The sequence below is a fragment of the Dasypus novemcinctus genome, chromosome 3, assembly GCF_030445035.2.
Source record: "Dasypus novemcinctus isolate mDasNov1 chromosome 3, mDasNov1.1.hap2, whole genome shotgun sequence".
Lineage (NCBI taxonomy): Eukaryota > Metazoa > Chordata > Mammalia > Cingulata > Dasypodidae > Dasypus > Dasypus novemcinctus.
The window spans coordinates 131,439,726-131,687,325 of record NC_080675.1 but is presented as its reverse complement, the minus strand read 5'-3'; the positions used below and the strand labels follow the sequence as shown (position 1 = coordinate 131,687,325).

At 40.0% G+C, this 247,600-nt stretch overlaps 1 protein-coding gene, 1 long non-coding RNA gene, 2 other non-coding genes and 1 pseudogene across 4 annotated transcripts; 4 read left to right on the top strand and 1 right to left on the bottom strand.

Moving 5' to 3' along the window:
- The first annotated feature begins 58,093 nt into the window (after positions 1–58,093).
- Positions 58,094–156,465, top strand: ALDH1A2 (aldehyde dehydrogenase 1 family member A2). Its single transcript, XM_023587219.3, has 14 exons — positions 58,094–58,549; positions 94,622–94,726; positions 94,915–95,055; positions 97,866–97,995; positions 111,551–111,612; positions 113,642–113,770; positions 113,894–114,007; positions 139,668–139,770; positions 141,633–141,817; positions 143,696–143,860; positions 144,474–144,631; positions 144,978–145,052; positions 154,570–154,659; positions 156,249–156,465. Exons 1-13 carry the CDS (start codon positions 58,433–58,435, stop codon positions 154,640–154,642), a joined length of 1,557 nt encoding a protein of 518 aa, XP_023442987.1. The 5' UTR covers positions 58,094–58,432; the 3' UTR covers positions 154,643–154,659; positions 156,249–156,465.
- Positions 69,977–70,138, top strand: LOC111762845 (U1 spliceosomal RNA). The gene has a single exon (XR_002795855.1). It is a non-coding gene; the product is annotated as a U1 spliceosomal RNA (small nuclear RNA).
- On the top strand, positions 129,254–129,380 carry LOC111765345 (U6atac minor spliceosomal RNA). Its single transcript, XR_002797720.1, has one exon. It is a non-coding gene; the product is annotated as a U6atac minor spliceosomal RNA (small nuclear RNA).
- A 2,252-nt stretch (positions 156,466–158,717) lies between the features above and the next one.
- Positions 158,718–183,554, top strand: LOC111762843 (uncharacterized). Its single transcript, XR_002795853.2, has 3 exons — positions 158,718–158,923; positions 162,578–162,675; positions 183,454–183,554. It is a non-coding gene; the product is annotated as an uncharacterized lncRNA (long non-coding RNA).
- A 13,841-nt stretch (positions 183,555–197,395) lies between these two features.
- On the bottom strand, positions 197,396–222,799 carry LOC101427370 (RNA-binding protein EWS pseudogene; annotated as a pseudogene).
- Between the last annotated feature and the right edge of the window lie 24,801 nt (positions 222,800–247,600).

The window sequence follows — 247,600 nt, the reverse complement described above, 5'->3', positions numbered from 1 at the left end:
TGAGGAGAATAAAGTACAAGAAAGATGAGTCCAAAATCATGCAGTTCATGGAGGAGTGAGAATTCAAACAAACTTTGGATGCCTGTTCTAGTGCACCTTCTACCACAAAGGAGAAATCCCCATTTTGCCACAAACTGACAGGAAATTTGGCTTACTGACAGATTTTTAGTCAATCTTTCCCAATTTCTTTATGATTATGGTATTTCATAAAATGAACACATTATAACTGGGAAAACGTTCCTTTGGTAGAATTGTAACTTTCCTGCACAAGTGAGATTGAGGCCAAGTGCTTGGTCCTTGCAGTAGGTTGAGTTATGTGTCCCAATTTAGGCATGTTCTTAATCACAATCCACCCTCCGGTGGGCACGAACCCATTGTAAATAAAATCGCTTGAAGATGTTACTTACTTTTAGTTAAGGTGTGGCCCAACTGAATGAAGCTGGGCCTTAATCCACACTATTGGAGTACTTTATAAGCAGAAGAAATTCATACATAAAGAAGAGACAACCACAAGGAGGAGTCAGAAACTAGAAGCCAACAAAATCTGTAAGTCAACAGAACCCAGAAGAGAAAGTAGAGGACATCACCATGTGGCTCAAGGCAGAAATACAAGCCCCAAACCCCCAAGGATCCTTGGCAGCCAGCACCAGAATGTTACAGACATTGGGAAGAAAACATAGCTTTGCTGATGCCTTGGTGTTGGACTTCTCCTAGCCTCAAAACTGCCAGTCCATAAATTCCTATTGTTTAAACCAACCCACTGTGTGATATTTTTCCTAGCAGCCCAGCAAAACTAAGAGAGTCCTGAATGTGCCCCTTAGCCTGCACGGATTCCAGTGCAGAGTCCCAGTCACACCTTCCAATCACACATATCTGATCACACAGGCCAGAGATGATCTAATGCAAACCCAGCTCCAGAACATGCATAAACAAAAGTATGTGCCCTGATGGTATATTAGCAACAGTAACTGAGTGTAGGTCAATTGGTATTATACCTGCAACTTTAGTATTTAAGGAGCCTAGGTTATTTATCAGATTGGGAATTAGAGTGAGGAATCACAAATCCCATACATTAATGGAAGACAAAATAATCTAGGGCATCCATTCCCCTGGAAATCCATGCATCCCCCCACTAGCAAGGATGCTGGTCATAATACCTGAGAAAGGCATTGAAGGCCCACCAAATCTCTCAGCAATTGGGATAGGAGTCCATTACTTAACTTTCAGGCTGAGCCAGTGGAGATCCCCGAATTCATACTGATTGCTATGTATTAGCCCATGTATTCCCCACATAGTCCTGAGAAACTGGGGATTTCACTCTTAATCTAGCAAATGATTCAATTGGTTATATTGCCAGTTTTTTCTGTAAAAATGCTTGTGGAGTAGCTTCTGAAGGCTTTCCTTTCAGAAGCTACTCCAAAAAATGACAATTCTAAGGGTTCCATTAGCAGAGACAACACAAAAATCCATTTTTAGAGTTCCTTGCCCAAGAGAAATCTCTCTTAACCTATTTGTTGTAACATGATGGGAAGAAACAAAAAATGGCCACTGATCCTCCTCTCAGTTATGGTGAACTTTATATTATCCTTAGAGAAGACATGACATCCTTCCCCAAATTAACATCCTAGAGCTTTCCACAGACTGCCAGGAGACCCCCACGAGACACTAAGGCACATGGCCTAGGTATGTTCCATCACTTGAAACCACCCCAAATTTATATCATTAAGAGTTTTAAAAATCTTTAACTTGCTACCTGGTATAAAGTATATTATAATACAATGATGTCCAAAAATGTAAAATCGAATGCACATAGCTTCAGATAGACCATTATCTAGAAACTCACTGTAGAATGAGCTAGTGGCAGCAAAATCTTTGTCTTTGGTAGTAAATTAAAGGTGTGTTTTTAAATGCCATATTTCTCAATGGAAGTAAGCTCTCAAAAACAACTCTCAACACTGTCCAGTTTGACTACAAAGAGTATGGAGACAATGACAGTATCTACCAAGACGGGCCTTTTGCTGATTAATCTCTGAATAATAGATCAAATCTCACAGTTGAATTGATAAAAGTAACCAATAAATTAATGCTCACATAAGAAATAGAGGAAAAAAATTTAGTCAACTCCATTTTGTTTGAAATCAATCATGGAGCCTTGGTTAATGTGTGCTCACTAAGGGAATCCTTGACTCTGTAACTTTCATGTCCTCAATGATCTGAGTTCATTGATCTTCTGGGTACAAAGATAAAGACCATCTGTTTACATAAACATTTGTTCAGAGACGATTTGTTTAAAGGAATGTTTTTTGACTAAACGAAGAAAGGTCACTTTTGTTTTTGTTTGTTCCATGATATCAAAAGGATTTGACTGTTGAAATTTGGCATGTTACTAAAGGACATGAAGGAAAACATAACTGATGGGAAACAAAAAGGCAGTCCATAACAGTTTTCAAATGAACATTTTCTCCATAAAATATTTACTATATTTGGTACATGAGAGAGGTAAAATCGTATCTTAAAAGTGGTTCAGGCGGTGGACTTGGCCCAGTGTTTAGGGCTATCTGCTTCTATTGCTCTGTATCAGACACACAACCACAACTCAAGATAAGAAGGGAAACTGGCCCTTCTAACTGCTGAATAGTGATTCTGGGGCTGTTAGTGTTTATAAGTGAAATCAGTGGCAGAATAGGGACAGACAGTACATTATGGTTGCGAGAAGCCAAAGCAATGAATTAGGATCCTTGATTCTAGTGTTCCAGTTCTGGCCCCATCACTAGCTACCCCAGGAAAGTTATTGGACATCTCATGCCTTATGTGTGATAGAAGTGTTGGGTTATGTGTACACTAAAGTCTTTTCCAGTTCTAAACTTTTATGACTATGAATTTCACTGCAAGAAAGTAGATGTGAACTGAGTTGATATAAATATAAGAATAACATGTCATACTATAGAAAACATGCCCTCGCTATTTTAAGATGGTGCAGTTCTCCTGTTGGCTCAACAGCACCACCTCCTCAATAGAAAAATCTCTAATGAGAAGCCAAATAACCTTGGAAGATTGGAAAACATGGATTAGGGCAGAGGGAATTGACTGCCTTAACAACTTGTTACTAAGTTCTGCCCAAACTTCTTCCATCCATAGCCTGGCTCCCTTCAAGAACGAATTTGCCTCACATTCCACACTCAGGAACTCTCTCCTCCTGCGTCTGATGACTCCATCTTGTTGGTTCCAGGTCAGAATCACTTTTGTGCCTTTTGGTCCATCTGCTTTTGGATTAATGTTTCTTTAGCTCACCCCTTGTTCTCAGTCTGACTCCACCCTACCTCAGGGGCTATCCTTCAGACACTCTTGGCACTAGCTCCTGCTCATTCCAATGTCTAGCCCCAGCAAACAGAATCCTTCTCCAACGGATAGCCTAACCATTCCCACCCAATTCCAGTCCACATTTCTTTGTCCTGGAAGGGGTTCAAATAATAACCTGATTGATGCTCCTATTCCTACTCCGGGGATCTACTCATAGAAGGAACCAGAAAATGTGTTTTCATTAGTCACGACTCCATCACCCAGAACAGAGGTGAGGACCATCCCTTATTCTTGAGAGACAGTAGAGTGTAGGATTGAGCTTAGAGAGCTAGGGTTTCTATTTCTCCTCCACCACTTAATAGCTGTGGTACCTTCTGCAAGTTAATTAACTGTTTTGCACCTCAGTTTCCTCATTCGTAGAAAGGGGATTATAATAGTTCATACCTTATAAGGTTGTTCTGAGGAATAAATGAATTATTTCATATAATACAATTAATATGGCACATAGTAAGCACATAACACTTAATATTATAAGATTATTATTATTATTATAGATTATTCTTAATCTAAACTTTTTCTAGATTCCAAGCAGACCCCTTCCTTTATTATAGCACAATGAACTCAGATGTTGTTATAGTGCAATTGCATAAGTTATCATTTCAGAGTTATAACTTCTTGCTTTGCTATAAGATAAGATTCAGTTCAATTAGATAGGATGTGATTCTGTAAGGAACACATTCATATTTGCTTTCCATCTCTAGGGTGTGCCACTTAACTGTTGCCTAAGCACAGTGACAACAGCCACCACTTAGTGGGCCCTTGTATGTGTCAAGCACCATGTGAATTGCTTTATGAATATTGCCACATGTAACACTCAAAACATCTTTATAAAAGGAGGCATTGTATTATAGTTCTGAAGATGAAAACACTGGCACTTCCAGGTGTTAGAACATTTTCCTGGATGGGCAGCAAATCAAGAGGAGTCCTCATTTAAACCAAGCTCTTCCTGATTCAGGAGCCCATACTTTTCTATGGAGTTCTATTCTCTCCCTCACAAAATTCAGAGTGACTGTTTTCTTAAATTGTCCACATATTGTAGGGACACATTATTATAGACTGCTAAAATAATGGCATATATATGCTAAAATAATGGCATATATTAAATAATGTTCCATATTCAAATTGGGCTGGATGTCCAGGATTTCCTGAGACAGCCCTGGTTATACCTTTTGGCATTAGGCTACCCTGTGTTTTGTTTTGCCTTTATTTTTGTTGTTGTTGTTGTTTTTGTTTTGACAAATAAGGATTCCTTATTCCTAACAGGAGTAAATTAACTGGACCTTTCAGTTTGGACATAATTCTGGCTGAAGACTGATTTATTAACCCTACCATTAATGAACTCTTGACCTAGAGTTCCTAAAGTCCTCCCTCTCATTGGAACAGGATTGGCCTGGGGTTGAGCCTCAGATGGGAACAAGCCATCATATTGATTAGGGTAATTGGTGGCTTCTGGTCTAGGGCTCCCCTGTGGCTTCTACAATGATCAACTTTCTGTCCCTTCTCTGCTTCCACTCAATTCTTTGCTGTGGAAATGTTCCCCAAAGTCTCTGTTCTTGGCCTCTCCTGTGCTCACTTTCTCCTGCTTCTCCTCAAACCTGAACTTTGGCCTCTGGGTTTCCACACACACATTTTCCCCTTGGAGATTCTAAAATCTGAGATGAACTGGGAAATTTATTCTGGTCCTACATTGCAGGCTTTGTATCATGGATGCTACCTCTCTCCCCCTTTGCCTTTTCCCTGCAAACTTCCTTGTCTTCCCACCTCCTCCATTTCTTGCTAATTATCCCTGTTCTTTGTTTCCCAAGTTTGAAATCTTGGAGTCACCTTTGATGTATCCCTATCCTTAATTTTCTACCATAATACCTTGCACATTTACTCCATCTTTTCTAATTTCACTGACACAGCTGTAGACCTTTTCATTACAAGTATGAGTAATTAAAATAACCCATTAACTCCAGGGTATTTAATCTGGGGTCCATGCACTCCCTAGATGGTCCACAGATGAGTCTTAGAAGTCTGCGAAAGCCCTGAAGTTATTTTTTGATATGCTTGTGTACACGTGTATAAAATAATAGTTTTCATTTTCTCTAAGGGGATCTAAGATCCCAATTATGTTAAGAGCTATTTTCTTAATTGGCTTCTTTACATCAAGACGATTACTTCTCAAACACATTCTCACCTTGCCATTCTCCTATGTCAGTCCCTCCTTTCAGATGAAATCCACTCTGTACCCAGCATTCAAGACCATGAGCCAGCAGGCCCTAATTTATCTCTTCGATCTCATCCCCAGCATTTCAGCTGGGACACCCTAGGGTATTTCCCTGAGAATGAATTATTACTCCAAACTCATTCCATGTTCACACTGTTTCCCTTCCAAGAATGCCCTTCAGACTCCGCTCCTCTCTACCAGTGTAATGTCCTCCCTTTTATCAAAGACTGTTTCCTCCATATCATTTATTATCCATAACATTTTCCTACTTAAGGCCTTGGAGTTATTACTGACCAATCCTATAAGCGAGTTTCATTTTGAATCATGCTCTAACTGAGGATGAGTAAATATTCTGAGGACGAAAGCTTCTTTTACCTTCCTCAATATTCCTGGAGGTATTTATGAATGGATAGTTCTTTTTTCTCTCCCATCTCTTTCCAACTCCACCAATACACTATATTCTCCATTCTGTCTTTTCTCTGCTGTCCAGCAATAGCTATTCTGCAATATGAGCCATTGTGTGACTTGCACAAAGAAAAAAATTTGGTGGACAAGAATTTTAGAAAGCATCCAACTAAAACTATCTTTATTTCAACCCTTGAGTGACATCTCAGCCCAAAGAGCTATTCTGCCAGTGTTTTTCCCCTATAAGGGACTGAAAAAGAGCAAGATATACAAACTTTTTAGGAGGGGATTTGTTTTTCCTGTAGTACAAATAGAGAGTGTTGTTTATTTATAGTAAGTTGGAAAAGACATTCAATCTATCTTTTCCTCTTCTCATCAATTGGGGATGGGCTTGACTGAAGTGTCTGGACAACTTCTTGTAATATTGTCTTCAGAACCCTGAATGAAGACCCCTGATGGTCAAATACCATTAGGTTTCAAGGTTTCAAGTTTCACCTGGAGCCTCAAGACCCAATAATTCCATCCATGCCTTGCACTTCTACAACCCTAGGCCATTGTCCAAATTCAAGCCCCTTAGACATCTATCCTTTCTCAAAATCTCATGTGCTCTGCACATCTCCTTTCTGTTCCATCCTTCTGCTACTACCCTTGTCATAACTTTTTATTGTACCTTCCAGGGACCCCATTTCAGAGTATTTAAACGTCCTTCTATCCTCACCATCTCCATTTGCTAATCATCTTTGCCCTAACCACAAATTGTCTTTTCTCTGAGGACCCAGTTTCCTTTGTGACTTTATTTCCAATGGCTCATTCTCCAACTCCTTTCTTATCTGCATCTTTGGACCAAGGGAAAGACACCAGCCCTCTTCAGTTCTCACTGCTGCTACCAGATCACTATTTCCCCCGCCCTCATTCCACCGAGCTCTAAATTCTTGGGTCATACTATCCTCCACCTCTCTTATTTCTGTTATCCCTTGCTTATATTTTCACTGAATGTCATCAAAGCACTTCAAACACTCAGTGACCAAACCTGAGTTCAGCTTCTCTCCCCAAAAGCTTGCCTTCCTCCTGTATTGTCGTCTACATGCATGGCATCACAACCCCCTATCACGCCATCCAAAAATATCCTAAACTCTTTCCTTCAAACCCTATATGCAATCCATCACCATTTTTTTTCTCAATTCTGCCTCCTTTATTCTTCTAGAGTTTGTTCTTTTCTCTCCAGCCATAGATTTAATCCACGTTCTCATACTTTATTGCCTGGATTACTACAATAGTTTTCTATGGGATCTGGGTTTTCCTCTGGTCTTGTTCTGTTCCAGCCCATCCTACAAACTGCTGCAACATGACTCTCCAAAATGCAGACTGGATCATATAATTCCCCAGTTGTTGACTCCCCGGTAGGTTGAATAATATTACATCTCAGTTGAGGGATTAGGCCAAGTGGGGTGGAGTAAAGTCCACAGCTAACTTTACTAGGAAACATTTCTTATCCCCTTCTAGGTAGAATGTACTACTTCCCCCATTGTACCTCTTTCCACACATACCTTGTATATTCTTCCTCCATGGCATACATAACCCTATTACACAATTTATTCTCATGCTTGTCTCAACCTACTTCAAAATAAGAACCATGGAGCAGATAATTTTGATGCCCTGTGCCGTGTCCCCTTAAACTCAGCTCTGAGGTCCCCTGCATCTGACTCCTTCCTATTGCAAGGATTGTGTGGATCTTATTTGCTTCCTAAGGACTTTCTCCAAAGCCATGGGAACTTGCTGTGCATGGCTGCGGGGCAGCTCAGAAGTGCCAGCGGTATAATCCTTCCAGGAGCATATCTCAACCATCGAGGTTGAGGGTAATTAACCCAGCTTTCTGGCCCTGGATAGGACAATTCTGAGGCACGTTCTAGTTCCTTAAAGAGGCACTGATGACCCACTCATTTACACACCCTTTATTGGCTCTATTCTTCCTTGTCATACTTTTCCCACTCCTACTCTTGTCTTCCTTGGATCATCTCCCAAATAAACTAACTGCACACTAACCCTTGTCTCCCTGTCTGTTTTAAGGGATCCCCAACTAAGACAGACCATTTCTTATTCATCTTTTTGGGGCATATTTTAGTGTTTAATAATGTTTCCAAATAACAGATAAAGAAATTAATGAGAATTATCATGATTCCAGCAGCCATGTGGGGAGCTGTCTCAGAATCAAGACTAATAAGTAGAGATGGGAGAGTGGGAAATAGAATTGCTGAAAAAATAGAATCAGTAGTTAGAAAAAGATTGGGGCCAGAGAATGTGTAGAAGTTTGGTAAAAAAAAAAATCTGAAAAATGAAAAAGAAAAGGAAAAAAAACACAAAATAAAATTAAAAAAGAAAAAAGAAACCAAAAAAAAGCTAAAGAAAGGAAGGAAGGAAGAAAAGAAAAATGAAACAAGAAACAAACTGATTGTGTACCCTATCATCAGCATGGGCTCTAGGGGCTTGTTTATTTAGACCTGGAAGAGGTGGGCAGAGGTCAGGGCTAAGGGTCAGAGTTGGAGTGATTTCTCAGAATAGCAAGGCAGAGCAGGGGACATACAGTGTGAGCAAGGTAATTATATGAAGCTCTCTTTTATCTTTAATTGATGCCTGCACAGCTTAATCCATTCCCATAGCTTAGAATCTCAGCATTCATGATCTAACCTCTTCTTATCCTCCTAGTCTTACATTTTATCCTCCTAGTCTTACATCTTACTGTTTTCCCGAAGAACCCCACTCTCTATAAATCTGTAGTTTTAATGCATGGTACCCGGCTATGCCACATCCTCTCAAGCTTCCATGCCTTTCCCTTTGTGTTTCCCTGGCTTAGAACAATCTTCCATGACTCCATCATCCTAGCTAACTTCCATTTGTTCTTCAAAGCTCAGCTATAACATTATCTATTCCAGAAAGTTTTCCCTGATCTCCCTCCCCAATTCTACAAAATTGTGACCTTCTTCTTGCACACATCACACATGTGCACATAGCAGCTGTCATGACACATCATAATTGTGGTCTGCTCCTCTAGCTCCTTTATTTAAACTGTGAGCTCCTTGATAGTAGGAGCTGCATCATGTCCATTTCTGTATCCACCCCTTTCTTGGGGACCCAGCACAAAATCTAGCACATTTTAAATGTTTAACACAGTGGATTCTGAGTAAATGGCTATAGCAATCCAGCATAGTTTTATTTCCCAAATCCCCACATAAAAACAGAGAGAGTGATTAGATAACAAAATGAAAATTCCATGATCGGCAGTTAACAAGAGCAAGTGACAAGGTATCCCTGTGAACCCCAAAATATATTCGGGGAAACAAATCACCAACAGCCACAAAATACAAATCCTATTGGTTTCTGTGAAGGAGGAAACAGAAAGAAGCAAGACAATGTCCAGGAAACCTGAAAACAGGGAAACTTTAAAATAGCAAACAAGTATTCACTGCAAAGTATGGTGGGCTATTGTGAAAACAGCCGCTGAAACCAGGAAGGGTCCATCCCTCTCTAGTAGTGGGAGTATACAAAGGGTCCACAGTAAGGCTTAAAGGGGCTGGGAAATCTTGCCCCAAATAAACTCTCCAAACTTACCCACAAGGGCTCCCTTCCATTTCAAAACCAACCCCAAAGAGAAACTTCTGGGAGTGGAATCAACATGGAGAAGAAAAAGAAAAAGTCCAGATAAAAGTTGGGAAGGAAACCAGAGCCAAAATATCTTTGAAGGCAAGCCACCACAGTTTTAATACTACCCACAAACATGGGAAGAAAGAGTTCTGTAAAGTTACAAATACTGGCTCAACATCTGAGCCCAGATACCTTCTAAGGTTCAGAAACCCTAAACTGGTAAACTAAATGCACATGAAAATTAGGTACTGAAAATAGCCATATCAAATCCCATACAAAGTTATTGTATGAACAAGGAATACCTATTTATTGCAAAAGAGAAGATAGTAACTTTACAATGGAGATACCACTTTAACCAAGTGATCAAGGTTAACTCCACCAGCAAGAAGACATATCAATATCATATCGTGTGTCCCCAATATGATGCACTGAGAAGAGTACAATGTCACTTCTCTGGTATTCTTACTGTCTCAATTTTCTAGGCTGCAAAGATAAATACCACTCAATGTGTTGGCTTAAGAACAGGAATTACTGGCTCACAGTTTCAGAGGCTAGAAGGCCTTCTTTTCCCAGAGGTGGGTAGTGTTCGGCCTGGCCAGAATTTCTTGGGTTCCTTGACTTTCCCATCACATGACAATGTCCTTTCCTTTCTCTTCCTGGTTCCCACTGACTTCCTGCTCCTGGTTCCTCCCCCGTGGACTTTTTTCTTCATGTCTGAGTTTCTTCTGCTTATAAAGGACTCCAGTAACCCAAATTAAGGCCACCCTCATTCAGTTGGGCCCCACCTTAACTAAAATACATCTTCAAGAGATCCTATTTACAAGGTTTACACACCCAGAAATGCAGATTATGATTAAGAACTTGTGTTTTGGGGGCACATAATTCAACCTACCACATTTACCAAAAATACGCAACCTCAATCTAAGTGTGAGAAAATATCTGGCTAACCCAAATTGAGAGACACTGTACAAAATAACTTACCAATTCCATTCAAAGTGTCAATGTCATGAAAGATAAAGAAGGATGGAAGAACTGTTACAGACTGGAGGAGATGAAGGGAAATAAAACAACTAAATGCAATGTGGGAGCCTGAACTGGATCCTGGTCTAGAAAAGGGACACTGGAGTGAAAGCTAGCAAAATTCTAATAAGACCTATAAATTAGTTAATAATATTGTAGCAATGTTAATTTCCTGGTGGTCTATAGTTACATACTATAGTAATGTTATATATTAACTTCAGGAGAAGCTGAATTAAGAGTAGAGGAGAACTCTATTATTGTTGCAATTTTTCTGTAAACCTAAAATTATTTCAAAATAAAAAGTGTTTTAAAAATACTATGTCATGGAGAATGAGCAAGATGGTGGCAGAGTAAGGAGCTCCTAGAGTCAGCTCCTACTTCAGGGCAGTTAGTAAATACCCAGCACTATCTGGAGCTAGCTGAAGCACCTGTTTGGGGGCTCCAGGAGGCCAGAAGATCATCCTGAAACATCCTTGAAGGAATGGAAGGAGGAGACTGCCCATCTGCAGAGAAGACTCATAAGTAGAGCACTCTAGGCCACAGAGGCCAGTGCCCATCCTCCATTGAAGGCACAAGCCACCTCGGGAGCTGATCCACGCCTAGAAATGAAAGCTCCACTTCCCCAAAAGAGGGGAGGAAGAGACAGCTGGCACCAACTTCAGCTACTGATGAGTAAATTCAGCAGGCTAAAGTATAATCCTGAGAACAGCTAAAGTTTGAGCCTGTCCAAGTCAGAAAGAAGCTGGGAGCTGCCATCTCAACTCCACGTCTGGCACAAGGGGAAGCAGGGCAGACTGAAAATCCCAGTGGTGGTGGGGACCGGCTTCTTTCCATCCAGGTGGGAGTGTAGTTCTAGCCTAGGCCCCAGTGCCACCTCCAGCAAGGAGGAAGTTGCGGGGACCTGCTCCAGCCTCTCCGGGAAATTACCAGCCAAGCCAGGAGACCAGTGATTATCCTACTCTGGTGGCACAAACTGCCCCAGGAGCTATTCTGTGACTGGAATTGGAAGCTCCATTTCCCAAAAACAGGGGAGGGGGAGATGGTTGGCTGCTGATTTCAGCTACTGATGGGTAGACTCAGCTGGCTGAGATATAACCCTGGGAACATCTGGGGTGTCAATCAGCCCAAGTTGGAAAAAGGCTGGTGGCTGCCATTTTGACTCTGCCCCCAGCCTGAGGGGAAGCCAGGACCAAAAATCACAGTGATGGTAGGAACCAGTTTCTTTCACTCAGATCAGCCTGCAGGCCTAGACTAGGCTTCAGTTGCACCTCTGGCGGGTAGGAGGCTGGTGGGCCCTGCACCGGCCTATACAGGTGACTGCCTCCCTTTGGCCAGCACAGACTGAAAATCAGAAGTCTATCGGGGCAACTTGGACCTGCACTGCATAGATTGCTGCCCATACTTGCAGCTCCATCCCTGCCCCAGGCAGGGGAGAAAGGGGCATGAAGATTCATCAGTCTCTCCGGGCAACTACAGTATAGGCCTGCACAACTTGGATTATTCCACACAGCTGTGATTCTGTCCCTACCCCCGGCAAAGGAGAAAGTTGGGAGAAGCTTCACTGGTCCCTGGCACAATGAGGGAAATTTGAGCCTCCACACCTTATAGCACCAACTACATCCTTGGCTACAAACTAGCGAGGAGAAAAGCAGGAAGCCCTAAACTAAAGAGAAAAACTGTACCCAGAATTTTTAATATGCTACTAATCCAGAACCCAAGACACCAACAAAAAATACAATCCACACCAAGAAACAGGAAGCTATGGCCCAGTTAAAGGAACAAGATAAGCCCCCAGATGACATAAAGGAGTTGAGACAACTAATCATAGATGTTCAAACAAATCTCCTTAATAAATTCAATGAAATGGCTAAAGAGATTAAGGATATTAAGATGACACTGGATGAGCACAAAGAAGTTGAAAGCATACATAGAAAAACAGCAGATCTTATGGGAATGAGAGGTGCAATAAATGAAATTAAACAAACATTGGATTCATAAAATAGCAGATTTGAGGAGGCAGAAGAAAGGATTGGTGCTTGAAGAAATGACCTCTGAAAGTGAACATACAAAAAATCAGATGAAGAAAAGAATGGACAAAATTGAACAAGGTCTCAGGGAACTAAATGACAGCAAAAGGCATGCAAGCATATGTGTCATGAGTTTCCCAGAGGGAGAAGAGAAGGGAAAAGGAGCAGAAGGACTATATGAAGAAATAATGGTAGAAAATTTCTCAACCCTTTTGAAGGACATAGATACTATGTCTAAAAAGCACAACATACTCCCATTCAAAAAAATCCGAATAGACCAATTCCAAGGCACGTACTCATCAGAATGTCAAATGCCAAAGACAAAGAGAATTCTGAGAACAGCAAGAGAAAAGCAATGCAAAACATATAAGGGATACCCAATAAGATTAAATGCTTTGAATGTAACATTAAACATAATAATAAAGGGAGAAAAAAAAAAAAGATTAAGTGCTGATTTCTCACCAGAAGCCATGGAGGTAAAAAGACACTACAAGACACTAAAAGATACTACAAGAGAAAAACTTCCAGCCAAGAATCTTATATCCAGCAAGACTGTCTTTCAAAAATGAGGGCAAGATTAGAATATTCACAGATAAACAGAAACTGAGAGAATTTCTAAGCAAGCAACCAGATTTTCAGGAAATACTAAAGGGTGTGCTAGAGCCTGATAAGAAAAGAGAGGAGAGAGAAGACTGGAAGAGAGTCTAGAAATGAAGGTTATATCAATAAAAGAAACTGAAAGTGTCAAAAGAGTGGTGAAAGTAATATATGACAGATAAAGCTCAAATAGTCAGGAATAAACTTAACCAATGATGTAAAGCACTTATATTCAGAAAACTGCAGCTCAATGTTCAAAGAAATAGAAAAAGGCCTAAATAACTGGAAGAACATTCCATGCACATGGATTGGAAGACTAAATATCATTGAGATGTCAATTCTACTCAAATTGATATACAGATTCAATGCAATCCTGATAAAAATTCCACCAGCATTGAAAAAAAAAATTGGAAACACAATCATCAAATTTATTTGAAAGGGTAAGGGGTCCTGAATAGCCAGAAACATTGTAAAAAGGAAATGTGAACCCTCATCTCCAGACTTTAAATCGTATTACCTAGCTATAGTGGTAAAAACAGCATGGTACTGGCATACAGAAAGACACATAGACCAATGGAACTAAATTTATGGTTCAGAAACAGATTTTTTACTAGCCTGTCAAACCCACATAGCTCAGGCAGAACAGTCCATTCAACAAATGGTCCTGGAATTGTATATCCACAGCCAAAAGAAGTGACAAGGACCCTTATCTCACATCTTATCCAAAAATTAACTCAAAATGAATAAAAAACCTAAAAATAAAAGCAAGAACCATAAAACTTCTAGAGAAAATTGTAGGAAAATATCTTCAAGATCTGGTGGTAGGTGGTGGATTTTTAAAGGAGATAAGAGGAGGACTGAGATGGACTACTGATGTTTAATGTATGTAGAAGTTTTAGTTAGCTTTAATGTAAAAATGTGGAAATGTATAGAGTGGATGGTAACACATAGTGAGTAATAGTTTATAAATGGGGATGTTGCTGAAAATGGTAGTCTAGGGATGTAAATGCCAATTGACAGAATGCTAGAGAATAATCTAGGAACTGAATAGCACAGTAAACCAAGAGGTGGATGAGAATTGTGGTTGATGGTAGAGATGCAAGAGTGTCCTTTGTGAGCTAGAGCAAATGTACATCACTACTGCAGGGTGCTGGGAATCTGGAAAAGCATGGGAAAAATACAGGTGGAGTGACCTATGAACTGTGGTTAGCAGTAATAATATAATATTCTTGCATCTATGCCAAAGATGTACTGTGTTGATAATGAGGCAGTATGGAAAATGTGTGCCAAAGGTGCACTATGGACATGGTAACAATCAGATGACATTATCTTATCTGTAGTAAATGTTCCACCACAGTGTGGTGTGTTGATGGAGGGTTGCTGTTTGGGAATTCTGCATATGTGAATGATTGTTTTATAAGTTTACAACTTCTGTCATAAAAAATATATTTAAAAAATAATAATAGGGTGGGTTGGCGGAAAAACACACCAAATGTAAGATAAGGACTATGATTAGTAGTAAGATTTTGACAATATTCTTTCATAATTTGTAACAAACTTCTCACAGCATTGCAAGGTGTTGCTGGAGGGTTGATGTATGGGACCCCTGTATGATGTTATGGATGTTTGCTTTGTAAGTTCACAACTTTTACTATACCCTGAATTGTTTATGTATGTTCATATATAAATGATAAAAAGATAATAATGATAGGTTTGGTTGGGGAAAAAATGCTTTTGTTAATAGTAATATTTTGACAGTGTTCTTTAATCATTCATTAAAAAGGTTTTAATAACATTGCTAGTTATTGGTGGTAAGGTGAGTTATGAGAGTCCTGTAAGATGTTATATTTGTTTGTTTTGTAAGTTCACAACTATTATTATACACTTATTGTTTATGTATGTTTATGTATGAGTATGTATGTATACTTCAATAAATTAATTTTTTTAAAAACATTATGTTATTTCTAAGGGAAGTGAAATATAATTATCAACATATTTTTCAATGTGATGCAATGTGTGAAGCCAGGAAAAATGGAGTAACACTGAAAATACTGAAGGAAAGTAAATGCAAATAAAGGATTTTATATCCAATTCAATTGACCTTCAAGACAAATTTGTAATATGCAAGAGTGCAGGGAATATTGTCCTGATGAGTCCTTCCTAAGAAATGTATTCAAGAACAAGCTTCGAGCTTACTGGTTCCATTTTTACCTAGATCGAGTCCTTTATCATTACTTCAATTAAAGACTGTAACACCCCCACCCCCCACCCCCCCAAAAAAAAGAAAAGAACAAGCTTCAGACAAGCAAACTAATTGGAGATGTAAATATAAGAACTTGTGGTAAACATAAATAAATAGTTTTCGGAGAACTAAGATTAACAAGAATTAAAAGGGAGAGACTACTGTATGAAATAGATATATAACATGACACTATAGATATAGCAAACATTGGGGAGGCAAGTATCTGAGTCTCTGTTTTCATTTTCTTAGGGTATGTATCTAGGAGTGATATTTTCAGGATATAAGGTAATTCTATGTATAACTTTTTGAGGCCACTTCTGTTTTCCACAGTGGCTGCACCATTTTATACCACCAATGTTGCAGTCACTTGTATACCAGTGTTCATAGCAACATTATTCACAATAGTCAAAAGGGGGAAACAGTTCAGGCGTCCTTCAACAAATGAATGGATAAACAAAATAAGGTACATACACACAATGGAGATTGTTCAGCCATGAAAAGGAATGAAATTCTCCTACATGCTACAACATGGATGAACCTTGAAAGCAGTATACTGTGCAATATAAGCAAGGCACATGAGGACATATACTGTATGATTCCACTTATATGAAATATCTAGAAATAGCAAATTCATAGAGACAGAAAGTAGGTTAGAGATTACAAGGGGCTAGAGAAAGGAAAGTGCCTCCCTATAAATTTACTCTAGCTAATAAATAAAACAAAATGAAAGAATTAAAATATCAGCATTTTGCAACCCCCATTAAATTGATGGTTCTAGGCATTGAGCAATAATGGATGAGAAGAAGGAGAAGAAAAGTAAAACCTAGACATTATATGCTTCCTGATGAAAGAAAACAGCATCATGTATAGTTTTGCCAAAGACACTGAACCTGAGTCTGATTCAGTCTGGATCCAGCTGCCAATGTGCAGATAACACGGAAAATAGAGAAACATGCTGAACTGCACTGTGGCAGCAAAATCCAGGCTGTAGGAATTTGCACATGTCAAATGACTCAGGTTCTTCAACAGATAAATTATGAGGAAAAGAAAGGAATTGAGTGGGAACGTGTACTTTAAAAGAGACCTAATTTTTAATTAAAAAAAAATTAAGATTAAACTGTAGCATCTGCGGATGCACACTTAGCTGATAAAATGAAAAGCAAATTCAAGGAAATCTTACTTATAACAGACAGGATAGAGAGAGGGAGGGCTGTGATTGGGATGGGGCAGCCAGAGGGCTTCCTGCGTGGCTCGCAAAATTCTATTTCTTGACTTGAGTAGTGGTTAAAAAGGTTTCCCCACTTTCTTGGTGGGGTTTCCTGTACTTGTGCTTTATTTTACCAAAAAAAAAAAAAAGTAAAAAATAAATGTTTAGCACACGAACACACATTCATTCAATGAGCAAATGTAAGAATGCCTGCTAGAGTAAACAAATGAACAAATGAGAAGCCTAACAAATCACGGGGTCTTGAGAATTCCACTTTCCTGACCTCAGTTCTCGCATTTGTAAAATGAAGTGCTTAACTCAAAAACTTGAAACTCTTTCAGTTCTGTCACTCTTATAGCTACTAAACTACTAAAACTTCTAATAGCAAATATTCATTGATTTCTTATTACATGTTAAATGCTGTGTATATGATTTCATTGAATTGTGGGTATGGATCCCAGGTCTATAGTAATGGTAGGACTTTGGGTAAGTAACTTGTATTTCCTGTATCTCAGTTTCTTTGTCTATAAAATGGAGATAATATCTACCTCACAGGAATGTTGTGAAGATTGTATACATAAATTATATAAATATATATATATATAAAGTAGAATAACGTCTGGCACATAGGAAGTCCTAAATAATTATTTAATGTTATCATCACTTAATTATTATTACTTGAGTCCTTATATAATTGCTGTTAAATATATCAATTTAGTCAAGGGCTAATTTTTTTTAAAATAACCCAATCTTTGATTTTTTTTTAAGATATTTTTAAAATTTATTTCTCTCCCCTTCCCCCCCGCCCCAGCCCCAGTTGTCTGTTCTCTGTGTCCATTTGCTGTGTGTTCTTCTTTGTCTGCTTCTGTTGTTGTCAGAGGCACGGGAATCTGTGTTTCTTTTTGTTGCGTCATCTTGCTGTGTCAGCTCTCCGTGTGTGCGGCACCATTCTTGGGCAGGCTGAAAGAAGGACTGAACTTTCTTTCGCACTGGGCAGCTCTCCTTACGGGGCACACTCCTTCCGCATGGGGCTCCCCTACACGGGGGACACCCCTGCGTGGCACGGCACTCCGTGCGTGCATCAGCACTGTGCATGGGCCAGCTCCACAAGGGTTGAGGAGGCCCAGGGTTTGAACCGTGGAGCTCCCATGTGGTAGACGGATGCCCTATCCCCTGGGCCAAGTCTGCTTCCCGAGGGGCTAAGGTTTTAACTTTTTAAAATATTGAATAATTTTTGTTTTTTGCCAACTTTGCCAAGACACAATGATACAAATTTTTGGATTTTGGGGGGTTTTTTTTTGGATACATATGATAATGGTTGCTTTTGTTTACAAGACTCTGAGATCTTGGTTAAGTGTTCTGGATTAGGATCTCATGAATCCTTTCAATCCATCTAACTCACAAATTCTTGAAGTACTAAATTTTTGTATTAGACAGGGTGACTTTGAATAGTAACAGGGTATTACTTTGGTTTTACTAGCTGTTCTTTCATGGAAAAATAGTCACAGACAGTTAAAAGCATACACTGTCCTTTTGCCCTTCTGTTAATTTTGAACCTTGTAATTCTGGTAACGCTACTTTGGATAGTGAACACTAGCATGATTTGCTTAGGCTTTGATCCATTTTGCCTGGTACTTAAAGAAGATTTCAGATTGCCTTAGGAATTTTTCGAAATTTCTAACTTACCTATTTAATTTGGATTCGAATTTGTTGTTTCTATTTTTACCTTTGCTGTGTTTAATCTAAAGGCCTATTGTAAGGGTAGAGAAAATGTTTATATAGAAATCTACCGATATATTAACAGTGGACCATGAATAAGTAAAAGTTTTTATCTTAATGAAAGAAATACAAAGCATTTGTAAGGAAAGGGTTAAGATTAGTTTTCACCTAAATGTAACCCTGAGCTGGCTCTGTAGTTGGAGGAGGGAGGTAAAGGGTTTCTAGTGGCTTTGGAGCCAAGAATTTGAAAAGTGTCTCCAAAGCGAGGGCGGAGCCAAAGCGAGGGCGGGGCCAATGCTGAGAAGAGACACCGTATTTGAAAAGTGGCGCCAGGAGTGAAAGCCTGAATGTAGGGAAACTGCGTGCCCCTCAGATAGGCTCTAACCCCTGAAGTACCCAATCAGTGGGGAACAGGGGAGAGACTGAGTGTTAGGTTCACGGTATAAATGCCATTGTTTCTTGCTGTTTGGCGCGCCAACCCTTTTATGCAGGTCTTGCGCCCATTCTTGCAAATTCGTTAATAACATTCTTTTCTTCTCCACAATTGGGTGAGCATTTGTTCTCTTACAGGTGCAGCTTTCTAACACATTCAATTAGCAGCAAACAATAATTGTTCAATAACTATAACCTAAAACCCACTAAAAAAAAAGTATTTATTTATACCCGCCCCGCAACGGTAGTTTGCACATGCTGTCTGCTCTGTGTCCATTTGCTGTGTGCTTTCTTTGTCTGCTTGTCTTCTCTTTTAGAAGGCACCAGGAACCAAACCTTGGATCTTCCATATGGGAAAGAGGCACACAAATGCTTGAGCCACTTCCGCTCCCTGCTTTGTTGTCTCTCTCATTGTGTTTCCTCTTTGTGTCTCCTTGTTGCATCATCTTACACATCTTGCACATTGTTGCTGCATTAGCACATTGCACCAGCTCACTGTCTTGCTTGTCTTCTCCAGGAGGCACCAGGAACTAAACTCAGGAACTAAACCATGTGGTAGGCAGGAGCTCAATCTGTTGAACCACATCTGCTTCCCTAAAACCCAATTTTATCTTCTGTTTCATATTTCATTCAAAGGATGGATTAATGAATAAAATTATATTTGCTTAAAGTTATTTTGCAATTAGTCAACCAAGTTCCCATTTTTCCTATTAGCAATTAGTAGAGTACCTTACAATTAAGGACTCCTTCATATATGGGAGATTAACTAAATAACTAAATATATTGAGGTTTTTTTCACTGTCAGAAAAGAGTGACAAATAAGTAAAGAGGAAAAACTAGAAAGAAGTGTGTTGTTGGACTGGAATTGAAAGAACTGGATTCATGGTATTTAATATATAGATAGATAAAAATAGAAATAGAGATTTAAGTCTGTATATGTATATCTAAGTGTATGCATACATGTTTGCATATATGTGCGTATATTTAAGTTTTCCCTGGCTTACTCCACCGAGAGGGCCTTGAAACAGCAATACCCCAGCACCAATAAGCACTCTCAGGACTCAGATCTTGGTTTTTAAATACCATTACCCACTGAAAGGAAAAAGTGCTTTATGGAGAAATGGCCAATTCCAGGGCTTAGGCAGGAAAATTACAAGAGAAGCCTAGAATATCTTCTTTTGCCAGGAAGTTCAGATAAGCTCAAAAAATGATGGCGACACAGATGGCAGCTTAAAGAGGTTCCTTTGGCCAAATCTTATATGAGCATTGAAATAAAACAGTGGTAGCACATTGATAAAATACGAAGATTTGAGTCGACATTAATATAAATTGAAAGTTTGATGAGAAAAAGTTTATTTACGTGTCTCAAAGAAACTTCCAACAAAAAAATCTTACCAATTACAAAGGGAAAAAGGTAACTGAAGAAATACCATACCAAACCAATTACTATAGTTTTATAATAAAGCTTGATAAGTGGTAGAGCAAGTCCTCTCATTTTGTTCATCATCAAGAATATGTTTGGGGGGAAATAGCATTGTTGTAGATAGGTACTGCTCAGCCCTTTCACAAAAAACAGCTGAGAAGGGACAAAATCCTACCCTAGTGAGCTGTTTTGGGAATCCAGAGAGCAGGAGGCTTCAGAGCATAATCTGAAGGGAGCTGGGCAAAGAGACCAAGAGCCCAAGGGAAAACTGTGAGTTGCTTGCCCCTGTGGCTAGAAACAGCAGGTAAGTGGCTAAGCCCCACCCTCAAGGCAAATAGCTTCCGTGGACCCCCAGGCTCTCACCAGCCAGCTGAGTGGAAGGGAGCATTCCCTGGGAGGAAGAGGGGTCTAGAGAAGAGTGGCCACCTGAGTCCCCTTTAAATATCAGGAAGGATACCAACCAGCACTGAGGTGGCCCTGGAAAGAGGGTTGAGGGGAATCTGCTCAGGCAAGCTGTCACACCCAGCTGCCCTGGGAGAGAGGGACTTGCTCAGGGAAGCAGCAGAGACAGGCAACTAACTAGCCCAGCTGCTGAAAATTTTTAAAAGTCCCACTCACCTAAGGGAAATGGGGGCAGGAAGAGCCCAATAAGCTTTCAAAAACCTATGTAGTCTATGGAGCTGCTGTAGTGCAGTGGGGGGATTGCTGCCTTGCCTGTAGGTCTTTCGTTCGAGTACCATATAACTCTTACACCCCGTAAGGAGAGCCACCCAGCGCGAAGGAGGGAACAGCCTGCCGAGGAATGGCGCCGCCCACACTTCCCGTGCCGCTGACGACAACAGAAGCGGAAAAAGAAACAAGACGCAGCAAAAAGACACGGAAAACAGACAACCAGGGGAGGGGAGGGGAATTAAATAAATAAAAATAATAATAATAAAAAAGAAACACAGGGGGAATTAAGGCACACAGCTAACATCTTATGATAGGGAACTTATAGACTGAGTTTATACTGTTCTGTTTGCAATTTTGGGTTTGTATTTTTTCTTTCTTTCTTTCTTTTTCCTTTATTTTATCAGCTAAAACTGGATACATCACCTGGGGAGGGGAGGTTGCAGGATGATTAATTGATGAATACCAGCAGCCTGAGAAGGTCTCTAGGGGCCTAAGAGGGAAGGTTGTTTTTCCTGGCTTGCTTCTTTGTTACTGTTTTGTTTCTTGCTTGTTGTTTACCCTTTTTTTGTTACCTCTTTTTCATTTACTTATTTCTTCAGCCTACTTTATTACCCTTCATTCCTTCATTTTTCTGTCTTCTGACTTCTGCTGTTTCTCTTCCATTCTACCACTTCTGGTTTGATCTTCATTTTTTTCTTTTTCTCTCTCCTTTTTTTCTTTCTTTTTCTTTCCTTCTATTCTCTTATCAAACGGTCCAGCTTTTCAATTCATTCTACTTTTTTCTCTCTATTTTGTTTCTTGTTTTATTTTTTCTACTTCACTTTTTATACTTATTCCTCTGTATTCTTTAGGATTTTTTTTACTTGTATTAACTTAATTTTCTAGCTCTTGCACAGTTCCTCTTCTACCTTTTTTTTGTATTAGTATTAATACTATTCTATTTCTCTTCTTACCTCTTTCCTTTCCTCTGGTACTAATATTTTTTTCAAGGGAACACAAACAACTGCAAGGATATAGAATAAGAGGAACCAAGTATCAAAAATTAACCTTACCACACACAATGAAACAACAAAATAAAACCCTGGAGTAAAAAAAGAAGCTAACTAACCAAATAAGCTCATCAAGATTAACAAATACCGAGACAGCAACAAAAAAATTACAAACCATACTAAGAAAATGGAAGACATGGCTTAGTCTAACAAACAAACTAAAAAACAACAGGAGATACAGAATGTGGAACAACTAATCAAGGACGTCCAAACAAATATCATGAATCAACTTACCGAAGCAAAGGAAGAAATAACAAATATTAAGGAGACACTGAGGGAACATACTGAAGAATTGTAAACATACATTAAAAAAGATAATGGATATGATGGTGATGAATGTCACCATAAAAGAAATAAAAAATATACTGGGAGGGAAGTGGCTATGGCTCAGGTGATTGGGCTCCCACCTACCATTTGGGAGGTCGTTGGCTGGTGTCTCCTAAAGAAGATAGCTAGCTGGCACGACAGGCAGGCACAGAAAGCTGACACAACAAGGGACAGAAGAAGAAAAAACATAATGAGAGACAACAAAGTAGAGAGCAGAGGTTCCTGGTGCTCCTAAAGAAGACAGCAAGCTGACACAACTGGCAAGCATGAGAAGCTGATGCAAAAAGAGATGCAGGGAGGGAAAAACATAATGAGAGACAACAAGGCAAGGAGTGGAGGTGGCTCAAGTGATTAGGCACTTCCCTCCCACATCAGAGTTTTCAGGTTCGGTTCCCAGTGCCTCCTAAAGAAGCAAGGAAGACTAACAGACACAGCAAGTGAAAAACAACAAGGGGATGGGGAGAAATAAATAAATAAATCTTTGAAAAATACACTGGAAGCACATAACAGCAGATTTGAATAGGCAGAGGAAAGAATCAGCAATGTGGAAGACAGTACATCTCAAATCAGACAGACAGTAGAACAGACAGATAAAAAGAAGAAAAAAATCCATCAGTGACTTGGGGATTTGAATGAAAACACAAAATGCACAAACATATGCATTATATGCTTCTCAGAGGGAGATGTGAAGGGAAAGAGGGCAGAAGGAGTACTGGAGGAAATAATGGCTGGAAATTTCCCAACTCTATTGAGGGACATGGATGTACATATTGAGGAAACACAACACACCCTAAACATTATAAATCTTAACAGGCCTACACCAACACATATGCTTGTCAAATTGTCCAATGCTCAAGACAAAGAGAGAATACTGAAAGTAACAACAGAAAAAATAATCATCACATACAAGGGAAGCTCAGTAAGATTAAGTGCTGATTTCTCACCTGAAACAATGGAGGCAAGAAGGCAGTGGTATGGCATAGTTAAGGTGCCAAAAGGAAAAAACTTCCAGCCAAGAATTCTCTATCCAGGAAAACTGGCATTCAAAAATGAATGAGGGAGAGTTCAAAATATTCATAGATAAACAGAAATTAAGAGGGTTTGTTAATAAGAAATACTAAAGGGAGTTCTGCAGGTTGAAAGAGAAAAACAACAAAACGAGAGAAAGAGATTTAAAGGAGAATGTAAGAATAACTAAAAAGAGAAATAAAAACAACATATGGCATACATAAACCTAAACAAATATGGCTAATGTAAGTAATTCCTTGACAATAATAACATTGAATTTTCTAAAAAATTAATTTATTTTATTTACTTTATTTTTCTTTTTATTTATCCCTGCCTTCCCCCAGATAGTTTTCTCATCTGTCTGTTCCTTGTTTGCTCACCTTCTCCAGGAGGCACCAAAAACTGAACCCAGGACCTCCAACATGAGAGGCAACTGCTCAACAGACTGAGCCACATTCACTCCCTGAGGGATGCTTCCTTGGCTGACTTGAAACCCCTGCTTATTGCAGCAGGCACAAAGTCTACAATGGTGGCTTTCTAGCTGGTTGTGATGGAGGTGACTTTCTAATTCATTGCAGCAGGAGGTGACTTTCTAATTCATTGCAGCAGATGTGGCATCTGCTCATCTTCTTTAGGAGGCACCAGGACCCAGGACTCCATGTGGAAAGCAGATTATCAAGTGGATGAGCCACATCTGCTTCCCAACATTGAATGTTAATGGATTAAACTCTCCAATAAAGAGACACAGATTGGCAGAATGGATAAGAAAATAGAACCCATTTATTTGCTGTCTACAAGAAATTCACCTTAGACCCAGGGACAAAGTAAATGATTGGAAAACAATTTTACTTGCAAACAATAATCAGAAAAGGGCGGTAGTAGCTATAGTAATATTGGACAAAATGGACTTTCAATGCAAAACTATTGTAAGAGACATTATTATTGTATTAATATAAGGGATAATCCATCAAGAAGAAAGAACAATCATAAACATTTATACACCTAATCATGGCACCTCAAAATACATGAGGAAAACATTGGAAAAATGAAGTGAAGAAATAGAGGCCTCTACAATTATAGTTGGGGGTTTTAATACACCTTTATCACCATTAGACAGAACATTTCAACAGAGCATCAATAAAGAATCAGGGACCTTGAATAATAAGTTAGAGGAGCTGGACCTAATAGATATATACAGAACATTACACCAAAATACAGTGGGATACACATTCTTTTTGAGCACATATGAATCATTCTCCAGGTTAGACCACATGTTAGCCCACAGAACAACTCTCAATAAATTCAAAAAGATTGAAATTATGCAAAGTAATTTCTCTGACCACAATGGAATGAAGCTGGAAATCAGTAAAGGGCAGAGGAGCAGATTAGGCACAAAGATATGGAAGTTAAACAACACACTCTTAGACAATTAGTGGGTCAAGGAGGAAATTGCAAAAGAAATAAGTAATTACCTTGAAACAAACAGAGATGACAACACAGCATATCAAAATCTAAGGGGTGCAGCAAAAACACTGCTGAGAGGGAAAGTCACAGCCATAAATGCTTACATTAAAAAAGAATAGTGAGCTAAAATCAAAGACCTAACTGCACAACTGCAGGAATTTGAAAAAGAACAACAAATTAACCCCAAAGCAAGTGGAAAGAAGGAAATAACAAAGATTAGAACAGAGCTAAATGAAATTGGAAATAATAAGGCACTAAAAAAAAGGCAAAATCTGGTTTTTTGAGATTAATAAAATTGACAAACCCTTACCTAGACTAACAAAAAAACAAAATGAGAGAGAGAGAAGATGTAAATACATAAAATAAGAAACAAGGAAGGGGATATCACTACTGACCCCACAGAAATAGAGTGTCATAAGAGGATACATTGAAAAATTGTATGCCAATAAGATGGATAATTTAGAGGAAATGGATAAATTCCTAGAAATACACAAGCAACATACATTGATGAAAGAAGAAATTGATGAACTCAACAGACCAATCACAAGTAAAGAGATAGAATTAGTCATCAAAAACCTCCCAACTAAGAAGAGCCCAAAGCAGATGACTTTACAGGTGAATTCTACCAAATATTCTGGAAAGAACTAACACCAATCCTACTTAAAGTCTTCCAAAAAAACAGAAATGGAGGGAACATTGCCTAGCTCATTCTAAGATGCCAACATCACCCTAATGACAAAGCCAAAGACACCACAAGAAAGGAAAACTATAGACCAATCTCTCTAATGAACCTAGATGCTAAAATCCTCAATAAAATACTTGCTAATTATATTTAACAATACATCAACTGAATTATACACAATGACCAAGTGGGTTTAATCCCTGGTATGCAAGGATGGTTCAACATAAGAAAAACAATCAATGTAATACACCACACAAACAGATTGAAAGAAAAAAAAATCACATGATCATCTTTACAGATTCAGAAAAAGCATTTGACAAAATACAGCACTTATTCCTGATTAAAAACACTTTAAAAGATAGGAATAGAAGGAAACTTCCTCAACATGATAAAGGGTATTTATGAAAAACCCATATTCAATGGTGAAATCCTAAAAGCTTTTCTTCTAATATCTGGAACAAGACACTGGTGGCTATTTTCACCTCTCTTACTTAACATTGTGTTAGAAGTACTCACTTGAGCACTGAGACAAGAAAAAGATATAAAATGCATCCAGATTGGAAAGGAAGAAGTAAAAATTTCACTATTTGCAGATGACATGATCCTATACATAAAAGCTATGAGAAATCTACCACAAAGCTTCTAGAGCTTATAAATAAGTTCAATAAATTGGCAGGTTATAAGATCAATATGCAAAAAATCATTAGCATTTCTGCACACCAATAATGAGCAACCTGAGGAGGAAATCAAGAAAAAAATCCCATTTACAATAGCCACTAAAAGAATCAAATACCTAGGAATAAATTTAAAGATGCAAATGACTTGTATGCAGAAAACTACACAACACTGTTAAAGGAAATCACAGAAGACCTAAATAAAAGGGAGAATATTCCCTCCTCATGGATAAGAAGTCTAAATATCATTAAGATGTTTATCCTACCCAAACTGATTTACAGATTTAATGCAATCCCAATAAAAATTACCACAGCATTTTTTACTGAATTGGAAAAGCTAACTATGAAATTTATATGGACGGGCAAGAGGCCCCAAATAGCCAAAGACATATTGAAAAAGAAAAATGAAATCAGAGGAATCATACTACCTGACTTTAAAACATATTACAAAGCTATAGTGGTCAAAGCTGCATGGTATTGGCACAAGGATTGACATACTGACCAATGGAACCAAATTGAGGGTTCTGATATAGGTCCTCATATATACAGTCAACTGATATTTGACAAGGACACCAAGCCCATTTAACTGGAAAAGAATGGCCTCTTCAACAAATGGTGCTTGGAGAACTGGATATCCATATCCGAAAGAATGAGACAGAAACATCATCTCACACCCTATACAAAAATTAATTCAAGATAGATCAAAGATCTAAATATGAGAGTGAAAACCATAATGATCTTGGAAGATAATATATGAAAGCATCTACAGGATCTTGTATTAGGAAATGGTTTCATGAACTTTACACGCAAAGCATGTGCAACAAGAGAAAAAATAGATAAATGTGACCGTCTCAAAATTAAAAACTTTTGCACCTCAAAGGAGTTTGTCAAGAAAGTGAAAAGGCAGTCTACTCAATAGGAGAAAATATTTGATAAACATGTATCTAATAGGCATACATAAAGAAATCTTACACCTCAAAAATAAAAAGATGAACAATCCATTTAAAAAGGGGGCAAGTGATTTGAATAGAAACTTCTCCAAAGAAGAAAAAGCATATAAAAGATGCTCAACATAACTAGCTATTAGGGAAATGCAAATAAAAACCACAATGAGATATCATCTTACACCCATTAGACTGGCAGCTATTAAAAAACAGGGGAGGGAAGCTGACTTGGCCCACTGGTTAGGGTGTCTGTCTACCACATGGGAGATCTGTGGTTCAAACCCCGGGGCCTACTTGACCCATGTGGAGCTGGCCCATGCGCAGTGCTGATGCACGCAAGAAGTGCCATGCCACAGAGGGGTGTCCCCTGCATAGGGGAGCCCCACGCACAAGGAGTGCACCCATAAGGAGAGCCATCCAGCGTGAAAGAAAATGCAGCCTGCCTAAGAATGGTGCCAACCACATGGAGAGCTGACACAGAAAGATAATGCAACAAAAAGAAACACAGATTCCCGTGCCACTGACAACAATAGAAGCAGACAAAGAAGAAGACACAGCAAATAGACACAGAGAACAGACAACCGTGGCTGGGGGAGGGGGGTGGGAAGGGGAGAGAAATAAATAAATAAATAAATCTTTAAAAAAACAAAACAAAACAGGGGACTACAAGTGTTAACGAGGATGTGGGGGAATGGGAACACTTATCCACTGCTGGTGGGAATGTTGAATGGTTCAGCCATTGTGAAGGACAGTCTGGCGATTCCTCAGGAAGCTAACTATAGAACTGCCATATGATACATTTAAATTTAGAAGTCACCTGGAATAGAGCTTATGTAAAATGTGAAATAAGGATCAAGATCCTTTTTGTCTCATATGGATATCCATTTAGCCCAGCAGAATTTATTTGAAAAAAAAATTATCCTTTTCCTCACTGCATTGCTATAAATCAAATGCAGATTTACATATGGATAGACTATTCCTTTCCATTGATCTATCTGTACATACGCAGGGTCTTAATTGTTATGATTTATAAAATTTTGATAACTGATGAAATAAGCATTTAAAGTCATAAATTTCCCTTTAAGTACAGTTTTAACCTCACTCCCCAAATTTTGATGAGGTGTATTTTTGTCATAGGTTGGTTTTAAAATATTTTCCCTTTTTATTATGATTTTTTCTTTAATCAATTAGTTACCTAGAAGGGTATTTGCAAACACTGAAATGTATGCAATTTTTCTAGTCATCTCTTAATTATAAAAAAATTAAATACACTGTTGTCAAAGACCATGTCTCCATATAACTCATTAAATCTGTTAAAGCTTTACTGTGTATTCTCCAAATAGCTTACTGATATTTTTCTGCTTGATCTAAGAAAGCTGTCTTAAAAATCTCTCACCATGAAGGTGGATTTGTTTATTTCTACTGTGGTTTTGTAAAGTTTTACTTTATGTACTTCAGGAACTTTTTTTAGTGCATATAGTTTTGGAAATGTTATTTTACCAGTGAAATGAACTGGTTTTTGGTTATTTTATTTTTTTATCTCAAGTAATCTTTTTTTACTTTAAAGTCTATTTTTTGCGATACTGAGATCAGATTACAAACCAGCTTCCCTTTGATATTTGCCTATCCTTTGGAAGATTTGTTTTACTTTCGATTTTTCTATATTCTTATAATTTAGATGTAATTCTCATAATTCACAAATTTCTGGATTTTTAAAATCCAGTTATTTAAGAATTTCTGGCCTCTTTTCAAGGGATAGGACTTCCATAATTTTGAAACTACTTTTGCATGTCCTTTATTAAGTCCACTTAATATAAACTTAATGCATTGTTTGGACTAAAGGAAGGCAATAGGATATTAACTCAAGGTGACAGTAGGATTACTGTTTTTAATAGAAAGAAAAGATTTGAGTTGGTTTATAAGCACAGAAGAAGGCACAAGCAGAGAGAACACAATAAATGAAGGAAGATGTTGACTGAGAATGGCAAGTAAGCTCATGAACTCAAGTAGAGAGATCAACTCTAGCAGAAAAGAATGGTTTTCTTCAGAAATAAGAGCTATTAATGAGAAGATAAAAAAGGAAGTGTTGAAGCAGGGTAGAGGAAGTTTAGGAATCACATGTCCTATGGCCTCACCCTTCATGGGCAAATTTATTGAACAACACCTCTATCCCCAGTTCCCCCACACCCACTCAGTTCTGCTCCCACCACTTCAGAGAAGAAATTGCCTTTGTAAAGGTTACCAGTGAACCCTTTCTTTGTGTTCATACTCCTTGACTTTCCTGCAACAACTGATACTATGGGCCACTCCATTCATTTTCTTTACCAGCTTTATTGAGATATAATCTACATACCATATAATTTACTCATGTAAAGTGTATAATTCAATGGCTTTTAGTATATCCACAAAGTTGTGAATTCATCACCATAATCAACTTTAGAACATTTTAATTACAGTAAAAATTTAAAAAGCCAACCCAAAAACATAACTTTAGCCATCACCCACTGCCCTCCCTTCACATCTAGCCTCAGGCAACCACTAATCGACTTTTTGTCTTGATAGATTTGCCTATTCTGGACATTTGATATGAATATGTGATCCAATTCTTTCACATAATGTAGTGTTTTCAAGGTTCATCCATGTTGTGACATATATCAGTACTTCATTCCTTTTTATGGACAAATTCTATTGTATAAAAATACAATTTTGTTTTCCATTCATCAATTGATGGACATTTGTTTTTTTCTCACTTTTTGGTTATTGTGAATAATGCTCCTTTCCTTCATCTTAAAACCCTTCCTTCTTTTTGCTTTGACCACCCTTATGTCATGATACCTAAATGGTTTCCTCTCTTATGACTTAAAACAAATAAACAAACAAAAGAAAACTGATATTCAGTATTCTCCATGATATGGACACATCTTTCTGTCTCTTCCATCTCTGTCCACATCCCTTACCTTGAGGCAAACTATATCTAGTGATTTCAAGTCTCTAGATTTTTAGATGCTTTTTCCTTTACTCATTCCTGCCAAAGCCACCACTCCTCATCTTTTTTTTCCCAAGAAGGTAGGAGGCAGGTGCTCAACTACTGAGCTACATTGGCTCACCCCCCATCTTTAAAGGATAAAAATATCCTACTAAGTCATCAAGGTTCATGTCAAATGCCACTGATAAAATTTCCATATACTCCTAAACTAAACTTGTAATGCAATTTTATGTCATATAATATACATTATATTATAATTATTTTCACCATTTTCCCTACCAAACTGTCAGTCTTTCCTTTATATGTCTGTAGCTCCTTGCAAAATGACCTTTTCAAAATCATGGCTCAATAAATATTTATCTGTTGAACTGCTGGGGGTTATTACATAAATCTACTCAATATTTCAAAAGACTGCCTAGATACTTGAGGAAAGGTTATTTGGGGAGTCTTAATTATCCAGAGTCTAAAACTTCAGTTATCTTTAATTTCAGTCATGGCCACAGAGAGGATGATTACTGTGTTTCTAAATCTTTCCTATCATGTTCTGATTAGATAATGACTCACTGTTTTAAATGTATTATGACTCAAAACCAATTCTAAGTCAATATCTATGTATATGAAACAAATGGTGAGTGACTTTAAAAAAAAAGAAGAGTTGATTCACTAAGCTTAGGGATATCATAACTTCCAAACCAGTACTAGATTATAGACTTTTTTTTATGAATGCAAACAAACAACAACAGCAAACCAATAGAACCATATATGATGGGCAATATGAGCTAAAGGGATTCTCTCGTCACCCGAGCAAAATTACCATTTGTGGCAGAGAACAATTTATAAGACTGACTTTCAAATTGTTAAACATACGTTATTATTCATCTTCAAAAGACTGTTAATTCTAGCACTACTTATGAGGTATTCTTGCCTACAAAATTTGAACATGAATCAAATCAAGCCTCTAGGTCCAATCACCAGTTTACAGGAAATGCAGGAGACAGGGGAAAAGTTAAGCATGACTAAGTAACAGCTGAATCCAGAATGCAGACTTTTCTATAACACAAATAGCATGTTTTGTTTTTTTAAAACAAATCAATGGCGTGAATGAAAAATACAAGGGTTTCAGGGTTACCTTTAAATAAAAGGAACTTAGAAGACATAACAATAAATGGAATCCTTATTTACATTTATTGTGTTTATTCCAACACTGACTCTAAAAAGACACCTTTTAAGATAATGAAGAACGTTTGTATATGAACTGGATTATAGATGATAGGAAGGGGTCACTCTTAATTCTGTTAGGTATAATGTTGTGGTGTTAAATTTAGAGATGTTTACTGATGTATTTATGGGTAACATAATGTCTAAGATTCATTTTACAATACAAACTCAGGAAAAAAAATAGTGGAGACATAGGTCAAATGAGTTTGGCAAACTTGGTAAGAGTCAAAGCTTGGTAATGGGTTCATTATAATTCTCATTTTCTTTTTGCATATGTTTGAAAATTTCCACAATAAAATGGATTTTCTTTTAAATAAAAGATTACTAATACAACAGGTTTGGATTTAACCAAAATATGCCAGCTACTCACTATGGGTAAGGTCCTATGCTAGGTAGTTTTATAAACTATATCTTTCATAATCCTCAGTATAATCCTGTGAGGGAGGTTTTCCTCTCTCCTTTTTATATATAATAAACAGAAGCTCAGAGAGATTAAGACATTTACTTAGACTGACTTAGTTGGAAATCAGTGGAGTTAGGTACTATGACTCTAAATTCAACCTTTTCACAGCTACATCACAGCTCTTTCCTGATATTAAAATAATTTAAGATGATTTTAGCCAGATGAATTAAACTGATAATTTAATTATGTTATGATGGGGAGACAGATTAGAAGAGAAAGGTAGGAGAATATTCAGCAGAATTTTATTTTATCCTGTAAGGGGATAAAATAACAGAAAGAAATAAAAGATGAGGAAGTGTTGAGTAGGATTGATCAAAAGGGAAATCTACTTTAGAAGAGTGAAATGGTTTAAGTTAAGTAACAGTGAAGATGAGGAAGTGTTGAATTCCTCTAGATTCTTGGCTATTGCATAAAAGAATTTAAGAACACGGCAGTTTAGTTAGGCCAGTAAAAAGAATTTATTATTAAATGGAGGAAAAGAACAGAGCTTGCTGAGAAATGGGAGAGAAGGACAGAAATACATACCAAGATTTGGTGCGGGCTCCTTTAGGCAGAGAAAGCAAGCTCTGCTTCGTGCAGTTACTTTAAACTATTAATTATTCCCAGCTAATGCTAAGGGGAGGGGCCCAGGCTCTTACTGGTTACCCCGCCAATGGTGGGGACAATGTTGAGGCCTGTTTGGAATATCTGGGGCCAAGGGAAGATTCCAGAAAGAGAAACCGGGACCTCAAGGTTAAACTCAAGGTTTCAGCAAGGTCTTGCAGCCATGTTGACTGTTGGCCGTTTGTGGCTCATTTTCTCCTCATTTCCTGGCTAACCTGCCTCACAGAAAGAGAATGTGAAAAGTCAGTGAATTCTGGAGAAATATGGAGGAAAGCAGATAATTTTGAAGACTGCAGAGACTCTGCTTTGCATTGCCCTGGTTGCAGGTCCCTCTCCTTATGTTAAACAGATTTTAGTGAGAAAAGCCATTTGCAAGTAAGTAAAACATTATTAGGGACCAAGCTGCATTTTGTCGGGCGAGCTCCACCTTGCCAAAGTTCAAAAGAGGTGTTTCAGAATATTAATGCAGTAGACAAAAAATGATGTCACAAGAAGGTGGACTTGGTTTGTAAATAAAATTAATTCTATTGTGCAAGCAAATCCAAGAATGTCAGTTCTGAATATCTATCAGATCTTCCCCTCATGTGGAAATAATGAAATGTTTAAAAATCCACTTGCTCCATTGGCTAAAAATAGGGAAGAAATTCCAGCATGGCAGCTCTTTCTCCTGGTCTAGTGGCCTTTGACTTAACTTAGGTTATTAACAAGTAATAATAACTTTCTTTGTATTGGCTTAGGTCATTAATAACTATAATAATCAGAGATTGCTGGCTACCTCAATTGCTTGTCCTGCTTCTTGCTGCTACCAAGGTGTGTTGGCTCCTCAAAGGCATCAGAATAGGCAGAAGCCCTGTTAAGTTAGTTTATTAACCCCATCAGCTTGTACCTACCCATAAGCTTTCTTGTACATTCCAGAGCTGATTTATATACAGGATGTGAACCTTGTCGTTCCTTGTTCTGCCATTACATTCTTATCGGCAACCTCCCAGACTTCTTCCTACCTTCTGGTCCAAGTCTTCTGGAGATTGCACTGAAAAAGCCCAGTTATAGCTATTTTCAAGTTAAATGATCGGAACCATTTGAAGTAAAACCACAGAAAATATTTTGACCACTTGGCATTTTCCAGAAGACATACTTTCTGCTTACCACCTGGTTCTGGTTCTACGTTTCATGTCTATAGTAGCACCTGGAAGGTCAAGGGCAGGTTGCAGGGATGGCCCTCATGGCTGTCTTTACTTCTCAGATACCTTCATCTAGAACTCAGCAATCCAGTTGAAAGCTCAGGAGGATTCTGCAAGCCACTATCTTTCAACCAAATGTCTGCACAAGTCTCCCACTGCCTGGTACAATATATTTGGGAGATTGTGGGGCTTCTTTGTACAACACTAATGAAGCATCATGGCTCCGACCTAATCAACATGTCAATAAAAAAATAATCTAAATAGCCATCACTTATTTTGCCTAGTTACCATGATGATTGAAGAGAGAAAGGGATTTTTCTAGTAGCAGAACATGAGAAACTTAAATAATGGCTGTAAAATTAGACTGTGAAAAAGAAAACATATATATATCCACACATACATATGCACATAAATATATATTATTAGATTGCTAAACTGATTCCACAGTTACTTATTGTCTGCCTCTAGGTTTCTGAAATTGTGATAATAATAATTGTAACAAAAACAACAGCAATAATAATGCCCAATGCTTATGTTCCAGGTATTGTTTTAAGGCTTTACCTACAATAACTCATTTAATCTAAAAAGATACCCACAGGTTAGGTACTATTTTTATCCATATCTAAATGAAGGCACTAAGGCATAGAAATGTTCAGGGTCTGCAAAAGTGTAAGGGATATTTAGGGAAGCAGTGAAGACAAAAAATAATTACATTTTTTCTTTCACCTTATTTGTGCTTCATTATTCCTGCCAAAACTTAGAAGGAAATTTATCCATGATGATCAAAGTCATAGAATGAAGCATGAGAATTAGGATCTGAGCCCAGAGATAGTATGGCTCCAGAATCTGGGTTGTTAACCAATACACCTGCCTGCCAAATTCTCACAATCAAATGGAGGGTTTCTGAGATGCTGGGTCAGACCCTTAATCAGGGCTAGTGAAATCATCCATGGATTAACAGACTTAGGAGCTAAAATCTGAACATCCACCCAACCATTCAAGTATGATCTGTGAATTTGTCCCTGTGTGGGTAAAAACAAATGAAATGAGTAGGACTGACAAATATCGTTTGCCTTCAATTACTATTGTTGTAATAATATGTCCTAAACCCTCCACACTCTCGGGCATACTGCAAAAAGAATGCTCAGTCTGAAATTCAAAACACCCAGCATGAAGGCCCTGTTCTATCATTGGGAGTCATTTAACCTTGAATATGTCACTTAGTTTCAGAAATGTTTTCTTAACTATAAAATGGAAATAAAGATATATACTTTGTACCTGATGGGTAAGGATTGAATAAGATATTGAATATGAAAGATCCAGGAAGAAAGAAATTGTTCAATAAATGTATTCTGGAAAAGTCAAATAAAAAAGCTTATTACAGGGGACGATGGAGGATTAGAGAGGTGGAGGGATCACTTCTCACCCAGAAAAAAATTGCTACAGGACAGGTAGAAATTATCTGGAAGGATGCTCTGGGGCTCAGAACACCAGAGGAAGGCAAGACACTGCCCAGAAGTGAGAAGGGAAAAGGAAAGGAGTCTCAGCTGGCTGAAAAATTCCATGAGTAGAGCTGAAAAAGCAGCATTGGGTAACCATCCCCCCACCTACAGAGCAAATAGCAGTCTCTGGACTGCAGCAGCTGTGGACTGCAGTGGCTGTGGACTGAGGGGGTTGGGGGGCCCTCTTCCCCCAAAAAGCGGAGAGAGAGGGACACACCTACAGCAAATTCAGATTTTGACCAATGAGCTTGGTCTGCTGAATTGGAGGGTTCTCATACTTGCAGGCCAGTTGGGTCCATGACATTTTTTGTACCAAGAACAGGTAGCAAAGATAATTTGCCTTCTCAAACCCCGTACCTACTATACTGGGTTGGTTGTTGATGAGGCAAAGGGGGGAAGGTGTGGCTGGCATAGGGTGAACAGCCTCCGAGAAAATTTGTTTGTGATGCTTGGCCAGCCCTGAGAACATTGCTTCTGTACCACCCACCCACCTGAAGAGTTACTCTGAATGCATTGCCCCCTAGCACCTGAGGTCTGAGCTGAGAGGACTGCCAAAAGCACCATCTACTGGCTAGACTATAGAAGTGTATGAAAAATGAAAACTAATAAATAAATGAGAGAGGCAAGCAGTTGCATTTTCTGTTACTCTCTCCAAGGCCCTTGGAAACTGGCCTGCACCCCATTACTAGGTCTTTAGCTTTGGTTTGAGCAGTTTAATAAGGGCAACCTTAAATATCTAGAAGAAATTGAACCAAGGCTCAAAGAAGAATGAGTACAAAGCTACTCAACAGTAAATCCCTAGATAAGAGAGAGAAACTGAACATCAGAGTAAACTCAGCATCAGAATCAGATGACCATATTACAATATTATAAGCCATACTAAGAAAAAGGAAGATATGACTCAGGCAAAGGAACAAATCAAAGCTCCAGATTAGACACAGGACTTGAAACAGCTAATCAATGAGATTCACACAAATCTCCTAAATCAAATCACAGAGTTGAAGGACAATATGACTGAAGAAATAAAAGACAGATCTTGAATAAAAGGGGGAAATGGCAAAGACAAATGAGTTTATATGGCTAAGAGTTTTCAAAAAACAGTCAAGAGGTCATCAAAGGGTCACGCTTACACTTGCCTCAGCAGGACCCCAGAGACAACCAAAGTAAATAAAACCCAAGGTACTGGTTCTCCTGAGGGCAACAGAGACCCACAGGTTTTATGGTCATGGGAAATGGCTCTGGAGTTCAGTGCCATGTCAGTGGGCCCTACTTTGGAATTTGTGTTCTTGAGTATGATGGAGTTGGACTCAGATGTGACTTTTTACACATGCTTCTTCTGTCACTTTTACTGAACCAGTAGTTGGCACTAGGGTTGATGTATACTCAGGAGACTTGAATCTCTGAACTGTCCATGTGCCAGCTGGGCCTTGAGCCTCAGCAGAGTTGCAACTCCTACTCCCTGGTTCATTGGACTTACCCAGGTCAGCTAACAGGGAGGTGAAGATGGTCAATCACCACACCAGTGAACTGAGAGTGCCTGCAACTGCAAGCAGGAGAATTGCATCCATCATCAATGTGGAGTCTAAGCCCCCTCTCAATTTAGAGGTGGAGTGGACATCACCATCCCAGGGTCCACAGGATGGAGGAATAAAATATGGATTAGAGTAGATTTACTGATAGTCTACTATGGAACTATTGTGACTAGTAATGGAAGAAATTGTAGTATTGATGTGGAGAAAGTGGCCATGGTAGTTGCTGAGGGCAGGGAGAGGGAAGAAGAAATGTGATGTGGGGCCATTTTCTGGACTTGAAGTCATCCTAAATGATATTGCAGGGACAGATGCTGGACATTATATATCCTGCCATAACCCACCGAATAGACTAGGGGAGAGTGTAAGCTACAATGCAAACTATTATCCATGTGGTGCAGCAGTGCTCCAAAATGTATTCACCAAATGCAATGAATGTGCCACAATGATCAAAGAGGTCGTTGATGTGGGAGGAATGGAGGGTGTATATGGGAACCTCTTATATTTTTTAATGTAACATTTTTTGTGATCTATGTATCTTCAAAAAAATGCAATAAAAACTGATGGGGGTGGGTGGGTAGGGAGTGGGATATATGGGAACCTTTTATGTTTCTTAATGTAATATTTTGTGTGATCTATTAACTCTAAAAAATGATAATTAAAAAATAAAATAAAATAATAAATTTTTAAAAAGGACACTGAGTGAGCACAAAGAAAAATTTGAAAGCTTGGACAGAAACATAACATTTCATGGGAATGAAAGACAAAATAAGTGAGGTTAAAAATAAAATAGAGGCAAAAAACAACAGGTTAGAAATCCTGGAAGAAAGAAGCAGCAAGGTTGAGGAAAGAACAACTGAAATTGAAGAGAAACAACTGAGAGATAAAAGAATGGAAAAAATTGAGCTGGGGCTCAGGGAATTGAATGGTAGCACCAACATAGGTGGTATGAAAGTTCCAGAAGGAGATGAGAAAGGAAAAGGGGCAGAACAAGTATTTGAGAAAATAATGGCTGAAAATTTCCAACTCAAATGAAAGATATAAATACACATGTTCAGGAAGCACAGCATACTCCAATTAGAATAAATTCAAATAGACCTAACCCAAGACACATGCAGAATGCCAAATATCAAAAATAAAGAGAAAATTCTGAAAACTGCAAGGGAGAAGTGAACCATCACATACAAGGGACATCCAATAAGATGTAGTGTGGATTTCTCTCCAGAAACCATAGAGGTGAGAATACAGTGGTATGATATAATTAAAATAATGAAAGAGAAAAACTGCCAGCCAAGACTTATTTATCTGGCAAAATTTTCCTTGAAATATGATGGTGAGCTCAAAATATTCACAGATAAACAGAATCTAAGAGAGTTTGTAAACAAGAATCCAGTTCTGCAGGAAACACAAAAGGGATTTCTGCAGCCAGAAAGGAAAGACAAGAGGCAGAGGCTTGGAGAAGAGTTTAGAAGTGAAGACTATCAGAAAAAGGTAAAAAGATGTAAAAAAATAAGATATGACATATGAACGCCAAAGAATAAAAAGCTGAAGTAAGTAATGCTTTTACAGGAATAACATTGAATGTTACTGGATTAAACTCTCCAATCAAATGACATAGGCTGGGGAAGCAGATGTGGCTAAAGCAATTGAACTCCCACCTACCACATGGGAGGTCCCCTGGTTCAGTTCCTGGTGCCTCCTAAAGAAGACAACAAGCTGGATGACAGGCAGGCATGATGGACTGGTGTGGCAAGCTGACAAAACATGATGCAACAAGAGACATGAGTGGAAAAGTAAAATGAGAGACACAATGAAACAGGGAATGGAGGTGACTCAGGTGATTAGGTGCCTCCCTCTCACATTGGAGGTCCCAGGTTCAGTTCCTGGTGCCTCCTAAAGAAACAGGGAAGATGAACAGACACAGAGTACAAACAATGAGGGGATGGGGAAAAATAAGTAAATAAAATAAATCTTTTTTAAAAAGACATAGGCTGACAGAATGGATAAGAAAATATGAGCCAGCCATATGCTGTCTGCAGGAGAATCACCTTAGATCCAAAGAGGCAAACAGACTGAAAGTGGATAGTTGGAAAAAGATATTTTAAGCAAATAGTAACCAAAAGAGAGCAGGGGTAGCTCTACTGGTGTCAGGCACAATAAGACTTTAAATGCAAAAAGTGATAAGAAGTGCAGAAGGTCATTATATATTTAAAAGGGGGCAATCTACTAGGAAGGAGTAATAGTCATAAATATCCATGCACCTAACCAGGGTCCCCCAAAATATATGTGGCAAATTCTGGCAAAACTGAAAGGAAAATGAATGTCTCAACAATAATAGTTAGAGACATCAACATGCCACTCACATCAATAGATAGAACGACTAGAGAGAAGACCAACCAGGAAAGAGCAAACTTGAATAGTATGATAAATGAACTGGACATGACAGACATATACAGAGCATTGCACCCCAAAGCAGCAGGTTATACATTCTTCTCAAGAACTCATGAATCTTTCTCAAGGGTAAACCACATATCGGGCCACAACACAGCTCTCAATAAATTTAAGAAGACTGAAATTATACAAAGCACCTTCTCTGATCATAATGGAATGAAGCTAGAAATCAATAATAGGTAGAAAAGGGGATATTTGCAAATATATGGAGATTAAAGAAATTCACTCAAACAATCAGTGAGTCAAAGAAGAAATTGCAAGAGAAATTAATAGATACCTCTAGCTGAATGAAAACGACAACATAACATATCAAAACTTATGGGATACAGCAAAAGTAGTGCTGAGAGGGAAATTTATAACCCTAAAAGCCTATATTAAAAAAGAAGAGACAGCCCATATTAAAAAAGAAGAAGAAAATCAAGGAACTAACTGAAGAACTGGAGAATCTAGAAAATGAACCACAAACCAATCTCAAAGCAAGCAGAAAGAAAGAAATAAGCTTAGAGCAGAATGAGAACAATAACAACAACAACAACAAAAACCCAATAGAGAAAATCTACAAAACCAAAATCTAGTTCTTTGAGAAAATCAATAAAATTGACAAACCCTTAGCAAGACTAACAGAAAAAAGAGAGAAGATGCAAATAAATAAAATCAGGAATGCAAGGGGGGAACATTATGAATTACCCCATAGATCAGAAGAGGATAGTATGAGAAATTGTATGCCAACAATTTAGACAAACAAGATGACATGCACAAATTCCTAGAAATGCACAAACAACCTACATTGACTCTACAAGAAATACAGGAATTCAACAAACCTAATACAAGCAATTCCACCAAATGCTTCGAGAAGAATTAATACCAATCCTGTTTAAACTCTTCCAAAAAACTGAAGAGGGGAGCAAATTACCTAAAACATTTCATGAAACCAACATCACCCTAACATCATTAAAATTCTCAAGAAAATACTTGTAAATTGAATCCAACAGCACATAAAAACAATTACACATCACAATCAAGTGGGTTTTATTCCTGGTATGCAAGAGTGGTTCAACATAAGAAAATCAATTAACATAATACATCACATTAACAAATTGAGGGGAAAAACCCACACATGATCATCTCGATTGATGAAAAAAAAGGCATCTGACAAAAATCTGTCATTCTTTCTTGATAAAATGCTTCAACTGATAGGCATAGAAGGAGAGTTACTCAATATAATAAAGGGCATATATGAAAATCCCACCATCAGTGGTCAATGGGGAGAGGTTGAAAGCTTTCCCTCTAAGATCAGGAACAAGACAATGATACCTACTGTCACCACTGTTATTCAATATTGGAAAAACCCACAGCCAACATCATACTCAAAGCGTTGAAAGCGTTCCCTCTTTGACTGGGAACAAGACAAGGATGCCCACTGTCACTACTGTTATTCAACATTGTCCTAGAAGTTCTGGCTAGAGCAATTTGGCAGGAAAAAAAATTTAAAGGCATCCTAATTGGAAAAGAGGAAGTTAAGTTCTCACTATTTCCAGATCATGATCCTATATTTAGAAAATCCCGAAATATCTACAACAAAGCTACTTGTGCTAATAAATGAGTTCAGCAATGTGGTGGGATACAAGAAAAACATGCAAAAATCAGTAGTGTTTCTATACACTAGTAATGGGCAAACTGAGGTGGTAATCAAGAAAATAATTCCGTTTACAATAGCAATAAAAAGACTCAAATATCTAGGAATGTAAAGTATCTGTATTCAGGAAACTACAAACCACTGCTAAAATAAATCAAAGAAGACCTAAACAAATGGAAGGGCATTCTCTGTTCATGAATTGGAACCACTGTGAAGATATCAATTCTACCCATAGTGATTTATAGATTCAATGCAATATCAGTCAAAATTCCAACAGCCTACTTTACAGAATTAGAAAAGTCAAATACCAAATTTATGTGGAAGAGAAGGGGGTCTTGAATAGCCAAACACATCCTTAAAAAGAAGGGCAAAGTCAGAGGCCTCACATTTCCTGACCTTGAGTGTATTATAAAGCTACAGTGGTCAAAACAGTATGGTATTGGTATAAAGACAGACACTCTGTTGAATGGAGTAGAATTGAGAGTTCAGAAATAGACCTTCACCTCTATGGTCAATGGATTTTTGATAAGCCTACCAAGTCTACTCTTCTGGGACAGAATAGTCTCTTCAACAATGGTGCCAAAAGAATGAAAGAGGACCCCTCTCTCACTCCCTATAGAAAATCAACTCAAAACAGATCAAAGACCAACATAAAAGGCAGGAACATAAAATTCCTAGAAGATAATGTAGGGAAACATCTACAAGACCTTGTAGTAGGTGGGGTTCTCTTACTTCTTACGCTCAAAGCATAAGCAACAACAATGAAAAAATAGATAAATGGGACCTCCTCAAACTGAACACTTCTGCAACTCAGAGGAGTTTATGAAGAGGGTAAAAAGGCAGCCTACACAATGGGAGAAAATATTTAAAAATCATACATCTGACAAGGGTGTAATATCCTGGATATATAAAGAGAACTTACAACTCAACAATAAAATGACAAATGACCCAATTAAAAAATGGGCAAAAGATCTCAATAGATACTTTTCTAAAGAAGAAATACATGTGGTAAAAAAAAGAAAAAAACATGAAAAAAGCCCAACATCACTGGCTATTAGAGAAATGCAAATCCAAGCTACAGTAAGATATCATTTCACACCTATTAGAATGGCCACTATTAAAAAGACAGAACTACAAGTATTGGAGAGGATGTGGAGAGATAGGAATTTTTATTCAATGTTAGTGGGAATGTAGAATGGTACAGCCACTGTGTAAGTCTGTTTGGTGGTTCTTAAGGAAGTTGGATATAGATCCACCATGTGACCTGGAAATACCACAACTGGGAATATACCCAGAAGAACTGAGAGCAGTGACATGAACAGACATCTACACAATGACATTCATAGCAACATTATTCAACCAGGTGTCCATCAACTGATAAATGGATAAACAAACTGTGGTATATACATATGATGGCATATTATTCTGCTGTAAGAAGAAATGAAGTTGTGAAGCATATGACAGTATGGACAAACCTAGAGGATATTATGTTGAGTAAAGCAAGCCAGGCACAAAAGGACAACTATATGATTGAGCTATTATGAACTAAATAGAATGAGCAAGCTCATAAAGTTCATAGCTAGAATATAAGTCACCAGAGAAAAGAATGTAGTTAGAGAATGGAAAGCCAAGATTTAATCTGTGCAGAATTGGTAAAAAGTTGTTTGGAAATGTTTGGAAATGATTAGAAATGGTAAAAGCACATCATAGGATTTGTAATAGCACTCTCATGTGGGTATGATAGTGGTTTGGTTTTTGTTGTTTTTTGGAGTAATGAAAATGCTCTAATATTGACTGAACTGATGAATGCACAACTCAATGATTATACAAAATGCCACTGAGTGTACACTTTAGATAAATTAAATGGTTTATAAAAAAAATAAGGTATGTTGGGGGAAAATACATCAAATGTAAGAAATGGGCTATAGTTAGTAGTAATACTTTGATGATATACTTTCATAAATTGTTACAATTGTTTCACAACAATGCAAGGTATTTGTTGTGGGGTGATATATGGAAGCCCTGTATGATGTCATCATGTTTGTTTTGTAAGGTGACAACTTTCATTATACACTTATTGTTTATGTGTATTCATATATGAATGGTATATTTCAATAAGTTGTTTTTCAATTTTAAAAAAACTTTACTAGGATTAATAATAAGAATGCATGACAGTGTATATAAGATCTTACTGCCAAAAATTCTCAGATAAATTTCCTGCTAAGTTTTGGCAGAAAGAATGAAGCACAAAAGAGATGGAGGAAAAAATATAATTCATTATTTTTGGCCTTCATTGTTTTCCTATATATCGCTTGCATCTTTACATTCTACCGTATATACTAGTTAAGTAGTGCCTATTAAAATATCACTCTAAGTGGTGCATCCTATTATGCAATTAACACTACTTTACACAGTCAAAATAATTTGTATTGATAGACACATTGCTACTTCTTCAATATTTACAGTCATCATTAGTGTCAAAATAATATAAGTAGAATATACCATGCTAGTGGTATGATTATCATTAGTACATTCACCTGTGTTAGAAAGACAGAACCTGGGAAGCAGATGTAGCTCAGGCAATGGGGCACCCGGCTACCACATGGGAAGTCCCAGGTTTGGGTCCCAATGCCTCCTAAAAAAGATGATTAGGTGCAGCACCTGCCTCAACCAGCTAGACACTGCACCTGCCACAACAAGTAGACACCTAAATGAGCCGATGCCACAAGCCAGCAGATGCTGCAGCCCACAGGGAACCAATGTGGCTCAGGGCGTTGGGCACTCGCCTCCCACGTGGGAGGTCCTGGGTTTGTTTCCTAGTGCCTCCTGGAGAAGGCGGGCAAACAATGAGCAGACAGATGAGAGAACCATCTGAGGAAGAGGGGATATAAATTAAAAAAAAAAAAGACGGACCTACCTCCCCAAAAGCTGAGGTCCTATTTTCCTCAAACATAACCCCCCTTCTCTTTCAAAACACAAGACCAAGTTTCCTCTGATCCGAATGTTGAAACCTAGAGGCAACAGAAACTCTAGGTTATGAGATGGTGACACCACAACCTCCATTCTGGGAGAGAAGAGGAGGAGAGACACCAACACAGAGGATGTCTGCTAGTGCCTGGATGTCATCAGGGAGGAATGAGAGCACTGTGAAAATAGACTCTGAAAGGGAACAGAGGAAGTGGAGAGATTGGGGATAAGGGAGAGTGGGAGAGAATCAAGTCAAGCATTTTGCTCTCCTTACTCACCTTTTGGGTAAATAAAACTAAGAGATTTCCAAAACAAAACTAAAATTAAGGAGGTTTCTTTAAAAATCTAAACCTTTTCTGCTCTACCATGTCCACTGGCTTGGACAAATGTAACAGCCTCCTAACTCTTTTCCCAGCCTCTAAGCCACCCTTCCTCCATCGTCTTATTTCCATATTGCTACCAAGAAGATCTTTCTAATTTGCAGTTCTTATTGCCACTTTCCTGATGGAAACAGCTTCACTGGTTCCCCAGGGTTTTTTGTTTGTTTAGTATATTTTTTATGTTTTTCAAAAGATACTTAGGTTACATGAAATGTTACATAAAAACTAAAGGGGGAAGCAGATTTGGCTCAACTGATAGAGCGTCTGCCTAGCATGTATGAGGTCCAGGGTTCAAACCCAGGGTCTCCTGACCCATGTGGTGAACTGGCCCACGCACAGTGCTGATGCTCACAAGGAGTGCCGTGCCACGCAGGGGAGTCCACTGCGTAGGGGAGCCCCACACGCAAGGAGTGCGCCCCTCAAGGAGAGCCACCCTGTGCAAAAAAACTACAGCCTGCTGAGGAATGGCACCACACACACGGAGAACTGACATAGCAAAATGACACAACAAAAAGTGACACAGATTCCCAGTGCCACTGACAAGAATGCAAACGGACAAAGAAGAATACACAGTGAATGGACACAGAGAGCAGACAACAGGGTGCAGGGGGGAGGGGAGAGAAATAAATAAAAATAAATCTTTAAAAAAATAAAATAAAGTGGGGGGAGCCAACATGGCTCAGTGATTGAGCACCAGTTTCCCACATATGACGTCCAGGGTCCAATGGTTCAATCCCTGACCCCTGTACAGAAAAAAAAAAGGTCTCCCTTTTAAAATTTCAATTAAAAAATTAAAAATAAATAAGGAAAAAAATAAAGGGGATTCCCATATGCCCCACTCCCTACACTTCCCACATTTTCCCACATTAGCGACATCCTTCATTAGTGTGGTACATTTGTTACAATTGATGAACAAACACTCCCAGGGTTAAGATAAATTACAAACTCCTTGGTGCAAGTGTTATAATTACCTGTTTCTGGGGAGTGGGGGACTACCCCAAAACTTAGTGACAAAGCAACAATAATCAGTTATTATCTTTCCTGCCTTTTGCAGGTAGAAGTTGAGGAATGGCTTCTTATTGTTGCATGATGTCTGGAGCCCAGCAAGAAGACTTGCAGACTAGGGACTGAAATCGTCTGAAGTTAGTTCACCGCATGGCTGATGGGGGGTGCTGGCTGGAGGCTGGAGGTCCAGCTGGGGCTGGGGCCCCGAACACTCACACATAGCCTCTCCGCTTGGCTGGCCTTCCTCACAACATGGTGGCTCACTTCCAGTGGCAAGGGTCCAGAGAGAAAGGGAGTGAACTGCATTTTAATACCTGGCCTTAAAAGTCCATCCGTGTCACTTCTGCCATGTCCTACCAGTCAGAAATTACAGAGGAAGCCCAGAAACAAGATGGAGGAATGTAGGAAGATCATGTGGGTGGAGTACATACATATGGGACAGCCATCTTTAGAAAATACTATCTGCCCCATTTGTGGCATCATTTCTTTCTACTCTCTGCCACTCATTCATTCTACACTCGTGCATACTGATTGTCTGATTATTTCCTTTGAACATGACAACCCGTTCCGTGTCTCTGTACCCTGTTTTGAACATGCTGCTTCTTATTCCTTGAATGCCATTCCCCCATTAAGAGCCTAATGAAATTATTCTCATAATTCAAGTCTGAATTCAATCATAGCATCTCTGGAAAACCTTCTTTTTCTAACCCAAAGAAGGCTAACTATTCCCTTCTGTGGACTCTTATATATGTTATGAATAATGCCATCTTATAGTATTATCTGCTTGAATTTTTATCCTCACCAGACTATGAGCAACTGAAAGGGAAGGAAGCCTTGATCCTATTTTTTGCATCATCCTTAATCTCTCCTGAACAGCAAGTATCTAACCCAGTGCTTGACATAAGGGACCTGCTCATTAAATGTGTTGAAGGGCTTAACAAAGCTTTAAGGCAAGCTTTGGAAAATCATCATTTCAAGGGCAAATATTTTTTCTGCCTCTACTATTACCTGAAATACTTTACCTTTTAAAGCCTTACTTAACTTAAAGAGAAAGAGAGAGGGATTTTTTTTAAAAAAGCTGAATAACACAAATGCCTGGTGAAGGCATAATGCTGGTTTCAGTCAAAACATCTAGGGAAGAAAAAAGTCAAGTGCAAGGGCACACTTGGGGGAATAAAGGGGTAAGGGTGCTAATGAGGGAGGAAAGCAAGCAAGCAGAGAAGGCTGTAAACATCAGAGACCAATTCTGTTGCATGGGCAATTTTGCCCTCAGGTGGATCCTGTTTATCTTCAGCTGCCTCTAGACAAGCAGAAGCTGGGGCCTCAGGCCAACCCTAGTTCCTCCATGGGAACAAAGCCCAGGATGTTCCTCCTCTCCCCTTCCTCCCAGTGTACTCCCAAGAGTCTTTGCCATTGTGGTTCCACTGGGCTGAAGGGAGGCCCTTTCACCACCAAGATCGCACACTCCCAGGAGCCCCACGATCTCCCCAAACAGGGCTCTGGCGAGGACTCCCCGGAGAGATGCTGGTGAGGCCTGCAGTCTCATTCACAGCAACCCTCCCTTCCAGTCCCTCTTCTGGATCTGGCCCTCATATTCTGGACTTCCGCAACTAATGTGATTCTTTGGACCTGAGTTTCTTCATTTGTTGTAAAAAGCTTTGAGCTCTATCAGTGTTTTTCCAAACTGCCTCAGCATAAGGATCCCTTGGGGGAGCTTATGTTTTAAAAATACTGCATTCTGGACCCTTCCTGATCCAACAGGCCTGGAAGGAGTCTAAGGATATTCACAAGTGATGAAGTAAATTTAGTAAATCCTGGACTAGAACACTTCTAAGTCCTTTGTTGGGCTTGATTGGTCTACTTCTAAATCTTCTCTTCTCTACACCTGGTTATAAAATTAATCCTCCAAAATTATAGCTCTGACGAAGTTTTGCTTTGTGAAGGAGTTTGGACTTAATCCGGAAGGCAATGGGAAACCATAAAGTAGAGGAGTAGCAGGTTCATATTTTAGGCATTGAAAAGCCACTCTATCTGCAGTGTAGAGGGTGGACTGGAATGATACAAGCCCAGAAGAGTAAGGACAAGTTCATTACAATAGTCCAGACATCCTCCTCTTCCACCACTGGCTTTCCACACTGCATGGGAACTGATCTGGTATCATTTACCTTTAACTGAAATTCATTCTCTTCATGGTAGAACTTTACAGAGCCATATATGCTATTCAGGAGATACAGAGGCCTGGGCCAGAGCAGTAGCATTAGAGGTGGAGAGAAGGGGATGAATACGAGAACTGATAGAGAGATCAAAGGTACAGAACTTGGTAAGGAAGGGGTTAGCACAGAGACCAGTTCTGTATCATGCAAGGTGTTAGCCAGCAGACTGAGTGCATTCCTAGCTCTTTCTTAGTAGTACCTTTAGACATCTCACAACCCTTTACTTTTCATCACCAGGTCTCCTCCTCCCATGACCCAAGGAATTTCTTCATACCTGGGGATCCTTTGATTTCTCACTCAGACCTTTTGGAACTTTTTTTTTCTGTCTTTGCCTGGCTATTTGCGATGCTGAGTGGAAATGACTTACATATCACAGTTCTCTAGTGCTTATCATGCAACCCGTGTAATTCTCTGGGGAGGAGGGGTGGAACGGAGGGGAGGGGAAAGGCTGGGAGACCTAACTCCCCATTCTACTAAATTGGTTTCTCAGCTTATCTTTCAAGGCCCACCCTTTCCAGGTGCACATCCCAGGCATTCCTCCATAGACATGTTACACTGTCTTTTCCAAAATTTCTTAGAGTTTTTCTGCCACCATGCTATCCCAGCCTGCCTTCCTCTCTAAAGTCCAATGCAAATGCTGTCCTTCTCCTGATCCCCCTGTGGACATGAGCACTTTCTCTTCTGGCTCTCCATTGCACTGCACATCTCCATTAGGGCAGGATGCCACAACTATCATTTCAACTGTCCTGAAGACAGAGTTCCTTGATAACAGCCTGTGGCTGACAAATGTTTACATACTCGCTATCTAATAGCTCTGTGGTTGTTTGGTCAGATTTTTTTTTTTAAGATTTATTCTATTTATTTATACCCGCCCCCTCCCCCCACCGCTTGCTTGCTTGCTGTCTGCTCTCTGTGTCCATTCACTGCGTGTTCTTCTGTGTCTGCTTGTCTCCCTTTGTTGCGTCATCTTGCTGCGCCAGTTCTCCACAGGTGCAGGGCCAGCTTGCCTTCACAAGGAGGCCCTGGGATGCCAACCCAGGGCCTCCTATATGGTAGATGGGAGCCCAATCGGTTGAGCTACATCCACTTCCCTGTTTTGTCAGATTTTGAAGAAAATTTTAATGTAATGATCATATCTCACTCATACCATACCTTGTTTAGCTCAACTAATTCTTGTCCTAATTCTTGATTCCACAACCTTTTAAGATAGCTTTGCAACATAGGGTTGGAATTTTCCTTTTGTAGTTAAAAATGATAATAAAGTGGAGATCCTAATATAGGTTTTGGCACCTTCTCATGGGGATGTACTCAGAATACACTGACATTTTCTATTGCAGAAAGTAGAGGACATTTTTTTTCAGGTGGCTCAACACAGTTGGGTTAGACTATAATCAAAAGTAGAATTAGAGTTTCTAATTCATAACCCACTGTCCTTTATTGAAATAAAATAAACCAAATGTTATGAAGAGATAGAGCCAACAATATTAATAACCTATTAAAGATAAATGAAAATACATGAAAACTACTTAAAAATGAAGACCCAACTAATGTATTGAATTCAAACTTTAAAAAATGTTTCAGGAACTACTTGGTGTGCCTTTTCAGATAAAACTTTAGAAAACATACAGTAAGATTAGTATAGGACAGTCAACAAGAAGCAGCAGTGCAAACTGAATGTCTCTGAGAAATCATGTGGAATCAGGACACAGAAACATCAATCACTTGACCCCACTGGGAAAGGAAATTCCTCTATCTGAACCTACACTTAACATTTGGAGAGCCCAGGAAAAGAGTACAAATGGAGGTCCAAACATTATACATCTAAATATTAATATTTTACAATTTTAATCAATCATATAAATCGTTAAATATAATGTTCTGTTCTCCTACATTGACAAAAATACCTTCATGATGATAAATTTTTTAAATGTAAAGCTACACATTTTATTTTACTAAATATTAAGCAAAATATCAAAACTACTGGGTTTAGTTATCATTGTACATGTTTAGTGTTCTGTTAATGCCCTAGCATTGTTTAGGTGATGATAAAATAAAGACACACCTGATTCATAATCATATATTCATGTCATAAAATGTAGTTTTTGTATTTATTTCATCAAAATTTCTAATTCTTATATTCAAAGTATATAAATCTGAATATATTTCTATCAGGATATAAATTAAAAACAGAAACATTATTTCTCATAGATGTTTTCAAAGTTATCTTTTAATTTTTTTCCCACAATTTTATTTATTTACTTTCCAGTAAGTTTAAATTCTTGAGGGGTTCAGCATCACACAGATTCGGTGTCCAATGGCCGTAGTACGAAGATTGCTTCATAATTTAGCACAAACCATGTCACTATTTCCATGGGCACGAGTTACCTATCCCCATATGACTCTGGTTTGTTAGACTGGCCTCCAGGAACCACTGTGTTGTTCTTTGCTTTGCACACCAAAGCACATCTCTTGTCCAAACAGAATTCAGTTTCATCTCAGGGATAAATGCCTTCGATTTTAAGGTGGACTGTGTGCTCCCTGTGGTTCCAGAGCCCCTGTGTATAGCCAGCAAAAGTAGCTGTGGACCACAGCCTTCCAGACACATTTGCTATTTCAGAAGTCCTGCTCCCAGCAGGCCTCCATAGGCTCCAAGGTGGCAGAAAGAGAATGAACAATTTTTTTATATTTAAAGTCTTCTATTAAAATTAAAAGGCAAACTAGAAATTAAAATTAATGAGCATCAAATGTTTAAATAGCCTTATTTAAATAAGCTGTTTATTTGCTTTTTAAAATAGATAAACAGCTTATTTAAATAAGGCTATTTAGACAAAATAGAATTATATTTTATAAAATATTTTATGAAAATAAAACTATTAGCAATTCTAGAGTTTAGTGTCCATTTAGTTGCCAACGTAAAGAACTAGTATCACACTTAATACATGTTATGTATTACAAATATACAAATTTATGAGTACTGTAAATTGCTTGATATTGCATAATATTCTTGAAGGAGTGCAGCTCAGTGCTAGGAACATAAGAAGTCATCAATATCAAACAAATGAACATTTACTGTACATTTTTTGGATATTTGATAAATGTGCACTTGACACTCTTGCAAGGATAGAGGGCGTTTGCACCCAAATAATTCCAGGTAAGAAATGCAATCTCTTAATAATACAAGTGTCAGCTTGACTGTAGGGATATAAAATGGGAAAAGAAAGAAAAAGCTTTCAGTGCATAAATAGAGTAGGCGGCACATGTCCTAAAATACTCTTACCACTGTACTGCAGATATTGGCCCAAAGTCACTTGTTCACCTCATGCTTTGATGCAGAAGCTATCACATGCTTTGGAAATGATTTCTGGCCTTTTTCCTCACAGTCTTGCCACATGTAAAAATAGTTTTTCAAGTGAACTCTGGCCCTCTCACATAACCTGAAATTGGTAGCTTTTACATAGATATTAAAAATGACCACTTCTTCATAGTAGTGAAATAAAAAGCCAGAATTTTAATACCTAGAAAAAATTGTGGAATTCATTTTAGATCTTCCATACTATCTATATTTCAAATATAACTGACTTTACTCAAAGATCCAAATCCCAAAATAACTTCAGGATATATCTTTAAATCTATAAAACCACATGAATTTGGAACAATCCTAAAGTATATTGTAGTAAATTAAAGATTTAATTTAATTTGTAGTATTAATTTTCTCATTGAATTTATTTTCTTAAGCATTAGTATGAAAAACTCAGGTCACAAAATCACAATCCTTTGAAATGACAATCTAGACCTGTACAGTTTTATTTTAAAAAATGTCTTTGGAATGTGTATTTCTTTTTGCAATTCTCTGGAAAGGCAGCTATCTTTGGACAACAAATTGTCTTTTCTATATTAGCAGGCCCATAAAGTTCCTTAAAAGCATTACTATACACAGAAATGTTAAAACTGAAAGTTCAAGCTGTTTCAGTTATAGAACAGACTCTTCCTTTTTCATAGCAGAAAAGTTTGACTCCTTTCAACTAGCAAGCAGCTATTGCCCAAGTGCTGTCTCCATATTCATTAACCCATAATGAATCTGTTAATTGAATATGTAAGATTGCCTAATTAGATGTAAGACATTTCTTCAGATTTAAAGGGTAATAATAAAAAATTTAAACTGCAACACCAGATCAAGCATTTAAGCCTTGATAAATGTGAACTGGAAAGTGCGCAATTCCAATATGAATTAGTTAATTGCTTCTGTTAATTTAGGTGAAATACATTAGCAGAAAGGTCAGTCTATTTGAGGCTTCATGTGTTTTTCAAATAGTAAATTAAAAATAGCAAATCAAAGAGTACTACAAAGTGGGAAGGCCTGGCATTCACTTTTCTAATCCAGAGGTTGGAGAGTGATTGGGTAACCCCACAGTGTTAACCTCCTGTGAGGAATCAGTGGTTCTCAAACTAGGCTTCCTTACAGGCACCTGGAAGCTTTGTTGAAACTGTCAGTGCCCTGAGCCCCACCTTAGACTCACTGGCATCTCTGGAGGTGGGGCCAGGCATCCGTATTTTTAAAAGCTCCCTAAATGAGCACTTGATTTTAGAAATTTCAATGTCGCAAATAGTTAACATGCTGGGAACACTAAAAAGTGGCAATGGAGTTCTTTGTTGGGCCATGTTTTGGAAAATGTTACCTTTATCTCTTGCATCTTGTGTCCCTTATAGCACCAAGCAGAGTATAAAGGCCATGGAAGGCCCCAACAAAATTATTTGTGAATGGGTTATCTCTTCCTGAGGTCCCTTTTTTCCCCAAGATTTTTATTTTATTTATTTCTCTCCCCTTCCCCACCGTTGTCTGCTCTCTGTCCATTCGCTGTGTGTTCTTCTGCATCTGCTTGCATTGTCGGGAGGTACCGGGAAACTGCATCTCTTTTTTTCTTGCATCATCTTGCTGCGTCAGCTCTGTGTGTGTGTTGTGCCACCCCTGGGTGGGCTGCGCTTTTATTGCGTGGAGTGACTCTCCTTGCAAGGTGCACTCCTTGCGCATGGGGCACCCCTGCATGACTTGGTACTCCTTGCGTGCAGCAGCACTGTGTGTGGACCAACTTACCACACGGGTCAGGAGGCCCTAGGTTTCGAACCCGGAGCCCTCTATATGGTAGGCGGACACTCTATCAGTTGAGCCATGTCCGCTTCCCCCTGAGGTCCTCACATACTCAGTCTGCACTGGATATTCTAACTTCTTTCCTATCTCATCTCACATGGTCCTTGAATAGTTTCACGCATGCAGTTACTGTCATCCCAACCTCACTGAGAATTTGGGGTAGGATAATGCCACACATTTTTTGTGTATTTTTTCATAGACTCTACATCAATGCTTGGCACATAATGTGTGGTCAACAAATATATTGCTGAACTGAATTCATCTGGTTGAGAAAGAGAGAAAAAAAATACAGGTTTGGCAGCAGCAGTCAAGAAGCAGCGGATATCTGGCTCTGAGTGTTTTCCATTTCTGGGATGTGCCTTTCACAAAGTGAACTGTGTAGTTAAGAAGGAGTCTGACATTCCCTTTCTGTTGTCAAGACATACTAAGTGTTCTTTATCTTTTCAGCAGCTCATTGCAGCATGTAAAAGAGGGAAACTGACCATTTAGCCTCGTTGTCTAGTGAATATGAATATGGATTCCTGTTTCAAATATCACCCAAATTCATGTGAGAATTCTTTATACCAAAGGCCCTCTGGATTGAAAAGTAGTATAAGAGCAGGAGGATTTAGGGAGGAAGCTTATGCTTAGGAATGGGATAGTCTTAAGTGAATAACAATGGTTAGGTTATGTGTAGCATAGTAAAAGTAAAAAGAAAAATATAAACTAAGGAACATGGAAGTAGAAAAAAAGGAAACGTAATATAGCTCCCGCCTAGCACCTATCTGGGGAAAAAATTAAGTAAATCCTGGAGTTTGCCTATTACCATTAGTAAAATGGTTGCCCCCATTCTGAGATACGCCAATGTGACTTGCTGGGATATCGCATGCTCTGAACACTGTTTGAGCAGGACTGCAGTGTTCTAAGTACCACACTTTCTACCTCAAATTTGGTTAATGAACACTATTGCTCCTGACCCAAAAGTCAAAAAATTTGCTTTTTTTAAAAAAAGTCCCTCTTCTAAACTATCTGCAGTCTAAAATATGTTTGCATCTGAGATTTTTCCTCCCAAACAAATTTAAATTATAATTGTAACATCTTCCGCAAGGAGTTCTCACCAGTATCAGATAATATATATTAATTCAATTTTTAAATGACAAAATTCACCTGCACATACACATCATCAACTGCAGAGGGAGCTAATGCCTTTTTCCTCTGGCACTCCAGAAAATACTGAGTAGCTGGAATTTTCATTTTTTCCTATGTCTATTAAGTGTGATTGGTGATAAAGCACTGAACTCATCTCTGCACCCAGTTTTGAAGCCTCTTAAACATATATGAGGTGGAAACAGGATTCACAACAAAGACAAATCTAGTTTCTACCTTTAAATTAAGTCTCCTGGGGTCTCAAAAAAAGTGAAGTTTATACGTAAAAAGGAAAAGAATTGTGTTTGTATAAAAACATGATTTTTGGAGTCACAGCCAATTAGACTCTACTCTATGCAACCACAAATATCCCCTGCCATAGGCTATCTTGACCAGAGGCCACATCAGGGGACCAGGAACAGAATATGTAGAGAATTTTCATTGTTAATAAATGCCACAATCTCACCTTCATTCTTCTGAATGTAGAGAAGGAAAAAGATAATTAAATGAGCATTTGTTTTTCAAATAAAAAGTCAATATTCACATTAAATTAAAAATACAAGCAAATTTATGTTATAGAGGTTTTACATGGGTCCAAAATAATTAATGTTTCTGGGTAAAAATATGTAAAGCTCTTTATAAGCTTTTGTTAATAAATTAAATACCATTTCTCTATAAATATACCTTGCATTAAGCTTTCTTGTTAAGAGTTTTCAGGAAACATTTCAAATAAAGTGGCTGAGCATATCCCCTTTGAGATGAATGAGATCATTAGGAAACACTTATATCTGAAATAAGGACTGAGATCATTCTGCACACAACCTAAGGGCCCTAATTTTTTAAATATTTCAAACAATGTGCCTCTTTCAAATCATTAGACTTAGAGACATTTAAGGAACTGATTCAATTAACCCAGAAAAGGAAAATGCTATAATGTGTGATTTATTTTTACAGATAAATTAAAATGCAGCGTGTCTGGTAGAAAAGGTGGGCTGTCATCATGGTTATCATGGGGACAGGATGACACTTAAGTAGGGCCACCTGAGGCTGAAATAGTCCCTGAACATCAGAGCTTCAAGTTTAAGCTGTATGTTCAGTTATTATCAAAACCAAAAGTGTACCTTCATTGAAAGGGGAATCTTTGTGCTCCATTCAGTTTCCCTCAATGATTTTCAATTTAGCAAATACTGCTCCCTCCCTTAATTGCAAACTAAAAAGAAGCCTAATTTTTTATGGTTTCATACCTTAAAGTTCAAGGTCACATAAAGCTGATGCCTTAACATTGCAACTTTGCATTCTATTATTGAGGTGAGGAAATAAGAGGCAAGAATTTATTTTTCTCCTCTGCAACTGCAGGATATTGGCTCCACCAGGCCTAATAAACTGTTTTCACAAGGAAATAAACAAAGCATGCTATAGCTTACATTCCCTTGTGCAGGGGGGTAGAGGGGTGTTAAACATGTATCCTAAACAATAAATAATTACAGATGGGGGAGGGTGAGAGAAGGAAGCAATATAAGGTTAGGGAAAAAAACATTTCTTATCTAAGCCACTGGAAAAGAATGAAATTTAAAATGTTTGAAATCTGAAGATAGCTTTGTCAAACACTATCTTACCACTGTGAAATCTATGTAGTAAATAAGAAAATAATTTTTAAAAGATAATAAAAGAAGAAAGAGAAGACTAAGAATGTGAGAAGAGTTTGACAGTCCAAGAAAGTAAGAGTTGAGTAAGTCCTACAAACAGGAATCAAGAAGATATGCACTGTAGAAGTAGTTATATTTACTCTTCTTTTCTGCTAAATTATTGTGCCCACCTTGAATTAAAGAGTTTGGCAAGAGATGGCGGCAATCATGAGTTGAAGATAGGGAGTTTTTTTCCCTCAGGGGACGATGACATGAAGAAAAAAAGGTCTTAGATTCTACAAATCAGAAGTTTATAGTAAAAGATGAGGAAAAGCAAAACAAAACCTAAGATCAGGAAGAGAAAATGCTCTTTAACTAGAGAGTGTAGAAGTAGTCAACAGTGTCATAGGGAACATGTTTACTCTTTTGCTCAAATCAGCCAATAATAATTCTTATTAGATAGTTATTACTATGTGCTCCATGCTGTCTATGAAACTGAAGGCACTGGAGAAATAGAAGCCACAGTCCTTGGTCTGATCACATTACTATCTAATTGGGGAGTAAGTCTTACATGACAAAGCCAATGGAGTATAATTCAAATGGCCTGTCATCTGTCACCTTACTATAAATGTTTATGAGAAGAAACCAACTGATACTACCTTTCCTGCCTGGAGTAGAAGGGAATCTATTTGCTCTACCTCGCTATGTAACAAATGCTGATAACACCATCATTCTTGGATTCAATTCGTTCCTTCCCAAGGGGTGATGGAATTGGAGTTGGCAAGCAAGTTGGCTCAAGGGCGAAAAACCCCTTCTTATGCTTTAAAAATAATATAAACCAATGGCTTCTAGTCTGTGAGTCTTTCCTGACAATGCTCATTTATAAGTTCAATTTATGCCAGTTTCTCTTTTCTCTCCGTGAGAACCTTGTAAGGGCTTCTCCGTGCCTAAAGTATTTCAGTTCCTTACAACCTCAGGCCAACTGCCTTCACAACTTCATCTCCTGGTCCTCCAGCCACAGCTGATACTCACCCCCCCCCCCCCCCATAAAGCTCTGTGTCTTGCTCTTGTCGACCCTTCTGCCTATCCCATTTTTCTCTCTCTTGTTGAAACCTCACTTCTTCTCTAAGGCCCAGTTCAAATGTCCACTGCTCCAAAGAATTGGTCTCCTCTTTGGTGGAGCACCCAGATCATAGTGTTGATTGCTCTTTTGTAACTTCTCCATGCAGCCTCTCATAGTTTTCTACCTATCTGGAGGGAAGGGCTGTGAGCTCACTGAAAGCAATGACTGTTCTTGTTTGTAACCCAGCCTCTAGAATCGTGCCTTGCATTGAATGGTGCTTAAAATATGTTTTCAGAATTGTCCCATGGCCACCACTCCTTTCCCTAACAGTATTTTTTCTCTCTCCACTCCCCAAAAACAACAAAAACCCAGACCTTACTTTTTAATTTTTCAAATATATCACACATGGATCTAGCCCTCTAAGGCTTTAATAAAAGTGTATCTTATAAACATACAGTTAGCCAGGATTCCCTGGCCATAGAGATGCCCTGTGAATACAGATCCCTCAACTGCCTAAGCTAAGGTTTGTATCTCCTCCATGAAAACAATTTGCTTAGATAACCTCTGGCAGACACTGTGGGTTCTGAGAGACTCCGACTTATTCTAGAAACCTAGTACTAAAATGAAGCCTTTATCAGTTCCTACCACCGTTTAGCACCCAAGCACAGGGCATTAGGTAGTCTTTGTTATTGAGAGCAGCTAAGGCAAGGTCTTTTCTGTTTGACACTTAATGCCCAAGGAAACAGGATTCTAGGAACTCTGAAATAGCATTTGAGAATCAAGGAAGCTGAAATTGCTTGGTAGGCCCTTCACAATGATAGTTTTTCCATGGATAAACAGAGGAGAAACAGTTTATCAATGGGTACCAGGCTTACACTAGGAGTGAGGAGAGGAAGGGGCTTCTAAGTTCTTTTCATGAGCCCCACCCCCACCCCATCTAGCTCAAGGCGCCCAAGCCCACTCTGGGGTGGGGATCTCTGGATTCTTGAAGTGCCACCCACACACTGACCTCTAGGGACCCAAACACTAGAAGCAAGGCCTGTTGGAGTTACGGAAGCACTTAGATTAGGGGAGCGAAGAGATGGAATCTCAACTCCTTTAGAGGCGGTTAATTGAACCCAAGGTCTGGAGGCATGATAGATGTTAGCGGTAATAACAGAAATGCCTAACAAGCGTGTGTGTGTTTGGGAGGAGTTAGGGAGAGGGCAGGAAGGAGGGATCCGAGAAGGCGAAAGGGATTAATGAAACATGGAACTCAGGAACAAGAAGATGGGGACCAAGACCCCTATCCACCGTCTGCAACCTAGACCGCCCGCAGCTGTCCCGGCCGGCAGAGGGCAGCAGTTGGGCAGGAGAAGCCGGGCGAGGGCCTCGCCGCGTCTACCGGCTTGCGGGGATCTTCATTCCGAATGTGGGGCTCGGGACTCGCACCCATCACTACCCCTCTCCGAATCCCTGACTCCCGGGCCCTTGGGCCTCTTTGGAAGGAGTGGGCTGTAGGTGTGTGCGGGGCCCGAAGGGATCACTAAGGAGAGCCCGGCACCCCTGCCCGGAGAGGAGTGGGAGGGCGTCTCACGGGTCCCCAGGAGAGAAGGGGAGCCCGGGTTCAGCCAACCCCGGGGTTGAGAGGACATCTCCGCGTCCCGCTGCAGTGATCCCCGCCCCATGCTTGGCTGGTCCGTCTTGGCGCCCGGGACTTCTCCCACGGCCACAGGCGCGACCCGCTCCCTGCACCCAGGCCCCCGGCGGAAGAGGGGACCTCTGCGAGTTAGCGCCGGTCGCCGAGGCCCCTCGCCAGCCCCGGCCCGCTCCTCCGCCGGGGGCCCCGATCCCCGCCCGATTTCGGTCAAGGTGCACCTCCCCGCCGGGCGCTGACGAGCTCGAGGCGATGACGGGGACTGAGACTTCCCGCGCCACAGGTTCCCGCCCCACCGTCGGCGAGCGGCGGCGCGGACGTGAGCAGAGCCGGGTGGACCCCGGACGCGGGGCGGACTTGACCGTGGGCGCCGAGCGTCCGGGCGGCGTGGCGCGGACCGCCGACTTTATGTAAATCGGGGCTGCGCCCGGGCGTCCCAGCCAGGATGGACCAGCCCCCCGCGCCTCGGCCCTCACGTCCAATAAGAAGAGCCCCAGCTTGACACCTGCCTATATACAGGCGAGCGCGCCCCCGGCCCGCGAACCGCGCGCACAACCCGCAGAGCCCCCACGACGCGGGCGAGCGAGACCTCAGCCCGCCTCCATGACTTCCAGTAAGATCGAGATGCCCGGCGGGGTGAAGGCCGACCCCGCAGCCCTCATGGCGTCCCTGCACCTCTTGCCATCGCCCACGCCCAACCTCGAAATCAAGTACACCAAGGTAAGCGGCCGGCGAGCACCCGCCGTCCACGGAGACTTTCCAGAACCTTCTTTGCTCTCCATGCTCTTTTTTTAGGGGGCGAGGGCGACGCGACGCGGTCCCCGGGGCCAGCTGGTCCTCCTCACGCAGCAGAGAGACGCCCTGCCCGAATTCGGGATGGGGCTGTTGAGTCCCGCCCGGGGCCTGGAAGCCTCGGGGACTCCGCCATCCCGAAGCGCAGCGCTGAGAGGTGGCTGTCAACGGCTCTTCCCCAAACCCCGTCTGCTGTGGTTTCTGGTCGGTTTCTCTGGGTCCTGACTGCTGCGGGGAAGGCGTCGGAGCTGCCTGACTCCTCAGACGGAGAAGGGGTTACCTCGGCTGGGTTGGCCCCGCAGCCTCGGGCGTCTCTCCTTTTCGGTCCTCGACCTTCAGGGGCCGCTCGGCTGCTCCTCCCGGAGGAGGTCCTCGGAGGGCCCCGAGGGTGTCCCCCGGGAAATGGCCAAGACACACGGTGCTCCGGCTGCTTGACAAACTTCAGGAAAGCCTGGCTAATAATTATAGTAGATCCTCTGTCACCATTACATGTGAATTTGGTAGGCAGTGGTTTTTTTCCTCGTGGAAAACTCGAAAAGGCTTTAAATTTTTGCAAATTAAAGGCTTTGGGTTGAGAAAAATTGTTTTATAACGAACTCTGACATCTTGCTTGACAACAAGCAAATAATTGTTGTACCACCTAAAAAAGAACATGCGCTCGCTACCTAACGTAAATTGAATTATCTTTCTTTCCACGTATTCGACATAGAACAAAATTGTTACACGCATGGGAGGCTTATAACGTCGTAGCATTTTAGAGAGGAAAATATTTGGGATTTAAAACCACGTTTCTTCAACTTCATTTTACCGTCCTCTTGTTTGATTTTTCTCCTTTCAGTAGACTTCTGTCTCAAACTTCTCCTGATCAACTTAAACACATACCCGCGCACACAATGTGGTAAAGTTGTTTTCCAGCATTTTTGTTATGTGATAAGGTAAATTTTGTAGAGAAGTAAATTATGTGGCTCTAGCTTAATTGTTGAAAGAGAAATACAAGAAATGGCATCAGAGTATTGAAATTTCCCTTGCATTGAGTGTAGGGTACAAATAAGGGTGATTCATATTTTGAGTGTTGATTTAGATGGATTTGATGTACCTGTTAGTTTTTTTATATGGCGTGACAAATTTTTGAAAGCCATTTTAATGAGGGGCCATTAATGGTTATAGCCGTTTAGGCACTGTTTGCATAACAATAGTGCCAATGTGTCACAAATCTCTGGGTTTTAGGCACAAGCTGGGAAGGAAGGCATGCAGCATAAAAGTTTTGTTTTATGAAGGTCCCTAACCTCTTCAGGCACTCTTTAAACTTCTTAAGATGTAAAATCTACAAGTGAGAGAGGACCTGACCCTCACGTTTGGGAATGCTTGATTTTAGTCTTAACTTTTGATCGAATTTCTAAACTGACCCAAGAAAAGTTTTAGGTATGCAGTAGGCACCTTTCTTGGAATTTAATCTGGAAACTCCAATTCTCTTTCTTTCTGACTTCCCCTCTCTTTTTTCTCTTGTTCTCCCCAGTAGGAAAGACAACTGATTTATAGCTAATTGGAACCTTTAATGTAGAGCTCGGGAAAGACTTTTATCCGGTATCCACTTTCCCCCTTATTACAAAGAAAAACAATCAGAAATGAAATAATGGATTGTAACCTGATTCTTTAATTTGTAGGGAGGAGGCACCTTATTTTTTTGACTTGACAAACAACCCTCATAAACACTGAGTAACACTAATCTAGGGGCGAGTTCTTTCCACAGAAACTTTCAAAATCATGTGTCTGAGAACATTCCTAGCAGCTTTCCTCCTCAGCTCTTTATTGAGTCTTATATTTTCAGAGACTAGCATCACGGACAAGCAGTTTTTTAACATGCAGAACAGAAGCTGCTCTTTTCATAGCTGGGGATAATGGATAATAATTTTTTCTTAAAAGGAAAATAAGATTAATGGAGAGTTTTTAAAAATTCATTCATGTTCAGAAGTGAGGGACATTTAGCAATTTCAAACAGAAGAATGAACAAGATAGAATGGGCAGCTAGTCTTTTACAACAATGATACCATATTATTAGGAATTTTAAAAAGGGTGATGGCTAAAAAAATTATTGCTCCTCTTTAGGGCCTGCTGAAAAACATGTATGAATTGAATGCAAAATTTGCATGAGAAAACGAACTAAAAGACAGACAAAAATGGATCTTTAATGAATCATTTTTTGTCTTACTAAGCAAGTACATCTTCACTGACGGATACCGCAATCTGGTTTTTCTGTCTTTGAGGACCAACATCGATTCATTTCTTACAAACAGATGATCAGACTAGGAGAATTGGGAATTTCAAAAAGTGTGCATTTAAAATACTTTGCACTTGTATTTTTTTCACCATTCTCCTTCCTCTTCTGAAAGAGTTTCACATATAAAAGGGAAATGGAGAGATCATCAGAAGTAAAAGTTAATACTGCCTTTCCCTGCCAACGGTCCAGTGAGAATCCTCCAAATTTAAAGGTCAGTCCCCACGGATGCTCAAGGGGCATACCTCATGGTTTTGTATTGATTTCAGATGACTGCATTCAATTTTTAAAGTAAGGTTATCTCTCTGAAATTTCAGTATCTCTTTTAGGCTTATAATTGATGGCAATGCCAGCTTTGAAATATGTTCTGGTTTTTTTCATTTGTCTGTGTTTTGTTAATATAAAATTCATATGTTTGTATTTTATTTCATAACTCAATTATACAACAAGCTAGACTCCCATGTTTTAAAAATGATTCCTTATCAAGGAATATGTAAAAAGCTTTGTTAAGTCAAGAAAGAGTGGTTAGTCTGACATGAAGTCATGAGGGATCAATTTGATTCAAGAGAATGTGTACTCCTTGTATAGGATTCTGATTGCTTTTATAATGAAAGGTTTTCTGAATTGTGTTTTATCATTCTGGTTTTTAGAATTTTGCATAGCTGAATATATTATAGAGGAACAAATATGGTAAAGTCAAGGCCCAGCACTTTACTGACGCCTCTGACTGTAGAATCACTTCCACATTCCCAGGAGATCTTTGGAAACTTGCTGTCTTTCTCCCAGCTCTACCTTCTCCATTGCCGTGACCCCTACTGGCTCTACTAGTCTCATACTCCTGCCTCCACAACCCCCACACAAACACTGTGCTGTCTCTCTATTGATCAGGTTTTCCGTGAGAGTTTAGGTCTGTTACTAAGAGTTATGCAAAGGGTTATGCTTCCTTCCGGTGCCCAAAATTGTGGAAAGCTAGAACAGAGGAAGAAATGGAACAGTTTGTGACTGCTGATTAAAAGAAAACTGCAAAATAAGAACTAATGTGCTTTGGGTGCCTACCATTTATTCATTTATTTAACAAACTATTAGTGAATACCTACTGTTTCCTGGGATCAATTTTAATTCATTACAAAGGATATTTGAGTGGCCATGCCCCTAGCACGGTGCTTTACACTATATTGGTTGGGCTGTAAAAGAATTTGCCTTCTAGACGCGTAGGGTCTTATGAGAAAGATTGGATGCCAAAAACTGGCTGCCAATAAGCACTTTGGTAATTCAGTAGAGCCAAGAAATAATAACAAAAATGATAATAATCGTAACCCCACTTAGATTTTTTAATAGGGCTGAATGGTTTACCTAGCACTTTCACATACATCTTATTTAATCTTTGCAAATAGGAGAGAGAATAGGAAGAAATAGGAATAATTGATAAGGAAGACCTTGGCCTTGGCTTTAACATTTTTGGTAGAGCTTTCGTTAACACAAAGCTTTGCTTTCCCAGCAACCTCCGGCACGTACTTTCTTTTTTTTCTCAGAGACCTTAAACCTTTATTTTTTGTGTTGTTTCCATTGTAAACATGGAGCATACCAACAGGTCTACCCTTCTTAAGGAGAGCTACTCCTTTTAAACGACTATTTTTTTATGTTTCTAGGAGTTTTTCTTAGGTTTGGAACAAGATTCTTTTCTATCCCGGGAATCAATTCTTAAAAGATAGGTGTGGGCCTAGTTACTTCCCAAACTCAGGATTGCCCGTTTTTATCATAAACTGACAATCAAACTGCCTTTTAATAGAAGAACTTAGTTTTTTTGTTTGTTTGTTTAATTTTTAATTTTTTATTGAAGTATGTCATTCATACATGAACATGCATAAGCAATAAGTGTATAGTAAAGATTGTGAACCTACAAAATAAAAGGACCTTAGGTTTTTAAAAAATGCTTTTTCATAACTCAGCCGTTTTTTAAAAATGGTTTTATGGTGTTTATATCACCTCCATTTAATCCAAGGAAGCTAAACAACTTCATCACAGTGCTCGAACTTTCATCATGCTACGGGTCCTGCCCTGAGGCTTTCTACTATATTTCCTTATGTTAACATATGGACTCTTCATTTACTGGTACACTCCTGTCTTTCACATCTATAAAATGATGAATAATAATTTTTCTATTCTAGGATAGAAGATTCACTGACGAGCCTGTGCTGTGAGGCCTGACTTCTTTGTATCCAGGCTCAAGAAAAGCCAGGCATGCATAGTTAATTCTCTGCTGCATCAGTGGAAGGCGATTATCAAACCATGCCCAAACCAATAAATGTCCCAAACCCCAATGAGCACAGTTCTCTCAAGTCTTTCTAAGTTGAACAATAAAGTAAAAATACTGATGTGTATTTTTGTTATCTTTAAGTTATCTTAGTGATGGCTTGTATGTATTGGCAAATTAGTCTTCCTGGTTTTGTAAATAAAGTTTTATTGGAATACAGCTAGCACCTTTGCAGTTTTATATTGTCTGTGGCTGCTTTTGTACTACAAGGGCAGAGTTGAATAGCTGCAGCAGAGATCATATAGGCTACATTTTTAAGTGTACAAACTCTTGGCTTAGAAAAAGAAAAGCTTTAAAGTTAAAATAGGTCACTGTTCAAATCCTGGTCAGGCATGTACTTATTAGCTATGTGGGCGGTTAACATTTATTCATTATGTAGTACCAGGTCCCGGGGATTTAACAGTGAATAAGGTGTGTATGGTGTCTCCCTTCAAGGAGTTTCTTCACTGAGTATCAGTTTCCACATTGGTCAAAATGGAAATAATAGTCCTATCTTATGGGGTTATGAGGGGTGAAATAAGAAAGTGTGTGCAAGTCGCATGTAATGAACAATCAGCCAATACTAATTCCATTTTATCTTTAAAAGTAATGATTATATTTAGATTGTTATTATAATTATATTTGTGTTTCCAAATTAATGGGGCCCATTTTAAGGATGATCAGAATTGTATGATCAATAAAGTTTTATAAACAGAACATCGTTTACATATTTTAACAACTCATAAGTGTTTAATATTCCAAGTAGCTATGGAATTCTTACCTGCTTACACTCAGGCAGATTTTCACCCAGTGAAACTCTTTAGAGGTATCCATACCAAGGACTCATTACCAAAAAGTCACTTAATATCTTTATTCCCTGTGACAGGTCATTCCAAAGCCATTCATTCTCCATAAACACCAAATCGAATGCTCAAAGAAGTGATTGCCAGAGTGTTGCCTTGGCTAATTTTTAGTTGCCTTTTCACACATGTCATTGAGCTCCATTTTATTTCTTCTCTTTCAGATACATGACATTATTCAAATTGAGAATTTCTTTTATTATTTTTTTTTATTTAACTCTGGCATTTCTCTGCTGCTTGCTTGTCTGTCTTTAAGATGAAATTAAATTTAAACGGTTTACCTTTGAAATCTTAACTATGAAGAGTTTATTCACAGGGAGTAGATATGGCTTAAGCAGTTGAATGCCTGCATGGGTTTGGTGCCTTGTGCTTCCTGAAAAAAAAAAAAGCAAAAAAACAAATAAATAAACAAACAAACAAAAAAAACAACTCAGGGGAGCCAGTGTGGCTCAATGGTTGAGCACCGGCTTCCCACATATGAAGTCCCAGGTTCAATCCCTGACTTGTACCTCAAAAATTAAAAAAAAAAATTTTTACGTTTATTCACAGTCTCTGTTATTTGAAACATGATTTGAAAATACTTCCAGCCTTTGAAAAATTCCAGTTGGAATAATAAATTGGGTAATTTCACCATCCAGCCTTTTGCTGGGCTCTCAACAACCCTTCCCTGGGGCTAAACATGGGAGTTTATTGACCTCTGTAGAATGTGCTTGAAAATTAAAATGCCTAAGTGAACATTCTAATTTTTATTATAGGAGGCCTTTCTTTCACTCTAGTTGAACTCTTTTACTTCCAGAAGTAATCTACTCTATTTCTTTCCTCATTACCAGCTGGCCTTTGGCAAGCCCAAAGTAGCACTTTATTTTATCTCTGGAAAGATAAAATCTGCTGTCCAGGTGAACTGGAAACAATTCTAGGAAGAATTTAGGGTATATTTGGTACCAATATGCTTTTCAATATTGGTTATAAAGGATAGGAAAAACTTTTCAAATAATTAAACATTATCTTTTTATACATTTTCTCACATGTTATTCACCTTGATCTAGCTGCAGCCAGAGTTATTCTTTTGCTCCCCTGAATTCATTTGTTCATTCATTTAACATTTATTGGAGCCCCCTATGTGCAAAGTATTGTGTTAGTCACTGTCTGACATGAAAAGATACATAGATGTGTTCTCTGCCCTGAAGAGGATTCCCACTTGGGGATGGGATGGGGGTGGGAGTGAGGACATGCTCACAGGTAACTGTGGTGCATGGTAGAAGATGGTAAATACAGGCCAAGTACTATGAGGATTCATAGATCAACAACACCCTGTATTGTTGGACATATTTGACAGGCAAGTTAAAAAATGAAATGTTTTGATCATACAGAAAAACACCAGACAGTAACATAAGAAATGTACATTTGTACCTATACCTAAATTTGTTAGTTCTTAACATTTTGTAATATTTGCCTCTGATGTAAAAAAACATACATTGAAGGTCCCTATGAACCCTTTCAGTTCCTCTCCCACCCTCCTGCTTCTTTCTCCAGGGACATTTATATCTTCCCCATATATGTATGTATCCATACATGTGTATACATATCCATAAACAATATATGATATTCCTTTCTTGTTAATTTTAAAAATTTAAACTATCATACTGCATATGTCCTTCTGCAATTTGCTTTGTTTGCTTAGCATTATATTCTCAAGATTCATCCATATTGTTGCATTTTTCTTTGAATATATCACAATTTTAAATTTTATTCCGCTAATGACATTTAAGATACTTCCATTATTTTGCGCTTACAATAGCATGGCATGAACATTCCTGAACATATCTCCTTATACACCTGGGTAAGAGAGTGTCTAGGATATGTACTTAGAAATAATATTGCTGGTTCATAGGATATATGCATCTTCAACCTAATTAGGGATTGCCAAATTGTCCAACATAGCTTACACCCTTCCCAGGAGTATATGAGAGTCCCCATTATTTACGTCCTCACCTCTACTTGAAGTTCTCATACATGTTAAATTTTGCCAATGCGATGAGTGTGAAGTGGTATCTCATTGCTTTTTTAATTTGCATTTCCTTGATTTCTTGTGAGATTGAGTATCTTTTCGTATGTTTATTGGCCATTTGGCTTTCCTCTTCTGTGAATTGGCTAGTATATACTTGCTTATTTTTCTGTTTGTGTTTTATATTCTTAGAGAATTGTAGCAATTTTTATATATTTGGGATAATAATTCTTTGTGGGCTATATATGATGCAAATATTTTTCACCCCCTTGTGCCATTTTTTCTCCCTCTCCCCCAATTGGTGTAATTGTCATACAGTTTTAAATGCAAAGGGAGGTGAATTTTTCCATTTTTTCTTTATATTTAGTGATTTTAGTGTCTTGTTTGAGAAATTCATTCTTCCTCCAAGTTTTTCAAGGTATTCTCCTATATAGCCTCCTAAAGTTTATTAATATTGAAATTTTTGCTTTTTGTATTTGTGTCTTGATCTACCTGGAATTGGTATTTATTTATGTGTAAGGATACAGATACATTATAGGGACAAATGATGTAACATACAGGAAAGTAAAACAATGTTCATGTGTAAAGAATTTTTAAAAATTTATATTCTCTACAATCTTGGAATAAAATCAGGAGGTTCAGAACATGTATTTTTCTCCAAGCCTGATCTTCTCATAATGGGATAATATCAGAAACTAGCCCTACCTTGACAGATGATTTTAATACCTACTGGTTTCCCTAAACTGAAAACATTAGTGCATCCCATAAAACTACCTTTAAGGACCAATTTTCAAAACAGGGGTAATTGAATTATTATAACTTTTTCATGTTGAGACTTATTTCCTTACTTCCTTTTTTACATTATCTAGCACAGAGTAAATGCTCAAATGTTAGCAACTGTTGTCACCTCTCTCTCACACACACAGACATACATATGCTTGCAAGTATGCATGTACGCCACTCATGCTTGAGAGGCCTTTCCCTGGCAAATAGATAAATTCTTCACTATGTGTGCTTTGTTTATAGGAGTGGAGAAGAATGGAGAGGTGACAATGAGTAAAATTTTAAAAAGAATTTCTAATAGAAATAACTTTCTTAAATAACTAATTCGGAATTGTGCTTTATCTTGTTAGTGTAGAGAATTTAAATTATTCCTTACCACCGGTCTTGAAAAGAGCTTTACTTTCATATTTTGTTAATGTTTTAGCTCATTGTAAACTCAAAGCTGGTGTTTTCCATTTTGTGTTTGAATTTTGCTATGGTTTTGATTCTTGCACACACTCTCATCCACCTGTGTGCCTCCAATTGCAAAGAAGCTAGTGAAAAGTGAAATTCCCTAACCTTAAAACTGAATCTAGCTCTTTTGTTTGTATTACTTATATAGTACCTAAGAGTTTGCCTTAAAAACTTATTTTTGGAGAATGAACCTATATTCTCTGAACTCCTATGTTGTTTGAGCCTCTCCTAAATTGTATTTATCCGATTTTTGCCTTTTGTTAGATTTTTCTGCATACCTTCCTGTTCCCAAACTATAGTAGATTATATACACTTACTCATTTTGGTATTTCTGAAGCATATAGTTCAGTTGCTAACAGTGTAGATACTTAGGAAATATTTATGGAATGAATACTTCTTATATTTTATTATTATTAATAGCTACTAATAGCCACAGCTTTTATTATTAAATTAAACTGTACTATAAGTATGAAGGTGTTTCAGAATAAAGGTTTAAAAAATTAATAATCCTAAAAAATATATAATAATTAAATTAAGCATTAATATATTAATACAGTAATTTCTGAAGTACTTTTCATATGTGATTACATTTAATCCTTGTCACAACTCTATGATGTGGATATTTTCATAGTTGCAGTTGAGAAAAATCAAGCGTATTGAATTTAAATAATTTTTCCAAGTTAAATAATAAATGGCAACTCCAGGACTTCAGAAAATCCTCTTCATCTTCTGCTCCTAACAACTAGAACAAGCACCACAACAAAGATAATAAAATTTGCACTCTTAGCCTAAAGCTCTGCTGAGTGTTTTACAGGATAATCCCAACCCAGTTCATCTGACTGCAAATCCCAAACTTAATTCCACTTGGTATAGTCTGTAGCTACCATTAGCAACACTTTGTACTTGGCATAAAGCTCAGAGTACACATTCAATCCCTCTCCTCCCTCCCCATAAAAAGCATTGCTACAATTCACCACTTTATGAGTCCTCTGGCTAGAGGTGGTTCTTTAGGCTATGATAAAGAACTGTGGGTTTTTTTGGATTCTGTCTGGTCGGGTAGTCACACTCTGCCCTTAATAACACCTGTTGGCTCCTTGGTTTGCTTTCATTCAGGGTGCTTTTCTTTGTTTAGATTATTCAGATTTGTGTGGCCATGAGAATGAGGCCATTGCATGCGGTATTTTAAGTTCTTTCTAATGCTTCCTCTCCCCACATAGGGGGGTACATCATACTGTGTAACTTCAATATTAACTTATGTGGGAGAGATACTTGCCAGAAAGAGTTGGGCAGATGCATTCCATCTTGCCTTTTATGAGCAGTCATCTCTTACTGAGGCTTAACTATTATCAGATTCCTGTATTACGTGCACCTTGTAGGGATGCAGAAAAGGGAAGCAAAGAGTGGCCCCCAGAAATTCATGCAATACCCAACCTTTAACATGGTTTCGGTGACAGAGGGTGGTGGGATTTGGGGTGCACCCACCCCAAGGATTCCTTTTTTAAAGAACTCCTTTCTTTAAAAACTGCTATAAATTGTCTCCTTTAAGCCAGATTTTCAGTCTTCGGTTTTAGAAAGAACACGTTTCTTTCTCATTTGCTTACCCCGGGTCAAACCTCTCTTCAATCACCTTTTCCTTCGACTTTTAAAATTTTTTGCACACTTGTGCCTCTCTTCTGCTTCCTTAAGTGTGTCTCTTGGTAAAACCCTTGATGACTCTCATTTCTTGGTTAGACTCGTTTACCTGTTTTCGTAAAATGGTTTGCTATGCCTGGGAACCTTTGTAGTCGGCTCTTCCAGCTGTTGGCCTAAATGGCCCTTAGGGAAACCAGAAGCAATGAACCTGGAATAAGCACGTTTGACTTCTGTGAGCCCTCTTGAGAATTTAGTAATTACTTAATGGATTGAATTGGCGACATATACTATTCCAGATAACAGCCTGGGTTGCATTAAATTAACCTTCACAAATGGGTATTTATTGGTGTACTCTTAAAAGACTACATGTGTTGGCCGTAATTGCTCTTCCATGTTTCTCCATGCTGATAGGTATTTGTACTGAGTGAAAAATTTCTCAGATTAAAGCCTGGGTGGTAGTTCTAGCCATTTAGTGATGTGTGTCATTGTGTTCAGCACATTGAGCATAAATCCTGTCTTGTAAACAGCAGGGAGACTAATGAGGTTTGCCTACATTCTGGTATCATTATCAGGAATTCCAGCAGAGAAAAAGAGAAGGCTTAGAAAAGTACACAAAACACAGTGATTATTGCAACTCTTGAAGGTCTGAATTGAGAGAGATTATTGCTCAACATTTTGTATAGACATGCATGTACAGATATCAGTACATAAACTACATTTAGCCGAAAAAGAAACCAAACACTTTGCTTTTAAAGAATACTTAGGAAGTAACTTAGTTTTAAGGAGAGGAAATGGGGGGCTTATTTATGAGTTTCTATAATTTTGAGTGATATGAAGGGGGCTATTGAAATCTGCAGCTGTTAAAATGATAGCAGGCGTTTGCTTTCTTAGAACTCCTTATCCCTCCAGCCAACTAAAATGTCACACCAATTTTTGTCTGAAATTTTTTGGAGTGTTCCTGCTGTCATTTTTATGGTGACAAATATCCATGACTTCTGAACACACCAAATGTCTTTCAAGGAGCTTTACAAATGTGATTTTAAGATTTATTTCAATATTTACCTGGCAGAGGATATACCATTATCACTAAGGTGCTTTTCCCAGGGGGAGGCTTATCCAATTGCACTCCAGATGTGCTGACCCCTGCGATTTCCTCAAATGCGGGAAACTCTGCATAATTTCTGGTAGTGGGGGACTGCATTTGCACTGTCCTCTGAAAAAAAAATAAAAGGTTTACTCCAAATGTTTATTTGTATTGCTTTATAATAACTTGTATGTTTGAGAGTGTCACACCCTAGGGGATCCAATTGTTTAATGCCTAGAGCTTTGTAGTTTTCTGGCTGGCCTTGAATTTTCATGACAGGCATTCACGGCTGCCTTGATGCAGAGTGTGTTCCTTGCATCTTTGTTTTCTATTAGCAAATAAAATGGGCTGATTCCATATGGACAAAAAAGCCAAGAGTAGAAAGCATATTCCTCCTTTAAAGAAAGCCTATATATTACGACTTGAGGATGGAAAACTTGTCTCTTCCACCCACTTACTCCTTCCTTTAAAATAGAAATCCTTCAGTATGCGTTGTAAAGCAGCGAACAAGGCAGTGGGCTGAGCATTAGAAGACCTGGGTCCTGGCCCCACCTCTGCCATTAACTAATGCTCATTGAGCAGTTCCTTGTACACATAAATATTTATCAGATACTTGAATGATCAAATCACTTGAACATAAATTGAGTATCTCTTCTATAATAGGCTCTGGGGATATGAAGATGCACTGTGATACTGGGTAAGTTGCTTAAGTTCCCTGGGCAGCAATTTTATTACTTGTGGAATGAGATACTTACATCTTAACCCACCTACTTAGGACAAGCATTGCATAAGAAGAGCTTTAGGATTTCATATCCACCCTGACTCTCCAGAACTCTTTACTCTCCTGAGCCCAGGACCTGGGATTATTAGGATCAGAAAGAAAATACTGGACTCATATCTAGTTATGAGCTTTCTGGAAGTCAAAACCTGCACTCAGAGCCATTTTACTTAAAATATTGTCCTCATAATTACCGAAGAAGAGTTCATAGAATCTTAATGATTCTCCTTATATGGGTGAGTGATTATAAAGATTTACTGGAGTCAAAATGTTTTGTGTGGCTAAAGACATATGATACTAGACGTTAGGGCAATGACTCTCCAGAGAATTCTGCCTTTAAATCTGAGGAAAAATTGATTTTTAATACTTGGTGTAATAGTAGTAGAAAGAAACAATTTGTTGACATTTTTCCTCCAAACTATTTTAGCAGCTTTTCTGCCAGGCTAAGCTCATGAAAACCACTGTGGGTCAAGTAAACTCTGAAGAGAGGGAACTTGTCAGAACCTTACAGCTTTTCACTTGAGTCTAATAGAGACTTAGCACTTTGCAGGTCAGTGCCACTGCTATTTGTCTCTGACCTAAGAGATCTGGAGTTCTTCACATCAAAACCACATCTTGCTGAGCAGAGATCAAACGTAGTAAGGTAAGGATTCTACCAGTGATTTATCATGCCAGGGAGAGTGATCAGGCCATATGGGGCCACTGCAAATGAAGTTGACATTCCGGCAGTTTCTCATATAGGTCTCTCATGTAGTTATGGCCAGCTTTTCTTGTAGAGAATTCCAGGTCAAGTGGCAACTTTCAGTGGCATTTCTTTGCAGGACTTGCCTTCAATATGAAATTTATTTCAAAATCAAGTAGCAAGATTATCTTAATATTTTATTTAAATGGTAAATAGGGATTTCTTGACCAGATATTTCAAGGTCAGTTTGAGCTTTTCAATTGATATCTCTTTCTCCTTTTCTATTAAAAAAGAAAAGGAAAAATTAAGATGTTTTGAGATCTACAAGGAAAAATCTCTTCCTAAATAAAATAATGAGATAGACTCATATAAGCCATGTACAATAAGGGTTATTATTTCATTATCACATTTTAGTAAGTCGAGGGTTTTTTAGGAGTAGATTACTACCAATAATATTGCAACCCAGGTCCTGGGGTTGGGGTAGGGGGCCTCACATAGACATTTTAGCATATTTGTAAAGATGAATGATAGTAGGGAAAAACATTTGTCTCATTTAAGTACAAAATAGGTATAATTATGTTTGAAACTAGTTGCTAGAATTAGAAGGCAAAGACTTGTTTTAATTGGAAAAAAATTCAGTAATTCCTGTCTTTAACCATTCTTCATATCAACTGATACATGAATATGTGCTACATAAAATTCAGCTTGCATTTCATCTACTGTCACAAGCACACGTTTAGCCCCCGTGGAGAAACCACCCATTTACTGGTACATAGGTGAAGTTAGTGGCCCCTTCAACCTTAGGCTGTGTGCTGGGGTGCTTCAGCCCCTCCTTGTGCAGGGTGTTTGCTTTGCAACCTAAATGGAAAATGAGATTGAACTTTAAATGTAGTAGCTCAAGCCATTAACTTCTAATTCAATGGAAGATGCCAGTTGTCCCTTCTGTGTTTTACTCTTTTGGAACCAGAAAAATGTCCATAAATGAAATGGGGTTTAGTGGTTAGAACTAGGTCTTTCCTGTAGTCAAAATTCACCTGATTTCCTGAGTAATCTGTCTCAGTTTATAAACAGAACCTATGAAATACTTTAACTCTGTCAGGAACAAGTTCAATCAAGCACAATGATGAATAATGAAATTGAATTTCTCTTCATTTTCACTTGTATTCTTGGAATGTGTACAATATAGAAGGTCTAGTTAAATTTGAATTTCAGATAAATAGCATGATTTTCTAAGTATAAATATGTTCTGTGATTTGCCAGTGATATGGGACATAGATATTAAACATTTATTCATTGTTTTTCTGAAATTCATATTTAACGTGTTCTGTATTTTTGTTAAATTTGCCAACTTTAAACCTAAAGGTTTAAGAAACGTTTAGAAACAGTTTGTGATTTTTATCTGACCAACAAACATTTTAGTGTAAAAGTAATTGACAGTAAAATGGAAGAGCGAAGGAATCCTTTAAAATTGATGCACTCAAATAATGAAGAAGCATGTACTGTAAGACTTGTGTGTTTTTTTTTAAATGAAAGCAATACTAGTGAATAAATAGGGCAACAAGGCTCATTGTAAAGACAGCATAATCTCCTAAATGAATTGCTTCAAACTTCTAATTCAAAATCATACAAACAAAAACTTTGAGATAAGCTGGGTGCTTTTTTTCAAATGTGGACCCCTGTGGCTTTGAAAATAAACACTTTGTTGCTCTCTCCCCCCTCACTCAACTCCCACTAGCCTTTCTGATGCCTTCCATTTGCAAATGAACAGACCGAACTCTCAGAAAGACTGAAGACTAATTAAACCTAGGGAAGATAGGCAAAGGAACATTTGTTTCCAAACAGAAGACAGAAAGAAATCATGTTCCATTTTGCTTTCTCAAGACTGACAGGAGGGCATCAAAGCCCTTTCCCTGAGTTTCCTCTTCTCTTATCACTCTTCCCACATTACTTCTCAGACCCTCTCTGGGCCAGGGTGCCCTAGCAGCAGGCTGGAAGCAGCCTGCGTTAGTCTATCTCCTTCTCAGAGTCAGAAAAGGGTAGCAATCAGAAAATTTGGGAGACCAGTTAAAGTGTTGGAGGGTCTTCACCATGTTTACTTTTTTCCCTGGTCCTTTGGCCCTACGTGTCTATGGTGATTTCTGCAAACCCTTGGCAAAGGGGTTTTAGTTACTAGCAATAGAGACACCAATGAATGATTGCTTAAACAAACTATAATAACAAACAACAAGGCGTGACTAGCTTTAAAGAGTACTAATAAATTGCCTTGACTTGATTCAGAATCAATTTAAAAATTGCACACTATGTTCTAGACTGTTCAGTAATTCAATATCTTATTTATTTCTTAAAACCACTCGGTGAGGTGGTTTTACTATCTTATTTTATAGATGAGAAAATTGAGCTAAAAGAAAGTTAAATGACACACCTAAGACACACTCTCTAGTAATCTTTGGGTAGATAGGAATCCAACCAGTAGAAATCGTATCAGAGCAATAGGGAGGCGGAACTGGCTCTTAGGACACCTCCATCCATTTTTGTGGTTAAAGAGGGCCAGAAAACCTCTATGAGACGCAGCCCGTGTGCTTGTCAAACCTGGTCATATGACTACGGGAGACTGTGAACAGTTTGCGTCTATTGTATAATATTTGCCATAACCCTTGGAATTCTGAATCAAATGGAACATGGGTCTTCCCTAAATTTGTAACATGGGTCCCTGGAATTCCCCCAGAGAGCTTTAATCTGAATGATTCAAAATCACCCTGAAGGTGAGAGAAATTAAACACATCTTGAATTTAAAAAAAAAAAAAATCATGCTGCATATCTCAGTTAGTTCTTTGGGAAAGGAGCCAGACCCCCTCACACCTCCCAGTTCATTTTGATCCAGGCTTGTGTCCTAAGCTGGGCCGAAATGAACTCCTCTGCTAACGGGGTGGGATACATGACTAATGACCTTTTGTCTCTGTGTTCTCATCAACCTCCTTTCACTTTCAGAAACAAACCTTGAGGTTAAATGGATACGTGAGAAACTGGGTGGATCTTTGCTACCTAATTGCTAATGTCCTAAGTTATTTCTGTTTATAGCATTAACACAATTCATGTAATCATGGCATTGTGGTGTAATGTGTTGGGCAGACAAGATTTATTTTAATATACCTCAACCACTTACTCTGACATAATTACTTTAGATTAATATTTTAAAGCTGTTTTAAAATAGTGACTCTCATTTTGCATTTCTATTGCCCTTGTGCTGTCTGAATACTTTGAAAGTCTAGTTTGCTGTCTTTTCTAGTGAAGGCTTTTCCTGCCTTTCAAGCTAAGTAGGACTCAGGATAAGTGGGGTTCGAGGCATACAGTATTGGGCCCATTTAAAACTATACATTGATTTAAAAGTAAAATTGATAAATTAGTCCTTGTCAAAGCAAGCTTTATAAAACCATGCTTTCTGCCAGTAAAAGATCGTACCTTGAACAAAGACCATCTCTATAATATCAAAACATTGACTTTAAAGTGAAAAATATAATCAATCATCTAGGTGTTTTTTCCATACAATGCCATTTGGGTGTTTTTTCACTTTTTAGCCAGATGTTTTGGCGTGAAGCAAAGTGAAGAATTGAAGTCAGCAGAACCACTTTTGCTCTAACTTCTTAGATATATCAAGAGGGAAGCACCTCCCCCTCCCCCCCGCAAGCTCTGAACTCTTGCTTTGTTATTTTACTTTATATAGGTAGAGTTTTGATTAGAAGTAGAACAAGGTAAGAATTTTTTCAAGTAAAAAATCTCTCTTTCCTTTGATTATCATATTCAAAGACTACTAGCTTTGCAGAGCACCATACTCCTGATGATCTTGAATGCAAGTTTTTATAATAATAGAAATTTAATTTTGTATAGTTAAATGGTAATGCTGGCTCTTCTTCCTTATCCATAAATCTCTTTCGAGAACTTCATCAATAGGAATAACACCAATCATGTAAAAGGAGATAACTAACATTAAGATGAGTCCTCAAACTACTTTATATGGTTTAATTTAAAATAATTGAACTTTTTCATATAATAGGTGAATCTGGCTATTGATTTTGCTATCTGGTTCTCCTATGAAGAACCAAAAACAATTTAGTGGCAGCCTGAGTAAAATTGACTCTCCAAGGCCCAGTCTACTGGAGGCTTTAGGACAAATCATTTGGAGCCTTTACTATTAAACAAAAGAAAACAAAACATTTTAATACTGAAATAAAACATGGCAGCTCTTTGTCACAGATTCAGTAAGGATAGGAAATTATTTACACCTAACTCCCACTTTGAGAATTCTGCTTTGAGAATTCCTTGGGGCTTTAGACTTACCAACTAGAACATTCATGGCAGTTTTTTTGTAAAGTCATGACCACTCGGCTGTGGGCTGAAAAATTCTGTGAGCTTGATTTGTCCTCCATTGTCTTCCTGCTGCAGAAGCGGTCGAGTGGTGTGGTCTATGTGGCTAAGCCTCACTCTTTGGAATTTTCATCCAAGTAAGTGTTGAGATTCATAAAACAACTTAGAACAGTTTTTAGGCGAATCTGACCTATGTTGATAGCCAATCTGAACACCTTATCCTGCCCCACTGCTTTCCCCCGTAACATGATTTATTGTATTTTTTGAGCGCTGTCCGCATTTTATTAATAAGTGCTAGTCTAGAATGTGAGAGAAACCAAATGAGGCCAGGAGACCTCTTTCAAGGAATTTAGGGAAGGAGGGAAATTCCATTTCAGCCAGCAAAGCTTTAGGCACATTCACATTTTATCTCACTTAACTGTACAACAGACCTGTAAGGTAGAGCGGTCTTATTTCTCTTTTTATGAAGAGGGAACAAAGCTCAGAGTTTAAATGTTTGTTTGGGATTACACAAGTAGTAAAATGCAAGCAGGTATTTGAATGGACATATTTCAACTCTAGTACCTCCAAACCTGTTTGCCCTGTAAGAAAGATGAAGGGTCTCATACAAAGTTAATCACCTCAGTCCTCAATGAAGTTTCTTATTTCTTTACTTTGTTTTATACATGCAGACACAAACCTCATAACATTTAACCAAGTTTGAATACATTAGGCAATTTCTGTCTCTACTCTAGTCTTGGGGAGAACATACTTGCATGTTATCTGGTTATTCTGATGGTCTTTTGAAAAATAAAATTGCATAAATCAGCTAAATCACCTTAATTGACTTTCAAAAGAACCTACCTGTATGATATTTAACTCAGGGACACAGCCATATATTCCATTCACATATCAGAACCCCACCCCCCTTGTAGATCATGAGATGTCTATTTTCTTGAAGCTTGGGAGTGGCAGACATTCTGAGCGACAAAAAGCCTCTGTGGCAGTGGAGCATTGTTCTTGTTAGAGTTCCTAAAAGCATTCCAAAGGACAGGGAATAAAATTACTGAGATGGGGGAAATGGATATATCTTAGAAGTGCCCAAATCTAGGATGCTTTGAAATATTTTTGGAAGGAAATTGTACTTACAGATTTCCCCCCAAATGCCTGTATAAAGTGTCCCCTAATAAAGTGCCATGGTTTAAAAAAAAAATTTCTCTGACTAGGATAAGAAACTGAGAGCCAAATGCCTGCAACCATTTTATAAAGGGCAGTTGATGCACTTCTCAAATTCAGTCTTAGATACCCATATTCTACAGAGAGGAGCATGTGAAAAGGGAACACTGTGATGCAATGAAACTATAACCAGCTCCTCAATAAGTCAAGGCTTGCCATTCCCTTATTCCTCTGCTCATCCAAAACCAGCTCTCCTGTGGTAAGTCGTTAGGATAGAAATTGATCTTGAAGTCCCCTTTCTGTACTCTCAAATATCGTCATGTGTTTATAAGAATGCAAAACTCTTCTTTAATAAGCCTAAGAAAATAATTTCCTATCTGAGGATAATAATCATCTGGCCGCTGTCTCTCCTCTGGCAGAAGTTCCTGCTTGTGCACCTGGGGAGACTGCAGAAAATGTTCCAGGTTCTCATCTCTAAGCAGGATCGCATTAGGAATGTAAATCACCAGTGTCTCCCTAACACATTTTGCTTTCAAGAAAGGAAATGAAAAATTACTTTGCTGTCATGTGTATTGATAGTGCTGGAGAAAAAAGGGACTCGAGGAAAATTCCTTGTGCCGAATACTTTTTAAGAGTGAAAGAGACACAGTGAGGATTACTCATTTTCCCTGGTCAGACATCATCTCTGCTTTCCAAGCAGATAGCAGCAAAAATTAATCTGGAGAGCGCACTGGGGTGGGAATTAGGACGTAGAGGCCCAGGCCCTATTCTGTCACTAACTGGGTGTGTGACCTTGGGCAAGTCCTTGGACTTCTTTTGACAAGTTTATTTATATTGCATTTGTATTTGCATAGATTATATCTAAGGCCCTTTCCAGCTCTATGAAGCTGTCTCTTCCTAACCAAAGCAGCCTTTATTATATTTAGATCCAAGAGAATAGATATTTCTTCATTAGTTCATTTTAAAATTGTGCTTTAATAGGATTGTGCCGCTAAAATTTTATCTTAGTATACTGCATAATTTCACAACAGAAAACTAAAAACAGTTGTTTTCTTTTGTTTGAGGGGGAGGTGCATTTCCAGCTGTTCTTGGTGATGATTTTGCATAGGTTTTAAAATGTTTGCTGCAGGACTTTTTCTCTACCCAAATTTTGCTTTTTCAAATTACATCTTTCTAGTACATTAGTTGCAAATTAAAGTATTAGGCATAATAGGCAAAAGAGGCAGTCACTTTTCAACCCGAAGGATAGCCTCTGCTGTGGTCATTGAGATCTTGTTACGCAAATGGCTATAAAACATTAACATGCACTTAGAGAAGAATGAGCAGGATAAACCTACAGTGTCACAGAACTTTCTTACTGAGCGCCCACTGGTGGCCACATATGTTCTATATCCTGTACCTCAAATTTACAGAGTATTAGAACTAGAAAATCACTAGAGAGGCAATAGATTTAACAATGAATGACATCTTCCATTCACCTGGTAGTGATTTTTTTGAAGTGCCATATTAAAAAGTAGTCAAAAGTTCAGCAGGAAATTGTTGTGATCAGTATCAGTATATGTCAAGGGACTGGAAAGATTTGTATCACAAACGCTATGGATTAGCCTTCTTTCAGTTATCAAGTCTGGTACTTTCATAGATGAGGAAGCTGAGTGACTTGTCCAACATTTAGTGTGAAACCAGGTCTAAAACACAATCTCTTCACCTCCTCATTCTCCTCCCTGAGCTATAGAAGAAAAATTAGACTGTTAAAATGGTATCCAGTAAGCCCCTATGGTATAGCCAGCTTAAATAATGGGATAGATAATGGCCATTCCACATAATTAGTAGTAGTCAGGTGAGGAGATTGCAATTCCAACTTGGCCTTCCAGGTTTCAAACCACTCAAGAGAACACCCGTGTTTTGGTCAAGGTCCCAGAGGAAAATCAGTTCCTTTTGAGTTACCTTCATTCCAGAGGGCTTTAGCAGGTTATATCAGAATTCCTGCAATCTTTTTTATGTAAGTAAATAGCTCCTTTTTCTTGGTGGTCTTAGTGTCTATCCAAAACCATGTTCTGGGTGAAAACGGTGGTCTTAATCCCAATTTAGGCAAGAAGAAGAGAATACCATATTACCATAGACCATATGGCATACCTTATATCATATACCTTATACCATATAGTACAAATGTAATATTTGTGATATGGTGTGGAGAATGAGGGAATAGCCCTCTGGAACAAGGGATGAAAATGGTTTCCTGGGATTAAAAAAAACTACACTGTTGTGCTTTTTTGGTTGTATTACATGCTTCTCATGCCATACAAATACATATCAAACATTTATTTAGCAATTACTCTTTCACTGTTACTTTTCGAGGTACTAGGGGTATAAAGATAAAGATGACAGGCTTTATCCTTAAAGAGCTAACAATCTAGTGGAGGGCAGAGGTAAAGGATTACAATATGGAAGGTAGGTGCATGTGAGAGGATAAACAGTTAGCTCTTCTGAAGAGATTTGAGAAGGCTTTACCAAGAGGCTGTATTTCAACTGTCTTTTGAAGGACAGCTAAGATTTTAATGTTTTGTCAGGTAAATCAGGGAGGGAAGAGCAGTATTTTCAAAGTTCCTGTCACACAAAAATTCATACCATATGTAGAGATTGGTATAGTTTTAGTGTAGGGTTTGGGGAGGGTGGGGAGGAGCTTAGGTCCATGGGTTTTAGGTGATCATGCACTTCAGTTTATGGCACACTACTAGATATTGGTCTGTGCTGGAACCCTCTTGTTTGCCCCACAGGCTTCTGCTCCATCTAATTCTATATTTAGATATGTACATATTCATGATGGAAAATATGACGTTGTTTCGTCTCTTTGTGTTTTTCATCCATATACAGGGTATTGTGCTGTAGATGTTTTTTTGGCATGGATACTGGGTGAGAAGTGACCAGAGATGAGACTACAAAGAGTGGTTGACACCAGATTTTGAAGGAACATGCTTAATTAATTTCTTTGGGTACAGTAAAAACGAACACTTGAAGGTTATGCAGCATGAAGGAAGTTGCACCAAGATTCTAGTTTGTTCCAAATACCAGTACTTAGGACTGAGGGCTTAAGGTGCCAGACTGCCTAGGTTTTGTGTCCAGCTCCACACATTCCTAGCTGTGGCAAGTTCCTTTACATCTCTGAACCCCAGCTCCCTCACTGTAAAACAGGAATAAAAACAGTGGTATTTTTGAGAGTGAAATGAGTTAATACATGTGAAGTGTCTAGAACAGTGCCTGGAACATAGTAAGCACTCAAAAGTTAACTTTATTATTACTCTCCTGATTTGGTTTTCCATTCTGACTCTACAATAAATGTCCTACTTGTATTCTTCTTATCGCCTTCGGCATAACACTAGCAGGACATAGATCTTTAAGGTTGTAACTTAGCAGAGAAGAGGGAGAAAAGACAAATAATGCTGAGAGGAATGGAAGAGCTCAGCACTTAGTGTTGGGTGACCTAGGTTCAATTTTCTGTCATGTGAATTATTTGTGATACTAACTTGGACTTATAACATAAACCCTAGTTTAATCCTTTGGAAGGCAATACATACATCACAGACTTTTTATATCGATTAAATGAAATAGTAAAAGTGCCCAGTACATGGCAGGCACCTAATAATGCTAGTTCTCTCTGGATTATTTATTGAATGTGCACTATCCATGTACTTTGGGTTAAAATAAATTCCTCTTCCTTGCCTAAGTTGTCTGTGGGCTCTTTTACTATTCATGGTGTATTTGGGCTTATGTAGATATACCCTATTAACACACAGCTCTTGAGAAAGGACTTGCCCCTTAAACAATCCTATCTCTTCAACTGGGAATTCAGAAAGCCGGTGCTTTCTTTGATGAAGCCTGTCATCGCCTCAGGAGGATGTTCTCTTGGCTTCTGTCAGACAGTTATGGTTGTTTTGGTAGGATTTCTCTGAGGCACACAACTGCCTATCTGGTGTTTTTTAAAATAACAATATAAAATATATTATCCTTGGAACATATTTGTAATATGTATTCAATTAACACTTTTCAAGGTTGTTACCACATCATTATTGGAACCGTTACTGTGTTGGTTTCCCCATTACAAGGGCAGGACTGATTTCTATTTATTTCTGTGTCTCCCAATGTTAAGCACAGTCCCTAACATATACTAGGTGCATAATAAAGGTTTAGTGAATAAAGGAAGAATTAATGATGTCAAGGGAGATTGAACAAAGGTGCCATCTGCCTCCCCTTTATATGTAACTTACTTCCCATTTTCTTCTTTTCTCTTTTCTTCAGCTCTTTTCATTCCTCCCAGTGTACAGTATTGTGTGTTTCTTACTATGCTAACCTTAATCCACCTTTTTAGAAGACAATATTTCTTTCATTTCCTCTCTTCATAAATATCAAAGGTGACATATCTCCATTATAAAGAAATGGTCTCATCAACTTCTGGAAAAATGCTAGTGGTTAATCAGTTACTTTTTATTTAAATATATATGCTTAATGTTGAATTACCTTGTAAAACCCCCAGGCTGATTTATGGTCTCAGTCTGCCTTAATTAACATCGATTCCAGGGGAATAGTAAATGGGAATGGCCTTCACAATTGAGGTTGAACAATGAACTCTCTGGGTGTTGTCCAATTTGTAACATGATTTACATGGACGCAAACCCTTCCTTTCCTGGGGTTATCCCTTTTTCATCTGGTGTTTAGGACGGGTTATATATAATCCATAGATAGGAACACTTGCTGTCAAATACTTTTGCTGATTTAGAGCAAGGCCACAGAATGGTCACTATTAATAAAGAAGGAGAAAAAAAAAACTTAATCTGAGGCTTTGCAGGGATTCCAGGTTCTTGCTATGTGTCATCGCTTGTCCATTCTGTGGCGGTTTTACGAAGTGGCCATAATGAAAGTCAGATTAAATGCACAGGACATATACATTGAGTCAACAGCCATTGGAGTCTGTGGTGCTGGAAGAGTTACAAGAGCCCCATGAATTCAAATTTACTGCAAAAGAATCCAGGGGGTGGGGGGATGAATGTCTGCTGAATGGTACTACCTGACACGGGACACCAAAAAACTTTCCAGAGAGAGTGATTTAAGTGTAAGGTTTGGCTTGTAAAGCTGCCAGCTGCTTGGTTTCAAAACTTGAAACATTTCCAAAACATTGGATGAGGCACTTTATATGTGCACTAGAGTAAATACTCTGGTTTTACTGCCAATTTAAATGTGCTCAGTTTACAGTAATGAGCTTGTATAGGCATTACCTTGTTTATAGAAAGTGGAACAGGAAGAAATGAACATTAACCATTACCAGTAGCAATTCCCATTGCCTTCTACCATAACATTAATGCCAAGCGCCGGTTCTTCCAGTTTGGGAATATGTCACAACTGACATTGGTGTATGCTTGGCTTTAATGCCATGTTGGTTCAACAGAGTAACAACTGCTGTAATTCAGTGTGCCTCTGTCAAGGCTGCTCAGACCAGTCGGTTGTTTCTTACCATTTCCTAAAACAGATGTCAGCAGCATTCCCCGATATGGGAATCATGGGACAGTAGAGTAGGTATGGTGGACCTTAGCGTACCCTGATTACACATAATTGAGTTTATTTTAACCCAGTCTGTTATTTAAATAGTGAATCAGTCACAGGAGTCATTTATTTTCTCTTAAAAATTATTTGGGTGTGTTCCGTGCTGCACGTGGACACAGTGGCCTTACTCTTTTGGGATGGACTGACAGAAGACCCTATTTAGCTCTTTCGTACTATTTGGAACACTTATACTAGTGAATGGCAGATATATTTAGACTGAAAAACACATAGATTGCTTGGCAAAGAAAGGAAGTATAGAAATCTAAGGGGATCCTAGCAAACACAGTAACTGGAGGGAGTAGGCCCTCAATAAATGTTGTTTGAAGGGAGAGAGGGAAAGAAGAAAGGCATAAATGGGAAGAGTTCATAACAACTCATGGCTTAAGAGACATGATGAGTGTCTTTCAGATTTCAGCAGGCAGAGAGACAGACAGAAAGGGTCGGGGGGAGGAGAAGAAGGCACATAGGGGAAAAACTGAGGGGAAAAGACATACGCGAACATGAATAGGGTGATGTGGATATCAAGAGATACAGAGATTGGAACACACATTCTAAGAAGACAGAGTATTTCATTTTGAGTTCCATTGATCTCAAAGGTGGGACAAAGACTGCCAATTGCCAGAGACTCCTTGTCTTTTTGCTTTTTCTTTGCATGGCTTCTAAGAGCCTTTTGAGCCAAGTACACATATTTACAAACATCAGGATAATACTACCCAAGAAACACCATACTTCTATAGTATCCTATAGTATAATTTCTTCCCCATTTTGTGGGGCACTAACAAAATACAGAAATTTAGCACAACGAAGAGCATGATATATGTCTGCAAATAGCAGGATTCTGATGACATGAGCATATGGCTCAGATTCTTCTCATGCCATAGGCTCTTTATGTTTTCTGACTGATCTTGCTTTCATACTTTTTCTCACAGCATTTTACATGGTGCAGAAAGAAGAGAAAATAATAGTTTTATTCAGCATTGAATAGTTCAAGTATTGAATGCCTGAATTTTGAACTTTCCTGGGAGATGACCCTCTTCCTTTCCATCTACCCTCCACCTCCCTTCATCTTTGACTCTCTCTCAGCTCATTGTTTCTCAGTTTGAAATCCATAAGGCTTATTTAGTCAGTCTCTTCTATTTTAACAGAACAATATTTAGAAATAAATTCTTGTTTTCAAACTCTATTTTCAAATGTGTTTTATCTTTTAGAAATCTCCCTGTATGTTTTCTCCACAGTATTTTTTCACTACTTTTTTATCACTGTTTATCCCAAATTTATGATGAATTTATAACATATTGATAACATTTTCTCTTTCCCTCATCTTCCTTCTTTTCATGCTTCTCTCTTTGACTATCTTTATGAGCTTTCTGACTGACTTTTTTCTTTTCTTCCCTGCCCCTGCCCTGCTGTTTTTGTTGTCTGTGTCCATTCGCTGTGTGATATTCTGTATCTATTTCTCTTTTTGTCTTCTCTTCTCATTTTTCTCCTCTAGGATTCATCAGGATTCAATCCTGGGGACCTCTGATATAGAAGAGGTTTTCCCTGTCAATTGCACCACCTCAGTTCCTGGTCTCTGCTGCACTTCATCTTGACTCTCCCCTTCGTCTCTCTGTTGTTGCGTCATCATCTTGCTGCGTGATTCACTTGCATGGGCATTGACTAACTGTGTGGGCACTCACGCAGGCACTCATGTGGGCACTCATGCAGGCACTCGGCTTACCACACTGGCACTAGCTAACCACACGGGCACTCACTGGGCACTCGGCTCACCACATAGGCACTGGCTCGCTGCACAGGCATGCTTTCTCTTGTTTTTCACCAGGAGGCCCCAGGGATCGAATCCAGGTCCTCCCATTTGGTAAGCGGAGGCGTTATCACTTGAGCCACATCTGCTTCCCTGACTTACTCTTATTCCCTGTGCATTTTCCTAATTTCTGGGCCTTGCTTACCTGAATGAACCCTACTTATGCTGTGGTAGAAGCTGGTGTTTAGATTCCAGGGGGCAGCTAAATCATTTGAGTTTGTGGAGAACTTTTAGGAGGCAGGGAGAAAAGCTAAACTTCCATTACTTTCTTCTCTGTTACACTTCTCAAACCAGAGTATCAGATAATCTTCAGAGAGGAGCTGAAGTCAAGGAAGAGGGCTGATCAGTCCAGCTGAACAATTTTATTAGGGATAGAGTTTCTTCCTTTTCCTTCCCCCTCCTTTATCCCAGGTCATACTCCTCCATTATTTCTTGTTTCTCTGAAGTGTTCCTCGAAAATGTCAGCTCACACCAGTCTCTCTCCCTTCTCAGAATTGAACTCCTGCAATGCTTATCTCTACCATTCATCTTGGCACTTAATAACAGAATATCTTGCATTATTTAACTTTCCTGAAAGTACTCTTGTCTTTGCAGCATGATTGTAAATTCTAAGATAGCAAAATGCGTGTCTTCTGTGGATTTTCAGCCATACCTACAAACAATACCATATTTATAATAGGCATTTAATAAATATTTTAGTTTTCCTGTAAAATCAAATTTCTCTTCAACTTTTTCTTTCCTGCTTTGTTCCAGCTCACACTATTTCTATTCTGTTAAACTAGGGGAGGATGTGGGAGGGAGTTTTTCAGGTCCTCAATCTTATGAAGTGGTTTCATTGAAGATGAGTCATAGCTCTTCTTTATACTTTTCCTTAGACTTAATTATTTTTTAAATTTATATGTTTTATTTTATTTTTTGTTATTCTTTTTTTTTGTTATTTATGTGTTTTAAAAGCTTAATATGGAGAACAATCTGGTGGCTCCTCAAAAGGTTAGACATAAATTACCATATGACTGGCAATTCCACTTCTAGGTGCATACCCCAAGGAATTGAAAACAGGGACTCAAAAAGATACTTGCATATCAGTGTTCAAAGTAGCATTATGCACAATAACCAAAAGGTGGATACAACTCAAATACCCATCAACAGAATAAATGAGTAAACAAAATATATATATATACACACAAATACACACACATATATACATATTTATAGGCACACATATGAATGTGTATATACACATTTATTTCTATTTATTCTCCAATTTGTTGATATTATTTTGATTATATATCGACCTTTGACCTTATATACTAGAACTTTGTTAAATTTATACATATAGTAGATTTTTTGTATATTCTTAGGAGTTTCTGCACAATCATGTTAGAAAATAACGATAATAGTACTTCTTTTATTCCCAAACATTTTTGCTTTTTATTTCTTTTTCTTGCTTTATTACACAGTATATCAAAGACTCATGCAGTATTAAATAGAAATAGTGGAGCAAGCTATCCTTCCATAAATTATTTTAGTGTATTGATCAATTTAAAGTACAGTCATCTGAAATGGAACAGGAAGCTGAAAGAAAATGCAAAAGCTTGAGTGTCTAGAGGCAAATGCCAATACCAGTTCTAGGAACAGGAAAGTAGGCCCCAGCACCTATTACAAGTAGAGGATCTGAACCTGAAGCTTCTAAATTAGGGTAGATTTTTGAAGAGAACTGAAGTGTTCCAAATGGAATATCCCTAGAATCTGACAGAAGTGAATGCAAATCCTTCAAAGAGGAAAGCAAACCCAGTTTAGGCCTTCACAATTCCCACAGATTAATCAATAAAACAAGAGTTCACACACACACACAATCATCAAAAAAGGAAAGAATCAGCTCAACAAATTTTATATTCCCCACATTCTTCAAATAACTAAAATGTTCATGAACAAAATACCAAAATATACACAAAATATTAAAGGAAATAAAAGGTGAAATCTTCCAAATGTGAGCAAGGAATGAGAGATATAAAAAATGACCTAGCAGATTTGAAAAATAACCAAGTAGAACTTTTAAATATTGAAATTAGCAGATTAAAGTCAGGTAAACAGAATTAGTAAATTGGATGAAGTAAATTAGTAAATTAAATCTGAAGATATTACTCAACTGCAGCACAGAGAGACAAAGAAATGGAAAGTATGAATGGTAAAAAGACATTGAGGATAGACTTAAAAGGTGTAACAATTAGAGTTCCAGGAGGAGAGAATATAGAGAATGATATTCAAAGAAACAATGATAAGGATTATAAACATTCCAGAACTGATAAATGACAAAATTTACATATGCTTTAAACATAACATATAACTAGGAGGATAAATAAAAGTGAAACTGATACTTATACATACTGTGTTGAAACTAAAGAACATCAAGGACAAAGACAAGATCTGAAAAGCTAATCATCGACAAAGAAATCATAGACACCAACAGCAGACTTCTTATAAACACCATTGCGAGATAGAAAATTTGAAGTCCTGAAGAAAAATAACTGCTAACTTAGAATTGTGTGCTCTTCTGGGGTATTCTTTGAGAAAGAGGATGCAATAAATTCATGATCAGACAAATAAAAATGGAGACATTGTAATTTCCACAAATCTTTAAGTGAAATTCTAAAGATTGTATGTCAAGAAGGAAAAGTACTTCAGGAGAAGGTGTAAGCTGAAGCAAATAATACTGAGAATAAAAATCAATGAAATAACTTCTTAAATACAATAAGGTATTTTCTGTATAAAATAATATTTTCATGACAAGTAAACCCTTGGAAAGGAGTGATTAGATTTAGTGTTCTGTGGTCCTTGTATTGTTTGGGAGAAAGGGTGATTGATTAACTTTAGACTTTAAGTTGTCAAATACGAGGACTTATCATGGATAACCAGTAAAAGACTGGAAATATAATGTACAACTTCCAAACCAATTGAAGAGGGGAAATTGAATTATAAAACAAACAGCAGTGCTCCTAACCTGTTTTCTTTAATAGAAGCAAGAAAGGAGCAAACAGGAAGTAAGACAAGGCATGGCAAATAGAAAGCATCAAGTCCAAGTATAACAGTAATCACAATAATGCAGATTATTAAACTTGCCAATTAAAAGAGACTTCCATATTGAACAAAATAATATCTAGCTCTAATCATTTACAGAGATACATGAAAATAATAAAGACATGATTGAGAGCGAAAGGATGGAAAAAGATAGATCAGGCAAGTTCTAATGAAAAGCTTTCATAGCTGTATTAATCTTAGAATAGATTTTTAGGCACAAAGCATTATTAGTAATAAAGGGGACCACATTCTGTTGACAGATAGTTCTGTTTTGCCAGAAAGATCTGATGGTCATAAATGTATATTCACTATAAAATAACCTTAAAGCTTATATAGATAAAAATGATAGACAAGTCCACCTCCAGGGTGGGAGATTTTAATGCATCTTTCTCAATTATCAGTAGGGCAAGCAGATAAAATGTTAATAAAGATCAAGACAATCTGAAGAATACATTTCATAAAATAGATGTGATGGACATATGTAGAATCCTGCACCCAAAAATTAGTACATTAAGGCAAGAAAAATAAAAAAAATATCTAAGAATAAATAAATAATTCAGTATGGCGGTTACTTCTAAGGTCCTGGTAGGTCAGGCAGGAGGATAGGACCAGGGAGAAGCACACAAGTAGCTTCAGTGATGCTAGTAATGCTGTAGGGTTTGAGTGGTGTGCTCATGTTGCCTTTTAATATAATGCATATTAATGCACATATACATTACATATATTTTTGTATATTTTAAATACAACATAATCAAAGAAAATTTTGCAGCCCCAATACTCTTTAATTTCTACATTCTTCTATGTGTTTCAAATTTTATCCTGGGGTGGGAGGTATGGTATTCTATTTCTAACCTTATCAGGAAAGATGCTAGACAGTGATTCATATCCTCTCCCAGCAGGCATTCCATTCCAGTTAACATTAATTAAGTGCCTACCACATCCATTATGTCTTTTAATACCAACAACAACTCATAAAATGTCAATGGACACTTCTTCATAGCCATGGAAAGAAAGTTAGCTTTTATGAGCTGAGCCATCCTGTCCTTTTAGAAACCAAGAGCAGTCAGGGACCTTCTTTCATGGGCTGTTTCTTTTGCCTTCACTTAGGGCATCACAGAATTATATAATGTTATAAGTCAAAAGGACATTCAGATTTAGTTCGTCTCCCTTATTTTACAGATAAGGAAACTGAACAACAGTCAATTGACTTAGCTAGGGTCAAACGGCTTTTCTACTTTCAGAGAGCTCTAGATTAAAAAGTCCAAATCTTCCCTTATAACTCTTCTGAAATTCAGCAAACTGCAATCCAGAATTTTCTGGGTTCTCATGATAACATTTCTAGCTTTTGAGTTGAAACTATTTGTAAATTTTAACGTGAACAAGTTTGGGCAGTATTGGATATATTTTAAGACAGTTAAAAGTATTTCATCTCCCACAAACTCATACTTAAAGATGAACTTTTACAAATAAGAAAGATGCTGAATTCTCACTCTTTTATTTAACAAATTTATGTTGAGTGTAGTGTGAAATGTAGTCACTGAGGAGGAGACTAATTTTCAAAAACTTCTGTTTTCCATTTTGAAATAATTTCACATTTAGGAAAAAGTTGCAAAAATAGTGTAAAGAATTCCTATATGCCCTTCATTAATCTTCCCCAAATGTTTACATCTTTTACATAGCCACAGTACAGTTACCAAAATCAGGAAATTAATATTGGTGCAATATTATTATTTAATTTTACCTCATTCAAATTTCACCAATTGTCCAAAAATATCTTTTTCTCTGGTCCAGGAGCCAACCCACTATTACATGATGCATCAAATTTTCATGTCTCTTTAGTGTCCTTTAATTTGGAAGTTTTTAAGTCTTTCTTTGTCTTTCATGATCTTGGCACTTTTGAGAAGTATTGTTCAGTTCTTTTGCAGGCTCTTTTTTAATTTGGGTTTGCCTGATGTTTCCTTATGCTTTAACTTTAGGTTATGCCTCTTTGGAAAGAATATCACAGAAGTTATCAAGTGTCCTTCTAAGGGCATCAAATCAGGAGCACATAATATCAATTTGTCCAATTACTGGTGATGTTAAGTTCAATCATTTGGTTAAGGAAGGCATTCTTAACCAGGGGTCCAGGGACCCCAAGGGATTTATCAAATGATTTCAGGGGTCCCTGAGCTTGAATTGAAAATCCAAAAAAAGCGTTATTCTTGTGGGGATGTGTTAGTACGGGTTTGTCATAAAACTTTTGGCCGCTACATTCTAAGTGGCCATGGTTTTCACTTGACTGGCAAAGGGTCTGTGGAAAGGTTGAGAACCCCTGGATTAAGGTGATACCTGTCAAGTTTCTCCAATGTAAAGTTTCTGTTTTCTTCTTGTAAATAATAAGTATTTTGAGGGGAGATACTTTGAGACCATGTAAATGTCCAGTTTTTCATTATGCTTTTGCCTGCTCATTTTACCATCCATTGATGATTCTTACCTGAAGCGCTTATTACTGTGGTGTTTCCTAATTCCATCATTCCTTCACATCTATTAATTGGAATTCTACTCTAAGGAGAATTGTTTACTTATGCCCCATGTATTTAAATATTCAATTTTTATTCATATTATTATGAACTCATTGATGCTTTTTTCATTCTATGGGTTATAATCCATTACTATCATATTTATTTTGTTGCTCAAATTATCCAAGTATTGGCCATTGGGAGCCTCTTCACATTAGCTCCTGAATCCTTTCACTATGTCCCCATCAGGTGGGGATTATTTACTTGATTTCTTGATTCCAGGCTCATCTTGTTCTTTCCTTGCTACCACCTAAAATAAGCCATTCTCCAAGGAGCCCTAGTCAGAGAAGACCAATTTAGACAGCAGAAACTTTTGAAATTGCTCAGTATTGTAGTAAGAATTTGGTATCCCATGTACCACAGAGTTGTCAGGTTTTAAAAATTATTATTAGAGAAATTGTAGGTTTACAGAAAAATCATGCATAAAATACACACTTCCCATATATCACCCTATCAGCACCTTGCATTAGTGTGGCACATTTGTGACAATTCATGAAAGAACAACTTTATAATTGCTTGGTACAAGTTTTTAAAATGTAATATAAGTTTGGTTCTGTAGAATTAATAAAGTAGTAAAAATTTAAAATATTTTAGCCTTTAACATATCAGGAAAAAGTCATCACATTTTCCATCTGGGTCCAGTTGACCCTTTTAAATTTATTTGTTTGTTTTTTTTTGAGGTACCAGGACTGGGGCTTGAACCTGGGACCTGTCCAATTGACATTTGTGTATGTATGTATGTATGTATGTATGTATGTATGTATGTATGTACTAGGGCCAGGGGTTGAACCTGGGACCACATGGGAAGCCAGCACTCAACCACTAGAGCCACAATGACTCCCCTGAGTTGTTTTGGTTTTTTTCTGTTTGTTTGCTTATTGTTTTTTGTTTTTGTTTTTAGGAGGCACCAGAAACCGAACCTGGGACCTCCCATGTAGGAAACTGCTTGAGCCACATGCACTACCCAGTGTATTACTTTTTTTCAAAATTTAAGTCATTTTGCAACTAATTTATAGGTGTAAGATTAAAGAGATAGTAAAAACAACAAAATAAGAGTTTAAGCATAACAAACCATATTTTTATTCCTTATTCTCCTGGTTTTGGCAGTATATGTACCTGAAATGAGCAGTGGCCTTTGGATGCACCTAACTGCTCAGCAGCCATCATGTATGAATCTGGAGCATATTCATCTCATAAGTACTAATTAAAGATTTTAAACACATCTCTAAAATGTTCTAGCTCATCATTACTTCTGATTCTTTTTGCATAAACTTTTTTATAATGCAATACTTATTAAACTTTGAAAGCTCATGACTTAGCAGAAAAAGAGGATGACCAGCTTTTTGTTCCATAATTACAAACACATTTTCATTTTTAGCCTTATGAGCACCAATTAGATTGAACCATTCAATGAATTCTTTTTATGACTACATAATACCTCTCTAATCACCTTTGTATGTACATCTGCCTTCAGCGTTTCTCCATTTACAAAGCATATCAAGTAAATTTTTTTTTTTTAAAGATTTATTTATTTATTTAATTTCCCCCCCTCCCCTGGTTGTCTGTTCTCTGTGTCTATTTGCTGCGTCTTGTTTCTTTGTCCGCTTCTGTTGTCCTCAGCGGCACGGGAAGTGTGGGCGGCGCCATTCCTGGGCAGGCTGCTCTTTCTTTTCACGCTGGGCGGCTTTCCTCACGGGCGCACTCCTTGCGAGTGGGGCTCCCCCACGCGGGGGACACCCTTGCGTGGCACGGCACTCCTTGCGCGCATCAGCACTGCGCATGGCCAGCTCCACACGGGTCAAGGAGGTCCGGGGTTTGAACCGCGGACCTCCCATATGGTAGACGGACGCCCTAACCACTGGGCCAAAGTCCGTTTCCCATATCAAGTAAATTTTGATGCACAGATATAAGAGTTGAAAAAATGTCACATGTCCTTCTAGCAAAACAGGATGGTCCAGGTTCTCGTTGCAAAATATTGCATGATGAAGTCCTTCCTATTCAAGGACTAGCTGGGTCAGACATCATAATATATACTTCTTGCTTTAGAAATACATTTTTTACTCTTTGAATTTTGAGTTTGAGAAAATTTATTTATCCTAAGGATTCATAGTCCAAGATTTTGCTTAAATGGCCAGTTTCAATCCCATCAAATACAGTCTAGAGTGCTGCTTTCTCTGTGCCGTCATCTTCTGACTCATCTAATAATTGTGAAATGTCTTGCTCCACCAATTTTCTTCTCTTTCTCATTATGGGTAGAAATGAAAAATTCTCAATTCTTAACTGTGTTCAATGAAAGTTGCAAAGAATATGGCACACTGGGTGTTCCCAGACTTCTTGTATGCCTTCTTGAAAGGTGATGCATTACTTTGGACAACACAATAAGAAAAGTTAAGGATGATGTAATAATGATGACTTATTTATTCATTTCTCAGAAACCACATCATTGTTTTGTTTGCTTGTTATTTTAGTCTTTTTAGTGGAGAATATTTGATGATGAAATAGCAAAATATTTCAAGATATAGGATAAATAAGATCACTTAAGTCCCATAATATATCTCCGATTTAGAAAATGATCAATGGACCCAATTGATAAAGGTTAGAGAATGAATTTGACTCATTTAGAAAATAAATAATTTTTCCCTTTGATCTTTGAAAGACCTCTAAGAAACAAAAGTCGTGAGATATCAATCTTTACAAATAGTTAAAACTGTTCAACAAAGAAACTAAAAATTGAAAATTGGATCCCGTGTACCCTGATGATATTACAAGATTAAGAAGTTCAATTCAGTAAAACAGTGACTAAAAAGAATAAGAAATATTGGTAAGACCTCTTCCTCCACAAACTTGATAATATTACAGTTCCTTAATGAAACTATCCTTTTAATTTTCTTTTATTACTTTAGAGATTGTCATATTGTGTTACAAAGGAGAGTGCAGATATGATGAGCTGTGAGGAGTTTAAAAATTTTTTAACTGGAGTAAACAGAGAACTAGACCAAGAATCCAAGACGTATAGCTTGAGCTTCGATATTAACTAACTGTGTGTTTTTGGGCTGAGCAATCATGGAAGTAACAGTAGTGGAAAGGGCAATTGACTTTAAACAGAGCCATAACAGGAACTTGCTTCTTTGGAATCTTAACTTCCCTTTCTCTCAATTTTGTGATGTTTAATAGAGAAACTAAAATCATGCCTTACAAGTTGTGAGTATCTAACAAACTACTAGACACTGTAAGACCCTGGAGGGGAGGAAGTCTCTTAGTCATCCTTGCCTTTCCTATGTCTAGAAGTGTCTTAAATATTTATTGAATAAATGAATACATTATGTTAAGTGTATTTATAAACTATGTATTATAAATTATAAAATGCTGTACAATTACAAGGGCATTGGGTTTGTGCTTAATACATTTGTCAAAAGAGCCACACAAATTTAAAGTCTTTTCGTTTATCTTAAAAAGCCTTCAGGAAAAGAAGGCTTTAGTTTAATCAGTGCCTCCCTCTCTACAGATCCATTTGTTTATCGAATCAAGGAAAAATATGAAAGGAAAGTTTTGGAACTTTTTCTAAAATTTAGTATTTAAAATTGTAGATCTGTACTTATTTGGCTTTATCTGTCATTATTAAGATGGTAGACAATACTAAATCAGTTTGTCATGGTCTTTTTTCCTAAGGTGACTAACTGCTTCATAAATTCAGACATTTTTATTGTGGTGCCATAAATTTTAAAGGTAAAACACCTTTGTGTATTCTTTAAGCTTGCATAGTCTAAAAATAATAGTTTGGGTTTGTCTCTTAATATTGATAAAATTTTTAGAACTCTTTTCCTCCCTTCTCCTCTCGTCTTTAACTTTATAAATCATGAGAAATTGACTTGAGTAATTTTCTTAACCATTGGCCTCTTTGCCATTTTAATATGATCCCCATTTCATATGCATAAGGAAACAAATACTATTAAGAAATCCTAGAGAGACCAATTTGCAAGTTATAGCCCATTTTCCTTTTGTTGAGCTGTGTAACCTCAGCAAAAGGAAAGAAATCTAACTTGGATTTACCCATGTGATTTATTTAATTCACTAGTTAGTTTGGTCATAGTATTTGTATTCGGTTAAGGATCTGGGTATAATTTAGGTGAATACTTACTCTAGCACCATTCATTTGCCCTGAGAAGTCATTTATGCTTCTGACAGAGAAACTAGAATCTACAGTTTGATGGCTGTCAGTTTGGCCCATGATTTAACTCTTATAGCTATTTGCCAGAGCTTGGACTATCAGTATTTTGTCAACCTCAGCGTGTAGTTTGAGTGTATGTGAGACACTGTCTTTTCATCCTTCTTTGTCTTTTTTGCTGGTTGCCAGGCTCACTAAAAGTAAGGACTCCATTTAATTTTTGGATTACATTGAGCTAAAAATATTAGAGAGGAAATTCCTGAATTGGGAGTAAGGCCGAAATAGATATTATTAGTAGTTATGGTCTTTGAATTCTATGCTTTTATTATATACCAGCAAGCATATGGAACAAATATTGTTACTGTGGGACTTCAATAACACTTAGTCATTGGCTGGCTTCTTATCATCTTTTTCAGATTCTTTTGTTGTTTATTCCCTTAGATTTTTATTAACAACGAGTGGCAGAACTCAGAGAGTGGGAAAGCATTCCCTGTATATAATCCAGCCACGGGGGAACCAGTATGTGAAGTTCAAGAAGCAGATAAGGTATGTCTTTAAGTCTTTCCTGGAAAAAGATTCCTTATGAAATAACTGTCTTTAAACAGCCAATCAATAAACATATGCTGTCTAGACCCACCACTTATTTTCATTATCACCTTTTTCATGATGGTAGATAGTTCTTCCTTTAATTAAAATATTGTCTCCCTTCAGTTGTATTTCTTCCTCTCTAACAGGCAGATATAGATAAAGCAGTGCAGGCAGCCCGCCTGGCCTTCTCTCTTGGTTCAGTGTGGAGAAGGATGGATGCTTCAGAAAGAGGACGACTGTTGGATAAGCTTGCAGACTTGGTGGAACGAGACCGAGCAGTTCTTGCAGTAAGTAGCCTAACATTAAGTCTTTACCAAAACCTTACCCTTCGATTGAAATTTATTTTCCTCAGTCTTTATGAAAATCACAAGAAGCAGATCTGTGGAGAAAGCTAAGAATGCACTAATACCCAGGAAAATTAGAGATGTTTGGTTTTGGGGATCAATGGGAGAGGTGGAATATCAAGTGAGAGTATCTTTCCACTGAACTTTCAAGGAAAAAAACATAACTCCCCATGACTGGTGAGGACCTTCCTTCCTTCCCACTCCTCACCCTGGCCAAATGAAACAAAACTAAAACAATAAAAAAACAGGAGAGTCAACATGGTGCTTACAGAAAACCAATACCAAATACTTCTTTTGAGAATCAAATAGGACTGCTTTTAACCTCTTGAGAGTCAACTTCTCTTGACTGAGGAGACTCCTTCAGAAAGAAGCAGAGGGCATGATATGAATTTCTCATACACTTCTGCTGTTTATTCTTCTGTTACTTTTTAGAATCAGTAGAGTACTGAGAGAGCAGGAGGCAGCAACTTTCTTCATTGAATCCATCATTTTCTTATATAAGGAATGCCCCTCTTCTAGAGTTAATTTAAAAATGTATCTTCTATATCTCAGGAATCCCCAGGTGCCCCAGGGATCTCGACCTGGTTGACCCACATTTGATCAATATCTAATGATTTATATTGATTAATATCTAATGCTTCTTTATTCACTCAGCATTCATGGAATTCCAGCCATGAACACTCCTCTGCACTCTTCTTAGGAAAACAGATCACTATTGGGCCTGGGTCAGGGGAGGGAGGCATTAGTATCCTTCATCATTAGCCCTCATACCCATTTTCTTCCTTCCTACCATCCCCTTCAGGTATCTTTTCATATTATGGAAATAAAAATGATTCCTTTATGATGTTGTTTTGGAATTCCAGTAATACATAATATTTATTTATCAATAATAAACATTTGTTAATCTGGTACCCTATGGGTTACTGTTCCCCTGAGGTGTTTAGGTATATTGTGAAAGTCAGGTGAATATAATTCTTTCTTGGAGCTCCTACAAGACATTCAGCATATTAAAGGCTCTGAAAATCTCAGTGTTTGAAATTGAGTGTGAACACTATTTTTTTTTACTACTCTAGTAATGCCTTGCAAAATTGAGTTCTTTGGAATTCCTTGAACAATGCTGGTGCATATGCTTATCTCATTGCTAGATTGTGCTTTTCTTCAGAGTGAAAAATTGTATTTTTACTTCTTTACTTTTTGTAATCTTAGCATAGTTCCTAGCACATAACTAATCAATGGGGGCACATAAATGGTCAAAAAGGATCTGTCTGAATTAAATATATATATAGTGTTTATTCACATTAGACTAACAAACAGTATGCACTAGATGCTGATATAATTCAGTTCTGCAATTAAGTTTTCATATCATGTAATTCAAATGCCATTCTTTTTCTGCTGTATATCTCACTGTAATCAAGTCCCTTTCACAACCACACAAATGTGATTCTTATTTTTAAATACTCCCAAGCCATGAGAGGAGTGAGTTTTATTAGGAATGCAGGGCATCCCCTGACCAGAAAATGGAAGTTAATATTGAATCCAACAAAACGCAATTGAAATAGACGTAAGGCTGGCAATTCTCAGGTAAATATGGCTGGTGTAAGTAGGACCGTTTAGTAGGGACCATTTAGGCGCACAGATCTGGATGTTGACTCTTCACTCCCTCTGTGCTCTGTATACTTTGGTTCTATGCTAGCTGCATACTAACTCATGGAGAATGTAATACCCATCTCATAACATGTAAATGTTCTTAAAAGTACTGGGAAATGGTTTTGATTGATTTTCTTTAGTAAAGGTGAACCAGTAGATAGTGTTAACTAACAGGATATTTTTTAATGAGTTCCATTTTGGAAATAGTAATTGGATAAATTGCACTGTAAGTAACATATTTTCACTGAATGGAAAATATTGCAATATTAACTTTGTCAGCAATCAGATAATTTTCATACAGTATATTTTAAAAATTGTCCTTAAAGAGAAGGAAATGAGATTATAAACATTTTTTATTTCATTTGTTAAACTTGTATCACCTTTAAAACCTCTCAAGTGAAAATATCTTTTCTTATTTCAGTGTGTTCATTTGTCATTCTGTTTGTTACAGGCTTAACCGATTTAGAAACAAATCATTAAAATAACGACACCTATAATCTAAAGCTGTTTAATATCACCATTTTCGTTAAATGTACCTCGTGCTTTACTCTTAAATAGATAATGGTTGTTAACACATTTTGTAAACAAAATCCCAGCCTTTTAGCTGTTAAAGTATGAGCTGTCCATGAGGAAATCTTGTTTATTTGGTGGTAATAAATAAACTGACTATGCACCTTGGATATTCTATTTCTCTGTAGGGGTCTTGGCAGCTGTGGAGGACATTTTATATTCTCTGCAGTTGCATAATAAGCCCGTCACCCCACTCCTCTTTATGGATTCAGATTACTGGTGTGGATGCCAAAAAAATCCCCACTCAGTTCTGACCATTAATATAACAGAAATGTTGTGCTTATGTATTTGGATAGTGGTTACTGGAAACACCCACTTTCAAGACCATGCACATATATACTCAAAGTGTTTTTTACTAGAAACCAAACCAAACTGACAGTTCTAAAGATCTTTTTATTTGGAAAAACAGAGTGGACCAGGTATTCCTTACCATTTATATTCATTTATATTATCTTTCTCTCTTCTGCTCTAGAAATTATTTAATGTATCACTGTAAGATCACTGGACTTAATTTCTCTCCATTTCTTTTCCAACAGACCATGGAGTCCCTAAATGGTGGGAAACCATTCCTTCAAGCTTTTTATGTGGATTTACAGGGTGTCATCAAAACTCTCCGGTATTATGCAGGTTGGGCTGATAAAATTCATGGGATGACCATTCCTGTAGGTACGTGAAATTCGAGTAAGTTGAAAAGGAAAATGTGAAGCTCGCCAGAAACACACTTTGGCCACCAAATGCAAACAATGGTTCACATAGGATGCAAATATATATACACTTAACGCCCCTTGAGCTGAACAAAAAGCAAATAAATTATGTCACTAACTCTGATGGTGTCCTTATTTTTATGGGTAGACATTCTACATATAGGTCAAGGGAAAATCACTTAAATCAATACATCAGTCAACTAATAAGCAGGTATCTATTTGTCAGCTGCTAAGTGTTTAGCATTGTACTAGGTTAGATGCCTGGGGTTTAGGGGGGCATTGGGTGGAAAGGAGATTGGGGAAAATTTCAAGAAAATTAAGACTTGGCCCTTGCCCTCTCAAAACACAAGACTGCTCATTTGGAATGAATTCTCTAAAATGTTAACATTTGTTGTCTCTTAGTAAGATAATGGATGATTTTTCATTTATTTTAAAAATATTTTTCTATTTTCCCTTAATGACAATGAATTACTTTCAGAACCTATAAAAACAGCAACAATTAATAATCCTGACACTTTTTGTTTTTAAGATCCAGGTCAGGAGACAAAAATCAACACTACGAAAACAATTAGAGATTTCTACAGGAGGTTACAGTTAGGTGCTAAGTTGTGTGGCTTGGCCTGCCAATACTCTAGTTACTTAAAGAAGAAATGAGAGTATCTACAACAAAAGTGGTCAGTGGAGAGGTCTTAAGCTGAGCTCAAACAGCTAATACCTACTGAATACTTTCCCAACATCCCCAAGAGGAGGTTGCTATTAACACCCCCAGTTTAAGGAGCAGGAAACTGAGGCCTTGAGAAGTTAAATAGTTTTAAATAGTTTTCCTAATTCACATAGCAGAAAAGGTTTAGGCCTAAAAAGTTTTATATTAGAGACTAGGTTTTTAATCCCTTCACTAGAGGATTCATCCTAGATACTGGGAGAAAGAGATAAAATTACAGGAAACTGAAAGAGAAATGAGGATGTTACGAACACTGAGTAAATGTAAAGAGGAATATGTGCTTATTGAGTGGATACTAGATACTGCCAAGTACTGGGCCAGGTGTTCTACCTATGCTCTCTGCAAAACAGCCTACTTTCCCTGGAGAGTGTATACTAAGGAGAGTGGAACGTAATACTAGGTACCTTGGATTGGCCCTGTTAGGGCTTTCCTTGGCAGGCTGAAGAATATCAATTTATCAAAAAATGGGATGGTTTGGCTGGTAGTGCAGATGGATTAGAGCAAACTTTAATGTATACACGAATCACCATGGGTAGAGCCTGAGCTTCTGCATTCTTAACCAGCTGCCAGGTGTTGGCCATGCTGCTGGTGGTCTGTCCTATAGAGCAAGATACAGCCATCAGAGCCAAGCAAGGTGGCTGTTGTGATACCTCATCTAGGCATGGAGCGGTAAGACAAGAAGCCAAAGTGAGAGTGGAGGAGGGACAGAGACGAAACTTTAATGGACTGTTTTAAAATTACCTCCTTGAGTGATGATGACATGTGGAATGTTAGCCTTTAGAAAATGCATTTCATATTATAGGCTCTCTTGTTCACCACCTAGAGGTTTTTCTTGTTCACCAGCCTCAGAAGAATAGAGATAATTGCTCTTTGGGAATGTCAGAATCTTAGTTCAGTCCTGGTTTCAAAAATATCACAGGACCACTGTTCTCCAGAATCACCTACTGGATTTGGGGATGGCCTAAGCAAGACATACTATTTTGCAAACTTTTTGGAGGGCCTGAGGAACTAAAACCTTTATCCAAAGACAAGATTTGTCATCCTTTTTAAGTTGACCTCTCCTATTGCAGAGGTCCTGGGTTTGTTTGTTTTGTTCTGTTTTGCTTTGCTTTGCTTTGCCTCCCACCTACACCTCTCATTTCACTATTAGAGCAAAAAATAAGTTTCAGACATTTTAATCTCTTTTCAAAAGATCTACAGATATTTTAGGAATAAGGTGAAACAGAAGGTTATGCACATAAATCTCTATTTGGTCTAACAATGTCTTGGTTTTCTGCTACATTCTCAGAAGACCCTGATAAAGATTTATTGGAGTCTCTGATACTGTTTGATGCTTTAATCTAATTTTATCTGGTAAAAGAGGTGGTTGGTCCATAAGTCTCAATGTTTTCATCTGATGCTCTGTGGAGATCCTGATGATATTAAACTGGTAGTTAGAAATACAGGACTTAGAAAATGCTTTTACAATAGTTACTTCCCCCCTTTACTCAGAAAGTGATAGTCCACCTGTGAAGGAAAAAAAAGAACTCTCATAAACACTAATGTTTTGTTTCTTTAATTTTTCTTAAAGTGCATTTAGAGGGATATCAAGAAAAGGGCCTCTCCCTAGGATTGGCTATACGTGGAACTCCCAGGTAGCTGGGATTTGAGGTGTAAGAGCTCTCGTTGTGGTGCCTCAAGCAGATGAGTAAAGGAGGGAGGCAAAAATGTGCTTGGTAGCCAGCCTACCTCTCTGTTCCAGCTTTAGAAACATTTGGGCTTGCCTGTGGGATACCAAGAATTTGGCCAATCACTCCTTTGGCTAGTCAGGTGCTTAGTAAGTCTGACTGGACTAAGCCAGGAGGGTCACAGGGAAAGAATAGAGATAAGAGATATTATAGTTACTCATTGATTTACTCTAAAATTTATAGTCAGTTAATCTATTTGTGTTTGTCATTTGTTACCCCGCCAAATCAGTTTGATTTTGTCTCTGCATACTTGACTTTTCCCACAGTGCAATCTGGAATATAAGAAGGCCTTAACCCTTAACCATGAGCTCTTTCATTACATTACATGCATTTCCCAGGGAAATTTTATGTTTGGGATTATAACATAAAGAAATAGTGTACTTTATATTTGCATTGCATTTAAGAGTGCAAAATAGTCTTTCCTAGATAGGATCTCCTTTGACCTGCAATACTCCCAAGAGGTAGGCTGGATTTGAAGAGGTATTGCACCATTTTATAGCTGAGAAAATGAAATAGTAAGGGTTTAGGAACTTGAGCAAGGTCACATGGCTGGTAATTGGCAGGGCTGAGATTCACACCCAAGTGTCTTTCAGCCTAACATGCTTTATTCTGGAGATCAGCTCAGCAGGGCAAGAAGATAAAGAGACCGGTGACCTTGCTGAAGACTTTAATTCCCTTCAGGATCTTTTAGATTAATATATCTAAAGTCTGGTCTTTTCAAGATAGTATTTATGACTCGCCAATATTCTGGAGCACTTAAAGTTTGTGGCTCTCTCTACCTAGATCATGTGGGTGAAGGAGGCTGTCATAGTGAAGATGAGGGGTAAAAAGCACACAGTTCTGTCTTGTCACCCATGAAAAGTAAACCTGACAGGTTTTAAAAAAATTTAAACATGAGAATATTTTGCCTTGCTACATTGACTCATACACCATAGTTCATCCAGCTCGGCATCTCTGACACTAAAGGATAAGGAAGCAAAATGAGTGGGAAGAATTTTGCTTCTGCATCTTTTATCCCTTCATATTTAGGTAGGAAGGCTGGGGCTGTCTACCATGTATATTGGGAAGAAGTCTTCCTTTACCTCTCATTGCTTCATACATTCATTTACTCAACTGATATATTTTCAGCACCTGCTATGTTTCAGGCGCTATATTAGGCACTGGGGATACAAAATTGAGCAAGACAGAGTCCTCTGCTCTTAAGATGTTCATAAGATAACAAGGAAAATGAACAAGTAGACTAGCACTTGCAATACAGTGTGACTTGTTCAGATGGGTAAGAATGAAGTTTGAAGGCCCCTCACCCAGAATTAAAGTTGGGGGTAGGGCTCAGTTCTAGGAAGGCTTCCTGGAAAAGGAGATTTTTTTTTGTAGAATTATGCATCTCAGTTTGGTTCATAAGAGTCTTGATGTTCCCTTTATAACACTGCCCATTACTTCACAATGAAGCCAGGACTCAAAGCCATTCCCTCTGACTATAAATTCCATGTTTTGATCTTTTTATGGTGACTCCTAAGTATGATGATAAATAATAATCATTACTATGATTTATTAAGTACTTACTTTGGGCCAGTTATATTATCTCTAATCTCATAGCAGTCCTGCAGGGAAGGTATTTTCCCCATTTGATGATTTTTTTTAACTGATAACAAAATTCTGTTCATACATTTGCTTCTTTCATGGCCACAGCCTCTTTGTGATGGAGGAAGAATCCAATCTTGTTTTTGTTCACAGAAGGAGAAATGGGTGACAGGAGGCAGTGAAGTCTGCTTCAGATGCAATCTCTTTGAAATGTTCAGGCTGAAAAGGACCTTAGGAATCCCTAAGACCAATCTCCTTACTTATAGACAAAGAAACTGAGGTTCAGAAAAGTAAACTGACTTTTTTTTCAAGGCCATGTAGCAAATTAATGGTAGAGCTAAGACATCTTCATGACAGACTCTGGAATATGTAATTTAACATCTTAGAAGTTACCAGCAGACTGCTAGAAAGAACAGTATTAGTGCCACTTCATACCAATGAAAAGTTTCAGGATTTGTTTAGATGTTTATAGAGTTTGTCATTATAGCTAAATAATGTTCAGTGTCAAAATGCATAGGAATCTGCCAGGGGAGATAATGGAATAGTTCAATGCAGTTGGTCTAACTGTTTAATAGTAGGCTCATCAGAAGGGTTGCCAGCTCCTTGAAAGGTAGTTCCATGTAAAAACTGGAGATTGGAAGATGATCTCCCATTCACTGAACTATGTTATATATTTTATGCTATCAAATAAGCTCCCTTTATTATTTATTTGTATATAAAGTTCTCAACAGTACTTGAAATGCTCTTAGTATTATAATTGGGAGCTATTTCTTGGGAATTATGATTTGGTAAATTTCTCCTCGATTTCTCAATATCTTTCCTGTTTAATCTGATGCTTTCCCAACAACGTACACAGCACAGGGGCTCAACTTTTCCGAAATACAGAGGAGGCTTATTTTATTACTCATCTCTAGGGAAAAGGGCTTTTCTTACCTCAGTTCTAGAAATGGTTCAATGCATGCATACTCAATAAAATTTGACCCATAGTTGAACCAAAGTCGTAGTATAATGAGATATTAAAGTTTTCATATGCTTGATGCATTGCAAACTTCATTGAAACAGGTATACATGCATCAGAAAAGTTGTCTCTGTGTCTTAAACTCTTTGTAAAAGCAGTATTTATTACTCTGGTTTTTACTTTTTTGCATGAAAGGGAAAAGAGGCTGTGAGAGAAAAAGTCTTACATAGTATTTACATGTGGTCTGGTATACCTGTTTCTGTGTCTCATCTTATTTCGTTTTCTCTGCCATAGTTATGTTCTAGACCTTTGGCTCAGATTGTGGTATTCAGAATATTTTTCTGGTGTTCTCATAAAATGCAATCCTTTCTTGCTGAGCTTAAACCTTCTCTATTATGCCTCATCTTTGGTAAAAAGACATAAAATCATAGGAGCCTAAAAGGGCATTTTTAAATTTGGATGGAGACATTTTTCTATATCAAACTGATGAGCTTTTATTTTTTATTTTTTTATTTCTTAAAGGTAGTTTCATTGTACCAAGATTAAGACATAAATACTTCCAAACACCCTAACGTGTTTATAGAAATTACCACTTCAAAAGAAGAGAGAAGACTTTTTAGAAAAATAATTTTTCCAGAACTTTTAAGAATATATATAATTTACTTATAACAAAATAAGTAACTAAATGGATATATATATATATATATATGAACAACCATGTGGAAATATTAAAATCAGTAGACTATACTTGTGATCAAATGGAGTTACAATTATAATTTTCTTGTGGTTTTCTGAATATTTTAAATGGGCAGAGGAAAAAATACATTCATGTGAGAAGAGGATTTAGTATTATGGATTTACTATAATGTGTTTAATCATCCCTTACTGATGAATGCTGAGGTAGTTTCTAGTACCCAATTCAACTTTCAGAGATGGGAGTGGATAAACTCACTATATTAAACTCACATTATCAAGAAAACTTGCATTCCCTGGTGTTTTACATGGCAAACTAATTTCAAGTTTTACCTCCCCTCTTATCAAAAGTCAGCAAATGCAGACATGTTCCACTAAGAAATGTTCTCTTCAGTGCATTCCATCATAGCTCCTGGATTGTCCAGACTGCTGATGACATGATTGCAGGGAGGAAGTCATGTGTCATGAAAATGTTTTTTACATCAAGGATTCAGCAAACGTATTCATTACGTGTTGCTCATGATACTGCCAGAGGCAGGATAGAGCGTCCAACAAATCCCTTCCTCCATGAAGTGGGTACAGAAGGAAATCGCTGCCCAAAGACACAGGAAAAGCCTCCTTTCAGGTTCCCACTGATTCCTCCTTCTTCCTCAATTAGTCTTGTTCCCAAAGGTGATGTCCTCTTGGTCCATCTTCTCTAAATCATCAAAGGAAAGGAGGTCTGGACCAGGGTCATGAGAAGGAGATCTTCCTTCTCCTAAAGCTCAGCTCCTGGGGAGTATTGCCGCATGTGGAACAGCGCTGAAGTTCTCCCTCACAGAGGGTGGGGCTTGGAGGGTCCTGAAGGTTCTTCTTCTTGTGCATCTGGATTCAGAGAGGTTTGTGCCTTTAACTGGAATCTGTAGATGACAGAGTTCATCTCACACCTGGTTTTTCATGTGCTGGTGTGGTTGGTTGAGTGGATGAGATGGCTACTGAGCTGACTGGGCCACAGGTCTGCCTCACTGTGTCTGGCCTGCTCCATTATCGCCTCGGGAGGTTCCCATTCTGCAATCAGAGCCAGGCACCCCTCATCCCACCATCGCAGGATATGAGCTTTGTCATGCAACATGGCTTTTTCGTGCTGAGATGAGGCTTAGAAGAGTCCTGTAATTGCAATACTTCCTGGCCTGTGCGCTCATTGTGATCCTGGCATTTTCCTTGGTATGGGGGTAAGAAAGGTGTCTGTCTATTTGAGATGTCCCTGCTCAGAGTTGGTGCTGGTGGGGGGGGGGGGGGGCCGGGGTTGTCACGCTGCACTTCTCCCTGCACAGCTTGCATGGGCTGAGCCTTCATGATGCAAGGTCCCTGGATCCCACTGACCCCAACCAGACACAAAGGAACAAAGGATACATGGGAAGGAGGAGGAGCAGAAAGAAATGTTAAGTTCTTGCAGAAGCATTTCAGGGGAAGAAAATGATGTGAGTTGTCTGGGAGAGTGAACAGGTTGATTTGGTGCTGCTGAAGAGTCAGATCTGGGCCCCCACTTGGTCTGTCTCCCAAGGAATTTATGGATTCTCTGCCTTGGGTGCTGACCACTTTGATTCAGAAACCGTTTTTGAACTCTTGGTCCTGGAGAGCCAGGGAAGAGCCAGTTCTTCCCTGGTAGCAATATCAGGGCTTCAGTTCTTCACAAAGAATTGACCTTGGATACTTGTTTGAGATCTCATGGTGGATGTCTGGGGTCTTCTGGCTTCTTCTGGTAGGTATTCTTGGGTGGAGGGCTGAGGCTTGCCCCATCTCTGGTTTTAATCTTTTCCTAAGGAGCATCCAGACTCCAGTCTTCTCTGTTTTATTCTGAAATTTTTAAACCAAAGCTGAATATTATACTTCGAAATGCCAACTTCTTTGACAATTTGTTTCCTAGTATCTGACCCAGCGTAAGGGTTTTTTAACAAACCTTGCTTGGAGGGTATCCTCTTGACTCTTGTTGTAAACAAGCCTGGATCTCTAGTGTTGTCTTTGTACTGTGCCACTTGAAGTGCTGTTCAAATCCATACTGGATTCCACAGAAATCCAGGGACAGCCACTGATGAGCTTTGAATGCACACCTGAAGAAAGAAAGGGATGACCTTTTAAGTCCTGCCATATTTAGAGATCATTATTAACATTAAACATGAACAGCATTTTTTTCCTTCTAGGCAGAGAAGAGTACTAATCATGTATCATCTTAGGTATAGAAGAGAGAGAAATAGCACTGCCACCCCTTTGAGTCATTCATCCTAGATAAAGTGGAGAGAGCAGTTTGGTTCTGCCCCCCCCCTCCTTCTGAGGGAAAATGTGTTGTTCTTTGTGGTATTCCTTTTATAAGGTACCCGAGTTTGTCTGACTTTCATTGTCAATGTAACAAATCCTCAAGAAATCATCTTCACCCTTCTTCACAAGGGTTGTCATTTTTTTAAACCTCATTGGCGTGCCTTCTTGACATCACACTCTTATTCTGTGGTTTGTAAATATCCACCAATATCCAACACCTTCACAAAAGGATCTCTTACATATTTTGTGGACAAGTCCAGAAGACACAGCTTTTAACCAGTTATATCACTTTGGACTTAACCTCCTTGTGTCTCACTTTCTCCATGTATAAAATGCTGAAATGAGCAGTTTTTTTTTTTTTTCCCATAGAGTTGTGAGCATGAAATAGAAAAGGATGTGGAAATATGTTGTGAATTCTACAGAAAAACATGGTGAAAGTCAGTCTACTAGTATAATGAGGGTCTACTAGTGGACTTCCTTTTCCCTTCTTGATTCATCTGGCCCCCCGCTATGGAATGTGGTCTGTGTACTTGAAGTAACAGCATCACCTGGGAGCTTGTAGAAGTACAGAATCTCAGGCCTCATCTCAGACCTACCTACCAATTCAGAATCTATTTTAACGAGACCTTCTGGTGCTTTGTATGCATACTTAACTTTGAGAAACACTGCTCTAGAACAGTTTTTTCCATAAAGCACTGATAGTATGCAGGATGATTTCATATAGTAAACTAGGGAACTTTGCTTTATTTTAATTACTAGGTTTGGCAAATCATAGAGAAAAATATTACTAGCCCATCAAACCTTTTATTTCACAGATTTTCCTTAAGATGAGGCTAATATTTAGATATTTACATTTTTTAAATGATAAGTTGACTTAAAATGTACTGGGTAAATAATAGAGCAAATGACATTGGATGTGAAAAAATTACGAAGGTGGCTCTTGAGTCACTTTGAATAATATAGGTCTAGAAGATTGGTGGGAAATGGAGAAGGGTCATAATAGCTGTCAAGGGCCTCGACAATGGGCGTGCCCACAGAAGCCATTACTGTCCTTTTACCAGGCATCCCAGATTGAGTAGGGGTGTCCAGAGTAATCGTTCACTATCCAGAAGGGTGAACAGACTGAGCTCACAAGGTCTAGGGCCTTTGTGTTTTTCTCCTGTTACCCAGTGCTCTTTTGGGAAAAGTTCAAGCACCAAAATGCCTTTGTTTCTTTATTTACTACTTAATGGAATAAGAACTGGAAGATTCAGCCCTTTTCCTTTTGCCACCTTTATTTAAGTGTTTGTCAAGTCCGTAAAAAGTTTTCGTTTCCTGTAACATAGGTTTCTCTTGGGACACATTTAGTTCAGTTTCTCCTGAGGTCAGCTTTCTAAGAATTTTGCCTATTTTTTTGCCCTCTCACTTTCATTTCTTAAGTAACTTTCAACCTTATATAAGTAATATAACTCAAACTCCTGTGCATTTAGAAACTCCTATGCTTTAAGAATTACCATTCTATCTTGGGCATGGGTTTTGTTAATCTTCTTTGAACCATTTAAGTTATTTACATGTGCTGCTAAACTAAACACTTGTATTCTCTTTCAGTCCCTCTTAATTTTTTTCCTCAGTCCATTTGCTCTCCATCTTGACATTACACTCTAATTCTCTGGTCTGTGAATGCCCACTTACATCTATCATCATAGCCAAACTGCAGATTTTAGGTGGGGAGGCTTTCCTTGCAAAAGGAATTCTCCACACTACTGATCAGTGTTGTTGCTCTTCATGAAAAATGTTTCTACCTTTACGGACATTTATAAATTGAACAATAGTGTAACTTGCACTGTTGTAAAGAATAACATGTATTCAGGAGATTTTTTAGTTTTCTGCACACAAAGGTAAGATAATTCAGTTTTTAAATGATTACTCAAATTTCTTGTCATTTTATAGACAGTTTCTACATTTTGGCTATTTTTTTTCCTTGTTGTAATGAAGATATATTTTTAAATAATTTCCTTTCTAAAGTTGCTGAACCCTACCTCCTTCCTAATTTAATTCATTTAAAATACTGTCTATAAAACAGGAGACAAATAGGAAATTGGGGGAAAACTTTGCAACACATATGACAAAGGCCTTTATACACAGAACTTTTCAAATCACTAAGTAAAAAACATGAATACATCAATGAAAAAAAATGGCAAAGAATACAAACATGAAGAAAAAAATTGAAAATGCCCAAAAACATGAAAAGATGCTCAACTTCATACATCAAGTTAAACACAATCAAGACGAGTTGTCATTTTCTACCTGTCAGGTTGACTGAAATTAAAATATTTGAGAAACTCCAGTATTAGGATGGTTATGAAAAAAATCACCTGTTGTTGCAGGAATTGTGAATTGTTCATCTTTTCTGAAGGATAATTTGGCAATATTTACCAAAATGTGGAATGCACATGCACTTTGATCCAGAAATTTCACAGATACGCAAAGATGTCTCAAATGATTGTCTTTGCAGCATTATTTATAGAAGTCTAAATTGGAAGCAAACTATTTGTCTCTCAGGAGAGTTTAGAGTAGCACCATAATTTATTGAGATAATGAATTAATATGCAGCTATTTAAAAATGTTTTTGCTTCATTTTGGGGGAACCCCAAAATAGAGAACGAGTGTGAGTAACATGATCCCATTTGTGTATAAAAAGAGAAAGAGAGGATAAAAGGATACTACTACATATACTTGAATATGAATAAAAGTTTTCTGAAAAGATATACCAGCTACAGATGACTGTTAATTCTGGGAAGAGTTATTGGAGATAAGAAGTTGGACAGTAGCCTTCATGTTACTCAAATGTGGCCAGTCTCGAAGCCAAACTCAGCATGTAAATGCAATGCCTTCCCCCCAGCGTGGGACATGACACCCGGGGATGAGCCTCCCTGGCAACGAGGGACCACTATCAACTACCAACTGATGATGCAACTGGAAAATGACCTTATATGGAAGGTTCAATGCGGATCAGCAGAATATCCATGTCTACATAAAATACCATGACTTTAAAATGCTGTTTGACCTAAAGTAAGGGGGAAATGGAAAGGAGAAATGAGTTTATATGGCTACGAGTTTCTAAAAAAGAGTCTGGAGGCTGGCAGAAGGTTTGCCCTCATGCACAACTGAGCAGAGTCAGAGAGACAGATAAAGCAGATACAACCCCCAGATATTGGTTCCTTTGAGGGCTAAAGAGACCCATGGGAATTATGGTCATGGCCGATGGGGTTAACTACCAGGGCAGATGGCCCCTCTTTGGAAATGGTGTTTATGTGTGATGAATCTGGACTCAGATGGGATCTCCCTTCATAAGACTTTCATGCTAATGTGCTGGAGGTGCAGTTAATGTTGGGGTTTAAGATATATTTAGGGGATTTGAATCTCTGGACTGACAATGTGATAGCCAGATCCTGAGCCTCAACAGACTCCAGCACCTACAATCTGATTTATTGGACTTACCACAATCAGCTAAGATGGAGGTGAAGAAGGACAACCACCACACCATGGAGCCTAGAGTGATTACAACTGAAAATGGGAGGATTGCATCCAGCATCCAGGTGGAATCTGAGCCTCCTCTTGACATAAAGGTGCAATGGACACAACCAATCCAGTGTCCACATAGAAGAGGTGGCATTGGATTGGGAAAAGTGGACATAATGGACAAAGGGTATGGGGAAAGGCAGGAAGAGATGAGAGGTGGAGGCATCTTCGGGACATGGAGCTGCCCTGGATGGTGCTTCAGAGGTAATCACCGGACATTGTAAATCCTCACAGGGCCTACATGATGGAATAGAGGAGAGTATGGGCCATGATGTGAACCAATGTATATGAGGTGCAGAGGTGCCCAAAGATGTACTTACCAAATCCAATGGATGTGTCATGATGATGGGAACGAGTGTTGTTGGGGGGGCGGAGAGGGGGGGTGGGGGGGTGGGGTTGAATGGGACCTCACATATATATTTTTAATGTAATATTATTACAAAGTCAATAAAAAATAAAAAAATTTAAATAAAAAAAAAAAAAAAAGAATAAAGGGAAATGGGATAGAGGTGATGGGATGTTCCAGATTTTTTAGATAAAGATGTAATAACCCTAAAAAAAAAAAAAAAAAAAAAAAAAAGAAGTTGGACAGAGAGAGACACCTCTAATTTAATAATTTTAAAATGCATAATTTTGAATTTAATTAAAACAATTCTGTGTGATAAATGGCAAAGATTTAGATATGCTGAGAGGCAATAAAAAAAAGTCTAAAGAATTGATATCATTTCTCTTCCACTCCCCACCTTCGTCTCCATCCCTAATAGTAATGCCCTTCTCGCTGAGGGTCTTCACTTTCCTTGGGGAGACTGCTTTGGAGAGAGAAAATAAATAGTGAAATGGCCAAAGGGTTGACATAGAAGGAAAAACAGAGATGCTGCCCAATACCGAAAAGGAAAAGCTATAAGCTAAAAACAAGCCACTCTTAGATGAATTCTTTTCACCGTTTAAAATAATTCAGATAAAAATCATGGTATTTTCCTAGAAAAGAGAAGAACTTGCTTGGACTCCCTGGGTAGTTGTCTCAATTGCCTGTTGCTCCAATATGGAAAACTCAGCCCTCCATTTATGGGCAGGACACCTGTAAAAACCAAAACTAAGGGAAACAGACAAACATGTTTATTATATTTCTTTCAAGCTCCTTTTCTCTTAGCCCCTAGGATACCAAGATGTTCTCACTTCCATGGCCAGGTTGAGGGAGGAGGCTTTGAGATATGAATGGAGTTCTTCTTTGAAGTGGACTTCCATCCTCTTTATATTGCTCTGCCTATGGTCCTCAGATACCCAGAACATGAGTTTTAGCACTTGGACTGAGTTACAGAATGTATCTTACTTTTATTATTCACTTTTTATAATTGTGCAACATGTTAAATATACCCAATAGTATTTTACTTAGTTTTTGTTTTCAGTACATCACAATGTTATCTAAAAGTTTGAGACACCTCAGTTTTTACATCAAATAACTGTCTTACCTCCAAATATCATTTCAATATTTAAAATAAAATAGAATATTTAATGTTTTCCAGTTTACAACACCTGGTCTCCAGAGGACTTCCTTTTGTGCAGGGTTTCTTAACCAGGGGTCCATGAGCTTGAATTGAAATTTTTAAAAAAATTATTCTTGTGGGGACGTCTTGGTGTGGGTATGACATATTTATTAAATAATACACGTATAGTGTGGACTTAATAAGGGGTCTGTGGTTTTCACTTGACTCGCAAAGGGATCTGTAGAACAAAAGAGCTTATGAACCCCTGCTTTAGTGTCATAGATTGGTCCTTAATTATTGCCTTAGTGGTCCTCTCCTCTACTATTTGAGTGTCAGGGACGTATTCTGGAGAACCCATAAGCCAAGTAATAGCTCTTCAGGCACATTTGAGTAGGATTTTTTTTCCACTTCTTTTTTTTTTTTGGCCACCAAAGTTCTCCCTCTGCATTTTTTCTTCTAGCCCAGAGTCTGGTACTGATCATGCTCATTTCTTTCAGATGGAGACTATTTTACCTTTACAAGACATGAACCCATTGGAGTATGTGGGCAAATCATCCCGGTGAGTGTATCTCCTCACACCTTGTATTTATTTTCATTTGAAACCAGTTCTCTTAAAGACACATAAAACATGGACCTCAGCAATGTGTGTTTTCCATTACCGGGGGAAAAAAGTGAGCTCTTGTTGTTGACATATCTTTAACAGCCTCCCCGCAAATGCTTATTTGAACAGGTTAATAGGGTTTCAGCTCCGTTACCAGGAGTTGAGTTCTCAAGTCGTGGAATTTTCATGATTAAAATAAGCCAAGCAAAGCACAGTGTATTAATAACCTGCCCTTGATTATGGATGTCCATTCTGCTTATGGAAAATTAATGCTTTGCTGTATTTGTGTGTTTATTTTTTAGAATGGTGATTCACCATCTTTCCAGGCATATTATTTTATATGGTCTTTTAATCCCATTCTTTCCCACTGTTTCTTTTCTCAAGAATCTAGATAGAAGACACTATAGAAGACACAGCAGTACAATTAATGTCACGGTCATAATTGAAACCATGCCGGGCCGTTGTGTGTCTTGTAAAGGGAAATAGATGTAGTGCTTAGTATTTGGGTTGGAAAATTAAACATTATCCTTTCTTTTCTCCCTCTCATGCACACCCTTGGCACTATACAAAACATCATTGAACCTTCTAAAAGTAGTAATAATTCTATCAGGGATTGCATAGGAAAATTCAAACAAAACTCTCAGTGTATATAGCAAGAAGTTTTCTCTTTTAAAAATACAGGACAATAATTTAAGATAATCCTTGGCTTTGGGGCTCAAAGATTTTTGGGAGGGATTAATATTTTTTAAAAGATCCACAAGACCCAGGTTATTGTGAAATTTATTGGAGAATGAAAAAGGAAAACAAGAGACTTGGTTTATGTTCTTCTGTTCCTAAACCACCCAGGAAATCTTAGGGGATTAGAGCAGAGGTGAAGTTGTATCACCTTAATTATAGGAACACAAACCTGCTCTTCTTGCCCTTCCCCAGACTCTCAGAGTTGCGGCTTTCACTGACAGGACAAGAGCTGCTTGTCAGCCAGCTCCAGCTCAATTACTGGGCTCCAAGATTTATATACTGTAGATGGAATTAAAACATCGCTGTGGACTCCCCAGTTTATAAACAACTAAGGGGAAAAGAAATTGGGTGTTTGGTGAAGCCAAGACACTTGTATATTTTTGCAAGCTTGCCAGGGCCAGTGAGAGGCCTTCAAGGATGGCAGCTGAGATGCTTCAGGCAGAAACACGTTGTGGTTGGGGCTGAGGCCAGGAGACCAGGATTTCTGTTTTCTTTCTTAATGAAATTATCAATGACACCTGATAGTACTGAGGCTCAAGCCTGAGCTTATGACAGTGCAGGCTTAATATGCTTTTAAAATCAGTCTAAGCCATTTTAAGCCCAAAATGCATATATCCACATAAATATTTTCAGATTCCTTTAGTTTATTTTGCAGTGGAAAGGAGACAAACTAAAATTTTTGATTAGTCATCAGATGTACTTTATTTTCTGTAACAATATGTGTTTTCTGCTATTGTCTGTATGTAAAGAGAAGGTACTACCTTGAAATATACATTGACTTAAATATAATGCACAACTAGAATATTCTCTTGGTTCTTCCAAGTTGAAGAGCTTTCTTATACCAGTGTAAAAATCCAGGAATAAAAATTCCAAATGTACCAAAAAAAATTTCATGCACAAGAACTTACTGGAACTAACAAGAACTTACTGGAACTAAAAGCCTCATTGAAATTTTATTTATATGTATATAACAATTTTTGAAAAAAGCACAAAAACTCCCTTTGCACCAAATTTCTTTTGGTGGGTATTTGGAATATAGTAATTTGCTGAACACAGAGAAAAAAAGAAATTTCCAAGGTCAGTGCTCTCCCATTCTTAATGGAGTAATTAAAAATCCAAACATCTATACTTTGTGGTAGACAAGATTTATGTTGAGGACTGGTCTGAGAAATCTGAGAAGTCACAGCTTGAAAACAAAATAGTGGAGGAATATTTTTCCATCTATCAACCTTGAGTTTTTTCCTTTCAGTGGAACTTCCCCCTGCTGATGTTTGCCTGGAAAATTGCTCCAGCTCTGTGCTGTGGCAACACGGTAGTCATTAAGCCAGCAGAACAAACACCACTCAGCGCGCTCTACATGGGAGCCCTCATCAAGGAGGTAAGAAACTGACTTCAAGACTGCCTCTGACTCGCCTTCCAGTTGGGGCCTCTAGAGCATATTCCATTAAATGGGCTTCATCCACTTTCACAAACCATGTTCCCTCCACTTCTGTGTTCCTAGGCTGGCTTTCCACCGGGAGTTATCAATATTTTGCCAGGATATGGACCAACAGCTGGGGCAGCAATAGCTTCTCACGCTGGCATTGACAAGATTGCATTCACAGGGTCCACAGAGGTAGGTACCCGAGAAGCCATGGGTTGAGAACGAGTCCTGCAAATGAGTAGAGGGATTAAAAGAAACCTGAAAATAGTGGTCTTAGACTGGAGACCAAGAGACGGTGAGTACCCAGGCTGTCAAAATACGCCCTCGGTTGAACACTGTGAATGCTGAAGCAGAGGTGCACTTGGACCATTTGATGCCACAGATCTTCAAGCATTTTTTATGCCCTTTGTATGAAATCTGCCCCAGAAGAGGCTCTCCCAGGTGCTGGGGTTCTACACACTTTCAGGAGTCAAAAACAGTAATAGTAGAATCAAGTTAAGAAGGTGAAAATTTAGATTAGTCCCTGGTAAGGAATGGAATGAACATACAGCTTTCTCTTTTCATTATTTCACCAGGCCCTAGTGAGGCAGTTGGCAAATATGTCATACTATCAGGGCTGTAAGGGATGATGATATAGAGCAGGAGTCAGCAAAAGATGCCTGTACAGGGCCAGGGAGTAAATATTTTAGGCTTTGTGAGTTATATGGCCTCTGTTGCAGCTAATCTTGTTGCTCTTGTAGCACAAAAGCAACCATAAACAATATACAAACTAATGAGCCTGATTGTGTTCCAATAAACCTTTATTTATGGACACTCAAATTTGAATTTCATCTAGTTTTCCACATCATGGGCAGGTGCGGCAAGCTGACACAAAACAGGATACAACAAGAGACACAAGAAAAACACAATGAGAGACCCAATAAAGCAGGGAGCAAAGGTTCCTGGTGCCTCCTAAAGAAAAAACGAGCAAGACAGCGAGCTGATGCAATGGGCAGGTGTGGCAAGCTAACAAGAGACACAAGAAGAAAAAACATAATTAGAGACCCAACAAAGCAGGGAATGGAGGTGGCTCAAACGATTAGGTGCCTCCCTCCCACATTGAAGGTCCCAGGTTCAGTTCCTGGTGCCTCCTAAAGACACAGCACACAGCAAGTGCAAACAATGAGGGGGTGGGGAGAAATAAAATAAATCTTTAAAAACAACAACAACAACAAGCAAACAAACCAAAATAAAACAACTCAGAGGAGCCGATGTGTCTCAGTGTCTCAGTGGTTGAGCACTGGCTTCTCACATACAAGGTCCTGGGTTCAATCTCTGACCCTAGGACCTAAAAAAAAAAAAAAGAGTTTGTCTTATTTCCAAACCCTTTAATTCCAGTTGAACTTGTTACTGAAATTTTGTAATTTAAATGAAATATATAAACTAAAATATGAGTGTAAAAGGAAATTATTACTCTTATATACATTAGATTGAATGATTTGAGAAGACTTGTTAAAGGCTAAATGCTAAGAAAAACTGCAGTCAATTGGGATTGGAAAAGGTAATTGTAAAGATTGGGGAAAATTTTCCATGTAGATAATAGTATGCACTTGGATTGCTTTGTAAGTGTTTTTGAGTCCTCATTCCACTTAAAAGAAATGGAAACCAGAAATCCTAATACTGGATCATTATTATGGAAGAGTTCTTGACCCTATATCAAAAGATTAGAGAATAACCATACATAATTGTTTAAAATTAAAATGAAATATTCCATGTGAGTACCTGCTTTTTTAAACTCCTTTTGCAGTTAACTAACCAATGGTCCTGATTGAGTCCATTAAAAAGCTTCTTCTTTATTGTATTAATTTTTAGTAAAAATGAGATCCTAAAATATATCATGAACACCTTATCGTGTCTGTAACCTATAAATCTCCATTTATTTTAATAACTGCATAAGAATACTGTTTTATCAGTGTCATAGTTTAAGTAAACTTCCATTATTGAACACTTCCCAATTTTTGTTTTTTTCACAATTTTTTCCTATTATACAGACTACTGAAATAAAAATCCTTGGAGATATATACTAGATATTGTGTTAGATAAGTTCCTAGAAGTAGAATTACAAAATAAAAGAACATTTATTTTTTAACTTGCTTACCAAGAAGTCATTAGAATGGTGATTTTATTTATAAAATCTCCCTGTATTTTAAGTATGTTAATCTTTGTTGTAGAATTTTCAAATATTATTCCCAATTCATTTGCTTTTTTAGGTTTTAAAAAGTGTATTGCTTGCCATGCGCAAATTTTCAATTTGAGTTTAGTCATATTTTTTAATCCTTTTTCTTTATCGTTTCTGGGTTTTATGTCATCTTTACAGGAACCACCTCAAGATTATACAAATGGTCCTTAACATTTTCTTTCAGTACTTTCATGGTTTTGTTTTTGTTTAAATCTTTAATCTGGAGTTTATTTTAATGTATAATGAAAGGGGAGGTCTAAGTTTATTTTTTTTAATAACTGAGTGTTCAGTTATTTCAACACTATTTATTAAACAGCCTATCCCTTTGCAACTCATTTGAGCATAACATGACATTATTTGATAAATTTTCAACTATCTATCTTTATATATATATATATATATATATATATTTCTGCTTTAGGACTCATAATTTTGTCTATTCTTTCACCAGTACCAGTCTCCTTTGATTATTTAGTTTTATAAGATACTGCAATATGGTAGGTAAAATATCCTCTTATTTGACTTTTTCAAAAAATTTTTGGCTATTCTTCCCTGTTTATCTTTTCAGATGAAATTTCAAATCAATTTTCGAAGTACACTGTCTTTCCCCAAAAAATTTTTATTTGAAATTTGATTGACATTACATTATACACCTATGTTAAATTGAAAGAAAGTGCTATTGTTACCACTTTGACTTCTCATCTGGGAACACGGTATAAATCTCTTCATTTATTCGCCATGGCTTTCATCACTTATACCATCATATAGGTCTTAGGCAGTTCTTATTAAATTTATTTCTAGGGATTTAACATTTTTTCCCAAGGACATTTTAGTCAAAAAACTGGGCACCTTTTTTTTTTTAAGTCACAAATACTATTTGTTGGAAGACTATATTTGAATAGATGGAACTTAATCTTGAAGGTCAGCCAAGAAGTGGCCTAATAAGTCAGCAAGACTGTAACACTGTTTACAAGCTACTTGGGTTCAAATCTGTTTTGCCACTTAAGATTAAAAAAAAAAATTATTGTATAATATACATACATTAAAATGCACCCATTTAAATTGTTCAGTTTGTTGGGCTTTGACAAATGTATACACCCATGTAATCATCGCCCAATTCAATGTACAGAACATTTCTAGCAACCCCAGAAGTTTTATCATGCTTCTTTGCCACCAACGCCCCTCAGTCCCAGGTAAATACTAATTTTTTTAAAAATTAATTTTGCCTGTTCTCGAATTACATAGAAATGAAATAGTACAATATGTACTTTCTTGCGTCTGACTTCTTTTGTTCAGCAGTAATGCAGTTATTGATATGTTCAGATTTAAATCTTCCACTTTGATCTTTGTTTTCTATTTGTCCCATTTGTTTTTGTTCTTTTTCCTCTTTATCTTCTTTTGGACTGAGTAATTTTTAATACCCCATTTTCGCTTCTTTTTTGGATTATTACCTGTCTTAGTTTGCCACAGGGCTTCCAATGCAAAGCACCAAAATTAGTTTGGCTTTTATAATGGGAAATCTATTACGGTAAAAGCTTACTGTTCCGAAGCCAGGAAATGTCCAAATCAAGGCACCATCAGAGATGCTTTCTCACCAGGTCAGTGACCGGTGATCCTAGCAGCCTTCCACATAGCCATCAGGCAAGACAGCCAATCTGCTGGTCTCTCGCTATGTTCTATTTTTTTTTTTTTTTTATTTCTCTCCCCTTCCCCTCCTTCCCCCAGTTGTCTGCTCTCTGTGTTCATTCGCTGTGTGTTCTTCTGTGACCGCTTCTATCCTTATCAGCGGCACGGGAATCTGTGTTTCTTTTTGTTGCGTCATCTTGTTGTGTCAGCTCTCCGTGTGTGCGGCGCCATTCCTGGGCAGGCTGCACTTTCTTTCATGTTGGGCGGCTCTCCTTACAGGGTGCACTCCTTGCGTATGGGGCTCCCCTATGCAGGGGCCACCCCTCGCTATGTTCTTGAACTCAGCTGTGGAGGATCAGTCATCTCGCCCTGGGCCTCTTCTTGAGCTCAGCTGAGATCGAACTTGGAGTCCTTTCTCTCACATGGCCGGATCAAACATGGCAGCTTCCCTTCTCTCCGTGTGTCTCTGTCTCTGATTCCCCACTTAATATCAGCTCTAGTAAGAGAGGGGAGACTCAACCTTAGTCGCTCATCACTGATGTAGTCCATTCAAAAGGGTCTCAAACCCACAGGAATGGATTAGTTAAAAAGCAAAATCTTCTTTTTGGGATTCGTTAAATTCAAACTGTCACATTACTGATATCTCTTTTTTAAGTGATTGCTGTTTAGTGTCTACAATATGCATCCTAATCAGTCTGCCATTGAATCATATTATATTGATATTATTTTGCATACAGTCCCTCTATTCTTGGTGCTATTGCCCTATAGTTTACTTGTATGTATATTCTAAATCCCACAATGATTTGCTATTACTTTTGTTTTAAATAATCAAGTGGTCTTTTTTTGAGGTACTGGGGAATGAACCCAGGACCTCAGACATGGGAAACAGGTGCCCAGCCACTGAGCTACAGAGCTACATTGAGCTACTCCCCAGTGAGAGTTGGTTTTTCTGTTTGTTTGTTTGTTTGTTTAGAAAGTACTGGGGATCAAACCTGGGATCATGTACATGGGAAGCAGGCGCTTAACTACTTGAGCTACATCTGCTCCCCAAGTGTCTTTTAAATAATTTTTTAAAATGAGAAAACAAAATTATTTTATATTTTCCTGCATATTTGCCATTTCTTACCCTCCTTTGTATATACGTCCAAGTTTCTCTCTGACATAATTTTGTGTAAATACCTTCCTTTAACTTGTTTATTTATTTATTTATTTAAAGCTGGGGATTGAACCTGGGCCCTCTTATGTGGGAAGCCAGCACTCAACCACTGAGCCACATCAACTCCCCTGAGTTGGGTTTGTTTTTCTTTTTTATTTTAGGAGGCATTGGGGACCAAACCTGGTACCTTTTCATATGGGAAGCAGGATCAACCACTTGAGCCACATCCACTCCCCCCTTTAACATTTTTTTGTAGTGCAGGTTTGTGACTGGCAAATTCTCTCAGGTTTTGTTTGTCTGAAAATATCTTTGTATTCATTTTTAAATGATTTTTTATTCCAGATGTAGATTCCTAATTTGTCAGTTTTTTGTTTGTTTACTTCATTTTGTTTTACTTTAAAGAGGCCATTCTGGTTTTTTCCCCCCCCACTGGCCCTGTTTCTAATAAGGAGTCAGCAGTCATTCTTATCATTGTCCTGCTGAATAAAATGTATCTTTTTTCTCTTTTTACTATTTTTTAGCAATTTGATTAAAATGTGCCTTGTGTAGTTTTCTTTGTCCTCCTTGGGGGGTTATTGAAATTCTTGGATCTATGAATTTATAGTTTTCATAAAATTTTGAAAATTTTTGGCCAATATTTCTTCAAATGTATTTTTGCTTCCCTCTTCTGAGACTCCAGTTACATGTATATTACATCATTTGATGTTATCCCACAGGTGACTGAGGTTCTTTTCACTTATTTTCAGCCTTTTTTCTTTGCAATTTTGCTTGGATAGCTTTTATTGTTATCTTCAAGTTCACTGATCTTCAGCAAATGCATTCTCAGTACTTGTTCTTTGCCCAGTCTAGGTGTCTCGCTCACTTATGTATTCCCACATTAGCATTCAGCCGAAGACTCACCAGGACTCCTGTGCAAATTCTGGACCTTTTATCTCTGTCTGATACCTCCATTTCATCAATTCAGTGAGATTATCATATTCTGCTTTGTTTTCTCAATTCCATGCTTCAATCTAGAAAGAGCCTTCTAGTAGAAAGTTCTTCCCTTATTTGTTTCTGTAATCCCCAGCCACAGTCTCATGCTACCTGATTTCCAGTGTTTGAAGAAAGCTATTTCATATACTTTTTCTAATTGTTTTCAGTAGTAAGGCAAGTGTGGTGCCAGTGATTCTATCATGACCAGAAGTAATATCATAGCACTTTATTAATTCTGATATTGTTCTTTGACTTTCTTTCTCTAGGTTTCCTCCAAATCACCCTTTTAGTTTATCATTGCCTCAAATACAATATATTATAGTCAGCGAGCTTACAGCTTTACTTCAGTTGATATAACCTAAAGCCTTAAGAACACAACCCTAAAGACATCTGAATTCAGAAAAACCCTTAGTTTATTTGGTATAGATGTTTAATAAGTACTTTAGCCTCATAAATAACTCATTTTAAATCTCAAGCAGAGTTGATATGCTTATCGGTTTTGCATTGATTTTATTAACAGTAGTTTCAGAAGATGATGGTTTCTGATCATACGTGCAGATTTTGGGAGGTGCATTTCTCTGGAGTCCTTATGTTAGGCATTGTCTTTAGCACCTCTAGTAATACTTAAAGCGTAAGAGATATGCAGTATAAGTATTTGCTAAATGAAGGAAGGAGGAAAGACCAAATCTTAATACAAGCTTAATCTCAGAGCTAGAAAGCTATGCATCAGTGGAACACTTCCCTTTGTTAAAATGCCACAGTAACCTTGGGGATCTTTTACTTTGTAGCTATAAAATCATGGGCCAGCCACTTAATTCTGTACAAAATTAGGTTAATAATATAAGCATACATATTTCTCATGGTCGTGAGAATTAAAGGCAATACAAGCTTTGCAATACAAGCAGTAGGTAAATGTAGTTTATAACATAAATTCAGCATGCTAAGAAGGGAGAGACCTCTGGGTTTGGGTGATTTGTCAAAGCTTTAAGAGAAAGAGATCTTAATCTTTTCTATAAGATAGGTCTTGTAGGATATGGATACTTAGAGTGAAATGGGAAGAAAGCACTGTATTAAGTAATAACTGGAAGTAGGAGAGTACAGAAAGTCTTGGGGGAACTGGAGTGGAGATTGGAAAGGACATTTGGGAGGCAGATGAACCAGAAAGTAAGATTCTGCAAATCAAGCCTTTGGGAAGAATTCTAGGATAAAAAATTGAGGCCAAGTTTAGAAACCTTCCAGACAAAAAAAATCAGAAGAAAAGAAAACTATCCACCAATATTCCTAATGAATATAGATAGAAAAGTCTTCAACAAAATACTAGCCAACAGAATCCAGAAACATATAGAAAATATTATACACCATGACCAAGTGAGATTTGTCCTATGAATGCAGGGTTGGTTTAACATCAGAAATCAATATAATACTCCATATTATTAGAATAAAGGACAAAAACCACATGATCATCTCAAGTGACACAGAGAAAACATTTCACAGAATTCAACACCATGCAGAAACTTGTATACAAATATTCCTAGCATCATTATTCAGAATAGCTAAAAGTGGAAACAGTCTAAATGTCCATCAGTGGATAAATGGATAAACAGTGACTTACCTATATAAGGGAATATGATTCATCCATCACAAGGATTGTAGTAAAGATGTATGGCCCAGCATGGATGAACCTTGAAACCTTGAAAACATTGTAAATGAAAGAAACCGGTCATGCAAACCTATAGAAACAGAAAGCAGATTAGTGGATGCCAAGAACTAGGTAGAGGGGAGAATGGGGAATGACTGCAAATAGAAATAGGCTTCCTTTTGGGGGTGATGAAATGTTCTAGAATTAGGTAATGGTAATTGTTGTGATAGTTGTACAACTCTGGGACTACAGAAAAAAACCACTGAATTGTACACTATGAGTGAATTTTATGGTATCTGAATTATATCTCAATAAAGTTGTTAAAATGGAAGATTTTTTTTAAAGTGTAGAAGGCCTTAAATAGTAGCTATTAATGTCTAACATTGATTGAGCATTTTCTATGTGTCAGGCACCTGCTAGATGCTTTGCATACATCATCTCACTTCACCTTCACAACAACTCTAGGAGTTATGCAGAAGAGGAAAGTATGGATGGGAGAGGTTGAATTACCTGTCCATTCACACACACTAGTAAGTAGTAGGGTTAAGAGCCAGAGCCAGAGCCTGTACTCCAAATCACAGTGCTATACTGCCTCTCTGACTGAGGGATTCATCCCCAAATAGGAGGAAGCCATTAAAAATTAGGAATGACATAACAAAGAGACTACTAAGGAAGGAAGGATAATCTCTCAGTGGAACATCCTTCACTGACAGAATGGTCAAGTGTCTAATTTTAAGGGATTATAGACACTATGTTCCAACTCAATTTTTACCTTTTTTTCTAAAATTTGCTTTAAATTGTCCCTTTAAATCTCATTTAACACATTGTAGGGCTTCTATCTGATAATCTCCGATACAGGACTTAAAGTTTTAAACCCAAGCTCTTGAAGTCAGTTCCACAAATATTTATTGTTTGTTTGTTTCTTTCTTTTTGTTTTTGTTTTTCCACAAATATTTATTGAGCACTTATTAAATGAATGCCAAGCATTGGGTTGAACCTTAGAGATGATGCAAAGGTGAGATCTTGTGAAATTCAGTCTACCCCAGGCAAAAGTCTGTCAATAGTTAACTAGCAACGAGGTGTGTATGGGAGCATGAAAGAAGAGAAGAATAATTCTGTACCATTTTACTTTCAAATTTCCCGATTTTGAAGTTGTCCTTGTTTGACATGGCTTACAAATGTATCTGAGAATCAAGGAGAAATGTCGTTAGTTCAAGATACTTAAATTTGAACAAAAAGTGACTTTGCTAAAAGATAATATAAGATCTACATCTTAATTCCATAGTTGTTAACATGCACATCAGGAAAATTTTGGGTCTACCTTCCTTTTCTCTTACCACTAATCTCTTTAGAGAAAACAAAGTTGTAGTGGTATGGGATCCAGAGCATAGAAAGAAAGTAGAGGAAAGGGATGCCAGCTGTGGAGACCCTTGTGAATGATATATTGCTAGGTTTTGGCAGATAATCAACAAATACTGCTATCATTCAATTCTCAGAATCATTTCCCTTGCCTGATATTAAGGACCATCACTATCAAGAAAGTTTGATACCTATTTTGCTGAACTGCTGAATCGGGTATTAGGTTTCACTGTTGCCTCTCATTAGCAAATGCAGTTTTCATTTTTTTGTGATTCCAGGCAGCTCTATTTTTAGCAAGCTTTTAAACTCCAGAGGTGTGGCTTTTATACTAATTCAGTATCTATCTATCCTTAAAAGTTTCTTTAATTGGAAATGAAAAGCCTTATCTCTATAAACTCTGAGAAACTAAACCCCAACAGATGGGACATATTGATGAGTTAATGTCTATCTTATTTCCTGGTGCACTGAACACTTGGTAGAGTGAACCAATTCTGGACACTACATGCTCAATGACGGCGAAACACCTAATTTCAGTGTTCTAGTGAAAGTATTTAATACAGGGACACGAAATTGTGCAAAGTTTAGGTAAAATATTAGATTTCCCTCTGCGACTGTTTCCCATAAACCCTCTTTTTACTCCTCAGATTATAATACTGTCAACCACATTCGGGTCGTGTCCATTTCCATCTACGAAACTATTCCAGTGGCTTATCATAAGCAAAAGGAGTTCCTTAGCCGAATGGTTAATGATCCATCTGATGAGGGAAAAAAGTCATGGTTGTAGAATTTTGCATTATTTAGGATGTTTAGAGCTTTAATTTGGTTCTGTTTAAGTTAATTTAGCTTTTTTTTGGGGGGGGGGGGACTCCTGAAAGGAAAATACAGTACTCATATCTCTGCTAAATGAAAGCTTACAAGAACTCTATCACAATACCATTCTTTGCCTCTCTCAAAGAGAAAAAAAAGCTAGAGGAAATCACAGCTTTTTCAGTAAGAAATTTCGAACATCTCCAAAGTATACCAAAAGCAATTTAGGCTAAATAAGATATGTCAGATCCATATCAGAAAACCAGACATAATTTAAACATTTATTATTATGGTTGTATGGGTTTGTTCACAGTACATGTTATTACTTAATCTTTCCAGCCTCAGATCTGTAGATTGGGGGTGATTGTACCAACTTTATGGAGTGACTGTGAGGGCAAAATTAGCTGAATATACAAAGTGCTTAGCACAGAGCCTAGTATTTAGTAAATTCTCAGTAAATGTTACCTGTCATTGTTTACAAATTTACTTTAAAATGAAAGTTATAACACAATTTATGTTTGGGGATGTGTGGTATAATAGAAAGGGCACTGGATTCAAATGTCTTTGGATGAATTCTCAGTTCTCCTGTTGTGTACCTTTGGCAAATTATTTAGTCTCTCTGATCCTAATTGCTTCATCCACTAAAGGGGCTATAAATAACTCCTGTCAGCTTTTATTGTGGATTAATTAAGATAATATATTTGAAAGTTCCAATTATATTGCTTGGCATATTTTAAGAACTTAGTGGTTAGTAGTTGAATCTGAAATTTCCATTTGCAAATAATTTGCCTGTTGAAAACTAATTCCTGCTCTCCTTTGGCAGTTTTACTTCCCTTTTGTTTGTTTTGTGGCTTTTATAAATATTTTACAAATACTTTTATCTTCTAATAAATGTTTACTTTTTGGTGTTTGCTGTTTTATTTCACTTTTTTGGAAGATCGCCTGGGTGCTTGCTTGGATAAACTAAATTTGAATCCTTTTTCTTTTTTAGATGGAATATATACTAGATTTAGAAAGCAGGGCTGAAAGAGAATGCCTGATACCTATAAAGGACCTCTTTTAGGATTCCTTGCCTATGGCCTAGAATTGGGGCACTTCTTCACCAATCTTTGCTTGCCAGAACTGAATCCTAGTTTAGGGGAAAATTTCTTTGCAGAAAAGTATAGTTGTTTTTCAGCAGTTGTTCAAGGACCACTTGATTCAAAGCCACCTACAGTGATGGGAGTGGTGAGGGCAGAGGCACTTACTAAAGTGCACATTCCCAGACCCCATCCATGATCTTCGGAATCAGAACATTGGAATATGTGGTTCAGGAATTTTCATTTTATTAAGCTCTCCTAGTCATTAATGTTAAAGAATTACTAGTTGACACAAAATTTGCATAGGTGCTCCTACACCAGAATATGTTCCCAGGCCCATTTAAGGAAAAAATCCATGGCTATAAGCTTATTAATCCATGCTCAAACAAAAGATTTGTGTAAAATGGCAGGTACCGCTCAAATTGTCTACTATGTCTACAGTTTCATTCCAGCAGTAATAGTTCTCCTAAGCATCTTAAGGAAAAAATTAATTCAGTTATCGGTTTAACATAGCAATGACGTGGTCCAAAGCATCCCCTACACCCATGAATTACTCAACAAAGAAAACCAAAAAGGCCAGTATTTTATTAAATGTTTCCAAACATTTCTAAATGTTCACGCACACAACAAAACAGAGTTCTATTTTGATTCTATTTTACCAGAAAGAAGCTGTTAACTCATACAATGCAACTGTAAAATAGTAAATTTATTTCCATCAGCTACATTCATTAACAAGTAATACTGGAACTCCCATACCTTTTTTCAGTCTGTGTCCAAGTCTAATGCACTATATTTCCCCTCATTCCTGCTCCTTATGTCCTGGGGTAGCCCTTGAGCCCAGCAGGGTACTAATGGGCTTTCTAGCTGCAAAAGAAGGATAACTTGGATAATCTTAAAAGTAATTGTCCCTTTTCATCTAGTAAGCATTTGGATTCCCTACTGTGTGGCAGGTTCTGGTGTACAAGGTCACCCCTTACTTCACACATGAAGAACCTGAGGCTTACCCACACAGAGCATAGAGCTAATTCTCGGTAAAATCACCAAAATTCTTTATGAACTTATTCTTCCCTCTCCTCTCTGTGTTCCAAGCCTATTCCCCAGAGGATTTTGTAAGTTTAGCACAGCTCCAATGCCATGGCATGGCACCGTCATACCCCCTTCTACACATCTTGTTCAAGGAAGCCAGAAAATCGGCTGATGAATTCCTAAGAAATTTCACTTTACAGGCTTGGCTGATCAGTTTTCCTCATTAGCTCTTTTCGTTGACTTAGCCCTTATCTGCATAAAACCAGTATTTCCTAGGGAAGTTTCAAGTTTCATTCAAGTTATATATATGGATTTCTGAACTTGGTAATTTACCACCATTTCCCACTCCAGCCCTCTTCCTCCCCCATAAAACCATTGATATAAATGGGATTTTTTTCACTTATAGTAAACTAACTGATCAGTTTGGATCGATTTAGATTTTTAATAAGCAATATAATCAAATGAGTGAATCAACAGCATTTCATTTAGGATCTTTCCCAGAAACAACTATTATCCTCTCTTTTTAGCTCCAAACTTCTGTTTCAAACTGCATGGTGGACATCTCTACCAGGGTGTCCATCACCTACCAGACTCCTTAGAGTAACAAACCCTCACAAACTTCATCTCCTGCACCTTCCTCTCAATATGGCCTTATCAGACTGCTTGCAAATCCCACAATATGATGTGACATTTCACATTTCTGTGACTTTGCACATGCCATTTGTTAGGGATTGAATCATGTCCCCACAGAAGGCATGTTAAGGTCCCAACCCCTGGTGCTGCTATGTATGACAAATACTTACACTGTGGAAACAGCTTTGGAATTGGGTAATGGGCAGAGGCTGAAAGAATTGTGAGGTGCTTGACAGAAAAAGCTTAGACCGTTTTGAAGAGACTGGTGGTAGAAATATGGACATTAAGGATACTTTCAATGAAGCCTTAGAAGGAAATGATGAACGTGTCATTGGAAATTGGGAGTGATCCTTGTTATAAAGTGTCACAGAACTTGGCAAAATTGTATTCTAATGTCAAATTGTGGAACTTGGCTTTTTAGCTGAGGAGATTTCCAAGCTAAATATGGAAGGTACAGCCTTGCATCTTCTTGAAGCTTACAGTAAAATATGAGAGGAAAGGGATAAGCTGAGAACTGAACTCTTAAGCACAAAGAAACAAGAAGTTGATGGTTCAGAACACTCTGACCCTATCCAGATTGTGTACTCTGAGACTAGGGGTGGAAACAATTCTTTTGGGAAGTGAGTCTCCATAGGACAGGGCAACATGTAAAAGTTTAACTGAACAACCCTTTGCTAAAGAAGGTGTGGCTGAACATGGAACCAGTCAGCCATTTAATTGGAAGTCAGGATTGGAAACACAGTTACCCAGGAGGAATCTGTGGAAAGTTCTATTGTCTAATGGTTTGGACTGCTTGAGCTGCATGCAAAGCTGACAAGGTTTTTGCAAAATTTGTATGATCAGAACCACTGCCAGCCTGGACTGAAATGGACAGAGAAGAGACAAAGGAAGAATGAATTCAAGGGCAAAACACAAACATCTGAACTGAAAAATCACCTCAGGCCAAGAGAGAGGGCCCACCCAATTGTGTGAAAGGGCAGGTCTGCTCCTGTGCTTGGAGGGGCCAGCCATCTACCTTGGTGCTTGGAGGAGGCAGGCCAAGCACCACATTGTTCAGAGAAACTGCCATTACCCTAATGCTTGGAGATGAAGGAACTTGTGCCCCAGCGTTCAGGGAGCATGGAGCCACCATCCCAGTGCTTGGAGATGGAGGGGCCTATGCCCCAGCATTCAGGTAGAACATGGCTACTGCACAAGTGCTTGAAAGGGGTGGGGCTAATGCACTGTCAGGCATGGAGGACAAAGAATCAAGCCACAAAGGGCTCTCAGACCATGAGATATCAGGGAGTTTGCCCTGCTGGGCTTTGGACTTGTTTGAGGCCCATAACCTCTGTTCTTCCAATTTCTCCCTTCTGGAATGGAATGTTTATCCTATGCCTGTTCCACCATTGTATACTTGAAGCAGATAACTTGCTTTCTAGGCTTTACAGGTCCACAGAGGGAGAGGAATTTTGCCCCAGAACCAACCACTTCCATACCTGACCTAGATGAGACTTTGAACATAGCTTTGTTCTAAAATGGCTTAAAACTTTTGGGATGCTGTGATGGAATGAATGTCTTTTGCCTATGGGAGAAACATGTCTTTTTGGGGTCCAGAGGGCTGTTGGGGATTGAATCATGCCTCCCATAAAAGGTATATCCAGGCCCCAACCCCTGATCCTGTGGGTGTGAACCCATTTGTAAATTTGTCCTTTGAAGATGTTATCAGCTGAAGCATGCCCAAACTGAATGAGGGTGGACCTTAATTCAATATGCCTGAAGTCCTTGTAAGTAATGGAAATTGGACACAGAAGCGAGAAGCCAGAAGCTGAAGTCAATGGACCCAGTAGAGAAAGGAGAAGGCGCTGCCCAGGTGCTTTGCCATGTGATGGAAAAGCCAAGGAACCCCCACCAAAGATTGCCAGCCAGTGAGAAGATACTAACCCTAGGAGGAAGCAAGCCTTCTAACCTCTGAAAACATGAGCCAGTAAATCCCTGATGTTAAAACCAGCGCACGTGAGGTATTTGTTTTAGCAGGTAGGAAACTAAGCTACCATTTCTTCTGCCTGAAATGACTTCGCTTTCCTTATCTACAGGGTGAGTCCTTAAGGTATAATTAGCATGACTCTTATTTAGATTTGTAATCTCATACATTACCTCCTTTTAGTGGAAATTATCCTTTTCTTTTCTTGGCCTCTGATCTGTTTGTTCTTTTCAACGCATTTTTTTCTTGTCACTTTTTTTCTTTACCTTTCAGGCTTTAATTATTTTTAATTTGATTAATTTATTCCTAATGCATTTGACTTTAATTAAAACTATTAAGTCATAATTTAAATAGTTAGGAACATTCAGTATAGTCTCCCCACCAGTAGTCCACAAAGGACAACAAAGAGATGTATGGTACAATTGCTCTAATAAGGTAGCATTTTTATTGTTTAATGTAATCTCTATTAACAGCTCTATTAAGGTATAATTAATAAATAATACATTTCACATATTTAGAGTTTACAATTTGCTACGTCTTGTCAGATATATCCAATTGTGAAACCCATCACCACCGTTAAGATGGTAAACATATCCATCACCCGCGAAAGTTCCTAGTGCCCCTTGGTAATTCCTCCCTCCCATCCCTTTCTCCACCCACCCACCCCCATCCCTAGGCAATCACTGATCAGCTTTCTGGCTTTGTAGATTGTCTGCATTTTCTAGAATTTTATATAAATGGAAATATACAGTATGTATTCTTTTTTTGGCCTGACTTCTTTCATTCAGCACAATTATTTTGAAATCCATTTGTGTTGTTGCAAATGTTAATAATAGTTCATTCCTTTTTATTGCTGAATAGTAATCCATTTTATGGATATACCACAATTTGTCTGTTTACCTGTTGATAGACATTTGAGTTATTTCCAGTTTGGGGCTATTACAAATAAAAACTGATATGGTGTTGTATGAAAGGAGAGAAGGTTAGCACTCCCCTTGACAAGGATGGAAGAGGCCCTCGGGCCTGTACAACATGCATACGGTTAAGGCATTGCCACCTACTTCGTGGCATCTAACCACTGTTTTTGGGACCTCACATATATATTTTTAATGTAATATTATTACAAAGTCAATAAAAAATAAAAAAATTTAAAAAAAAACAAAAAAAAACTGATATGAACATTCATGTTCAAGTCTTTGTATGAACATATTTGTTTCTCTTGGGTAAATACCCAGGAGCAGAATGACTGGATTATGTAGTCCATTAAGAAACTCCCAAGAGGTTTTCTAAAGTGATTGCACCATCTTACATTCTTACCAGCAATGTATAAGACATCCAACTTCTCCATATCCTCACCAACATTTGATATGGTCAGCCTTTTTCATTTTAGCCATTCCAATAGGTTTACAGTGTTTCCTCAGTGTTATTTTAATTTCCATTTCCCTAATGTTGAGCATCTTTTCAAGTGGATGTTTGTCATATCTTCTTTGGTGCAGTGACTTTTAATCTTTTGCCCATTTTTATTGGGTTATTTTCTTATTGTTGAATTTTTTTAAAATTTATTTTATTTCTTTATCCCTGCCCCCCCCACCCCTGTGTGGCTTACTTGCTCTCTGCTCTCTGTGTCCATTCACTGTATGTTCTTCTGTGTCTGCTTGTCTCCCTTTGTTGCATCATCTTTGCTGCACCAGCTCTCCACGGGCGCGGGCCGTCAGCTCTCCGCAGGCATGGGCCAGCTTGCCTTTTTGTATATTCTGGATCAATCTTTATCAGATATATACTTTACAAATATCTTCTCCCAGGCTGTGGTTTATCTTTTCATTCTCTTTTGAAGAGCAGAGTCTTTGACAAGCAGGCATTCTTAATTTTGAAGTCATCCACTTTATCATTTTTTTCTTTTATAGGTCATGCTTTTTATGTTGTATCTAAGAATTCTTTGCCTAACTTAAGATCTCAAAGATTTTCTCTTATGTTTCTTCTAGAAATTTTATAGTTGTGTTTTACATTTAGGTTTGTGTTTTAGTTTGCCAAATACCTGCTAAAGCAAAGTACCAGAAATGCGTTGGCTTTTATAAAGGTGTAAAAGTTTACAGTTCCAAGACTGTGGAAAGTCCAAACTGAGGTACCTTCAGAGATGCTTTCTCACCAAAGTCAGCTACTGTTGATCCTGCAGTATTGCTGTGTGGTGAAGTAAGATGGCTGCCAATCTCTGCTGGAGTTTCAGCTTTCCCCTCTGGGCTCACCATCTCCTCTTGAGCTGCCCTTGGGCCCAGCCTCCTGGGGCTTCATGCTTAATGGCTCGTCTCTCTTAACAGGGCAGGATCAACATGGTGGCTTCCTTTTTCTGTGTCTGCCTGAGTCTTTCTCTGTGTTTATGTTTAAATCAGATGCAGCAAGGGGGCAGAGATTCAACTTGAGTCATGCCTGTCTGACATAGTACAATCAAAAGCCATAAAGCAATCTTATCAAGTAATCTAATCAAAGGCCCTTAGCTGAATTTAATGCAATCGGAGGTTATCACATCCAAAGGAATAGGTTAGTTTACAAACATAATCATTCTCTTTGCGGATTTTTAAAATAATTTCAAACTGCCATAGTCTATGATCCATTTTGAGTTGATTTTGTGTATGTTATGAGTTTATGGATCAAAGTTCTTTTTGAATATGGATGAAAATATTTCCAGCACTATTTCCTGAAAGAACTATCCTTTCACTACCGAGTTGCCTTTGCTCCTTTCTCAAGCTTCAGTTGTCCATATTTGTCTGGGCTTATTTCTGGACTCTATTCTGTTCCATTAATCTATGTGTCTGTCCCTTTGCCAATACCATACTATCTTGTTTTCCTGCAGGTTTATAACAACATAGGAAATTCTTTATCATTACAGGAAGCACATTAAAAACTGAATATGTAATCTTCAAAGATGCAGATATATAATGGTGATCTGAGAAAGAGAGAGGGGAGACTCTGAGAAAGACAATGAAGTGGAAGGTGACCCTGTGAGGTGTCTCGCTCTTAAGAATACTCATGACAGTAAGTTAGCTTATTGCAATATGCAGAGAGCAAGTTTTCAGCTAAATTTTCCCAACAGCATCTACATTTGATACATCCTTCTCTCTCGAGAAACCTACATTCATGTGGAGGGGAACTAATCCCATGGCCTCGAAAGTATCCCCTAGTTTCTTCTCTGGAATGACATCATTGGCAGACAGTAAGGGACGCCTGACAGAAGTATTTGTCTAGTAAATGAAAACCAACATACAATTATCCATATTCATGGTGGGGTTATGGAGAATTTTCACAGGCAAATCAAATGATCACAAAGTCCCCAAACCTCTTTTCAGCTTTTAGTTTTTTATTTCTTTACCCATCTATCCTTTTGCACTTAGTAGGCTACTTGGGAAATTGTATATATTCTTCCAGGGTGAACATGCCATTTAATTATGGATTTGACCATGGCTCCTATTATGATTACTTCAGAGAGATGAGACTTACTGATATGCAACAAGATGTCTGGAATAGTCAACAACAAGAAGCTTATTTGTGCTGGCCATTTTCCATTTTTCATTAGCAAAAGGACTTTCAAAAGCAAACAGATTCTCAGATTAAAGATAGGATTAATTTCTCCTTATACAGCTAAATACATAAGCAATGCGTGTAAATATTTAATAAGTGAATATGAAAGGACTCTTATAAACATAGAGTCAATAAACAGTCTCAATAAAGTACAGGAAAACAGTTTGCATTTCGCTTGGTAGGGTGTTTTCTTTATTCAGTTAGATTAACAAACCATGATTTCATCATTAGTCAACAAGACAGTAGAGAGACCATCAAAGCAAACTACAGGAGAGTCCAGATTGAGTCATGCCAAACAAATGTTTGTAGCTAACAGCTGTATTATCACTGATTCTAATTTACACAGCCGGGGTTCCCCTTTCATTTCCTAAGTGAGATGAATGTCATGTTCCATGATAAAGACACTATGTCTGCTGCTTGAGTAATGAATCGTGTCAACTCTCACCTCTGCATAGCCTCGTCCCTCTTTGTAGGTTGGAGAAGTTACCTGCTACAATTTTAAACATTTTTTATAAATAGCTTGTAGGCTCTTTTTCTAAGGTTGTATGAGTCCACTACTGAATCACCCAGCATTTGAATAAAAAATACTGAGTTTGGTGTGACAGAACCTTTGGATGTACAGGCTTTAAATTATTAGTTTCCTTCTTTTGTTTTCTTTTTTACACTTAAAACTGAAGGACAAGAAAAATATGCTATCTTCTCTGCCTTTTGGATGAGATTCCTGGTTTACTCTACAACTCTGCTTAATCAAAGATGCTGCAGTAACTTTCTCTCCTTAGTTCATTCTGAGTATGAAGAGATCCTAAGATGTCCATCCTTTTGGCTCAGCTGGTTTGTGGAACATATAGTACTTTTGATTTGAATACTGTATACTTATTCTTGTCAAAGTAGACCAAGAAATCAAAATCTTGATTTTTGTGTTCATCTGAAATAGAAAGGAGTCTTGTGTAACAAAAGTATGGCTAAGTACAGGCAGTTCTAGAGTATCTGTTAGTCATGACTAGATAGTATATTTAACTCATAGCATTATAGTATGTTGAACTTATCATCCTACTTACAGCAGAGGGGACCTAATTCCCAGGAGAACATCTGGAGAAAAGCAGTTTCAACCACAGAGAGAAGCTCTGGTGGAGTCAAAGGAACCCTAGGTCTGATGTCAGCATTCTGGTCCAGTCCTGGCTCTGCCACTCTATGCCACTCTATGACTTGCTTGTTAGCAAGTCATTTCTTGACCTCTCTGAGCCTTCATTTTTTGCTGTTGTTTTTTTTTTTTAACTGCCAAATGGGGTAGTAATTCTTGCCTTACAGGATTGTTGCAAAGATTAAATAGCATACAGCTTGTGAGTATAGGTGCTCAATAAATGATAACATTAAACAATTGTACAGTAGAACCAAAGATGAAAAGTTAGAGACAATTATGAGAACAATATCCTTATATATTATTTAATTCCATGGTTCTTAACCCTAGCAGTGCATTAGAATCTTTTGGGGAACTTTTTAAAAATCTCCTTACCTATGTGCCCCTCACTAGACTAAGATCATCAGAATCTCTGAAGATGAACCCAGACATAGAAAACCTTGAAGAGAGCTCTGGTATTTCAAAGGTGCAGCCAGTTTTAGAAGCATTGAAACCATCCCCTTCATTAGAGAGAAGGAAATTAAAGGCAAAGATAAGTATGAGGGAAGCTCACGATCGTTCTGCTAGTTATGGCAAAGCCAAGCCTTGGATATAGACATTCTGTGTCCCTGTGTCTCATCTCTGTTTCCTTAAGACTTGATCTTCTCTGATTCCCAGAGACTTCAAGAGCAGTTGTCATGTTCTGGCTTATTGACTCAACAAATGTTACTTAAAATCTTATGTGTGTACATACACATTTTTTTTTAAACGAGTAAGATAGAGTCCCTGCCCTCCCAAGTTCAATCTAGTGGGGAAGACAGCTCTTAAACAAAAACAGTGCAAGAGTTAAGTACAAAGTGCTCTGAGGTTACGGAACAGGGAAAACCAAACCCGAAGCGGAAGGTGGGTCAGAAAAGCTTCTCAGAGTTGGTGGCAGAAAGTTAAGTCTGTAAAAATGAGTTTATCGTGTAAGTGAGGGAAGGAAAGGCAGTTTCGCTTATACCGCTTATACAGACACAGGTGCATGTTCCAGCACAGGTATGCAGTTTTGTGTGGCTGTAGTGATGGGTGTGTGATGGTGAGAATGGTAAGAAAGAAGGCTGGGAAGATACTTTGCAGCCAATTGGTTTCCATAATCTGAAGTTCACAAATAAAATTTTGAAACTGTGGTTACCATTTAAATTAAAGGAGTTGCTTAGGATGGGTTGTTCCTGTTACTTTCCAGTGGGAATCAGAGCAGATTGATTTTGGCCTGTTATTTCTCTATATTGCAGAAAGACAAGAAATATCCAATTACATGTATTTTTGGCATCTCTGCTTCTATCACAGTCAGAACCAGGAAGCACAACACTGAAAATTAAGAAAGAAGAGGAGGGTTTAAAAATGAAAATATATTGTAGAAAGCAGCCATCCTCAGCCTGTTCGTTGAGATCTTTACTAGACATTTATTTTTCTGTTTTAGAAAAGGTGGTATATTCTGATAAGGAACCTACCTTAATAAATGCATTAACTACTTATAAAAAGAAAAATTTTACCCAACTTTAGAGACTCTGTTCGGAGAGCAATGACTCTGAATAAGGAAAACATGAAAAACCTTTCACCTTTTTTTCTTATTTTCTTTTTTTGTCCACTATAACAAATTATTTTCTCTGCAAAATGCCAAATTGCATTTTCCTACACTGCTGCATTGCCCTGAACATGATTCTGATACGTTGTGGCTTTTCCAAGGCTACTCCTGATATCAATCTTGAAGCCTATTCAAAACAAGGATGGGAGTCAGACTTGATCCATGCCAGCATTCCTGCTGAGAATTAGCCCAGTTCCATTATGTGTGGGGAAGCCCCCAGTTCACTGCCCTTGCCTGTTTGGGGTACACAGATACAGCTGAGACACTCTGCAGGGAGTGCAAAGTGAAGAAACCACATGATAGGAACACCATCACTTACTCTTTCATAATGAGCTCTGTGTGGGAAACTAAAAAAAATCAAGTTTTTCTGCCATTCAGTGCAGCTGTGGCATTCTTGTAAAAAGCTACTCTGCTCCGTAAGGCAAGAAAAACACAGAATTGTGGGCAGATTCTCATAATAAGCAGGGGCTGCAGGAGTCCGGTCTGGTCTTTTCTAGCTCCTTCAGTTAACTAGAATACTAAGGAACAGATTTCCTGTCAGGCCTATGCCTTCCTTGCATAGGTGAAAAAAGGGAGGGGAAATAGCTTTCCCAAACTAGAGGTTGGTGAGTAGCCAAGTCAGAGTTTGTGATATCTAGGTCTTCTGACTCCTATGGGCCAAACCGTTGTCTAAAAATCTGAATATGGTTATAATTTATCAGGTTGTCAGTAGTGGGCTGGGAGGTATAATAAAAATATGTTTTGAAGTCTTTTCTAATTTGAAAAAAAAATGGTGATAACTCAAAATTAAGTCTCTGTGCCTTTATTAAGTCTATATTCACAGTATAGATAGGATTTAGTTTTTCAATCTGTATGTTTAGTTGGTTCATCGTATAAACTGCCTATTTTATCAGAGCAGAACTTGGTTTTGTAAAGTCTGTCCTTGTCAACTTGGCTTTTCACCACTCAGAAGACCTGTGCATCCTCGCAGCCTTGGTTATCTCACTGTGCTCTCCCACCTTCTGAACCTGAATGAAGGGGCTAAATATGACCCAAGTAGCACATATCCCCAAGGCACCAAGCATTTCATACCTCTCCATCTAAGAAGGGCCAGTAAATTTCAGGCCTTCAGTTAATATCTCTAATTCACTCTTTAGGCCTTCTAATCTCATGGGATTTTGGTTTTGGAAATCTTGGCATGGATTGTGTTTATGTTTTAACCTGGTTTGCATCAGGCCTACCATATTTTTTAAGTAGACATGGAGCCAGTTCTCACTTGAACACTTGGTTTTTAAATATACTACTTTTTTTTCTGTTAAGTTTCCCTGCTCTGAAATTTCATCTGTTGCATTTGCAGATCTCTTGCATCTGTTCTTCTTTCACCAACCTCCTTCCTCTTGGAAATGATAATGAGGAAGGACTAGTTAGAGGCCAATTATCCTGGTTTCACTCCTCAGGGAGAATTCATGAGGAGTAATATATTCTCCAAAGAGAGGCTGACCTGGAAACTGAACATTAGAACCAGAGTGGCCTGCGTAGATTAATAAAGCACTAAAGAACCATGATTTAATCTGTTCAGCTCTAGAATTAATTAGACCCAGATTTTCCTCTAAGTGGACTCACCTCATTTATTGAGCACTTGCTAGCTGTACATGGAAGTCCTCTTAACTGTGAGTTCTTTGTTGATAAGGGACTGTGCCCAACCCCACACCTGGCACATAGTAGAAGAACTGTGAATATGTTTTGAATAAAGGAGATTGGTGAAAACAGGCTTTTCAGTTGTGTCCTGAGCCCACTCCTGATACAAAGTGGTCCACCCAAGGCCTAATATATCTTGTTCTTCCATGAGGCTGGGCTGGAACTTGACCTTCTTCCAAAGATGAAGAGGAAAGACATTATTCATCTGAGATTTGCCCTGCTGTGTTTAGCACAAATTTGGTTTCTAAGGAAAGGTTGGCAAAACATAGACGCAGGAAAAATTATTCTTAGGTGCTCTTCTCTGATGACAGTAGGCTGAGCAAGCCTTTTGTATAGTTACTGTAGCCATGATAATAATCACCGGACTACATTCGCAGTAGCAACTTAGATCAGTGGTCTGTGAATGTCAGGGGTTAAGAGAAATGTAAAGCCAACCATGTCAGCTTTCTCTTTACCAACAGCAGACCTTTCTCCAGTATCTCACTATGCAAAAAACCCTGGATTTCCCCTTGCTTTTGTTTGTCTTTTAGGTGTAAATCTGAAGGCAAACTATAAATTTTGTAACTGATGATTTGTGACAAGTATTTGGGCTCATAAGAAGTGAAATTTCTACTTACTTTGACGTCAGTTGGGAAGTCAGGGATAAGGCTTTGGTGGTCTGTGGCACACATTCGGTTCTCAGTAAGTGTAGAAAGGAAGGCGGAATAGGATGGAATGCTGCTGAGAGGAAACAAGTGATTCAGGCTTTGGGCACTGGAGTCAGTCTGCATAGACTCCAACAGGTTCTGCTATTAACTACCTGGTTAACCTGGTAATGTTCCTTAATTGACAATTCATAAGTTAGTTCACCTTTAAAATGGGATGGCACCTATTTCGTAGGGTTTTTGAGAGGGTTAAGTGAGTCAATACATGTAAATGTGTGACACAAACTGACTCGATAAATATTAGTTATGATTAACAATATGTTCAGGAATTTCAGCAATTGTCTTCTTTGAGATACTACTTGTCTGTTTGTCTTCCCTGGACTTTAAAATGAGTCCCCATCTATTAATATGGATTCCCCCTATGCAAAGATAGCCAAGCATATTAAAATTCCTCAGAAAAACAGGCAGCCACAGATGATAGTGTTCAGCAATTCCCCCTTGGTGCTGGCATTAAGTCAAGACGGTGATGTTTCCCGACTTGTCCTTAGGTGTGGGTTCGACCTCTCTTAGAAGGGGTCCCAGGTTCCAGTCATATTTTTCACTTTGACTGTTCTTCTCTTGCCAAAAGAGAGGGCCAGATATGCCTTTCCTTTGGGTATACTTATTTTCTTCCTGGTGGGGAGAGAGCATGTTTGCCTGAGAATGGGGCCTTTCTTGAGCCCACAGTCTTCCTAGAAGTTTACCTTGAAGTAGAAGAGATACCAACTGTGAAGGACAAGGAAGGAGGGATTTGGCTGGTGGGCAGAAGCCTTATTAATCTCTTAGCGCTGGATGTTAGGATTTCCTAACATCTTGATAAGTAACTTCGTTCTGCAAACTATGAAATTCCTAATTCTACTGCTTTCAGAGACATCACTTTGTTTTCCCCAAAGTTTGTTTTCCTCAGAATCAGGGTATATTTTCTCTTCTTTTTTTTGCAAGGTGGTAGAGTAAGAATGAAAACACTAAAGTATTTAGTCAAATTAATGAGTAATACTGGAGATGGGGAAATTCTGAGAGTTTCTCTGAAGCAGTTAGTATATATAGAGACAGTTTGGGAGATTTGGGAAGAGTCCTTCTTTGTAAGGTCTCTCTGTACCTCTCCTTCAATTCAGTATGCTTCCCTCCATTGAAAATGGAATAAGAAGTGGCCCCTGGCTTCCCACACCTGCTGATGGTTAACAAGTGGATGTGTAGGCACTTTCTATGTACCAGGCTGGATTCTAAGTGCCATAGATGTTAAATCCCCAACCCTCAGGACACCTCATTTCTGAGGTAGACACTAATTTTAGCCCCCTTTACAGGGAGGGAAATGAGGCTCAGAGAAGGCAAGTAAATTGTGCAAGGTTACTATGCAGTTGGTAAGTGAAAGAACAAAAAAATTCCAGGCAGTCTGGCTCCACCACTTTTTTCTTAACCACAACTCAATACTGTCAAAGGAGTTATCAGTTCTACTTGGGGAATCGATAATGGGGCCCAAGGAGTCAAACATAAATTCAGCATTTCTCATATCCAGGTTTCTTAAATATTTAATTTTCAATAGACTGCCAGGCACAAGTAGCATTTTTCTTCTCAAAAAGACTGAAATGCCTGTGTGGACCTCTGTGGTGACTCACCTTTTCTATAAAATGACCTCTGCTCTCCAGTAAAGCAGCACACTACAGGTCAGGTTCTCTGAAGACAGTCATTGAGATGGAGTTTGGCATGCAGGATATTTATTAGGATCCTTGCTAAAGAGGTTTGGGAACAATGAGAAGTCAATTGCAACACCGGCCCAACAGAGCCTCAGCTAACCACATGGAATGCCATGGAGGGTTTACGGTCTGTTAGTTGTACCTGTGGTGGGCTGAAAGGGCTGGGCTTTTATACTCCTGCTGCTATCAGTCATTGGATATGGACCACCTGGGGCAGGGCATCCCCTCAGGCCAGGCAGCTCTCTTCAGCTACCAGACCCTGAGGTAGCTGACAGCTGGAGGCTGGCTTCTGACAACACACCCAGCCCCTGAGGCAATAGTTACTTCTTGAACAGGGCTCTCGGTGGTGCATTCCGGTTTCCACATTGACAGTTTCAGTTTCATTGGCTATCTATGTCTTCTGAATGACAAATGCTTTCCCCAGATTCAGCCTATTGTTGTTTGCTAGGATTCTAGATAGAATAGACATTTACAATAATACACCAGTAAAGAGAGATTGTTAGCCGCCTGGAATCCTTTTAGTATATAACCCTAGGCAAAAGCAAAGGTATAATATTGATATTGTCTTTGGACCATATGTTAAGTCATCTTTGGCATTTTGGGGGATATGTGAACAATTTAACACTCATCATGCCTTTCAGGCAGAGCCAATTTGGCTTTTTCTGGAGTCCAGAGGTCAAAGCTAAGGGCGCAATGGAGTGATGGAAGTCTCTACTAGCTATCTCTAGAGAATGTGTTCAGTGATTAGGGTTTCAGATTTAACCCCCTTTTCCTTGCTCCCTCCATAATCCAAGTCACATAAGCATGGACATTAAACTGCCTCCCAGCTGACTTATGCCCTGTCCACCCTAGTTGACCATGCTGAGCTGTCTGTTTTATTCAGGGGGTTACTTTGTCTTGCTGGATCCATTACTGCTGCATCCCATCGTTGCCCAGAGCTGGCTGTCAGGCCACTGACTGTACCGCAAGGTGCGTGAACCTTATCTCCATTTCCTTTTCTCAGGTTGGAAAGCTTATCCAAGAAGCTGCTGGACGAAGTAATTTGAAGAGAGTAACTCTGGAACTTGGAGGGAAAAGTCCCAATATTATTTTTGCAGATGCTGATTGTAAGTCAACCACGGGTCTCAAATATGTCTCAGAACACTACTCTTTCATATTTTGCTTTTGATAGGACGCTAAGAAAAGGGTATTGAAAGCAAAGGCATGTTCAAGACGAATCTGGATCCTTGCTTCTAAGGGGAAAATAATTTATTTGGGGAGAAAGAACAATTATCAATTGACAGCTGCACAAAGAGTTCATTTTCTAGATACTAATAAGCCTTTTTTTTTTTTTCCCATGTGGGTGGCTCTCCTTGCAGGGCACACTGTTTGCATGTGGGGCACTCTCACACTGGGCCTCCTCTGTGAGGCACAGCACTCCTTGCATGCGGCAGCTCTGCACTGGGCCAGCTCACCACATGGGTCAGTAGGCCTGGGTATCAAACCCTGGACCCTCCCATATGGTAGGCAGTCGCTCTATCTGTTGAGCCACATCTGCTTCCCTACTAAGCTACTGTAAATTTGTAGAATAGGGTAAAAGAGCAGTGCTCTAAGCTTCTGAGCACCTGCCTAGATTCAAGAAATCTGCAACTTCACAACTGGGCCTGGTGACTTTGTAGATCATTAAAAACAAAGTCTGGTTCACCAGCTCTGCCGGCGTTTTTCCAAACATACAACCCTTTCTCCCTTAGCCATCCCACCCTCTTTCTGTTCCTGCCCACATCTTTCGCTTATGATGGCAGAACACTGGGATGAACAGACTTAAATCAGAGGTGCTTACACCTTAGCAGAAAGACTTTACGGAAGCTTAGAGCAACAACCTAGCTAATCCCATGTCCTCAGGCAGGATACCACCTAGTCCATTCTGCAGAAGGGTAGTCTTTCTGTTTTTAAAATCTGTCCAGGGAATGAAATCCACAATCTCCTTCAGTCATCCCTTTTCTTCTTCAAATCCTACCAGTCAGAGTTTCTTTCCCAGTTTCACCTCTGGCAAGACCAGAATCAGAAATCATATTGCCTACATTTCATTCCCAGTTTAGAATATGCAGAGTTCAGCTTCTGCTTTATTCTAGCCATCAAGGGTATCAGAATTCTTAGACCTAAATTCCTCTTAAGGAATAGGCACTCTGTTGGCGTGAACTTGAGTGATTCCTTTATTCATTAACTCATTCATTTGTTCATTTAGCAACTAGCATATGCCAGATATATTAATACTGTCTTAAAGCATAAGATATAAGAAATGAAAATGAAAGTTACCATGTACTATTACACGATCCCATGTCAATACAGAGGAAATTTAGTGCCTTCAAAGAAGATACATTGCTAAAACAGTTTACTAAATACTAAATGTAAAACTAAAAGGTGCAATAGCTTAGGGGTGGCAAATTGGCAGTTCACAGGCCAAATGCAGAATATAGACATGCCTTGTTTGGCCTACAGTTTTTTAAAAAACAACAGAAGTCCATTACAATACTGATGTCTGGTTTTTCTTAAAAATGGAAAGATCTGGTAAACCTGAGCTTATACTCATGCAGCACATAACAACTGGAGCAGTCACTTGCCTTCATCACCACCAATTTTGCCACCTGGCTAGATTACACATTTACATGATCTGCGTAGCCCATTGCACTTTGGGGTTTAAGATTGCTATTAAAGATGATCTAACCCAATCCCTTCTTTTTAGAGGAGAGGCCAGAGACTCAAAGAAGTAAAATTATCCAAGTTCACATAGCAAGTAACATCAGGATCTAGGTAGAACTAGAGCTAAGTTGCACTCTCATTCCAGTGCTTTTCCCTGTGCTACTCACCATTATGCTAGAGGGTGAGCATACCAGTGTACCTGGGGCTTTGGAGAGGGAGGGATGTGGCTCCACACATAGGCCCTCTGCAGGCGAGGGTGTGTTGAGAACATGACTGTTTCTTCTTCTAGTGGACTATGCCGTGGAGCAGGCTCACCAGGGTGTATTCTTCAACCAAGGCCAGTGCTGCACTGCGGGGTCTCGCATCTTTGTGGAGGAGTCCATCTATGAGGAGTTTGTGAGAAGAAGCGTGGAGAGGGCCAAGAGGCGCATAGTTGGGAGTCCTTTTGACCCCACCACTGAACAGGGACCCCAGGTAGAGAAATCGTAAACAAACCCTTTCTTCACTTTATCCCTAGACAGAAACTGGATGCTGTCATACAACTCAGTAGAACAACATCTTCCTCTTCTTGCTGCCTCCTTCCTCTTCCGCCTTGTCTTCATGGTGAGGGCTGGAAATGTAGCCAGTGAGGGATTGCATATTTCTTATGTTTCTCTTTCCCTTTCTAAATTTTGTCTCTGAAAAATTAAGAGATCATGGTTCCCTTATGGATACATTGAACTTTTGGGGTAAATTAGAGTCTCTTGGCTCTAAAGAAAGACCTGAACATGACAGGGTAGAGCATGACACTAGAACCAGACCCTATCCTTCTAACCATTGAACTTTAGTCCATCCCTATGGATGCCACAGTCAAGGAGGGTGGGTATCTCTCCTTCCAAGAAAACATTTATCCTTTTTTCAGCTGCCAAGGATTCTTTCTACCAACCTGATCTAGAATAGGGAGACCACTTGTAGCTTACATATGTGTAGGAAACAAATGGCTCATTGAGTTTCTCCACTGCCTTCTGGTTATCTTTCACCCTGAATGCTTCATGCACAGTAGTGGAGTAGGGAGGGACTCAAAAATCCCTCCTGAGCAGTGAGGCTCACTCTTCAGTGCTGCAGGCTCGCCATAATTATTAAGGTTTATTTCCAAATGGAATTCTGTTTTTAAATTGTAGATAAAGTCTAGGAATTTTTAAAGGAATATTTGGGCTAGCTCTCATCTGGGTCACTGGAGAATTGGTTTTCCTGGTAAAGAACAATATCACCTTAATTTTGGGACCATGTGAGAGAAGATTGATATTCTAGCTGAGCAATTCAACCTTAGATGAAAGAAGGTTTTTATAATTTTTTAATAATAATTGAATAATTCTATCATTTTGATGGTGGTAGTGGTAAGACTGACTGTATTTTGTGGACTAGGAAGCTAGCCCTCCTCCTTTTACTTAATTATTTCTGCTAGGTATAATAGGAATTTCTTTAAAGATACATTCCGATAGGATTCGGTGAGTTGTACCATCTAAAGAAGCTGTGCATGAACTCATCTATTGTCGTCTTCTTTTTAATGATCAGTTCAACTTACTGAATTATCCATTTGATTGTAGAGGTTAGTTTTCTCCCATATATACAGTGACTAATAGATTATCCAGTGTTTCCATCACTTAGAAACATTGCCTAAATCATTAACTGGTAATTGTGATTTGGCACTATCATCAGGGCAGTACATTTCTTGGAATCCTTAATATATTAGGTTGAACCACACACAGTTGCAGTTGCTATTTTTTTTTTTTTTTTTATTTCTCTCCCCTTCTCTCCCTCCCCCCCAGTTGTCTGCTCTCTGTGTCCATTCGCTGTGTGTTCTTCTGCGACTGCTTCTATCCTTATCAGCGGCACTGGGAATCCATGTTTCTTTTGTTGTTGCTGTTGTGTCATCTTGTGTCAGCTCTCCATGTGTGCGGCGCCATCCTTGAGCAGGCTGCACTTTCTTTCGCGCTGGGCGGCTCTCCCTATGGGGCACACTCCCTGCACGTGGGGCTCTCCCATGCAGGGGACACCCCCGCATGGCAGGGCACTCCTCGCGCACATCAGCGTCGCACATGGGCCAGCTCCACACAGGTCAAGGGGGCCCAGGGTCTGAACCGTGGACCTCCCATGTGGTAGGCGGACACCCCATCCATTGGGCCAAGTTTGCTTCCCCCCGCAGTTGCTATTTTTATGGTCAAAATAGTTACATAACAGGAGTTTTTTATAATTTAACCAGATATGATGAAGCTATGGGAAAAAAATCATAAATGAGAGATTCTTGAGAGCATGCTTATTTCCATTTTCATGGAAGATTTTCTTGGAGTCATTAGATAATTTCTTCTGCAGATTGATAAGAAACAGTACAACAAGATCCTGGAACTCATCCAGAGTGGTGTGGCGGAGGGCGCCAAGCTGGAATGTGGAGGCAAAGGGCTAGGCCGAAAGGGTTTTTTCATCGAGCCCACAGTGTTTTCCAACGTGACTGATGACATGCGGATTGCCAAAGAGGAGGTATCAAATGTGGTGTTCTTGCAAAAATCAAAACTTCCTTAGTATGGTTTCCAAAGCATTTCTAATAGACATTGTTAGTTTAAGTTCTTTATATTTTAGGTACAATATGCAATAGCAATATACACGGCTATAGAAATTCCAGTTTCAAGGAAGCGGTAAACAAACAGGTAGGCAAGCTAGATGGAGACCAGGTGACATGCTGTATGATTGTGATCATGTGCCAACTTCACCCTCCTAACAGCCAATCACTGGCCTCAGTAACACATCAGGAATAGTCCAGATTCTGAAAATGTGGGTGACTAGACTCTTACCCAGGGAAGAGGAAGCACCTCACCTTTGTGCAGGAGAGGGACCGTGGAGAATGCCCCTTTCTCTTCTCTACTTTAAGAACTCACCCCTAGTACACACAGTGGAATCATGCAGTGCCAGGAAGGTTGGGGCAGGTGGGGGTGTTAAACCACAAGAGTTAGACAATTATATTATCTTATTTTAGGAAAGTTTGGGATGTTTTACAGTTTTAAATAATGAGGGCAGAGTAAATGTGCCTTGAAACATGAAAAGCAAGTAAAGGAATGATAAAGAAGTCACATCGAGTCAAAGTATTTTGTTGCAGATCTTTGGCCCTGTTCAGGAGATTCTAAGGTTTAAGACTATGGATGAAGTTATTGAAAGAGCTAATAACTCAGACTTTGGACTCGTAGCAGCTGTCTTTACCAATGACATCAACAAGGCCCTCACGGTGTCATCTGCAATGCAAGCTGGGACTGTTTGGTAAGATCACAGTCTTCTTATCTTGCTGTTCTGGCCAAAATATGTTCCGCTGGTGGTATATGGTCCTTATAATTCTCCAGAGCCTGGGTTAAATGAACAAATATCCTCTGGAAGACTTCACCCTAAGAAGGGATACACTCATTACTGGCTAGATCAGGCATTTGAAGTAAATTTTATATTATAAATGTTTCATCTGGAAAAGGGAATTAAAAATAAGACTTTTCATCTTCTCTAAAAATAGTTTGTTTTTTTTTAAAGACCTTTAAAATAAATACCATGCCAGTGGGATTATTTCTGTGTAAGCAGAATTCATAGTAAGTCACAGTACAATCTTTTCCCCTTTCAGGATCAATTGTTACAACGCCTTAAATGCCCAGAGCCCCTTTGGGGGATTCAAGATGTCTGGAAATGGGAGAGAAATGTAAGTGTCCAAACTTGCAAGTGGCTGAGGAGACATAAGGCTTATGATTATGATATCAGCACAGAAGAGTACTTACATAATAGTTTGACACTCTTACTCTCATCCATTCTTCTTTTTTTTTTATTCATTTTTTAAAAAAATATTATTCAAAAAATATGAGGTCCCCATTCACACCCACCTCCCCCACCGCACCACTCCCCCCACAGTAACACTCTCCCCCATCATCATGACACATCCATTGCATCTGGTGAGTACATCTCTGGGCATCGCTGCACCCCATGGCCTATGGTCCACACCATAGCCCACATTCTCCCACGTTCTATCCAGTGGGCCATGGGAGGACATAGAATGTCCGGCAGTTGTCCCTGCAGCACCACTCAGGACAACTCCAAGTCCCGAAAATGCCTCCACATCTCATCTCTTCCTCCCATTCCCCGCACCCAGCAGCCATCATGGCCACTTTTTCCACACCAATGCCACATTTTCTCGATTATTAACCACAATAGTTCATGAATAGAATATCATTAAGTCCACTCTAATCCTTACTGTATTCCTCCTTCCTGTGGACCTTGGCTTGGTTGTGTCCATTCCACATCTATGTCAAGAGGGGGCTTAGATTCCACATGGATACTGGATGCAATTCTCCTGCTTTCATGTGTAAGCACTCTAGGCTCTATGGTGTGGTGGTTGACATTCTTCAACTCCATGTTAGCTGAGTGGGGTAAGTCCAATAAATCAGAGTGTAGGAGCTGAAGTCTTTTGAGGCTCAGGGCCTGGCTATCATATTGTCAGTCCAGAGATTCAGATCCCCTAGATATATCTTAAACCCCAGCACCAAATACAATTCCAGTAAAGTAGCATGAAAGCCTTGTGAAAAGAGATCATATCTGAGTCCAGCTCCATCACGCAGAAACACAGCTCCAAAGAAGGCCAACCGACATGGCAGTGAACTCCATCTGCCATGACTATAGAACCTGTGGGTCTCTTTAGCCCTCAAAAGAACCAATACCTGGGGTTGTATCTACTTTATCTGTCTCTGGGAGTCTGCTCAGGTGTGCATAAGGGTAATCCTTCTGACAACCTCCAGACTCTTTTTTAGAGACTCATAGCCATATAAACTCATTTGTCCTTTCCATTTCCCCCTTACTTTAGGTCAAACAGCATTTTTAACTCCTGTTATTATGTGTAGACAGGGATATTCTGCTGGTCTGCATTGAACCTTTAATTCAAGCTCATTTTCTAGTTACGTCATCAACTGGTACTTGGTAGTGATCCCTCGGTGCCAGGGAGGCTCATCCCCGGGTGTCATGTCCCATGCTGGGGGGAAGGCAGTGCATTTACATGCTGAGTTTGGCTTTGAGACCGGTCACATCTGAGTAACACAGAGGCTGTCAGGAGGAAACCCTTAGGCACAGTGCTGCTCTAGACCTTGTTCTTATTTCAGGTGTATAGGCTCACAAGCATAGTCATTAGTATGAGGGGGGTCACTGTTGGACCCTCATTCCTTCCTGGTCCTTGCTGTTGCACTTGGGGGACTGCCACTGCTCCCCTAGGGACCACGACAGAGCCCCCCCCCCCCCGGCCAGAAACCCAGTACCCCCCCAGCTGTTGTTTTTAATTGTTTCCACTGTAAGTATATCCAAACATTTCCATGCACCCTGGACACATGCCCTGTATAACTCCCTGTCAACCATATGTCCCCTGTCAACATCCCATACCAGTAGTCCTCCGCTGCCATTGTTGAACCACTCTGTGAGCCAAAACTTCCTGAGTAGTGAAGCCCAATATAATGTCAGGTTCCCTTCATAGTAAAATGGAATATAGCAAGGAGTTTAAAGGTTAGATATAGAATATATATTGATTTGGAAAAATTCTGCATCCTATCTTTTTCTTTTCTTTTTTCCCTAATTATTGAGCTTCTCTTCACAAGAGCCTTAGATCACAGTAATTCATATATACAATATACAGTAATCCCACATATCCATTATAAAACCTTTTCCCTTCCACAGAGATAATCTTTTAACTTATTCATATCTTTTAACTTATTCATATTTACTGAAACTGATGTACAGATATTGAGACAATAGCTTTCAAACAAGGTAACATTTGTGTTTACATTGTGGTTTATACTCTAGGCTATACAGTTTTCTAAATTTTTTTAGTTATCCTATGTTTTACATTATGGTTTACATTATTAGTCTGTCATCCCCTATATGTTTTTGGTGTAATATTGCATGTTTTATATCCATCCTTGTGTACTCTTGTGAAACACTTCCCTTGCCCTCACATTTACTCTGGTTCCATCTATTCAATATCTATTTTCCCCTCCCCTTGGGGCCCACAGTGACAGTCAATCTTCATTTCCTGAGGAGTCACGTTCAGAGATACTTGCAACAGTGCTGAGGGCCTGACCCACTCAACTGCCCTCATGCCCTGGGAGCCACCATTTCTCTTGAGAGATGCAGTTCCCTCTATTTCATGGCATTACTCCTCCCCAGGATGTGGGTCTACCTTCACGCTCGTTATATGGGTCTCTACCCAATGGTATAACCCACTCTGGCAAAATGAGCATTCACATATTCCCTAGAAGTCTGTCCTGCATCAGGTTATCCCCTTTGAGTATCTTAAACAGGTAACTTTCCTATCATCTATTCTTTGAACAAACATTTTATTGAGCACATACTACTATAAACTAAGCACTGTATTTCATGTTGCAAAGATGACTAAGAAACAGTCAATTCCCTTACCCTAAGTGGAACTGGAGAAAAATTAATGTACCAGTAATTCCATGTAATCAGACTATAATAGAAGTTAACATCTTGTCAGTACAGAGGAAAGATTGATTAATTTTGCCTGGTAACATCAAGCAAGACTTTACAAAGAAAATAACATTTCAATTTTTAAGAGCAGGCATTCCAGGCAGAGGAAATAGCAGGAAAAAAAAGACATGAAGGCATGACAGACATAGAATAGTTGAGGAACAGAAAGAAGTTTGCTGCACTTAAAACAAAGGTCACCGGCTACTTAGGGGCCAAATATTGTTTGCAGAAATGTTTTGTTTTCCTTCACAGCATTTAAAAATCTTGAACTGACATTCAAAAATGGGGTGGATTTACATAAAATCTAGACTTTTTGCTTAGTTTCATTCCCCCATAGCAAAATCACTGGAGCCGTGAGCCCCGCATTTTTTTGCATGGTCCTCACCACTCCCGTTGCTTCCAGGAGCCTGATGTTCATTGTCATTCATTTTATTCCCACACCCTTCATTCACTTATGTCACCTGTTCAGCCCCTCTAGGTTCTTTGTGTTTGGGACTACAGGATTAGGGCATGGGATGAATAAAGGGGACTTGATGAAGATACAAGTGAAAAGGTTGGTTTAAAGGGCTTTAAAGGGCACTCTCAGGGGGCAGAAGATAAAGTGTTAACACCAAGAATTCTGGTATATAGAGGATGTCTTGGCAGAGCCTGGAGGATGAAGACCCATCAGAAGAATTTTGAAATAATAATAGGTGGCATTATTTGAATACCTTCTATGTGTTTGACAGTATGCTAACTGTTCCCGTAATGTCGTCTCATTTGATTTTCACAATGATTCTCTTGGATAGATACACTTATCTTTATGTTATAGCTGGCCCAAATGAGGAAGTAGGGGGTAAAGTGGTTAAGTAGCTTGCCCAAAGTTGTACAGCCAGTAAGTGATGGATCTGAGATTTGAACCTAGGTCTCAGTGGCTCCAAAGCCCATGCAATTAACCCCCTTGATGTCCAGCCAAGGAGGCATGGTATAGGGACTCTCCAGGGACAGGATCAGGATTGGGCATGTTCCTCCTCAGATGACGAGGACCTGAAAAATGGGACTGCAGGAGAGGGAAACTAGATTCAATGGGGAGTTTACTAGAAGGGTTCATATATAAATGTTGTATTTTGAATTGCTAGAGGGTGAATGATAGTGTCTTCCTGAGCTGATCCCCTCCCTCTATCAAAAAGAAACTTCCCACCATTTTGAAAGAAGATGAGTCTGTATTCTGAATTCTGTGACTCATAAGAAGCAACACCTCCCGTGTATGTTCCCCTCCCTTTACCGAATGCATCCTTTTTTGGGCAAGTGCTGAATTCACAATCTGCTAACAAGTATTGAACATATACTATGTGCCAAGCATTGTGCTTATTCTATGGAAGAAGACATGGCTAACTAAAGAACTTAAATTTTTGTTGGGTAAATGAAATATGCAACAATGAAAGAATCAGAAGAATCCCTAGGAAAAAAATTGTGAAGTGATAGAGGAATTCAGGGATGGAGGAGATCATTCTCCAGGTTTTCTGGAGAAGTTCAGAAAACCTTAAGATAGGATGTGGCAGAGAGATTTGAATTGGCCTTTAAAGAAGAGGAACATTTGGGTAGATGGAGAAGGGGGAATTTTGTTTTCATGATTGGCAGGTAAAATAAAGTGGCAGTGGAGAGTGAATATAAAGACATTGTGGGGAAATAGGTGTGGTGTTTTGAAGGAAAATGCGATGAACCCAACCCATAAGACTATAGCAGAGAATGTACATGCTGTAAATAATTTAGCTGGTAATTTCTAGCTCCTAACCATTAAACCATAAAGTAGGCATAGCTTTGAGGCTAATAGCAGAGTTTCTAAAACCATTCTGCTTGGATTTGAATTCTGGCACAACCCACTTACTACCACTCTATAACCTTGGACAAATTACTTAATCTCAATATATCTTAGTTTTCTCTTGTATAAAAGGAAAATAATTACAGTACCTGCCTTATAGAGCAGCTGTGAGGATTCAGTGTTAGAGTTAAATATGTAAAATATCCAATAGTATCTGGCAAGCCAACAGAAAATGCTAATTGCTATTATCAGTATTCATCAATTCCTGAATTACAGCTAGTGACACCAACTAATATTCTGTCTCTTATAAGGCCAGGAGAAACTGTTCTCCCTTGAACCTTTGCTTCTGGCCTCCAGTATGCTTCACTTACTTTTCAGCCACGAGTTGTAACCAGTCTGGATCCTATTTGCTCAATTACTAGTATTCCTTCAACATTTATAAAGTCCTCATGTACTCCAGATATCTCATCTTAACTTGCATATGGCCTGATTTTTCTGCTTCTACTTTTCAAGATGCGTTCAATTTGTTATTTCATTTCCTGCCTCTGTGTCTGTGCTCTCCAGATCTCTGAAATGTTTGGGCAGTCACTGGATATGAGAATGCTGCTTGCATTGGCTGTTTTGTTACAGATCATTAACAGGGTGAATCATGGGCATAAAATATCCTTGTAATAAATAATCGTCAGTTGATGGAGCCTAATCCCAGGCTAGCCTTAGGCCCTCATCATGGACAGGCTTCCTGCCAGGATCAGCTTCTAACATTGTCCAGGTCCAGGCTGTTCCATCAGAACCATTCCCACTGCCTAGAAGGAAGGTCTAGGAGGAGTCTGGCTGTGTCAAATCACACGTGAGAGTGGCCCGAGAGACTCAAGAATATAGCCTCTCTCTGCTTGTCTCCCAGGCAGTACAGTGATTTGGCCTTCCCAGAGCAGTTAAAAATAATCAGGAAACGGTTGCTCTTTGATGAGCCTTGCTCCATCTCATCTAAATTACATTGTTCTTTGTCCCCACTTGCCCCCCAAATGTGTTTCCTCTTCTGTAAATGACCTAGAATGGTAGGAAATGCTTCAAATAGAAAAGATTGCTCTGTCCCAGTCCCCCACTCTCCCTTCTCATTTGATAAAGTCCCAGAAACTCCACTCAGCCCTTCATCTGGACAGAATGGTATATCTAAGGGCCTGAAAACTCCATGCAGCTTTGGACCCTGACACCTCCCTGCCCACCTCCAGGAGGAGCAGAGGAGGGAGTTTGCACCCAGGATGCAAGCGCCAGTGGAGGTCCTGAGATCTCCGCACAGAGAGCTGCGGGGAGGGCTGCCCTCTACAGGGCATCTGACCAGTTAGCCTCTAATTCCGAGGGTCGGAGACAGGAGCTGAGTTTCTCCACTTCTGCCTGCTGAGCTAGTTCCATCTGTTTTGCTCTTCCCGCCTTTTTTCCTTACTTCTTTAGTTAAGCTCCCCCTGAGACAAGAGGTGATAGCGCAAGAGCTATAAAATGTATGTCACAAACTGAGGGGATGGAAAAAGAACTGTGAGCCTCAGCATTTTAAAAACTAAGGTGACATCCTTTGAAAATGAGAAGCATTATTACGATACTCTAAATCTGGTTGTGTGTGTGTGCATGTGTGTGTATATACACACATGTCTGGATGCATATGCATGCATGTGCACAGAAAATCACCTGCAGTCTTGGGGAAAGGGATTGTTAAGCATGCCTGTCTGGGGACCCATTCTCCAAGATTCTGATTTAGTAGATCTGGGCCAGGGCCCAGGATCTACATTTTTAACAAGCTTCTGGAATGATTCTGATGCAGGTGGTCTGGGGATGTTACTCTGAGAAATGCTGCTCTAAGTTAGAGAAAAGGGCAGGGAAATATATACCCCAAGCAGAAATATATTTTGTTCATGGGTGCGTATGAGTGATTTGTAAAACTTCTGGCTGAGAGCCCACCAAAATCTAACATCTTATCTCTAGGTCTGCCAAGTTTGGTTCATTCTTTGGAAATAAAGCCTAGTCTGGCTGAGAAGCAGGAATCCAGGCTTATAAATGTGCCTGTGCTCCTGAGACATTGCCTAGCTATGAAGATGATTATACAAAAAGATTGGGGGCATGCCAATAACAATATGTCTGCCTTTTATGTAGCAGTGGGGTTCTTTCTTATTTCTTGAGGAGCTGTATGTGCCACAGAGTTGAACTGAATAGGTAGATTTGGGAAAGAACAACCCTGGAATGAGATGGTGAAACAGCAGAGAGCTGAGAGCAGTGTTTCTCAAAGGGTGGAACAGGTGACCACCTGCATCACAATCTCCTGAGTCCCTTGCTAGAGCTACTGAAACAGAATGTTTGTGGGGAGAGGGTCGGGAATCTCCAATTTAAGCAAGCTCCCCAGGTAATAGTTAGGCAGGCCGAGGCTGAAGAAGCGCTGCCAAGAGGTGATCTGAGCACCAGGAGGATGGAGGTGGCTCGTCTGGAGCCGTACAGCCAGTTAGTGGCAGAGCAGACCTGGTACTGCAGTCTGCTGAGCCGCAGCTCCAGTGTCCTTTCCCCTGCTCCATGCCCCCTCAGCCCCACCACTCTAAGATCTCTCACTGACTTTCCGTGACACCCTGGGCCCACGAGCAGTGTTTCTTTCCCTGGCATATTTTGGCCCAGTCCTCTGTCTCTGAGCAGGCTGTGCTTAGACAGTGGCGGCGGATGGCTGCCCGAGACCGTGGAGAGGCGCGCTGCGCGCCCAGCAGGATCTCCCATTGCACTAGGTCCCCGAAGGTGGGGGCATCCCACAGGCAGGCTCTGCCGCGGGGCCTCCCACCCTGCAGACTTCCTTACTTTTCTGAACAACCTAGTTACAGATCTGAATGGGAGGCAAGTGTGGTTCAGAGTCTGCTCCAACGGCGTGCACAAGGGAGGAAACAAGAGGGGCGTAACCTTGCTTCAGAGAGGAGGCACATGGTGTCTGTGATGAAGAGACACATTCAGAATTGCCCACGGGCAGGAAAAAGCCCAGAGACAGGCAGACCTGAGCTGGTAATAAGGAGTTCAGAGCCTGGATGGAGCTAATGAGAGAACCATGGTGAGTGGGGCAAGCCCAAGCTGAATCTTCTCACTTCTGTCAGCAAAATGACCAGCATAGATAAGAGTGTGCTCACCCCAATGTCTCCTTGGTCTTTTTTCTTTCCTCCCCGCTCCTCCCCCAGTGGATATGGTGTAGCAGCAGGGTAGAACAGAGGAAGGGGGAAGGGATAGGAAGAAGGCCTTCCTTTCATTCATTCACTCAACAAACACTGAGTGCCTTCTTTGTGCCTGATACTGTAGCCTATACACTATGTTTGGTAGCAGGCAAAAAAGCACAACTGGTAAGCTACAGTTTAGTGGGGTAACAAAGATGCCACAGGAGTTACTTTCCAGAGTGGTAAGTGCCTATGGTGGAAGTGGGCGCAAGGTGCTATGTGAACACAGCTGGAGAGAGCAGCTCATTTTGCCTGAGAGAGTCAGGAAAGGCTTCTCAAAGGAGATGACTATAAAATGAATATAATAAAAAGAGAAGTTCATTTATTATAAAGTCACCAAGTTGATGGCCTTAAAAGACTATCAAGCAGTGGGGGGGGGGGGGGTTCAGCCGGTGGAGGAAGAAAGGAGTTAGATTATCTTAAAGAATTAAAAAAAGGGGGGGGGGGGATGTTCAATTATTTTTAGTGGAAAAAGAGAACATGCTTGGTTTTACGATAAAGTGAAAAAAAAAAAACAATTAAAATGAGGTGAAGATGAGAAGGTAATAGAGAAAAGAGGGGAAGAAAATGAGCATTGTAATAGCCAGGTTTTGCCACCCGGCAGTGTCTCTTAATGCGGTGGTTGGGCAGTGCCTCTGGAGACGAGCCAAAGGACTGGGAAGGGCTGGGACTCCTGTTGCGACGTAGACAGGGGACCTGGGTCCACCGCCTCCTTCTCAAGCCCAGCCACCTTGCAAGTTCTTCAGAAGCAGGGACCAGTTATTTCTTTTGCATCCCCCAAGACCACCTCAGGGTTGCCCCATGGTCATACTGGTCATAAATGTTTATTTACCCAATGAGTGATAATCTTTGATCCAGGACTAAGATCCCAGGGAACTTTGTGAGCCAGGAGAGCAAGTGGCAAAAGGAGAGTGGTATGTGGGTGGGTGGGGGGTCAGTTTACTAACTAACACTTCTTTTGTATTGAATTATTTTTATTTCCTGACCATTTCTTCTGACTCTGTGGAGACTAGAGATAGTATTTAAGGCATTATAGAGAATTTGTGCTCTTCCTTGGTAGGCCTGTATTAAATTTAATGAACAACAGCAAGGAATTGAGAATATGAAACAAAGAGGATCCTAATCCAGTGATCTCCTCATTTTCTTCCAGATAAAGTAGGTTAGGTCTTCAGGAGAACAGAGAAAGCACAGGACAGCAAAGCAGAGACATGCAGAGGGTGTCCTGTCGCAGGAATGGGGTTTTAGAAGGCAAAAGGCAGCATGTCCTGAAGAGCCAGTGCCGCCCTGCAGTTAGGATCATGGCCTCAGCCCCTGAGACCCGGATCTGGTTCCTTCTCTCTGCTGTTGCTGCGCATCTTAGCCCAGGAGCACAGCCCCCAGGCTTCTGTGTGACTTCTGGCCAAGGCTAACGCCCAGGTTTCTCCAAGTCTTTGCTTTTCGGTGCTACATTGTGAAGACAAATCATCCTTTAGCTGTAAGAAATGATGACTGCTCATAACATGGCAGCTTTCTCTGCCTCTCAGAGGAGGCCTGGGCTGTCAGCCTGTTAAGAATTTTTACCTGAGAACCCCAGGACATGCTGTTAGCTTCCTAGGACTCTTGACCATTGGTCTGATTAGGCTGCCTGGACCCCTGGTATCTGGTACTTACTGCCCATTTCTGTTTTTTAGGGGAGAATTTGGTTTACGAGAGTACTCAGAGGTGAAGACTGTGACAGTAAAGATCCCCCAAAAGAACTCCTAAGAAGGTCAAGAAGGAAGGTGAAGGCCAGCCTGCACGTGTTTCCCTCTCTGCTTTCTCTGTGGGGCCCCGCTCTCAGGAAGACACAGTTGATACACGGTCCTTATTTAAAGATAAATGATAACATGTAGGCCAGGCAGGTCACTGCATAAGGATAGCAAACCCAGCTGGGCGTGGTTTTTCTTGGCACTCTTGTCAGGGGTCACCTTAATGATACCAAATATTGGGGACATGAGATAAAGGTAAGAGGAGCAGCTATCAGACACACCCAATATCTCCTTCTGGGATCTGTATTATTTGATGCCTTTTGTCACAAAGAACTTTCCTCTTGAGAAAAGGTAGCTTCTTCATTGTTTTCCCTCCCCCTTCCAGGCTTTCCCTGCTCACCCACCCCTCCCACTCCTCCAAGGTGATCTCAGCTTAGCTCATTTGGGGCAGATGTTTGGGCCGGGAACAATTTTCCAAGGTTTTGTAGCCAAATTACCATTTCATGTTATCCATTTCTTCAAAGCAAAACATGGAATGGTTTTAGTTAGAGTAAGACCAGACTGAAAATGCCAGGAGCTGGTACATTGCAGATGTACTAAGAAGGAAGAACTCGGAATATTCTTGACCTAATCTGATTTTCTAATATCCATAAATAACTTGAGTGAAAGAAAATCAGGAAGATGGAGACCCGGAAGTTATCATATGTAGTTCACAGCTTCTGAGTTTGCTGCACAGTTTCATTTTATTTGTGTGTGTGTGTGTCTAATTCCTTTTTTCGGTTATTCTGGAATAAGGTGGAGGGTGGGTTGTTTTTCATAGATGGATAAACTCTTTTCTAAAGCTTATCTTTAAAGCCAATCAGAGAAAGACCTGACTAGGCTTGAGATTTTGGAAAAAGGGGAGTCTGGATGCTCTGCAGAGATGATTCAGTTTCCAATATTGGCAGACAATTCTTGCCAAGTGACTTATCTCTCAGTTGGGATCTCTAGCTTCTTTGGCACCCCCACCTCCCATTCCACTAACACTCCAGTGCTGTGGGTGTTACTGTGGCCCAACCCTGGGCTTAGCGTGCCCCAAAGCCACTGGCAGCAACCTTGGAAATTCTGGTCAACCTAGGGGGTTCCTTTTTCATTTGCGAAGTTCCGGTGTGCCAACATTGCCATACTCCACAGAGCTACTTCTGTTGCACCCAGTGGCTTGTCCACACACCCTTCCTACCTTGCTTTGCCTCTCAGCGGGCTAGTGTTGGCCTACAGAGGAGGAGGCGTGAAGCAGGTCCTTCCTCCTTTCCTCTCAACCACTCACTCCCCTTCTGCTTTCCCAGTGAGTCCCCCAATTTGATGTGGGCAGTGTTAACCTCCTATCCTTCCCTCTCTCCAGCTGCAGAATCCAATCCAGTCTCTAACTTAGATGAAGATCATTTATTTAAAAATACCAAACATAACCTAGAGTATGTGGAAAATGGGCAACGTATATATATATATATATATATATATATACACACACACTTCTGTATTTAACAATTTCCTGCTTTCTAACTGTACCGGTTTTCTATTTATACCCCTTGTCTATTCATGATGCTTTAAAGAACTCTCTATTTGCTGTTATTTACAAACAACAGTGCATTCAGAAGCCAGATGCCTTGACAGATGCCGGCTCTCCGAGTTCTCGGATGTGAATGTCATGCTGCCTCCTATAGCGTGTGTCCAAGTGAACATGTCCATTAACAAACTAGTTACCTTGGAATTGCAATATAGAATGTGAAAATGAAGATTTATTTCTTTTAATTTACTTAAAAAGAAACCTCTGTGCTAGCAATAAAGCATTTATATTGTGTACTCCTTGGGATTATTTGTCTGTGTTTGTAGTCTTTGTGTCATACTAAGTACATTTGGGTCCTTCTCTCAGCTGCTGGGATTTTCAGCTGTGTTGCTGACTCTGGTTACTGAGAAGAAGTCTGGGAAGGTATTTTTACAGAACACATTAAGGTAGATAAGACATTAATTAAAACCCACGTGTGCATACTTTTTTGTGGCAAATTAAGTATAACGATGTATGAAATAATTTCTATGACAATTTTCATTCAAAATTGTCTCTATGAAAGCCAAAAGATGGAGTTCATAGGGCCTCGCTCTTAAAAACATGGACTACATAGCACACACTCCACCTCGCTGATGGCATTTCTCAGTAGCTTTCTTTTTTATTTATCAAAGTGAAATGAAGTCAAAGGCTGACAACCTGATGCAATATTAACGCAGCTGTAAAAGAAAGCCATAAATGGTGACTGTGCTACCAGCTAGAGCTTGTTTTTCGCTCTCGGTGTTCTCAGAGTTGAGCTTTGGCGGGATGGTTCCCACCCTTTAGATCTGTCCATTCTCCCTTTTCTAACCCTTGGACTCTCTACCCAAGATCAGTTCAAGAGCTACAAAATCTAAAATGGATGACTAAGCCTTCGAGGAAATCAGGCTTCAGGAAAAAGATGTACTGCACTGTCCTAGATTTCATTTCACTGTCTTGTTATCTTTCCTTTGAAGGAGTAAATTGGGCATGGGAGAATACAGTCGCTGGGGCACTGGGGTGATCTCTGCAATGTAACATTTGGGACTCCCCATCAATCCACCTCACGTTCAGTACATGGAGCCATTAGGAAGAAAATGAGAAAGAGATGTACATGAAGTAATTACGGAAAAGTCCTCTGTAAAGTTGTCATAGAGCTTACAGATAGCAGTGAGCAGGAATAAAACAATAATTTGGTGGTTCTTCGACACATAAAGTTACTCAAACCTTGTCCCTTTACGATCCTGACAAAGCCAAAAAAGACAACTTTACAACTGTCATTAATGACTAACACACAGGCATTCATTTGTTACCAGCACTGCATATTTGTGGTCATTGTTTACTGTTAACCTCTGAGTCTTCCATAGCACCTTTCCACCCAAACACCCCCAGGGAATGCATGCTCATGACCTCATTCTTATTTATCCCATTTTCACTATAATGTAGGGATTAAAGAACAGAAGGAAACATGGTCAATCTGCTGAGCTCTGTAGTATGCCAATAAGACACTTAAGGAAAGAGAAAGACCTAAAAGAGCAGTTAAGGGGAAAAGTGGGCTTTGACCTGGGATTGAAAAAATATATAATTTCAGTAGGCAAAGGAGCAAGATGAGGACATTCCTGTTAAAAGGAATAACCTGCAAAGGTACAGAGGGGAGACCAAGCTTGACACACTTATGTGATCATGAGGAGATGGGCTGGCAAGAGCAGGCAGTGTGTGCTGGTTAATGGGGGGGGTGATAGAGTGAACTGGTATTACAGGATCAGATTGCAGGGGGTTTTGAGGATCAGCCAGAAAAGGTCCCATCGTAATGTCAGAAAAAAGGGAGTCACTAATGGTTTTGAGCTAGAGAGTGATGAAAGCAGTATTTAGAGGGTACTGGTCTGGGCAGAATGGATAGAAGCAGGAAGAGACTGATCTCAAAGCAAATTTCATATGATCCTGGTTTGGGCTATGGGGATGAAAAGAAAGGAAATAAATCAATGGAAAAACCACCAGAACTTGATGAAAGAACACGAAAGAATGAAAGGAAAATGATTACGTTTCCAAACCCCAGTGAGAAGGGAAATGCAGTGCCATGGCATAGATACTGAAACTCAGAAGGTTTGGGGAAAAGATCTTGACTTCAGGCTCTGGAAGAGTAAATTTGGGGCTGATAAAACATCTCAGTAGAAATCTCCAGCAGTCACCCAAATGACGGCACCCTGGCCTCTCCAGAAAAGTGATAGCTCTATACATAGAGAGAATGAGAAGGAAAACAAAGACAGGGCCTGTGAAAATGAACCCAGCAAAAGAAATGTAGGTTGTAGCCAGAGAAATAGGAGGACAGTGAGTCAGGGGTAATACCACGGAAACCCAGGGGCTAAACTAAAGGATGGCAGGCAGCAAAGAGTTTGAGAGAATGAGGGTGGTTTGAGGAGCCCTTGCATCACAGGATATGAATTCATCTGTTGATTTATGAGGTAGAGAACTATGGTGTCAGACTTGAACTTACACTGTTAGCCGAGAGAGTTGCTAAGTAGCAGCCAAGCTTTACACTGTGAGCTATGTGGTCTTTCCAGGGCTCCACTGTGCTTCCAGGCGGAGGCTCAGCCATAACCGGCATCAGACCTCCTTAGGAGGCTTGGTGCAGACTCATTGTCAACCAGCCAGGATCTGCGGGCACCTGCTCTGTTCTGCCCTCTGCTAGCCCTTGCCCCCTCGGAACCTCACAGAAAGGAAGGTCAGCGCTCACAATTGGTAAGTACCACATTAAATTAGGAAAAATTAGAACCTGGATTATCAGGCGAGGAGAAGGAGGAGGAAGCTGGTATTGAAGTGATGTCACAGAGTGAGGAGGACTTAAAGAGGAGGGATAGAGGGCTAGCTGGACTTCTGGGAAAACAATCTCTATATGGAATTTTAGTGTCCTATTGGCAGCATTCTTTGGCAGGGAGAGGGATGAAGGTGCAGCCAGGAAAAAAAATGCTAGTTGCCCGTTATCTGTATTTGTATAGTCATGTATTTGTTTTTAATTTTCTGGCTGACTGACTAATATCCCAGCCGATTTTAAAGTCAGTCACAAGGATACTCAAATTATAACCACAACAACAGAAACAACAAAATCACATGAATTAAATATGGGAGTAAGGAGAAAAAGGATAAAATTGAGAAACTACTGCAAGGCAGAATGAGGCTGGAAAATAAACATTCCACCAAGTCCTATGACTCATCTTTAGGATCGGCGTTATCGGCTGAGGGGCAGCCACCTCTGCATGCGCAATGGTCTGAAGAAACTAACCTCCCTCCCTTCCTTCTTTTCTTTCTACTTTCCTTCCTCCTTTCCTTCTGTACCTCCCACCCTCCACAAATGTTTATTATGCCAGACCCTGGCCCAGGTGCTAGTTACATATACAAAGCAAGGCATATCTGGCAGCTGCTCTTGCGATGCTCACAGGTGGAGGTAACCCACCTCCAATCGTCAGTGCCTTTCTTTGCTCTCTCACTAACTCCTTGCCAGGCTCCAACGTCCAGCGTATGGAAGGATAACGCACAGTGCCCTTCCCCAGGGCTTCTTGGTTGGTAATCCAAAATGACAACTCTGAGCATTCCCACGGGGGTGGCCGACTAGTGGTGTAGCGTGTTAGAGTAATAGCACATTGCATTGGAAGATTAGAAAAATGATCAAAAACCTTCACTCTGAGATGCTAGTTTATCATTAACAGATGTGTGTCTTTGGCCAAATCACTGAAATTCCACAGGCCTCAGTTTCTTCCTCCGTAGGATCAGAGTGGTCATTCCTGCCTTTTCTGCCTCACAGAGGTTTAGAGGATTAAACATCATGGGTGATAGATTTCTTCAGTCGACCTGAGATGTCATGAGCATACACAACTCAAAAACTTCAAAAAAAATTTTTAATGACTTTTATTGCTTTGCTGATCATTCAGTAGGACATAATATTCATAATTTATCCCTCAGCTTTGAAGCCATGATGTAGAACTTGACTATCTAGGATAGGTTTCTTGCAGGTTTCCAGGGTGGCCTCTTTGTACAGAGGCCGAACCCCATCTGATTTCCCCATGCCAGCTAGGGGCAAAGGGATTGAATGCAGCACTGTGCTTTTTAAAATAATATTAGCATTTTAAAAAGATGTGTTTGTTTATTTCTTTATTTATTTCTCCTTAACCCCTTGATGTTTGCTTTTGCTGTCCCTGGACCTCCAGTGTAGGAGGGAGCACCTAATCGCTTGAGCCACCTCCATTCCCTACTTTATTGTGTATCTCATTATGGTTTTCTTCTTGTGTCTCACTGCATCATCTTGTTGTGTCAGCTTGCTGTGCCTGCCCATCAGGCCAGCTCTCTGTGTTCTTTAGGAGGCACTGGGAACCAGACAACAGACCTCCCATGTGGTAGGTGGGAGCTCAGTCACATAAGCCACATCCGCTTCCCTGGTTTTTAATATGGAAATTTTCAATTCCGTTCTATTTTCTTGAGCAATATATATATATGATAGAGATAATCTGTTTCTTGGAAATATGATAAGACTAACTCACTTGTAATCTTACATTGTCACAACTCCTTTTTATTTTCATGTTTTGTTTTTAAATAACAGCTTATATTGAGGGATATATTCCTTTTAACTTTTTATTTTTAAATAATTTCAAATTTACAGGAAAGTTGCAAAACTAATAGAGAAACAATACTAGAATTCCAAAGTACCCCCCACCCAGAACCCCAAGTTTACCAACTATTAGCATATTTGCCACATTTTTATATCATTCTATCATCTAACTAGCTATCTATATCTATATCATCTATCATTTTCTAAACATTTGCAGGTAGGCTGCATGCATCATGTTCCTTTAACACTTAATACTTCCCTGTTCATTTCTTGAGAACAAGGACAGACAGTGCTGTCTTTTCTCCACATTTTGGTCCTGTATTTTCAACACATTTTTTAGATACTCAAATGATTACAAGATCCCCCAGCCCTGACCAGGCTGAATTTCTTAAACAGCAACTGTTCATCAGTGGAGACTGGCTGGGAGTGAGAGCATGGGAAAGTCCACTCTGGAACGGCATGAAGCCCTCTTCCTAAACATGTATATCATCTAATTCTCACTTGGTTATTGGCCAGATTCAAAGGAAGATCAGCTTGCCATTTAGTCTTTGATGTGAAACTGCTTGGATAATGTTTCCTTTGGCCATTTATCTATGTAGCAAGAAGGAAACTGAAACCAGAGTGGCCCAGGCCTCTCTCCTGCAGGAGCGTGAGCCCTTAATGGTTTCAAGGTCTTTGGACCTTGATTTTTTTGTTTGTTTCTTGAGAGCACGTCCCTATCCTTCTCATTGTGAAATAGATGCTATTTATCAAGTGGTCTTGAGTTGCCATATTTCTTTTACAACATGGTTTCCTCAGTCCGTTTTCAGTGTACAGCTGGTTTTATGTTTTATATCCTGGGCAGGATAAAAAGTACACCAACCCAAACATTCCTGAGCTGGAATGAATAGAGACCCCTCCAATACTTATTCTGTCTTCAGCCAAATGTAGGGATCTTAGGACCCTTGGAAGACCTCACTTTCTGATCCCAGGACATGCATCTAATTTATGGAAAAATAATGCAGTACCTTTTCTCAGCGCCTTTGTGGTTGGTAACTTAGAGCAACAATTCTCAGGACCTCCATGGGGGTAACAGAATAGCAATAGCAGGAACCCGCAGTGCATCTCTAACTTGCCAGTGATTGGCAAATCCAAGGGAAGGGTCTGTTTGTTGAACAGCTGAGGTCCTGCTCTAAATTTCCCAAGTTAGGTTCATTCATAAACAACACAGGATTCGTGTAAAATTGAATAAAATCCAGATGCTGTTTGTTAATACAATTAGCTCATGCTCCCAGGTGGCCCCGAGGGAGGTGTGATATCCACAAACAACCCCAGAGCCTCCCACCTCGAACTGTGTGTGCTAAAGGAAATGCTGTGGCCTGTCCTGCCAGGGGGAGGCAGGGACAGGGGCCTCTCGTGCAAAGGCTGGGGAATGGGTGTGTGCCTCTGGGTGTCCACCCATCTGATGTCTAGACTTTTAAGTTCAGATCTGTCACATTCTAATCCCAGGAAAGGAAGCCTGTCAATAACATAAAGAGCTTCTCCAGTGGGACAAAGAAACAGAATACTGAAGTGCTCTATCACTTTAGCTGGGAGCCATTGGAAAATTAGTTAACCCGCCAAACCCTCAGTTTCCTAATCTGTAAAATGGAGCAGTCAAACTACCTATTTCACACCGTTGTATTGAAGGTGGAATAGGAAAGTGCACATAAAAGTGCTTTACAGAGCCTGGTCATTGTAAGAACTCAAAATCTGATAGCAATTAATAAAATAATTAGTATCCACTAGTGCTGTAAATTTCACTTTCCCTCGAGGTTGGACTAGAACATCCTTGGCTTTTGATTCCTGTGAAGAAGCCAGAAAGGAAGACACCTTCATTAAGGTGTGCGAAGGCGATGGCCGTCAATAACTGGTGAGTCCTGGGAGGTTGGGTGGATAAGGACCATCTGAAAACACATGCCTGTGCCTACTCAGTTCTGCTCCGTCTGCCAAGTCACTGAGGTCCAGAGATTTTCTTAACATAGAAGATGTTGCCCTGGCTCCCATTTACTTAAAAGAACAGGAGACAAGAAGGGGTGAAGGTTAAACTTGACAGGCCAGCTAACTTAGAGTAGACTTGGCCACCATGTGGTGAATACATGTAGTTAACTGTGTTGATGTCGTTATTTATTATTTTTGTTAGGGTTGTTATCAGGCTCAAGGAACATGGTAGTTTTTTGTTTTTTGTTTTTGCCTAGGGAAGAATAATCATTAGTCTGGTTTGAACATTTAAACTGAACCACAGCAGAGATTCTCCGGAAGGCGATGGTAACACCCCTGAATAGTCTGAAAAGGCATCTCCTCTCCCCATAGCGACAAAGTGTGACTCTCTGCAAGCTCTCAGCCCTTCAAAGGAGCAGGCACGCCGGCCCAGATGTTAAAAACAGAAATTCTTTCCCAAGCAGGGACCTACATCAAATCAACTAAGCCCAAATGACAGCATATAGCAAAACTGGAAAAACAAAACAAAACAACAACAACCCAGAACATACTCTTCAGTTGCTTGTTTGTGCTATTTCATTCCCACACAAAACAGTTATTCTCGTAAACGAGTTACAAGGCATGCCCACAAAACGATTTGATAACCTTTAAAAAAAAAAAAACCTAGGAAAATAAACCCACCCTGGAAACTCACTCAGTCCTGAAGGCTCAGCTTGGGGCGTGATGACCTGGGATTCTGATGTGGCTTTTTTTTTCATTCCCTCTCAAAGATAACAAATAAATTAATGCGTAAAGCCACATACATATTGGAAACACTTGTCTTTTTTTTTCCACTTACCCTCAGCGATATCAAGGGCTTTGTAATAAATAAGTTTGTCAGGAATTCTTTTCAGGAAACTAAACCACAGTTTTAGTCTTGTCTATTCAACACATTGTTCAGAAATGTTTTGGTAACCTTTAAAGCCCTATTCCAGGAGAGAGGTTCCCATACTCCCCAATTAAATTCTTTCCTATTTTCAAGGTCATCAAGACTTTGGAAGATGTGCTTATTTACATGGGTTTGAGTCACACATCCATGTCCTCGGCTCAGGAGGAAGGAAGGTATAGAGCTTGAGAGGAAAGCCTCCCCTGGAGCAACCAGGCTGGGGTCTCCTGGGCCAGCCCAAATCCTCCCTGGGAAGAAGGAAGAGCCTGTGATTGCCTACTAAGGAGAGATCACTGCCATGGTAGAGGCCCAGCCTGTGGACACATCTAAGGAGATGAGGGCAGAGGACCAGCTCTACAGAAAAGCCATGTAAAAACTCTGACATAAGCAAGTTTGCCTTCAATGCCCTAAGCTGCCAGATATGGTCCTTCCACTCCAATCGAAACTTGCTTAAAAAATATTTGATAAATTCTCATACATGGCAGAATAGATGGCTGGTACATCTTCAAGTATTGCCTCTCTTGAGAACACTTGCATTTTAGCAGGACAGAAGTCTTAAATCAAGGCACTTTGTCTCAGTTAGTACAGGAGGCTCTGCAAGGGAATGAGAAATAGAAAATACCTTCTTGGCCATCCCTCTTTCAGAAATATGTCTCACTTTTCTCCCTCTGTGGGAGCAGAAAGCCCGAGAGATCAGGCGTGTCTGTGCTGAAACACAGGTCTCCAATGCTGGGTCTTCTCCAGTTTGAAGTGGTTTATTTTCTTAACTTTCTTTTTTTTTTCTTGTTGCTTTTTATTTTTTTGTTTGTTTTTCTTCTTTATTTTCTTTTAAATGTTACATGAAAAAAAACAAGGTCCCCATATACCCCCCCACCTCACCCATGCCACCCCTCCCACATCAACAACAAACTCTTCCATCATTGTGGCACATCCACTGCACCCAACAAATACATTCTGGAGAACTGCTGCAGCACATGGACAGTGGTCCACATCGTAGTCCACACTCTCCCCTAGTCCAGCCAGTGGGCCACGACAGGACACACAACATCCAGCATCCATTCCTGCAGCACCACCTAGGACAACTCCAAATCCTGAAAATGCCCCCACACCATATCTCTTCTTCCCTCTCCCGACCATCAGCAGCCACCGTGGCCACCCTCTCCACATCACTACTACAATTTCTTCCCTTACTAATCAAAATAGTTCCTCAGCAGAACACCAGTAAGTCCACTGTAATCCATACTCTATTCCTCCATCTTGTGGACCTGAGATGGCTGTGTCCAGTCCCCCTCTACATCAAGAGGGGGTTTAAGTTCCACATGGATGATGAATGCAATTCTCCTGCTTGCAGCTGTAGGCACTCTTGGTTTCCTGGTGTGGTGGTTGACCCTTCTCACCTCCCTGTCAGCTGGCCAGGGTAAGTCCAAGAAACCAGAGGGTAGGAGCTGCAAGTCTGCTGAGGCCCAGGGCCTGGCTGTCACATGGACAATTCAGAGATTCAGGTCTCCTGAGCATACACCAACCCAAACGCCAACCACAGTCCGGTGAAAGTAACAAAAAAGGCATGTGTAGAAAGGTTATATCTGAGTCCAACTCCATCACACTCAGGAACACAAACTCCAAAGTAGGGTCAACTGACATGGCCCTGAACTCCAGAGCCATCTGTCTTTACCATAGAACCTGCAGGTTGCTGCAGCCTTCAGGAGAACCAGCACCTGGGTTTCCATCTACCTTGGCTGTCTCTGGTATCCTGCTGAGGCATGCATAAGCATCACCCCCTGATGACCTCCTGACTTTTTTGGAGACTCCTAGCCATATAAAAACTTACTTGTCCTTTTCATTTCCCCCTTTATATCCAAAGTCAAGTAGCAGTTTTTAACAGCTGATATTTACATGTAGGCTGAGATATTCTGCTGCTCTGAGTTGACCTCTTTGTTCATGGTTTTTTTGTAGTTACATCATCAGCTGGTGCTTGGTAATAATCCCTCGGTGCCAGGGAGGCTCATCCCCGGGAGTCATATCCCATGCTGGGGGGAAGGCAATGCATCTATATGCTGAGTTTGACTTAGAGAGTGGCCATATTTGAACAACATGGAGGCTCTCAGGAGGTAACTCTTAGGTACCCCACAGCTATAGCCCTAGTTCATATTTCAGGCACACAGGCTCATAATCAGAGCCATCAGTATCAAGGGCTCATCATTGGACCATCCATCTTTATTGGTCTTTGCCATTGCACCTGGAGGAGTGTTGTAGTTCCATTGGGAATGTGATAGAGCTCCCCTGGTCAGGAATCCAGCACTTGCTCATCTGTCATTTCCAACTGAAACCACTATGAAAATATCCAAACCTTTCTATGTACCCTATATACATGCCCTGGAGAACTCTTTCCCAACCGTGTGCCCCCCACTAATGACACCCCACAGAAGTGCTCCTCCTCCGCCATAGTTGAACCTCTCTGTGGTCCAAAACTTCTTCAAAAAGGAAGCCCAATATATTGCCAGGTTCCATTAAAAGAAAAATGGGATATAATGATGGGTTTAAAGGTTAGATATAGAATATATAGAAATTTAGAAAAATTAAATAAAGGAAAAATTAATTGGGGTATCAAAGATGAAAAAATGGAAAAGCTTTGTTTTTGATATTTTGCCTTTCATCACTGCTACAGGTGTTGCCCTGTATGTACAGTGGCAAGGCAATTTCTTCCATTTCTTCCTCAGTGTCTACCTCCTTTCTTTTTTTTTTTTTTTTCCTGATTGTTAAGTTTCTCTTGACATAGGTTTTAGGTCACAGTAATTCACATATATAATACATGGTACTCCTATATATCCAATGTCAAACCCTTTGTCCCTTCCCCAACAGTGATCTTTTTACATGTTCATATTATATTTGCTGCAGCTAATGTACAGATATTGAAATGATAGCTTTCAAACGTGGTTCCATTTGGGTTTACATCATAGTTTACATTTTAGCCTATAGACTTTTACACATTTTTGGTGTAATTTAACATGACCTATATCCATCATGGCATGATCTTATGGAACACTTCCACTGCTCCACAGTTACCCTGATTCCATGTATTCAACACCTCTTTCCTCCTCCCCTCAGGACACATCATGGCAATCAGTCTTTATTACTTGAGGGACCATATTCAGAGATACTTGCTAAAATGTTGAGGGCTTGACATACTTGACTGCCCTAACCCTTTGGGAGCCACTGATTCTCTCAAGAGACACAATTCCCTCTTTTTGAGGACATCAGTCCTCCCCAGGATGTGGGCATACCTTTACTCTCATTGTTTGGGTCTCCACCCAATGATATAATCCACTAGGACAAAATGAGTACTCACACATTTCCCAGAAGCTTGCCCTATGTCAGATGCCCCCCCCCTTAAGCATCCCAAACAGGCAACCTTCCATATTACATTCTCTGAAGAGTTTTCTCTGCACCACAATTTGCCATTACATGGCAGAATAAATAGCTGATACAGCTCAAAGTTTTGCCTCTCTTGGGAACACTTGCATTTTAGCAGGACAGAAGTCTTAAATCAAGGCACTTTGTCTCAGTTAGTACAGGAGGCTCTGCAAGGGAATGAGAAATAGAAAATACCTTCTTGGCCATCCCTCTTTCAGAAATATGTCTCACTTTTCTCCCTCTGTGGGAGCAGAGAGCCCGAGAGATCAGGTGTGTCTGTGCTAAAACACAGGTCTCCACGCTAGGTCTTCTCCAGTTCAAAGTGGTTTATTTTCTTAACTTTCTTTACCTTTTGATTGATTACAAATTCTCATAGTGAGCCCCAAGGTTTTTTTTTTTCTCATCAAACTGAGCTTTGCACCAAATGGTGCCCTTTGCCACCACCTTATCCTGAAGTGGTTAAAACAAAATGCTCTAGGTGCTCAGAGTTATAAACATTTCAGGGATACCAGAACTGTTTTTCAAAAGCACCATTTTATCTTCCAGTGCCTATCACTCAAAATATAGATTTAGTCAGTAATCACATAATGGAAGCTTAAGAGTTAAGACTTTCAATTTCAAGAGTTGAGCATTAACTCTGATATCATTCAGTCTAGTATCCTCATTTTACAGATGTAAGGAATAAACCCAAAAGAAATATAACTTTCCCATGGTAAGCTTTTAAACTCAGGTCTTGTGACTCAAGTCCAATGCTTTTCCTCCTCTCCCTTCAGCGAAAGAATTTTGGGGAAACTGAATCCCCCGTAATAATGCCATTATTAACACAATTGTTAATTGCATATGTTCCCAGAAAGGGTCTTGCAGTGTCTTTTAATAGAGCACAGAGGCCACTAGCACCCACTCAACACATCATCACTCAGTGTACCAGTTTGGCTTAAAGACAGCATGGTTTGGAGGGCAAGTAACCCGGAACAAGAAAGTCTTTATTGTGTAGAGAAGGTCAACTGAGAGAGAAAGGTGCTGCGGGCCACAGTGGCGTGAGGGCGAGGTTATTGTGGTTTGGGGATCTGGGCACAGGAAACTTGAATTTTACTTGTTGCTCTGTATCCAAGCAACTGTGTAACTTGGTCAAATCACCGCTCCTCTCTGGCTTAGTTTTTTTATCTGTGAAATAGGGATCTTGAGTGGAAAGGGAATAGCAGTCCTTGAGGGCAGTAGTTCTTAAACCTGGTAGGAGAGTTACTTAGGAGAATTTGTGTAAAGCTGTCCCCCACCTCACCCTCCCACCACCCCCCAAAGATATTCTGATTCTATTGGACTGGTAAAGGGCCTGGAAATCATATTTCTTGTTAGTCCATTTTATTTTTTTTAATTACTAGAGCATCTTCATTTTATAATGCAGTACAATAATTGCTGTTCATAATAATCACTCAACTATTTAAAAATATTGTATTTCATCTTTTTTAAACAAATCTATTTTATTGATGTATTAATAAAGCATACAATTCATTCAATGTGGACCATCAATGGAATTTGGTATAATCACAATTTTGCATTTGTCAGTCATTAAAGCATTTTCATTATTTCAATAATAATAATAATAAACATAAAACAGACAAACAATCAAGAAAACTCCTTACCTATCAATCTCTCTATGCTTTCCCCTACTGTACACAGATGCTATTTCTGGCTATTCAAAGTATATAATAATGGCTTTTAATATAATCACAATGTTGTACATTCATCATGTCAAAAATTTTAGAACAACTTTATTGCTTCAAAAAGAAAGACTCCACACCCCTTAGCATTCCTTCCTCAGACCTATATAACCACTTATCTCCTTTCATCTTTATAAAGTGATTTATATTTACATTTTATATAAATGCCCATTTTATTTTAAATGTGAACTATTTTATTTTTTTTCAAGAGGCAAAAAGATTTATTTTATTTAAAAAGTCTTAGACAGTTAATGAGTTGGAGAAGTATTGCCAAGTTACACTCACCAAATTTAGCAGTGGGCTTCTATTTAGTGGGCACAAGGCTGCTTATTTGAACTAACTGGTCTAGTACAATTAGAAGATCATCAAGGCATGCTTGTTATAATTGGCTTTGCCATTTTCAAGGGCATAAGCACCTCAGGTGATGATTGGCCTGAAGAAGTAAGCCAAGCATGTGTGTGTTCCGGTAGATTGATTAATCTGGCTGTAAGATCTCAGGGAGGGGAGACAGGAATCAAATCACAGTGCTCAGGCAGGGTAGGATGAACTCAGCTGAGTTAGTTTTTTTGAATAGTTAAATGTATGCATTAGGTACAAATTTTAAAAGCTAAGGAAAGAATGTACGGTGTCCCTCCAACACCTTGTCCTAGCCCCCCAGTCATCTTTCCAGAAGCAAACCTGGTACGGATTTCTTAGTACCTCTCCAGAGGTCAACTATATTTTAAACATATAACCCAAGTGATCGTGACACAGCTGGGCTCAAGACAAGCGTTCTTGGGGGGACTCGACTCTAGGGTCTCCTTATTTTACAGACAAGGGAGCTGAGGCTCAGAGAGATTAAAACACCATAGCACTTCCCTTGCAGAGAGTATGCTCTCAGTTCTGTGCTTGGCTTGTCCTGAGAGCCCAGCCTTGCTGGCCATATGGTCATCTCACTGAAGGCCGCTGCTGTTCTGGGACTGGAGGACTATGGCCGTTTTCACCCCAGAACCTCTCTTCTCTCTCCCACATGGGGGAAAGCTGAATTCTACCTCTGGAATGGAACTGTGCCAGGAAGGGCTTCTCCCACACTCAGAGCAGGAATACGCCCCAGTCTGCTTCAGGATTGCCAAAGGAGTGGCTCTGGGGCTCCCAGGCCCTGCCTTACAAGGAAGTAGGACAAGGTCTAAACCCGCCTCTCACCAGACCCCTCTGGGAAGGTGAGAACCCCACAACGGGCACTGCATCTTCCCCTCTTCCCACTGCCCTCTGTGGCACCGAAAATTTAAGTGCAGGGATTGTTTGCCAAAATTGACTGATTTTATGCTTTCTTGAAAAACCTTCCCAGAAGAGGGGCTGGAAACGCTGCAGAGCTAACAGGCCTTCATTATTGATATTTGAGTCAGTAAAGGCCTCAAAGATCTTCTAGTAATGGTCCCAGCAACCCTTCCTTTCCACATACTCCTACCCTTAGCTAATAAATAATACAATGAAGCTTCACCCGGGATCTGTATTTGGACAAATTATCTTTTCAACACTTGGATCAGTTTACTTCATAGCTTGGTTGTTTCCTGTTTCTCAGCATCCAATTGGCTTGCCTCAGAGCTGGAAATGAGTGTGGGCTTTGTATGCGAGCCTAGGAAGAATTCCTCTGCATTTCTTAAAATCCACGGGTCCCCTCTGAGCTCCCAGGGGAGGCCGCCTGGCTGTGGGAGGCGCCCTTGCCTGGAGTCCAAGCACCACACCTGGTTCTGGTCCCAGCTGTGCGGCGACTCCGGCCCCCGGGTAAGCAAGTTCAACCCTCAGAGCAGTCTTCCACCTCTCCCCTGGCTGGTGCGTTTGTGAAGTTTCTTCACATTACATTGTCCTCTTTAACTGTGCCCACTCCCTGGGTGAAAGTTATAAGTCTTCTCATTTTATTGATGGCAACTAAGATCTTAATGAACAAGAAGCATTTGCCCACAGAAGCTCACAGTCTAATAATGTGGGAGACAGAGAAATCGAGACATCCCTAACACTAGGTGATCGGTGCTGTACTGGGAAGAAAGCCTACAAAGGGAAGGCAGAAGAAGATAATGAATTTTGATAGGGGTGCAGGGACTGGGCAGTTTTGGATAAATTTTATAGACAAGGTAACATTTGAGGATTAATACCTTCCTGTTTCCAAAAAGAATTTTAGAAGGATGACTGGAGGGCAGGGTTTAAAGAGAGAGAAAGAGCACTGTGATATATTATGTAACCTACTGCGTACATAGCAGGCATTTTTTATTGCCCAGTGGCACACAGCTAGAAGATACAAAGGCATGTCCAAAGCCCAGCGTCTTACCTAGCCTGCTACTGACTCCTTCTAGGACTGTAGCTTCTAAAAAAGAAAAGAAAGAAGAAAAACACAGGCAGAGATGAGCAACAAAGGAAAATCCAATGTACATGGAACCAATTTCAAGGGGAAAACATCTCCAAGAGGAAAATATCAACCAAGGTTGAATCCATAAGGTGCATGAGAAAAGCAGTAAGGTGCAAGTAGGGTCTTGAAGACTGATTCAGAAAGAAAAGAGAAGGGAAGGTGATAAGAATCATTTCTGGCAGCAAATAGAAATGCGGACTGTACTGCTCTCCTCTGAAAGTCTAAAGGAAGCTTCCAAGAAGATGCTACGGGCATCTTCTGGAAGAGGGACTCTTGAACATAAACCCAATACCAAGGTCCACTTCTCCTTTGTGCTGCGCCTTTCAGACCCATATTTCAACTGAGTCTTCATTAGTACACCAGGCTCATAGGGGGACAGAAAGCCACTCTGCTGAAATCCAGGATGAGTTGTGAATGGTAAAGGGAACCCGCTACAGGGTAGGGTTGGTTTACAGGATCTAGTTGTATCACTCGGACGCCAGAGTCCAGGGTGGAAATGTAGTGGAGGAAATCATAGGTCCTTCCATGGCGGCAACACCCAGCAGCTAGAACTCTTCCTGCTAGAGACAGCACCTTTCACCTCATCGATTCCCGGCACCCCAGTGTGCCAGGCACTGAGATGGACTCTGGAATAGTACTGTGAACGAGGCTCTGCTCCTGTCCTGTGGTTGTCATGTCAAATGTCCCAAGGTTTACATTCATGGAAATTAGTTGAGCACCTGCTGTGTTGACTTAATGGGTATTTATTCGTAGTCAACCGTAAGTGACCTGAGGTTTAAAACATAATACTACCTTTGACCAATGGGACAGTTATAATAGGAAAGGCAAGAATGGTAGTAAGACTGCATCTGGAGTCAGACAAGCAGGCTTCAAATCCTGCTTCTGCCACTTGGGTGTGAGTTGGGGCAGGATACTTACACTCTCTAGCTCCTGTTCTTCTTCTGTAAAACAGAGGGGGAAATAATGCGCCAAAGAAATCAATCACTAACTAATAACATTTATATTTCAAAGCTCTGTAACATATTATATCCCTCATCCCCCATGACCTGGAGGATGTTATCCCCAAACTACAGAAGAGGAAACTGAGTCACAGAGTGCTTAAGTAGTTTGCTCAAGAGTTTTAGAGAGGATTTAGGTTTCTACTAAATTAAACCGGGTCTTCAAGATTCATTTTAAGCATAGAGAGATTTTGAGGTGATGAGGTTTTTTTTTTTTTTCTGTTTTTTTTAACTATTATGATTGGAATATGAAAATGCTCTAATAATGATTGAAGTGATGACTGTACAACTATGTGATTATACCAAATACCATTGACTGTACACTTTGGATGGGTTTATGTTTCATTAATATGTATCCATAAAATTGATTTGTTAAAAACAAAGTTTAAAAATTTGGATTTTGTTTTTGTTTGAGGGGGAAGTTGGGATAGAAACAGGACAAAGCATCTCTATGGGAACTATATATTTGAGTAGTATCCACATATCTCAGATAGTCTGGAACAGAACCATTTTCAAGCATTTTGCCTTATTGACCAAGTATGCACCGTGATGTTTGAAAATAATAACTATTTCTATGTAAAAGTGTTTTCACTCAAGGCATGTAAAAGGCCAAAGGTATCATTATAAAATAATGATTATAATTCCTGTTATACTTTTATGCTAGTTTTATTAGGCAAGTAGTATAACTTGATAAATAGAGCCAAGTAGCTTTTTAAGAAAAGTTTCCAAAACTTACCCAAACATGCTGTGAACCTATGTGAGAGGCCTCCCTTCACAGGGCACCCACCTGTAGATAGGTCCAGAAGTATCTGGAATTGACATTAACTATGAAAGGAAAATAATCCTCTCCATGGACATCACTGCTCATTCCTCCTAGAAAGACACTTTCAGGAATAAAAAATGCTCAGCACTCAAAACCTGGATTTGCATCTATAGAGGTGCGCTGGTCTACTGCGCTCTGAGGAGACACACTGTCCATGCAGGAGCTCATGTAAGTAGAGTCTAGTGCACAATAACCACAAAGTAAAATCCAGGGAGACTAGAGTGCAATAACTAAGCCTAAGGAGGTGTAAATTATTTGTTATAAACCCAAAGAGGAAGTGCTCTGAAAAGGAAGGAAAGGCTTCTGAGTGAGAGGCTCTCGTGTCTTGTAGAAAAACGCCTGCCTCCAGCTTCTCCTGAGGTAGGGCCTGGGGTTGGGAGGAGACTCAGGAGAGTCGTGTGGGAAGGGTAAACTCTCCTGAGAAGGATGAGTGCTGCGCTTGGAGAATATTTTAGTGAACTTCTACCTTTGGGTACAACAGGTGGTGAAGTGCAAAATGCAAACAGGGCAACAAAGAAATGCAAATGAGTCGCCTGTTTGCCCAGTGGAGCACCACCACCACCCAGGAAGCTTGTCTGCTCAGGATGCTGCTTTGAAGATGATGGATGGAGCCTGGCGCTCCTCCACTCAGCCAGCTTTCAGACTCCCAGCTGTCCCTGGAGGCCTTTGGGTGACTCAGATTCTCATAACACCCGAGTGCTTTTGTTATTCTGCTACAGACCTATCATATATTAAGTGCAGCTGGGAGAGTGTCAGTAGTATAGCTTCCTTTCTGAGGGTCTATAGCAAAAGTTGAAAAATTATTCAGCCATCACTGATAACTGGTTAAGAAAGAAAATGAAACAATATTGTTCAAATCACCTAGAAGAAGATTTGTGCTTATGTGGCCAGTATTTTCTAAAATAAACAGGAAGTGCACTCTCAGCAGAATGCTTACCAAGTTGGCAGTGGAAGCTAAATCCTCAGAAAAGAAACTCGGATGACAAGATCTTCTGTTGGTGGTAGGCTGTGCTGCAGTTACAGCCCATAGGGGGTGAAATGGGGAGGAAGGTCAGGGAAGTGCCAAGCTACTGCCATGTGGATGTGGTGTTCATTCAGTCCTTGAGGCTGCACATACCTGAGATTGGGAGTAAATTACAAGAAAGTGGGAAAGAAAGAAGGGAGGAAGTGAGAAAGGAAAGAGAGAGGGGAGAAAGAATGGGGGAAGGGGGAAAAGAAGGGAGGGAGGGGCACAAAAGGAACAAAGGAGAAAAGAAGACAAAAGAAAAAGGAAAGAAATTGCAGACACTTTGTCACAGCTGCTCTGTAGGGGAAGGAACCAGAGTCTCAGTCTGTTCTCTGTTGCAGAAGGAACTGGTCTGATCTGATGGACAAGTTGAGTGCAAAGAGGTGACCAGATAGAGGGAACGAATGAGTCCTCATAGACACTTGACCTCTGCCAAAGAGAAAAGCCGAATGTGTGCTGGCCACCCCAATACTTCCTTAGCCTTGACCATGGTGCCGGAAAAGGGCTTCTTTTAAAATCACTGAATTGTTTAGATGTGGGAGAAACTGGAGAGACAGACTGAAATCAAAAATACCCAATGGCAGAGTTAACTGTCATGATTAAGGAAACACGTGTAAGAGACACAACTTCTTTTGGTTGGCATCTCAATCTCTTGTTGCAGGGTTAACCATACACAGTTGAAAAAGGGAGGCCTACCACGTGGGCATGTTATCAAGATCCAGGTTTAAGCGCCACCGTGGGCTCTAACATCTCTCCAACGTCTGGGCATTGGTGCCTCATCAGTAAGCATAGGACTGACTGAGAGGCTTACTAGGTTATATTTTAGCCTTGAAGAATCCATGCTCCTAGGATTCATTTCTGTAGAATACTAGATATAATAAATATCTGGATTAAGGGTGAAACATTGAAGAGCTGTTGAGGCTTTGAAATGATCTCCACTACCAGTGCTTATCTCCTGAACACTGGGATTCATGCTACTCAACTTAATATTCAGTCTCTCCACAGTGGCAGTTTTGTCTGTTGCTATATAATTAATTGTTTTTCCTTTGGAGCAATTCACCTGTTAATGAGACATCATCAAAGGAATGAAAAAAAAAGCGAAATACAAATCTTTATCTATTCCAAATCTAAGACAAAGTTGAAGGTAAAAGACTGAGCTAACCCCTTTATCCAAATATAACTGGTTTCTTTACCTAGATGGGAGTAGTACATACAATTTGAGTGATTATTTTCAAAACTTTTTTCCATGGTTGTGGTTGAAATCATTTAAAATTTTTAAATATTCCTTCAGACCTATTATACATATCTGATAACAGAGAAGGAAGTCTAAAATCTTTAAGGATTCATATTAACAGAAACAATTTGAGGTCCAGTGGTCACCTGTTGCCTTGCATATGAACTGCCTTCTAATAACTTGATAACATTCCTGCATCTTTCAGAATAAAAGGACCCAGCCATCACTGGGTTTTCTTTCTAAGGTAGCTGAGCCTGAATTCACCCTTGTGAGTTTACTGATCAGTACGGCTCTGCCCTACAGCTTGGAGAGCAGGTCTGCAATATCTAGTTTCTGCTGACCTCATGGAAAAGACGCGCATGGGGCCAGCTCTGTACCAGATGAGGTGGTCAGTCTAGCTCAAAAGACTTGGTCCTTCCCACCCTGATCTGAGAAAAACTTCAGGATTCGTGAGAGTGAGCAAGCAGAAGAATGGTTTTACTTAGGCCAGTCTGCTACTCTTGCACAATAGTACAACTGCAGGGTAATCTGTGACAAATCACTTCCATACGAAAAGCTGTTGACTGCCTGTGAACACCAAACTCCCGCTCTCTGAGTAGTGAACACATTTTTATTTAGCCTGAAGCTCTCCCCTAAAACATCCGCGTGCACGGGATTGTCACACACATGTTAGGTCCCTAGACAAAGCTTCCACTTAAAAGAATTACACAAGTGCTACCCCAAGTTACACCAGCATCAGCTAAGGGTGGGGTGGGGCTGGGAAGGCAGTGGACAGACCTACCTGTGCATCTGAAGCACTTGAGGCTTCACAGCAGTACAGATTTCCAAGTCCTCCCCAGACTCACAAAACCAGCCTATCTAGGGCCAGGGTCTGGGAGGAGCACTTAACAAAGTCCCTTGAGAGCCATATACTGCCAGTCCTACACGGCACCCAGGGTTGGTGTTTCAGAACAGCCGAACCAGAAGACCATTCCCAGCATAGTAACTCCCTAGGAAATAAATTGGTTTCATCTAGAGCTCTGGCTAAGCCCAAGGAATATGTCTGAAGAGAGGCTTTCTATGGAAGTTACTCATTTTAACTTGGCTGAAATTGTTGCTGGTCCTTTTAACCACACACAATTTAATTCTCATAGAATATTCTTATCAATGAATATTAGTCAAATGAAACAATTAAAATGTCTGTGATATTTTGGCTTTGGGGTTGTACACTGAATACAGTGTGTCTCCAAAATAGCTGTGGTTAACCCTCTGAACTGGAGGCGATTTTCATGAAAAATAGCAGAAACATCCCTCTGCTTGCAGAGGTCATATTGTTTCTTTTTGATGGAAAGAAATAGTTCTGAATCTTGTTCCTTTGGATAACACAGTGTCATCAATCACATTCCAATCCTTTTCTTTCAACCAATGAAAAGAGCAGAGTAAGGGAGGTGTGGGGAGTTCATTCCACTGTGTTAATTTGCTGGCAGAGATTTTGTTCAAACCTTGCACTGAACCAAAATCTTTCCCGAGGTTTCTAAGGGTTCAGTAAAAGCATTTGCTTGAATAAAAACTTTGATTTTTTTAAAAAAGTGTCTCTTTGCTTGCTTTAAGATATTTCACAAACCACCCAATTCCCCAACTCAGGAAGAATCAGAAATAGACATACAGTGAGATGAGGCAAAGAACACAGTCTCTGCAGTTATTGGGAAATTCATGAAAATTTGTGGAGAACCAAGCAAAGAGAAAAGGAAGAGTCGTCTTGCACCGAAGCCTAATTCCAAACTTAGAGAGTCATTCATCCTTCCAGTCAGATGCTATCAAATGTCTTCTATGTACCAGACACCAAGTCCAGGGATTTAACTGACTTAACACTCTGGTCCCACAGCAAAGAAATGCTGAGGGAGAATGACAGGTAACACATAATTACAACACTGTTAGATAATTCAAATACAGGGCAGTCAGAAGATAGAGGCGGGGGATTCATGAGTTGGACCTTGTGGGATGAATAGGAGTTCATTAGGTAAAGAAGGGAAGGACATCTTCCCTTATCTCCCCTCCCCAAAGTAAAAGCACAGAGGTGAGAGAGGAAATGCCATGTCTGGGCAACGGCCAATGGTTTGGTGTGGCTGGAACATGGGACTGAGAGAGGTGGTTGCCCCGAGGCTGCAGGTCTTAGCAGGACCAGGTCATGAAAGGTAGTTAATTCAGGCTTGGTTTTTAAATTTGATCCTGCAAGGGACAGGGGAGACTTTAAAGGATAAAATTTGTGATGGCAGGATGGAGGATGGCCTGGAAGGGTAGGAGACCGGAAGCCTGGAGAGCAGGGAAGAGGTTGTGACCAAATCCAGGTGAGTGGTGATGGGGGCCTGGACCAAGACAGTGACCAAAGGGAAGGAGAGAAGTCAGAGAGGAGAGCTATGTTGGGGATACACTTGACAAAACTTGACAAGCATGGATAGCAGGCCAGGTGGGAAAATAACTGACTCAGAGGTTGATACTTCAACATCTCGTCGTCTCTCCTCTCCTTGACATCAGTGCTGCCCCTATTTTCTAAGACCCCTTTCCTGTTCTCTTGCTTCTTCTTCTTTTGACACTTAGTCCCTTAAGAACTGAAAAATCACCACTCCCATCCCTGGGAGCGCCATCATCACTATCACACAAATTACAGGAGCTCAGGTCCCAGACAGAAGCTTGGGAAGCAGTAGGTCCTTGGAGCTCATCGTTTCTCAATCAGAAGAATAACAGCAAAGACATTTGTGTATTGCTTCACAGTTCCCAACGTTTTTGCACATCTGTTCCTCACTTGAGTCTTGTAATAGCTCTTGCCTATAGGAAAGGCAAATGTTCTTGTTTCCTAGCCCATTCTCAGGAAGCAGTATGGAGCAGGCTCTCAAGTCCATCCCCACAAGCCTAGGCTGGTTTCCCACCTACTACATTTGTGGCTTTAAGGCTGTGACCCAACCTCACAAAGTCTCACTTTCTTCCTCTGAAAATGGGCACAATAAAAGTACCTACCTCCCAGGACTGTTGTATGAGTTAAAGGAAATAATGCGCATAAGGTGCTTGGCAGAGAACTGATACACTCTCAATAAATGGTAGCTGTGACTAGTAGGGTCTGCTAGCTCCAAAGTCCCAGTTCATTCTCCTCACCGCAGTGCCCCTCCCTCCTGGAAAAGGAGGCTTTTTTTTTTTTTTTTTTGGAAGGCTGTAGTTTGCCATACAGGCTGCCTTCTACTTGCTGAGCAAAAGAAAATCACTAAGATTAAACATGAATATTTTACTGGACCTGGCATATCATTCAATAGCTTCAATGCATGCCCTGAAGTCACTTAACATACAAAATAGATAGTGCCAGTGAAGAGGCATTAATTTTTTTAAGGCCCACTCACTGGCCCCAAAGAAGCATCCTGTAAATGGAGGAAGTATACGTTTGACATGCAAAACGTCGGCATGTCTGTGTATCTTAGAAGAGGACCAGCCACTAAGAGGGTTCTGGCTTGCACTGCTTGACCATTTCAAGAAGACACAACAGTCAAAGGTGAAAGAGGGTGCTCCCAAAATCCTGGCAATCCCGGGCACCTGCTCTGGCACCAAGGCCGAGGTGCCAAGCAGTGTGTCCTCCAGGTGGCACTTAGGGCTGGAAGGCTTTCTTAAGAAAAACATGTTTCCAGTTCCCACATCAGGATGTGCCGCCACCTCCTATGACACTTCCATGCATTTGTCCCCAGTGGTGGTGATCCGTAATGAACAATGTGAAGATGGCCGTGGGTGATGGGCAGGGACCAGAATACTGGCATGTTAGCTGGGGGGCACCGTGGGGAAGGAAATCTTGAGGAAAACAATTCAAGAGAAAGGAAGAGGACTTCCATTCTGCCTGGCTGGGTGGAATAAATGTTTGACTGAGCAGAGTCCTGTCCAGCTGGGGAAAGGCCAAGACTAATTTAACCTTTGGTCAAATGGTTGGGAGTTAGCTGGTTTCCTTTTTCCTCTTACATCACTCCCAGAGATTCAGACAAAAAATAACATGGTCCCGATTAGATGACATTACGGACTCTGAAAATACCCCGGGGAGGATAGTGTTGAAACCCCTCCGAGAGGAATTAATCCTAGCAAAGCAACAGCTGTGAGACTGAAACAAACAGGAGAAACAACAGTTTATTGATTCCAGGCTCGTTTAAGAGTTGATTTTAATCCAAGCAATTAAAAAAGGGGGTGGTGGTAAAAATGCTAATTTGCGAGTGTTTCTGTTGCTAAGATGGTGCTTTATGAACGACTCCTCGATGTCTATGTACTGTGTCTGCTGTTTGGCGCACATGAGGACTTCATCCCTCAGTTCGACTCTTTATCCTTATTGTTTAAAATGGAAGTAAAGGTGATGGTGAGAATGAGCTTAACTCTGCTGAATCAGAGCTTCGGTGTCAGGCGTTCGATTTGGGAGGCCAAGGTGTGGGAAGCACCCCTGCTCTGGGCTGCTTGCCCAAACCAGGCAGTCGGGAGCTGGGCACCTGCCCCTCCTCTCTGGCCTGATCGTGTCCAGCGCGGACACTGGAGCATTTCCTAAAAGTACAGCCTGCAGCCCCTGGCGGACAATCTGCAGAACTTGTATGCACCATTTACAGTCGAAAATCAAAATATTTCCTCTCCCCAGGACACGGCAGCCCTCTCTACACCCACCCGCTTTGCATTTGGGCATTACTTGGAGACCCTAGAATAGAAACTTCATAGCAGGAGCCGAACTTAACGGAGAGGAACACAGTTTTTGGACAGGAGGAAATCCATCCCAACAGTTAAGGGCATGGTCTGTGCTCAGAGGACCTCAATTCAAATCTCACTTAACCCATTGCTGTTTGCATGACCTTGGGGAAGTTACCTTCTGTGCCTCGGTGCCCTCATTTGGGCAATGGAGATAAAAATAGTGTCCAAGTCACAGGACTGCTAGGATGGTGAAATGCTCATGTTTAGAGAGTACTTAGCACAGGCCTGGCAACTAGTAAGAACAAAGCCATGGAGCTGAGGTCATTGTCAGAACCACAGTATTCTTGGAGGCCTCAGCAAACTTACTCTAGAAATTGGAGGGCAGCAGATCTTCCAAAAGTTATCTTCAGGATGGAGCAAATTTCTACCCCCTCTAATCACAGAAGCACAGATGCCAGAATGGCAGCCCTGTGCTCCATCCGGCAAGTGGAAAAGATCCTCCTCTTTCTCCTGGCAATAATGGGAATAAGGGAAGCGGTCTGGGCTCTGCTAGGATGAGGTGGTGGGTCAGTGCAGGGAGAGAGAGCAAACACATTAAAAATGAGAAGGCAGATGTCCAGCACAATAGGAAATGTCATTTTTGGAAGCTTGTAAAGTGCTGCTTCCCTATTTACTCATTCATCCATCTAACCATTTACCCATTCATTCATTCAACAGATCCTCATCTCATCTGTGCCTGGTAGGCACCGAGCTAAAATCCATTCATTCAAACCAGCCATTTAATAGAACTTACCATCTCTTACAGGGGTTCTTAAACTTTTTTGTTCCATGAACTCCTTTGCCAGTCAGGTGAAAACTATGGACCCCTTCCTAAGTCCACATTATACTGTGTATTATTTCATAAATATACCCACACTAACTCATCCTCACAAGAGTAATGTTTTTTTGAATTTCAATTCAAGCTCTCAGACCCCTTGTTAAGAACCCCTGGTCTAGTGGAAGAGATACAGGTTTAAAACATAATCACACAAGTCAATGCTTAATTTTGAATTATGTAATTTTTATGGGTTACACCGAAGAAAATAAAGTGCTATGACAGTAAACAAGGAGAGGCCTACTTCTGCTTTAGGCTGGGGCTCAGAGAGGGCCTTACTGATGAACCAGCGGGCAGCTAGGAATGTGAGCTGGTGCTCACAGTGTCCCCTGAACAGGTCAGCAGCCTATGCTGCCAGCTCTGGCCCTCCTTGACTTTGACCTTTTAAAACATCACTCCTTCTGTGTTTGCAACCAATCCACAATGCCCAGTTCCACCCTGGAAATAAGCCTTAAGTCACTACAAGCCCATCGTCCCCTACATAAGGAAACTCAGGGCTGGGCTAGGCTGTTGCTTGCTCATAGTCATCACACCAGCATGTAGGGGCTGGAACCAGGCGCTCCTGAGTCTGGGCAGTTCTTCTCTCCCTACATCCTGTACTCCGAGTTCAGACCTTAACATCTCTGACATCTCACTTCTTCCCAAAGAAACAGTGAGGGCGCTCATGTCACCTAGAGAAATCTCGTTTGGAGCAGCCCCACTGTTAGGGGAAAGCTTGGTCCCTTCTTGCATAACAGGGAGCATTTCTCAAATGTCTAGAAAATTGATGGATAATGGATAGATAAACAGAATCGATATAGATAGATAGATGATACATAAGTAGATAGATGATAGAGATAAATGTGGCAAACTATTAAAATTGGTGGATAAGGCTATCTGGAGATAGCTATGTTGGAGTTCTCTATAAAGGGTTTGTATTATTTTGGGAACTGTCTTGTAAATTTGAGATAATTTCAAAATAAAGAATTAAAGAAAAAATGGTAAAGATGGTCAAAATAAAATAAATCAAATGAACCCTTCTAGCTCCCCACTCAAGCTCAACCTTTAGAGTGACAATCAGTGCAGCTCGGTGTGGCGTCTTTGTGTTCTCCCTGGCCTGGCTTCCAATTTGCCTGCCTCCAGGAACATAGTTCTGAACCCCTTGTCTCTAGACGGTTTGCTAGTACATCTCATAACCAGTGGGATTTCAACCCAGGTCTTTTGACTCCCAGCCCAGTGCTTTTCCACTACAGCATGCAAGGTTAGTAACTAATTCTTTTGGAGATGCATGGAGGCCACAGAAACGGCAAAAGTTTCAAATGGTGATTTCCCATGGGCAGGCAGAGTGAGGCAGATGGTCACTAATTTATTCAACAAACATCTGCTGAATGCCAACAAGTCAGGCCTTAAGGATTTCCTGGCGAATGAGACAAATTCGTGTCCCACCCTCATGGAGCTCATAACCATCCAGGAAGCTCATTCAGTAAACACATAACTTCCCAGATAATAAGTAATTATGACAGTGCCGAATGCGAGGAGGGAGAGGTGCTGGGGCTGGGGAGGTTTTACACAGAGCAGCCTGGCCGAGACCAGAGGGGCAGAATCGAACACAGGATCCGCCTGCCCAAATCGGGCTGTTTCCCTCCTCCCCACGTCGGAGAACAGTGTCACTGACCACCGATACCTCACCAAATCCCCTTGATTTGCTCCTGAGTGTCTTCCAGAATTGTGCCCTTTACTCGTCTTCGCTGCCACCATCTCTGCGAGCACCCTCCTGCAAGCTACCGTCATCTCTTGCTGGACCACTGTGATACCCCTCTAACAGGGCTGCTCCCACCCACCCCAGGCCCCCTCCAAGCCGTTCTCCCCAGCGCAGTCCCAGAGATATTTCAAAAGCAAAATCTGACTGTGGCAGCCCTGCTCCCCTTCTTCTCTACCCTCTACCCTTTGACAGTCACTTGCCACGATACCTGCTTAAAGCCTCAGTGTCATTCCTTTGCTCTTAGAATCAAGGCAAACTCTGGAGCGCGTCCTACAAATTCTTGGATGTGCCGCCCCTCCCTCTCTCTCCAGACTCAGATTGAAACACAGCCCTCTCTCTCCCGCTCCAACCACACCAGCTGCCTCTCAGGCCCTCACACGTGCTTTGCTTTGCTGGGATTGCTCATCTCTCTCCCTGGTTGTCTGAAAAGGCCTTCCCCAGGCACCGTAACTAGGGGTAATCCCCACGTTGTCGCTTTTTATAGCACCTGGACCTTGCGTCTCAGGAGCTTATCACAGTTGCACTCCTATGCTGATCAACCTGATGATTTGATGGACTGTTCCCCACCCCTCCCCACAGAGTCTAAGCCCAGAAGGACAGGGACTGTGCTTGTTTGGGTTCACCACGATATCCCCAGCATCCAGCCCAGTGCCTGGTACAGAGCAACTATTCAGGGAAGGGAGGGAAAGAAGGGGAGGGAGGGAGGAAGGGAGGGAGGGAGGAAGGAAGGGAGGGAGGGAGGGAGGGAGGGAGGGAGGGAGGGAGGGAGGGAGGGAGGGAACTCCCTGAGGAAGTTCGAGCTGAGAAGTGAAAGACAAGAAGGAGTCAGCAAGATACAGATTTGGGGGAAGGAACATTCCAGTCTGAAGGAAGAGCATGCCCCTGGCGGGAGGAACTGGAATGGACCCTCCCTTCCTTTCCAGGGAGAACGTGGGGCATTGGAGAGAAACTATTTGAGGACAGCGCCCTCCATCCTGAAAGTGTCGACAGATACCGTTGCAGCGAACGCAGGGCTGGCGGTTGGGACGAGGGGTTCTTTGTAATGAATGTAATTCAAGAAGGAGATGAATACCCTTGTAGCAATAAAAAGGTTGGTTATTATTTTGTAACTTCAGAGTCACATAAATAGAAAAAAAAATAGCCTTTCTTCACAGATAGTGGGTCCTCAGGGGAAAAAAATGTATTTGCACAATGGCACGTATGATTGCTCTTAGGTAATTCGGGAAGAAACAACGACAGGTACCCCCAGGGGATAGAGGCTGAACTGCAGGTGTAACAACCACCCTCACCCCGCCCGGGAGGCAGAGCTGCCCGCTGGCCATCTGAGCCCGAGCAGCCTGCGCAGAGAACCACCCACGGTAGTGCTCCAGCCAGGGCACAGCGGACAGCACCGGGCTCCGTCTGCCGAGGGGAATGGGTGTCCTGAGCAAGGCGGCCTGGGCTTGGACGTGGGAAGCCCAGGAGGAGGCTGAAAATGGGCACAAGGAGGCCCGAGACAGAGGGGGTGGGAAGAGCAGGGGCCATCCATTCATAGACCCAATGGTGAGGGTCTACAGCCCAGCCTCACTCCAGTCCAAGAAGCATGATGGTCTGATAACATCAGAGCGCCTGGTGCTTCCACTCTGCATGTTTGGGGGATGTTTCCTTGAACCTTCAGGAAAACAACTGCTTAAAACTAAATTGGAGTCAGCATGTGGTTCGCCAACAGGGACTAGTCGTGGCGGGGAGAGCAGCAAGGAGGCATAGGCGCTGCTGTGGGGCCGGGTTCCCAGGCGCCCTGCTTTCTTGGTAGGATCGCTGTGTTACCTCCTTCGATTATTAGGGGGAAAGATTACAGATAGCAGAGGAGCCTTGAAGACCAAGGGACTGTAAGGCCCGTTCCTCTGATTTTCCCCTGCCCTCAGCAGATTCTAAAGAAGAATCCCTGTGCCACAGAAAGGGGGCGCCCCGGTGGACAGGTGCTAAAGCCGTGTTGCAGAGAGAATTGTTTGTGCTCACAGGAGAGAGAGGCCCGGTGGTTTACACAGATCAGGCGGGACCCATCACGGTGGACATTGCAGGCCTTGCTCAGTTGATTAGCCTTGATTTGAAGGGCAGTGAGCAGTCATAGGAAGGCTCCAAGCGGTGACATGGCATAACTGGATTCGCATTTTAGGAAACAAAAGCACGGAGGCCTGCTGCTAACTCCAGATGAGAGGTCAGGGTGGCCTGAGCTTGGTGGCTGCAGAGGAGACGGAGATAGGAAGTGGCTTCTAGATATGTGTTGACAAGTGACGGTGGGGAGTGAGGGGGAGACCACATAGATGACTACAGAATTTCTGGCATCCACAAACTGGATCCTTGGTGGCACTGCTACCTGCGTTGAGTGACACTGGCAGCAGAAGTTCCTGGGCCACAGCCTTTGTAGGAAACTATTTCCATGGCTATTTCCTCAAGAGAATCCCACAGCAGCGTTCCTGTGGCAGCAGATGCTGATCCCAGCAACTTCCCTCCTCTGCACACTCTGGGTGAAAGTGGGTGCCCGTGGGATCTGGGGTTTACTCTTTTGCTCTTGAAATGGCTGGTTTCCATTTTCTCCTCCGCACACTCTCTGAAGTGGCGTGTTTGGGAATGTTACGCAACGGCCCTTCCTCATCTCTCTCTCTCTCTCGTATTTTTCTTTGCCTGTGGATCTCCCTCCTCAGCAGGATGGGTGGCGACATCAGTTTCCACAAAATAAATTTGCCAAGTACCTGGCTTGGCGGTCAGAGCTAGCCTTAGTTCTCTCTAACTGCCAACAAAGGGCTTTGCGACAGAAGAGTCCGCCTTCCTTTAAAAGGCTCAGGCTTTTGTGCTTCCCTCCCTGGTGTCCTCAGGTACATTTTAGAGGAATGCGCCCTCTGTCTCATACAGCAAAGAAGATGATAAAGAAAAATAAAGATAGAATAATTAAGAACACTGCAGAAACTAATGTATTGCCAACTTTGTTGAACTTTTTTTTTTAGGAGGTATCAGGGATTGAACTCAGGACCTCATATGTGGGAAGCAGGTGCTCAACCACTGAGCTACATCTTCTTCCCAATAGGAGTTGGTTTTTTTGTTTGCTTTGATTTGTTTTGTTTTTAGGAGGTACTGGGGATCGAACCTGGGACCTCACCTATGGGAAGCAGGCACTCAGCCACTTGAGGTACATCTGCTCCGCTGTTGTACTTTTTTCTGACTCAGAACCATATCACCTTATTTTTTTTCTGCTTCGATTTTTCCACATGTGACTCTATTTTCTTTCTTGGGCATCCCCACTCTACTTTAGCAGCTTAATCTGTGCCCTCTTTTCATCGTTCCTTTGGCATCTGTGCTTTTTGTTTAATAGGTTTTCTGGCTTCAGTTCTCAGTTATTCGGTTGCTGACTTCTGGCTCTTCACATATTTGCCCCCCACAGCCTACCTCCCCCTCACCCCTTATCCCCCCCCCTCCTGCTCCTTCTCTCCCACTTTCATTCTCTCCTTGTCACCATTTGTTCTCTGGCACCCTCCTTTCTGGCTGGCTGATGTTGGAAACATTTCAGGAATTTTTAATTGAAAATACCATGAGAACTGTTATCACCTCAGTTTCACCAGGGAGAGAAGCTGCGCCTCCCAGATGAGGGCCGGTGGCTCCCGGGGGCGTGGAGTTTAATATCTCACCTAGGTTAGCCAGGGCAGCGGGGCCCTGCTAGCCTAGGCCCGGGGTGGAATGTGGAAAATGAAGTACAGTCTGACGGGGAAGAGGGTGTGTTGAAGAGCCGAAAATTCCTGTAAAGTCTGAAGAGGTGGGAGGGACGTACTGGAGGTGGGATCAGATCAAAGAAACACAACCACCAGGAATTCTGCCACACAGCCCCATCTCTCCAAATGCCCACCGCGGAAATGGCTGAGAAGGAAAGCAGGCACCACCTGGAGCTTGGAGAAGGATCCAGAACCTCCCTTCTCCCCGCGTGGAGCCGGCGGTGTCTTCGCTCTGTTCCCCCTGCCGTCCCTGGCCCCTGACTCTGAGCGGCCGGGGTCAGATGAGCTCAGCCTCCTTTGATCTCCTCCCCTGTGAGCTCCCAGCTCTCCCTTCTTACCGCCCAGGCCTTCTCCCAGGTCCAGGTCAGCCTTCCCATCTGCCGGGGCCGCAGAGGCCACAGCGAGGGCTGTGGAGCGGGTGGGGTGGAAGGGGGCCTGGCCCACTCCTCCTTACAGAACGCCACGCCAGAACCGAAGGCCTGCTTCCCAGCTAGTTACCTACTGTAGGTCAGAGAAGGGAGGCAGGGAGGCCCCCACAGCAGGAAGGGGAGGTGATGAGATGGTGCCTTCCTCCTTCCTATAACCTCCGTGGGAGTCAGGGGCTATCGCCCGAGCATCAGAGACTACCAGGATGGGAGGGAACCGGAGGGGGTGTCTCCTCCTCTGGCTCTCAGCCTGTGCCCGGGATTCAGAAGAGGCCTGAGTGAACCCACCGAGGCCCGCCGTCAACCAGCGTAACTCTGCTTTGATCTGTTTCACAGAATGAGATTCTAGGCGAGATATTGAGAAAAGGATTCCACTGCCAAAAAACATAAAAGAAGCAGAATTTTGAAATCCACGGATCTAGTCTAAGCTCCTATGTTTGTGTATGAATAAGCTAAGGCCCAGAAAAGTTAAGCCATGAGCCAAAATAAGACACTGGCAACTGGCAAAGCCAGCCCAGCCTTGAGTCTCCTACCTTCAGCCAACTGCGCCTGCCCTCGAACAACAGCAAAGCTGGAGGAGCAAGGCCCCAGACCGGGCGAGGCTGCTGGGTGAACTTACTCATCCCCATCCTTTCAGGCTGGTTCTCACAGCTGCAGTTCCTCAAGGAGAACTGAGGCCCAGAAGGCCCTTCTGTTTTCCCCGACGCTGGGCTGAAGTGTGCCTTTTGAGAGCTGGAGCAGAGCAGTCTGCCTGACTTGGCAATAAAGCATCATCAATATTTCCCTCTGAACTTGCAGTGATTGAAAAGCTATGTACACCAAACAACATAATAATTATAGCTTCATGCTGGGCTCCCTCATCTCCAGAGCTGAGAGTCCAGAAATTCTTCCTAGTCCTCCTAGAGATCATGAAGGAAAGAAGGAAAGAAGGGAGGGAGGGAGGGAGGGGAGGAAAGAAATGTAGAAATGTATTAGCCAAATAGGGCATCTGACCCTCTTATTCCTAAAGAACAGTCTGAAAAATCAGGGAGGCTTTTGGCCAGCTCCCATCATATGGCAAAGCTGAGTACTGAGTGTTAGACAGTTTCCTTTGGTCATTTTCTACAAAGAGACAAAAGCAGTGAAAATTAAAACCCAGGAAGAAGACATAAAGGCTGAAAGCGTGAAGTGGAAGGGGATACCAGGAAAAGTCAAACATCTGGGAAGGGAAATGGCAGGACTTGGGGTTGGTGAAGATGCTGCCAGCACGTGGCCAGAAAGGATCAACGCTCCTTCCCCAGGGCGGCAGCCAGCCAGCCAGCCCTCGTCCCCCACCACCACCAAGGCCCCCGCTCAGCCCCAGCATGAGTAACTCTGCCAGCACATGGTGTTTTCTTTTTCCTGAAATAAAATATCATCACCTGATCTTAGCTAAGTAACTGTGAACTTGTAAAAGTCTGTTTGTTGTTCCCCAGAGACCCATTCAAATGGTTCCTACAAACACTTTGCAATGTTTCTCTAATTGTTTCTCATAGCCCCATTGTGAGGGATAATTATTCCAACTCCCCTACTCAACTATGTTGCAGGTCAGTAAACTGAGGTTCATAAAAAGGATGACCCACGAGGGTCTGCCCTCCCACCCCTCAGGCACTTGTGGGCGTTTTCCAATCTAGAATGCTTACAGAGCTCAAATGAGATGTTTCCAGAGAAATCCAGACCATCAGACTCGGGCGTCTATTTGGTTTGGCCAGCAAACAGCATCCTGTTGATAACCATTAAGTGATTTTACAGCTTGTCAGGGGCATCTAGTACACGTCAGTCTTAAAAAACTAGGAGTTCAAGAGATTGAAAACAATGAGTAAGGGAGTTTGAAGGAAAATTTAAAGTTACTGGAAACTTAGAAGAAAAGCACCCTACAAAAATGCATTTGAGATTTCATTTCCATCCCTCTAACCAAAGAAACATGGTGCTCAGGTTCCTTCTAGCGCAAACATTTAGCGCTATTTGCAAAGCCCTGCTTTTGGTGCTCTGCCTAAGTGTAGGGGACACGCAGCTGAATGAGACCCCCAAGGGAAGTTGCTGGGTAAGGCTTTAAAGTCAGCCGTGCAGACAGCAGGAGGTGAGAATGGGCCCAGCACTGCTCCTCTTAACCACTGGCCTGGAACCTACGACCAAGGCTGCTTTCAAGTCCCGTGCCAAAGCTGCGGTGACATTAAGGACCCTCAGAGAGAACTAGGGAAAAGTTTTCCACAGAGTCAGGGACCTGGACAAGGTTGCTCTGGGAACCCCTCCACCCCACGTCTTCTCTGTAACAGCTTGTGACCCTTTTCTTCTTGGGCACAGAGTCTTTTTTTATTATTATCTTTTTTTTTTTTAAGATACGTAGATCACACGAAATGTTACATCAAAAAATGTAACAGGTTCCCACATACCCACCCCCCACTCCTCGCACATCAACAACCTCTGTCATCATCGTGGCACCTTCATCGCATTTGATGAGTACATTTTGGAGCACTACTGCTCTGCATGGATTATAGTTTACATTGTAGTTTACACTCTCCCAGAGTCCATTCAGTGGGTTATGGCAGGATATATAATGTCCTGCATCTGTCCCTGAAATACCATTCAGGACAGTCTTTAAATACACTGACTCACAGCCAGGTGCTAGGGCAGGGATGAAGCAGGAGATCCACGAGTGTTAGGATCTAACTGGGTGGGGAAGGGGGCTCACCTGGCTCTGAGGGATGGAGCATGACCCAGCCAACGCAGGAGGTGATTGGATATCAGTGAGGAACAAGTCAGGAATCTCTCCAGGTGGGAAGTCAGGGCCAGGCTGGGGAGGGGACAGCCTCAGCAGAATGGAAGAAGGCTGCCCTGCAGCCCCAGGGGCTCTGGCTCGTCTTGTTTCTGCCACTAACTCACTGTGTAATGCCGGGAAAGTCGCTTCTCCCTGGCCCGGATGTCTTGGTTGTTGAAATATAGCACCCTATTCTTAGGACTGGGACTAAAGCTCCTTCCTGCCCTGAATTCTGAGGTTCTATCTGCACCCTGGTGAGAAAGGACAGCAATGCCTGGACTCAGGAGAGAGTAAAAAGACACTGCAAATTCTGGTCCAGGAAAATATTTTGGGTAACAAAGAGAGATTTGGCCTGGAAACCAGAGAAATGGGTCTGGCTTCACGTTGGCCCCTTATTTAGTATGAACTTGGGGAAATCATTTCACTTCCTTCCTTTCCTTTTTGTTCAACTGAAAAATTAGAGTTTTGATCTACAAACTTTTTGTGGTTATCTTAAATAATGTGGCTTTTTGTTTGGCAGCAAATGCCTTTTCCCAATGTCCCATATGTCAAAGGGGGAAAAAAAGGAACTTTTTTTAGGGGAGACTCAGGACCTCTCCACCTTTGGTGCACCCTCAACCCTGAGATGGCAGCCAAGTTACCTTCAGTTTGAAAACCCACAAAACATCCCGTGGTCTCATCCTGTGACTTTGGCAAGTCTTTGAATTTTTCTTGGGACTCCATTCCCTCACCTGGAACATGATGATAATTCCTGCTCTAATGATCTCATAGGGAAATATGGGGAAATTGAGACAAGATACGTGAAAGGGCTATGCAACCTCTAAAGTGCCGTGCAAATGCACAAAGTCATATCTAGGTCTGTTGTCAACTCCTTTCTCACTATTGCTTGTCTAGAAATCAAGTCCTTTCAAAAGCAATCCCCAAGTGCCTGGCTACGAAAGGAAAAAGATGAAAAATAAAACCAGCACATTCCTTCTTGGTCTATTCCTTCCAGCCTAAAGCGCAGTATGGGGTAGATTAAGTACCAGATAGCCCCGGAAGCCAGGTCTGCACATGGGGGCCAGAGCAGCTGTGGTTAGGGGTCCCCTGCTGCCCACACATCTAACCATGACAGGGTCTGTGAGCAGTGCCATTAAGGAGATCGCCCATGGGAGGTAGAGGGTTCTTTCCTGGGGTAGGTGAGCAAACCTTCCAAAAGGAGGAAAGGTGCAGCGGCAGGCTTTGAAGTTTTCCCATGTTCCTTTGACAAGTGCTTTTGTTTGGGAGTCCTTGGTCCCACCCACCTACACACCATAGCTGGTTACTCTGGTAATCAGCAGCAGCTCTGCCCTGGGAAACATTTCTAAGAGAAGAGTTGTGATTTTCGCTAGGGTCCACCTCCTTGCTTCTTGCCTAGGACCCCCTGGCACCTCATGGCCGTTTAGCATTTGCTCCTTGCCCTGCCCCTCACTCATCATGTGCATTGGTTTTGACTGAGTCCAAGCCTTGTGGGATTCCCCAGGTTGGTTTCCAGTGGAAGGAAGTGGGTTTGGCTTAGCTTGCTCTTTGCTGCCCTCACTCTTTTCCTCCTCTCGCTTCAAACAGTCTCCTGCTGGCTTTAATTAAGCCTCCCCCTGGGCCGGTCCTCATGAAATGAGGTGACCCAGCTCACCAGGGCTGCTCCCCGGAGGCCCCTCGGCTCCGGGCTTATCACAACAATTTCTGCTCTACTTTTTCCACAGAACATTGCAACCTGCACAGGAAAACATTGGCTGCAAGGGCAGGAGCCAGCCAGGGCACCGGATCCCCAAAAGGAAGGCTCTGGATGCTCTTGTTGCCCGAAGGACTCAACCTTTGGAAAGACTGCCAGGGAGGCACTGAGCTTTTCACTACTAAGGAAAATGGCTCCTGGGCAAAGCCACAGGCAGCCAAGTAACAGAGTCAGCCAAGCTTTTTGAAAGACTGAATCCAGGGTGTTTAGCTATGTGGGAGTTCAAACATCTACTCAGAAGAATCTCAACTTCTAAGTGTGGCATTCACGACCCTCAACAACTTTCTCTCCTAGGCTGTTCCAGTATTATAACCTCAGGTCTTGCCAAAGGAAGCTACTGGAAAGTGCAGCTAGTTGTATCAGTCAGAACAGGATACATTATGCTGCAGTAATAAACAGCCCAACAACCTCAGTGACTTAACGTGAAAAATCTTTGCACATTCTATGAATGCTGCATATCCCAGCAGGTTGGCAGGGTGACTGCCAACAGAGGCACCACTGTTGTATGGCTGGACCATCTGGAATACACACAGCCTCCTTACACATGACAAAGGAAACATTTGAGAATTGGGCATGAAAAGACCCCGGTCCTTGCCATAGTGGTTAAGAATATGAGTTTTAGAGTCAGAACTGGATTCAAATGCCAATTTTTCTACTCACTAATTGTGGATCTTGGTCAGCTTCTTTAAACTCTCTGAAACTTTTTTTTTTTTTTAAATAAGGTATAATATGCATTATTAAATTAGCCCTCTGTAGTATAGACTTGTGTATCAGGTAACTACCACCAAAATTCGGATATAGAACCATTCCATCACCACAATCCTTTCTCCCCCCAAATCCTCCATACCCTGTTGTACCCCTCCACCACCCCCAGTCCCTGGCAATCACTTGTCTGTTTCCTATCCCTATGGTTTTCCTTTTTCAGAATGTCATGTAAATGAAATCATATAGTATGTGGCCTTTGAGTCTAGCTTATTTGACTTAGCATCATGTGCTTGAAAATCACCCCTGTTTCTATGTGTATTCATAACATATTCCTTTCCATTGTTGAATAGTATTCTATTGTATGGATGTACCCATTGTTTACCCAGTTGAAGGGCATCTGGTAATGGTTTTTCCAATTATGTATGATAGTGCTATAAACACGTGCAAGTTATTTCATGAATGTTAGTTTTCATGTCACTTGGTAAATATCTAGGAATGGGATTTCTGGGTTAGCATGTTATGTGCATGTTTAGCTTTACAAAAAATTGCCAAACTGTTTTCCAAAGTGGTCCTACCATTTTGTATTCCTAAGGGAAATTATGAGAATTTCAGTTGCTCAACATCATTGTCTGCGCTTGATACTGTCAGTTTTTGTTTTTAGTCTCTCTCATAGGTACACTGTGGTGGTTTTTCTAATTTCCATTTCCTAAACATGGAGCATCTTTTTGGCATCTTTTTATGTGCTTATTTCCATCTCTAGGTCTTTGTTGGTGAAGCATCTGTTCAAAACGTCTCCCCATTGAAAAAAATTGTGTTTGTTTTCTGATTACTGAACTTTGGGAGTTCTGTGTATATTGTGGAGGTGATTTGCAAGTATTTTCTCCCAACCTGTGACTTGTTTTGTCATTATCCTGACAGTGTCTTTCAAAAATCAAAAGTATTTCATTTTGATGAAGTCCAATTTATGAAGTGTTTTTTGTTTGTTTGTTTGTTGATGGATCAAGCTTTTGGTGTTGTGCTAGGAAATTAGCAAAGATTTTATCCTTACTATTCTTCTGAAAGTTTTATAGTTTTAGAGGTTATATTATATTTATTATCAATTTTGAATTAATTTGTATCTATTGTACAAGGTATGGCTATAGGTAATTTTTTCCAATATGGCTAAGAGGTCCAGCACTATTTGTTGAAATATTTTTACATTAAATTTCCATTGCACCTTTGTCAAAAATCAATTCACTATGTATGTGTGGGTCTACTTTTGGCTATCTATTCTGGTCCATATGTCTGTCCTTTCTCCAATACCTTACTGTCTTCATTACTTTAGCTTTATGGAATGTCTTAAAATCAATTAGTGTGAGTGTCCAACTTTGTTCTTGTTTTCTAAAATTTGTTTTGTCTATTTTAGTTTCCCTGCCTTTCCATAAAAAAAATTAGAATAAGTCTATTTCCATAAAATAATTCTGCTGAGTTAGATGGAACTGCACTGAACATATGGATCTATCTGGAGTGATTAACATCTTAACAATATTGAATTTTTCAATCCATGAGCGTGGTGTACTGTCCATTTATTTAGACCCTCTTTGAGTTTCCTTATCCAAGTTTTGTAGTTTTTGCATATTTTGTATGTTTACACAAAGGTATGACACATATTTTGTAAGATGTATAAATAAGTATTCCATGTTCTTTTGCACTATTGTAAACAACACTTTTTTATTATTCGTTGCTACTATATAGAATACAAGTGATTGGTTTTTGTATATTGACCTTGTATTCTATAGCTTTGATAAACACACTTATTAGTTCTCATGGCTTTATAAAAATTCCTTAGCATTTTCTACAGAGAGGATCATGTCATCTGAAAATACAGTTTCTCATCTGGATGCCTTTTATTTCTTTACTTCCTTATTGCACCTCCACAATGCGGAATAGGAGGTTGAAACTAGACATACTTGCTTTGTTCCCCGTCTCAGGTGGAACACAATCTTTCACCATAAAGTAAGCTGTTAGCTATTAAAGTTTTTCCATAGAGTGACTTTTTCAAGTGGAGAAAGTCATTGTCTATTATTCCTAGTTTGTTGAAAGTTTTTATCACAAGGGTATGTTGTATGTTATCAAAATTTTTGCATCTATGGAAATAATCATAGGGTTTTTTTTACTCTGTTATTATGGTTAATTACATTGATTTTTTAAATGTTAAACCTACATTGCATTCCTGAGATAGACCCCAGTTTTTCATGACATATTATCCCTTTTACATATCTTTAGATTTGATTTGTTAAACTTTTAAGAATTTTGGTGTCTATATTCATGACAGTATTAGCTTGTAGTCTTGTAATGCCCTTTTTCTGGTTTTCATATCACGGTGATGCTGGTGCCATAGATTGTAAAAGAGTCCCTCCTTTTCAATTTTCCTGAAAATTTTATATAGAATTTGTATTATTTCTTCCTTAGATGTTTGGTAGAATTCAGCAGTAAAGCAATCTGGGCCTGGAGGTGTTTGTTTGTTTTTGTGGTGGGAAGGTTTATAACTACAAACCCATTTTCTTTAATATATATGTATATATACAGATTTCCAGGTTACCTATTTCTTTTTGAGTGAGCTGTGATAGTTCTGTGTTTTTCAAGGAGTTTGTCCATTTCATTGAAGTTGTAGAATATTTTGGCACACATTTGTTCAAAATATTCTCATTATCCTTGTCATGTTTTGTGTATGGTTGCTTTAAGGTTTATAATATACATTTTTAACCTTTCACAATCTACCTTCAAGCAATATTATATCACTTAACATGTAATCTAAGATTCTTAAAACAGGATGCTTCCTTTCTCCTGGACTTCCTGCTATTATTGCCATACTTTTATTCCTACATTAAAATATACATTTTTTAATACTTTTTTTAAAATTTTTGTCCCCCTTCCCCCGACCCTGCTGTTCTGTTTTTGTTTTTTACTATCTGTGTCCATTTGCTGTGTGATCTTCTGTGTCTGTTTCTTTTTTGTCCTCTCTTCCTATTTTCTCCTCTAGGCTTCACCAGGTTTTGATCCCGGGGACCTCTGATGTGGAGAGAGGTTCTCTGTTGCTTGTGCTTCCTCAGTTCCTGGTTTCTGTTACGTCTCACCTTGACTCTCCCCCACGTCTCTATTTTGTTGCATCATTATTTGCTGTGCTGTTCGCCACACAGGCATACCTTTACCAAGAGGTCCCGAGAATCGAACCCAGGTCCTCCCATTTGGTAGACAGAAGCCCAATTGCTTGAGCCACATCCATTTCCCTATTTTTACTTGAAAGACTAAATTATCTTTTAAGGAGGCTGGAAAATAAGGGGGAAAGTCTTTTGTCTTAATCCATACCTCTATAATTTCTGGTGCTCTTCATTCCTTTGTGTAGAACCATATTTCCATCTGTTATTTTCCATTTACCTGAACTTTCTTTAAAATTTCTTGTTGTGAAATCTGACATTTTTCAACTTTTGTATATCTGAAGAAGTCTTTATCTTGACTTTATTTTTGAAAGACAGTTTTGTTGTACATAGAAATCTGGGATGCCGGCCTGTTTTTGGGGGGTTTTTTGGTTTGTTTGTTTTTTTCAGTATTTTAAAGGTGTCACTCCACTGTCTTCTCACTTGCATTGTTTTAAATGATAAATCTGCTGTCATTCTTATTTTTGTTCCTCTACATGTACTATGTCTTCTTTCTCTGGCCGTTTTTAAGATTCTGTCTTTATCACTGGTTTTAAGCAATTTGATTGTGCTATGCTTTGTGTCATTTTCTTCATGTGTCTGGTGTTTGGGGCTTGTTAAATCTCTTGGATCTGGGCTTTTATAGTTTTCTTCAAATTTGGAATAGTTTCATATTTTATTTCATCATATATATTTTTGTCCTCCATCTTTCTCCTCTCTTTCAGAGATTCTAATTACATACATTATTAGGTCCCTTGATATTGTCCCACAGGCCACTGATACTCCGTTCACTTTGTTTCAATTCTTGACTTCTGTTTCATTAAGCATAATTCATCTTATGTCTTCAAGTCCATTAATCTTTTCTTTTGCACTGTCTAATCTGCTATGAAATCTACCTAGTGTATTTTTTATCATTTTTTCAACTTTAAAAGTTTGATTTTAGTCTTTTATATGTTCTTTGTCTTTTTTTATCATGCCCATGTTTTCCCCTATATTCTTGAACATAAAAATATAACAACTGGTTTAATTGTTGTCTACTAATTCTGTCATATATGTCAGTTCTGGGTTGTTTCCATAAACTTTTTTTTTTTAAATTAGAGAAGTTGTGGGGTTACAGAAAAACCATGCATAAAATACAGGGTACCCATATACCACACTATTATTAACACTTTGCATTGGTGTAAACACTTGTGTTACAATTGATGAAAGTGTATTTTTATAATTATACTATTCACTATAGTACATGATTTAGCTTAGTGTTCATTGTTTATGTTGTGAAGTTCCATGGATTTTTCTTTAAATTTTTGTTCTAGGTATATACACACATACATACACACACAACCTAACATTTCCCCTTTCAACTACATTCAAATAGGTTATTCAGTGATGTTAATAACATTCACAATGTGCTACTGTCACCACCACCTGTTACCAAAACTTTCCCATTATCCCAAATAAAAACTCTGTACATTTTAAGCCTTAACTCTTTTTTCCTTATCCCCACCCCATACTCTGGTAACTAAAATCTAGATTTTGACTCTATGAGTTTGCTTATTTTAATTATTTTTATCAGTGAGATCATACAATATTTGTCCCTTTGTGTCTGGCTTATTTTACTCAACATGATGTTTTCAAGGTTAGTTCATGTTGTTGTATGTATCAGAATTTCATTCCTTTCTTTGACTGAATAGTAATCCATTGTGTGTATATACCACATTCATTAGTTGATGGATATTTGGGTTGCTTCCTTCTTTGGGAAATTGTGCATAATGCCACTCTGAAATTTGGCATGCAGATATCTGCTTGATTGCCTACTTTCAATTCTTTTGAGTATAAACCTAAAAGTAGGATTGCAAGTTTATATAGTAATTTTTAACTTTCTGAAGAATGGCCAAACTGTCTTCCACAGCAAATGCATCATTTTACATTCCCACCAACAAGAAATGGGTGTTCTTATTCCTCCACACCCTCTCCAACACTTGTAATTTTCCATATTTTAAATAGCAGTCATTCTAGTGGGTGTAAAATGGCATCTCATTGTGGTTTTGTTTTTTTTAAGATTTATTTTATTTATTTCTCTCCCCTTCCCCACCCCTGCTCTGTGTCCATTTCCTGCATGTTTTTCTGTGTCTGCTTGCATTCTTGTCAGGTGGCACCAGGAATGTGTGCCTCTTTTTTGTTGCATCATTTTGCTGCGTCAGCTCTCCATGTGTGCAGCTCATGGGCAGGTTGCATTTTTTGCATGGGACAGCTCTCCTTGCAGGGAACACTCCTTGCACGTGGGGCACCCCTACACAGGGGGAACCCCTGCATGCCACAGCACTCCCTTATTTCCAGGTCCTCCATGGCCATCTCTTCTTCTTCCCATCTGTTCCATCAAAGGCCCAGAAGGCCCCCCAGGGCTGCCTCATCTTTCACCACCAAAGCCACCAGCCACCATGAAAGCCACCTCTGTCTGCACCATGGCCATCTCTGAACATTCCACCAGGACCACCACAGTCCATGAGACCACCTCTTCTTTCCCACATGCCACCAGGACTGCCTCTAACACAGTCACCACCTGGGGTTGGAAGGGGTGGCAGGAGGAAGCCTTCAGACTTAAGGGCCCTACATTGGTTACATTCTGTCCTCCAGATGAATTTCTGGTTTCCACATCCCAGATTGGGGCACCACGAATTTCCAGCTTGGTATTGGACATTTCCTCCTCCAGATGGGTTTCCTAGGGAACCCCGGGGCTCTCTTATCTCCTCCACAGCCTCCTATGTAACCCATAGGTGCCCTAGAACCTCCTGGGCCCCTGGACATCCATGGAGTGGGGGCAGCATCCCTCTGCCCTTGCAGACTGGCGTATCATCTCTCATGCTGTTCATTGGAGGCTTCTTCCGTGTGAGAGAGATTTTAAGTTTACTGCCTTGAGAATCTTTCTCATCAAACCACTCCATGGCAGCCTTGGCAGTCAGAATCAGTGGATCTTCATATGACACTGGGGCATTGCCTTTGGGCTTTCCTGTTTCCTTGTCTAAGTAAATGTAGATGATGGGTTGCTCAGTTCTCTTGTTCATCTTCACAACCCCACATTGCTTGAAGAAGTCTGCCAGGTCATCTAGAGTCACATTGTCATTTAATTCTTGCACATAAATTGCAGTATTGTCAGTCTTTGTCGGGATCTACAGGCAGGCCTAGATGAAGACCTGGTCCTTCGTCCATGGTTCCACCAGGCTTATTGAAGCCACCTTGCTCTCCAGCGCCCATTCCACTGCATCCTTCTCCCTACCCACCACTGCTCATGCCTCCGTGATCAAATCCCCCTCTTCCCCTGCCCCATTATTAGGGCCTCTCATGCTCAGGTTCTCTCCTGGTCTGGAAAATTCTCCCTAAACACCCAAGCTACTGGGGTGGTCCTGTTGGAATGAAGTCTGCTGCCTGCAGCTGATGCTCAGTTGGCTATATTGACTTGGAACCTGGCAGTAGGATCCAGTCTGGGGGTGGGAGTAACTAGTGGGAGGCTGCTGCCCATAGCTGCTTTGTTGACCATAGCTGCTATGCTGTCTATAGCTACTGAGCTTCCCAAAAGTGTTATCCTGAGACTAACTGCTCTGATCATACTTAGTTTGGTGTATAGCTGATATATAGAGAGAGGACTAGCTGGTAGGAGGATACAATGGAGGTGTGGTGACTGACTGCATAGGTAGCTCCCAGGTTCCTGAGGATAACTGTAATTGCTCTGTTCATATCCTAGGCAGGGCTGGTTGCAACCACCTGTGCTAGACTGAGGTTAACTAGTCTCAGAAGGATTGCTACCATCCTGAAGCCTTGCAAGTGTTTGTGGCTGCCCACAGGTTGGGTAAGTAGTACCATATGCAGACTGGGCTATATAGGAGACCTAGGTGGTGTTGACTGTAGCAGTGGTGATATCATAAGCACCAGAATCATACCCCAGACAGGCTAGCTATAAATCTGGGGGGCAGTCAGAGCACTATAACCAGTAGGAGGCTGTCCATGAGAAGATGAATAGGCAGTCTGCCCATAGGTCACGGTGGTCTGAGCCTAAGTATAGCTGACATCAGTGGGCTATCCATAGGTTCCATAACTTTCTTGCCCATATACCTGGGTGATCTATGCCTATTCTTGAGTGGGTTGAGCAATAAATGCACTGTAGTCCTGCTGTGCTGCAGCTTGGCTGTAGGTACTGTAATCCATGGATGCAATTTTCTCTGCTTCTTCCCCCTTCTCTCAAGGTCCATCTCCCTCTTGCCTTCCTGCTAGGCACCCTATAATATATTTTAAGGTTGGGAAGTGTGAATCTTCCACTTTCACTCATTTTTTCAAAGTGGTTTTAGCTCTTTGAGGCTCCTTATTCTTCCATATAAAATTTGATGATTGACTTTTCCATTTCTGCAACAAAGTTAGTTGGAATTTTGATTGGGATTGCAGTGGATCTGTAAATCTCTTTGAGTAGAATTTACTTCTTAACAATATTTAGTCTTCCAATCCATGAACGTGAATGTCCTTCCCCTTTTTTAGGTCTTCTTTGATTTTTTTTAGTAATGCTTTGTAGTTTTCTGTGTACAAGTCCTTTACATCCTTGGTTAGATTTATTCTTATATATTCGATTCTTTTAGTTGCTATTGTACATGGAACTTTTTTCTGGATTTCTTCTTTCAGTTTTTCATTACTAGTGAATAGAAACACTCCTGATTTTGGGTTGTTGATCTTGTACTCTGCCACTTTGCTGAATTCATTTTTTAGTTCCAGAAGTTTTGCTGTAGATATTTCAGGATTATCTACATATTGGATCATGTCACCTGCAGTTAGGGAAAGTTTTACTTCTTCCTTTCCAATATGGGTGACTTTTATTTCTTTTTCAGGCCTAACTGCTCTGGCTAGAACTTCCAGTGCAATGTTGGAAAACAATGTTGACAGTGGGCATATTTGTCTTGTTCCTGATGTTAGAGGAAAAGTTCTCAGTCTTTCACCATTTAGTTTGCTGTTAGCTGTTGTTTTTTTCTTATATGCCCTTTGTTATCTTGAGGAAGTTTCCTTCTATTTCTAGTCTTGTAAGAGTTTTTAACAAGAGGAGGTGCTGGATTTTTGTCAAACACCTTTTCTGTGTCAATAGAGATGGTTGTGTATTTTTCCCCTTCATTCTCTTAATGCAATGTACTGCATTCATTTTCTTATGTTGAACCATCCTTGCATACCTGGGATAAGTCCTACTTGGTCATGATGTATACTTCTTTTAATGTCCTGTTGGAATCACTTTGCTAATATTTTGCTGAGAAGTTTTACGTCCATATTAATCAGAGATATTGGTCTGTAATTTTATTTTCTGGTGGTGTTGGCCTCATAGGGTGAATTAGAGAGTGTTTCCTCCCCTTCATTTTTTTTGGAAGAGTATGAACATAATTGGTGTTAATTCTTCTTGGAATTTTGGTAAAAGAAGCCATCTGGTCCTGGTTTTTCTTTGTTGGGAGGTTTTGGATAACCGATTCAATCCCTTTACTAGTTATTGGGTTGTTGAGAACGTCTATTTCTTCTTGAGTCAGTGTAGGAAGTTTGTATTTCTGGGAAATTGTCCATTTCACCTAGGTCATCTAATTTTTTGGTGCACAGTTGTTCATAGTATCTTATTATATTCTTTATTTCAGTGGGGTCAGTGGTAATGCCCTCCTTTCAATTTCTGTTATTAGTTATTTGTATCCTTTATCTTTTTTCCTTTGTCACTTGAGATAAAGGTTTGCAATTTTATTGACTTTTCAAGGAACCAACTCTGATTTTGTTGATTAACTCTGTTTTTTTTTTAAAAAGTTCTCTATTTAATTTATATCTACCCTGATCTTTGTTATTTCCTTCCTTCTGCTCACTTTGTGTTTAGTTTACTAGTTTTCCAATTTTGAGGTTAGGTCTCTGATTTGAATCTTTTTTCTTTCTAATGTAAGTATTTAGAGTTATATTTTTCCGTCTCTGCCTGCCTTTCCTGCATCTCAAATGTTTGGTATGTTTTATTTTCATTTTCACTCACCTTAAGATATTTCCTAATTTCCTTTGTAGTAACAAGGGGGTTAAAATTTAACATCCTAAACATATAACAATCATACTTGATTTGACACCAACTGTTATAGTTTCCTAGGCTGCTTAAAGTAAATACCATGAAATGGGTTGACTTATACATTTGGAATCTATTAGCTTTGAGTTTGAGGCCAGGAAATTGTACAAATCAAAGCATTGTCAAGGTGATGGTTTCTTCCCAAAGACTAGCTCCCAGTGATCCTTGGCTCCTCTGCTACATGGCAAGGCACATGGCAGCATCTCCTGGTCTCTCCCTTCTCTTCTAGTTTTTGTTGATTTTAGCTTCTTGCTGAAACTCAAGAGTGACATTGCAAAATTGGATCAAAGTGTTTTTTGGTTAATGCAAGTCACCACTGTCCCAGGAAACAGTCTATTCATTATCTGAATAAGCAAATAAATATGCTACAAAGGGAAACCTGCAGGTGTAACTTTTTGTAAAGCTTTTAAAAATTCTTTGGCAAAGTCACCCAGCAAAGACTATTATGATTTGAGTCATCCTGCACTTATGGGAAAGTTTTGCCTCGGATGGTAGAAAACTTGCTTGTTTATATAAAGGAAAGAGAAGGAGAAAAGGAGACATATTTCTAATGTAGAAGTATAAAATGTGTGCAGCCCCAATCCCTCTTCCTAAGAACAGTCCTTCTTAGAGTTTTTGAATGATCAGAAGAGGAAGAAACTCTGCTATAGTAGAGGGGGAAATGACACTCTAGGAGCTCTTTTAAAATAAATCATAGGGTCATTTAAATGATATGTGAGCAGACAGAATAGGTACATGTGAGCTTAAGTTGGGCAAAGTATTAAACAGTGCACTAATGAAAGAATTTTCCAAACTATATTTATAAGTGAATACCAAGGTCTCTATTATAACTGAGGAAAAGGATCAGGAAGTTTGTTCTTAAGAAGACATAAAGAATTTGGAATAATTATAGCTATGGTACAGTGAGCACTCATAGATATTATCTCATTTAATCCACACAACAGCTGTAGCAGTTTGATATTGTTTATGAATTACAAAAAAAGATATTAGATTATGTTTGTAAACTGATTTGTTCCTCTGGGCATATTAGATTATATTGGGTTCAGAGGTTTCACTTTTACTTAATTAAATAATAATTGGGGCTTTGATTGGGCCACGTAGTAAAATGTTGAGTCCCCATCCTTTTGGTGGGTGGGGACTCATGGAGAAACCGCACCCCAGTGATGGGAGTTTTGAGTTGATCCCGGAGCCTGGAAACAGATACCTGAGGAAGGAGAGAAGGTTCAGCAGAGGCCCCAGGAAGAGAGATGAGCCATTTGCCTGATAGTTTACAGGTGGCCTTACGGCGAGAGCAAAGGAGCTGAGCCCAGAGAGAATTGAGCTCCGGGAAGACAGAAACCCAGGAAGCCTGAACCTTTGCAGAAGTTGGCAGCCATTTTGCCCCAATATGTGCCAACAGACTTTAGTGAGGGAAGTCACTTATGCTTTATGGCCAGGTAACTGTGGGCTTCTACCCCAAATATATACCCTTTATAAAAGCCAACAGATTTCTGGTATTTTGCATCAGCACTCCTTTGGCTGACTAATACAACAGCATTTCATGATAAGTATTTCTATCTTGAATTTATTGATGAGAACAAGAAATTAAATAATTTGTCCAAATTCATAGAGCATGGCAAGATGGAGGTCTGAATCTTGAACCTAAAAGGTTGTGCTCTTAACAGAAGATCTACATAGTATTTGGAGTTGGGAGTGAGCAGAAAGCTCAGAACTTGGAGTCATAAGGCAAATAGGTCCTTAGGCAAGTCATCTGACCTCTTTCTAATCTGTACAGTAGGAACGATGTTCTTCCTAACTCAGCATTAAATAAGATGAGTTATGAGAAAGATACTCAAAAGCTATAAAGCTAATCAAATAGTCATTATTTTATCACCATCCTGACTAACAATGCTCTCAGAGAAGGACATGTGATGAAGGGATTGGGGCTGGGTATGGCTAGACAAAAAAGATTGTAACTCAATGGCACAAAGGTAAAGACTGGGGAAAAATTGTCTCTACCATCGTAAAGCGTGTGAATTCTAAATTCTAAATTTAGGGAGTATCCTTTGAAGCTAGAAAGACACAAATTTAGGACAAGTAAAAGAAACCATTACTTTACATAGTGTATGAAAAATGCATGGTATATATTACCCCAGGATGTGGTATATGTTGAAAACACCAAGAGGTTAAAAAATTTTTAGATTACTTTGTAGGTAATAATTAAGGAATTATTAGAAGATGCTATGATTCTTTGACACACTCCACTAAGCTTTCATGATTGGAATCAAGAAGATTCCATACAACCTCTCAATGGTACTGTCAGGCATGGAAACCTGGTATGGCAGTTTATTATTTATGAATTCCAAAAGAGATATTGATTATGTTTTTAAACTAGTCTGTCCCTCTGGGTGTGATAACCCTTTGATTGCATTAGATTCAGCTGAGATGTTTGATTAAATTATGTTAAGATTAGGTCTTTGATTTTATCACGTCATTAGAGTGCGACTCAGCATTGAGTCCCAGCCCCTTGGTGGGCTGATAAAACAGATGCTCACATGGAAGTAGACACACAGGAGAAGAACGCAGAGGACTAGAGATGGCTCCATAGACACGGTAGAGACCCCAGGAAGAGAGATGAGCCTAATAGTCTACAACTGACCTTGCGAAGAGAGTAAAGCAGCTGAGTCTGGAAAGAAACAAGCCCCAGGGCAAGGCAAACTTTATGCCAGCCTACAGCTGAGATCGGAAGAAGCTGGGACCACAGAGCCTTAAGAGGAAGATGAAGGCTAAACTCTCACAAACATCACCTGCCATCTTGTGTCAACCTGTGGCAACAGACGTTGCGTGAGGAAGTACCTCTTATGGTACCTTGAGTTGGACTTTTTATGGCCTTGTGACTATAAGCGTCTACCCCAAATAAATACTTTTTATATAAGCCAACAGATATCCAGGACTTTGCATCAGCACCCCTTTGTCTGACTAATACACCTGGACTAGAAGGCAGGGCTGATTTTAGAAGAGTGCGGATAAGGCCTGGGCAGGGCTGATGCCAGAAAATCATATTTGCAGCGGCTGCCCTAACTCTTAGCCTCTTTCATGATACCCTCTAGAAAACATTAATGATAGAAATTTTGAATTTGAATTTGAATTACGATCAGAAAGAAGAGAAGGAATAGGATCTCTATGGCACCCCTACCAAGTGGGGGCTGGGGCAGGGGCCTCAATTGCCCTACCCAAAGAACAGGTTGTAGATGGGTTTTGTGATCACATATTATGCTCTTCTCCAGCCACCCACTTTTGCGGCCACACTCAAGACTTTGCCATCTCCCAGAGTTTCTCCACCTCCAGGGTCTCAAACACCAGTGTCTGATCTCACTTTCAGACTTCCAATTCTTTGCCTTCTTTCATGGCATCCTGCTTCTTGATTTCCCATTTGTCCCCATCTCTCAGCCCCCTCCTGACTTTACTTCTTTTTCTCCCCAGTCCAGCTCCTTGCTAGCAACTTTAACTTCTGCACCTCCTCCTTTTGCCCACCTTCCTGCAAATCCCCAATTTTGGGTTATCTGAACCAGCCTGGCTTGCTATTTCTGAACCTGGGCTGCTATATGATGCTGAAGAAAATTCACTGCTTGGATGGAAGCCACTACACAATTACCGCCTCTGCATTGCATGGAAGGCTCTGCTCAGCAAATATTCTCTTCATCCCCTACATAGTATACTCTTCAACTCCCACAGGGGCCACTAAAAATCCTCACTGCTGTCCTCAAGCCCCCTAACACACCTCATCTCCCATCACTCAGCAGATGACTTTTTGACTCCCACTCTACTATCAGGTAGGCTCCTTCAGTTTCTGCTTAGAAGTTGCTCTGGATCCACTACCATCTTCGTGTCCTACCCATCCATCTCAGAGGAGGCCATTTCTTCTGAAGTCCAATGTACCACACTGTGCATTCTATACTGCAAGCCCCCTGCTTCCTCCAGTACCTTTCTCCATTAATTATTCCTCTCCTATTCTTTTTCTCTATTTATTCAAACTTACCCTCTTCACTTGTCTCCACTGTTTTATCCCATAAAAAAATTCAAGTATCTCTCATCTTAAAATTATCTAAACAAGCAGTTTCTCAGTCATTAGACATTTTTAAACTACTGTGGAAATTAATTTCTCTTTGCAGCTAATATTTTTAAACTTGTTCCCTACACTCACTGCTTCTTCATTTCAACCTTACATTCACTTCTCAATACTGTAATGAGTTAGAAAGACAATTGTACTGAGAGTTGAAAGACTGGGTTTCTGGTTTCAGTAATTCTAGTCCACAGGTGTGGGACCTAAAGAAGTCATTTCAAGACCTGGTCTTCAGCATCACCATCCATGAAATAAAGGGTTTACTTTGCTCTTGGCCCTGTTCTAAGGGCTTCACACATATTAATCAATTTAATTCTCCCACCAACCCTATGTGGAAGTCCCTATAAGTATTCTCATTGTATTCTGAGGCATAGAGAGTTTGAACAACTTGTCCAAGGTCAAATCGCTAGTAAGTACAGAAACATATTTAAAATCCATGCAGCCCAGATTCAGTGTCCAGGCTGCTCAGCCTCTCTCTTTGACTGCTTCACTGGGGTTCTTTTTAGCTTCAACAAACTGGAAATTGGAATAGTGACTCTAAGAAGAGACCTCTGAACTCTGGGAGCAGGTCCTTCGGGGTTACAAAATGTTTCTGTGCAAACCTGGCAAACACCTCTTTCCCCCTCTCCACAATTCTTGATGTAGCCCCACGAAGCCAGCACCTCAGGGGCATCGGTGTTCCCTGATGCTTCGCCGGGAAGCAGCCGCTTTTCCTGCTCTGTTCCTGAGGTACGTCACCCCAGGCCTGCCGTTCCTGGAAAGGCAGTTCTGTTCTTGTCGCTCTGCGCTCTCTTACCTCTTCTCTTCTCTCAGCTAAACTTGGACTCACCTTCCCTCATAAGAATTGGCCTGAGGACAGTGGATGGAATGAAATGAGGAGGACCTGAGCTAGGTTATCAGCAAGCTGTGAGACCTAAGCAATGAAGTTCAATAATTTAGACCAAACATTTAATCCCCCCACTTCAAAGTAAGAGAGACAAACTTGCTTGCCTATTCCGTGGAGAAAATCCATGAAAGGGCAGACAGGAAACGCATAAAAGGAATAGAAGTAAGGGTTGTTTTGCTTTGTTTTGTTGTTACAAAGCTCCCCCTTCCCTCTAGCTCCTAAGCAGAAAACATTTTGGAAGAGGAGTCGTTCAGCCTTGAAGCAGATGACCAACAAGCGTTGTGTAATATTTGTGTCTGGAATATTCCAAAACCAAGTATGCAATCTTTAATGGCTAGGTATTGCGCCATCTAAAGGCAGAGGGATTCACCCGGTGATTTTTGGGGTCTCCTCCAGCAGACAGTTTCTCTGAACTCTGAAGAACAAGAAATGTGAAAGAAATGTTGTTTGCACCTGTCTAGTCTGGGCTCTGGCTGGTAAAAGGTGAGAACACATCCGAGAAGTCAGGAAATAGCTTGAAGTTTTCTTATTTTCCATCCATTTTTTAAGTCTTGGCTCCATGTGTTGGGGGCGCGGGAGCTCAGGTTTCACAAACAGGCTCTGAGGAGGCAGGAAGCTCACCCGGTGTGAGCAGTTTTCTCCCCTCCCTTGCCCACATTTTACAAATTTCTTTCCTCCTTTCCCTTTCTGGTTTCTCACCCCGTTGCCTCTGGCACCGTAAAACCTTGGCAGACCCTGGAGCCAAGTTTATTTGGGTTGAATCAACATCTAAATGAAGTTTTATTTGCTTGTTTCTGCTCTGAATTGGAGGAAGGGGAGTTAACAATGCTAAACTGACCTCTTGAGAAGCCATTACATAATCCAGCTATTCCTCTAGGAGGATTTCTTATAAATAACCCTTATTTACAATAGTCTTAAATAAATCATCAAGATGGTGAGGAAAATGAGAACATCCTTTCATACAAGAAAGGTGAGAAAATCAAATGAAATAAGCCCAAGCCCCAAATTTGGAGGTCTACTCCCGTTTCCTTTTGCCCAGCCAGCAATTTGGAGTTATCATCTTGGACTCAAGTTCTTTTGTCCCTTTTCCTGCCTTTGGAAAGGGTCACTTTGACATTGTGGCAATCACCGAGGCTAAGAGATAAGTCCCATAATTTATTTCTTTTAAAAGGTTTACCAGGGAAGCGGCTGTGGCTCAAGCAATTGAACTCCTGTTACCATATGAAGGACCTGGGTTCTATCCCAGGACCTCCTGGTTAAAAAAAAAAAAAGAAAAGAAAAAAGGCATCCCAGACCTGCAGACCTGCGCCAGCGCAGAGAGGCACAAGCCCCCACACAGTGAAGCAACACACCAAAAATATGATGATGCAACCAAATAGAAAAAAAAAAGTTTTACCAAATAAGTGACTTAGGAGATGCCTCTGGCTAAATACTTATGTATTAAACATATTTGTTTTTTAGTAAAAATTAAAATAATTTTAAAAGTCGACAGTATTTGATTATTAATCAAAGACTCAAAGGGTTGGGAAACAGAGACAATCCCATCTACTGCTTCCCAACTGTGCATCTATACATCAGAAATTGTTTTGAGTATAAAAATCCTGGGTGTTTTTGTTTCTTTGCAGATTTTTGATGAATGAGTGAAAAGTAATGAAGATGAAGGAAACCTGAAAGAGCCGTGTGTGAGCGTATGTGTGCATGTTCATGAGTATAGATACCAGGTAGTTTAACTGAATAGATGACTTGTCCACTGCTCAAAAGAACAATCGCAAAAACACAGCCAGACTACAGTAGAACACAAAGTAATCGTTCCACCTGCTCCGCTCCGCTCTTCCGGGCTTCATCTGATGATAAGGAAACCATCCCCCCCTCAAAAAAACAAACTGTAGAGTCAATATATGGATTTTTCAGAAAGAAAATCTCTCTACAAACCTTGCTCGTGTCTAAAAACCCACTCTACCCAGAGAAATTTCAGCAGAACTCATCTGCTGATAAAGTTCCCTCATCCCCACTCTGTCTTTGGGAGAGAATGAGCAGCTGCTTTCCACATACATAGATAACGGCATATAGAAGGAGAGTCTTGAACTATTATAAAGCATAAAGGGAAACTGCCCTTTAAGGGTAAAGGCAACCTGCTTAAATTCTCTTTAATCAGTGGAGGAAATTGAGAGGCCAAGGCCAGAGATAATATTTTGAGTTCTTCTGTAAAGTAACGTCCTGATAAACCCCTTTAGCCTCCACTTCTTCAGCAGCAAAGAAATGAGAGGCTTGGACTTGACTATCTCTAAGGTCCCCTCCCTCTCTATCATTCTAGGGTTCCAGAAAAAATTTAAGGCCTTGAGAGCTTGTCGTTTTTGTGTGGAAGAAACAATGGAAGCAATTAATTGCTGTTTTTTTAGTTGGATATCTGCATGGTTTTGAGGACATGTAAAAAGTTCCCTCATCTACTTGGCTAATGAAGGAGACAAATGGCATCCCTCTCAACCCTCCGCCCCATTTTCAGTCCCATCTGTCCCAAGAGTATTCTGTAGAAACCTCTATTAACGTCTCCTCGATTGTGTTCCGTAATAATGATGGTAATGATAATGATAATGTAATTATCTCAGTTTATTGATGTCAAGTGCATACTGATTACAAATGGGACAGGAAGTATTTACTTGCCTCCTGCTTCTCCAGGCTGGTTGTGAAATCAGAGCTGGGGTTTGGAGCAAGCATGGAGCCTGCACCTTTCATAATTGTAATGGGATCCAGATGTGGCTCCGTCCCATGAAGGCAAGTGATGAAAGCAGTAAATGGGTCCCATGCACATGCTCTGCCCAGGTGGGGTCCACTTCCAGTTCCCTCTCTGTGAGCCAATATTGTTCTGCATTTCCGCCAATTAACTCAGATGATGTAAAAAGATTAAAAATGTATCCCCTCCAGCAGCTTGCACATAGTAGGTGCTCAGTTCACATGCACTCATTTATACTCCAGTGATGGCAGGGCATCTTAAGGAAATCCACGGGAAGGCAGCTGAACACGTGGTGCTCCTAGGGTAATGCTGAGTTGAGATGGAACTTTATTGGCCTAGAGTGAGCCATCAGCTGGAGGCTGACCACATGAAGCAGGAGACTTTGAGGGGAACCACTGCAGAATGCTAAGGACTAAGCCACCACCCAGGGGTGGCAAAAGGAACAGAAACTAAGCCTCCAGAGTAACGGAGTGAAAGAATGCAGGTGAGCCAGGAGCGGGGCGAGGTCGGGAAGCGGAGGGGTGTCCTGGGTGCCTGGGCTCCCAGGTGTCTTTCCTGCCACCTGAAGTCCTGCAGCTCCTACTGCCCACTGTCTTCACTTTCTCAGTTGGAAGGGGCGGGGGGCAGGCCTCGGCATTCACAGTCACTCTCTTCCCACACCACACACATTGTTAAGTGTATTTTTGCAATATTAAGCCCACTGGTTTTTAAAAAACACCTTTGTTTCCTGTTTCTTCAGCTGAATAGGAAAAGAAAAAGCTGTATTTTAGCATGGCTTGTGATTAGGTAGATCTTTGGTCAGTTTCTATGAGCACCTGCCTTGGGTGATAATGGAGACAAGTGGCCATTTTTACACGAGGTAAAAACAAATTCTGCAGAGGAATGATGAGAAACTAAATTATTTTTTAAATCTTAAAAATGTTAACACATTTAAAGAGCCTCTTACCAATCCCAGAGACCTAACTGACAAATAGTTTAAAATACCGGCATGATTTGATGATCACACTGTTGGAAATGTGACCGGACTTACAAAATTATAATTTTCCTTTTTGCTCTAGTGTTCATAAGAGGGCTTTAAAATTGTATGTGTAGGGTGGGGGGTACATGGGGACCTCATATTTTTTTAATGTAATATTTTTAAAAATGGATTAAAAAATAAATAAATAAAAATTATATATGTGTAAACTGTATGGGTTTTTCTTTATCTGTGTTTTGGAGCTTTATGGCCATGTTTAGATCATAATCAGGAAATTAAATATTTCATATAACTGAATATCCTGAATAAATGAAGCTGATCTGATCAAGTGTCAATATTTTTTCATAACATTAAAAAAACATTTATTTTCACCATTACACAAATGTTCATTGTACAAAATTTAGAAAATGTAGCTAAATCAAAAGGAGAAAACAAAAATATGTCCACAAATTAACCTCCTTCAAATATGTATTTATTCAAAAATATTTAATAATAGAGTGACTGATGCATTTGTGAGTGAAAGGGAGAGTAAGGGGCGTGGGCCCCCAGCACGACAGGCACCTGTGGGCCATGCTGGGCAAAGTGGCACGTTGTGGCCTGCTCATTTTTTGAATGCCTGCTACATCCACAAATTGTTGTTGGAGCCAGGGAGATAGTGAGCAAAAAGGGAAAAAGAATATATGGAGCGTATATTCTAGTGAAGCACTGACTACCATTAATTCTAGTCATATATATGAGCATATTATTCTTTTCTTTTTATAAGTAAAGACAACTGTTTATTTTCATCCCTTTTAACATGTATTTTGTGCCCCCCTGAATTCTTATATACTTGACTTCTCCATGTCATTTTGCATTGTCCAAGAGGCATCATTATGTTCTGGAAAGTGTAGTAAACCAAGAGCTGTCAGCCCAGGATTCATGTCCATTCTACTAACCACCTGGGAGATGACACTGACTAATCATAGTCCTTCTCTGTCTTCGGCTTCTGCATCTGCAAAACAATTTATTTGCACAAAATGATCTTGAAGGCACCTTGAAGTTTAAAATTCAGCGACTCCACTTGCCTGTGACTTCCTTCTAAAAATGTGGGCCAAATTTATTTAAGTGGGGGATATTCTTTGATGTCCCTGACAAAAACAAGAAGAAAGAAAAAATTCTGCATTGATATACTTTCTAATGAGGAATATCATAATTATATGATGAACATGTTGCTATTTGGCATATATTTATGTGATAAGTACAATATGTTGAGGAAATGTTACTCAATATATTGAGTATATACCCAAAATGTTTGTCAAATGCTTGAAAGAAAATATATTTCTTAATTTATTCAGTAATATATTTTTTTAGATAAAACAACCAATAGTATCACATGATTCCAGCTCCTGAACTCTAAGGATAAGCAATACTGCCCTTGATGATAGCACAAGATGATTTTCTGTCTCCAGGGGCATGGAAGAGATTCAATGCCATATTGGTTTGTTGTGTTTTAATCTAGATACTAAAGAATATGTTCCTTTCTTCTGAGTCTTAGCAGAGGGATGGTGGATTTCAAATTCTGTCCTTTTGTTCATGTTTTTTGTGTATTGTTCAAATAATGGCAAAAATGAAGATTCCATAGTTTAGCAGATTGTAGCTTCTTTTGTAACATTTAAAATATTTTAGAGTAAATTCAATTAGAAAAAGTAGAATTATTTACAATAAACTTTTCCTTTAAATTTATTGAAATGTAATTTTATAGTTAAGATTATATATTTAATACTACTAAAAGAAATTGACTCTAAAGCTGTAAAGAGCAATCAAACTAACCAATACAATGTTAATCTCAAAACTAACATTTCTCATCAAAAGTGAAAATAAAGGGTTTCCTGTGGAACTGTTTTAACAATCCATTTTAAAAACACTATAATTTTACCCAATTCTTGGCCAGTATATGAAGTTTATAGGAAGTTCTTTAATAGTCTGCCATGCCCACGTTAGGTGGGCAGGCAATTCCCCACGTAAGGGTTGGCTATCACAGGTGGCAGCCTCTGTCCTTTCAAGGCCCCATGGGTGACTGGAGGAGGAGGTTTGGGGAAAACCAGGGGGTGTGGCTCCATCTCATGGGGCAGCTCCCACCGTGCAGGAATGTGGGCCTCGTGGCACCAGATCTTCTGATTTGAGGGACTAGAAACACTGAATACATGTGGAAATTTTTCATGTCAGCTAATTTGTGTAACATTCCTCCTTCCCCTGCCCATCCTATCCCGCCTCCCTAGCCACATCCCCCAAAAGAAAAATGCGTGGTCCAGAATCAGCCCAGTGGGCTGCTAGGAAATGTCTGCTCATCACAGGGGCTCAGTAGAAATCACAGCACTAGAATGAGGGTGACACCGGCTATGTGGGGAGGGTCAGGCTCCCGGGATGGTGGGAGAGAACAGAATAGGTTAAGGCAGGAGCATATTTGGAGTTGCCCAAACCTGCTATCAAAGAGGACTCAAAACGGTGCTGAAAGAAGGGAGTTCATTCTGTTTTCCGAAACAGCTGGTATCCACGTTTGAAGGTGATAGGCGCGGAAAGCAGCATCTCTTCCCTGGTGCAGTTTTATTCGGTGCAGTGGTATGGCGCAAAGGCAGAAGGTGCCCATTTTTCCATTAAAGGACAGGAGGACAGAGATGACTGATGACAGTGCCCTACCCCAGGAGTGAAAGGACTTAGCCTGAAGGCTATGGGACTGAAGGAATTCTGGCATCACCCCAGGGGACTTCTAGAACCAGCTAAAAAGACAGCTCAGGTGGGGCTGGGGGAGGAGGGTGCAGAGAAAGCAGGAAATAAATACCAAGAGAACTGTGTCATCGTTTTTGAAGCTTTGTGATTTCTCCATGCTTATTACTCTTGTTACCACCCTGTATGTGTTCTTGTCAAGTGAAGATCAAAGTCCATAGCAAGAAGCAAGCATGTCTGTTTGCTTTGAAGGTAGCTGAAAGGAAGCTAGAAGCTATTGGGACTCTGGGACTCTGGGTAACTTTTCCGTGGGTCTTGGGTGGTAGCTTCACTAAGAAAAGGGTTGGGAAGTGTCATCAGTGAAAGGAGAGAAAAGAAGGCCCAGTCTTTGGAGATATGGGAAATTTGGGAAAGAGAAGGGCTGCCTGAAGAGCCAAGCTGGGAATGAGAGCAGAGCCCCAGCCCCAGTGCCAGGCCAGTGGAAGGTGGAACGGAGACCCCTACAGGAGACCACGGCTTCCATCTTGGGCTGCCAGGTGAAATCCAGAACCCCCAGGTACATTTAAATTTTAGGTAAGCAAGGTATAACTTACCAGTATAAGTATGTCCCAAATATTGCATGGGCATCCTGTGCTTTGTATTTGCTGCACTCGGCAACACTATCCTGTCATCTGCTACAGCTCTCCAACCCCATTGCTCTATGTGATCATGGGTTACATGAGCCCTGTGCCAGGGAGGAGGACAGACTCAGAAAGCAGTCAGCTTTATTTGAAATGAACTTCCCACAGGGTAGCTCAGGAAGGTCTGCAGGTCCAGTGACAGAATCCCCACCAAGGCAAGGACGAGTCATACCGTGGGAAGAACACTTCAGGCATTCAAGGCAGACAGGCATGGCCCCACCTTCTATCAGCTTCGCCATCCTCAGTAAGTTAGATGATATCTCTGGGTTTCTGTTTTCTCATTTGTAAAATGAAGAAGATGATACCTCTCATTGCAATCCTTGCAAATATTTAATGAGATGATGTAGCAATATGTCTAGCACAGTGCCAAGATAAATTGTTTAATAAAATGGTAGGGATTATTTCTTATTACTCTGATCATGGGGTATACTTCTTTGTAGGCTATACTCCCTTGGTTAATGCCCAGCCAAGAAAAACAAACCCCAACTGGACCCTCCAACCGGACATTCCACGGAGGGTGTAAGCCAATTTTGTTCCATTGAAGTTCTTGGAGTTTTGTTAACAGATGTAGGGAGGGTGGGATATGCTTATACTTTTCTTCTTAAAAAACACTGAAATTTAGGATCTGCTTGACCCCTTACTGGTTACTGGTATAAAGCAGAGCCAAACAAACACCCTGCTACTCACTGCAGGTAGATGAGAGAAGGCATCCAACTATCACAGTGTTTCACAGTTATACACCTCAAGCAAAGAAAGGCAGACATGCTCAGGGGCAACTAACACTGAGCTGAAAGGGCAGGTAGCTCACTTCCTTCCAACATTCCTATAATAAACCCAGATTCCCCTAAATTAAGTACATTGCCAAAGAATTTCAAGGCACACAAAGGTGAAGCTCGGCATTTGCAAAGAAGAAATTATTTTTAGTTTGTATTACTAAAAGAAAATGTCTTGAATCAGTTTATCTTTGTCTGGACCACTGTGTTACAAAAATACAAAAACTACCAGCATTTCAGCTACATTTCCTTGGCTATGATTTTAGTAGAGAAAAAGGAAGGTTCACTTGGAGGTGGAGGACAGTCAGCGGCAGACAGGGTGATGAGGGTCGTCTAAGGTTGCTAGACTCTAGTCTTGCATTCCATCTGCAGCACAGAAAGAAAAGCCCAAGTTGTTTCAAGGTTTTCTTCCCTTCCCATATATAAAGAGGGAGTAACCAGAGTGACCATCAAAGATGCAGAAAGAGCAAAAGTCTGATATTACTAATATTTTATTTATCTTCTAGAAAATCATGTCACAGGCGAATGTTGTCACAGAAGGAGCCCATGGGGCAGATTCTTGACTTTGCTCTATGAGACCTGAGCAAGCCCCAACTCTCCTAGCTTCTCATCTTTCATCTATAGAATGAGATCAAAACAATCTCCTTTCTATCTACCTCCAAGGTAAGGAACAAATGAGATAATGCATGTGAAATATTGATGTGCCCCAGAACTCCATCCTCAACCCTCTTTTTCTTGAACTGTCGTCCCAAGATATCAACAACTGTCATAATAAACTCAATACATATTTGTTGGTAGCTTAATGACCAATAGACTGACTGTATTTCCCATCACCTAATGGGCCTGTCTTCTTGGATTTCCCAAACTTATCTTTAGGTCAAAGCTCTGAAAGTCAAACTCATTAAATTACCCCACAAACCCACCCAAACTTTCCTTGAGTTTTGTCTATTCTGGTTCCTGGCACCACCATCCACAAGTGCCCTAATCTTGAAAATTTACCTTGACTCATCTTTTCCCCTGATTGTCTTAACCTAAAGCCTATCGATTTTACTCTCTAAAATACCTCTCACAGGCATCCTCTCTCTCTTGTCCTTTATAGCCCTAAGTTAACATCGTATTGTCTCTGGATATTTACTGAGTAACTGTCTTTTCTTATCTGGGCTCTGTGCTCTTCCATCCATCCATGCACTGACACCAGAATCTTACACATGGACCTGAAAGGTCACCTCCTAATCTTCCCAGATTCCCTTCTTCCTCTGTTTCTTATAGCATTTTATTAATATTACCTGATTGACACCATCACATCATTCAGCTAATGTGGCCCCAGACTCAGCCTCTGTCCATCTTCATTCCCAACCCCTTATACCTAGCCTAAGCCAAATACCTGGTCATAAGCTATTTGCTTCTCTCTGTTGCTTTCATCTCTGAAGTGGACCATAGTTCTCTGACTCCCTCTGAAATTATGGACCCATTTTTCCCAGGATGCATCTCTCTCTCTTCACAGACATCAGTGGAGGGGTGAATGTGGGCTTCCCTTTCCTTAATTTTCTATTCCACCACCACACAAAGCAGTATGGGTACAACAGAATTTAGTGAAGAATTAAGGGATAATAAAAAGGAAATTAAAACATAAGTGGGGGAAATTTTTAACTGACTTCTCATGATTGCTTCCATAATCCAAAGAAAAACAAAATAAATCCTCGTAAGGAGTCCCTACCCTACTTCCTGCTTTGTTTTGCGATGGTCTAATCTCATGCATTGAATGGAAGTTTTTCTTTCTTTAAACATCCAGGGATAGCCTCCACTCATCTTCAGAACCTTCCCCATACAGACCCTGTTGTGACCATTAGTGCTGCTCTCCAAACGTTTCCACATCTATGCTTTCTGAGCACAAGGTAGTTGGTGTTTTCTGTCCCCCTTGTGTTCAGGTGGGGCCATGATATGACTAGTCTGGCCAAAGGTTTTTGAAAAGTGACCCATGTCACTTTGGGGCAACCATTTCACTGCTGGCATGAGAGACTCTCCAGAGCTTTCTTTTGCTGCCAAATGTTCAAAATGGTGGATGCTCTGGATCAGCATAGGAATATGTAGAATGGAGCCCTAGCCAACCCACCATGTGCTGCCATATCCTGATTGATAGATTACCTCCCTCCAGTTTCTGGTCCTGTGCTTAATATGACCTGGCCCAACTTACTTTATCTTACAAGGCAGAGGTTGATCATCAAAATTACCCCACCTGGCTTACTAGTGCTGCATGGCAAATAATCCTAAAACTTAGTTGCTCAAAAAAGCAATAAACATTTATTATCTCTGATAGTATCTGTGGATTAGGAATTCAAGAATAGTTCAGCTGTTTGACTCTAATTCATGGTCTCTCAAATTGTTACAGTCTGATGGTAGAGGGTGGAGCTAAACTAGCAGGGAACTGAGCTGGCCGGGTAGCTCTCTTTCTTAGGTAATGTCAGTGCTTCTCATGTGGTCAAGTTTGGACTTCCTCACAACATGGTGACCTCAGACTCCTTACATGTTAGCTCAGGTTTCCAAAGCAAGTGTCCTAAGCAGACCTAGCTGACGCTGCATGGCCATTTCTAACCTAGCTTCAGAAGTCATCATGGGATATCATTTCTACCACATTCTATTTATGAGAAATGAATTCAGTCAGTCCATATTTAGGAATTAGACTTCCAACTCTTGATGGAAAAAGCATCAAGAATTTATGGTCATTTTATAAAACCACCACATTACCTCATAACGTTTTATTTTAACTACAATCTCCACCTTATATCTGTTGAATCAAAATCCTTGAGAGGAAAGAGTCCAAGAGTGTGTATTTTTTCAAGCCCCTAGAATTCTGAGGTTAAGCCAAGTTTGGGAACCCACTGTTGTTATATACTCTGAGTACCAACCGCATTGCTCAGACCTCATGAGGCTTCTGCCTTATTCTCTAGTCTCATAAGTGGCATTTTATTTTCCATCTCATCCCTGTGATCAGTTGGAGCAGAGTCTTAAATAGAACTGATGTCTACTATGATTTATTGTGCCTTTCCTATACCATACTTCTCCAGGCTTTACAGGAGGAACTTGGGCAGTCATTACCTTAGAAATATCCAGAATCCTGTACAAGAAATACTTTCTTGTTTCATGAAAGAAAAAAGTTTTGGATATTCAAAGATACAAATATGTTTTTACAAAAAGAATGGAAAAAGATTTTTAGGCAAACATCTCCCATTAAACTTGAGTGGTTACACTAATATCACTAAACAGATTTTAAAACAAAGAAAAATGTTATAGAAACAAAGAAGGGTATTGTAAATGACAAAAGGATCAATTTATCAGAAATACGTAACAATTATAAACAAATATGCTCCTAATAACAGACCACTAAAAGACATAAAGCAAAGGCTGATGGAAATGAAAAGAGACATAGATAATTCAACAATAATAGTAGGAGGCTTCAATATTCCACTTTAAACAATACATAGAACAACAAGACAAAAGATAAAGAAGGAGGTGCCTTAAATAACACTATAAACCAATTAGACCCAATGGACATCTACTAGAACACTTATTATCTTCATCAAAATTACAAGCTTCTGTGCATCAAAGGACACTAACAAAAATGTGAAAAGACAACACACAGAATGGGAGAAAATATTTGCAAACCATATATCTGATAAAGGTCTAATATCTAGGATATATAAAAAACTCATAAAACTCAACAACAAAAAAACAATCTAAGTTTTTTTTTAATGAGAAATGGGTCGAATATACATTTTTCCAAAGAAGATATGTTAATGACCAATAATACATGAAAAAACTGTTCAACATCATTAGTTATTAGGGAAATGCACATCAAACCCACAATGAGATACCACTTCACACCCACTAGGATGGCTACAAAAATGATAATTAAAAGAAAATAAGTGTTGGTAAATATATGGACAAATTAGAACCCTCATATGTTGCTGGTGGGAACTTGGTATGATACTGCCACGTGGAAAAGTTTGGCAGTTCCTCAGTAAGTTAAATATGGTATTACCATATGACACAGTAATTGAATTGCAAACCTAGTTATATACCCAGTTGAAATCAGGTATTCAAACCAAAACATGCACACAGAATTTCATAGGAGCACTAGCCACATGAACCAAAAGGTGGAAATAATCCAATTTTCCTCCAACAGATGAATGGATAAACAAATTGTGGTATATCCATACAATGAGATATTATTTGGCCGTAAACAGAAATAACATGGGTGAATCTTGAAGACATCCTGTAGAGTTAAATAAGCCAGACACAAAAGGACAAATATTGTATGATCTCACTGACATGAAATAATTAGAATTAAAAATTCTTAGAGTCAGAAGCTAGTATGCAGGTTACCAGAGGTCGGGATGGGAGTAGGGACTAGGGAGTTAATACTTAAATTGTACAGTTTCTATTTGGGGTGATGGAAAAGTTTTGGTAGTAGATGGTGGTAACGGAAGTATAACATTGTGAATGTAATTAACAGCACTGAATTATATATTTGAATGCAATTAAAAGGCGTAAATCTTAGATTATATATATGTTACTAGAATAAAAAATTTTAAAAGCCAAAAATAGGACAGTACAACTCAGTGAACCTTAATGTAAATGGTGGACTTAGTTATTAGTACATTTATAGAAGTGTTATTTCATGAATTGTTACAAATGTACCATATTAATGCAGGTGTTAATAATAGGGTGGTATATGGGAACTCTGTATTTCAGGTATGAGTTTGCTGTAAACCTACAACTTCTCTAATACAAAAATAGAAAAAAATTATATAAAAAAGAGGATTGAAGAGCTGAAACATGCTACAACATGGTTGAACCTAAAAATATGCTAAATGAAAGAAGCTGGTCACAAAAGACCACTTATTATATGATTCCATTTACATAAAATGTCCATAATAGGAAAATCGATAGAGACAGAAAGTAGATTAGTGGTTGCTTGGAGCTGGGGGAGATGGAAGGTGGTAACTAAACAGTACAGGGTTTCTCTTTGTGACGATGGAAATGTTCTCAAATTGGCCAGTGATAGTTGCCCCTATCTGTGAACACACTGAAAACGACTGAATTGTATGCTTTAAATGGGTGAATCTATGGTATGTGAAATTATGTCTCAATAAAGCTTGCTAATTATGTCTCAATTTAAAAAATTCTGGGTTTGAGGGGCACCAATTAAAACTGGTGGGTTGAGTGTAACTGCATAGGTCCTCCTATTCTAGTATCTTGCATCTCATGTGATGAAGGAAAAAGAGCTAATGCTGAACACAGAAATATCTTAGTTGGATTCTGACTGCCTACTGGTGTGTGCAGAGCCAGCCAGAAAGCCATGCAATTTGAGGAAGGTAATGGAGGGTGTTGGTGGCAGGGTCTCTGTCTATTTAATTCCCTGATGAATTGCCAGTAGCTAAAGTCATGCCAGGAGCATAGTAGGCAGTCAGAAGTGTTGTTGGTTTTTTTTGTTGTTGCTGTTTTTTAATGAATAAATGAGAGCAATGTTTCCAAAGAGGACCACTAGGTTCATGAGTAACTTTGCAGATTTGGTTTCCATGATGTTACATTCCATTCCTACAATACATAGCAGGACTGGTGATATTCTCATGAGCTGCATAAATATTTTGTCCACTTTGCAAATTACTTTCAAACTCCGACTAAACACTGAATTCTCTTTTTGGATAGTTTTCAAGGTCAAAATTTCACCACTGTATGCTTTAAGGTTTTTATTTCTTAAAGCTTATTTTATGTGTTTTATGTAAAACTATTTCAAAGATTTTGGTAACCAATTATTCTTTGTCTCCTCAGAAGATGATCAAGAGCCAATGCGCAAACTGAATCTAGGAAGATATCACTTATATTGAGAGTTAAGAGAGAAATGTTATTCTAATTTATGAATGTTAAATTGTGGAGTGAGTTGCCTTATTTGGAGCCCTTTACAAAGGATAGACTCTGCTATCATTGGTTAAGAGCAACTGGGTATGAATTCTCTTTGAAGCAAGGGTACTAGATGGAGCAAGGATGAGAAATACATGGCAAGCATGATGCCACTCATACTTTCACACCCTTAACAGTCATCATTAATAGAATGCAGCCCTCTTTTCCTGCTAAGCTCAGGGAATCCTTGTTATTAACACAGTGTTTCAGGTAGGCCATTATTAACGAATTACCAATCAACCACAGAATAGCACTTGCAATTTATTCATTTAACATACACTTATTGAGTGCTGGCCGTGTTCCTAGTACTGGGGTTTTGCAATGAACAAGACAAGTGAAATTTCTGTCCTCATGGAGCTTACATGACAATGTATGTATGTGTGTGTGTGTGTTGGGGTGTATGTGTCAAACAAGTCAGTATTCCAGATAAAGTAATAAAATATGTAGTGTATTCAATGGTGATAAATGCAGTAGAGAAAACATATCCACAAATGGGGACTGAAATTATTGGAGAGAAAGAGTTTACATTTTTAATAGGCTCCCCAGATGTTTTAATGGCTTAAAATAACAAATATTTGCTATCTCACAATTTCTGCAGGCCAAGAATTCAGGAGCAGCTAAGCTGGTGGTTCTGGCTTGGAGTCTCTCATGAGCTTTCAGTGAAGATGTTGGCCCTGAAGGCAGTTATCTGAAGGCTTGACAAGGCTTGGAGAATCCACTTCCAAGATATCTCATTCTCACGGCTGTTGGTAAGAGACTTCAGTTCTTCACCATATGGGCATCTCCACAGAGCTGCTTGAGGCTCCTTGTGACATGGCAGCTGACTTCCCCCAGAGTGAGTATTCCAACAGACCAAGAAGGAAGCCACAAGTCTTTTATGACCTAGCTTTGGCAGTCACATTCTATCATTTCTGCTATATCCTACTGATTACATGAGTCAGTGCTGTTTTATGTGGGAGGGGACTATATATGGCATGAATGCCAGGAAGCAGTGATCATTGGAGCCATCTTTTAGACTAGCTCCTACACCAGAGAAGACTTAACAGGGAAACCTAAACTGGATGAGGTATTGAGTCTGAAGATAATTGGAGGAAGAAATCTCTAACAGTGAGAAGAGCACATGTAAAGGTGCTGGGGCAACTGCCTACATGATGTATTTAAGGAATAGCAAGAAGTCCAGATGCCTGTATGGGAGTATGGTAGGAGATGAATTCAAAGCCATAAGGAAGAGCCATGTCCTGGAGGACCTTGTAGCTATTTTAAAGCCTTTGATCTTTATTCTCTGTCCGAGTTACCTTTGCTTCATAAAAAGGAGCCTCAATACTTAATGTCATAAAACAATCATTTTATTATGCGTTTGGATTCTGTGGATCAAGAATTCAGATGGGGCATGGTGGAGTTGGCTTGCCTGTGCTCCATGATGTTTCCGTAATGTTGGGGGTCACAATCAGGAAGTCTCAAAGTCTGAAGGCTGATGGCTAAGGACTGAAATTGTTTGGAGATATCTGCATTCACATGTCTGTAGTTTATTCTGGCTACTGCCTGGGACCTCATTTGTGGCTCTCAGCTAGAGCATCTACACATGGTCTTTCCATATGGACTGAGCTTCCTCACAGCATGGAAAACATCAGGGTATTTGGTCTTCTTAGATGGAAGCTAAGGGTACCAAAGGCAAGTGTTTCAAGAGACCCAGGTGGAAGCTGTATTGCTTTTTACGGTCTAGCTTTGAAAATTACTTACATCGCATTTGCCGTAGTCAAAAATCTTCTCACAAGAGTCAAGAGGAGAGAATACAGATTCCACCTCTCAATGTCACTTTATAAGAAGAGCATGTAGGATGGGAAATACTGCTGCAGTTATCTTTGGAAAGTGCAATTAGCTACATGCTCTGCAATGGGAAAGCATTGCATTATTTGAAGCAGAGTGGTCATATGATCTGACTTCTATTTAAACAGAACAGAATAATTCCAGTTGCTACGTTGAAAATAGGCCAAAAAAAGGCAAGGGTAGAAGCAAGCAGACTATTTACAATCAGCCAGGCAAGAGAAGATGAGGACTTGGGTGAGAGAGTAGCAGTGGATGTGGTGAGAAGTGAGATGGGAAAGACTAAAGGCAAATTAAGTTCAGATAGTAACACAGCCTCAGATACGTGAAGTTTGGTGCCAGCTGATATTAGAATCTGGAGTTCAGAGGAGAAATATGGGTTGGAATGCAGTAATGTAAATGATATTTAAAGCTATGAGATAAAATTAGATTACCAAAACAGAGTGTAGATATTAAATAGGAAAGTTTGACTAGGTCCAGGGACACACCAATATTGGAATTTGAGGGTGATCAAGCAGCATGACCCTTAGAGACCGGGGAAGAATGACCAGGGAGTAAGGGAATGTGGTATTTGGCAGCCAGTGAAGAGTTTTTAAGGAGTTGGGAGGGATCGACTTGTTAGCTACTGGCTCATAAAGGAAGATGAGAACTGAAAATTCCTCATTGGATTTATCAACATGGAGGCCATTCATTACTTTGATGGAAAAATTTTAGTGGTGGGTTTGGTTGAATCTTGATTGAAGAAAAGAGAACAAAGGAGAGTAATGGGAGATAGCAAGTATAGTCATGTTGTTTGAAGAAACTTGCTGTAAAGGAAAAGAGAGACGTGGGATGACAGCAAGAGGGAAATGTGTCGGGAAAATACCTGTTTGTTATCCTGGTTGTCATTCATCCCAGACTGGCTGAAGAGGATGTGGTTAAGAGCACAGGCTCTGAAGTCAGATCGCCTCATTTTGAATCTTGGTTCCACAGCTTGCTAGTTGTGTGAGCTTGGGCAAGTCATTCAACATATTGTACCTAAGTTTCTTCATCTGCAAAGTGGAAATTACAATAGTACCTCCTCATAAGATTGTAATGAGTGAAAAATTGCTTCCTAGAGCATCTTTGAGACAATTCATGATACATGCTGAACACTCAGATGCTAGGTATGTTCATAATGAAGATGATGATGATGTGATGGACCCAGCCACACTTCCATACTTCTCAGGATCACTGGAGTATATACAAAGGAGGGAAGGCATTAAACTGACCTATAAGCTGCAGAGGCATTGATCATTTCCCACACTGGAAGTGTTTGACCCAGAAGTGATGACCCAGAAAGAGAAATGAGGCTAGAAGGGACTGGCAACTCTGTCGGTCTCTTCACTCAATGCTAAGGGCAGATACTTTTTTGGGATCCGGCACAGCTTGGTGGACAATGGTTTTGTGACATAACATTTTGTTTATTTCTTCTCATTTCCTGAGGATCCTCCCTGGAATAAGGGATTTGATTCTGTCCTCTTTTGTCTTAGAGGGTGTATTAGATACCCCTTGTAAGATTTTAAAACAATTCTGACTAAAAGATCCAGATACAGTTTTATCTGATGGTCTTTAACAAGTGTGGATTCCTCAAGGGAAAGGGCATTGAGGCAGAGAAGAGTCAACTGTTTCCATCAAAATGTCTTGAAAACTGCCTGAGAGGTTTTTAAAAAATTATTGTTGGATTCCTATTGAATTCATCTCAGAGATTTTGCAAATGCTGCAATACTTTTAAACAAATATTTCTTCTTCTATTTCCTAATCTAGTTTCCTCACTTCATTAAAGGCAAACTATTTTTCAAAAGATGAAACTTCTTTTAGTAGGTTTACTAATTTTTAAAAATTCATGAGAGGGGATGACCATACAATATATCATCCAAACAAGGACCCTTTGTAATTCTGTGAAAGGGAACACTTCATAATTATACAGGGACAATAGGTATAAAGCAGGTTTATAACCCAGAACATATCCATAGAAAATTAGAATACTTAGAACTTCCAAATCCTACCCAGCTTTTGGAGAAAGGAGTGCTTCTTCAAGGAAAGAATTGAAATTGCTATCATAGAGAGAAAGTGTATTTTGGATTTAATTTTATTAAACTGAGGTTTACTTGAGTTAGGACCTCAAGATGCTTAAAAATTAATTTCAGAAATAATTGAAAAGATCTTTTGTTAATATCCATCATTCTTCCATGCTCCAAGAATCCTAAACAAATATGCAGGCTGGTCCACAGTTCAGTATAAATACTGCCCCATAGAACTGGTCCCCAGGTCCATGGTCCTCCCAAACATGAATAATACCCTCATTCTGGACCTGACTTCAGAGCCAGCCATAACATAGATACTAATCTGAGGATAATGGCTTACCAGGACTTCTTATCTTCTGGGAGCTAGATGCTCTTCATCAATAAGAGAAGAGTGGGGAGATGTGGGTGCTTCCCATTTCAAGACCTTGTTGGAATCAATGTGCTCACCAATGAGATTGTCTACTCTCTCCCTCTGACTTTTAACCTTCTGGACCAAATGAGTAAATAAAGTCTGGCTCATGTTGTGAGTCTTTAGAAGTATGTACAACCTCTTCCTGATCAAAAATGGCCTTCTCTCTCTTGTCATCATTATGCCCTTCAACTAGGAAAGTTCAAAGTCTACTCTGTTCAAGGGCTGATGTGGGAAAGCCTGCTCCATCATAATGTCACTGTGATTTGCTCACTGGACCTGGCCACTCCTAAACTTGGACTAGGATGCCTTGGACCTCTTGATATAGTATATTTTTTTGGGTAAATGCAGAGAAAGGTTGTTTGAGAGTTTAGAGGCAAAGATGCCCATGTGAAATAAGGCAGAGTATTAGTCATATTGGATTAGTAAGCCTTCAAAATAATTAAGGCTGTCCACTGAGTCCAGGATTTTATTGGATATTATTAACTGTTCCTTCCTTACTTCTCTGCTGTAGAAGACAAACACAGCTGATAACCTAAGGAAAGGAAGGGAAAGGAAGAGGAGAGGAGGGGAAAGCAAGAGAGGGGAGTGGAGGGAAGAGAAGGGGAGAAAAAGCAGAGAAACATTCACATGATCCTTGTGAATTTTGGTCCTTCAACATTTCAACCACTGAAAACACTTTTTAAATCTTTGCTTATTTAGGCCTTCCTTTATCTGACTATCTAAAACATTGTTCTTCAAAGTGTTATGGTCCATGAACCACCTACATTAGAATCCCCTGGGTTAGTTGTTAAGAAATGAAAATGCCAAAATTTTACTGAATCAGAGTCTCTCATAGTGGGGCTCAGAAATATATTCCAAATAAGCTTCCTAAATGTTTTATATACACATTGAAATTTGAGGACTGCTAATCTAGAGCTTGTGCAGTGGTTCTCAACCCTGGCTGCACATTAGAATTTCCTGGTGAGCTTCTAAACCTCCCAATGCACAGGCCATTTCCCACACCAATCAAATCAAAATGCCTGGGGGATGGGAATGGAATCCATTTTTTTTAAAGCTTCAGGTAATTCCAATGTGTAGCCAAGGTTAAGAAGCACAGCAATGGCTCCATCTTTCTTACAAGATGGTGAGGCTGCCCCGCCACAACAGGTTTGCGCCCAGGAATTTGACTGTAGTTGAGAATAACTCCCCTGCATGACTGTGAGAGCTGGAGATGGCCTAGGCCAGTGTTACGTAAAGTGTGGTCTACAGACCACTGCCAGTCTGAGAACTCTTTCATTATTGGTCCTCAAGGAACTTAACACCGTCATATGAATCGATTATGTCATTAAGTTGCTTTTTGGGGTAGCAGTACTTTCTATATGAAGTAAACTGTACAGTGATAGGTGTTTTGATGCCAATTCCTTATCTCATCACAGACAGGTAATGAATGATTTGTGAGTGGGCACTTTGAGCAGCACTTGTGTAGGCCAGCTGCCCAGGCATGAGGGCTCCACCTCCATGGTCCCCAGAGCAATGATGCAGTCTGGCCATTGACTCCTTGAACAGTCAGGCACACCTGGAAACTCAGTCCTCACCAGGAACAGTGTGCTACATTCTCAGATGTCTGATGCATTGTCCACAACAACAGTGCAGTGAGCACCAAGAAGAGCTCAGGCAGGAACTTTCAGGAGCCCAAACTCAAGGGGACAACCTTGATGAAAACCAGATGGCTCAAAACATAGTGCCTCCTAGTTCATCACCCAGTGGGGACAGCAGGGAGTTGGCAAAATGCCTGACCAAGTACCAGAGTATCCCATGGGTGGTTTCAGAACCTTAGAAAACAGAGAGCATGCCCTAATTATGGCTCTTTCAGCTGCAAGAGACAAAAAATGAACCTAATCTTCCTTTAATCAGAAAGAGAACCGATTGGCTCATGTCAGGATCTTCCCATTAAATGACAATTATGACTGACAGGAGCAGGCTGCCATTCTGCCAGCTTATTAACCACACAGCATGACAGCCATGCTCCTTTCCTAATAGTTCCAGCAAAAGAACTGGTACTGACCCTAATTGAGCCAGAATGAGTCATGCCTCAACTCTAAACCAATCACTGTGACTTTGATTGGAAAGATCTAAGTCATGAGGCTATCACTGGATATGGGGAGTGCTGTAAGTCTGACCTGAACCACACACAAGTTGAAAGTGGATGAGAGGTAGATCCACCCATGAAAAATGGATGAGTTATAGGAGTAAAAATGGATGCTGAACAGCCAAAGACAATGGCTGCCCATTACAAGAGTTTCTCAGGATCACCAGCTATGCATGCTTCAAAGAGTCTGAACCCACACATTTGGCACTGTCATGTCTCCACCTTGGTCAGTCTCACCAGTTTGTAGACATATGCAAGGCAGCCAGGTCAAGGACCTTCCCAAGTAATCATGGCCCCCACTCTGTCCCCATTGCTTTGAGAATGCTATCCAAAATGTGGCCCTTTTTAGGGATTTGCTCTTCTTATTGTTTCTCCACTTCCAAGCATAACAATCTAATTTCTTTTCATTCACTCATTCATTCACTCACTCATTTATCCAGGCAGACAAAGTGTATTGTCCTCTTCTAGCATTTGTTGCCTTAGTAATTCCCCACAGGTGCAATTCCTTTTCTTTCTGAGTTCCTTTCTCCTCCCAGATTTGTAGCAGAAGCCCAAGGAAAAAGTGAAAGCATCATAGGGGGTCTCTATCCCAAGAATGTAAATACTCCTGTCACTAGATTCTCTTCTGCCAAAATGAAAGAATTCACCTCTATGCTCTTAAAGAAAATCTCTTCCCATAAGCTCTCCAGGGAAATGAACCAAGATCTGGATATGATGACTCCTTCTCAAGACTGCATAGCCAAGTTTGACTCTTACAACTGTATCCTAAATAAGAAATGTCAGAAATTGTGCTAAAAAGGATCCAGATTCTTATACAAAATGTGGCCCTTTAAATTGCAGATTCATGCAGGATTTGGAACACAAGGATTCCAACTACAACCTTCTCCAAATCTCTGTATTTGACTTGAGATGTCACAAAAGACTATAAACTGAGGCTGGCCCATGTTCTACCAATCTGCAATGGAGGTTGGCATGAGGAGGGGGACAGAAACTGAGGCTGAGCTGGCTGCTGGAGAAGTTGGGTGGGGTACTGCTAGGACCTGAATATGGCTGCAGGTAGGGAACTGCACTGGAAAAAGTGTCCCTGGGAATCCTCGGGAGGAGTTAGAATCTCCACCCCCACTGCAACTCAACTCAAAATTACTTTTATCAAAGCCAGTGCCCTGAGCTATAAGCAAAATACCTGTACATAGGGTACTCATTAGTCCCAATTTTCCCAGGATAGTTCCAGTTCATTCCTGCCACCCCAGTGTAATTATGTGACAGACACTTTTCTCTGCCAAGAGAGTCCAGAGTTTAGATGCTATGACCATGTGGAAGAATATTCAGTAAGTTCCAAAGTGCTCTTGTTACCAGCCTCCTGCATGAACTTCCTCCATGCCCTCAATGTGGCATATGTATGTCTGCATCTACCCCAGCACCTACTACTAAGCTTACCATAGGTTAGGAGCACAGTGAACTGCAGGTTGCATAAATGGGAATATCTAGTTTGGACATTAGTCTAGTTTAGAATGTGGTAATTCACAAAGCCATGCAATTCACTTTACAGCTTGCCTATTCACTGAGGTTGCTAACTGCGGACTTTCTTTGCCACCCTTCAAACTTCTCAAAAAGCAAGACCGTGATGTCAGCAGGCCAGGACATTGCCTGGGGTGCGAGCGGCTGGAACTCACAGAAAGCAGCAGTTGATTCCATTGGAATGTATACAAGGCAAGAGGTGAAAGTCCCAACACGGGGAGCTTGGCATTTCTGAGCCATATTCCTTTTGTTTAGTAGTTATAATAGGCAGCTGAGAAAGAAAAATTCTCAAATTTTGGAGAGGGTGGTTTTGCAAAGGGTATGTGGAGGGGGGTGGAGAGACTGCAGATGTGAGGGAAAACCAGAGAATTATTGTTAAAAAAAAAAAAGTCATCTTTGTTAAGTAGCAAAACCAGCAGCTGGACCAGATTAGCTGTTCCCTTCTCTTTCCTATTTTTGGACTTGGAAAGAAATGTGCAAAATGATTCCTGCTTTGGAGGAAAGTAGAGAAGGAGGCCGGGGGGCCAGGAGATGGGGCCGTGGACCAGGGTGATGAGGCAGAGGAAACCCTGAGGGGCTGCCTGGCTGGGGGCCGCACTCCCGTCCAGGGGGTCCTCTCCCCTCCCCCCAGGGAATGTGGGGTACTGGGGATCTGCTCGGTGAGGGACAAAGTGCCAGACCTGTGGCTCTCATGGGGCGTCGGCCAAGGCCAGGGAGGCCTAACCTCAGGCCACAGCTGAGGAACCGGCAGGAGACCCGCTGGCCTTCCTGCCTCCCCTGAGCCTGCTTTCCCTGCCGTCAAGTGTACACTGTTCTCCTGCTTGGATCTGGACTCCAGTCAGAAAGTCTCCAGAAAAAGTCTGAGGGGCTCCCTCCTGCTCAGGTGGAGGTGACTAACAGGAAGAGCCCCGGGCTTACCCTCTAATGGCGACATTTCAGCTCCCTCTGATGGGGCAAGCAGAGAAAGCATTTCAGGCAATACGAAGGCCTCGAAACTTCTATACTTCTGCTGGGAGTGTAATTGGTACAAACACTTTGGAAAACTAACGGCAGCATCTACCAAAGCTTTTGCTCTCTGACCAAGCAATTCCACACCTAGGCATATGCCAAAGAGAAATAAGTATCTATCTGTTCACCAAAAGTCATGTACTAAAATATCCAGAGAAACATTCTTTGTAATAGCCCCAAATGCCAGCCTGTAGGAGATGGGATAAATAAAGTATGCCGTAGTTAAACAATGAGAATGAATAGCCTACAACTATCAGCAACAATATGGATGAATCTCACAAATACAATATTGAGCCAAAGCAGCTAGATACAAAAAAGGATGAATGTGTGATTCCATTTATATAAAGTGCAAAACAGGGGCAACTGATGGATGCGGTTTGACGTTGGGATAATGGCTACCGTTGGAAAGGAGTATTGGCTGGAAAGAAGTAGTACAGGGACTTTCTACACACTGGCAACAACCTTGATACTAGTTGCATAGGTGTATTGAGTTGGTAAATTTTCAAAGAGCTGTTTACTTACATATGCACTTTTCTGTATATTTATTATATTTCAATTTTTAAAATATGTAGGACTTCCAAAACCTTCTGCAGTTGCAGGGCTTAAGGTGGGCTCCAGAACAAAAAAGTTATTCCCTATATTGAGTTGAAGCTGACTTTCTGCACCTGTGACCTCTTGCCCTGGTTCTGCCCTTGGCAGATAGTCTCCTCCCTTAGATAGTCCCTTCATGCTCCCCTCAGCATTTGTTTCAAGGCTAAGCATAGCCCCATCCTCAGGCTCCCTTGATGGGAAAAGTTTGTTTTGTAACCACCAGACTTAGAGACAACTCCCCTTGCTGGAAGAGACCTTAAGTTGATTCTTATTAGTTGTTGAGAGTTTTCTGGTTTTTAATTTCTTTCATTTCTTTTTTGAGCCAGTGCTCCAGCTTCCAGTCCTCTGCCAAAGGTGAGAAGACTTTGACCATCCAAGGAATTGTGGCCCTCTGAGCTGTCTCAACTCCTTTGAACAAAGTGGGGGGTCCCATGAGGCTCACAACCCACAGTCAAGCTCCAAGGCAAGACCTGGACCCTAATTCAATGGGGAAGGAGGTCGGACCCCTTTAAGGCCTCCCGGAGCAGATGCCATCTCACCTCATTGAAGCGGTGAAGGGGCAGGTGCCTCTCCAGTCTCATAGAATCAAGAAAGCAGCATTCCTGGACAGGAGTGACTTTTCACAGGAATAAAATGCACATGGCATGAGAAAGCGTGCCCACAGCTTAATGTGATTGCCCTGAGGACTAGGACAGCAACCACATTTGGTTAAGCCCATTCACTTCCCACAAAAAGGAAAAATTAACTCCTTGGTGGTGTCAGGAAGGTCCTCGGCTCACAAAGGGAATCTGTCCATGTTCTCCTGTAATGGTTTCCGTATTTACTGTCTTAAGTTGTCCTCTTCTGATAGTCTGTCAACATTGGAATAACTTGATTTCTGAGGTAATAAGAAAAAATTATTTCTCATGGCTCACTCTGTTTTAAGCCCAACCACAAAGCCAATTAAAGTATATTTATGCTGGGGGAAAAAACCTTTTTTAAGAAATAAAGCAAGCTAGTTACGCAGATAACGAAAAGAATGAAAATACAGCTTTGGCATGTCAATAAAAGAACACTTTCCAGAGAAGGCACATCTTCTAAGTGGAAAGTCCAAGTCTCCATTTGCCAAGGTTGGTGTAACAAATACTTCAGACGGACTGGCTTGAACAACAGGAATTTGTTCTCTCACAGGTTTGAAGGCTTAGTGTCCAAACTCGAGGTATCTGCAGAATCATACTTTCTCTGAAGTCTGTAGGGTTCTGGTGGGGGCCTGCTGGCAACCCATAACTCAGTCTCTGCCTGTCTGTCCCAAAGTAGTTATCTCTCACCATTGGTCTCCTCCTATGTGCCTAAATTTCCTCTGCTTATGAGAACTGGTCATGTTGGATTAAGGTGCACCCTGATTCACTATGACCTGATCTTAATAACGTCTTCAAAAATCCCATTTACAAATGGGTTCTCCCACACAGGACCGGGGCTCAGGGCTTGAATACATCTTTGTGGGGGGCAGGAGTCAATCCATAATGCTCCACTTGGCCCTTGTAGATTTTGTTACGTAACCATCACTGGTTGTGTTGTAGACAGGACAGGCTACATAATTTGCAGTGCCCAATGCAAAGTGAAAATCTCGGGTGCCCTGTTAAAATTGATTAAAAATTTCATAACAGAGACAGCAGAGCATTAAACCCCTTGAAGTGTGGGGCCCTGTGTGACCGCGCAGGTTGCAGCCCGTGAGGCTGGCCCTGAGTGTAGGAAGGCTATAGAGATGCTCCTTTAAGACAGGGAACAAGTCAAGAATACCGGTTACCACTGCTGACAGTGTGCACAGTAATGGAGGATGTGAGCTACGTATTAGACAGGAACAAAAAGTAAAAGGCCTGGAGTGAAGAGATAACGTCATTATTTTCAGGTATTATGAAATACATGCAAAAAAACAATACAGGCAAGAGGAAAATAATATTAGAGTTAGTATGAAAGTTTAGCAACTTTGCCAGATACAAGTTCAAAACAAGGAGAGTGTGAACAAGTTGAAAGAGTAGAGATGGAGCATTGGTAAGGGGGATTTCTTTGGAGAGGTGTTGGCATCTAGTTAGTGGGAACAGGAGGGGAGGGAGGCTTCCACCTCCTTTTCATCCCACACAGAGAGAGGATGTCGGCACGATCCTGGGCGAGCTGGTTCTGTATCCTCCGGAGTTTGGGGCACTTCTGGGTTGTGTTTGCACAGATCTGAGGGATTCCAAGGTAAAGGCTGAGGTCAGGAGGGAGTGCTCCCTTCTGAAGGCTGGTCTAAGGCACAGGGGGAAACCAGGATAGGAAGGTTTTGTTTGGCGTCATCTTTTAAAGGGATTCTCCCCAAGTGGATCACTTGGAAGCAGAGAGGTACTTTGCCTAGAGAATTCTGTGTGAAGTCGACCCTAACTTGGAGAGGAGAGAAGATCTGATGTTAATTCAAGTCTGAAATTTTAAATGTCATATAACAAGTAAGGCTGTAGAGTCAGAGGTTTTAAATGTCATTAAAAAAAAAAAGGTAAGGCTATAGAGTCAGAGGTTAAAGCTCTTAACCTCAGTGAGCAAGGATTTCCTCCTCTGTGAAATAATATTATTCTCACAATACCCACATATCAGGATTATGATGACAAATAATAAGGCGACAATTAACTCCAGCAATCACTGCATGTGGGTTGTCATCATAAAACATTTTTATTTTTGACTTCAACTACCTTTTTCTTCCCCACATCTCCAATAGATTTATTTTGTTTGAAAGCAATGGTTTTTGAAAGGAAAAACATGGAGCAGGGAGAGTATGGAACAGAAAATAAATACAAATATAAGCTGTTTTTGAATTGCTTTATAACCACAACAAACTAGTACAGAGAAATGCCCTGTATAAAATAACCCAATAAAGTTTCAGCAATCGAAGTGTTCCCTTAGCCAGGCTGAGGATGTCGGGCTCTGGTATTTGGAGTTTAGGCTGCAGGCCCTGTTTTGGATGGATCACTGCGTGGGAGTCACAGTCCATGCTTTAACCAGATTTGAACAGAATGGCCCCTTGGCCCAGGTAGAAGTAGATGAAGTGCTTGGTTTCATTTGTCACATAACTACCGAAGTTCCTCCCCACAATGCAGTGCCAACGGGAGTTGTACTTCTTGTCAGACTCCTTGATATGGGCCGCAATGTCCTTCTCTGTGCTATATTTCTCCAACGCCTGAGAGGCGCACTCCACCCAGTCTTGCTGCATCTCCTCTAACATGTCTGATTTTTTTTTTAAAGGTAGGGTTTTTTTGTTTTGTTTTGTTTTTTTAAAGATTTATTTTATTTATTTAATTTCCCCCCCTCCCTGGTTGTCTGTTCTTGGTGTCTATTTGCTGCTTCTTGTTTCTTTGTCCCCTTCTGTTGTTGTCAGCGGCTCGGGAAGTGTGGGCGGCTCCATTCCTGGGCAGGCTGCTCTTTCTTTTCACGCTGGGCGGCTTTCCTCACGGGTGCACTCCTTGCGCATGGGGCTCCCCCACGCGGGGGACACCCTTGCGTGGCACGGCACTCCTTGCGCGCATCAGCACTGCACATGGCCAGCTCCACACGGGTCAAGGAGGCCCGGGGTTTGAACCGCGGACCTCCCATGTGGTAGACGGACGCCCTAACCACTGGGCCAAAGACCGTTTCCCCATGTCTGATTTTTGATCACAGCCTTTCAGTTACACATGGGTACCGAGGAGGAGGGTGGGCCTGCTGCGACTGTCTCCTGACGGGAGGGCTAGCAGAGCTTCAGCCTGGCGAGAGCTGGCATGGCACATCTCCAACTATATCTTTAAATTTATGCTGTGAGACTAATTCTTTTCTGCTCCTGAATCAACCACAGAACAAGGCTAATATGATCCCATTCAGGTTATATAAATATATATATATATAAAAAATATTCATTCAATAACTCATATTTTAAGTCTAGTGGAAATATGAAACTTTACACTCTGTCCACAGGTTCAGCTTCTGTACATCCACAGCTTGGGCCTGGAGTAGGTTGGCTACTGCAGTGGGTGAGGTGGTGAGTTTGAGTCCTCGAACTGTTATCTCACCTCCCCAGGCTAGTTAATCACGGTTTCTGAACGGTCTAGGATGAGAGGGTAGGGAGAGAGTAGGGAAAAGTCACAGGAAAATTCTTACTTGGCTAACGCTGACATGACCTTAGCAGGGGGATCTCTGACTTGGCAGTTTTCATGGGGACAATTTTGTAGGTTCTTCAGAGAAATCTCCTTTGCCTGTGCCCTATCACTGGAAAATAAATGTAAAGTTCCTCCATTAAATATAACATTTAATCTAGGGTTTTGTATATAACTTTAACAAAATTAAGGAAATTCTCCTTCTACCCTAGGTGCTAAAAGCGTTTTTTTAATCACACATATATAAATACTTTTTCTAGTAGCTTGAGATTATCATGTGGTGTCTCTTGCTTAGCTATCAGTGAGGCAAGTTACGTCAATAGGATTTTTGCTGTTAAAACATCATGACAGTTTGGGGATAAATTACTTAATCATGATGTGTTTTTTAAAAGTCAGTATCTGATTTGATAAGCTGAAATTTAGTTTGGGATGTTGCATCTATGTTGATGAATTAAATGGGCCTATAATTTCCTTCTCTTTAATAAATCTTATGTGGTTTTATAATCAGTATTACACTAACTTCATAAAATAAGCAGAGCAGATCTTTTTCTTTTCTGGTACAATTTACTTAAGTTTGGAATTTACTGATTCTTGGAAATTTGGCAGAACTAACCTATAAAACCACCTGTTCCTGGAATTTTGTGGGGTGGAAAGGTCTTAAACTATTTCAATCTCTTTAATACTTAATAGTTCTCAATTTTTTCTTGTGCTGATTTTTGAATTTTATATTTTCTTGGGCTTTTTTGTTTTATTAAAGTATATGAGTGCATGGCTATTCATAATATTTATAAAATCATTTTTCACAAAACTTTCATGTCTAGTTTTTACAAATGCTAATTTCCTTGTTTTATTTATTTGCATTTCTATCTTCTTGGTCAGTCTTGATAACAGTCCAGTTCAACTTTCTAAAGAAGCAGTATTGGATTCATTAATCTTTTCTATTACTTTTGTTACTATTAGTTATTGTTTTACTCCTTTTGCAACCACTTGAGTTGAATAAAAGCTCTTTTATGTTTTAACTTTCTTGTTTCTTGATAAATGTATTTAAGGCCATAGAATATGCTTTACATATAGCTTTAGCTGAGCTTCATAAATTTTTACATACAATGTTCACATTTTCATTCAGTTTTAATTGCATCTTAATTCTTAAGTTCCTTTTAAACTCAAGCAGTATTTAGTAATAGGTTAATTTTCAAAAATATGAGAATTTTTAGCTATTGTTTATCACTTGTTACTAATTTTATTGCATTTCTAATGGAGAATAATCTGCATGGTATTGGTCTTCAGAATTCATTAAGGCTTACTAGGTCACTTAAAAGTAAGCCTTAATGAAGTTGTGAATGTTCCATGTAAGCTCTAAAAGAACGTATTCTCTATTGTGTTTAGAGCACTACATAAAGTTGAGCTAATAGCTCAAGCATATTAATTATAGTGCCTATGTTGTCAGTATCTCTGCTTTTTTTTAACTTTTGTTTCATCTATCAGTTTCTGAGAAAACCTTATTATAATTTTCAAATATAACTGTTGATTTTTGCAGTTTTGTCATGTTGTTTAATAAACTTTGAGGTTGTCTTTTAAGTACATATAGGTTGTAATGGATTCTTCTCTTTTTTTCTGTTCTATTTTCCCTTTTATGAGTAGTTAATATATTTTGTGTTACCAGCTATACTACATTGCTTCTATCAGATGTTAAGTTTGGGTACCCCAGATTTCTTTTAGTTCATAATAGCTCAATATGTCCTTTTATTCCTTTTATTTTCAACTTTTTTGTTTCTTTTTAGCTGTATATTTTGTGATTAGCCTACCCTCAAATCTTGATTTTTGTATTCAATCTGAGATTCTGCCTTTTAATTGGTGAATTTAATCCATTCGCATCTATTATAATTACTGTTGTCTTAAAATTTACTTCTTTTTTTTAAAGATTTATTTTTATTTATTTCTTCCCCCCCCCCCCAGTTGTCTGTTCTCTGTGTCCTTTTGCTGCGTGTTCTTGTTTTGTCCACTTCTGTTGTTGTCAGTGGCAATCTGTGTTTCTTTTTGTTACGTCATCTTGTTGAGTCAGCTCTCCATGTGTGCTGACACCATTCTTGGGCAGGCTGCACTTTCTTTTGCAGTAGGCGGCTCTCCTTACGGGGCACACTCCTTGCGCGTGGGGCTCCCCTATGCAGGGGACACCCCTGCATGGCACAGCACTCCTTGTGCGCATCAGTACTGCGCATGGGCCAGCTACACACCGGTCAAGGAGGCCCGGGGTTTGAACCACGGACCTCCCATGTGGTAGACGGATGCCCTATCCAGTGAGCCAAGTCCGCTTCCCTTAAAATTTACTTCTGATGTCCTTTTTTATATGTCACATTTACTGTTCTTTTCATATTCCATTCCTGATTCCCATTGTAATTATAAAGTTTTCTTCTGCTGGTTAAAAGAACATACATTCAAAATTTTTAAATGTCTTTCCTTAAAGTCCATATTAGTTTTTATTTTCCCTTACTGGTTTGATAACTTTACCTGTATTTCTATCTTTTCCCTAATAAAACAAGTGCTATAACACATTTTCATTATATTTTGATAGTTGATCATTTCTTCAGGGTTGATATTTGAGAAGGAGGTTAATTGGTTTTCTTAACTTTGAGTTCTTTTTCCACTGACCACAGCTGGGTGCTGCTTCTTTGGAACATCAATGAACTCTCCAGTTCAAATCAGTGCCCAGGATGGCCCAACTATTTTCCATCTGGTTTTCCATTCATGTTCTTTACAGCTCCTCTTACACATATTTTTCAATTCTTCCAAATGAATCAACTCTGTATTCTCACTGTGGTATTACTTACACCAAGCAAACCAATTATTTCCTTGCTTCTGTGAAAGACTCCACACTTTTAAATACAATAGCAAAACTCCCTTTGAACAAGTTAAATCTAGAAGCCACAGAGGTTCTTTAAGAAATTTCTGTTACCCAATATTAATTCCTCAATAGCAGGCAAGAGAGGATGTGGCTTCCTTGTTGCTCATGTTCTCCATGGCCAGTTTATAAAGTAATATCATACCAGAGACTCAATAAATCCATCCGTATAGGCATTGTTTTTTAATAGTGGCCACATCAGCAATTGTCTTGTATAATCTTTAAATAATTTTGGAATCAAAAGAAGAAGGACCTCATAAAGTAAGCTAGACAGATCTATCTCTTTTTGTATTTTCTGGAACAACTTATATAAGATTGAAATGAACTATTCCCTGAAAGCTCAGCACTCCACTTTAAAGGAGGCAGGCAGTTGACTTGGGCAGTTGTTCTCAGCTTCACCTTCTACTATAGTTTTTTACCTTATAGATTATCTAGCATGGTAAGCATCAAATTCTGTTCTTTGGAGCCCTAGAGATTCCAGGATGTACTTACAGAACTATCATGGGTAGAAAGCATAGCCCCTGCTTCAAATGGAGCAGTTTCACTGTGGTCTGTTTTAGGAAAATTTGCAGGATGGATATTCAGCAGAGGTGCACTAGTACAGTCACATTCATTGTCAAAATGTTAAAATTATTTCATACTGGTTGGTAGACAGTTGCTGTTCTGAGCTCCTTGAGTATGTGCTATTTCTTCAGCCAGAGTGCCTATTTCCTGAGATTGCCCCCCACTCTCTATGATCTCTCAACGAAAAGTTTAATGCCCGCAGAGAGGGGGCTCCCAGGTCTCTGCTGCAGGGCTATGGTCCATGTGTGTTCTGATTTGAGGGAGTCCAAACACTCCTGGTTGTTCAATATTTCAAATAGCCTGTGTCTTTCCAGGTAAGATTTCATTTGAACAAATGTTTCCAGAGTGCCAAAAATTTAGAAAACTACCAATCATCCAATGCCTTCACATTATGTTTCAGGAAACTGATATCAAGAACATTAAATTGTTTGTTCGTATCATGGAAATCATTTGTTCAACATCACAGAATATTAGAGAAAGTCATTATAGAGGTAATGAGTCCAACCAGGATTGGAAACTACTTCTTCAGTCTAATGTGCTGCCCACTCCACTTATAGCAGCCCAATAAAAATGAAAGATAGTCAGTGAAACCCAACAGTTGTTTCTTTCCAGTTTATGCCAAAATTAGATATGTTATATTCAGTAGGGGTTTCTTTCCTAGAAAGATAAAACATGGAAAAGGACAAGGCATATGAATACAATTGCAATTGTGTCAGTACACAATTGTGTCAGTACAAACACCCAGTTCCTCTATTACATAGTGTTGGCCATTTTTATCCAAAAGAAAGCTTGTAGATGCATTCTGTACTGGCCTGCTACATCCTGCAGGAGCCTGGAAAATTCATCTGAAGCAAAAAATTCATCTGCAGCATGTTTTATGAGTTTGGCTATTGTCTCCCATCACATCTGTGCATCACGCTCCTGCATCTGCTAGGTTGGGACCAAGATCTGTGGTCTTGAATATAAGATTCTCTTTGGGCTATCGCACCTGCTGAAGATTTTGTTTTTATTGCACTTTTTCATGTGGGTGGCCAAGCGCCAGCCATACCCAAGAAAGTCTCAGGGAGCAGAAAGTAGGCTGGGATGCTCTGGCAAAATGGAAGTGAAAACACCCTTTGCACAGTTCTTCACATTGACAGAAGGAGAAGTTCTGATAGGACGCTGCCACAGCAGAGATCTTTCCTCCCCTCATTCTGCTATTTGTCTTCCTCTCTCTTTTCTCAGCTTCTTTCTTGGGGACTTTGCCTTTTCCCGGGTTCTGGGTTGCCCTGAATTCCACCAAAATGTCAAGCCCATCTCTTCCCAGTAAGTGGGACCCCAGGGCAGAAAGCAGCAGCTGGAACTACAGCCTTCCACCAGGCAGGAGGGCTTGCTTCAAACATCACACCTCAATGCTAGGTTTGCAGGAATTGAGGCTTTCGAGGATGGTTGCATCTGGAAAAACTTGGAATTGTGTTTTGGGGAGATGTCATAGATAAGCAACAATTCTCTTCTGAACATGGAAAGGTAGGCTTGTTGGAATGAAGAATCAGATTAAATAAAAAATAAATTCTCCATTCAATGGAATATTATATAATCAATAAGAATTTCATATTTGAATAATTTTAATGATGTGGGAAGCTGCTTACAATTTTACATCAGCTAAAATAAGCTGATACAGAATTGTATAGAGACTGCAAGCTCTAATATATGAAAAATATATTTGGGTTGAATGAGCAAATATATATGTCTATGTACTTAAGAAAAAACAAACTAAAAGGAAAACACTACAATGTTAACACTGAGTTAGGTATATTCCAACTCTTCTGTAATGAACACTCATTGCTTATAATCAGAAAGTGTTTTAAAACAATGAGGTTAGTTGGAATCATCAGATTATTAGAGCTGAAGTCATAACAGAGATAGTAAGTTAAATTTCTTTGCATTCCAAAAAACAGAAACAGAAACCAAGCTAAGTGATTTGAACAAAGTTCATTTTGTAATATAAGCTGGAATTTAGAAATTCTGGCTCCTAAGTCACTGCTTATCCACCATTTTCTTAAATGACACGTAAAATCTTGGTTTTGCATAGAGCCTTGTACAAAGAGCTTTCATATTGTTATTTCATCTGATTATCAGAGCAAAACTGTGATGTTAAGTAAGGCAAACTTCAGTTTCCCCATTTTTACTGTGGGGAACCTGAGACTCTGATTGACTGCATGACTCAAAGTCACAAAGAGGTTTTGGTCAGAGCTGGGACCAGACCCTAGTCTTCTACCTCATCTTCTAGGACTTTCTCCACTTTGTCAAAATCCTCCCTGGCCCCCGGCTTTTAGATTTGTTTTAAGATAATAATAGATTCATGTGCAGTTGTAAGACACAATACGGCAGATCCAATGCACCCTTTACACAGTGCACTCCAATGACAGCATCTTGCAAAACTTTGGTGCAGTATCACAACAGGGATATAGACATTGATAGTGAAGATACACAACATTTCTGTCACCAAAAGGATCCCTTGCATTGTCCTTTTACAGCTATACCCACTTTCCTCCCACCCTCAGTCCCTCAATAACCCCTGGCAACCACTAATCTGTTCTTTGTTTCCATAATTTTGTCATTTCAAGAATATTATATAAATGGAGTTATATAACATATAGTCTTTTGGGACTGGCTTTATTCACTCAGATTAATTTTCTGGAGATTCATCCAAGTTGTTGTGTGTATCAATAGTTTGTTCCTTTTCATGGCCAAGTAGCATTCCATGGTGTGAATGTACAACAGGTTGTTTAACCACTTACCTGTTGAAAGACAACTGTATTGTTTCCAGTTTCTGGCTATTATGACTAGAGCTGTTAAGAACACTCATGTCCAAGTTTTGTATTAACATAAGTTTTCATTTCAAATGAGTTTGCTGGGTTGAATGTCAGCTGCATGTTTCATTTTTTGTTTTTTAAGAAATTGCCAAGCACTTTTTCAAAATGGCTGTACCATTTTATATTCTCACAGCAAGGAAAGAGTGATTTCGTTTCTCTGCATCTTCAACAGCATTTGGTGTTGTCACTATTTTTTATTTTATCCATTCTATTAAGGATGTAGTAATATCTCATTGTGGTTTAATTTACATTTCCCAAATGACTAATGATGTTCGACATCAATCTTTTCACTTATTTTTCATCTGTATATCTTCTTTGAAATATCTCTTCATACCTCTTAACCATTTTCTAAATTGGATTATTTGTTTTTTTATTTTTACTGTTAACTTTTGAAAGTTATAGAGTCCTTTGTCATATATGTGGTTTGCAAACATATTCTTCCAGTCTGTAGCTTGTCTTTCTATCCTCTCAAAAGTATCATTCAAAGAACAAAAGTTTTTTAAATTTACCAATTTTTCCTTTTATGGATTTAGTGTCAAGAATTCCTAGCCTACCCCTAGATCCTAAAGATTCTCTCCTATGTTCTTCTCTAAAAGTTTTAGAAAAGTTGTGCCTTTTACATTTAGTCCATGATCAATTTTGTATGAGGAGTGAAATTTAGGTTTGCATTTTTGTTTTTGTTTTGTTTTGTTTTGTCTATGGATGTTCAACTGTTCCAGTACCATTTGTTGAAAAGCGTCTCCTTCCTCCATTGAATTGCCTCTATACTTCTGTCAAAAATCAGTTGGACATATTTGTGTATGTCTATTTCTGGATTCTATATTCTGTTCCATTGATCTGTGTGTCCATCCTTCTACCAATAAAGACTTGTTTAAGCATTGTTATGATGACTGCTTTAAAATATTTGTCAAGTAATTCCAATATCCTTGCTGTCTTGGTGTTGGTATTTCTCAATTGTCTTTTTTTGCATTCAAGTTGATACTTTCCTGATTCTTGATATGTGATTTTTGATGTGCGTTTTTTTTTGTTTGTTTGTTTGTTTGTTTTTACTGAAACCAGGAAATTGCATTTTGGGACTCTGAATCTTATTTAAAACTTTCTGTTTTAGCTGGCTCCCTCTAACACTGCTCCAAAGGAGCGGGGGTTTGCCACCTTCTTACTGCCAGGTGAGGTAGAAGTCCAGGTTCCCCACTCAGCCTCCATTGGCGCCTAAGTGTGGGAAATTCTCCTTATTTTCCTGGGCAGTGATGGAAGTTCTGGCTCCCCCTAGACCTCCACTGATATCAACTGGAGGTATAGAAGTGCCTCCTGACTCCTCTCCACATGGTCTCCACTGGCACCAATGGAAGAAGGGGTGGCACAGGGCCGTGGTGACATTCTGACTCTTTGCTAGGTCTCCTCTGACACCACCCAGTGGTGTCTTATTACTTCTGTGCCAGGGGGGTGGTCCAGGCTCTCCACATGGTCTCCACTCACACTGCAAAATCCCTGATCCCTACTCAGCCTTTCTGACACCACCCTAGAAGATGGTTAAGTGCCTTCTTACAAACTGGCAAGTGTTCAAGTCCAAGCTCACCTCTATTATTATGGATGGAGGTGGGCCACAGATTCTTCTGTGATGTTTGGCTGGAATAGAATCATTATGGTGTCTGACTAGGCTGCCCTTTTCCTGGTCTTTTGGATAGTGTGGTGGTTTGAAGCTTTATATACCCCAGAAAAGTATGTTCTAAAACTTAATCCATTCCTGTAGGTATAAACCCTTTGCAAGGAAGACCTTCGGATGAGGCTACTTCAGTTAAGATGTGACCCATCTCAATCTGGATAGGTCTTAATCCTCTTACTAGAGTCCATTATAATAGAATGAAATTTAGGCAGAGAGAGAAAGCCATGGAAGCAAGAAAATGAAATCAATGAAACCCAGAAGAGAAGGGAGAGACCAGCAGATGTCATCATTTGCCTTGCCATATGACAGAGGAGCCAATGATCGCCAGCAGCTGGTCTTCAGGAAGAAAGCATTGCCTTGATGATGCCTTGGTTTGAATGTTTTCCTGGCCTCAAAATTGCGAGTAAATAAATTCCTATTGTTTAACCCAACTCATTTCATGGTATTTGCTTTCAGCAGCCTAGGAAACTAAAACAGCTAAGAGAGCTGGCTTTTGTTGTTGTTGTTTTTCTTCTTGTCTGCATTTGTTGGCATTTCTGAGTCAAAGGCTGGGATATATGGAGCAAAAAGAAAACCCACGGAACTCACGATCCTATTGTTCCTTTGGGCCTATGAGCCCAGCTCATTGTCTTCATCTCTCCACTTTTCAATCTCCTTGTGCCTCTATTTTATAATGCCCATCATTTTTATTTGTACTTAGAATAGGGGAAAGTAGGACTACCAGAAGCAGTTTTAATCTTTTAAAATAATTTATTTTGAAATAATTTCAAACAAATAAAAGTTTGAAGAATAGTGTAAAAACTCCCAAATTCCCTTCACCATGATTCCTCAGCTGTTACTACTTCACATTTTGCTTGCTTTCTAGCTCTTTCTATCTATCTGCTTATTAGCATTAATCCTTTTCTGAAGCCTTTCCGAGCAAGCTGCAGACATATTAACCCATTACCCCTAAATTCCAAAGCATAGTCCCCAAAACAAGGACAGTCCTATGAAACCACAGTACAACCTGTCATGTCAACAAACCAACACTCTACAACACTTTCAGTCCATCCACATGTCCCATTCAATGCCACCAACAGTCCCAAAGTCCCCCAAAATACAGTCCTCTTTTGCTTTCTTTCTGATGCAGTGTCCAATCCAGGAACACATGAGGCATTAAGTTTTGGTTTTTCATGATTCTCCTTCTAGAACAGTTGCTCATTCTTTCCTAAAATTTCATGTCCTTGAGAGTTTTAAAAAGTGCAGGTCCTTCATTTAGTAGGATGACCCTCAACTTGTGTCTGTCTGGTGTTTCCTTATAACTGGATTCAGGCCATACATTTTTGACAGAAATACCACAGAAATGGTGCTGTGCTCTTCTCAATGCTTCCCCTCAGGACCCACATGATGCCGACCTGCGCCAACACCAGTGAAGTTAGTCCTGACCACCTGGTCAGGTGATTACCTGCCCCAGCCGGGCTTCTCCATCATATCGTCTCTGTAATTGATAAATATTATGTGAGAAAATAGCCTGAAATTATGTCAATATTTTGCTCCACATCAAACCTCCACTCACCACATTTAGCATCGGCTGTCAACTCCTGTCTAAATCAGTCACCACTTATATAATTGCCAAAAGGCAATTTTCTATTTCCAACCTTCCTTCTACTTTTATTAGTTAACATTTTTCTATAAGAAAGATCTTTACAATCTATCATCTTTCTATCTATCGTTTATCTAATCTATATCTCCTCTACCTATTATTCATTTATTCACTAGTCACTTACTGACTTCCTTAGCAGATCTCTCTGTAAACAAGAGGAGTGCTTTGTCCAGAAGATGTTGCTTCCCTCGAAGTCCACAGCCTTCTATTCTAAAATGAAAGTGTGGTCTCTGTGACAGCTAAGTTATGACTGGTGGTTTGGCTTTTGCAGAAGGACCCCTTTCCAGGTGGAGATGACAGTAGGCTGGCATGAGGTGTCCTGCCCAATGCAAGTGCAGATGCTTTGGGGTGCAAAGCTTAGCTCTAGAGATCATCCATACCAGCAGTTCCCAACTTCTTCACCTGGTGACACACAACAATGATGATGTCATTCACATGCCTGACATATTGGGTGTTCCCAGATGTTTTTCAGCTGCATAGAAAAGATAGACTATAGGTTATGTGCAATTCCATGCATTCTACCTTTTCTCTTCCAAAGATAGAAACTTGCCACAGTATCATGGTATGGAAGCTGAGACGGGGGACCTGGATCAATCTTTCATGTTATACATGAGAAACTGAGTCCTAGAGCCCCTAAGTGACTTGCCTCAGAGCTTACAAAACAGTACTCAAGAGTTTTTCTCTCTCATTCCTCTTTCCTCATAGATACAGAAACCTCCAGACCAGAAAGCCTAAAGGGCCATGCTGTGTTTTCAGTTAACAGCAATAAATGGGCTTCCATGTTTCCATTACTGCTTCTGAACTTGTCAGGGATTGCCCCCAAACATGTCATATGCCTTTAGAACTACATGTAATCACTTTTATTCTAAGATTCCAATTTTTGGTGTTATATGGATTTAATCAGAAACATCTTGTGAAAATTTTGGATTCTTAATTAGATCTTGTTATGTAAAACTGCATTTAAAATATATATATATATATCTATGAAGCATCCTCTGAAAATGAGCTTCCCTTCGGAATCCCCATAAAATTTTCTGAATCTTCCTTGGGGTAACCATCAAATCATGAATTCATAAGTACAAAGCACTTACAAGAGTCTCTCACAGAGAATAAGTGCCCGTTGAGTTAGTCATTACTAGGGAAATATAGGGTATGCTGGTTCAGAATGTGAGTCCTTGAGGGAACTGTGCTTTGGAATCCTATTTTATAAGATGTCACATGGTAGGGGCCTAAGAAGTGTTAGATCTCACTATCATACTATTTATTCATGTTTCTTCCTATTTCCTCTTAAATACTCACTTTCAGGCAGCAATAGTCTCTTGTCAGCTTAGCTTTTGGGATATCTAGGAGATTGATGTGAAAACTCTGATTAATGTGCATACCTCTCAGTTTTCCTCTACTTTAACTAGTTTTGTAGTTGCTCTTGTTCAAAAATCAAATAAAAGCTAATTTCTCAGAATTGGAAGCTCTTAAGTAATCCTAGAAAAACAACCTTATCATACAAAAAAACTGCTGTATGTGTGGGTTTCACATTGTAAAACTTCATGCAAGGGTATCTTTGGTTATAGAAATAGAAACTCAGAGAGGAAACGGGCATCAAAGGAGTATAAATACATTAAATAAATCCCTTTCTCACAGAGGCTCACAAAACCATTTTCTCTTCAAATGCCAAGAGAAACAATGCGATGATCTAGTTAATATGGGCACCAAATTCCTGCTCTGGAAGAAAGGGATGACCAGAACATTTTTGTCTGAGAAACGACCACAAGAATCAAATTCCTTAGACAATTACTTCTCTCCATTTCTCTTTGCCTGAATGCTTTCCTTTAAGAAACAGAAGGCATGAGTTGAGAGAAGGTCCACTAGGCCCAGCAACCCATTGGGATGAGAGCCATCGTGCAGAACTCCGGCTTTCCCAAGGCTAGAGGCCAGCACCTGGGTTCAGCTTTCTAGTAGGTAAATTCAGTTTTTTCCTCATGCCAAAGATGATCAGGCTCCTCTCAATAGACCCACAGTAACTAAGTACATGGGAAACGTAGTGAAAAACCCAAAGCCAATTCATTCTTCTCTATGGGAAAGTGGTCTTACAAGTTACCTGTAACTAGTTTTTGGCTCAGGGTACTGCTTCCTGATGAGTTAGTCCACTCAGGAGAATAAGTCATGCACTGAGGGCTACTGGTGAAGAGGGGAAAGAGAATTAGTGACGTTTTCAAACTCTTTCTCTAGTTGTGGAACTGTTTGTTCTAAGACAGCAGATATTTGACACACATTCCTCTACTTCCCCTCTCACGCCTTGTTAGAATCATTAACAGATCTCAGCATGCATTCCCAGGGAGCCCAGAGCTGGTCTCAGTATTCTTCTCAACACAGCACTCTACACAGCCGACAAAAATGAGGCTAATAAATAAGGACTGCTGCATTGCCTAACCCCGAGCACAATTCACATGGATGTCTGGGTTGTGCAACATGGCAGACTAGTAGGAAAAAAACAAAACAAAACAAAAAACCAAAAAAACCCTTCTCCCCCACCCAAGTTCAGAAGCAATTAAGTAATAAGACCCAGAAGACAAACAAACAAAGATCAAATTGAATACGGCTTTGGATTTGTGGGCTAAAGGCTTTGATCACGCTTCATCTCTGGGCTAGACAGTCAACCACCTAGGCAGTGTTGGAAAACGTCCCCGTTCCCACAGGAGAATACCCCAGCCCACTGAGCTTACCACTTGCAAGAGGGCAGAACAGAATGCACCCTTGTAGCAGGCAAGCAGATCTGACAGCAGGAACAAGAAGGGGTTGAGGCTCACGTGCACAGTTCCTTCTCCTCACTCACTGCTCAAATAAGTCTCTTCTCTCTGAACTAGTTGAAGGGGAACCTAAGAACTATCAGTGCCACTCCAGTGCAGTGGTTCTTACCCTTCAGTGCATGTCAGAACCACCTAGAGGGCTTGTTAAAACCCAGATTGTGGGAAACGGATGTGGCTCAACCAACTGGGCTCCTGTCTACCATATAGGAGTTCAATGCCCAGGGCCTTCTGGTGAGGGCAAGCTGGCCCACACAGCGAGCTGGCCCACACAGAGTGCCGGCCCACATAGGAATGCTGTCCCGCACAGGAGTGCCGGCTGATGTGGAGAGCTGGTGCACCCCGATGACACAACAAGAGACACAGAGGAGAGGAAATAAGATGTAGTAGAACAGGGAGTTGAGGTGGCGCAAGAGAATAATCACCTCTCTCCCACTCCAGAAGGTCCCAGGATCGGTTCCCAGAACCACCTAATGAGGATACAAGCAGACACAGAAGAATACATAGCACATGGATACAGAGAGCAGACAACAGGGGGAATGGGGGGAGGGGGTGTGAGAAATAAATAAAATAAAATAAAATAAAATAAAATAAAATAAAAATCTTAAAAAAAAAACACAAAACCCAGATTGCTGTGTCCTCTCCCCCAGTCTCTGATTTAGCAGTTCTGGGTGGGGCCCAGCATTTGCATTTCTTAAATGATACTGATACTGCTGGTCTGGGGATCATACTTGGAGAATCTCTAATCTAATAGAAACTCCTCTATTTGAAATTTTTGTCTAGTCCACCATCAACAGATCAGGATTAGCTCATAAAACAATATATAATTGCCAGACCTGGCTTATACAGAGTTAGTTTGCTAAACACTAGACGAACCCAACTTTTAAAAGATTTCTTTACTGTGGATCTTCCCAAGGTCTTTATCAAAATAATGTATACATAATTCTCTAAGAGGACCATCCAGTATGCAGCATTTCCTCAAACCTATTGGACCATAGACTACCTTGTAAACTTCTGTTGTTTTCAGGGAAGGGGAAACAGAACACACCAAGGAGCTTAAGTTCCACTGAACATACTTTGAGAAACACTGGGCTAGACTAGAACTTTCTTCAGTTGCATTCCAGATGGGGAGGATACACTGAGGCCATCATGATTGGCTTTATTCTTTCCTACACTTCCTCCTCAATTCTTTCTTGCAATCAGCACAGATTTATTTAATTCTCACTGCATTCTAAACACTGAAATTGGCACTGGGAGTCAAAAATGAATGAATCGGACTCCAGGGGCTTATGTTGTGAAGGGGCGGGATGGGGGTGAGATAGGGTGGATGTGATAAGCGCCATCCCACAGGCCCTCCTATGTGCTCCAGGAACAGAGAAGAAAATTGTAATGCAATAGGGAAAGAGGGCACGAAGAGAAGAAAGGGGAAATTCAGAGACTTCTCAGAGAAGGGGCACCTGGGCAAAGTCTGAGGGCAGCAGTAACTTGACCCAT

What these genes read in the sequence shown, in the direction of transcription:
- ALDH1A2 (XM_023587219.3), top strand. Translation starts at nt 58,433, where the DNA reads ATGACTTCCAGTAAGATCGAGATGCCCGGCGGGGTGAAGGCCGACCCC. An exon ending in GAGACCGAGCAGTTCTTGCA is followed by an intron (nt 95,056 to 97,865) that starts GTAAGTAGCCTA and finishes CTTTTCCAACAG; the next exon opens with ACCATGGAGTCCCTAAATGG. An exon ending in TATTTTTGCAGATGCTGATT is followed by an intron (nt 139,771 to 141,632) that starts GTAAGTCAACCA and finishes TTCTTCTTCTAG; the next exon opens with TGGACTATGCCGTGGAGCAG.